The sequence below is a fragment of the Chamaea fasciata genome, unplaced genomic scaffold (assembly GCF_029207755.1).
Source record: "Chamaea fasciata isolate MVZ Bird 193981 ecotype frontalis unplaced genomic scaffold, bChaFas1.0.hap1 SCAF_1, whole genome shotgun sequence".
Taxonomy (NCBI): Eukaryota; Metazoa; Chordata; class Aves; order Passeriformes; family Sylviidae; genus Chamaea; species Chamaea fasciata.
The window spans coordinates 84444036-84731864 of NW_027094086.1; the positions used below are offsets into that span (position 1 = coordinate 84444036).

The 287829-nt window shown below is 39.5% G+C and overlaps 2 protein-coding genes across 5 annotated transcripts; one reads left to right on the top strand and one right to left on the bottom strand.

The window, feature by feature from the left end:
• The first annotated feature begins 80768 nt into the window (after positions 1-80768).
• Positions 80769-228718, top strand: EXOC2 (exocyst complex component 2). 3 transcript variants are annotated; one of them, XM_066187219.1, is made up of 28 exons: positions 80769-80787; positions 115408-115563; positions 120196-120372; positions 121809-121935; positions 132205-132318; positions 136632-136756; positions 148554-148634; positions 152462-152607; positions 152707-152788; positions 153289-153391; positions 156373-156491; positions 167560-167685; positions 170624-170748; positions 174081-174149; positions 174413-174570; positions 177622-177743; positions 181337-181398; positions 183656-183736; positions 184646-184705; positions 185556-185617; positions 186532-186598; positions 188562-188678; positions 192565-192706; positions 217826-217881; positions 220901-221023; positions 223311-223372; positions 225171-225230; positions 227130-228718. In XM_066187219.1, the coding sequence occupies exons 2-28, from the start codon at positions 115446-115448 to the stop codon at positions 227221-227223; spliced, it is 2778 nt and encodes a 925-aa protein (XP_066043316.1). In that variant the 5' UTR covers positions 80769-80787; positions 115408-115445; the 3' UTR covers positions 227224-228718. The 3 variants fall into 3 exon arrangements, with proteins under 3 accessions (XP_066043316.1, XP_066043297.1, XP_066043307.1); XM_066187200.1 differs by lacking the exon at positions 80769-80787 and adding an exon at positions 101593-101678; XM_066187210.1 differs by lacking the exon at positions 80769-80787 and adding an exon at positions 102160-102365.
• A 26504-nt stretch (positions 228719-255222) lies between these two features.
• IRF4 (interferon regulatory factor 4) lies at positions 255223-270778 on the bottom strand. Of its 2 annotated transcripts, XM_066187233.1 has the most exons (9): positions 270534-270778; positions 268687-268981; positions 267978-268164; positions 267097-267185; positions 266400-266541; positions 264561-264668; positions 262826-263179; positions 258826-258938; positions 255223-257067 (listed from the first exon to the last, which is right to left on the bottom strand). In XM_066187233.1, the coding sequence occupies exons 1-9, from the start codon at positions 270731-270733 to the stop codon at positions 256924-256926; spliced, it is 1632 nt and encodes a 543-aa protein (XP_066043330.1). In that variant the 5' UTR covers positions 270734-270778; the 3' UTR covers positions 255223-256923. The 2 variants fall into 2 exon arrangements, with proteins under 2 accessions (XP_066043330.1, XP_066043339.1); XM_066187242.1 differs by lacking the exons at positions 264561-264668; positions 270534-270778 and having other exon boundaries at positions 268687-268988.
• Between the last annotated feature and the right edge of the window lie 17051 nt (positions 270779-287829).

Below are 287829 nucleotides of genomic sequence, written 5' to 3' on the forward strand. Positions count from 1 at the left end.
CAATGCAATATGCACAGCTCAGGTGTTGACAGGTATTTATTTGCAGTTGCTCTGTGAGTCTGTGTGCTTGGTGGTGAATGAACACTTCTCGAGGTGTGTTGTTGGAGCTGGCTCCAGAGGTGCTCCTTTTGTTTACCTGATGGTGTGGCAGCAGCTGGGAAGAGTAGCAGGGCAGACTCCCTCTTTTTGTGTAGTAGGAAGTCCAGAGGCTTACAATGGTTGCTGGTCCGTGCTGAACACCTGGCTTTGGCCAAGGGCCTCCAGCACGGTCAGACTAACCAGCAAATTGGTTCTTGTGCTTAAACCGCTGTGTGTTCATGAATAAGCTGCTCTCTTCAGCTCATGGTGGGCAGGACCTGATCCAGTGGCTTGTTATCCAAATGCCTAACTGGCCACAGTTTGTGTGGAAAGGTTGCTTAACAAGCATGTGTTCAGTGCAGGGACCCATGGTACAAAAGTGACTGCTTGGGCTCGGGTTCCCCCTCTGCCACAGGGGATTTCAACGCTGTGTCTCATTCAGTGATATTGGAGGTTGCTCAAAGCCCCATCTGACCTGCTCTGGAACCCTTCCAGGGATGTGGCATCCACAGCTCTTCTCTGGGTGACCTCTTACAGTGTCTCCTCATCCTCACAGCTGTTCTGCTGAAATTGGGCTGATTTTTATGGACTAGTTCAAAATTCATTAGATTAAAAATAAAGAAAATTAAAATAAAGAATGAGTTTGGGTGTGGTTCTATGATCTCATGTTAACAACACACATGGGACAGAAGATACTTTGATGTCAATTCCTGTTTTATTAAACATACAGCACAAAAGTGTGAAATAGAGAGTAGAACAGGGACTGATGGGCTGGTTTCCTCTATCCAGCTGAATGTCCAAGAGCACTCTCTCTGGCCAAGATAATTTCTAGTTGTTCTAGTTGTTCCAAGTAGTGTGGAATAACTTTAATAGGAAAGAACATTGTTCCCAAACTGCCTTATGGGCTCTTCAGGGAATTAATTCAAATTCTTTTATGGATGAGGAGGAGAATGAAGCCCATTTCTCTGTGTATATGGGTGAGTCACTGGTTCTGAGCCAGGTGGAAAAAACAAGAGTGACCTTCTCTAGCTGTATATTTTGAAAAACGGAGTCTGCTCTTACCCCAAACTCCATCATGGTCTTACTTAAACACCAGATTTTGAAATTTCTGCGGGGTGTCCTGTGTCCTAGGAAAAAGTAGGATTTAAGATCAGGTCTTCTCAAAAGCAGTTTCTCTATCTGAGCTGAAATGTTGTCTTTGGGATCAGGCTTATGACTGAGAAGTAAAATCAAATAAGACCATGCTAGAAGCTTGTACTTTAGTGTTCTTTGTTCTAGATAAGATGCATTGTACTGTATACAAATCACATTTTATAATGGAGCAGTTCACTGCATATATTGGCATTCCTGGTTTTTTAATATAATAGAATGGTTTGGGTTGGGAGGGACCCTAAAAATCACCTAGTTTCAACCTCCCTGCAACAGACAGGAACACCTTCCACTAGAACAGGCTGCTCAACATCCCATCCAGCCTGGCCTTGAATGCTTCCAGGGAGGGGCATCCACAGTTTCTGTTGGCAACCTGTTCTGGTGTCTCACCACTCTCAGCCCCCTACTATCTAATCTAAACTCACCCTCTTTTAGTTTAAACCCATTACCTCTTGTCCCATCACTTCATGCCCTTGGAAAAAGTCCCCCTCCATCTCTCCTGTAGGTCTCCTTTAGGTAGTGCACCACACAGCTTGCTGTCATTGGCAAACTCACCGAGGATGCCCCGATCCCACTGTCTGTGTCACTGACAAAGAGGTTACACAGCACCGGTCCCAGCACCACTCCCAAGGAACTCCAGCTGTCACAGGTCTCTGCCTGGACCAGGGAGTTCTTGAGCCAATTCCTTATCCACTGAGTGGTCCATCTCACAAATCCGTATCTCTCCAGTTTAGGGACAAGGCCATCATGTGGGACAGTGTCAAATGCTTTGCACAAGTCCAGAGAGATGATGTCTGTCACTCTTCCCCTATCCACCAGCACTGTAACCCCATCTTAGAAGGCCACCAAATTTGTCAGGCTTGATCTGCTCTTAGCAAAGCTGGCTGTCACCAACCATCTCCTTATTTTTCTTGTGCCTTAGCATGGTTTCCTGGCAGATCTGCTCCATAATCTTGCCAGGCCCAGAGGTGAGACTGTCCAGCCCATGGTTCCTTGGGTCTTTCATTTTTCTCTTTTGAAAAATGATGACAATGTCCCCCCCTTTTCCGGTCGGTGGGAACTCCACCGCATTGCCACAGCATCTCAAATATGATGGGTAGTGGTTTAGCCAGTTCCTTGGCCAGTTCCTTCAAGAACTGCAGATGTATCTTGTCACAAGTCCCATGGACTTGTGCACCTTATGGTTTATTAGATGCCCTCAAATCTGATTTTCTAAGGTGGACAGTTTTTCCACTCTCCCAGTCCCTGCTTCTGGGTTCTTCAGTTTGGGCAGTGTGACTGGATCGCTTGCTGGTCAAGACTGAGGCCATCTCTGTATCCTCTGTAACCAGGTCTTCTGTTTTCCTCTGGAGAGGGACTACATTTTCCCAAATCTTCCTTTTATGTACTTGTAGAAGCTATTCTTGTTGACCTTAATGTCCCTGGCCAAATTTAATTTTATCAGAGCTTCAACTTTCCTTACATGATCCTGGACAATATCTCTGTATTCCTCTCAGACTACCTGTCCTTGCATCTACCCTTTATAGGTGGAAGCATATATTTATATAATTCAATTTTTTTAAAAAAATCATACTAAAATAATATTGGAATATAAGAAGAATAGGTATGATTAATTAAAGAAATCAATAGACTGTTGAAAATAAGAGATGACTGAGAGATAAACTAAAAAAAATTACATAAATGAAAGCATTTACTCCAAGCACATTTCTATTTATGATAAGAGTGTTTGAATATAGCCAAGGAGACTAAAAAAGATGGTAACAGAAGGAACCAAAGAAATCTGCCTCTCTTAAGGCAGAAGCTTGCAGTTGCCTCAGGCAGAAATTTCCTGTTAACTTTTGTAGTCCTTGGAGAGTAGCCGACTGTCATCAATTCCTGGTCAATATTTGAGTAATGTTCTTTGGCAAGTCATACCATTTGCTATTTGCTTGATCAATGTATAATAGCCCAATGACTCAATATTATAAAACTCAATGACCTGTGAAACTTCAACATTTACATTTCTGTTAAAATCTCAAATAGTTCTTTATTAGTAGGAACTCAAGCTAAAATGCCAAAGAGATAAGCATGATGACAATTATTAGCTACTTTTTTTAGTCATACGGAGACAAATTCTGGTGCTTTTACTAAAACTAAATACTATGAAAAGAATGAAACTGCTCACAGGGAAAAGACAAAACTCAACACACATTTGAGGGGTTAGAAGATGCAGAGGTGAGAATCTGTCCCAGGCAACCCATGTGAATTTTCTTGGTTTATTCATCCTGCATGTTGTAGTTGTACCCAAATGGGCATAAAATATTTACTGACTTGTAGTGGGAGTCCAATGTTCACAGGAACTCTCTGCATGAAACACCATCAGTTATCTGGTTATCAAATGTCTGTGCAGTTTAGCAGGTTTTAGCATGGTAAGTACATCATCAGATAAAATCCTGACTCCATTGAAAACAAAGTAAATCTCCCAAGGGACCATACCTCAGTCCTGGTGGGAAACTTTCCATTTACAGCCTCCTAAAGTCCTGCAGTTGCAGCCCGTTTCCCATATCCTCCCTGGCTCCTGGCAGCACAGGAGCAGAAGCAGAGAAGACGGGGGCTGTTGCTGCCAGGCTGGGCGCTCACACAGACACCGTGTCTCCGGGCAGGGGTGCCAGCCTTTGCAAACACATTTCTGCTGACCAGGCACTCCCTGCTTGTTCCCGTGCAAAGTCAAACCTGGAAACCTTAACTGCACTGTTGATGACTTACATTGTTTAAAGCTGTATGTTTGACTGTCCTGAAAGCATGAAAAACACTGAGGTGGGCCATGAAAGCATATCAGGATCTTGGTCCTTGTGTAGTTACAGCTCCAGTTAACACTCAGAGGTGAGTGAGGTCAGTACTTCAGCTCATTTCAGTGCAAGATCAAATGGGTGAAGCTAAACTATTTACTGTCAAACAGAGTTTGTAGACACCAAAGAGCAGGTAAAACAGACATGCATGCAAATGTCTACCTCTCATCTGTTGTAATTCACAATCTCTAAGCTCAGACAGGTGCCGTGGTGTTGTGAAGGTTCTGCATCAAACATGGATGCTGATTGGACCTCCTGGCTTGAGGTAGAAAGTTCAGATACTTTAATACTTTAGTGTACCAGAGTTACATCTAGAGTGGTAATTCTGTGTTGGAAAAGCAGACTTAGGTGCTTTAGGACATTGCCACAAACTGAAATGCCTTTTTTTTTTCTTTTTTTTTTTCTTTTTTTTTTTTTTTAAAGAATTGTCAACAAGATAGCTCACAGACACATTTTCCAGAATAACCATTTATACAAATATTCTTATCTATTTTTGCTGTTAGGAAATGTCCATCAACCTATCAGGTTTGGGTTCAATTGTGAAGTGAAATCACTAATAAGAAAAGAAGAAGCTCTTACTAAAAATCTGACCCAATTAAGGGTGAGAGCTCGTATAAGAAGTGCTTTTCTGATCTTTGAAGCACAGCACCTGGGATATTTAAGGAAAGATGAAGCTAGAAGATGTGAGATAGGGGCAAGAAACTCTCTGCTGACCAAGGCTGAGTTTCCAAGGCAGGTCAATGGAGCACATGGAGGTACCCAAGTGTGCAGTGGTCACATCATGTAAAGTCCAGATTGGTGAGCCTCCACATTTGCTCCCATTCCTTGCCCCCCAAACCTTTGTGGAACAGGAACAGTTGATATAGAAGGCATTTCAAACAACACACATGAGAGAAAAATATTATCTGGCTGCCGAAAGGAGAAGAAATATAAGATGTATGACTCTCCCAATATCTCTGAAGAAATTTTCTGACATTTTCAGCTGATTCTGACTGTGTTGGCCATGGTATGGCACTTTTGTTCCAGCAGCCCTATGTGTCCCTGCCCTGGCACAGTGGGCTCTGTTTACCTTGCACTGTATGAACGCTCTGTAGGCATACAGTGTGTATGTAAGTGCAGGTTCTTACACGCACTTACTACTTGAAGCAACTCAGAGCAACTCTTGGGTCACTATTTGCATGAAGAATGTGTGTGGGTTTATCATTATGCAAAAGGTATCAGACACACCTGCTAGAACAAATGAAACATTTCTAGAAAAAACAAACCTGCCTTTTGCTGTACTGAATATCTGCAGCCTGTTCTCTTGCACATTACACCATTTCACCACACTTGGAACGTCAGCACTGCTTTGGGAAGGTTTGTGCCACCCTATTTAATTCAGCTCCTTAAACAAATGTTCGGGAAACAAATTAAATCTGAAGCAACGTGAAACAGGCTAAAGAGGGAAGAGAGAACACATCTAGCTAGGGAAAACCCAAGGTTATGTCAGCATAGTACAATGCTGCACAGAGCCAACACATTAATATTCCCAAGCAGCACTGTACATTTGGATGTAACAACATGAGGTAACATCTTAAACTACCTCCATATGACAGGTGTTTGCTTGTCAGAGCTTGGTGGCAATGCAGCTTGGCATCATCACAGCAGTTCTCTGCCTCACATTGAGCTTGTGCTGTGTTTGTCCTGCCACACCTTTCTTTTAGATGTTTCAATAGTTCAGTGCTATTTTTGCTGGGAAGTGACATCTTTGGGCTGCCTATGAACCCAGGCTCTCCTGTCCAGGAGATGCAAGTGTCCCTGGCTCCCTGTTCCCTCTGAGGGCAGCCCTCAGTCCCTGCTGAGCTCTGGAGCAGCCTCCTTCAGCACCGAGGAACATTCCATGCTTTCCTTTCCCCTTTTCACTTGCATGAAAGGGGATTGTCCCATTCTAGGAGTAAAAACACGCTTTGGAGGCTAAAGTTCAGTTTACCCTGCCTACCTTTTATTTATTCTGTTTGCTCTTTATTAAATGTAGTCTCACCCACAGACTGTGGGTCTGTGACGCTGTTGAGGCTTCTACAAAAGCTCTGTTAATTGTGCTCTCTTAAATAAAAAAAAAATGAACTATAGCTCATATCTGTATAAAAAGAATGAACAGCGTTCCCCTTTAAAATAAGCAATGAAAAACCAAGTCATATACGAGGCAAACCACAAATGGTGTTCATTATCCTAATTGTTTGAAGCATATGAACAAGAAACTGCTTTAACATTGAACAAGTAACAGTGACTGTGAAATAAAAGGAATAGTGAAGCAGTGAATGCCATTTTACAGTAAGGTGCAGTAAGTAGCTATGTGTTAAATATATTAATACAAGAGCTGTAAAGAGTTCTGCCTTTCCTTATTGTTCAGTGTGTTTCTGAGCACTACATTTGTGGTGCATGGTTGAAAGAGGGTCTAATAATGGACATGAGCAGAATAGATAATTGGCTTGCAGTGTTTCTCATTGCAAAGGCAGGAATTTGCTCTGTATAAAATCTGTGCATAACAGGTCTGAAGTCTGATTTCAGTGTTGTGAGAGAAATACACCTGCAGAGCCCTGAACCTGTCAGAACAATCTCGTATTTCTCAGTCAGTGCAATAGTGTTGTGCCACATTGTTTTGATTTACTCACCTGCATCACTTGCTATCTACCTAAGCACACTTTGGCTTGGTTTTAGTTTTGCTTCCCTGTGCCCCTACCTCCCCATCTTAAACTGGATTAGACCTTTGGTGAAGACAGAAAGACTTGAGTACACTTTCTCAGTTTCTCTCTGGATTTGGTCATCATTGTGGACACGGGTAACCTCTGCTGTCAAACAAAAGGCTTTTTGCTCATGTCAGTGAAAGTGAGTGAAGTAAGTGCCTTATCCTTCATGTCAAGGTGATAAAATGTAACAGAAAGGAAGGGTGATGCTACCAAGGTAAAGGAAAGAGTGCAGGCTTACTGCATGCATATATCCCCTTACACCTGTACACAAACCATGACATGTATTTAGGGAAATCATGCTTCAGTTTCCCAGGGGCATGAATAAATGAATAGGCAGGGAAGCCTGTAAGCCAAGTGAATCTTTCAAGTCACTCGATTAAGGTCACCAATTTTGCATTTTTTGGCCAGTAGAATGATCTCTCAAATGAATTTGTGCTTCTGTTTTATTTATGAAAACCAAGACCAGGTCTTTCATCTGCTTTCAAGCATTTAAGTAATCCTAAAGAATTGAGAATGATTCTTTGCATGTTTTGTATCGTCAAATCTGGCAACCCCCATCACTGCCAATATGTATCTACATATGAAAATAATTAGTTGAATATCCATCACCTTGTCTGAGAGGCAGTGTCATCTGCTCAGGAACTGGTTGGAAATACTATTGAAAAGACAGAGATATTAGGAGAAATAAACAAAACAAACAAAAAAAAAACCAACAAGAAGAAATATGCAGTGCTACAAAAAGAAATACTAGAGATGAACTTAAGGAGAGCTATTCAAGTGATACTGACAAATCAAGTTCTTCTCATCCTCTTCATATATTACAAAAAGAGGCTACTCAGTAAAATTAAAAGTATACACTTACATCCCACAGCGTATGTCTTCTTTTCTTATTATACTTTTGTGGCATGGCAGCCACATCTCTTTGACTATAACATCTAGCTAGAAAAGCAGATTAACCGTTCTTTTCTGTTTCTTGTCCCTCAAAGCAGGAGATAAAAGGAGCAGGTGCACACAGCTTAGCTAGTTGCTGGTAGTGTTAGTGCAGTGTGTTTGTCCCTGAGGTTCCTGCCCGTGACATTGCACTCTCCACAAAACCCATTGAGGAATGGTATACTGGAGCATCCAGGAAAGTCTGAAAGAATCACCTTGACTTTGTGAGACTGTTTCATGATGACGACATCAGCCTACATTGCTCTGTCAAAAAAAAAAAAAAAAAAAAAAAAAAAAAAAAAAAGTGGAAAGACAGAGAAAGGAAATCTTCCCTTGACAGTATTGTTTGTGTTTTCCAGCAGATGATACAAATAATGAAAAATAGATGAGTTCTTCCTTGCTTTTACTCAACAGCATTATCTTCTTTAGGCTTTCTAACAGCCCGGACAACTCCAATGTGGTGTTTATATTTAATTTGTCTAGCTTAGATTTTTATGTATAGAGTCCTCAGTGGCTAAATGTCTCCCGTCATCCATTATCTTAAAATCAAATGTATGATCACTACAGGTTCACTCTGTACTTAGGAAGGCAGTAACAGGGCCAGGAAGTTCTGATGCAGTAATATCCCCTGTTCAGATTACACATAGCCTTTTAGCTTTGCTTATAAATTAACTAAAGGATTATACTGGGTCATCTTTGTGGATGTATCACTAATTTGATGATGGGTTGTAATATTTTTAACTACTCTGCTTTTCCCATTACACAGCTTACCAGCGCTTCCCCCTTAACAAATGTGAGAGATTTTCCTCTTGGCCATTTGGTTTTAGCGTAAGCAATCTCATTTACTAACAATATGTTAGCTGTGGCTTCTTGTCTGTGAATTTGAGGGATAAACCAACGTGGTCAGCTCTTTTCATCACATGATAGAAGGATTTCTTTCCTTGACCCTTCCCATCTTCTCTCCAAATGGTACTCTCCTACTCTGTCCTGGTGGAAAGTTCTGCATCACTATCTGAGGAAAGGGAAAATCCCAAGACACATGTGTGCACACAAAAGTTCCAGGAGTACCTTTTCAACAATGCGCTCAGGGACCTATTCTTAATGCAGATCACACAGGCTGAAATCATCCTCTCTTTTAGGCTTAATTACATCCCTTATATAAGTGGAGCCAGCTGGGTTGTTTTTTTTTTTTCTCCCCAGCTTCTTCAATTCCTAGAAGGTTACTCTAGCACAGGACTATCAGGTTACTGTTGCCAAGGAGTTTACAGCTGTACTCAGAGAAGACAATATAATATCAGTCATCTCCTCTGTATCATCACATACAAACTTAGTTTCTTTTTTTAATTGTTTGTTTGTTTGTTTCTGATGTGCTGTCCTCCATCATCTGGGTGCTCTTGAAAGGACAAAATTACTGGAAGTTGCCAAGTTCTTATACTCAAAAAAATTCCCTAACTTCAGCAGTGATGGGGAGTGGGGGAGGAGGGTAGGGGTGAGGGGGCTTTTCTTCTGGCTGTGAGCCATCACCTGTGTAAAAAACATCCTCATGGTGTAGGGTGTTTAGAGGAAGGAAATGCATCTCACAGTCTAGTTCTTTATTATGCCAGTCATGCTGGAGGACTTCTTTTGAGCTGTGGCAGGAGACCTCTCTTTTTGCTATTCAACAGAGAGTGTTTAGACAATTTGAAGAACTCTTGTCTCCCTTCCTCTATTTGAGCTCAAGTCTTCAATTAGATGTAATTGAAAAAGGTAGAGTAAATGGCAGGTGCCTGCCTCTTTGGAAGGCATAATTATGACTAGCTTGCAGACTTGGAATTTTGATGACTGAATAAATAAAGAAGACAGATGTGTTTTGTGTACACACTGACATCAGTATTGACAGGATGACACAGGGACGTTTGTAGCTCTGTAGTCTGTAGGATGAGGAGGAAACTGAGGGGTCTGGGCTCCTTCCCCCCCCCCCCCCCCCCCTTTAAAAAATTAGCATTTGTTCTGTCTTCATATCTGTGGATGAGGTGCATTTCTATTGTGCCTATGAAAGATAATAACAGCTGGTGTTAGGATTTAGGCAGTGATTTGTGCTAACTAGGGGTTTCCCATTCAACATATTCAATAAGAGGTTTTATTTCTCCTTCCACTTTTACTCTCTTTTTATCTTCTTTATCTTCTCAGCATTCTACAGGTAAGAAATTGCCTTGAGTCTGAATAGAAATTGGAATGTGTTGCCAAGTAATCCTCTCTCCTAAATTCAAAGGTATTACACAAAACCTCCCCCCTGCGCAAAAAAAAAAAAAAAAAAAAAAAAAAAAAAAAAAAAAGAAAAGAAGAAAAAAAGGAAGAAAAAAAGGAAGAAAAAAAAAGAAAAAAAAACCACAAAAAACCCACAAGCTGTGCAAAGGACTTCGATTTCCTTCAAAAGAGCTATCACAGCCATGGTGCTATATGGTAATTTGTATCAATCATAAAAAAAAAAAAAACAACAAAGACAAGTACTGCTTGGAAGGGAGCAATAGAATATTTGGGTAACCAAGGTCTTCATGCCCCTTCTGCCATGGCTTGCCGGTGGTGATACTGGGACAAACAAACCAGTTGAGAATAAGTCGTTATCTAATCTATAGTTTAATGAAATATTGGTGCTTCTAAGACATTAGCTATCTTTTCGTCATATGTTGTTAACCTGCCTATTATTATTGTGTCTGATATCAAAAAAATGTTCTCAAAACACTGTTTGGTCAGCAGTCCTCTGTTTTTATCCATTGCCTTCTATGTTACAGATTAATATAATCATCTACTATGTCATTGTATTCTTTGCATGCAATCAGAGCATGGTCACTGTTGAAAATGACTCACTATTTTTGAATTTGCACAGGCTCTAAGTGAAAACTGTTGGGTATGTTCTTAACACACACCTTGAGCTAAGTTCAAGAATGATGTGTCGGTTTAGGGTGATTTCTTTCGCATTTGTTACAAAGACTTCATAAATGGTCTGACTTTGCTAGACTTCTCTGTTGCCATGTGGAAGGAGTTCTACTGTGCTGTGTATCACAACTCTCTTTCACTGATATGTAAACTTAAATAGCCGGTATGCTGATTAAAATAGCATGATGATTATAGAAGATTTGGTGGTGTAGCCAGAGCTGAGAAATCTCAACATAAGGACTGGCAACACTAAGAGTGTCTTTTATTTGCTCATCAGTTGAGACTTTGTTGTGAATGCAGTTTCTCCTGAACAGTATCTGAAAAAGACCATACAAAGGGCAGTTAGGATTGCATAAGGAAATGGCTTTGCTTGTCTGTTTATCCTGCAAAAAACTCAGTTGCCAGGAATAAGCTTTTATTGCTCCCCAGGGAATAATGAAAGAAAATAAAATAACTGAACTGAGTGTAAAATACCTAAGCGAAAAAGAGATGAAACCACCTTCAAACAGTGTTTCTTCTTACATTAGGCTATTACAAGGTTTTTTTAGATTGTGGGTTTCTTTAATTCAGCTATTCCCCATAGCTCACATTTCTTTTATGTTTCCCTTCTCCGTTCTGCTCACTGAAATAAACAATTTTGGTAGCTGAGTATCTATGATGCTGTGTATTCAGGTCCTTCAAATATAAAATACTTTCATACTTCTCTTTCATTCATTCAAGACAAAAACTCTCATCAGTGGGACATCTGGGTTCTAATCTCTGTACCCACTAGAGTGGACTATTTTGTTGTGTTTTATAGACCTGCAAAGTCTCATCTGCCTTTACACGCTTGCACAGTGTGCATTGTTTGTTCCCACAAAGCTATTTTGGTATATGTCCTGTTACTAACACAGACCTGTCATTATTCCTCAAACAGCTTCCTCATGCCCTCTGACAGTTTTACACCAGGTGTAGAAAGTCCTAGAGTGTACCAGCATCCTGAGGTTAATTGTTGTGGAATTAATCTCACTTCTGCTTCTGTTGCTTTGGTCATGCACCTCATGGGTGTTCATCTGTCTGCGTTCATTTTAACAAGCACTGTGCTGGTGCTGCCTGCTCAGTGGGTAGGTATCACCAAGATTATTGCTGTGAGAGTTTGGTTCTGCTCTTCACATGATAAAGCAACCACCCATCCCATGTGCTGTGGAATAAAAACCTGGAAGATAGGAGCATGTGCTCACAAAATCTCTGCTACTAATTCTTACTGTAAGCACTTGTTCCTACTGCAAGCACTACCACTAATATATAGCATTAATTTTTTACATAGGAAATGAGGAATGGCTGCATTTAATAAAAATAAATCCATTTGCTATCTAAGGTTATCTTCCTGCTTTTGCTGGTGTGAAGTAACCCTGGAAAGCTCATTGTCAAAGGAGCTTTTCCTTCTGATATGACTACATACGTAGTAGCTACGTGGCATTTTTATTAGTATCATTTATTCTTTCTCCTGTTTCCTTTCATAAATTAAAAGAAAGCAATTCTCCCAATTTGCAAATAAAGCTGCCTCTGTGTCATAAAGGCAACAGAACAGTTCTCTTTGTCATTGGTTGTACCTCTTGACTACTCTTGCTGCTACCAGGACGTCAGCTAAGCTTGTGATGTAACAATGTTCTGAATCAAAGAAAATTGTGGTGTGAAGATAAAAAGGACTGCAAGGAAGGAGGAAAAGGACAAGCTTTTATTAAATTCTTCTATTTAATTTTAAAATTATTTTTCTTAAGATCATAGTAAAAGTCAGTATTAGGTTTTTGGTTTTTTCCTTCATTTGGTCTGGTAAAGGAGAGGAGAAAAAAGAAAATAGTTGCAAAAAATAAATTTAGAAGTATGTAAAATATAAAGAATTGGTATACAACAGTGAATGCATATTCATCTGTTGGATGAAAGTGACGTATGTAGACTTCTGTAGGGTCTACCCATGTTGTACAATTTGTAGAACTGGGGATTTTGAGGGAGAGCTGCACGGGGGAGTTCACATAAGGAGGGCAGCAAAATTAAGGTCTCATGCCATGATAGTGCATTGCAGCTCTTGTCCTGAATCTGAGAGTCAGAAGTCACTCTCATGAAGAAACCTGTTCTTTTATGAAATATTTTGCAGAAAAATATTCTTATGTCAAAATATATTTTAAAAGCTAAAGAAAAGAGAAGTCACTCTTGGATAGCAAAGAAGCTTGACTCTTCTGGAGTTTGAATAACTGTGAAGACCCAGATATATGAGCCACAGCTTAAGAGAGGGAGCAAAAATTCAATATCAAGATGGCAGTTGGGCTAAAACATATATTCTTCTTGTCCTAATATGAGACACGTCTATTTGCCCTTCGAGTCCATTTTGGGCTGATGATGTGGACTGTTGTGTAAGAATGGAGTGCACATGAGTACTGCTTGCTTCCACAGCAGATCTAGTCTGTGTGCACTGATAACACACATTTGTCTACAGACTCTGTCCAGAAATTGAGTTTCTGCCAGCAAAAACCCTTTTTCTAGAGTGTTCGTAGCAAATACATCTCAAACGCACAGAAAATTTTCTTAAATGTTAGAAGCATATATACAGAAGCTAGCTAGTAGTACTTTATCCAGAAGAAGTAAGGATTAGAAAAGGAAAACTTATTATACAATACATTGGAATGAAGAACATTTAGAATTGTGCAACATGCACTACAGTGAATGAGAATATTACAAACTGAATGTGACTGATATGACATAAATGATCATCAGTTTGAATGCAATTTGGAACCTTGCCAGTTACACTTTTGATTAAACACTTGATTCTGATGTTCTTATGCTGTACAAATATATCCCTTATTATATGATATAAACTATGCATTGGTGTAGCTCATGTTACAAGAATGTGTCTCATGCTCCAGTAATTACTTTAAATTGTCATGGGAATTCAACATTTCCGTTGGAAGCTGATGTTACAGAAGTTATTCATTCACATGCAAATATAAAATTTTTCACCTGAAATATTTTGGTCTGTGTGGCATTAGAACTACTGCAGAAAGTTAGCATTTTCAGTGGGAAAAGTATATTAATCTTCTAATTAAAACAAACAAACAAACAAGAAGCAAATAAACGAAAGAGTGAGAGAAATGTTTTGATTGAATTACAAGGAAAACAAGTGGTCAGTCACTTCCCCCAAAATCCTGAACTGATGTGTCTGTCACATGCATACAAGCAGAGTGCCTCTAGTGACATTCAGGCACAGTCACTGGTTTAGTACACAGACATTTTGTGTTTCTGGGCTATTTCTCACTTCACTGACTAACTACCCACTGCTGTATGATGCTTTGACTCAACCTAATGAGTAGTTGTTTCTTTAAGGAAGGCTTTTAAATACCTGAAAATGTCATTGATATCTGATGTAGAGAACATCTTTTATGTCTTTTGATTCACAGTGATGTTCTGCTTCTCATACTTCTGGCATAGGCTTCCTACATTTAAGGGTTAGTTGCGCATGTTTAGGCAACAAACACATAATTAATAATCCATGAAAAAGTCCTTTTCTGTTTCATGTGATCTGTTGAGTACACACACATATGCTTCAGTTGATATTAATTCCATAGAATAGGGAAGTCACTCTTTGGATGTTTAATAAGGCTGTTACATCCTAAACCAAATTTCTATATTAAGATATTTTGTAGGGTTGTTGTTCCCTCAGGTACTCTGCTGTGTTGCTACTCTTCGTTCTTGACAACCTCTGCTGAAATGCTTGCTTTCCCTTGAAAAGGACAACACCTGGCACCTCATTAGCAACTCCCATGCAAAACTATTTTTCTTTCAAAATAGTTTCCCATGTCTTTGTTTCCTCTCAAGCTCACAGAAATTTCAGCTCTGCTATTTTCATTGTACACTCTATTTTATTTCTGGGTTTGTTCTTTATTTTGTTTTATTTTATTTCCTGGAGTATTTTAACGAATTCTTAGGAGTTCTCTCTGCTTCAGCCATTGGCATAGCACAGCACTGCCCTGACAATGTGTCCACAGTCATTTCCTGTTCCAAGTACTGCTGTATCTCATATTATATCGCTATGCATAACTCTTGCCAGGAAAAAAGGGGTCTCAAATTGATTTTTCACAGAAAAACACGGATATATTTATTTGGTTTGCTACTACAAATATTCTTTCTCTAGGTTGTGACCGGGTGAATTCCAGGCCCATTGAGGCCAATGGAAATCCGTCACTTGACTTCAGTGGAGACAGGATTTCCACCCAAATTTTTGCCTGTTTGGAGAATTAGAACTGACAGTGATTGCTGAAAAAAACCCTGGAACAACACAGCAATGTAAAAAAATAATAATAAGATTCTGTCACTTCTGGTATTATCAAATAATGACTTTTCAGCACTGTGTGAAAGCAATTCAAACAACTTAGCTTTATGGTTTTGATTGGCCTTTTTTTTTTTTTTTAATCATTCCCTGTTGTTATTTGTGTGATGATAGGATCAAGGAGACTTAGCCACAGATAAGAACCCTCATTGTTTTATAAACAGAGAGAGAAAACAGAGCCTCCTTCAGGCTTGCCAAGTAAGTGCTTACCAAGAGGTGAGGGAACATGGGAAAACAGTACATCTGCACTGATGGTTGTTGTATGTTGGGCTGTGGAGCAGCACACTGGGAGCCTCTTCCCAGGTTTTTCTAGGTGTGGTGGCAGAGGAGAGCTTTAGGAGGTGTTTTGAAGGACGCAGAATAGCTCTGTGCTGGCAATGACAGATTTCACTGCCAGAACATGAAGAAAAGAGAAAGGTGTATGAAACACCTAGAAGGCTGGTAGGAGATTATGAGCTGCTGCCTTCGAGAAGAAGAGAGGTGAGGGAAAAGCAAGGTTGGGAAGTGAAGGAAAAGCATCTGTGAAGTGGTAGGGGCAGTAACACCAGGACTGGGGAGGCTGAATGGCCTTTCCTCAGGAGAGGAAGCTGTGTCAATTCACCTCTCCCTTCTGTTATTGTCCTTAACACATCTCTCCTGTGTTTCAAGAGTTGTTTGTATTCACAATCCAAAATTCAGAGTCTCAAATAACATAACTGTCCGCATCCAGATACTTTTCTCCCACCATCAGCAAGTACTTTTGGAACTGGATGCAGCCCAGCTGGAAATAAGATGAGGACAGATTTTCTTGAAAGATTTCTCATACAGACAGCTTTTAGCTGGGTTGGAAACATTTCAAAAGAAGTAATTTTTCATTCTATTCCAGCATTTCTTCATCCAGTTAAAGCCGGGGAGTGCAGAGATAATTTTAAAAGAGAAATGGACTGAAGCCTAATTCCAAAACTACAGTACCTGACACAATAGCAATACGATTAGATTTTTTTTAAAAGAGTAATGGGGTTTTCTTAAAATCTATGACCTGAATGAAGACTCAAGCAGGCCACTCATTTGCAAGCTGTGGCTGATCTTTATTTAATATACCCAGCTCCAAAACAGATCCCAGCCCCAAGTATTTTTAAACTTTAAGGCTCTTTGGAACCTGCATCTGCACTGTATTTTCCATATATTGAGAGTACACAGCTCATCTAAAGTCAATTCTCACTAAACTTGCACCACAATTTTGAAGCACGGAAGTGCCTGAGAAAGGCAACCCTGGAGACCATCCTTTTGGTGAAACTTGGAGACTGCCTGTACTTAGATACAGATGTGCTGCCCTCAAACACCATGCTTACAGCCCAACCTCTGCCTTTAAACTGCTGAGTGGGGCCTGCAGATCAGTGGAGGTGTCTGAAACATGGATTTAAAACCCTTGTACCCCCTCTCTATTTGGCTGACATGAGGCAGATCTCTCTTTCTCATCTCAAGTGCACTTTCTATTCTTGAATCATGGTACACGTCTGCCTCTGCTCCTTCAGATTTTGATGTGCTGTGATGCTTTTTCTAAGCCCTTCCTCTATGAGCACTTTGGTAATGCAGACACTCTTTATTGGACCCTATATTTTTCTGACAGTGGTGGGAAGAGGAGATAAATTTTGTTCTTGCGTGGGAACTTGGGTGTTATCGTGTACCTTCTTTTGACTGCTAACCATATTTCCTCCTGGCTTTGTTACCCACAGCAGTATGTAACTTTCCTTCCTTTGTCCCATTCAAACTCTTTTAAAAAAAGGAATCCATTCAAAAAGCAGTTATGGGTTCACACTTTCTAAATTTTCTCTTTTCCTCCTTTTTCCTTACCTCATCAGTAAATTCTTTAACTTTATGAGAATAAGCAATTACTTATCTGTGCCATTCCATAGAACTTCAACATGTCTTCAGTTTCCCAACATGAATATTCCTGCTCTTTCTGAGCATGGCACATTAAGAGTTAAAAAGGGGTGGTTCTGTGCTTGTGCAGCAGCTTGTTTGATATCACCATGGCTAGTACTGGACCAGGAACTGCTTTCCTGTCCCTCAGTTTGGTTTTGTAACCATGACTTTCATCCCACTTGCAATCTGTTGGAAATTTTCCCCTTGGGCTGTGGACTTACTTTTCTACTATAACTGCCAGTTAGATATGAAGATTTTTCAAACAATAGTAAATTTTAACTGAAATTACCATGTGAACTTTCTTTGAAAACAAATGAAGTATTTTGTTGCTCTTGAAGCATTTTTGTCAATATCTTCTACACTGTGAAATTTATCTAAAGTGAATGTTTCCTGAAAACAAAACAAAACAGAACAAAACAAAACAAAACAAAAAAAAACAAAACAAAAACAAAAACAAAAACAAAACAAAACAAAACAAAAAACCCCCAATAGCTGATTTTTTTTTTTTCAAATTAGTGTTTTCTGTCTGGGGAAGTTGTATGAAGAAATTCTCAAGTGGCTACTTTACACGTTTATCAGTTTAAAGTAATGACATATTAGAGAGCCACTTAAAAAAAATTTAATTTTTCTACTCAGTCAGTAGTAATACAGGTTTTATTTAAAGCCTGATCCAGAACTTATTGTAGTCAGCCACTGTCTGCATTAAGTGGACCTCACACTCAGAAAAATCAGAGCCATTGACAGCTATCAGTAGCTTCATGTGGCAGCTCTGTGGAACTTAATGAATTTTCTCAGTTTTCCAGATGTTGAATGTGAAGCCTACTGAAGGTGGAGGCACTTGCCCAAGGACGTGCTGTGTGTCAGTGGTGAGATCCTGAATACCAGCAGCATCTCAACACCAGACTTTGGCTTTCAGACTATAGGCTCTGAAGGCATTTATAAAAGAACTTTCTCCCATATGCATTTTCAACTGGTTGTGCCTAATGTCAGCGACAGCCTCAGAGTTCCAACCCAGACCTGGAGTCTCTGCCTGAGTAGCTTAAGCCTTTCAGGAACAGTTCTCAGTCTCATGATTTCTTTTCAATGGAGTAATAGCATTTAAAACCCCAGGAACCTTATAGCTGTAACACAACCCACAGGCTGTTACACTCTCTCTGTGGGGTCACACCCTGAGCAGTTGTTCCAGCAAGAACACATTTCATGGTCCGTATTTCACCCAGACAAGGCTTTTAAAGTTAGATTGGCTCCCACCAAATTTAGTTTATTACCCCAGACTTTCCTTGAAGGCTGAAATACATATGCCTGCACTATCATCCTCACTTAAATTTGCCTTGCAGATCATATGTTTGGTAGCTGGCAAAAAATAAATATAGTTGCACTTTTTTCAAAACGTGTTTCTGGCAAAGATAGAAAAGAGTTTGCAGTCAATTTGACGTTCATAAGTCTCCTGTGAGTAAAAATATTAAATATTTTCAATCTGTGGCTTAAAATTGCAGCAGCCTTCTTTCCATTCTAGAGCTCCTGATATCTCAAGCCATCAGTTGTCAGTTGTGACTGTATTTTGCTGTCAGAACTTGAACTAATAACTTCCTTGAACAATTTAAATGTTATGCCTTCTGATATATAAGCAGTTCTAGGACATCTTTAATACTTCTAGTGCTTCAACTTTTTACACTTTCCCTGCTCCATCAGACCATGAGCAACCAATGAGCAACAAATTTCCAAATACATATTTCATTATTCTGAGCAATATTTTTATGTCTCCTTTCTCTCTCAGAGGCAGAAGTCAAGTGAAGCATCCCCTCTGCCCTTACACAGGCACATTCTTGTTATTGTCAATCTAGCACCCATTTTCAAATCGTGTTCTTCCACTGGTTTTCCCATAGTCAAACTATGCTGTCTCTTCTTGAACTTGGTGCCTATTGCAGATCCAGGCAACCCAAACCCTTGCTTGTTTGGATATAATTCTTGTGTCCTGAAATTAACCCAAGTGCAGGTTGAGGAAATCCTGTTGTAGGAAGTGCTGCATATGCCCAGAGCTCTTGGGCAGGGTCATGGAAAGCACTAGCTGGGAGACTGTTCGAGTTCCAGCGACCATCTCTTGCTGGGTTCCAACTTAAACAGCCTTGCTGCCTTTTGCTCCCACTCTTTCGTCGTCCATCAGTTTTCTCAGATAGGTCCACTGGGTTCTCTTATTTGGATAAATCTGAGCAAGTTTTCTAGGTCTGTATATGCATCCTCCAGTGTTCTGCCACAAGATACCAAAAAACTTGGTTCAGTTGCAGACAGATTTTTTTTTCCTTCTATTTGTATTCTCTGTTCAACAATTGCCATCTCTGAAATCTAATTTTTGCACTGGAGCAGAGCCAGCTTCATAGTTTTGCCATGTGATCTCACTTCTTGCAGTCTGGATTAATTGAAATCTAAAAATCTACCAGCTGCTTCAGTACCCACTGTTGTCAGAAGCAGGAAGAGATTCTGATTACTTCTTTTTTCTGCTCAGATTAAAACACATTTTTATACTTTTTCCAGTTCAGAAAAATCCCAGAGAGGCTCAACCCCAGTAGAGCCTCTGGTGGCCATTTTGCTATCAGCAAATTGTCTTTCTTTGATGTGTATAGCACTCAAACTCCAGTGAACATTGGGTGCTTAAATTAGGACATGGAGCATATATGAGCCTTTTATTCTATGTCTGGTTCTATCCGGCTGTCTGTAACAGGAGTTTGACAGAAGCTTGAAGAGACCCTCCTGGAAAACTAAAAGCACAAAGGCAAAAGCCCCAACAGGAAAAGGAATGATTTAAGTGCCGTTCACTAACGGCATGAAAATCCGTCCAACAATTGGTGGCACCTGTGGAGTAGAAGTAGTTTGAAGATGTCATGAAAACCCCTACAGTGGTGAGACAGGAAGACATGCAGTTAGCCGGGATGTATGGTGTCTCAGTTAAAATGGAGCCACACTTTAGGAAAATGTATTTAAATTAACTTCATTGGGAAACAGTGATCATCCTAGAGTGCTGTTGGGTCTTACCTAATCCAGTGCATTGCCTGTCTCACTCCCATGGGGACACTCTCTGTAAGAAGCATCTTTAAAACTTACTGCAGTAGCTTAAGCCACAGCTTGACTTGTTATACTGCATGGACAGCCCAGTGCCAGTGTGACCCAGCACCGTGTTCTCTTTGTTGCGTCTTGGGACAGGGCTGCCTCTCTGACCCAATCCACAGAAAGACCTGCCCTGTAAATCGTGTATCCTGCAGAATCCTTAGGCTTTGAGGAGAAGAAATGGGCTTTCTTTGCCCCTTTCCACCTCTCTACTTCCATTGCTATGGCTGTTTAACAACAACATGTGAGTTGCTGCTTTGCATCCCAGCTCTTGAATTTCAGATAGGGCCGGCTGCAGCCAGGAGCACAATGTGGAAGAGATGGAAGGCAGACTGTCATAAGAGGGAAAAAAAGTGCTGTGGCTCAGTCCATTATGTGTGAAAGGGAGGTCTGATACCCCTAAAGGGAATTACTCTTTTAAGCTCACTTTGGGGTAAGAGCAGCAACATGCTAGCCATCAGATAAGAGATGGAGCAACCAGATACCTCTTCCTGCACCAGCATCAGCCTCTCTGCAGTCACGTGAAATCTCCTACTGGAATTTTCACACATTTGCCCAGAAGGAACTGAAGATGATGTGCACAAGCTCTGTTGATTATCACCATTTAAAAAACTATGGCAGCAAGCAAAACCTGCTAACAGGCAGTTCATACTCAGTCTCCCTCTTCTGTAAGACCAGGGGACTGTGAGTATGATGGCTTGGGGAAAGCATCTTTCGAGAGTAACTCTTTATGTATCACACACCACACAGTTCATTCCTTCACATACATTCACATTGACATTAACTTCATTGTCATGTGTATAGTTACATACCTGTCATACCCCTGCCTAATTTCTAGTACCAGAACAGTTCTGGGATATAGTTCAACACACAGCACAGTGTAAACAGTCAATCATATCCTTCCTGGGGTGGAAAAAATGAGTTGCTAACCAGTATTCTCTCATTTATTTGCTCTATTCATATTGCGAAAATCCTACCTATGACGGCTCCTGGGGCAGATGCTTTTCTTTGGCTTGCATTGGTATGTTGCTAAAAGCCCAGTGTGGTCAGCAATATGGCAGGGACAAGATTCATGAAATTCAGGTGTGCCCACTGTCTCCCTGCACTTCATGCCATCCCAGGTCAGGGATGTGACAAGTAGAAAGGCCATATCTCAAAGAAATAGTAAGTGACAAGAGCCCAAGAATGAACATTTGGGAAAGTGATTCATTTATAAGTGTATAAATGCTCTAGGATTTATTCCTGAGTTTACATAACTATTTCTACACTATCTGTTAAGTGGTTTGCAGTTGGCCAGTTAAAATCAGAGAATGCTGAAGTTAACTGCCTGCATGACACTGGAATATGGACGGTTTTGGAGTCCAAGAGAGAAATGGACATTTGTTTTACAGGATTTTAAATTTATTGTGCCAAGGCCTTCCTAACCTGCAGAGTAAGTTTCAATCAAGTTAATGGAGAGATGGCATTATTAAAAGCCTGCTCACTTGTTTGTTTCATTACTGAACTTCATTCCTACTTCTAATTTGTTGATGTGACCTGTGTTTTGGTGGAGGATGCACCGTTCCTGCTTTTCTGACTGTAGACACCTCACAGGCACTCCAGCAAGCACATAGCTGTCATCCAAATGGGATGTTTAGGACTGAGAGCAGAGAGCAGAGTGCTGTGGAGCACAGGACAAAGTTTCCCCCCCAGGCTGATGAAAGGCCCACCCTTGGCTTCTGCTGGAATGCTGTAACCCTTCTGGAAAGGAGAGCAGTAAAGATCAAAGGCAAAATAGCACCAAAGAATGAAATTTAACAAAGATTCCTCACCCTGCCTAATTATCACATCACACTTTGAGTCAACATGCAAGGCTGCTGGTGCCAGCTGTGAAAAAGGCAATTAATAACTTTAAACGTAGCATAGCTTCAGACTCAAGAGGAGAAGCTATGAAGAGCTGTGTACAAGTGGTAGACTCACTGTTTTCATCCCTTGATGAGATGCTGGTGAAGCATATACAGCGGAAAATGCCTTTGAGAGACTTTGAGAAACATGATAAAGTCTAGATAGATTTTAGAATGTCTCTGTCATTCCTAAAAAGGTAGGGATGGCATTTCGAGAGGGCAAGGCAAGTACTGCTCATCATCCAGGCTGGTGTGCTGCACTGCAAGTGCTGTGGGGGAAGTAGCAAGCAGTTTGTGTTCTGGTGTCCTCAGGTGAACTTCCTAAAGAGAATGTGTTGTTTAATAACACTCCGAAAAGAATTTAAGTTGTTTGCAACTAGTCTGATGCTGGTGTTTGTCTGGGTTCAAAATCCCATCTCTGAGCCTGTGCTGGGGTTGTCACAAGAGGGCACTTTCTTGGTACCAAATGGCTCTGTCTCAGAGAGGAAGGCTGTGGCTACAGGAAGGCTGGGAGTCAGGGATCTTCGTCTTGGCGCTGGTCCTTGAAACAAGATCTCCATTTTTTCTTTTTACCTTGTGAATAATCTGTTCCAGATACCTTGTCATAACTTCTCACACCACACACCAAGCATTTGCTATCAGTGACAGGCCTGGGAGACAGAAGGGCATTTCCCAATACCTGATGTAGGGTTTGTGGAAAGCAGAATTTCATGATCAATTTTACTACACATTAAGGACAAAAAATAAATGCCCTAACATGTTTTATATACACGTCTAGGAAGAAATCTATGGTATTTCTGAAGTTGTTTCAAAACCATCTTGTTTCAATTTGAGATTTTGCTATTAAAAAAACCTTCTTAAAAGCTGCATGTCATTATGTTTTGACTTAAAATTAAAGGAACATCGTAACTCCTTTTATTTTGCTAATACTCCAAAAATAAACATTTTTACTTACAAAGCTTTTAGGAAAATTCATTCCTGTTTACAGTCCCAGCACATGCACCATGCTGGTTCCAATTCTGTCAGCCAAGCAGCTGTCCTGCCATTAACGCTCTTTAGCAGCTGTGTTCTTTCTACTACCTGGGGACCTGTTAAAAAGCGTTTACAGAGTTTCATGTGGACAGGTGTCCCTGAAAAAGCCATGCTGCCTGCAAAGGAATGTAATAAGAGCGACCTCTCTCCCAGCACCCTCAGAGATTTCAGATATTTTGTTTCAGTAATAAAAGAGAAAAGCAAATTGTGAAGGTGCTCCACCCACCTACCACTTAAATTATTGAAATAAGGAAGCTGTATAAGCTGTACCCTTGCAAAAGTGTCCCCTGGCACGTCTGCTTCTCTTTGTTTCTACAGTACTTTAATAAGTGAGCTGGAAAGGTTCTAATGAATGAACCAGAGCAGCAGTGATACTGTATGTCCCTGGCAGCTGCCTTTCTGTGTAAGCTAACACAACTGGAGCGTCTGCTTTCACACTTAGGTGCTTTGAAGACAGACACCACAGAACATTCGCTCTCAACTTTGGAGACATAAACTGTCCTTTTGTTGGACAAAGGTACACATACAATTCTCTGCTGTATCTAAACACCAAAATATTTTCACTTGTGCTAAAATCGATTCAGTTGCAGAACTGGTTGTGATTGTGGTCTTGAGAAAAATAACTCGGGTCATACCTCAGTGCTAACTGTGAACTAAATGTCAGCATTCATGAATGTGTTAGCTAGGCCCAGCTCACCAAAAGTGCGGGATTTCCAGAAACAGCATAAAAAGAAGCTACCTGCCAACATTTTCATTTATCAAAGATCAAAGTTAGGTACCTCAACAAAAGTCAGATTCGGGCAATGCAGAACTGAGCTTGTTTGCTCACATCCAGTGTGGCTTGCTGCTGTGCTATCGGCAAATTCTCGCTTTGATATTGGGCAATGAAGCTGTGGGGTTTTTGTTTGTTCCTTACTATTACTGTAAATCTTTCAGAGCCCAGTGACGTCTGCAAGGGTTCCTTGAGAGTGTGATGGACATAAGTAAATCCATGTTGTAACACCTCTGTTAATGCTCAAGTGCATTTGCATTATGACTTGTACATTTTGTGGTTGAAGGGTGTCACTGTGAGTGGTCTGGCAGAGGCTGCCAGGTACAAGCAAACTGGCAGAAAGCCTTCCAGTCAGGTTTGGCTAGCTGTAGCTGAGCTAATAATGTTTCGCAATGTCTGACATAAGGAGCAGTCTCTGAGGAAAGGTTTTGTCCCTACATGGTGCAAGTGCCTCGTGGAAGTCCTTGGCCTCTGCAGGGATCTGTCACAAACCTGAGGGTGACCCATTGTACCTTGACAAGCAGGAGGACAGATGTGCGTGCTGCCAGAGCCTTTCTGTAGAGGTGGATGTGGGCATGTTGGTGACATGTTTGCACAAAATGGACACCTGCTGATTTAACAGCCTCAGACCCCAGGTGCAGCACTGCACTCTCAGACTCCTCAGCCATGAGAAGCACTTGTGTGGGGAACTTTGGTCCAGGCCTCTGTTCTGGACCTGAGAGAGGTAAAAATCAAGAAAACATAGATGACATACCTGGAAACAGTCCCTGGTTTCTGGTCTGTTAGATTGGGGATCAGTAAAAACTTGGTGTTGTCTGGCTAGTCCATCTCGTATTTTTAACTTCTGGTATTTCAAAAAAATCATATGTAACTATATATCTAATTGTCTAGGCCTCTCTGCTGGAAAAGAAAAGAAACCAATGGAGAAGGACAACTTTGGCAGTCATCCAGGAATGGGAACCCTCTTCTTAACTGCATAAGACATAGACCACAGAAATCTTGGTTGAAAGCAGCCTCTGGATTTCAGACCGCTGCTCTGACTTCACCACCAAAATCATAAGCTTTTCCTTATGGTTTAAGAAGGAACTGTTGTGTTTTTGCTGGTGCTGTACAATCTCCTCAGTACTTTTAGTTTTCTACCTGACAGCTCCTCTGAGGAGTTCTCTCCTCTTATCAGGCCTGTCCTGCTTCCATCAGCTTTACAATTTTTCTGGTTGGCTACAGTTAGATCCTTCTTTTATGTATCTCTGGAGCAGATGGTGGGTGCAATAAATGGGACACAGAAATTCAGGGAGGAAGGCAAAAATCATCACTTCACTTAGTGAAGTGCTTATCACTTTGCTTAGTGAGGCATCTGCAACTGGAAAAGGATTCTCACTGGCATAGCATGAAGCCCCTTGGAATAATTTTTTATCCTTAGCTTTTTTTTCAGGGTTAAAACCCTCCAGTTAAAGAAAAATAAACAAAAATTGCCAGCATCGCTACCACAGACATGACCAAAGGGGTTTAACCAGTAAAGGAAATAAGGCCGAGAGATTACCTTAAACTTCTTTCCTATTGAAACAATTCATTTCATATATTGCCACAATGCAACAACTTTATCTGAACTTCCTTTCAACCTCTGTAAACATGTCCTTAAAATTAAAGCTATGAATTAATATTTGAAAAATACAGTCTCTGTGTGACATTGGGCAACACTTTTTGACTACTAGTAGTAGTTGTAGTAATAGTAGTAGAACTTGCTTCAAAATGAAGCATTGCATTATCAGATCAAAGAGAATTTAGTTGGAAAATACGCCTAGTGTGTAAACCAGCTGTAAACTTAATGTAATTTTTTCTGTCTTTTATGGAGCTCTGTTGCATAAAACTGTGGTTTGGAACTAACACTTACTCTGAGGCAAAGAATCCATTGAAATAGTTTGAAAAAGTCTATTCAATAAGATAGGTAAGTAAAACTGTGTTTTTTAATCTATGATATACTGAAGTGAATTGTAAAATCTTCTTCTAGGGAATATCCCTTTTTGACACTCAGGTTCGTTCTTCAGAAGGTGCAATGTTTTTTCAGAGACTGATGAGAAAAGAATGAATTGAGAGGCAAAGTGCCTGTTTTAGGCACCCACTCAGCAGAGTGACAAGGATTGGTGCTGTCATTCAGCAAGGACAGCATTGTTTTGTTATTGCTGGGATTATCTGCAGGAGGACTCTGTGGGGGACTGTGAAAGAAGTTACAGAAGAGGAAGTTTCATATATGCATGACCCCAAAATGAATGAAGAAAAATAAGATTGTGTATCTAGCTTTTTTTTTTTTAAACAGTTAAAGCTCTTTAATTTGGATTCTCATTTGATTTCTGCCACTAGAATGTGAGCATGGGTAATGAGCATGGGTGTACTTGCTGCATTATCTGGAGGAAAATATTCTGGGGAAACCATAGATGCAACAGAAAATTTAAGATCAAGGGAAGGACTGTCACGCCCCAGACCTTTCCCATGGCTTTTGCTCTCCATCTCTCAGCCTACTGCCCTTGTGTGGCTTCCTTCCCTTTCAAAGCTGTTTCATCACACTCCAAGCAGATTTGGCTGCATAGGGATAAGAAGGGGGCTTATAGATTTTAAAATTGTTGCCTCATGGACTGTAGTCCAGTTTCTTGTACCGTAAATGGGTATCAGCAAATCATTGTGGTGTGGGTGAGAAAGCACTTCAGTGTGTTTTGGGTTGGGAACAAGGGGCAGGCTAGGGAAGACTTCCTGAGCCACCCAGGTGTTTGCAGAAGGGCTGTGCTTCCATGCAGCCACTTGTATTCCCAGACATTGAAGGGCTGTGAGTGCCCTCCTTGGTGTGCCATTAGACAAGAAGTTGCCAGGAGGCAGAGTAAAAGTCACTGCTTTTAAAAGACTTTCACAAGGAGGCCTCACACCAAAGGGAACAACCCTCAGCGTGTGGCAGACAGCATACAGGGATGCTCAGGTGCACACAGGAGGATCAGCAGGCTTGGCCAAACCCTGTGCCAACAGCAAGCTCATCTTATTTCCAAAGGAGGGCTGGGTCCCAGGGGGGACCCCACACCTCCCACCCCAATCCCCCTTCTCTACCTGTGTGTTCTTTTCTTTCCTGAGGGGATTTTATTTCTTCCTTCCCCTGGCAACAGCTCCATGGCAGTTTTACCCTGCCAACCGCAGCAGGAGGCAAATGCTTTGTACACCTTGAAACAATTTCTTTTGCAGGCCACACTGTGGAACGAATCTGAGCAGCTGAGTTGCTGTCAGTGCAAAGGAGCTGAGTTCCTGCATGCTGCAGCGGCATGGATCTGCCTAAATCCCATTAACCTCAACCGGAGATGGTTAAATGTCTGTTTAGGGGTTTTGGGGAAAGCTGTGAAGGGCACAAAAGAGAATGAAGACCTAAAGAGTGGGGATCTGTGTTTTGTAGCTAAAAAAAAAATCACTTAAGATGCCAAGGTGAAAGTTGTTGGGGTTTTTTCTGTCTTGTATTTTTTGGGATTGGGATTTTCCCTTTTTTCTTTCAATTGTACTTTTTTTGAACACATCCTGATTTAAGAAAGACAAATTGTGCCTCAGGAAAACCAGGTGTCCAGAGGAGTAGTTAGATCCCCAGAGTTAGTTTGGAAAGCACAGATAGCTCTTCTGGATGTCACCCCTCATTCAAAGGACAATTTAGTTGGTGAAAGCAATCTGGAACAACTGCAAGACTCAAAGTTTTCTGTGCATGAAGTTTGCATTTGAACCTGAACAAACATAAAGAATAGAAACTAGAAACCAAGCTGTAGTAACCCATGTTTTTGCCTGTGTTATTACACAGGACTGTGGCATGTGGTCATGGTGAGAGAGGAGGAAGAGGCTCCTCTTCCTCATTTGTAGGATGATGGAAAAATCCTACAAAGAGTAGGAAAATGTACAGGATAAAGGCCTTTAATTGAAAGATGAAAATTCAAGTCTAAAATACTTGAATATAAGCTATATAGAACAGGGTAGGGATAACTTCAACAGCCACCTAAATGTCTTACATACAATATTTAAGGGTTAAAAGTGCTCTCAAGATATTTGTCCCAAATTCCCTGTAGAAGGAAGCCTTCTTCTCCACAGCCTTGCCTGCCCACAGCATTTGAAAGAGTGTTGTGTACTGTGCTGTTACACAGCTGCCTTTTCTCTGTCCCCATCATAACTGATCTCCAAACCTGCCTGTCTGCATGCCTGCCTACCAGGCATTCCCCCCTGGAAGGTGATGGTACCTTCATGCTGGCACTTATCTGGAGAAGCTCATTCTAATTTTCTGATTATCTGCCAGAGCAGTGTGATCAGACATGCCATTTGAAAGGTGTATTGGGGTTTCTAAGCCTCATAAAACAAGGCAGAGGTTAACCCAGGCAACCATCAGGCTGTAGTTGAAAATTGGCCTGCCTTCAGAGGATAAAAGAGCAGTGGGAGGGTCTCTTTGGGCAAACACAGCTATCTAGTGAATTGCTTAAAAAAAAAAAAACAACAACAACAACAACAAAAAAAACCACCTTGATCTTCAGGATTCAGAAAGAAGGAGCTTTCTGAACTTGGAGAAGGTTGGTAAACAGGAGGTTGACAGCCAAACGTTGGTGCCCCCCCACATCGAGGGAATGGAGACTGTATTGCATGGATGCGTTCCAGTTGGAGGAGAGCTTTGCTCTGTGGAGACACTCTCGGGTGAGGTGAAGACAGCAGGATTCTTGCAAACCAGATAGGTAAGTCACCTCCTCAGAGCTGGATCTCAAATGAAGCCTGGGTCAGCTCATTATTGCAGGGCGGAACCAGGAATTTCCATGGCTTTGATCGAATTCCTATAAAACTAATGGATGTGGAGATGGCTTGCTTTGAAGTTTTGAATTTGAATTTTGAAAGAATCCAGAATGCAAGCTAGAATAGGCTGAAATTTGTTTCAATAAAGACATTTGGGGAAAGAAAATAAATAAAAACCCAAACTATGAAGTCTCATGGAAATGAAGGTGTTTCTTAAATACTCTTTCAAACTTGATGGAAAATGTACATCATGTTTGGAATCATCTTGATGAAAAGATGGTAACGCTCTTAAAACGAAAAAATTGTAATATTTTCACTGAGGAGCGGACTGAGTTTTACACAATATGTTTTCCCTCTTTTTTTTTTAAATTACTTTCATTTCAGCAGAAAGAATACAATACAGACTCTCTTGTTCTACAATTCAATGTTGTGAGGAGCAAGGCTGAGAATTTTCTCCCTGTTTTACAGCTTGCAAAATTCTTGAAAAAGATGAATAGGCTCTCATTTATTCCCTAAACCTTCCTTTGGGAAAATCTTTCCACCTTCCAAACATTTTTTCTTCCATAAAAATTCTTTTGAGCCAAAATTGTAACTTGATTATCAATCTCTGGTGCAAATGAAACATAAAATCACTTTGTACAAACACCGGTGATCAGAGACAGCTGACCTTAGCCCTACTCCGTTCCTTCTAGGGATTACTGTAACTGCGGTTATTGAGGAGGTAGGAGAAATATTTTAATGGAACTCCAGATGTGGTTTGCATCTATGTGTGTGTGTGTACATGAAAATATTATATTTATGTGTATGTATGTGTGTATATATTTATGTATGTGTGTGTGCGTGTGTATGTATGTGTGCATATATAAAGTACATGGATTTGTGTATTCAGATTACTGGGAACTCATTTTGAGACAGTGACATTTGATTGCATCCTGTGAGATGAATAGTTTACACATAGCTGAAGAACAGAGTCACTATTTAAGCTGTAAAATATTCTCGTTTGCACCGCTTTCATCTTGATAGACGTTAATGTAGCTTTCTTTTGCCAAACTGAAGATAAACTGTTTGTCTTGCAGTCTCATTCCAAAATAGAGAAATTACTTAAGTGCCTCACCCCTAAAAGGAACAGTATGTGATGAAACAGAATATGCCTGAACTTATATTTAATTTTGCTGACAAATGTCTTTTGAGTGACTGACTGTACCTCAGCTTCTTTTCCAGTCCTTTATTTTTATGAGTTTTTTTAAAATACTGATCTTTCCACAAACTGGTGACACAATGACATTTCAAGATTGGAATTCGTCAGAATACATTTGATAAAATATATTTATCTAAAATATGCTGCTTCTTGGACGCCAAAACATTTTGCAGAGGTGCTGGTGTTGATGAATGGGGAGTTTTCTGTATCCCAGGTTGAGGTCTCTGGTTATGTCTGATCTGAAAACTTGATCTCTCTAACTCAGAAATAGATGTTTCAACGCAATTCCACACCCTTCCATTTTAAAAGTTTTTGTTTTCATTTCAACACCGTATGAGAAAATTGGAAAACCTGCACAGTTTTGAAATGGACTTATTCCACTATGACCCAGCCAGCGCTGCTTGACACCTCTCCCACAAATGCCTTGTGCCAGGTTTCCAGAAATGGGTGTGGGGCTACAGCTATAGATTTTTTTTTTTTCCCCTCAGAAGTCACCTGTCATCTCACTGTAGCTTGAGCTTCCACAGAGTTCTTTTTTTCCACTTAGTCAGGCTGTGAGAGCAGACCACAGGCTTACACGCAGCCAGGGCTGTGACTCGGCTGGTTGGCTCCGGGTTGCTGCTCCAGCTGTCCTGGCTGGTTTCAGCAGGGCCACCACTGTGGGTACATTTTTTTAAACACAAACAAAAAAACAAACCAAAAAAAAGTTTACAAATGTTTGTCTTCGAATTCCTGCACAAGGGTAATTTAATTGGAACCCACACCTGGTTGAACAGGGTTTGCCTGTGCCAAAGAAAGCCTCTGTGCCTATTTCATTTGAAACCAATGGAGGGAAGATAGTTCGTTAAGTCTGCGGTTTCCAGAAATGTCTCTGATGTGGAGCTAAACTTCTTATGTTTTCAACTCTTGTTTTGTTAAATGAGTGCAATGTTAGTTGTACAGCCTGAATTTTAATGACCTGTTTCTTGGTTTAGAAGATGGAGTCACATTTTCAACCTTTGAGGCTGTGGTTGGAGATTAGGTAGATAAGTTAAAAGCCTGACCAACTCCCCTAATTAGGTTTTGGTTCTTGCAGTGTATGCTGAACTTTACGGGTCATGTTTCCACACACTGAACTCTCAGTCCATTTCCCAACACACCTTGAACTTAGAGTAAAACTTGAGATTTCTTATCAAAAGTATTTTTTCTTTGGATTTCCTGGAAGTCCTGGGCTTGACTTGCAGAAAAATACCTTTTTTTTTTTTTCCTTTTCTACCAAAATTAATGCATCCTTTGAAGTTGTGAATAGTTTTGAAAAGTGCCTCCGATGTTAGTCAAAATAGTAAGAGCAAATACTATGTTCTTCTTTGAAAAGCAGTAGACACTTCTACCACACTTGCTCCATAAAGGACCTTGTGTTGGCATTCTCAGAAATACACAAGGGACAGATTTTCCAAGAGGTCATCACCTGCCAACTGTATCAGGAATCAATAGCACTTGGAGTGGTGGCCTTTGGAGAATGGAGAGCTGGTAACTGTCTGACAGGCTGTGAGCTCCTGATCCCCCAGACCATTTGTGAAAATGGGACTTGGGGTGACCAAAGGGCCATTGGAAAATGACCTGCAGACCTTTGGGAGATGTGTCCTTGGGGATGATCTGCTCAAATGGTTTGACACTGGTGCCTGTAAAATTTAGTCTGACAGGTTGTATGGGTTTTAGCCAGCTTAAACTACCTCACATGTGTGCTCCACAGCTGGTGGGCAGGAATCAAAGAGGAGCTTATAGGGGATGTCACTGAGATGAATGCAGAACATTAAGGCAAAAACATCCAACTCCACCTTCTCCAAGTAGGAATTTATCATTGTGCCTAGCAGTTACCGTGGGTGGTCTCTGTACAACTAATATGATCTAGCTGTTAGAAAGGTATTTCTATCCCTCATAATTTTCTAGTGTTTACTTACCCTTGCTGCGACACTGCTATTGACTCTGAAGTTGTAATTATAACTAATAATTCAGTAATCCTGATGATATATTGCAACAAATTGACCAACAATTACAAAGGAAACAGTATTGTGGCAGTCACTGGGGACTGCCTGGCATCAGACAACTTTAATTAGAGCTGACTAATACCTTATCCAGCCTCCAGGGTGCAGAGGATTTTGAGTGCTAAATGCTAACATTTCTATTAATTTATATGATCTTAGGAAATGTCAGCTTGCTAGCTGTTCAAATAAAGGAGTCTCCTTTTGCAAAAATAGCATAGTTTACAGAACATGGAGGAAAATAATTTTAGCTGCTGTTAGTTTTAGCTGAAACCACCAGCATCCTGAGCTGTGAAGATCAATCAGTTCCATAGGAAGAAGAGGAAGTGCTTGCAGAAATGTCTGGCTCCCCTACAGGCACTAAGCTGAAATTTCTTCTTCCTGTATTCAGAAAATACTTTGAAATTCGAAATATGTGTGTAGGAATTGAAGTTGCTTACCCAAGAATATGCACATGAACTGGAAAGAAAAACTACCCTTCCCCACTCCAGCCTCTGCAAGAATGATGTTTCTATTTTGGTGAAACATGTGGCACGTGTCATTCTTTTTTTCAATATAGTAGTGAGATGCAACATGACACGCTCTTGAGATTTATAGGCTACTTGTAAGGGATCTTTAAACTACAAATTAGGAAAATACAGTCCTTGTATTCTGTGTCCAACCTCAAAATACACATACATTTGCTTTGAAATAATGCGCATTTTCCACAAGGCGAAATCAGAATTTGCAACAAACACCACAGGAGAGATCATCAGATACCTACCTGTCTGTCATGTGGAGGGCTGCCATTCTAGGGATCCCTGTGCTTTCCTCCACAGCACCTCTAAAACAGGCACTACCGTAATCCCTGTCTTCCTCTTGAACTGCATTCCCAAATGTAGCTCTGCTACAAAACCAGCCCCTCTGTGGTGGCTTCAGGGCAGTGGAAGAAATGCATTCAATTACATACACAAACATTACCATGGAAAGTTAAAAAGGGTTCAGCTTTTCCCATACCTTTCTTATCTTGCTTGTTTCCTAAGCTTCAGAACAGGAGCCTTGTTTAAACATAAGTTAGCATAACACCCTAATTTTAAATGTGGACCTGTAGGCAGCAGTATAACATAAGTGTTAATGCAATGACTTTGAATGCAGACCTTAGCTGAACCTTAGAGCCGTGGTGGTTCTGCAGTACAAATACAGTCATTCAGGGGTGATCCTTTGCTTGGATAAAATGCTTCCATTCAAAAGTAACGACAGTGTGTGAATTAATTAAGTTATAACTGAAGTTTTTCCATGATGCTATCTTAAAACAATAACCTAGCAGTGGTACCCACAGCCTACTCAAATTCAGGCTCTGTGGTTTTAGGTGATACACAAACACTTCTGTAGACCTGAGGTGAAAAATGTAGAGCATTTCTAAGGGAATTAAGAACCTCAAACTCACCTTCTGAAGTAATATTGCCACTTCAGAGCAGCTTTTTCAAAGTGTTTATTGCCCCTTTCAACAGCAGCAAAGGGTAAATGATAAACAGAGAGCTGCAAGTCATAGGTAGGGATCTCAGCAAGCCTGAGGTACCAGTGCACACGTCTGCAGCTATTCACACCTATGTACTTCTAGAAACCTGAGCCTAGATACCTCCCTATGTTAAAAAAAAAAAAAAAAAAAGGGAATTAATACCACAAAGCCTAATCATGAACTGAGAAATGTAAGCTGGAATACCATTAGAAAACAATTTTCAAAGGTATATTTTCCCCTCAAATTGTAGATAGGCTACCTGGGAGAGTTTATTGTATGAAGTTAGTTACAGAAGTAACCTTAACAGGTATCTGTCTGTCTGCTTAGCAATGTTGTTTAGCAAACCCGTAGTTAGGCTCCCAAGCCACTGTTGAAAATTGTCTTTAGAGTTGCCCTGAAGTACCTGTACTGTACCTGGGAAAGGAATGCACAAAGGAGAAGAACTGTTTAAAGCAAATACTTGTAACAAAATAGGTCTTTTTATGTTAAAATAAATTGTACCTCTTGTGTAGTGTGCCTTCAAAATGTTAGAAGCATTTCTGTCTGAAGCAGTGTTGTGTAGTGAACTGAAGGCAGAAGGAAAGCTCCTTAAAGGCTCAGGCTCACTTTGAGCTTTCACTGATAGAATTGGGTTTTGACTGCTGTCTTGTATAAACTAATTTAATGTCATTTGTGCTGGAAGAGACATGTTGTCTCTTGTTCTTATTGCCCACAGACACTTTTCTTTGTGTACCACAGAGACAAGAAATCACAGCATTTAAAAGAGGCAGCAAGGATTCTCCCTCGTGCAACAATTCTTCAGCCACAGGAGTTTCTGTAAGTGCTGTTTTGTGTCTCCCCTCAGCTTCCCAGCACTGTCCTACACTTTAGACTGTCATTAGCACAACTGGGTTGAGGTGAGATTTTAATTAATCTGGTGGAATCAGGAAGAGAGCTTGGGCATGGCTACGGTGTAAGATACACTTGAGAGAATTTTTTACTGAGTCTGAACCAAGCTTGAGTTAATCCTGAAGCTAATTTGAGATCAAAAGCACAGAGACTGTTTGAAATCTTATCTGAATCAGACTGCCAGATCATTTAAGGCTAACATTAAATAAGATTGCTTCAATTACTCCAGACAATCTTGGTAACTGAGATTGAGTTCTTCAGTTCAGAGGCTGATCAACTAGTGTTAGATTCAGGTAATAAATGGGGTAAATTAACTGGCATGTATTTCTTAGTGCTGTAGCTGAGCATCTGGAAAGATAGCTCCTCCACATTTGGACCACACCATGGCACAGACAGAGCTTTGGGTTCACAAGTCCAGGGCTATTGTCTCCAGCATACAAAGGGCTCAGAGTCAGTGTTTTGAGTTTTGACCTACTGTCAGTTTAGGCACAAAAAAATCTCACCTTTCCAGGAGCACTACCTATCTCAATGGATTTAGACCATTAGATTAAAAAAAAAAAAAATACTGTAACACTCTGTGAAAACAGAGTGGCCATAGGAGGTGATCACTACAATATGAGATAATTATTAAAAAATGTTTTAACTGAACCTATAGTACACTAAATTTCTGGCTGAAATCCAGACAAAATCTGCTTATTTAAAAATGTATCTGTGTGTGAGGAGATTGGCTGTTTCATCTGCAGTGGTTTATGTTAGAAGGTAGATAGCTCAGATATCAGATATCAGGTTATACGCACAGAATTTTGCAGATCTTTTTCCTAGAAGAGCTTTTTTTTTTTTTTCTTTTCTCTCTTCATGATTGGTTTTGACTGGCAGTTCCCATGGTTTAGAGTTCAGGTTGGGCAGCTGGAACTCAAAACTGGAAGTGTGGGGCCAAGTTTCTGGCCTCTGCTTTCCGGTGCCCACCCCAAGTATGGTCCCTGGGTACATCCCCTCCTCTCTTCCCAGACTGTAAAATGACTATCAAAGTGTTTGCCTGCCTCAAAAATGAGTTGAAGCCTGTGAACAACTGCACAGTGAAAAGGGCTTTTACTTTTCCCCCTGGTTTTAAGCTGTTTAAGACATGTAACTCTTATGTATATCTTTCATTTTAGTCATTCCCTTTCTTATTTGGAGTAGGAAGAAAATATAAAGTTGTGAAAAAAAAAAAAAAAAAAAAAAAAAAAAAAAAAAAAAAAGGTTTGTTTCAGAAAAAATAATTGTTGCTCTGAATTATAGATCTTCAGCTTCCAAAAATACAAACTTGTGGTTCAAACCAGAACCAGACATAGGTATCTTCTTTTTCCTTGATATAAATGCAACCATTTCTGTACCCAAATGGAGACTCAGAGTAAGGGCAACAGATTCCTCAGGCAGGGTCTGAATTCAGATTAAAGGCTGAGGCCCCGAGACACCAAGTCACCTCCCATGTAAAAGAGGCCAGAGGAATCAATAACATATGTACTTTACAGCATGGCAGTAATAGTGGAATTTTATAGTGGCTTTCAGTTATAGCCTTGAAACTGATTTCTTTATCTTCTGTGTATTAAATATGCATAACACTTGCTGGGAGCAAACCAAGGGATGTGCATTAGTTCCCAAAACATCAAACAAGCCCCAGTGTAATGTAGCCACCCATTTATTTTGAGTGCCAATGGTATATAGTAAGCTACACAGCTCAAATATGTTTGCTTCTCTTTCCACATATATTTCACAAGTTCACAAGACATAGCTTTAATATTACTAGCAAATTGTTTTTAAAGAAAAAAAAAAGGCAAATTCTTTGGTAAACATGATAAACATCTGGTTGTGACTGGGGAAGAGATTGCTATTTGAAGTCTGAGAGGCTGATAATGCTTCTCCTAAAACTATCTACAAAATCCCCTCCTTCTTTTGCCCCAAGGCCTAAAAATATCTCTTTCTTTTCCCCTTTGATATCCTGACACTTTCTCTCAGGAAAGGTCTAGTAGGAAACAGAGCTTAAGATCCAAGGGAAAAGTTCTTATCTATCGCCTCGAACTACAGCTTTTACCTGCTTAACACCTGTAGTTTGGTTGATAACACTTTACAAGATGTGATAAAGACCCTTAATGCCATTAGCAATTTTCACACCCTGGCAATCTTTGCTCAGAGTTATATGTTCTGTTATTACAGTAGTAATTTCTATTTTCGACTGCGAGTCAATTTATCAGGGTGTGCAAACTTCGCTGAGGACGTGCAGTCCCAGCACAAATATGACCAAGCACATTCTTGTTTTATGATTAGATCTGTAGGAAAATGAGGAGGCAGTGCCTGCAGTTGCTTTGTATTGCGAAGCAGCTGTAGACAAACCTGTTGCTGTGACAACGTGAGATACCAGTTGGAAGATTTGGCACACAAACTCAGCCTGAAAAAATTTCATATTCCTGTCTGTGTCTTCTCAGATGTGACATACAGCCTGGTGAGATCCCACATGGGTTTGCACACCAACCTTCAGACACCTTTGGGAAATGACAGATATTTTAGCAAAAGCAAAACCCTGTACTTGTTCTGCAGTTTTCTTAGTTCACAGCCCCAAATTTTGGAATGTCATACTGGCTCAGAGATCCTGGTTTTTCCTTGATCTAGCTTCTTGTGTGGTTCCTGTTTGTTTTCACAAAATGAGTGCATACTGCTCTGTAGTGGTGTAAATGAGTTTTCCCAGGTGCCAGGCAGAACATCAGAGATTCGAACTAATAAAAAGAAGCAAAGAAAAAAAGGAAGGAAAATCAGAAAGCAGGATCATCTTAATGTCCCCTGGGGCTGTACAGTTGCAGCAGTGGGTAAAGAAGATTTCATCATGGTGGATCTGGGAGAGAGGGGTAGGCTGACCCTGTCAGACATTCAGAAGTTGAGGGCTATCACTTGGACTGCTGGCATTTAAGGGCAGTCCTGCCAGATGAGGCGTAATAGCATTTACACCTATCAGTCTACAGGATGAGGCAAGGAAGGATCAGTTCCAGGTCCTCTGAGTGTGCCAGGTTTGTCTATATTTTGGTCTTCTTCCAAGGCAGTGCTGCTCTCTGTGCCTCCAAAGTGTCAAATACCACCCTGAGAAAAATGTTTTCAAACACTGAGGTTTTCTGTAGAAGGACACATCACTCTGATCAGCTCCTGCATTGAGGTTATTTAATAAACAAGTATTCCTACCCATTCCAGTTAAGATGGCAGATGCCAGCTGGCTGGAGTTCTGTCCATGGAAGAAGGCAGAGGTCTCCTTCCCAACTCTCTTTTGCATCACAAAAAAAACCTCTTCAGAAGACACAAAGGCAGACAATGTCTGTAAAGCTCTTCCCGATCGCTCTTTCAGTAGGGGAGTGTTTTAAGACATTTTTTTGGTGTGTGGTATTTTTAAATAATAACATCAATGATATTTGTAAATGATAGAAAGTGATGCCTTAAATGCCTGTTCAAAAAACAACTGTGTTATGATCTCATCAGCAGGATAGTTGTGCTTTCTAATTGTTCGCTTCCATTGCAGAGAATTGCTAATTAAAGATGTCATGTAGACCCACACAGGAAGGAAAGAATTTCACAAAATATCCTGTTTCCCACCCATCGGATGGGAATAGAGTGGGGGAGAGAGAATGAATCAAAGGATGAGCACAAGAATATAAAGCTAAAGCTGTAATAGTGACAATAAGGGTTTGTTCTTTTCCACAGGAGCCTGTCCCAAGAAAGGATTCCTGATGGGACATTTCCTGTTCACATTGCTGTCTTTCTCATGAGAATCCACTCTCAGACCCCATGCCTCCTTGTGGACTCTAACAGATGGTGGCATCCAAATGGACCCTGACTGAGCAAAGTAAGGAAGAGTCAGTGACATGAGACAATACTGGTGGTACTGGAGTGTAAGGCACCCTCCACAGCCAGCACTCATGTTACAAGAACTGCAACGAGAATAAAAAATATTTATGTGATTGCTTGTGGCCGCTCCAAATAAAAACAATGCAACAGATCTCAAGAATGCAAAGATGCTTCAAGAGCTTTTTTTCTGTTTTGGCTAATGCATGATAAATTATACCTGTGAGGTCCTGTTCCTATGTAAAGATTTCTTGAGAATTGTTAAGCACATCTGAAGCTTATCAAGGGTGCTTAGGAATAATCAAAGATATTTGATACTCTGTACAATTGCCCTTGGAATGTTCTGCCAGTGACACTTTCAGTCTAAATTCCTACTCCCCTCTGTCTTGAGCATTTTGGAAAGCAATATTTACTAAGTAGATATGCTAAGGATGCTGTTCAGCTGTGCAGTGGCATGCTCTGCCTATGTAGTGGCACCCTGCATCTCGTACTGAGAAACTGAACCCTGCCATTAGTAATTCACACATTCGGGGCCTAGAAATCTCTGTCATTAACTTGGTATCTCCTGTAGATGCCAGAAGAAACCTACCTAGACAACACTTGACCTATGGAAAACATAGACGATTATTTTTTTAAACGGTGGGCTTTTGTAAAAGGAATGAAAAAACCCCCCACAACGCAAAACAACCAAAACTTATCCAGGTATCTAACTCCAAGTTTCAGAGGTTCAGTGGGCACCAATATGTGGAGAATATAACTGGGGCATAAGAGCACTACAGAAAGCATGTGAGGAAGAAATAACAGAGAAATTTGATAGGTCTGATATAAAATCTAATGGATTTCCCTATTCAACAGGACTCTGTTGGTTCTATAGAAATAATCTAAAATAATTTTTCTAATGAGAAAAAAACATTACTTTTTCCCTCTAAAACAAAATTGCCACTTTTTGAATGTACTTTTATTCCTCATTAGTTGGCAGAAACTTTAAAGAGAATTGATAAGAGAAGGGCCTTGCTGTCCTTTAGACTGAGGAGTCTGGTACCCTTGTGCAATCATGGTTATGTCTGCCTGGCTGAGTGCAGTCACTGAATCCTGTGAGTACCACATGAATAATAAATGCAAAGCCAGGGTCCTGTCCTGACAGAGAGCAAAGTCAGTGTTACTCTGGAAAAAGCCTGAGACACAACCTTGGAATATTTATTGTGAAATTTATTGAATGTCTGAATTCCTGTTAAATGGATACTCTATTCCTCTACCTTTTATGAAGGGGTTTATGAATAACTAATCTTAGTTGATACCATTATTGGATAATTAATGCAGATAGTGGAAAATTGTGAGAGGGTGGATTTTTGAAAACATCATCACATGTTCAAGTTTCCAATTTTGTCCCTGTCCCTGTGACACTGTCCAGAAAACTGTAGCATTCACAGGAGCAAAGACTTGACCATGTACTTCTACAACAACAGGTGGGACAGGTGTGATTTTTTTTTTGGGGGGGGGGAGGGGCGGGGGACCTCTAGTGATCTGTTTGGAAGAAATCAGTAATGGCTATAAAATAAAGATTTTCTTTGGAATACGAAATGAAAATAATCAAAGGCAATGTAGAGCACAAACTTTTACAATTTTCTGTGGACCTGAGGTATTTGATACACTCATTGCACAATAGCAGCAACACATTTTAGCTGGTTTAAATACATTTAAATGCTCTCTATTACATTTGAAAGAACAATCCCAGGAGAACTAAAATGGAGAGACCTTACTCAGCAATTCCTCTTCCATAGTAACTCTCCTACCACTGCTGTTCAGGAATGGGTGTACACCCTATCTGTGATAGCACCCACTAGAGACAAACCTGCATTGGCTGACATCAAAGGGAATCCCATACATTTCCTTATCATATCTGTGAATTGCCCATCAAGATCATCTCAAAAGGGAAGAGAAGTTGCCTATGGGTTGTGAGAGGTGACAGCAAGCATTAGTAAAGGGAAGCCCAAGGCATTATGTGCCTCACTGAAAAAATTCACACTTATATTCTTGTATTTGAGTATTTTCAGCTCCAAATCCTACTCAGGAAAGGTGGTTTACTTTGTGTTGTTTTTTTTTCTTTTCCTTTTGACTAATTGTTACTTTTTCCCTGAAATCACTGTTTATATCATTCAGTAGTTTATCACCAAGAACACCGGTGTGGGAACTGGAGATGATAAGGAAATTTTCAGTATATCACTGTTTTCTATTAGCAAGGTGTGAGCATGTATAGAAGTTGCTATCTGTCTCCTATTTGAGTAAGATAAGGGAATTATGAAGTGGGGTGTGTTCTACCCATGGTTAATTTGTAAAATCCCACCTGAAAAGATAAACACTAGGAAGCAGTAAATTAAATGCAAAAACAATGTCTCAAAAATGTTCACTAAGGGATTTTATCATTCTTTTTTTTTCAGAGCAAATCTTGTGTTATTTTCTTATTTCTAAAAAAGTTGTTAACAGCCATGCCACAGAGACATATTCATTTACCTCGCACTTGGGAACTGTGTTTGGGCAGCTTCTGGGTTTTATTCTGGATTAATACTTGCAAGGATGTGTGGTTGAATACAAATATTGGGAGAATCCTTCATGTAATAAATAGAGTGGTTTGGGGCAAAAAAATTTTGAGGGGTTGAGCTGAGCTAAAATGAGGGTTCATCTTTGTAACTTCATTGCAAGTAGACAGAAAAGAGGACTTGTCCTTTGAAAATTGTCATTTGAAAACATCCTGAGCTGAGAATGACACAATGAATGAAAGATGGATTTTGTGGACAGCGCTGGGCTGGGAATCAGGATACCTGTCCTGTTTTCACAACTTTTCCTTTCCCTCACAGATGAAAAGTGCCTAAAATAGTGCTGGGTTCAGAAGCCTAAATTCTTTTGTGGATCTGTTAATTTCCTTCTTATTTTTGAGTTTCCTGATGGAGTACCAGTGCCACTACGCTTCTCACTTCCTTTAGACTGAAGCTCTTGCCCTATGCATATTCCTGTGACAATGTAAGATTGATCTGCCTCACTCACACTGATGTAGTTGAGTGTCTCTAGCCAATCCTTCACACACAGAGCTGAAAAGCAGAGAAACACTGTTGTCTAACCCTAGGCATTCTCCTACCTCCATGTTTAGTATGCAAATACAGAGTCTGGCTTTTCGATCTGTTGAATGCCTAAAGCATCCTACCTCTTTTTGAAGAGTTGATTTTGCTTATCTTACTTTTTCGAAACTTCTCAAATATCTGCTTTTCTCCAGCATATGAGACAAGAATTCTCAATGGCGTGCTGCAGACCTCCTAGCATGCTAGCTGGGTTTGGAAAACCTTGCCAGTTTTGCTCTGCATTGCTCAAGATTTATCACTGTAACTACACAATGACTATGCCGAAGTCACATTTCCTGTGACACCAAACAACCAGGAGGCTTTTGTCTACCCCAGAGATCCTGACTCTGCTTCACTGATCAGCCCTATGTCAAAAAAACCCTGCCATCCTGTTGCTTTTAGGGGTTCTTCTCACAGCTTCCTATGTTTCCAGTGTGACTCCCTGTCTTCTGGTACCAGGACCGACGAGTGTCCCTGGGTGAGCTTAGCGCTCTCTGCCCATGCCAGGCAGCCTCCATTGCTAGCAGCTGCTCTGCTACATGAAGGGACTTAAGTGTTGCTTCCATTGAGCTGAAAGGACGGGACTTGGCAAGCTCCTTGGCTTAATGAGGTCTGCAAAGTGTCTTTGAATCCAAGACTCCCATGACAGCAATTGTTAGCACTTTTCAACACAGCAGTCTTTATACGGGGTAAAATATTCAAAAGTGCTTAAGTGAAGGTCAATAAGACCAAGCTATTTAAATAAATAAATAAATAAACCCCAGACCCATAATTAACAGATGTTTGTGGTCCTGCAATAAGTGAAACTATTTTAACAGCCCTTTGGTAGAAACCAAATGCTGAAGTAACCCTTTGGTTAAAAAGCAGCATAACTGTGTAGGCCTGGCGGGAAGGGTTCCCTCACTGAGAATAAAGGAGCCCCCTGGGTTCAGGGAACAGCTTACTACACAGACAAACCAAAACAGAACCAAAAGGAGGGTGCTTGGAAGAGCTTCCACCTCTAGAGCTGTACCTTGCGGGAGCATCTTGTCTGCAGCAGGATAATCTGCTGCTTTCGAGGCAGCTGGCTCAGGTGGTGACACCTCACCTCATTTCTCTGTGAGCTGCTTCCATGTCTGGGGTGCCACAAAACAGGCAGCACAGAGAAAAACTGCACAGCAGACTGGCTGCATGGAAAGCCACAGCCTGGTGGTCCCCTTTAAGCTGAGGGATGGTAAGTGGCATCTCCAGGGAATGGAGATGGGCAGCTTTACAGACCTCAGGAAACCAAAGTATTTGTCTCTTGCATAGTGGCTACTGCATCATAATGGGGAGAACACCATTTCTTCCTTTATGAAATTTAGCCTTTTAATTTCCTTTGCTTTTACTACATGAGTCCAAAAATGAAGTGTTTCATTTTGGGGGTCAGAAGGAGTTTTTCAGTGCACGAGGCTCTCCTCTTTTCATTTCATTGAAAAAAAATTAAAAGCAGGGGGCAAATGGGAAGTTGCATCTGTTTAACGCAAGCTTCCAAAATATTTTGAGTTCAGCAGTCACAGTGAAAAGAAATGCAATTATTCACTCAGCGCTACTCACTTTGCACACGGAAGCAGTGAGATGATTCACAACTGAAGATAGTTCAATTTAAAACATTCATTTACACAATGAAGTAGCAATATTGAGCGTGGGAATATGTGTTTTGGATTCAGGACCTGGGTTTTTGAGCTTATACAATGGAAATCGAGTAAAAATCCCACTTAGATTTGAGTTCCTCCTCCTGGTAAAGCCTGCAGCTTGTGCAGTCTATCTGATTATTACTTGCTTTAGTAGTAATAACCTGGTGTGGGCTGGAATAAAAGCTTTTCACAATAAAACTCAGCTCTACTGATCTGACTAACTTTGACTCAAGTATTAGACTGATTTCTCCTGCAGGCTGTGGAGGTATGGTGCAAAATGAGAGAATCATTTGCCTTTAGGTTGAGCAAATGAAACCCAATTTATGGCAACAAAAACGTTGGAGGCTAACTTGCTGTCTCATTTATCCTTCTAAACATAAATGAAAATCACATGTAAAATTTTATTAATAAAACAACTGTCACTTTTGGTTATTTTAAGCCTAAACTCTGCCAAATGCAAATACAATAAATAATTTTAGAGAGAAAACTGGGTAAGCCTGCCCAAAATCTGCTTTTTTATTTTTTTTATAGAGATGCCAAGACTGTTTGATCAGCATGGGAGAGCAATTTGTTGACTCACGAACCTAGCTCTCTCTGATTACTGCTTACATAGCACTTTGGAAAGGTTGGCCAAATACCTTCAAGTCAAGTACCTTGTTATTATGAACATGAGTGCCAGTAACAAAGAAAAAATAGCCTACATGTCATTGAATAATAAATCATGGAGGCAAATAAATGGTTTTTCTAAGAAATGCTCTATTTACATTTTGTCACGTGACGTGGCTTTGCTTATGCTCATGGCCGTGATAACACTTAAAAGAATACTTCCTTTTCACTGCAGCATCTTGGCATCGATCATCTCAGTGCAGCTGCGTATTCTGGGATCTGTTTGCAATCAAAGCAACAAAGCAAACAAGGGAGATTTAGCGGTGAGACCAATTTTTAGCTGGAGTGCACGAGCTGTGTAGGTAAACGTAGCTGGCCTTACTCAGCGGTCATAAACTACCTCCCTCACATGAGCCTTTGGCATAATTACTCATGCAGAACAGGTATTCATCCTCTCTAAGCACCACATAAATGAGGCCACGGTAAAGTTATGCAAAGGAAATATGTATCCAATCTGATAAGAAGTCCCTAATAATTGCTGGTATTTTCCATAATACTAGTTTAGGGCTAGAGCCACAAAAAAAGTTTAGGCATGTAAGCTCTGCCTAACTGCCTCATAGGCATTTGTGGCCAATATTTAGATCCTCAAAACCCCTGTTCAGCTACTGCCTAACCCTAGAGGCGTCTCAAGTCTGCAAGTGCCTATGTTCCTGCCAGTAAAATTCCTGAGGTGCCCAAAGGTCTGCTCCTGGGCATGCCTGGGACTGCCTCTGTTTTTTCTTTCTTCTTTTTTTTGTTTCTCCTCTTCCCTTCCTGAGCTCAGTAAGTAGGTACCCAGCTCATATTTAACCCCTGATGGCATCCACCAATGGGAGTTCTAACAAATATCCTTTGAGAAGCCCCAACAGTCCCTTGACCCCAAAAAAGCCCCCCAAAAACCCATAACCCCAAAAGTAGCGCAGCTGCTGGAAATAGTGGTTTAACATCAGTCTAAGCTCTCCACAGTGAGAAGACACCTGACATCAGGTCCTTTCTCTGCCAGAGAGGGGACACTCCCCCTTATTGCTGTGCTCCAAGCTAAAGGCAAGGATTGTTATCTGTCTAGGGCATCATGAGGGTTTCCCCAGACGAGGCTGATGCTCTTCTGCAGAGTGTAGATCTGCCTCACTTGACGGCACGAGGGATGTCCCTGGAGCTCTGGCCCAGCTGGCAAATGTCCCTGTGTCCTTCTGTCCAGCCAGCAGTTCTGTTTCCCTGTCCCAGTTAACACCCCGGGGGGGCCAGGCACAGTGCTAGCTTCAGCAGGGAGGGCCTGGGAGCACTGCAGCTTTCTGCCTCCAGCCTGGTGATCCAGGAACTTGGCAGGAGTCTCGGGCTGTGCTTCTGGATGACCAAACCAGCCATCCCTGCAGCCAGGAAGGGGGAGGCCCTTCTCCCTCACCCCACCGTCACAAGACCTGCCCTCTCTTGTGGCATTTCTGGCATCACTGGCCTCTGCTGAGGCAATTCAACTTCCTAAAATGCCAGAAAGATTCCCTCCCACCCCACCCTTGTCAGATGTAGCCTTCTGCAGGTTTAGTGAGTTGTGTCATCCCATGAAGGGATCCAGAGGTGGCTGGGGGAAAGCCTTGTGAGCAGCCCTGCTGGTGGGGATGAGCTGGTGCCAGCTCCAGGAAAGGCTTTCTTCAGACATCCCAGAAAACTGACTAAGAAGCTTTTTTCCTTTCTTTTCCAGAGAAGAAGTTCAGTGGCTGATCTGCAAAATCAGCCTATGATCATCTTGCACAGGAGCTGATGTTCACAAGAAGTGGCTGATGTAGGTACCCTACACCAAAGGACGGTGTAGGCCAACACTAGACAGCTACTTTCTTGCCTGCAAGATACTCCTTCTAGTGTCTTTTTAACTGCCTTCAGATGAATCATATGAAAGCAGGTGTGGAGAAGTGCTCCAGAGTAATATGAATCAGGTGAATGGGATGGAGGCATTTACCCTTTCTTGCTTTTCACCCTGTCAAGTGAGATTTGGGAGATCAACAATAAAGCTAATGCCAAATGGAGCAGGTAGGAGTCAGAGAAGGAAAGTGAGATAAGAAGTCAGAAGACAGCTGGCCTTGGGAAGAAGAAGCAATAGAACCAACACCATGGCTTTCCTGGTGTTTCCTGGATTTAGTAGCCTCATGCTTCACAGTAAGTGGCCTCCTCCACTTCTTCAGTTAAAAAAACGCTAGAGAATCCCACGGAAGTTTTATTTGTGTCCTTCCTGTTGGGCTTTTAGGAAGGAGACCTCAGCCTGGCTGGATGTAGCTGGGCACCAGCATTTAACCGGCCCAGATGGAGTGCAAATGACTCAGGTATGGAGCTGCGATTTGCCTTTCTCAAAGTGCTAGGACCCTTCTGGATTCAAGTTCTTGTGCACAGGTAGGTGGCTACATAATTTCAAACCTGTCATTGATCCATCTTTTATTTTGGTGAAGAAACAGCAGAATAACTTTTTTCTGTGGCCATCCAGACTTGGATGAATTGTGCATGCACACACACATACACACCTGCCTGTACAGTTTTCAGTTCTTGGGTGTATTTTTTGACCATGGTTGTACTGGTAGCACCAGGAGGTGAATCCACAACTTTCTAAAAGACAGGCAAATGTTAAGTACATAGAAGAGTTTATGTTTGGACCAGAGAGTGGTTGATCTGGAACAGGCTTCCCAGGGCAGTGGTCACAGCACCAGCCTGCTGAAGTTCAAGAAGCATTTGGACAATGCTCTCTGGCACACAGTGTGACTCTTGACGTGCCCTGTGCAGGGCCAGGAGTTGGACTTCAATGATTCTCATGAGTCCCTTACAACTCAGAACACTGTAGGATTCTAAGGAACTGGGGCAGTTGGCTGGGGTGGCTGATGAGGTTGGAGTTTGAGAGCAGTGCCAAATGCACGTGATGCAAGTGTAAGAAGGACAGGACTTGCACTTCACACCTGCTGGTGACTCCTTTGTTTAATGCTGGTTCAACCATGTGGCATCTCTAATTTGGTCTCAAAAATAAATATCTGATTTCTTTGAATTTTCAGTGTGTGGTCACTTCATACAAATACCACGACTTGGTAGATACACTACAGAACAGCAGGATAATGGCCCCAACTCCCTTTCTGTCACATATTTGTTTCTCTTAAGATTTTCTGTCAGTGTTGAGTGCTGTGCATATTGAACCCTTCTGCATATGTGTTAATTCTTACAGCACAAAATCAGAGTCCCACCCACCTGGAGGGGCTTCCTGGTGATATTGAATGGCAAAGCATTGTAATCAAGCAGTGTGTTATATCCAGAGAGAAAACAAACAAACAAACAAAACCAAAAAAAATCAAACAAAAAAAAAATGGTTTGCTGTTCAAGTATCTGCTCCTTCCAGCTTCTACCATGTGGTGGGCTTAAAATGCCTGGGATGCTTTTGCTTTGCTTTCTCCATATCTTACCCAAATTTCAAGCATGGCATAAACCATGTTTTTTCTCAATTAAAGAATTAAATGCAGGTTAAATAAATAATGTTGTCAGCTTCTTCTGTCTTACAACAGCTTGAATTTAAGACATGAATTATAGGAGGTCTCTGGTGTTCCTGCTCTCTCCCCTGCTCTCAGCTCTGCTACTTGGTCTGTGAGAAAATGTGTGCTCTTGGTAGTGCCATATTAGAAAGGAGGGGTGAGTGTTTCCTGTCTAGTGAAGCTATCATCAAGTTTCAGTCCAAATAAAGTGAAAGGGTCTGCAGATTGGGAGGCTTTTCTGGTGAGATTTGCTCTGTACATTTGTTTTCATAGTACTATAGATGCCAATCAAAGAAGCAAGCAAGTCACTGCCTAATCCAATGCAGACTAAACAGCAAGGGGACTGGTTATGGGAATTTGCTTACAAAGAGATTTCCTGTTCTGTTTGGAGGTCAGTCCCAGTAAAAATAAGATAGTAGATGGATTTACTTGGTCCCTCTATGCATAAGCGTGCAAGTGGTAATCCCAGGTTAGCATGTGAAGAACATGGGCAGGAATCTGAAAAGTACCCACAGAGAGACTTTTTCTCGATTGTATTGGGGGGGACCCTTTCAAACTGACAAGTGTCTTAGTTTTGTCATGGTTGTCTTACTTTTCAGACCATAAAAGGGTGTAGATCCTTGAAAGACAAATTATGACAGGTTATTCTTCTGCTATCATGTTGGCAAGTTTCTCTCTTAGGCATGAGCTAGACTGTTAGCACGTTTTACAACCTCATTTTCTTTTAGTTATCCTGTATTTTCATGTAAATGAGGGAGGAGTCACTCAAAAATCCAGTCTCCAGGCATAATTTTAGAAATTAGTTAGAATATCAAATTGCTTCATCTGATGCAATCACACTCTTCCGAACGGGAAGACTAGAGCAGGTTTGTCATTTTTGTTGCCTTGGGGAACTCCAGGAGATGTTTATGTAATCCACACCACCATATTATGTTGAAGTTAGAAAGAAGCTGTGATCAAATTCACAAGCTTGGGACACCCCTGGGCAGCGGTGCCTAGGTCATAAAGAAGCACAGCCTGGGAACTTTTTCCATGAGGCAGTTTGAGAATTTTTCCTTCCATTACCCTCTGAAGAAGTAGAACTGAAGCTGATTTTCCAAAGGGGCTTTAAATGAATATCCTCATTCTTCCTATACTACATAATACAAGATCTGCAAGAACAGCTTCAAGGATGGTCAGATTGCATTTTTGCTTGGAGAATTCCTCATCGGAAAATTAACAAGTGACAATTTCTGTGGAAGTCAGCTGGTGCACTGGGAGGGGCTATTGCTGTCCAGCAGTGTGGTTAATGAGTGTTACAGTTTGGCTTATTAGTCCCTCATAGGCCTTCCCATTTCTTCTGAGGAAGGGAGCAAAGAGGGGCTTGTCCACCACCCACTCCTGGCTGTATGATAGTGCAGATGGGAGCAGCATGGGCAAGAGCTACATATAAAGGGCTGAACAAAGGGGAGAGCTGCAGTTCTTGGTGATTGGAAGTGTGGATACCTGCAGTTACTCCTGGATATGAATTAACATAGAGGAAAGAGTTCACAGCACTGGTCAGTAAAGTCATAAGAACCACAATTACAGCCACTGCCCTATCAAAGCCCTTTTACTCCTCCTCTCATTTAGAAACAAATGTACCAGCAAGCAGTTTTGAATTACTAGAGTCCAGTCAGAGTTCATCTGAGCCTAAATCACAGGTGAACCTTTCTTTTTAGATGTGCTACAGGCATGAGCATGACCCCTGTCAGTCCAGTCTGTTTCTGCCTGAATTTTCCTTGTGTTGAGTAATGCTTTTTGGCCCTGCTCCTATATTCATTCTTAATGTATATCCTATACATTTCCTCCTACTCTTCTGAATAACTTTTGGTTGTTAAGCCAACAGATTCATCCTTATTCTTGCCATGGTTTTGTTCCCTCAGATGTCTATTTTCTTTCAGAAGTATACAGACACCTGTTTTTATCTCTGATGCATTTCCAGCCTTCATATCCATATATCCAAACGGAAATGCTAATCAAATTGAGAGTCTGTAGTTTAGTTCTTAAGATACAAACTTTTGATGAACAAATGCAGTTTTCTCTGGTAAATGTATTTGTTGACTGTTGTGACACTAAAATTCCTTTTACATTTTGAGATCCCCTCAGTATTTCAAGATTCATGCATTTAGACTTAAGCTGGATTTGATATCTGTGAGGATTCTTCTTTTAGGGTGAGGTCCATGATGCTTGTAGCAAATAATTTCTTTTCCAAGTTTATGTTTGATTCTTTTTTGCAGCCCTGGCCAAAATCTTCATCTGTACTTACATGCACATCAAATTGCCAGACACATGAGCTATAAGTTGTTATACCCACTGTTTTTCTGTGAGTCTCCTGGTGTGATGTCAAATCATGTGATACTTGTGTTCATCTGCATTTTGTCTTAATGGTGACATGGATGGCAAAGCAAAACAAGAGCAATAAGGGGTGTCCTAGTTTGACAATGAGGTCTGTGCTGCCTTTCTTTAACTGGCAGATTGAATCTTGATATCAAATTTTGCTCATATCAATTATCTTTGCTTGTATATGTTAACTTGGTCAGTAAGTGTCAATTTCACTAGTTATTTGCTTTACTAAATCTTCCATTTCTTTATTTGGATATGAAATATAGTGCTTCATCATTCTGGGTGTTAATCTTGTTGTCTAAGTCAATCCCTTCTTATGACATTGATCCATTTGGCACCTCTTGAAAGCATTCTGCAGATTTCATAATCTCATTCATCCTTACTTTGAGTTTGCTCATATGAGAACAATTACAGTTTTAGCCAAATACACAATGCTGTCATGTGGAAAGAGCTGTGACATATCAATGTTGATTGCTGGTGGTGGCTCTAACTGTACTAACTCAAATTTGTTAGTGTTTTCTATTTGAAATTGCTGCATTTATGTTTTGTGCACTAGCTTGTTGCTGTTAGCTTCCTTGGTGCTTCTTGGGTTGTCTGGTATTTTTTTCAAAGTAGAGGTTCAATTTTTCCACATCAGAGTAATTTCTCATTTCCTCTATAAAGTTCGATCCTGGAAAGATGTTTCAGATTTCCCTCTACAGCAAAGTTTGGCTAATCTGGTTGGCAGCAATTCTGCCCAGAGAGTTCCATTCATGAATACTATTTTTTGGCAGCATTTGTCTTCCAGTTAGGAAGCAGGGCACCTGCCCCAGTTCCACCAGTTTTACTGAATTCTGAGTCCATCCAGAACAGCTTGAAGCCCAAGAGGAGGTGAAAATGCTAATTTCCCAGAGACATGGTCAGGACCTCCACCCGACTCTGATCTGAGAAAATAGGGGCACCACCACATCTGCCTCTTCCTCGGATGGGGAAGGCAAACACAAAGGGCATGGGAGGCACCTGCCCCACCTGGAAGGGTGAAGGGAGGTTTCTGAGGGTTCATTTGAGGGCTATTAGCAGAGGCCAGTCCTAGTCAACTCTTTGAAGCAAGAGCTGGCAGAGGTGCCACCCCCTCTCCAGGAACAGTGCAGTCTCCCCAAGTGCCACACATCTCAGAAAGTGCTCTTTTCTTTAGTCCTCAATATTTCCTCTTCTCTTATATGGAAGCTGTTAGTGTGTACATTAAATGGGCTGCTTTTGTTTAGTTCTCCCTCACTGCACAGTTGAACTTTGTCTTAGGTAAAGTACAGTTCTATGCAAAAAAAACCTGCAACCTCTGTACTCAATTTTTCCTCAAGGGGCACAGTCTCTAGGTCTTTGCAGAATTTATTGTGCTTTATTTCATAAAGTACTTTTTTACCTTCAATGTTTTGTGAGCTTGAAGTAGGAAAATATTTCATGTGATGTTTGGAAGCAAGAGTAGCTATGCAGTCTTTCATTAAAAAAATGTCTTTTGACAATTTCCATAAGCTTCTTAATATATTTACTTTGAAATTATTTTGGATTCACTGTATGTTTCCTACAAATTAAAGCTGATAAAAATCATGTGTTGTATTAAGTACTTGATCTCCCCAAAAAATTCAGTTACTTTTTACTCACTGGCCCATCCAAACAATGAATTAGTATTTTTGTTATCTGGATAACAAAGGCCAGCCAGAATGTATTCTATTTTATTCTTTTGAAGTGCTTTCTTAAAAGCTTACATTTCACTCTGGGGAACTTTTTGTAAACTGGTAAAAATCTGAATGTAACTAGGGAATTTTAAAAGATTTTAGTATTATCAATATTGTGAATTTTGTAACACACAGAACCAGAAAGCTCAGTAAAACTCTGAAATTAAGGGAATATTAAAAACCAGCATGTTCTTCTGTATGTAATTTTGCACCGTTCCCTGAAATAAACCACTGTAAAAAGTGTTGAAAATTATGGCTTTGGCTACTAAGGAATGTTAGTTAATGCTCATATTAAAAGTTAGGTTCTCTTGTTCAGAATTTGAGTACACAGAGAAACATGCAGAAATGTATGCAGAAATAAATAAAATGAATGTTGTTTAAAATGTGGTTGTAGAAAGTCAGACTTGTAAACATGAATTCTCTGGTAATTTTCAATCTTCTGGAGTGGGAAGATTCAATAACAGCAAAATAGCTGTTATAAATATTACCTATATCTAGATATTGAAAAAATGTGCCATGAACTGTGCCACACAGTCAGTATCATAAGGCAAAAAATGAGCTTCCCTGTCAATAAAGAAATATTTTGTGATTACTGTGTATCCTAATGTGCAGACGATGCAAACAACAAATAGGAGTTAATGAAATATGGATGCTGTCCCAGAAAAAAATAGGATGTTAAAGGGCAACAAATTTTAGAAAAGGTGTCCTGTGATATAGAGTAATGAAATGAGATTTGGGGTTTTTTTCTGGTTCAGCTCAAAAAAGTTTCAAAAATTTCTCACTGCATTGTCAGAATATGTTCTTCTACATATTTCTTGGCAAATTTTTTATGTGGATAACCCCTGATCCTGCTAAGATGTTCTGAGACCTGCATTATCTTCCACATGAAAAGGGACAGTGAAAAGATTGTCTCTTAAGTTTTAAAGGGGAGCAGTTAAAGGTATATAAAATGACAAGAGTGAGAAAGAATGAAAATCTAGTGCTCCTCTTTGGTCATTCATAACAGAAGGATTAGAGAACACAGGCATGAAAGGCAAGAAGTTTGAACAGCTAGAAAACTTAGTGTTTTTCTTTTAAATAAAATACAAAAGCTATGTGTTGAAAATATAGCCCTATTAGGTTGTCTTACCATTGAACTGCAAGACAAAAGTCAATGTACTCTTAGAGATGGTCACACCTCCTAAGAGCAAAATTAATAGGTTGGATATGTTATGAGTCAGACATTATCTGTTGAGCTGTTTGGGTGGTGGAAAGGGCTTTGGCAAAAATTTCTTTGAAGAAAGCCCCTGATCATTATGGACAAAACTGCTGGAGGGAGGTAGCTGGGAAGAAAGTGATGTGTGAGGCTCACCTCAACAGACCCTCATCAGCTGGGGCAGTCTGGGATGGGAAATGGGGTGGAGCTGGGCACATCCCATCAGTGGCTGAGGGTATCTGCCTCCACCTGCTTGTAAGTTGGCTGAATATGCTGGAGGTGCATCCAGGGGCAACCCAAGTGTTCAGGGTCCCAGAAATCCTTACCAAACATGGCACTGAGAGTGCCCAAAAGAGCCCTGTGCAGTTCACGCTTCAGCTCGTGGGGTGGTAGACAGAGAAATTACAGATCATTGAGATAGAAAGAGGGAACAACTTTGCCTGCAGCAAAGTGTTCTGACTTCACAAGTCTTCAGGTCGTCTTTCCTCCCACTCCACCATCAGAAGTGGTGTGTCTGAATCCCCCTAACTACATTGTGGTAGAAGCTCCCAGAAGGTGTATTTTGCAACATTTATGGTGCCTCCATAGAGCTTAGTCCTTCCATGGAAAGAGCTCAGGGAGTCCAACATTTGGAGTCCCAGAAAATGTGAAGGTCAAACCACTTCAGAGAGACAGACAAGAAGGAAAGTACACAGAAGGTACTGCCTAATCCACATTCAGGAGAAAATTGTTGTACCTCTTTTCAGCTCCCTTCAGTTTAGGGGGAAAAAATTGCTGAACCACGCCTCAGACTTCTTGGAAAAAAACCCAGAATCTGACAGGACAAACTTATTTATAAATTATTGGAACAAAAGTTAATTCTAAAATAAAGGAAAAGATATAATAGTAGCCAAAGACATACGTTTAGCCGATTTATCTGCAGACCATTTTCTGACCACAGTGAAAATGTATCACATCTGCTTTAAGTGTTATGTATTTCCAATGTAATAGTTCTTTCATTATTCATTTTTAAGCTGACAAGATATATTATGAATGGAACAAAGGACCCCTACCATTATACTTTAACAGTACCCCACACAATTTACCTCTGACTTATTTTAAGAAGCTTCTGCCTTTCTATTACTTTCTAGGTGTTATTTATTGTGAGGAATTACCCCTAATTTTAGGGAACAACTGTGTATGTAACCACAACATACAGAAATTTTTTGTGAAACTCTTCCTTTGTTTACAGTAGCATAACTCATATTAACCTCAGTTAATATGGAAAAAAAACCAAGACACTTTAGAACTCATATGTGGATTTAAGATCTAAGCTAGTTGAGTGAAAGTCCTAACTTTTTCTTTTTTTGAGGATTTATTTTGTAGTTACTGATTTTGATTGGAGCTGTGAATTTAAATACCTTTCAAAACTTTGAACCAATGTGATGTGCTTTAAGTCACACAGTCAGAATCAGCCCTGAGGATGGTCCTGGATAGTTTTCTTCTGTAGGTCTCTCTTCCTATCTGAGCTTTTAAACTTTTCTCCTGATGTTTAAGCACTAATTGGTGACCATGCAGGCATTTTCACGCTAAAGAAGTCTAACAAAAAAGCAAAGAACGCTTTTTTAGGTGAGGTGATACTGGCCCGCCAGGTATTCCAAAAAGAAACAAAGTGTGATATGATATAGATATAAGTGCTTGTATGCAGATGTAAGCATATAAAAAATGGAAAATGCACCTTCTCGCTCCTTCCTCAGGAGATAAAATGTTGCTCCATACATGAACACAAAAGCAAATAGAATCCTAAGTACAACTCTTGTAGAAAGAAAATTATAATCTATTTTAATGTTGTCACTGATAACAAATACCATTTTGATGTTCAAAACTGCTAGTGCCTCCTTTTTCATCATGTTATTCTTTCCATCATGGAACAGTCCCAACCCCTTCTCCAATCCCTTAGAAAGGATCATCACCTGCATTTACAGGTGGAGAAGTTGTGGTAGAAGCTGTGTTGGAGCAGGGCAGGACAATGCCAGGAAGATGCCCTGCCTGGGTGGCCCTTTCCTTCTCCTCACCCCAGAGCACATGGCTCCCTTCACACACAACTGGTTGTGTGTTCCCTAGAGCTGGGCTGTAACTCTAACAAGATTGCTGAAAAAGCCAAGTGCGCTTCCATAAATGGTATTTTGACCTTTATCACAACCCACAGTTCTTGTGGGTGTGGTAAAGCTCCTTTAAACACTTGGGCTTTGTTTCTGTTGCTAAATAAAATTTGTCCAAGGAGTGTGTTTGAGCACTGACTGCTGAGCATCCCTGCTGCCTAGCTTTGAGTATGTTCCCTGGTTGTTTTGACCTGTGCTACATGGTGCTCTCTAAGGCAATACCTACTCCTGGCACTGGGAAAGCAGGGAGCAGAAATCAGTTTCAATAGGGAATACAGATAAGCCTGAGCCACATTTAAATGCCTCTTGCCAGGGCAGACCCTTGAGGTTCAGCAGACTCTGAACCCTCCAACATCTCTGTGTGCTCATGAACACACGCATCAGAATCACATGATCAGAGCATTGTTTTGGTGGACCTGTACATTATTTCAGGCATACTGGATGAAAAAAAAAAAACACTAAAATTGTGTCTGTCTTAGGGACACCATAGCACAGTGCAAAGGACAAAGGTGGGGTGGTGGAAAGGATCAAGGCCAAATATTGCACATGCAGTCAGACTGGCCTTCAGGCCAGGAATATTCCCCGGATCTGATTTATTTAGTAGTCTTGACATTGCATTAGAATCCAGCACAAATAAGTTGTCCTGCTTTAAAGTTTTACTGTAGCAATTGCTAATGCTTTTTTTTTCCTGATTTCTTTAGACTTAAAAATCCATCTGCATCATGCCAGCAGACCTGCATAGAAATTTGGGGGGAAATTAACCAGATTTAATGTAAAACAACAGTGGAAGTTGCATTAATAAGTTATTGTAATACTTCATTATATTCAACTATTAAATATTTAATTAATATTTTTCAAATATTTAAGTAATAACGAAGCGTCAAATTTAATTTCTCTTGAGCTAGGATGATAAAACATTCAAAATATTTTTGAATTTTTCTCTTTTTAATTTTTTTCTGGCATTGCCAGTGCCTTTAAGATCTCATTTCAGAAATATATTCAAACATCAGGAAAGCATATAGCGCTTTCACTTTCTTAACATGTAATTCAGAAATAACAATCTTCATTCATCATTCAGGCAAAATAAAGCTGTTCTGCCATTGATTTAAAGGTTGCAATGAATGCATCATCTTAGAGAAAACTAGGAGAGTTGCAGATCTGAGGTTTCCTCCTATTAGCCAGAATGCTCCTTGAGAAAAGTTGTTCCTGCGCTTGTGGAATAGCTGCTGTTTCCAAAGTGGGAGGTGCTCATCTTCCTTCACCTTCTACCAAAAAGCAGACCTGTATCCAGCATGTAAATCTGCTGGCATCTTAGCCTGGTCCATTCATAAATGTTCAAAAAGCACATACACAGGCTTGGTACTTATTGGAACCAATGAATTACACATGTGCATCTGAAGGTAATTGAGATTCTTTTCTGAGGGTTTGTTCCTAGGAGCCAAAAGGTTTTCTAAATGATCAAATGGAACTTTGTAAAATAGGCTGATGTTATAGAATTTTCTTGTCCTTTTGCCCAAAATAGCCCTGTAACTTCCTGAAACAAGTTTTCACATTTGGGGTTTAAGCCATGCCTCCTATTTCATTCCTATACCAGAAATATAGGCTGGAGTATTCAATCTTGTGGTGCCCACAACATCTGGTTAATGAAGCCTTAGAGTGAGCTGCAGATAAGTGCTGGGGACTTCATAGACGTGGGCCCAAAGAAATGTTAAAAGCTGCCTGAACCAGCTGATTCAGGATATACTTTGAGGTTTGGCATTCTCATAAAGAACATTTCATGAACACAAAGAAACTTTAATGGAAATGTTTGGGAAGCCTGAAATATACTTTAATCAACTGTAGAGATTTATAAGAAAATAAAAGTAAGTGAAAGTCTGGGTCATACCACCAAAGATCCCAACTCTATGCAAGTCAACCTTGAAATCTATTTGAAATAATGAAAAGCTGGTTATCTCTGAGGTAAACCTCCTGACATGAATCAGTGTGTAAATTTCAGTTGTTTTGATTACTTTTAGTTGTTCAGGTGGGGGTTTTGTTTGGTTTTTTGTTTGTTTGTTTTTTCTCTTTGTTATTGGTATTTCTATTAATTATTGTTTCAAAAAGAAACAAAAGAAACCACAGACACATCAGTTCAAAAAAAGCACAGCACTACATCTTTTTACTCTAAATCAGTTCAATGTTAATGTATTTCACAGAAAGGAGCATGCTTAGGTCAAGACTGCTAAATCACATTAAGTATTAAAAGCAGTCTATAATTCTACAATGAACAATACTAGCAATCACAGTTTAACATCTGTGGAATTGAATCAGAAATATTTTATTTTTCTGCCAAAGAAAATGTGAAGGAAAATTAATTTCTCTTATGGAGACAAGAATTTTCAAATGGGGAGTTAAATGGCAAACTGTTTCTCATTTTGGATTCGTTTTCCTTTTAAATATGAACATTAAAAAAGAGCAGGTAGAAAGCAGTTTGAACATATTTTAAAAACCTCTTAGCATGTCATCTGGTTTAGCAGGTGAGTTCTTTGTTAATTGACTTTTTGAATGGGTCAGTACCAAGTATCCTAAAGGTGGCAAGTTGAAAAAAGGAGAGTGTCAAGGCTCTTTCCAACCTCCAATGCTGAAATTCTTTGCTTTGTAGCTTCATTTCAAGACAAATATAAATATTTTTATATTTTTATAACAGTGCAATTACCCACTGGAAGGTCTTAAACTCTCTATTTCCACCGTAAGTTATTACATTTCCTACAAAAACTGTGGAGTAAAATCCTAGAGTTGCTGTTTTGCAGGAAAGCACTGTGGCTGATCGTGCTGTTGCCTTCTGGCTACAAATTTTCATAGGCTTGAAAAGTTTCAGCTTGACAAACCCAGCCTAGGACATTTACACTCATTTCATTGACCTGGCCTTTTTGTAAATTGCAAATTCATTTATGTGCAGGAAAGGTGCTAGGGTAGATTAGGGGCTGTTTTCTGATTTCGGTGTTTTTGTCTGCTATGATGTACTTCTACATTAAGCCCAGATGTTATGTAGTAGATTTAATATAAATAAAACAAATGCGTTTCAGCTTGCCCAGGATTGGATTCCCCAAGCTCTGTGCAGATGCCTTGGCATAGAGAGCAAAATCCTTTTTGTGAAATGTGGTCACAATGGATGTGTTTTTCAGAGGTAAAATTATGTTTAGCTTTATTCTGAAGTGTGTCTGAGACTTCCATCAATTTCAGTGGCACTGGAATAATTAGGTCAACAGAGGTGGTTTCTGACAGACTGATCTTAAAGCAGTGGCTGTTTTCTGTAACAGAAACCTCTTCTGTTTTCTAACCTTTCTGTCTTTTGCCAGAACTGGCTGTCATACTCTGAGCTGCCTGTCAGCAGTCTATAGGCTGCTTATTTCACGGGATACTTTGGGATTCTTCAAAACAAAAAGTGCTGTACCAACAGCATTGCTTTGCTTACGTTTGTTAAAAAGAACTTGTGAGATAGTGGCTACTGCTCATAGGAACAAAACTTTTCCTGAAATCATAGCCCAGTTACATGATTTATTAGACCCTACTCCCTCATACATTTATCTTCACACCTGCACAGTACTGTTGTGTGTCTAGACCCCTTGGAAGTGTTTAAAAACAAGAGCAAAAGCAGTCTTGCTTTGTGTTGTCTTCAAACATAACCCCAGTCAATGGAAGGCGTAGGTGAGCACCAAGCTGCTTGATTGCTCTGTATGCTCAGAGTTTCCTATAAATGAGTATGGGACAAAAATGAAGCCTGTTCTGGAATTTAATATCATGAGGTTCTGATGCAAACTTCAACCCTGAATAGCAGGAGTGCTATTCCCCGCTTTTAGCAAGAACCAGACTTCAGTGCTCAGTCTCCATTCAGCAAAGCAAAGCTACATGTACTACCTTCCATCCTCATCAATAAGGTTCTCAAAATCATTGTGGCTACATTGAGAGTAAAGTTTCAATGCCTTTTTTAAATTTTTTTTTAAGCTGTGATTTTGGTGTCCATAAACTGGAAAGTATCAAAGCTATTCCTGAGTGTTTGTTAGGTTCCCTCCATACAAGTAGGGTCGCTCCTTTCACTCCCTCAGTAGAGGTTAGTGTTTTAAAAGTTGAAGACTATTAGGAGTTCTGGTTATACATGACTGGCTTGTGTGATGCCTGCTTGTACAATACGTGGTTACAGAGTCAGCCAACACCATTTTGCCCAGAATGTTTTCCAAGCGCAGATTATGGAGGCCAGAACAATTTTGGGTTAAAAAAAATTAGGGTAACCTACTTTATAGAGCCTTTTACACACCATGCTTTAGAGTTGCTCTCAATTCAGATTCTATTAATTTGAAACCTTGAAAAACATTGTATGGAAACCATCTGAGGCGCTGAAATGCATTGAGGTCTAGAGGCAAAATCTGGAAACCTCACTGCCCTTTTTTTTTTTTTTTTCCAGGTCTAAGGTATTTGAATGTCTCTGAAGGGGGACCTTTTTAAAATTCTTTGTCTTGCTACTCAAGCTTTCCTTGAAACTTATGAGTCACAAGAGCAATTTTTGGAGAGTCTGGAAATGTAATCATAAATATGTAAATGTAATCTAGAAGAATGGGCACATAAGACATGTTGCTAGCTTAAATAAGACATGAAACAGAAATTTTCAATGTGCCAGTTTGAGAAAAATGATAAAATAATGAATGGAAACTATTCTTCGTTTTTAAATAATTTATTATAATTTTTAATATAATTATTATTATTTATAATTTTGATTAGTGTGTTTACCTCTCTAGTTGAAGTTACTAAGGAAGATCCATTTATGGTGTATACTGTGTCCATGACTGTGCAGGTGAAATATGCATCCTATATGGTAGTCTCCAGTCTAACCATATCATTTAAGACATCTCTTCATGTTATCCTAGAATACCTCTTAGAACCTATGGAGCTTTAGAAAAACCTAAGGATTCAGGAGCTATAACACAAAATTCTGAGCTTGACATGTCTCAGTGTTCTGTTTCTGCCAACAAGAATTTCAACCTGCCCAGGGTTTGTGAGCTGCTGACTGTCTAAATATTTATGGAAAATAACTTACTCAGTGCTACTTACCTGTTTCCTGTTTAAGGTCTCACCCTCTGAAATTATTCTTAGGCTTATGCTCATTTTAAATTCAGCTCTCAAATCATAAAGATCTAGGCAATTTGAATTAATACAAAGTGACTTTTTTTCTACTCTCACAGAGTTTCTGTTTCTCTATTTACTTATTCATAGGCCCTTTGTTTGTCTAAGTTAATACAAAATCAAATTTTTGCAGGGCAGACAACTTGCTGCCCAGTTCTAGTGCTGCAGAACTCCCCACAATGACCCTTGCAAGCTCAGGTTTCCCGTGTTAACAGGGGCTGGGCAGAAAATTGCGTTGTACAGTGTGAACTTTGCTCTGGCTGACTCCACCTGAACAGGGCAGAGGCTCTTTCCTTCTGTCCCTTCCCCTCTCCACAGTAAATCTGTGCCTGTCAATTGTTGATGTAAAGTGTTGCAGGCTGTGCCATAGTGCCCCTCCTGTGAGAAAGCATTGGAAAGGCCGACACAGTGTAGTTCTCTCCTGTTGCTGCTAATAATGTTGCTCACCTGTTTAGCAGTGCTGCAGAGAGCTATTCAAAGTGCTAATCAGAGGAGCAGATGGAATTTTGGTATTGTTTTAGTTTGTCTGGGTTCATATGGTTCCAGTGGTCTTTGCAAGATCATTCAGGGACTGAGGCTGGGACACAAGGTATGGTGCCATGGCCCCCTTAGAGATGTGGGCTCTGCCCTTTGGGAGCTCAGCTTCAGCATCCACCACCAAAGCTCTGTGAGATGTACTTGGCACTAGGCAGATCCAACTCCCAGCAAAGAACTTCAGCATGTGCTGAGGCACTAGGTGAACAGAGAAAGAATATTAAGATTTTAGAGGAGGTTGTGGGCTTTTTTTGAATTGTTGTTTTCTGCATACTTTTTTCAGCCTGAGCCTGAGAGATTTTTAGAAATGCTGAGCACTCACTGCAGGAAAATTGAATAGGAGCAGCAAATGCAGGACGCTTTCAAAAATCAGACCTTTCCCAGAAAACAGCAAAAAAGAACTAGAATTTATGGATGCTTGTGTCCTAAATGAATAAAACAGAAACTGGAAAAAAAGAAAAGTAGCAAACTCTACTTGTAATGTACCAACAGGGTGTCTCTGGTTTCAGCCAGGCACAAATAAGCGTAAAAGGATACAAATTTCCTGGAGGCTGACCTAGAAGAGCAAGTGATTTACGATCATGTTCAGGAAAAGTGGGTTTGAATATGCTTCCATGAGCCAAGTCATCCTTTGGAATTTACTTGGGCCCTGAGTTCAGAGGAAGTCAACTCACTCTCACCAGGTCAGATACTCCTCCTCCTATTAATGTTAATGGCAGTTTTGCCTGGATGTAACTGGGAGCAGGTTCAGAGTTATCACCTATAGGAGCACTCCCCACCTCCCACATATATATCATAGTATAAATATAATATCAAGGGGTTTAATTTCAGTATATATTTCCCAGGTCTCAAACAATGGTCTTATAATAAAAAGCCCTAATAAGAGACATATGTTTTTGTAAATATATAAATAACTTGCTGAAGTTACTCTTCAGTTGTGTTATATGACTTGTCTTTTCTAGCACCCCACCTTTCCAAGAATTTTTCCCAATTAATTGAAAACAAGGGTGGGGTACATACAGCCCCAATAGCCTTTTGTCCACCATATCACAGTGCTTTCCAACATTTCAGAGGCAACCAAGGGTCCCAGATGTCGAGCTGCACTGGGAGCATTTCCTCAACAGCATCTGGCTGCCTGGCAGAACCTCCCAACCTGTTGCACTGACAGCTGTTAAGTCCCTTTGGGGTTGCTTCATGTTCCAGTAGCAGCGTGGCTTCATTGTCTCTCTGAATAACCATGCTCACATGGATCCTGCATACCTTTGATCCTCTTGGTTTAGCTCTTGGTTGTTTTCTCGTTGGCTGTGGAACTATACATAGATCTCTTGCTGGGATTCTTGGGCAGCAATTTTAATGCAGAAAACATTCCAACAGTCACCATGTACATGCTGGAGTGTCCTCTTTGTTAGGGACCTTTGCCTCTCTCTTATGGAAAGCTTCTCTAAACACTAGTGCCAGCTTCCTTTCCTAACATCCAGATTGTCTGGAGAGAGACAAAACTCCTTACCCCAGCCCTGGGTAACTACCAGACAGAGTTTCTTTGTCAGGATGCTGGGAAGCAGAGGTCAGTGTGAAACAGGGCTTGTCTAAGAACACAGCTAGGAGCACTGACAGCAGCAAAGGAAGGGGGGAAAGCAAGGCAGCAGCTTTTTAGAAAAATATCCATGCACACCAGTGTGTATGTATATTTATACTTGTGTGTGCAGGTATTGCTGTCATCGAACTGTGCACTTCTCCCACCTCATAAAAGCTTTAGGTCAGCTGAGCTGTGGGTTTGAGCAAAAAGGAAAGTAGAATTGGCCGAAATTTTCCACTTCAGACCTCGGCTGGGTTTTGTATCTTTGAAAGCTCCAGAGGTGTGTTTGCAATTCCTCTTTCCTCACCACCCCCTTCTTGAAATGGGCTATAAGGAGAGGGGATTAGTATAAGGAACAGAAGCACTTCTGGGTGTCGAAGGAAGGGTTAAGAGAGCTGGGGTCTGAGAGGGAAGGTGTAAGTGAATTGGAAGCAAAGCAGTGTGGAGAAGAGCCAACAAAATTCTCCAGTAGGAGAAAAAACTCATTATTTTTGTCGGCAGTGACTGCCGTGTTTGGGAAGAGAGGCACATCACAGGCAGCAGATAGGACGTGCTCTACCCCAGCAGTGCTGCTGTGACCAAGCAGTTAAAATAAAAACAAACTTTCTTCTTCAACCATTCAGCTGCCTCTGAACCCTGTTACAAACCCTGTGCACAGCAGTCTTGTTGAAATCTTGCTCTGACAAAAGTTCCTACTCTATCTTAAGTCTTCCTAAACTCCTAAAGTCTGTTTAATTTTATTTGAAAAGTTCCTCAATTTTGAGCCATTTCTTATGCAAACAATGTTTCCCTATAAAGTTTTGAAACTTCCCATGAAACACATCCTTCTAGAAGTATTCTGGTCATGTCCCTTGCTTTTGTTGGAAAAAGGCAGTGTCTGTATGAAAAACAGCACTCTGATTTGGAGCATATTTGAGTGAACTCACATGCTGGTATTAATTGGCATAACCCCACTGAACTGGCTCAGTTTCTTATAGGAAAATACCATCTAGACCTTGGTTTCTCAACATCATTACTAGAACCAAAGGTTTATAGCAGTGCTCCAAGGATATGAGAGAGATTGTCTTGTCTTCTAGAACATGAGATGCCCACATTTTCTGCAGGGGTCAAGAAACCTGAAGGTCATATTCTCCTCCTGGAAATTCGCTGCCTTTATTTCTACAGCTGTGTAGCGCAGAAACATCTACACACATACATATCAAATGTCAGATGAGGGATGGCTACTGGAAGAAATCTGAATTTGCAAATATTACATTCAGTTCACTGTAACTTTCACATATAGTGTCACCCCACTCTTTAATCTACTTAGTGTGATTAGCTTTGAATTTTTGTCCAGTCTTGGCAGGTCAATGCCTGGTCCATCTAATCCTACCTTTGGGTTGGCCATTGCTTCATTGATAGAATTATAGCTGTGATTTTTTTTTCCCAGTCTTCTGTTGAGAAATTCTGGATATAGTGTGGTGTGACTCAAATTTAGATCACAACCATCGCTCCTGAGGAACAGGCAGAAATGTTTCCTAATTGCATCATTTTATGAACACTTACAGAGACAGAATTTCATAATCTGGAGGTCATCTTTTGTTGCCTCCAACACTGAAATAAACAGTTCTAAAATAATTATGACTGGTTTTCCAGTTAAGACAGAATGAAGCTGTAACTGTGTTTTAGACAAATATGATATTGTTTTATCTTGTACAAACAAGCTATATAGAAAACAATGGTTTTCTTCAGAGTAAGTAGTCATTATAACTGAGAGCAGGAAAAAAAAAGCTCATTATACTACAAGTGTGTTATTCTATTTACAGAGCTGTTGCATTTAATAATAAGAAAAGTTTGTATCCCAGCAGGAGGGAATATGTAAGTGTTCAAAATTGTGGTCAAAATGTGCAAGTGAATTATTTTTTCCAAGCACAAGCAATTCTACAGTCAGTCAGAAAATTAGCAAAAAACCCTATTTTTTTTTCATTTGGTTTATTTTTTCAATTTGCTTGATTATCAGAGGCATTGTTTGAATTATTTTATTATTTGTTCTCATAAAAATTATTAGGAAAGAAATCCTTCTTCGAAAACCCAATTATTTATGTAAGGCAAAAAACGTTTATGTTGGGGTATGTTTATAAGCTTATATTTTCTTTCCATGAAAAAGAAAACCATCTGAACATTAATTAAAATAGCTTGATCATTAAAGGCCTCTAATCACTACTACAGACACTGGCTCCGGTTCAGGAAAGTGTTTAAATACATGCTGGTTTATATTTTTCTGTCTCAGGGATTTTCCTAGGTTCTAGTATGTGTACATAAGCATTCTTCCCAATTTCAGGTCCTCTCCTTGAACTGGCGCTGGCAAACCCTTGTGTCCCTCCAGGTGCAGACAAACCCAGGATTTGTAACAAGGGTTCAGTTACAGCGCACAATTCTCGCGTTCTCATTCTGCAGCTCTCGACTCATGGAATATAAGACTGAGATATTTTCCTATTATGCAAAGTTGCACGTTTAACTCGCTGTTGTTTTAACCCCCCTGGAAGCTTGAGACTGAAGTCTGTTTCCTTGCTGCTGCAGAAGCTTTGCTTTTCTATTGTGTGTGTGTCCCGGGTTGTTATTGTAGCGTTGTGATCTCGGGCTGTTTGGCTAGCTGTGTTTCTTTTTTAGGATAAGTTCAGTGAAGCATTTGATCTGAAACAAAGTGAGCTACATGTGAACTGAATTTTTTTAAAAAGCACAAATTTGGCACCTGGTATGACTATATCCATAATTCCTGGAACATTTTTTCTGACCTGTTCTATCCTTAACTTCTGGATAAGTTTTGGGACATAGAGACACATTCCCCACATAAACAATTTGCTGGCTGGTGCGATTGCTTTGCTCCCGAAGTAGCAGCGTGAAATACATCTCTCATGGGAGTATGAGAGAAAAAAAAAAAAATAGCAAAAAGCAAACCTTTTGCAAAAGTAAAAAACAAATCAGCACAAACTGAAACCCTTGCGAGTGGATACTGCGAGAGTAACACTCGGGAGTGGAATTGCTCCATGAATGCAGAGGGAATAAAAAGGATGCGTCAGTGCTCCGTGCAGGCAGCAGCCTGCGAAATATCTGCAGGATACCAGCTCCCCGCGTCTGGTTTGTCACGGCCGCTCCCCTCGGAGCACCGAGCGCGATTTGGGGAGGTCTCGGCTGACCCCTGGTGGCTGCCGGGCCGCCCCCGCCCCTCCTGCCCTCCCCTGCATCCCTGCTGCTGCCTTGGGAATCCGCTCACACGTCCCCACTCCGGCATCTTCAGCCGGTTTAGATCTCAGGCTACCCCTGCATGAAAGGCGACTTAGAATCCTTCTGCAGATTTTTCTCGTCCTGATGGAATCTTTGCTCGTTTGGTTATTATTTTTTTAGTACTCTAAAAAAAGTTTCTTTATACACAAAGAAAAAATATCTAACATTTGAAAAAAAAAAAAAAAAAAAAAGTCTAACATTTGAAAGAAACTAATGTCTCCAGACTGTCACAGAAAAGGTAGCAATGCAACCACAGGTCCACTCTTAAGAATCCCCATTGTATAAAATATATTTGCACCTTCTTTCAGGTTTTCTTGGAAAACAAGAGAGCAGAAATACATGTTTATTGCCTTTCAGCACACCTAAACTTTTTGACTTTTCATACCCAAAGCTTTTCAGATTTTCAACAGGTACTGGGTTTGGTTTTTCATAAAAGCACAAAAAAAACTCTGTCAGTGTAAATTATTCAAAAGAAACTGATTTGTGAGAAGTCAAAATAAATGCAAGTTCATTGAATCAGACAGATAATTGGTACCTGGAAAAGAAGGCAGAGCAACAGTTAAAGCAAGGAAGAACAAATAAAAAGAGGAGAGAAAATGTGGAACAAAGTAAGATGACTACACCTTAATACCAAGATTTGTTCTATGGATGTATTCTGTGCAATCCTAAAGAAAGGATCTTACTCTGTTTTTTTGAGGGGTGCGGTTTTCTTCTGAGTAAGTCAGGAATGAATAAGTGTTATATAGAGTTGATATTATACATATACTTCCAGATCCAGTCCTGACTTGGTACAGAGGACCTGAGCACATCTTTTGTGCATATAACACTTGGTTTCAGTCTCACAAACACTAGTTTTAGTGGATTTGCCATATGACTTACATGATGTGTGTATAAATGAAAGAAGAATTAGGTCTTTTGTTTGGGTTTGATTTTAATAGAGAAAATCTGTAGAACTAAACGAAACCCAGTGGAATGGCAGTCTCCATTTATGTGTCCTGTAAAAAGCATCTCCCCATTCTTTTTTTTTTTAAATTTCCATTCAGGATTGCCAAGATACATACAGTACATGGAAGGAAGCCTTCCTCTTCTGAATTAGCAGCACAAATTCTTCATGTTGCAGTCTCCTATTTTTGAAGGGACTTGCTAGAAAGGAAATCCCACAATCCTGTCACATGTATAAAGATAAGTAACATTCCTACTGGATTCATTATCAAAGAGATCAGTGCAGTTGTACTCTCACATTCTCATTCCTACTTTCAATGTATTCCAAGCTCTTTTCCTTTTTTTTTTTTTTCCATCTGCAAGTGTTGTATATTTTTCATGAGACCTTTCTGACCAATTCCCACTAAATCAGAAGGGTGAAGTGAATATATCTGGCTATGTTACAACCTTCTCCTAGTGGGCCCTTTGCAAAATGTTTGCAGCCTTTGAAAGGAGGACTCTGTACTTGTACCCACAGAGGTGTAAAACTGTTCAAAAGAAGCAGTCAAAGCACAAAGAGGTTAGTGGGTTTGATACACTTTGGGTTGCCTTTTCAGTCATATTTCGTGCCCTCTTGACACTTCTCTTTATACCAAGTACCTCTGCAGTACCAAACTCAACCTATCGTGTCAACTAAATGTAATCCAGAATTTGGCCCAAAACTAAATTACTGAATTAGAAAGCTTCTTTATTGGCAGTTTTACCCTTATTGTTTTTTAATTTTTTGTTGAAGAGATGGAGGAAGACTCTCTGTCCCTGTAAATTATGGAGTTTCATTGCCTTCTTGAGGAACAGTTCTTACAGAATAAAGATGAAACGGAGACCCTTTGGGTTTACCTCTGCAGCTGTTCCAGCTGCTGGGTTCCAGCTTTGTCCCTGTAAAGTGGATAGGCTGTTATGTCAGGCATCACATATGGAATGTCATACTCACATTGCAGATATATGAAGGATATCTTTGGGTACTAAAAATCCCAGTTTTATGGCATCTATCTATCCTATTAGTTTTGAAGAGTTATGATCTTTGCTTTGTATTGTTATGAATTGATTTTGCTTTATAAGGCAAGATAAATTGCTTGAGTCATGCCTTCCATTAGGCTGTAGCCTGGGTGACATGGTTGTGAGCACCAGGCCATGTCATACATGATGTAGACAAGGCTCTTTGCCTCAAGCAGGTCCAAAGCTGCATTAACAAGATAGTTGAGGAGTAGATGATTTGGCTGCGCATAAGATGAACTCCAGATCCTTGCTGGGTTTTACCAAAAGTCTGATGCAGCTGTGGAGTGGTGGACAGAACCAAAGATGACACAAATCTTTGTTTTAACCAAGTCTTCAAACAAAATCTTCAAAGAGCTCAACTATTTTCTTGTTTGCTCTTGTAAGCAGCAAAGTATCTTTAAAGGATCTTCAAAACAATTCCAATTCAGCCATTGTGAGGTGAGGATCTATGTAAAAGAGTATGAGGAAGTTGAGCTTTGGCTGACCTAAGTTTTTACCTCCTGGCCTTAAAAAGTATGAGAAGTTGTGTGCTCCTTGATGGTGTGTTGATGAATAAAATTAATAGGATTTTTAATATAAGATGCAACCAGTGGATCCAAATCTACCACTGCTTTAAAATATGAAAGAGATACTTACTTCATAGAGCTAGAAACTTTTCGTTGGTAGCCATGGCAATATACAGGTGTTAAATTAGCCACAATGGAACTGCCTAGTTCCCTGATGCAACAGAAATAACTGGTCATGAAGAAATTATTAAAGCCCTGCAATATAGAGAGTATAAAGTTCAAACAAGAATGGAGAGTGCAAAGTTATATCTGTATTTCTATGAAATGTCATAAAATGGGATTTTACACTGAGTAATACAACCTACTGCTTCAACCAAAATAAGGAACATAGTTCGATATTTTCATTAAATGCAAAGTATTCATAGATACTGGTGGCAATTAGGTGTTGCAAATGCAGTCATCAGTTTGAAACTGAGTATATAACATGGTATTTTAATAAAAAATACAGCCACCTTGGTACTTGAATCTACCCTTATTGTATTGCATGGCAGACACTCTTTGCATTCAACTGCAGTCACAGGTTAACAAGAAGGGAAATTTCAAGGCATAGAATTAGCTACAGGAAAGTTTTCCCATTATTGAATGAATGCAATAAAGACACAGCAAAATTTACAAGGAAAAGTTTAATAAAATATTGACTATAAAGGCTACAACATTCTGTGTCTGCTCCACAGCTTATATCTAAAACTATACGTGTTCAAAAGTCCATGCAAATTGGACTTAATTTACTTTGCTTCTATTTCCTTCTTCAGGAATATGAAGTGAGCACAATAATTTTCCTTTATTTTATCTATAAATGGTTTCCTATATAGGAGCTTATTAAAAAGGAGGCAGGGTTAGGCTGTTCAGGATGTTAGAATGATTATGTCTTGGCAGCTCAAGAAGAGGCTGAGTCCAAGGCTCTGACTGTTTGCTAGAGTCTTGCCAACACTGTGGATTCCCCTGATCAGACTAAGAAATGTATGGACTGTGACAAGTGGACCCTTTCACAGCTCTGTTTTTGTCATTTCTGCCAACCGACAGCTTTTGGTATGGTATCAGTCTTTGGTTGTGTAGAGGGCAAATTGGAATTGCCATGCCAAACTCCATCATGAATCCCCAAGTTTCTCTGTTAAGTTTCCACATTTAAAAAGTTACTTTCACTGCAAATATTTCTGTTGTGAAACAAGAGAGGGAAAAAGAGTATTGCTAGGGAGGCTATGCCTCAGGTGTAGGGGACACAAATGGCTGCTCTCCAAATGGTTTTTAAGAACATAAAGGTTCAATCCACAGACATAAGAATTAAGCTAACTTCATGTCACATCTCTTGGACCCATAATTAATTTATCCAGATGTAGTCTACTAATTGGTAGGGTATTGATTTTTCTATTGTATTGCATGGCTGTTTATGGAATTGGACTGGAAATGGTTGTGAACAGCCAAGTTTGCCAGTTCCTGTCGGTGCACAGAAATACTCTTCAGTGTGGTGGAGTCATCCTCAGGCACTCCTAGCAGGGAATACATCAGCACACCATGACCTGTTGATTATGCCCTGGAAGCCACTTTAACCCCAAATGTCTGCAAACAGCAAATATGCATCCATCTCTTGAGCATCTGAGAGCATACAAGTAAAGAGCTAAAGATCCATCCAAGTTGTCCCAGAGAGGTCTGGATAATGTTCCTATTGAAGGTTTACCCTGGGTTGCAGCTTTTCCCATGGTCACAGTTTTCTGGAGGAATGGCCTATCAGGGCACCTGCACCTAGTTAATGCCATCACAGGACAAAACTTGCAAGCTCCAGATGGATAATGTGTTAGGGGTAGTGGTAACCCATGGGGCCAGGTTTCAATGTCTTCTTCCAAAAAAAGAACCAAAAACCCTTGTAAGTCAAAGGAAAGTTCTGGCACAATAGAGGTGCCCTGTATGAAGTGTTTTGCGCAGTTTTACTTCTGCAATAGTCTACAGATGAATGGGGGAATGACAGGGCCAAAGTCTATTATTAAATGTAGTATGGTCCAACTGCTTCTGAACCTTATCTGCCATTTCCCTGCATCCTTGTTATCTTGCTACCCATGGTGGTCCACAGTGAGTTTGCCTGTATCCTCAGCCAGTAGACAAAGTGACTTTTTGTTACTTTAAAACCTGTGGTGTTGGTGTGCCAGCACTGTCAGTGACTCCAGGCAGTGATTGAACACAGAAGTATTTTTCCCTACATTTATGAAACATAAAGATATTTGTTTTGATTCCATCACTGTCACCTCATTAGGCACCAGGAAAGTTAGGTTATACATTGAATCAGTTTTGCACTTGGTTTTGTTTACTTTTCATAAATTAACATGGTAATTCACTGTAATAAAATTCTTCGTTTACACAAAGATATCAAAAGGCATCGTCCATTATTCTCCTTAATGTTACAGCTTTAGAATGTGCCGTGAAAAGCTCTGTTTATACTGCAGCTGGATGGAGCACTTACCATAGAGCGTCACATCCCAGATATGCTCTGCTGCTCTGCAGCAGAGAAATACCAAATCTTGAAGGAAAGAAATAAAGGATCCCGCAAAACTATCACCACCCCCCAAAAAGTCACCTTCTCCATTAAAATGTCTCTCATCTCACTGAATTAATTATCCTAAACTCTGCCTACTTGCATTCCTGTTTCTTGGCCTAGCAGGTCACAATGAGGCACACTCCTAAAGGCATGAGAAGGCTGAGTCCTACTACCTGCAGTGGTCACAAAGGCTGTTCACAGTCATTAGAGCAAGGCTGTCTGCAGTGAAGGCAGCACAGAATTTGGACAGACTGTGCACTTTTATCATTGCAAACGCCTGATCCTCTACCATCAAAGGCAGAAAATGCTCTTCAGTCCCACTGTGCCTCAGCAGATTTCAAATTCAGGGTGCCCTTCCCTACTGATCCAAAGTCGTTTTGTTCTCTGAAGAGAAAATGGTTTGTTCTGCCTCTAATTTCTGATGCTGCTTGGTGTTTGCAAACATGTTATTTCTTTCTGCTGTGTAGCTTTGCTTTGGGGTTTAAGGCTATAGAAGAAAATATTGTTCATTTCTCGCATGTGGAAGTGAGTTACTGAGAGCAAAACAAAGCCTAGCTTAAGCTTCTGTTTCTTCTTTTCTCTCTCTTTCCTCTTTAAGGATTGTTTATGTTTGCATGACCTGCAGGGGAACTGGAAGTGCACTAGATGATCTAGCAAAGCACAAAACTTCCACAAGTATGTGTGCTTTATTTTTGCCTCCTCTGAACTTTTTTGAGAAAAAAAAAAAAAAAAAAGAAAAGAAAAAAAAAAAAAAAAGAAAAAAAAAAGAGGCAGAAAAAGGAAAGGATCTGATGGGTTTAAAATTCACTATTGTGCTTTACGTTAGATAACATTCTGGCCTATATTTGCACCAGTCTCAGCTGATGTCACTGAATGGCCTACACAAGGCAAATGAGATCCAGCCATGCACAGCAAACAACAAAAGCACCCACAAGAAGAGATTTTCTTCTGGGCTTTCAACATTGGTGCTTTGAAAAACAGGAGGCATATTTTAAAAGACCATTTTTATGGACAAAGCTTTTCCAGAAATTTTATGAGCATGTATGGAACATATACATTAAAAAAAAATCTTGCAGGTTTAATTTTGGGGATTAAAGAATAAAAATTATGGCACTTAGAAATAGGGTAGTAATTAAACCTTTCATCTAAAATATACAAAAATCTTGTATCTTTGATGGATGATAAGATGACAAAGAGTAATTTTTACTCACTTCTGTATTATCATTCATTCGAGATAAGGGGCAATAAATTAACTGTCTTCTGGAAATACACAGCTTAGAGAAAGGTTTATCACACTGTTTCCAGCATGTGGTTTATGGAGCACTGGATGCAGGTCAGTTACTTGCTGAAGCTCTTCTCCCAACACCCAGGATTGCAGAGGCTCTAATGCAGGATGGATCCAACCACCGTGGTAGACAGAAGTGGGTACAGTAGATGTGGGGGGCTGACCTAAGTCCTGCAGAGGAGGTGTCAATGCAGCCACTGCAGTTGTGATGCAGGCAAGCATTGAGCTGCAAGGTGGAGCATAATTCCCACAAACTCATCCGAGGTTTTCAGCCAAGTAAGGAAAAACATGGAGCTTGAAGTATTGGGATATTAGGGAGCAACAGAACCCAGGGAAAGCTCTCAGCACAGAAAAGTGTTTAGTGGTTTGGCAACATCTCCATGTGGAAGAAGCCTTCCCACTCCATGGGTCATGTCCCAGGCTGCCCAGAAGCACATTAGCAGGTGGCTGGGGCCATCCTCTTCCATGCAGATGGTCCCTTGCCTCTCTCCCACTTCCTGAGAGACTGCTCTTGCCACGAGGACTTCTCATTGGACTTGATCCCAAATCCACACAGTTTATGGAAAGGTTTCTACTAAGGTCAACTGCTTTGGTTTGAGTCAGTGCACAGAGGCACTCTGGAATTTTGGGAGTTCAGAGTGGGTTGCTGAGGCTCCATGACATGCTGAGAGAGGTGTGAGGAGGATGGAGGCAGGTATGGCAATGCCTGGGAAGGGCCAGAGTGGCTTGAACTTGTTCTCTACCTTCCCCCTCCTGCATTTTATGGATTTTTATGGAAAACACATTTGTAATGTATTCAATTGCATCTATGCAGTGGAGAATTAGATTGGCATAAAGGTAAACAACTGGCAAATTATTCATAGCTCAAAATCTGCCCGATGTCTCTTTGTTCCAAAACTCTAGAAATTAGAGACTGCTCGCCAGATGTTATAAAAGAAATTACTAATTTAACTGCTAAACTGCTAAAAGGCTCACTCTAGTAATATTTTCTTGCAGAAAATGTCTGTGTCTTGTTAAATGTTTATTGAATACTGTAATTATATTACATTTGCTGTTAAACGATATTGACATTTTTGAACGAAAAGGGGAATTTTTTTCGTGTGTGTGTGTGTGTGTTGTTTTTTTTTTTTAATCCATGCAGGATCTATAACATGAACATCTGGTTGCAACCTAATGTGTGGCATTGAAACAAAAAAAAAAACCCTCCCCACACTCAAAGAAAAAAGCCTTCTGCCAACGTTTTTCTGTGTGTATTATTTTTTCAAAGTAGCTCCGGCTTTTGTAGCACCAGCTATGATTAAGTACCAGGACTTTCTCACTATCAGCAAATGTTTTAAGGCAAGTAACCAGCAAAGCTTCAGCAAGCTGATGACTGGTGAAATAAGGATATATTTAGCAATGAAACAGCTGTTTCTTGAGCAATAACCCAGCTGTTTGGCTTTGAAAATACCTGTTAGAGTTATTAATCATATTAAAAAGTAGAAAAAAATGCTCTGACTCTGGAAGGCATGAAACAGACATTTTAAATGCCTTTTTTTTCTTAATAAAAAGGTGGCTTTGTCACTACAGTGAGTGTAAAGGGAAAAAAAAACAAAACAAAACAAAACAAAACCAGGGAGTGGGGTTTTGAATATTTTAGAAGTACACAGGTATCAAAATAGATGCACTTAATATTCCTGCTGGCTGCCGATCAAGTTTCCTATCATCAATTAATGGACTACACTCTTGTAAAACTCTTACAAAATGCTTTGTAGCATTTTTCCCTATTCGTTCCCTTCCCTAACTCTTCCTGTTGAATTACTGGGAATTCAGATGTGATGTTGACTAACTGTACCATTCCACATACATTAAAATTTTCCCATTTCCTATTGGGTAATGGAAGACAGAAATTTGGCTCCCTTCAGCCTTGGGACCTACCCATAACTCAAAGAATGTGATTTCTACTGGAGGCTAAGAGTAAGGAATATGTATAAAATTCTACCATCTAACTGGAATGTTAGAGCCTGACTTTCTTTCATAGGGTTTCTCTGTCATGCAATAGATTCAGTCAAGAGAAACAATTACAGTGTGCTGGACCCAAATAGATGTAAGACACAACTCAAGTATTTAAATTTCAACTTTTGCCATTCATAAAGGTGTTGCTGACTGGGAGCATCTTCAAAAGCAAAAGTTTTCTTGTATGTAGATAGGACCCAATCCTGGCTGCTGTATATGCATAAAAAATAATTCTAGTGGCTGCATTGTTATTCCAGGTGGTCCTACACTGCACAGCTGGAACCCCTGCAAGAAAGGCCTATGTATGTACAAAGCACATGTTCTTTGGACAATGCATTAATTCACTAAAGAGTGGACAGACACATTTCTTTTGGCTAGGTTTTTGGACTTTCTGACTTAGGATATTCGAATTTTCTTTTGCTTTATGACTTTTTAAAAAAGGAGTAAATAGAATAAAACTCATATATGGTAAACATCATAGACCTGAGCTACTTTTTTTAGCTGGAACTGAATATAGCAACAGTTCTAAACCAGAATGCAGTATTTTGACCTGCTAAAATTACGTTTCATTTACAGGAATCTGAATTGGAAGAAGCTATACTTTTTTATTTATATCATCACTTTTTATTTAATCACCCATATGAACAGGAATGTATCTGTCAAAAATGCAAATCGTTCAGACTTCCATCAAAGAATTAACTCATGCATTGAAGTCTACATGGACTATCATAGCTAAAATCTGCTCCCATTTATCGTGGTTTACATTTTTTGTATTAAGAGTAATCTGCCTGCTGTACAGCAGAATGACTTGAGGGTCTGGCACCGTTCCCTCCCAGACTCAGTGATACAGGATGAATATGCACACTCTTGCCCTGGGGCTGGACATTCCCTTGCCTCACTGGATATTAGCTTACCTTTCTCCTTGCAAGCCTGTGACTTCACCAGACTTGAGAAGGTTTTGGGAAGGAGGCAAAAAATTAGGGCAGCACATCATGACCCCTTTTTGGCCACCCCCAGCATTAACTTGCTAATGACACCATGACATCCAGAAAAATATATCACCTCAGCAGCTAAGCATATGAAAAAAATATGTTGGGACTCAGTAAATATTATGCCAAGCTATCATGTCCACATACACACAAACAGCTAACAGAGTGACAAGCTAGCACTAAGAGAATTTTATATATAAATGGAATCATTCCTAGCTTGCAAAAGGTATTTTTGTTTTCAGATTCTCCATTTCCCCCAGAATGACCTAGCTTGCACATGTATTTTCACTGCAAGGGTTTCTTTCAAATAAAATTGAGGACAAAACTTGCATTGCAGGCAACCAAATACCCACATTATTTCAGGTATGTGAATGGGTGGAGTTTAAACCTGGTCCTCATCAGGACCAAGACGCCAAAGGATTGTGGTTCATTCTGTAGTGATTTATATGTACTGGCATGACAATACATCACTGAAAGCTAACAGAAATGACCTAGGGAAAAGGATTCCATAGAAAAGGTAGTAGCCAGTGAGGACTGAAGCCTGTCTCCATCACTTGCTGTGCTGCTCCACTTCTCCTTTCAGGGTTGTGTGGTTTCACCTGAGGCTGGGGATCCCTGTGGCAGAGAGGTGGGTGGGGCAGATGAGCTTTTGCAGTGGTTAGTGGGTGCCCTGGTAGGCTCAGTATGGGTCTCCTTCTGGCTTCTGGAAAGGGCCTCAGCCTCAGAAATAGCAAAATTTGTCTCAAGGTATCACCAATAGCAACAGGCCTGACTTGTTGGCTGTTTGTCCTTTTCTTTTTTTTTTCTGTCTTAGAGGAACATGAAAAGCTGGGTATAATTTAACACTGCACATCATTATTAAACATTATAAAAAATACAGGACTATAATTGCATTTTTATTTTTATAATTATATTCATAAATACCTACACACTATAGATGTGTATGTATATATTTATTACAGAAATATAAACAGAAAAATCTTGATAAAATTATCTACCAAAAAAGGTTTAAAGAAAAAAAATGACTTAATTGCCTAAGTGTAATCCTTGAGAAACAAAATCATTGTTTGTTGTTTCTGAGCATTTTCAACACTCTGGAGCAAATACAGATTTTTTTTTTTTTTTTTTTTTTTTTTTTTTTTTTTTTTTTGTGGAGATGATATGGTGTGAATTTTTAAAAAGTTCTCTAGAACTTTTTAACCAGCTTAATCATTGCTGAACAGCTATCAATGAACCAAAGGAGAATTAAGACATTTGCCAAGATCCGAAACAAATCTGACAAACAGCTTGCCAGAGTTCCCAAAGGAGCCCTTCCCAAGTGCTGTTAACTCTTTCTTATTCATCGTATGGAAAACCACAGGTGTATATTGTCACTTTGATTGCTCCTCATGGGATGGGTCCCAGAACCACCAGGGAGCATCTGTGCTCATCTCCCATCCTGAAGCTGGATGCTCTGCAAACATCTCCCCACAGGCCAGTCTATCAAGATACAAATGCTAAAAAAATATTAATAGTTAATGACATAATCAATATTTTTGTCATCTGTAAAATGCCATCTTTTCTGAAGATAGGCATTCCAGAAAATTAACACTATATTAATGCATGAGAAAATTTTGAAATTATTAGTTTCTCTGTAGTTTTAGCCCTTTTTGTCCACACATTTCTAGGCTGATCACAGTTGGCATGTAATTTTGCAGAACTTTGCAACATTTGTGCATTGATTTCTAATGCACAGCATTTGCATTATCTTTGTTTTCAGTCGTTGTTGTTGGTTCACTAGGAGCACTGCTTCTACTGCCTGCCTGGAGTAGTGTCTTTGTGAAATATTTGTGATCACATCTCTGTGAATTACACTAGAATGGGAACAGAAAAGTCTCCAAAGCATTTATTTTTAAGACTGTACTTACATACCATTTACTGAATCCCTGCTTCCTCATCTAAATTCTAACATTTTATTAGTGTTCCTATTTATTTATTGCCTTTTACAGAGCAAAGATATGAAGTTAAGTTTCAAGACACAAAACTTTGTTTTATATTCAGTTACTAAGTGTAGCTGAATCCAAGGCAAAATATACTTGAAAGTAGAAGACACAAACGGTTAGGAGATTTTTTTTTGCTTGGATAGTTTTTATTCAGACATGTTTTTCTTTTCATGCAGAATTCAAACATGCCTGCTTGAGCAATGCCATCTGCAGGATTTATAAACATGGTGATCCTGTTCTTCCAGGTCTCTTTTTTTCAAAGACTTAAATCCATCCTGAATATGTGCATCAACCAGCAAGATGTCTGTGTGCCTCCTGACTTCCCACTGCAGGTATAAAAGTACTGTCAAAAGCAGCCTGTCATGCATGAAACTCAGAAAAGAGGAAAAAATGTCTTGTCCCTTACAGTCTCTGGGGACAGCAATCCCCAAACTCCCCAAACAGAATCAGGAATCATAAAGGGTGCTCCTCTTGAACAGTGCAGATGATAGACAGAGGTTGCATGCCTCTCTCTCCCAGTAAGCCTGAACAGGGTCATTGATTGTCACCTTGTAGGTCATCTCTTTCCACAGTTTAGCTTGATGCAATTGAGAATGTTTTATTCCTTTTACCTGAACAGTAATGGCATGTTCTAAATCTTGTCTGTTCTTTCAGCTATTTTAGTTTAATAAAAGACAATACTTCTCTCTACACATCTGGCCTTGGTTTTACCCATAGACCATCATTGTTACACTACTTTTAAAAAGTAATGCATCTGAAAATATTGTCCTTTTTTAAAAAAGGTCTTATCAAGTGTAAGTGAAATGTCAACATTTTCATAATCTATGAGTACTATGAGCAAAAGCAGGATGTAGAAATGCTGGTGGTCTGATCCCTAATTGATTTAAAAGGCAATAAAGATAGATTGTTTCTTTTAAGACTCTGCACTTTCTTTTCCTAACTCATAATCCCTGCTCTGCTCTACTCAGTACTAATCTCTCTCACTGATAGTTCTGCATGAATCTCACCCCTTGAAAAGATCCTTGTAAGACTTTTTATCCCCAAAACAGCTTTCTCTTAGTACCTGCTTGTTCTTGGAAGAATCTTTTTGCCATGTCATGCAAAGCAGAAAATTAAAATAAGTTCCTTTTTCTCAGCCTTTATGTCTGTGAGCTAGAAGGATTAACTGTATGAACGTCGTAGTGTTAGAGCAAATGACACACAATCCTGGAGGTCAAAGGAAGGACCACTTGCACCCCAAAGAGGACTAAGCTGTTTATCCATTTTCAGTTGTTTTGTGTATGCTGCAGTTGAAGTACTGACAGATAATCTAAGGAGAGAATTAAACCTCTGTTCCCTGGCTTAGGAACTTCAGGTGTGAACACTAAATCTGGCCTAACATTAGCCCTGCCTCTGGAGGTTCAAATCATTCCATGACTCCAAGTATCATCTTTTTACACCTTACAAAAGAAACATCTTTTGCTGGTGAGTTATAAAAATTTTCACCACAAGGGAAATCTGCATTGCAAGGATTGGTTTTGTACAGCAGTCTATAGGATGGAGACCTGTGCAGTAGCTTGACCAAACCCTGCTTTGCTGTTTTATTGTGCATCCTCTGTATTGTAGAGTGGGTTTTTTTACATCTTGAAACCGTGCCAATTTCTTTCTGTAGCTTTACATCACTTCCTTTCTCTTGCTCCTTTTACTTCATGTTGCATATGCATACACGAAATGAGATGCAGTTACAATTCTTCATTACTAACATTATCTGCATGTAGACAGCTATCCATCAGTTATGTTCCTTCTTTATAAAAACACAGCTGGAGCCTTTAGGAAGATAGTGCTAAACCTCATTTCTTTCTTTCAAGGCTTGGAAGGACACATAAATCATCGCATTGTGAGCTTGTAAAGACAACATTAAGTCAGTATCAACCTGATGTAAATATTTCATGAAGAGCTATCAGACCTCAAACCATTATGCTTACTCCTTGTTCTCTAGTATTGCAAAGCTATGTTGACTAAAATATGTGGAAAGCTATAAAAGTGCCTTTCACCTGATATTGTGATGTCTTCATGCTCTTACATAAGAGGGTGATCTGATGGTTACAGCATGGGGCAGGAAGACCTTTCTTCATTGCCTGCCCTCACACAAATTTTCTGCAGGACTTCAAACAAGTCATCAGGGCAGGTGGAACAGAAAGGACAGCGCAGATTGTTGTTCAGAGCTCAGCATGTACAAACCTGCAAGGGTAAGAAAGGGGTGAGGTAAAATTTTCTCTGCCTTGGGCACCTGGTCTCCTTCACCTTAAAGTAATGGGATGTACTTTGTTGTGCCTCTAAATATTATACTTAAATATTTCATGGTTATATCACTATAGTAAAGGAATGTTTTCTAGATGGCACTGCATAGGGGTCTTTCTGTGAACTTCTATACATAAGCACATGTGCCCTTTCCTTGTCTTTTCCCCACCTCTCCTTCTTTTCAGGTTATACAGGAAGTTCTCAAGAATCAAATCAAATTAGTGTTTCACCACTGACAAAATGAACCGTATTGTTATCAGATATTTACATACTTGTTCATTGCTCTTGCTTACATAAACATATACATGATCTTTTTTTTTGCAATGCTTTCATAAATCTCCAGATGAGGTTGATTCCTTTGCTGAGAGATTTAATTGTTCGTATATATTTTCCATGGGAATGATGAAAGCCAGCCAGAATTATTGCTGAGTGTACTAGAGCAATCCTGGATTACGATGGATGGAAGTAGTGAGTGATGTAAGCAAAACATTACTGAGTTTTGAAGCACCTATAATTAGAGGGACATGATATTCCAATTGAAAGTTGCCATGTCAAACATGGGATAAATACAATACTTGTCTTTTACTCCTGAAAGCTTTTGAGCAAGAAATTAGTTAATCACAAAATGGCATGTGGTTATTACATAGCAAGCTGGCATAACTTCATCAGAACAGGTCTCATTTACATCAGGATTTAATTTAGCAAGTGAGAGCTAAAACACTGGGAAATATTCCTTTGGATCTTGAGCTGATCCTGGACACAAAGAGTGTTGAAATCACATTTAAAAAATTTAGTCTTGTCACTAATGAAGAGCTAACCTATTTTAGTACAGCTTCTCATACCTGCTAGGCTCCTGGCTTAAATAAATCAGGAAACATTAATCTGGGTTTAGGTTTCTGCCTGGAAATTCCTTGTTTGACTCATTTAATTTGAATCAATAACTCATTTTATTATTTGTTTGCCCCATAGAAGATTTGGCTCACAGACTACAGGGTGGTTACGTCAGGACGTGTCAGGAGGCAGCTGGAAACCTTACCTCTAAAGATAGTATTTACAGAGATGATGATTTTACTTAAAAGGATTGTGACCTGTACACAGGAAATCATGGAGATAAAGTAGCCCTGTTTTTCTAGTAAAACTCATTTCTAGTGAAATCTAAGAGTTTCTGAGACATAACTCAAAACTGAGTGTGAGCAAGAGCAGTTTGTAAAGGAACATCACTTCTGGACAAGAAACCAAGAAATTCAAAATAATTTGCTTTAATCAGAGGAGACAGAGAGTGGACAGAATATTGGATTTTGGAGGCAAGACATCAGGGGTGCAGATCTTTGCCTCCTGTACAAAGCAGTGTGTATAATCAGAGTCCTGGTGGCACACAGTGGACCTTAGGTTCACCTCAGTCCTCATTTCCTGAGGTTCTTTTGACACCATTGAAGTCTATTAAAGACAATCTTCCCTGGCAGTATTTCAAGAGAGAAGGGATATTACGAAATGCAGCAAGAGCAGAGAAAAATAAATGATCATCAGTAATGTCCTTTTAACATTGTGTATGTAGAGGGGGAGTGTGAGCATGTGCACACATGTAAGTAATCTGGATTTAGACTGATTTTTAAATTAAATTCTGTCAGATGCACAAAATGAACAGAAAAAAAAAGTTTCTGTTCTGCACTGCCCACATTTGGGTAAGCTTGGCTGATAATAGCGAGTAAAGAGAAATAAGAGAAAAGCAATTCATAGTGGTGCTGCTGCTTTAGGAGAAAGAAACAGATTACCAGTTGTGGTGCTTCATTAGGGCTTTGTCACATCTCTTTTCCTTTGCCTCTCTAAAGGGAAATAGATCAGGGCCAGCACACTGTATATATTAGCAGGTTAACATACTGGGCTATACTTGCACTTTATTGTAAATGTTTTTGGTACTTCTTCTAAGTCTGTGTTTACCTTGGGTATTTTCTTAGTTCACACATGTGAAATAACAGCTGGGACTTGCCAAAATATAGCAGTCAAGTGCTGTACATGTAGTAGCTTTAAAACTAACACAGGTGTCCTAGATCCCTTATGCAGAATAAACAGAAGCACACGATCAAGAGTGTGTCTAACTCCTCTCTTCTGGAAATGACGTGTCTTGAAATGCGTGATCTGACAATCGTGGCCTCTCAGGAAAGAAGTATCACAGAGGTGAAATGCTGTTGATTTTTACAAACAAGTGCACTGTATTTTCTACATATAAATGCATTATCGTCATAACTTGGATCTATCTATTTCCATCCTTTTCTTTTTCAAAGGAAAGGCAAGTACATTTAATGAGTTCAGTTCACTCCTGGGTCACACCAGAGCAGAAGGACAAGACCTCCATTGCTGGAAAGACCACCCAGAGAGGAGGAAGCTGCGCTTACCCAGAAGGGAGGTAAGACAAGGAGGTCCCAGCAATTTTCTTCCAGAGCCCAAGGCATGAGCACCAGCAGCCTCACGAGCAAAAGCCTTGGGGCCCTGGCCTTGCAGAAGGGGTCTGTTTCTTTTCAGTGTGAGCACACCTCACTTCCTTAGTGCTGGCGGGGCTGTCTGTGAACAAAACAACATCATTGCATTGAGCTGCTCAGTGGTTTTATGGCTTCTTTTAGTTTTATCCCCATGATTTTACACTGCACTCCTCTTTCTATATCTGAAAGAGAAATAAAATAGGATAGAGTACAGCAATGATAGCTGAGATACACAGAGGAGGAACTTGCCATGGGCTTGTCGAGCAACTACAACCATATAAATTAGCAAGAATCCCACTGATAATGCACAGGAGTAGTGGAAATTCAGGACAAAATTCAGGGAGGATGACATACACAAGCATCATAATCCCATGGGAGTGCTTGTGCCGTCTTGTTGCCTGCATATAGGACTGGAAGTAGATAAACAAGTTGAGGCCCATACAAGAAATAGTAGGAGGTTGCTTCTCCCAAAGAGGTACTGCTTTGCAAAGACATCCTTAGAGTAGCATTCAAAGTACTGGAAGTGAAGACATTCACTTGTCAAGTTCACTCAAGAGGAAGTTGCATTTTCCATAGTAATTCCATTTACTTACACTTTCTCATGAAACAATGTGATTCATACTGTTTGTCAGAACAGAAATTAAGTCATTGGAAAAGGACCACTGACCCTCTGGAATCAATGTACTCAGTTTAAAAATCTGTGAGACCGGACAGAGGCTTCCCATACTACAAATATAACTGATTTTGACAAATGCATCTGCATTATTGATTCTAGCATACAGATTCCTATGGATTGCTCTAATAAAAAATAAAAGCTGAAAATTTATTTCTAATTACATCATGAAAATGTTTTTCATAAAGAGTATTAAAAAATTGTCTTAGTAAGGGTTATTTGTGTAAATTTCCAATGTTAAAAGACTTATTTTCACTGCAGGGCTAATCTAAACTAAACCTCAGATGTTGTCCATAGGTGCACTGGGTCTCTGTGCCTGAATGTTAGCTGCTTTTTCCAGCTGGATCAGTTAATCTGATGAAAGATATTGTTTCTCCTTAGAGCTTACCTTGTTGTTTTTGTAGATATCATAAATCTTATTGAGTGTTTCATCCTGACCTTTCTGTAGAGGTAAAAGTGTCTTGGATTCAGATCTAGATTCCTGAAAACTTTTCTTGTAGATAATGTGATACATTTAGTTTTCCAACATTGTGCCTGGCCAGCACAGGATTAGCATGGCATTAACTGATTGCAGGAGGATCAAGTAAGTGGATTAGAGCTTGCTCCACAACCAAGACAGTTGATGATCCTGAATGTAAACTCCCTCAACAGGGGACATGAGATGAAGAAAATAAAATTTAATGAACTGCTTTGAGAAATAGGAAAAGTCAGACTATATCCTTGTTTCCCACTATATTCCAGTTATCTCCTGGGATAACTGTATTTTAATAGAATGCCAACTTTCTTTTTAATATGATCCTTGAAATTTCTTTTAAGCCACCTAAAATGTCATGGCTTTTTCCTTCATTAATCAAAACATGTTTTTTTAACTGTGGGATGTTTGTTCAGTAGACCTCGCTGTTTTTCTTTCATTGATTTTCTTTTTAACATGCAGTTGTTGAAAACTTAATTTTGAGTTTAGTCAGCTTTGTTCAAGATGCATTGCTATTCCAAGTAGAATTTGTGGTATGTTTTCTACAGTCCAGTGTAAGGGATGTTAAGGCATGATGGATGATGTTTGGAATGGAAAGATGAATGAATACAGCCATTACCAAAGCTGCTCTCTTGATCTGAAAAGAGAAATCCATTTCTTTGTTACCTCTTGATAAGGAATTTACAGCAACACTGTGTTGGGAAAAAAACTGCATCTGAAAAATAAATTTTTATTTAGACTTAGGGCTAAGATGAATTTTGTGGATTTTGTCTTTTCAAAACCTTGTGAATATTAAAACATTTTAGAAGTGTTGGTGAAGGGAGTGTGTTCCTATTTCGACTTTATGGTCATTTATTAATCTTTCTATGCAAAATTGGCACTTCTTCCCCTGGAAAATTTTTCTCCTACATGTATTTAGTGTTGCCCACCCAATATTAGTAAAAAGCGCTGGTTATTCCTACTTTTTTATTCCTGCCTAGAAAGGTCCATTAAGTTCTCAGTCATAGTGTCAGGTTGGGGCAGATGTGGCAGACTGGCTGGGGTTCAAAACCTCCGGACCAGAAGTGTTGCAGCTCAATAACAGCAGTATAGCAACACATGGGAATCTATACACACAGTTTTTCCTTCACGTTTCTTCTTTCTCAGTTGTGTGGGTATATTCGGCCATGAAAAGCATCATAACGTTTGAAAATGGAAGATACCAATGAAACAGTATCTTTCAACACTGCGTCTATTTGAATGCTTAATTTAAATACTGCAGTTGTCTGCCCAGTGATTAATTAGCGTGGCATGAAATCAGCATGAAAACTGCAAGTCCCTGCCGTAAGACAATTCAAACATAGGATCTCTTCCACAGCAAATACTTGTTATAAATTAGCTTGAATTCTCAGCCAGCATGAACATGCATAGCCCCCTATTCCAGCTGTGGCTTTACTGAGCTGAGAATCAGCTGAGAATCTGACCCAAATAACTTTATGCTTCCTGTCCTAATGGTAAATTTTACTACATGGAAAAAAAGCAATAACAGCTTTACAGGTAGGCAAAACATCAGGCCTCAGAGGTCCTGGAGCAAAAAAAGAACATCTTTTCAAATGGTTTGAAGGCTAAAGAAATCAAAGCACCCTCATTCAACAGTATAATCCTGAAAATACAGTGACAAATAGGATGGTAATCAAACAGCTTCATTCTGAATTTCTGAGTTCAGGCAGATATGGACTCTGTACCTGCAGGTTGTCAGCTAATGCAATTACCTTGCTGATAGCACAGAAATCTCCAAGGGAACAAGTTGTACCTGAACCACCACACAAACCCTGACAGGTCTCCACACACACCTCTCCACTCACATCCACACTCTCCTCCTCCTGGTACTCATTGCCTGTGAGGGGCAAGAATACATAAACGCTGCATCTCACACTAGGAAGGATCATGAAAACCTGGGAGCTTCCCAGGGTGTGGCACTACTGGCTTCCTAGAGGAGCTTCTGACACTGTCACTGATTTTAGGAGGCTTAACTGCTGCTCTTCAAGAAACAGATTTCCAACCTTCATAGCTGTAGAGAAAAACATTAAGGCTGAATTCCCAACAGATTTAAAAAAAAAAAAAAAAAAAAAAAAAAATAAAAAAAGGAACTCCATTTTTTAAGTTAAAGTTTTTTTGGTTTTACTTTCTTGCTTTCTCTCCAGTTGTGACTGAACTCCAGGGCTACTGCTCTGCGAGCAAGAGGCAGCTGCTGGTGCCACCAAGGGAAACTAGGGTGAGATGGGCTTCTTCTCTCTCTCTTCTTCCCTCTGTCTATCCACACCTGCAGGCAGGCTACGGGGCAAGAAGCCCTCTTCCAGCCCCCCACAGCTGCAGTGTGTCAGGGCAAAGAGCTGGAGGAGGTCAGTGTGGAGCTGTGCATGCCAGCATCACAGGGACCACACGAATGTGACTGTAAATTCTTGGCTGTGTGTCCTTGGACAGGAGAACATGCTGCTTCCCAGAAGTGCTTTTGTCCATGGTAAGCCCAATGCCCTCTTTCAGAAAAGGCTTTGAGACACATACCCCCAAAAAGGAAAAAGGAAGTTTTGAAAGGTGGGATGTGAGGAGAGGAAGTGACTCATGGGCTCAAAGAGAGATGGGCAGGGAGCGACAGCCAGCCGAGGCAGCAGAAGCGATCCCCAACTGTGCCGAGTCGTGGGAATGGGGGTGAGGAAGGAGCCTAAGGCTGGGGAAGCTGAGTTTCAGGAACAGCTACAGTCCTACACTTGCCTCCTGGGCATAGGATTTTTAATGCATCCCACCACAGTCGGCTCTCAGGCTTACCAGTGGGCCTGGCTGCACTATGCCTATGCCTTGGAGGTGATTCCAGCTGCTGTCCCAGACAGCAGAGCCCTGTCGGGCCCCACGAGGTGCCAACCACTGTGCCTGTAGACCCTGGCATGCCCATCCTACAGCCCCCAGGGTGGCCACCCTGCCTTCCCTACCTGCATGGGCACACCACCACCTACCATGGTACTCCAGCCCTGGATGAAGCCCTTCTGGGGCTGGTCCAAGGGGAGGAAGGGTGTCTGCAATTTGCATGAAGAACATGAGATTTTTGCCTTGCTTTTCCATTTTGCAAAGAGCTATCTTTGGTCACATTAAAGCAGTAAGGGTGAATGTAGATTGGGTTTAGTGAGGTTTCATCAGAGATGTGATACAAGAGTCATGTTTGGGGGTTTTGTACCGGTCCCTTAAAGAAAACTTTGTCAGGGTGGACTTAGTCTCCACAGAAGGGATGCTCTTTTTCACCTGATGCAGGCATGAGTATTTTTCCTTCATCCTCTTCTGCACCTTGTAATCTGTGTGCCCTCTGGTAGAGTAAGTTTTCTCTCCTAATGAGGAAGCTCTAGCAGTCAGGACTTTGTGAACACTAAACGAGGAATTTCCTGGCTTTCAAACAATTTCCCCCCTTAATGATGATGTTCTAATAATATCCTCTTTTTTTTAATTAACTGATCTCTACTTGATCCCTCAGCAGCAGAGCACTCAAATAATAAACTGGCTGCAATTCTGTCCTGCATCTCCTAAAAGGAAGTGAACCAGAGATAACATGATGCTACCTTTTGTTCCTTTTATTTATTTTTTATTTAAGTATCTTTAATGACTTATCCTATGGACCAAGTAAGGTAGATCAGATAGAGTGCTCATTTTACTGTTGAATCAGACCCGTTTTTTGTTGAGATCGGTAGTGTTACAGAACTCACTGGTATATTCAAGTTGAGAACTGCAGGAATATTACAAATCCAAGTTCTACTGGTTTTGCTTTGTGGCATTGACCAGTCTATTTGTAACATGCATGTAAACAGAACTGCATATTAGTCAAGCACTTTAGGCATTTTTTAAAGCAACTTTTTCCCCAGAGCACTATAGAGCTAAAACTGGGAAAGAACTATTTCCTCCATGGCTGAAGTCACAGGAGTGGAACAAGTGGTAAGATTTGCTATAACAGATGAAAATAGTGCTTTACTCTTATATCTGTAAAAGCTGTAGGCAGTTACAGTCATGTGCACCTCCAGAACCAGGGTTGAAATTTGGTTTGAAAAATGTTACAAATAAAACCTCTGACATTTCCTCAAGGGAAAGATGTATACAGTATCACAGGCTCACAGCATGGTTTGTCTTGGAAAGGACCTTAAAGATCATCTAGTCTCAACACCGCTGCTGTGGGCAGGGACACCTTCCATTGGACCAGGGTGCTCAAAGATGTTTTTCCTTCTATGCCCAAAAGAAAAAGGAGTGTGTTGTGGAGCCTTCCCTGAGAGCTAATAAAGGTAAAGAATCAGTTCTTTGCTACAGCAAATGGAGCTCATCTAATCTTTATTAATTTCACTTGGTTGTTCAAAGAAACAGTATTTTCATGTTCAGGTCCTGCTATCAGATCTTGTCTTTTGTCCATCTTCCTCTTAGGCTTTTCTGCAAATCCAACTTCCAGTTTTTTCCCATATCTATAAAACTAGGACATGCATCCTGAAAATACTGACCTGGAAAGGAGAAATAAATTATATGCCATTTCCTGTATCATCATGCCAAACTTTCTGGGCTTTTCCTAGGATCTACTTTTGTTTTAGTCAGATGCTTTTGAACCTTCTGGAAGAGCCTTCATATAAGGTAATTGTAGCAAGAAATCATGACTTATATTTGACATTTTTAGCTTTCTCTGGTAAGAGTGGTCTGGTAAGTCCACTTGTACCATCCACATAGTTCCTTAATTATTTTGTTTTCTAGTCAAGGTAATGCTTAGCTGGATCAATCAGCGACCAGCTGATGAAAAGTCAACTCAGTAGCAAGTCATACAGTATGTCAGTCCAGATTTTCAAGTGCTTCTCCGTGATAGTCATGCAATCAGTGGTTCATGACACTGTGCTCCTCACCCTTTTATCCAAAGAATCAGCTTTTCCCCAGTGATTACCTTAGACATCAGCACTTACAAGGGAGTAAACAGCAGCAGTCATGAGAGGCAGCCCTGAGGCCATCCCATAAATAGATTTCACTTATGGTTTATAAGTAATAATAACTTATAAGTAATAATAATAATATAATATAATAATAAGTTTACAAGTAATAACACTCTTGATAGTGTTAAACAGATGCAGCAGTGGAGCTCAAAAGTATACTCCTAAATGATTATGTATTGTATGGTATATGACTGCCTACATAATTTCATCCTCACCTCTAATGTGCATCATTTGGCATGCTCAGACTGTTCTGGGTTGTATTCTTAATTGTCAGGACCAAATTTAAGATGCTCTTCTAATATAGTTTTATGTGATTCACCCATCACTATCCAGAACTTTTGCATCTATGTGGATCTTGGTGAACGGGCAATTAGTGTATTCCTTTGAAACCCAAAGACAGCTTAATTCTTACTCCATTTTTTTCATTGCTGACTCCAACACACCGTTACTTATATTTATGAGAGGTTTTGGGCTCCCTCTGGTGGTTTTTGAAAACCAGAAAGCTTGAACAGAGCATAAATCAAATAAACAGTAGTTTTGTGTATGGGAAGTTCCTTTAATTTGCAGAAGACTGCTTGCCTAATTCCTCCTCTGCCTTTTACCACATTTATTTTTGAGCTAGTTTTTTATATATGTCTTTTGCTATGGTGATTTATCTTGAGAGAGGAGAAAGGCACAGTGATATATCCAAGAGCAACAAAGTAGGTAATTCAGCTAAGGGGCTGTGCTTTCATTAATGGTTTCACAAGTAAAACCTGCACGTGTCTGCCAGTTTTTCACCTATTTCTCCTACTAATTCTTCAGCTCCTGCACTGGATTTGAAATTAATCCATAGCTATTTACTGTGGAAAAATATAGTCGAATTATTTCATTCTTGATGGCTACTGTGAAAATTAGGTATACTATAAACGGAAACTCAGACCTCACTCTCAAATTTTCATTTTCTCAATTTAGCATTTATGCCTGGAGGCTGGAAGGAAAACAAAAATAGTAAAACATTGACCTCAACAACAGGTTTCCCTTTCCCCCCGGTCTCAAATACATGGGTAGGCCTCTTGCTGATGAAAAGAGAACTTGTATAGGAATGTTCCACGTCAATGCAGACTTAATTACAAACATACAGAACACGCAAGGTGGAAACTGCTTCTGATCATTCTCTGCTTCTGCCGAGGTCAGTGCTGGTTTGCAAGCAGCCTGGCAGTGGGCTAGGATTTCAGGTATATGCATGGGGGCTGTGGCCCTAAATCTGCAGCTGGCATGCTCAGGTGCTGGTTGTGCATCTGCTGCATGACAGCCACAGGAGCGTGTGGGAAGCCAGGTGACTGCTGGAGCACAGGAACATCTCCAGAACAGTGCCCTAACCTTTTATTATCTACCTTTTTTTTTTTTTTTTTTTTTTCTTCTTCTTCTTTTTTTTTTTTTTTTTTTTTTCTTCCCAGAGCGATTGTTTGATGGTCTGGACAGGAAAGCAGGACAGTACCTTTGATATCCAGGAGTCCAGAGGTATGGTGGTTATACTTCCTTTAGATTTTCCTGCCTTCCCAAATAGAAAAGGTTTTCTTCCCTCTTTTTTCCCCCAATACTTGTAGGACAGGAAAGAAGGGACGAAGATGTAGAATTAAGAAAGTTCTACCTGGGCAAAGGTGTGTGGCTGTGTTCAAAATACCACTAAATTACTGCAAATATTTGGATGACAACTTGATCCTTTCTGTCCCATTTGATGAAAATTCAGGAAACAAATCAGTTGCATTAAAATAACATGACTTCCATCTTTTTTATTTTTATTGTATTAAGCAGACATTATTGGATAATTTGGTCACTGATCATAGGAAATTGCCATTTAGCTTTATATTAGAGTCAAATTCTGATTTAAAAGAAGGGTCCAAATCAGCCTGTGTCAAGTAAAAGGGATGTGCGAAATGCTGGCCCCATGTAAAAAAGGGAAATTATCCCATTTTATTCCATAGAACCAGGATTTTTACCCAAATGACTTTACTAAAAGTTGTCTTGTTCAACTCTATGTATAAAATTGTATTTCTGAAATCAGTTGGTAGATTCCATCAGGTGCTCCCCTTCTTCTTAGGGTGTTACAGGCGTTACGGACCTATTACAATTAGAAAATGTGTTTTTGGGGTGTTTTTTGTGGGGTTTTTTGGGGGTTTTTTAAATTTATTTTTATTAATAATAACCTGTTCCACCAAAGGAGTTTGTTCAGTGTTCAAAGTCTCTGTCTTGAGAGCCAGAAAACAGCTCAGCCCTGCAAGTTCCCATCCAGGAAGGCACTTAGGCATGTCCTTAATCTCAAACATGGGTCTCATCCCCAGGACTTCACCAAATAGAGGCTAAATACCCTGCAGATGCGACCCCCAAGCCTCCTCTCCATTGGTCTTTTGCAGAGCTTCCATAGATTTGTTATAGTAATATGGTAAGAATTAAGCCAATGGCATTTAAGGTATTGTTATAAAAATACTGCACAAAGATAATACATGCTGTATAGTACAGCGTATCAGTTTTCAAACCAGGCAAATGAAGTTTTCTGCAAGCTTGAGCTCCTTTGTTTTTTCATACAACAGGGAACACTCTTGTTGCATCTTACGTGGTTTTGATTATAGCATTTGTGATTCTTTAAATATTTATTCTTCAGCAGTTAAGAAACTTGGTGAAGGGGAACTTTATAAACACTTATCATGGATTGAGTGTTCATGTGGAAAAAAAATGAGGCACTTTCTCCTATAGGGAAGAAGTACCTTTTTGTAAAATCTTTGTCCGCAGTTCAGCAGAGCATCTTGTTCAGGACAATTATTGAGAACATATCTAGCCTTACACAGATATCCAATTTTTGGAAAAGTTTTCTAGACTCCCCAAAATGCATAAAGTCTGCCCTGAATTGATGCCCATTCCACATAGTAGCCCATGATCACTTCAGCAGTATTGGATGTGCCATTCAACATTCACAGCATGCAGCTCTCCTGAAGACAGGCAAGTAAATGCTCCCTTCACCACCTGAAAGATTTATTTGCTTTGGGGTGATTGGCAGCAGCGTCACGTAAAGCACCACAGGGCAAATTCCATTCGATTAAATAATTATCACATATGACCAAAAAATGTGTGAACACAAATGCAAACTCCCCAAATTCTCCCCACTTCCTCCCTTGCTCCGTTAATTTCTCTTTCATAGGCAACTGACACAATTATTGACTTTAAATTTAAAAGGTTCCAGGGTAGGGATGGTACCCAGAACTTAAAATACTATGTGCTGATTAAAATTTTTGTACAGCTTATTTAAAACAGTTTCCCTGAGAAGTGGAAAGTGCATCACTCAGTGGACCCCAAGCAGTTTTAAGCAAATTCAATCCCACAGAACATTTCCCAGGGAGAGGCAGGGACTGAAAAGGGATTGCTTCTTCCTCCTACTGCAAATAATTAGGGTCTCTTTTTGTGTCCCAGTTTTTTCCAGGCTCTATCTGGGCAGATTTCCCAGTGACTTTAGTGCAATTAGAACTGTTAAAAAGACTTGCAGGATGGCTTCCAGTTCTCTGAACAGTGAAAGACAATGAAAATGGTGCATACCTCATAAATAAATATGATCAACCACTAGAGGCACAGCCTGTGAATTCAGTGGGTACCCGGGGTCAGGGCAGCACAGCTGGGCACTGCTGGCTGCTTGCTGTGACATGGGGTCATGCCTGCACTAGTATTATGGTAAAAATATACCTGCTGATATTGAGATGGATAAACAGAAGAATCTAGGCCCCTCAGATGCCAGTGAAAATCCTGCCATCTCTTCCCCACTTCCACTCGGGAATTCTGTGCTCCTGTGCCAGCCACCCTCTATAAAGACAGCAGAGGTAGAACATGCGTTTGGCTGTGGGGATGAGGGTCTCCTGTGATGCTGCAGTGCCACCCTCAGCTGACACTCGCAATATCAGTTGGGTAGAACGAAGTAGGAGGACACTTGTAGGGAAAAGTTGGCTGGATTCTTTAGATGGACTGATTTTTCTCATTAAGTTTATCTGCTTTAATAATTTTGTTCTTGTTTTTGGACTTACTTTCAGAATGAAGGTCTGGCACAGCATCTTCTGTTTTCAACAGGGGCTCTTCCCTAACTTGCAGAAAGAGCTAATGTGTTCATTTGTGATTTACAGTTCTTTATTTTCTGAAGTGGTTTGTCCACCTCAGTCTTCAGACACCTTCCAAATACCACTTTGTCTACAAAGGCTGAGCTAAAGGAAAAGTATTTGATTCCTGATATTGTGTGTATCTGCTTGATTGAGCAGAACTTCAGGATTCCAGGAAGATTTATTCCAAAAGTAGCATCACTTCACCTTGGTCGGCATCTTTTGCTGGGATTACTCCAAACAAGCTTGACCTGTTGAAATGTAATGTTTCTCATACCAGTTTCCCAATCTAGTGAGGCTGTTGCTATTTCAGGTGGCTTAAAAATATGTGCACAGTTTGTACTTTGAATGTTTAATAAGCTTAAAACATGAAATATATAATGCAGTTTGAACTTTCTAGTGTTATTTCATCACCAAAAAAGCAAAGTCTTGAGGCTCAGCAATTGCCTTTGTCAGAATGTAAATTCCAGCATGTAATACCCAGGCTGTATGTTTCAGGAAATCAGTATTAACCTATTAGTATGCAGTTTTCCTTGGAGAAGAGCCATCTTCACACTGAGCCTGTATTCCTGCTTCAAACCTTCCTGTCACTGTTCCGTATCCACGACCCAGCCTAAGGCTGCCTTTGACGGTTCTCCAGCCATTTCCTGCATACTGCACTAGCACTAATTGAAAATTTGGGTGGCCTTGCTTATTTATTTTCCTGGAATGTAGTGGGTTATATTTTCATGGCACTTTCTCAGCAGTGCAACGTTTCAATTTCAAAACCACTGCAATATGAGGAAAAGTAACCCCCAAAATTAAAAAAATAACAATAAAAAGCAGCAGATCTTTGATTAATTTTTACAGTAGTTCTTTTGTAAAAATATATAATGGAAAAAGAATTCAGTGTTGCTTTTGTCTCCCAAGATCAGAGGCAAGAGAAGCAATTTAAATACATGTACAAGATGATCACATGCAGACACAATGAGGCATGAAACTTTAAATGTACAGATGCCATGGAAATGAAAAGATAATATAAAGTGTGCTCTTTGCAAGTCTTGCAGAGTTCAATAGCTACATAATGTGTGTGGAGGGAAAAGAGAAACAGCCCCCCTGGACTCTCTAGGAAAATTCCAACTATGTCTGGATGTGCCATTGGCACTAGCTTTGTGCTTTGCCTCCCTGGATTTCTGCAGGAATTTAATTCCACAGCAGACAGGGTTAGTATGTCACTGTTACCTCTGTGATTGGAGATTAACATGCTTGGGCATGAGTAGCTGTAGAAAATTTCAAGTTTGGATAAAAAAAAATTCACTGATCCCCTCACAAAATTTCAAGTCTACAGAATTCTTTTCTCTTCAAACCTAATTTTTTTTATGGTGATTTTTTATTGTGTGGGCAAAAATTAAAGTTTGGCATAATCCTGTTCGTTTTTTACCTATTACACTAAGTGCAACTATTGAACTCTTTTGGAAATTATGTTTTGTTCCCAGAGTTCAGGCATAAGGAAATGTTCAACAATAAATATACAATTAAGGTGCTGATCTGTAGCTCAGGAATTATTTAGAGAAAGAGTGAATTGAAGATAGAGTCTGTTTTTACCTACAGGCACACATCTTTAGGATTACTCAACTATTTGAATTTATAGATGTTCCAGAATGGAGATATAACTGGATGCTGAGGAAAAGAAACCTGAAAAAAAGTCTCTCCTATTACTGAGTTTTCAGGGTGTTATTTTAGGGTTTTGTCTATAACTCTCACATTTGGAGACTTTTTAGTAGAACATCAAACATTTCTTGCAATTTTGTGAAGTAACAAAATAAGTAGCATGGGGTTTTTTGTTTGATTGGTTTGTTGTGGTGTTTTATTTTGGTCTTGTGGGGTTTTATTTTGGGGTTTTGTTGTTTGGTTTGGGTTTTTTTTGTTGTTGTTGTTGTTGTTGTAAGTTTGGGGGGGGGGGGGGTAGTTGGTTTTTTTAACAGAAGCAATCTCAAATCCAAATGTCACCTCAAGCATTCCTCCATATTTCCATTTCTTTCTTTGAAAAGTCAAGATCTCCCCACTGGGGAAGTTCAGGTTTTAACTGGACCCTTCCAGCCTGTCCTGAATCCTATTTTCAAACTCCCTCCTGATATATTTCCCAGTGAGAAAGTTGATTTTGGCAGTTAAAAAGTGCCCCAAGCTAAGGGTTGTGTAGCAATTGATCAAAGCATATCTTGCGTGCATATATTGTGCCTCATTACAATTAACAGTGAGTTTTGTTTCAGCTGGATATTACAAATTCCCTAAGGTGAATGGCTGAGAGAACTGGGATTCTTCTGCCTGGGAAAAAGAAAGCTTCAGGGCAACCTAATTGCAACTCTCCAGTACCTGAAGAGAACTTACAGGAAAGATGTGGCAATGCTCTTTAGAAGAGCATGTTGTGACAGGACAACAGAGAATGTGTTCAAATTAAAAGCTTTAGATTAGATATTAGGAAAAGATTTTTACATTGAGAGTGATGAGGCCCTGGAACAGGTTGCCCAGGGAAGCTGTGGATGCCCCACCCCTGGAAGTGTTCAAGGCCAGATTGGATGTGCAACCTGGTCTAGTTGAAGATGTCCCTGGCCTTGGCAGGAGAGTTGCACCTAGGTGATATTTAAGGTCCCTTCCAACCCTAATCATTCCATGATTCTATGAACGGCAACACAGGTGAGTAGTTGAGGACTTAGATTTTTATTTATAGCTGGTTAATTTTGCCTTGTAAATGAGCACAGTAATCAATTGGGAAGATGGGTTGAAATGGAAGAAGGCAGTGCTCCTCCAGCCCTGCCTCTCCTCCATGAGGGTTCCTCTACCTTGTTGAGGATACAGTCACATCATCAGTTTGGCATTTGGCACAACTGAGACACAGCACAGAACAGGAGAGATCTTGTGGTGAGCACATGGGGCACTTATAGAAGTCGGTTTGCTGCTCATAGAGGTTATATCTCTTAGAGTGCTGAACAATAACTAGCAATTGTCAGATTCACAAATGACCACTACTAACTCCTCTAATTCTGATTTTGTTGGTTTGGTTTTTTTTGTTTGTTTTGTCGTTTTGGTTTTTTTTGCTGCAAATGCCTTTAGAGAAAAAATGGAATGGAAACTATTCTAGCCAATTTTCACATGCCATCCTTTTTTTCTGTGGCTAGAAATACTTATACTATCAAAAAAAATTGTTTACTCCTGCTGCTTGCTCACAACTGAATCATAACAAAGGTCCTAAGTGGGAAAATGTAATGATATCAGCATAGGAAGCAGGCCAGTACATGGCAAAAGCAAACATAAGCCTGATGTCGAAACTTGAAAGTTACACACAGCTATAAGGCACCTTATGAATGTGCCTAGCACAGCCTGACTCTTAAGGAAAGACTGACTATAGGTCCAGGAATAGAATTGTTCCTGGAGGTGCTTTAGCCACTTCTTAAAGGCTTCCAATGAAAAAGGCTTGATCGATTCCCTAAACAATCTATATCAATATTTCATTGTCTTCAGTGTTACAGTTCATTCTAATGCCTTTTCTGTAGTGTTTTCTATTCATCATCTTGTCCCTCCCAGACATCGAAAACGTACTCTTAACCACTGCGGTGCAACTTTTACCTGGCTTTCAGAAGTGGTTGATTATTTCCCACATGTAGAATTTGGTCATGGAAAACACTATTATTATTATTATCATCATCATCATTATCATTATTGTTGTTGTTGTTATATAATAGTAATGTAGAAAGAGGACAGAATATTAATTATAAATTTATTCATATATTGACCATATTTTAAAATATGTGTCTCAAAGAATGAAGTGAATCAGGGTCTCAGGTATGAGCTGACCTGAACTGAGGACTGTATAAGGCTAAGTCCAACAGGCTACATAATGTGCACACATAATTTTAAGTATTTGAGTTCAGTACTTTTGGTAAAGTGAATAATAGACCTGAAAGTGTTTTCAAGTTAATGGGAACTCGTAAGTGCTTTCTTGGATTACAGCCCAAGAGCTCAGCACATTGCAGGGCTAAATACAGATTTAACAGTCTAAATTTAGGCCTCTGTGTTTTAAAACATTGGCTAACATTCTTCTCAGAAATTTCTGTGGAAATTGCTGAAGATCTGAAGTCAAGGCCAAACACCCCTTAGACTTCTGTGTCTAAGAATAAATGTCACTAAGAAACACTAATGACTACAACTGTAGTTCATTAAAATCAAATATTGTCATGTGTTTAACGGTTTTCAGATGAAGCTGTCTGATCTAGTACCTTTGATCATACACTTAAGGCACAGACCAAGATTCACATTTTAATGTTAATTGCTTGTCTGAGATACTAAAATATTTTTCTCTCTGAAAGGAACTTAATAATTATATCTAATTGATGTAAAATGCAATGTCTTGCAAACAACATAGTTGTGATACTAATCTGAATGTAAATTATCTAAAAAGTTAAGTTTTGAAAACCCAATTATACTTGGCCCAGTTGCATAGTTTATCTATCTACTTTTTACCATTTTCATCCCCGTTTTCTGAGCCCTATTTTGTAATTTTCCTTTTCTTTTTCACCCTAAGACACTCAGAGATCAGTTGGTTAGGAGAAACAAAAGAGGACTCTTTCCTGTTTTGAGGAGAGACAGAGAGGGAGAATTATGAAAAAAAAAAAAAAAGGCAAACAAGAAGGTATTTAGTAATAGATGGAATCTTAATTTGTAATATTAAACATAAGAATTCCTGTATCATTTTCTTTAAAGTAAATACAGTTTTGCAGAGACACTGAACGGGATAAGTTAGGGAAACAACTTGGTTCCATCAAAATGAGTTGAACTGATAATTAAATAATAGTTATTTGTTACTCAAATTGATTTTCACTAAGACATATTAGGAAGTGTTGGCTGCTACTGGAGCAGAGATATGCTCCCTTCCAGTGGAGTGGGCCTGGGGTTCTCAGGCAGCAATGAATGAGTCCTATGGGTACAGCTCAATTCAGAACAGGAGATCTGATATCTACACACACTCAACATGATTTCAGAAGTCTGAAAAAATACCTGATTAATAGCTTTTCCCTGCTTATTCACAAAGTATGGAAATTAAAGCAGTTGTGCCAGAGTTTGTTCTTGCAGAAAAGAGAAACAGAATGTCACCTAGAATCTGAAGGACAAAACCTGCCATATAGCCTTTGAAGTGGGATATTTTTTTTTCCTTTGAGAAAGAAAAGGGGCAAAACTTTAAGTTGGTTTAGATTTAAGCTTCTCCCCATCTATGTTTTTACAATACCCACAGTACAGAAAGGTTGGTCCCAAGAGGTATTTAAACTGATGCAACTTGGTAGTGACACCCTTGACAGAGCTGTGGTATACAGCATTCAGTATTTTTAGCTGCACAAAGTAATTTAGTAATTTGTTTCATTGGTGCTGTTTAGAGAAACAATGCCTCTGGGTCAGTAGTGCACAGATTCCTTGGATAAGTCTTGAAAGGGAAGAATTAGGGTGGTGTTAGCCAAGAAAGTAAAAGAGTGAGAGAATTTTGTGTACTGTTGGACATGGTTGAAAGTGCAAAGACTATATTTTTTGTTTGATGTGGAAAAAGTGACTGTACACGTTCTGGAAGAAAACTCAAAATACTGTGTGCATTAATTTATATGCTGTTTCTCTTGAAGCATACCAGAAATCATCTGGGAGAAAACACTGATCAGTAAGTTGTTTCTTTCTCTCTCGCCTTTCAGTGAAGATAAATATACTTCACTTCATAATGAAAGTTTCTGGCTTAAGCTCCCAGATAATAGCCAAATGCTGCCACGGTCAAAGATTTTATCTCTGTAGCTATCTATTAAAAAAAGAAATAGAGCTATGAGATTTAAGTAGATCAGTTCCTGGATGCTGGTTTGGCAATACAGATCCAGGTGATTTTCAGTTTAGGAGGAAGACGAAAGCAGCTGGTCTTTGGAGCAAAATATAATGAAGGCAATCTCCTTGGAAATTGAAATATCTGTATGAATTTTTAATAAAATCTATGGGAACTTTAGAAACCAACATCCACAGGGATGTTTCATTGATGGTTCAAGAAAATAAAGGGAAGTGGAACCAATGAGGTGAAGAAAGGTTGTACGGTGATTATAGATTTGTTAGAGCAGGCAAGGATGTGTTAGGCTTCTTGGCTCTGCTCCTGGTTCTTCTGCCATGGCTTTGGCAGGTTACTAATCTCCAGTTCAGAAGACATGATCTGATCATGGAAGCAGCCCTCTTAATTTCAAACAGGCTTTAGATTATGTACACACTGGAAAATAGGAGGAGCTGGTGAGCTATAAATCAGATAGGTTCAGTTTGTGTCGATTATGAAGTAAACCACCTGTATGAATCACAAGACAAAAAAATAATGATGACCATGGATTTGTCAAGAATGAATCCTATTAAACCAATAAGACCTCCTTTTAAAATAAGGTAATAGATGTTACACAAAGAAGAGAAGTATTAAAAAGTCATCTATCTTCATTTTCGTAAAGCTTTAGACAATGTTGCTTGTGAATAAGCAAAGACAATATGGTCCAAATTGAAAACCCCATGGTGTCAGAAAAGGCAGGGCCATTTCTGAGGAAGAGTTAGCAAAATGGGGCCATTATCCTGGAGGTCATTACATTAAGGAGAGATGTATTGAAAGAGGTTTCTCAAGAGCCTATCCTGTATCTGATACTCCTTGTAAAGCATCCAAAGAACTGAGTAGAGACTAAGCTTGAGATATTTGAAGACGACATGAAGAAAAAAGCAGATAAAAGAGTGTTAGATAACAGAATTAGAATTTAGAGGGAATTTGTCAAACTGGTTATGAGGTGGTTTTTTTAAGAAAAACACAAAAGATGGTATTCAATAGGTGCAATAGACACAGCATCCTCAGTTCCCCAGATACAGGATGGGGAAAAGTAAACAGGATTACAGTTGCCTGGAAAAAATGTCGAGTAGAGTGAATCACAGGCTATGCATGAGTCACCACTGTTACACTGTTGTAAAAAGGAAAATGCCATACAAATGGGGTAGAAACAGGAAAACAGCCTGCAAAATAGGCAAAGCAATTATTTTGCCCTGCTACTCCATGGTACAGCTTAAATTTCAGTGCTTTGGGTTTTTGGTTTTTTTCAAGTTTTTCACCTGAATCATGCTTGGCTTGGGGAACTGTGTTTCCAGAACGATATTGGATGTCTGGAGAAGAGTGCAGGGGAGCTCAAGCTTGATTACCAGACCAGAAAACATTAAATATCAGGATATTAATGGGACTGTTTGGAATAATGAGGCAAAGAAGATACAGGACCTTTAAATAAGGAAAATACTGCTACAGGGAGGAAGAAAAGAGTCTGTTCTCCAGGCCAACAAAGACAGACAGATCTTTCACTAATGGACTGAAATTTCAGTAGGGGATATATTCAGAGCATACATTAGAAAAAAAAGACCTCTAGTGATAAGGGTAGAGAAACACTGGGAAAGATTGCCTGAGGAGATGGCAAAAGCAACCATACTGAGAAGCCTTTAAGAACAAGATTGAAAAAACAGTTAAGTTACAACAAAAGAGTAGTTGATCCTGTCTTGGGGCAAGGAAAAGAACTAGAAAGGGTGATTTCTTAAGGTCATTTTCAACCTTATGCTTCTTAGAGTTTTTCTGTTCCTCAGATTTCCCTGGTTATAATATTCACCTCACATATTTAAACAGGAATAGGAGGAGGTCTGGTTTGGATGTCCACATGTCAGAAAATTTTAGGCAATAGCTTTAAGCTTGAAGGCATTCAGAAAATAGTTCTGGAAAGGCACTTATACAATGCAGAATCAAAGTAAACCAAAGTTTGTCAAGAGAAGGTGAAGGAGTAAATCTGCTGCATTTCACAAAGATCTTCAAAAGGAAGATATTTCTCCTAAAAAAAAGCAGGCTTGCAATGAACAGATGCTGCAGCTAGATGAATTTACCTTTTCAAACAACATTTATATTGCTATCAGGTTTTTTTTACACATTAAGGTAGTGTGGTACATGTTAGCATAACCACTGAGAAATCTTGAAAATGCAATGATGGATTTGCCATTTCTCCAAAATAAGTAAATAACAAATTTTATTCTTTGAATAAAATGAAGATGCCCTTTTAAAAAAGCCACAGAAAGACCTTGGTGTGGGAATGGCTGGAGGAAATTCTACAGCTTTCAATATTCAGATTAGAAAAGATGATCATAATAATCTCTCTGGCTTTCAAATCTGTTTACCCAAATTTGTAGAGAGACGAAATGTTTATGATCACTGTCAAATCTGCATAAATGGATTAGAAAAAGGCATGAATGAGCAATTACACTTGTGACCTCTATGAGGTATAACACTCAGTATTTACCAGGTCATTACATTACAAATTGTCACTTCTTTCCTCAGTTTTAACTGCATAGATTATTCTCCTTAACAGCATCTGGAATTCCATAGAGTAATATATTTATATTAGCAGCATTATATATGACAGCAAATATATACTACATATTATGGTATATACATTATAAGTTATATATATTTGACAGATTTTTTTTTTCACCACACTAGTTTTCTTCCTTTTGTTCCAAAGAGATACATGGGGTGGTGTTTCTTCTCTCCAGAGGGTCACATCTGTAGTCAGTCACTGTCAGCTTTGTTCTGGAGTCACTGAAGGGGTAGGTGATGGTCACCAAACATCAGCTCGGGAAACCACCCACGGCAGATTCAACAAAGTACACCACACAGGAAGTTCTACATTGATAGTATTATCCAGGGCTCTGTAGATCATAAGATTCCTGGATGCTGCTTGTGGAAATAGGAGGATTTGCCTGTGTAGATGCCAGTGAAGTACATATGCCTTTTATAACGCTTCTGTTCTTGCAGAGTTTAGCCTCATTGTGCTGTTCTGACAAATCTGCAAGGACCATGATCTGCATAAAAACACTGCTGAGCAGCTTTTTAGAAACAGCAGCTTAAAATCTCCAAAGGCTAGGTGACATTTTCACAAGGAAAAGGTCTGTCAGCTTTGTCCTCACACGGGGGGTTAACACTGGGGAGGTTGACTCTTTTCAAGTTGAGGTTCCCTCTTCTTAATGATTCATCTGTCTTTCACTTTATTCATCTGTTTTTTCACCTAAAACAGAGGTGAATATTCAATCAAATCTGCAATCAAACTGCAGTTTGGCACTGAAATTTATCCCGTGAACTAAATCTACACTCACGGTTGTTTATTACAAAACCTTCTGGGTACACAGTTCCCTTTATGGACTCCCACAAAAGTCAAGGGTCTTTTGGGGCACAGGTATGCCCTCTCAGAGGGCACTGGGCTGGAACCCAGGTATGCAGTGTGCTAGGTGGGGCCTTCTGAATCCACCAAACCTCTCAAAGAGCCGTTTTCTTTGGCACATCTGATGGCAATTGTTTAATGAGAAAATTCAAACAAGCTGACATGGAGGAAAAATAGAATTTTGAAATGTGTGGGAAATGGTTGCACATTTTTAACCTGATGCCAACTATAATTTTTTTGGAGAAGCAAGGACCTCATTTTCTGCATTGCATCTCAGCAGATAACTGCAGTTACTAGTTACAACTTTGGAAATAATTATAGAAAATATAGGTACCATCTGCTTTTGTTTTTCTCCAGAAAGATACCATGTAATGTTTTACAGAGAAGAGGAAAGCGTCAGAAAAGTATTGCTTATTCATGGTATGACATATTCCAGTCTAGTAATTTAACCTTTAACCTATGAAAAAAAGTTAGGAAATTTGTGGGGTTTGGCCATAATGCTTTTCATGGTGCTTTAAGGTTTTGTGCAAGGTAATTTGTTTTCCCAATTATGTCCTGCTTTGGGCTGCTGGGTTTGGAATATCTCCAGAGTGAGACTCCATGAGCTCCCTGGGCAGCCTCCCTCACACCCCAGGCTGGGAGTCCCAGCAGTACTGCTGGGTGAGTTTCTGCCCATAGGGACAGTGCTTAGGAGTGGTTTTATCTTCATTGGTTACTGTTGTTCACAGAATCACAGAGTCTGCTGAGTTGGAAGGGACCAACAAGGGCCACCAAGTCCAACTCCTGGCCCTGCACAGCACCATCCCCCGAGTCACACCGTGTGCCTGAGAGCATTGTCCAGGAGCTTCTTGAGCTCTGTCAGGCTTGGTGCTGTGACCACTTCCCTGAGGAGCCTGTTCCAGTGCCCAACCACCCTTTGGGTGAAGAACCTTTTCCTAATCTCCAACCTAAACCTCGCCCGGCACAACTTCGGGCCGTTCCCTCGGGTCCTGCCGTTGCTGTCCTTGCTGTAGTCAAGACTATTATAATTACGTTTGTAATTTTTTTCCCTTGCTCCTCACCCACGGCGGGAAGCAACTCCTATTTTCTCTGGACGCCTCCAGACCTCCCACTCTACGCTGGGAGAGAGGAAACGAGGAAAGCGGGGAAAAGGCGGGGCCTCTCTGGAGGGGCGTGGCTCGGGGCACGCCCGCCTCGGTGGCTCGGCGCTCCCTCGACGCGCTCGGGCGGCGGCTGGCGATGCCTGCGGGCGGCGGGCGCGGGGCGCTGCCGGGAGCGGGGCGGCCGCAGGTGCCGGATGCGAGCGGCGGCGGGCGGTGAGTGACCGGCCCCCGCCCCGGCCCCCCTCGGGCGCTGCGGGGCAGCTCCGGCCCCTTCCCTTTCCCCCCCCTCCAGCCTCCCCGGGGCGGAGGCCCTCCCCCTCCCTTCGGCTTCCCCTCCGCCTTCCGCTCCCCGGGCGGGGTCGAGCGTCGCGTCCCCGCCCCGGCCCCGGGGGGACGGAGCTGTCGGCGATGGCTCTCGGGGCGCGGGGGGCGTCGCCGGCCTCCGGCCCTCTCCGCCCGGTGACTTCCCGGCTGCTGCAGCTCTTCCTGCTCCCCAGCCCCCTGCCAGGAGCCGGGGCACCGCCGGCGGGGCGGGGGGTTCCTGCCACCTGAGGCTCCCCCCGGGGGCACACGGCGTCCTGCCGGGTGACGCTCCCGGGCCACGTCGGAGCCGGGCCGGGGAGCCCTTCCCAGCGCTCGTGGCGCCGGCCCTGGAGCCGGGGCCCGGCAGCAGCAGCTGCTCCGTGGCCTTTGCCTCTGTCTCTCATGTGTGACAGCGGCCTGGGGGAGCACCGGCGCCCGCCGGGCTGCGCCAGAGCTGTGCCAAATCCCAGAGTCAGTTAGGTTGAAAGAGACTTCTGGCATCGTTCAGTCCGACCCGTGTGAAATGCTGGAGTCGAACGGCTCAATGAAGTGTGGGTGTACAGGGTGGGGGACAGAGGAAATAAGCAGGGTAAAGAGGTGAGTCAAGGCTGGTTACTTGCAGGACTGATTTTTTTTAGGCTTTGTTTTGGTTTCAGTTTTTTTCTTTTTAACTTCGCATTTAGCTAAGCCGTCAATTTTCAGATACATCTCCCCAAAATGACTGGGTACCTGGGCAAGTGCAGTAAGAAAGTAGCAGGGTAAGGAATGTGGAAGGAATTGGAATAACATGCTGGTTGAGAGATGGTTGCTGTCATTCGTATCTATCTGGAGATATTACACTTCTCTGAGACTCAGATTTTTAATTTTTTTTTTTTTTTTTTAACTTCCTACCCAGTTCTACATTTCTGCCTCGTTTGGACTGCCTTGCAGTCCAGAAGTGCCCATGAGCTGGGTGACCAAACATCTTTTCTCCTTGCCTCTTCAATATCCTAATTAGGAACCTACAAATGATCTCTTAGCAGGATGTAGATGCCTTAAATTTGGGATAATCTTGTTTCCAAAGGGGGATTTCCCCATTCTGTCCAGTTTTGCAGTTTTTTAAAATAGTCTTCCTTCTGCAATTTCCTCACTTATTGCAGGTTAACAGCTTCTAGCCATAGACTCAAAAGCTCTGAGTTAAAAGCCAGTAAAATATTAAGCCACCCTAGCGCTGACAGGACATCAGATTAAATCTAAATTCCAAATATTGGTTATTTAAAATGTAATAAAAATCACAATCTCACTTCAGTTATCCAGGTTTTCTGATTGTTCTTATAACAAGTAAACAGTCTCCTTTCTCCTTTAGTATTTATCTGCGTTTCATTGCTGTAAACTTTTTTTTTTTTTTAGTTTTGCGTTTGATAATTTGGTTTTGTTTATGATAAAGTTGTCAGAACAGTTAAAGGACTGTGAATAAACAAAGTTGTGGTCTAGAAAAACAGGTCTGTTTTCTTCCTTTACATTTTGCTCACCTGAAGAAGGAACACTCTATAATTCTTACTTCCCTATTTTTATTGTATCTTATCACAGCTTGCAATGAGCCAGCAAGAAGCAGCAAGAGGCGTGTGTTGTTGTCCATTTCTTTCCTATGGATAGCTTAGTTTACATTTCTTGTGGTTTATGCCCCCGTCCTTGGACAACAGTGTTTTTACTTAGATGGGATTTCTGTTCTTTGCAACATCCCTTAAAACAGATGTGGTTATTTTCGTTATACTGGTTGGACTTGTCTCGGTGAAGATTATTTTAAGTTGTAATGGTAAGGGCAGTTTTCTTTATGGAAAACATATTTTAGGATGTGTCCGAGGTGAAGCAATTTAATTAAAAGATTGGTATCCATCAAACGTATGCTGGCTTTTAAAAAAAATATAAAGTTGTCTTGTGTTTTTCTGGTCTTCATTCAATAAATGAAAGTGTTTTTACAGACTTGATGGTTGGGGGGGGGGGGTTTAGTGCTCTGATTGCTTCTTCATATTTTAGAGCTAAGTAGCAGTCTAGGTTAATGAAATTCCAAATGAATTTAGAAATAAAGTTCTATGTCATGAACAGTAAAAAAATTAAATTTGTAGGGTTTGTTGTGAGAGTGAGCAAGGGTTTTATGCTAGCTGTTGAGAGCATTTGAGGCAAAACTGGACAGTAAAGACATTAAAATCTGCAATTCACCAATTATTTTCCTGAGGTCCTGTTAGAAAGAAGCTGTATCCACTGATACAGTCCATTCTTTATTATGTTACTCTTCCCAGAGAAGCTGGACTAAAGCAAAATAAGTAGGTTGACTAGACAGGCAGAGGCCACTGACCTCTTTTATTAATCAAAACTTTCAGATATGTTATGTTAAACCATACTAAATCAATTTCTTTCAATGTAGTGGTATGTTTAGCTGTAAATTCAGTAAGTCGTAATCACTGTACTTGAAATTAAACATCAGTTTTGAGTTCTTTTAATTCTGTTTATTCTGCGCTTTTCGGCTTTTCGACTTCACTTTAAAAAAAAAAAAAGGAAAACAATCAAGAATGAAAAGAAAAAAGTATTTCTCCCGATAGGGTGGTGACGGAAGACTGAATATAAAAGGTGTTCTTAAAACACAGATTCTGACAACTATGGAAAGTATCCATGAAGGAATATACAGTTAGAGTTTTGTACGCCAGGACAAAAGCTTGTGAAGCATATACAGACACTACCTGCATGTATCTTGAATGCCTGTAGGTCACTGTTTATTAGTGCAAACAGGCAAAGAAAACCTTCTGCACAAGTCAGAAGTACTTCATTTTCCAGTCATGGACTTGAAAATAGTACTCAGAAGACTGTAGATGTTACAGTGAATTTATTTTCTATGTGAGTTTTTCAGACAGAGTGGAACCTACTGCTATACTTGAAGCCAGCTGAAGGTTCAAAATCCGAAAACAGCTGAATTAGTATCTTTGAGCAGAAGTCAGATGTTAGCTCTTCAGCTTAACTTTGACCTTCTGTCTTGGACCACCTACATTCTGTAAATCTGGGCTGTGCAACATTGTCTTTCAAATTACTTTTCCCAGGGGAGAAATATGGTGTTTGGTAATGGAGGGAATCTTGTTTGTAAAGGTGCTTGGAGGATGAGGGATGGTGAGACAGCACATGCACAGCGCGGTCACGTCACATTCATGTTTCATCTTTTGTCCTGAACATGAAAGCAAAGGTCTGTGTTTATAGCTTGCAAGGCATGTGTTCAAAAATCTGGCTGATAAATTTTTTTTTTTTTACCCTTAAAAACTATTTTAGAGAATTTCAATCAGTATTTCAGTTCAAAAGTACATGGATTATTCTCCCAGTGTCAAAAGTTGTAAGGAGAAGGGAAGGGCAGCAGGGAGAAAGTATCATTTTGGTGATATCCTGAAGCAAAAATAAACCCCAAAACCTCCCTGAAGCAACTTCTCTAGAAACCAACTAATGATAGAAATGCCTGCAAATGTTTATTAATTATGTGATTGCCATGTTACAGGCTTTGAATAGGGAAAGGTAAGATATGTATGTAGTATTTTAAAGGACACCAGGTCATACACCTCATTTCTCTGGAGAAATTATTTGTAATTGTACTTTTTATATTATTTTGGAAGTATTTAGTGCTTCTTCTCCAAAAAGAGGACTTGGTCTGTGTAGCTTTTTCTTGCCTACAGACATTATTAATCTGCAGAAAGTATGTTCAGCATTTTCATTAGAAAATACTGTGATTACGCCTGGTGATGAGTGTGAAAGCCCGTTGGTGGGTGCGAAAGCCCATGTTTCCTTTCTAAAGTTGTTTACTTTGTTTTTAAGGAAAACAGCTTCTGAGACCCAAGTCTTTAATGGGTCTGGTTTTCCCTTGACCTTAACGGAGCTGCAGATTCCCAGTTTTATTCTCAAAGGCAGAGCTTAGGCTGTATTGTGCAGAAACCAGTGGGGTCCCTGGCAGTGTAAAAGTGTCTGTGGATCAGATTACAGTATAAATCAAGGATTTTTAGGTATATTTAGACTTGTTGTTTTTTTCCTTTGACACTGTTGATAACCCAAAAGCTGTGTACCCCATATTTGGAAGTTCATCAAAAAGCTTGCATTAGTTAAAGATTTAGGCTATGTTAAGTAAAAGTTCCTTTTTAAATAGCCACTTTTGTGTTGAGGACAAACTAAACTGATTTTTTTTTTTTGAGATACTCATAAAATGTCTCAATTAAAAAAGCAATTATTTTCAGTTTTCTGTTGAAGAATTCTGTGAGTCTCGTGACATTTTGAATCTCACAGTGGTTTTAACAGGTGTACCTTGCTTCTTGCTGAAAAACTGCACATTAGATTTTTAGCAAAAGATTAAGAAGCTGTATATATAGCAGATGAGTTTTTTGTGTGCTTCCTTAGCAGAGAAGGCAGGGGAGATTGTGTTTCTCACAAGACAATCTCACTACTCTGTAAGCATGATTGCTCCATACAGGAGATGGGATTTTAGGTGGATGAGTGAAAATGAAGACTTTTAAGGCAAAGACAGGCTTTTGTTAGATAAATACCTATGCACACAGTCTGTCAGGGAAGTACTTGAGCGTGTGTTGGACTGTGTGAATTAAGAAAAATGCAGTAGGGTACTTCCCTGAGCAAAGGCCAGAAAAAGGTGTTGGGGAGAGAACCTGAAAAATACCAGAATCTCAGTCACACAAGTGTGTATCTCATCTTTTAAATATTTTTGAAACAAAAGGAGCTGCCAAAATAGTCACACGGTAAGTGTTAAGTGTTGCAGTCCTACCTACAAGCATCCAAGTTAAAACTTCAGCCATGTGAACCACGTAATTACAGTGGTTAGATAGTGTTTTTATAAAGAATACTGTGTATAGTTACAGGGCTTAGAAAAAAAAAATCTGTGGTGTCTTGTTTCTTTTCTCTAGAAAAAAAAAATTCATCCCTTTGGGATTCATTTAGTTTATTTTTCTGAACTTCTGGATCTTTCTGAATGCATTTGCATAAACATGTTTTTAAGATTTTGATACTCGAAGTATTGTTTTCGAATTTCTACTTGTGAATAACAGAAGAGCAAGGGATGATGAGGTATTAAGATTTTTTACTGTTTTCCTATTAATTGAATGATATACAAAAAATTAATCATAACTTTAGAACAAAGGAGGGATGAATGGCTTAACTGGAGGAGAGTAGGATAATGACTTCTCGATGAAGCAAACATTGCAGAATGTTGGAGGTAGAAGCAGATGTAGGAAGATGTGCTTTGTGAGAATTTAGAAATTAATGGGAGATTTATGGCCATCTGTGATATAGTTTTGTATAACGCTGAGTTGACTTTATATATATGTTTATGTATAGATGTTTAGGACTTTTCTTCACAATGTTGCTAGATTGTAGTGATGTGTCACACAGTAAATACAGAAGCTTTTAACAAGTAGATGAATTAATTTCTGGGGAGTTGCAATGTAATTTATAAGGGAAGTAGCGGAAATTTTGGGGAGAAACATCTGTGTTCATACTTTCTTTAATTATATTTTCTTCTATGCCATTGCCCTTTTCTATGCAAGTCCGTATGACCAAAACAGACATTCAGAAAGCTTAAATTGGTTGACTTGAGTCTTGGTTATGAATAGTGCTATTACATTGAACATGTCTGCAAAAGTGTTCATTCAAAAACTGGTGTAAACCAGCATGTTGACCTAATTAATAAATTGGGGGAATAAATTATTTTCAGTGTGATGTTACAGAACTATGAAGCTAACCTTTTTTAAAATGTATTTGGTAAGGTGAAATTTTTTTTGGAATTTTTTCTCAAGGTTTTCACAAACACAAATATGTTCATCCAAGTTTATGAGGCTGTTACTGATATTCGGTTTATTGTGGTTTTGATGGTTTTGTTTAGTAGTGGCACTTGGAGATTATCATTATCACTCAGGTAAAAAGATTTTGAACTGAGGTGTAAATGTGACTGTGGTTCTGGGCTGTCCAGATGTGTATGTATTAAATTAAATTTGTGTGCTGGTGAGCTTGATGGAGGAGGTATGTGTGCTCATGGTAGCAGTGTGGAGGGAAGGAAATCTTTTTTTAAGTAGACTCACTGAAATAGATTTTATGAGTCTTCAAACGTTTCATTCCGCTTTCTCTGTTTGAACAGGTGACATAATTGGCAGATGAAATGATTTCTGAGCTAAAAGAAACAAAGAACTCCCCCCCCCCCCATTTTAAAAGTCTCTGTTCATCTGTATTATAGGCTGTTGTTGGTTTTAATCTATTTTTAGTGTTTTGCTATTTTTACTTCTTGCTGCTGATGAGTTGCAAACTCAGTGTTATATGTTGTCTCATTAACTTTCTTCAGGTTGTTTGTGGTATACGATGCTAATGAACAAAACCTCATTTTACAATGGAATGTTTTTGGAGAAAATTCAACGTTTTGATGTCATAATGTCATCTGTGTGGTTGACTGTTCTTTGTGGGGAATATCTCTCCCCTGTCCAAATAAATAACATCTCAGAACTCCTGACTTAAAAATAGGTCAATATATAGGAACTTGTCACATTGTAACTGACAGGATGCTGTCATTTAAAATGTACAAGGAATGGATCTATACTAGTCCAGATTTTTTTTTTTTTTGACATGTGATAGATACAAGGTTAATTGATGTTAAATGGATGCTTTGTTAGCCCTTCATCAGCTACGAAACAGGAGGGGTGCAGATCATTACTACGAAAGGCCAAGGCCAGTATGTTTTCTTAGTGAGCTTTATAGGTCTTTTTTCTTATCCCTTCCTTCTTTCCCTCCTTCCCAGCCACACAAAACATAACCAGCTGTAATGATAGGAGGAGAGAGCAAGCAGCTTTTCTAAACACACACACACACACACACACACTCCCGCACTCCGGCCCCCCTCTTTCCTCCTCATACCTCAGCAGAGTGACAGCTTCTAGATGTTGCGTGCGAGTGAGTTCAGCTGGTGCTGTGTGGTCTGGGTGTGTGGTCTCCAGCTCAACCGAGAGGCTGCTAACAGGGTGGATGAGAGAGAGCAACACTGTTTACTTTAATTTATTTCGGATGCCGGAACTGTGCCCGGAGTTTCTCCCGAGCCGGGTTCCACCGTCAGCGGTGTCAATCCCTCGCAGCTGCAGGCCGGGGCTGCGGCGGGCGCTGAACTCCTCTGCCCAGGGCTCTCCCAGCATCTGCCCCGGGTCCAAGCCTTTTAATCCCTTGTGACTCAGAAATGGTAATGGCACCGTTGAGTACTGTGATTATTTTGCTTTCACTCCGTCAAGATGCATCGCCATGAAGATATATATACACCTTGCTGGGTTAAGGAAAGCGGGACCTCTGAGATAGTGAAGGGAACCTGCGAGGACCGCTGTTGTGAAAGGAAAGCTGCTGCACTCGTTCCTTGTCCACCCTAAAACTAAAATGTGTATTGTGCCCTTCGTGGCTGATTGGAATATTCAGGAGCCTTTTTAAAAAGCATTGAGTACCATATTATGTCATTTCAATACTCCCAGTCTTTTCTTTTTTGTCGTTTGCCCTCTCTGTCACAAAACTTGCACATTTTCCCAAATTGGAACTGATTTTTGGCATGTGACATTGTAGGTTAACATGTTTGTCAGTGTTAATATTGGCTTGAATCAACATGCCGGATATGACAGGGCAAGACAAATGAGGCTTTGTTTTTTCTGTGTGACGGTGAAATTACCCACTTTTTTATGTTTGTTCATCTTTTCATTATAAGTAGCTTAGTGGTGTTATGAAGAGTTTCTTTCCCCCTAAATGTAAGATTCGTGAGCGCTTCTTGTTTAAATTGACAAGTCTTCTTTTATTATTTAAATAAACATGCATAGATTCTTAATATCACTTGGAATTTCAGCATTGTTTAGCTTATTCACTTCCCAGTCTTTTCTGGCAGGCTTGCAGGAATAGACTTTATATTATTAATGCAGTGTTGAAGGCTGTGGCAATTCTAGGACACTGAAGATCTCCAGAGGGGTTAATAAATGTCAGTTATTTTCACAGTGCTGCTTTTTGGATGCTTTTAATTCTTGGTTTATGTAGATTGTCGGTCTCAATTTATATTGTTGGGAAGATAAAGCACAGAAAAGGTTGTAATAGTGTTTTTCATCATTTTGTGATGGTTTTAAGTACAAACATCTAGGAAACATTTTGCTTTGTCGTTCTTCTTGGGGTCATTTGCTGTGTCCCTTCACTGACTTTGTCATAGTGTGTTGTACTCAGGGGACTCTCTGGGTTTTCTAATGTTTCTAATGGAAACAAATTATTAGATTTATGTACTAGAAGCACAAGTTTGTGTAGTTTAAGGTTAAAAGGCCATCACCTACATTCTGGAATCTGAGTATTTATTGCTTGTTTAAAAAGGCATGTTAAAATCTTTTGATTTGGGAATCATTTAATGCTGTGATGTTAGTGTAACTCATCTATTGTTTTCAGGTAGGTTTTCTCGTGGTGTTTTTTTTTTTTTTGAGTAAACAACATCTGAGGCATACTGTGATTTGTGCATGGATGATGCTTTGTTGTTTCTACCTCAACATTTTTTTTTAATTGTAGTCTGTCACATATGTATGATTAAGAACAAATAAATATCTGATACCTGAAGGTTTAAATGCTTGCTTGTAACTTAGACTTTCTCATTGATGACAAGTGGGGTTTTGTTCCCTCCCTTGTTGACAGCTTTGATTTCCTTTGCTAGATGACCATGGCACTTGTATTGACCTTGAGTCTGCCTTCCTCCAAGAGAACCTTTTAAGTTCAGTGTCTGTGACAAAGTATTACTGAAAACGTTAATTAAACTGAATTTTCAGTCACTGGAACCATCTTGCTATTTTGTTTTAAAAGTCAGAAATTCTGTTTTAAACATTTCAACTGCTAATTTTTCCCCCTGATTAAATTTGTAAGGTGGCAGCATATTGTTACTCATCTTCCTAAGTTCCATGCCTTCAAGATGTTTGTAGTTTCCCTTTGGGATTTGAAATTACCAGCCAATTTAATACTCTTCAATCCTGAACTTTGTTTGTTCATCTATTTCATATTTTGGTGGTACTTCCAGAGTGTAGTAAAATGTAGAAAGTAGAACTTTGCTTTACAGAACAGGTACGGTAGCTATTGACGTTTTACTTTGGGTTTCTCCTTTGCTTGCCATTGAAAGTTGAATGAGGACACCTATGTATGAACTCTCATTTCAAACCAACTTTAAACTGAAAGCTTAAAAAACTAAAAAAAACTAAAACCAAAACCAAATAGAGTTGTGCTTTCCCTTATGCTGGGCCATATTTCATTGCTTCATTATTTATTTTAAATTGGTCTTTCTTAGGATAAAGATGGAAGATGTCCTCTCTTTTGCAAGATTTTAATGTTCAGAATTGTCTGTATTTTTTTTTTATTTTTAACCAAACTTTTGAGATGACAGTTTATTTGAGAAACTGGTGTAAAGTCAAAGACGATGTTGATGAAAGGCATTTTTCAAGAGGACTTTGTAGTAGGTGGTCTTTGCAGAGGTTTTCTAACTCCTTGTGCTTTCATGACAAGAATTATGGCAGAATAATAGAATGGTATGGACAAGATCGTGGGGGCAGTCAATCTGATATTCACGTTAAATTGTTGGGGAGATACTGTGGGGAAATTAAGTTTAAAAAAAAAAAAAGGTGGAGAGAAATAAAGAGGGAGAGAGAGCTCTGCTAATGTAGAAGATTGTCCATTGTAAAAAAAGAGTCTTGAAACCTCTTCAGTGAGCCTGGCTCCTGTAGGATCTTGTATAGAAAACTGTCTTTCTGCAATCTCTCCTTGTCTGCATGAGAATCAGTCTTTCAGGAAAAGGGCTGTTTTTTAAAAATTACTATTTTATATGTAATACATATTTTGTAAAGAATAGATTTTATCTTTAGGGAAACATACGGAATTGCAAAGAAAGCTTGGAATTAGGTGGTTGTCATGTTCTGTGAAATGAAAAAGTAATTTTTTGTCATATTTGCCTTGAATATTTTTAAAAGAAATTTAGGAACTTGCCACAGCATTGTAGGGGCTAGGCTTCCCAGTAAGCACCTCAGTCATGTTAGCTGTTGACATCTGTCCTAAGAAGGAGAGGAAATATTGTAAATGAATTGAAGACTCCCAAGCATTTGCTTGGTATTTATAATAATGACATATTACAAAGAGTTCCACTCTTTGAAATAAATGAAAGCAATTGCTGTTTAAAAATAATAATAATAGAGCATCTCAGTTCTGTAGTCCTTTGAGATGTGTTGAGATTTACTGTGGTATTCTCATTCCAGTGAGGTATTTTAAAGCAATTCTGCAGTAAGTATGGAAATACTTTAGAAGAAATACTAGATCTCAGGAGGCTCAGCATTTTTATTACATTTATTTAGCTCATCATGAAGGGGGATCTAGTGCCGATTTCTGAAATCCAGAAAAAGATGTTGTAAAATTACTTTTGAGTTTTGCTATTGAAACAAGCCAATTACCTGTGTGCCTCGGTATTTTGAAAGCAACAGTAGCTGCGATGCAAGGGAACTATAACATTTGGGAGGGGGTCAACCAGACAATACCACACAAATAATACCACAGTAGCTTCTATTTAACTTGTGTTTCCTGAGGTTTTTTCTTCTCCATATTACCTGATATTCCTGAAGATGGCTTTTTTACCTCAGTGTTACTGATTATTTCACATAAATACTTAGAAAAATTTGCTCCAAAATAAAAGAGGTGTTTTATATTGTCTAACTGGTGTCTAGATACATGTTGCTTCCTGCAGAAGGTGGTTGTGTGCATGGGTGGACGTAACACCACTGTTCCTTTAGAGCTGCTGTGTATCCTTGAGCTTTGCTAAGGATCTGTGAGAAAAGCTGCAAAAACTACATAGATAAGATTATGAGGAATAGATGTAGTGTGTTCTCCTCCCTCCTGGTAAAATTAGGGACCTGATTCTTCTCTAGCATCATATTTCTATTGTGCTGCCCACTGTTTTGTTGGGCAGTGGTGTGGTGGTGTAGTTTTGAATGTTGCACAGATGAGAGGAAAGCTGGGCAAACCTTATGACTCCAGGATTATTAGAGATGTTGACAGAAGACAAGGTCTATAGTTTTCACCTGTGGTGAGCACGTGGATCAATAGTTGTGCAGATGATGTATGTGGACAAGAAGGCTTGGGAATGCAAGGCAAAAGGAATTACTAAGGTGTCTGGATTTGAAAGGAGGATGGAATAGTAATATCCCTCTCTCTCCCTGCTTGAACTTAGGGATAAAAAGAGGGACAATTGACAGGATGGGGCAGAAACAGTTTGTCTGCAAGATGAGGACCTGGCCTCTGTTTTGAAGTGAAGGAGGGACTGTCTGTGTGAGGGAGGAGGAGGAGAAGCCAGTTCATGAAAGAAATAGGAGTAGGGTACTAGCACAGAGCATAGCCTTCTCTTCTGTAGCTGGAGATGACTGTCAGCTGATTTCTTTTTAACCTGGTGATACAGTTCTTTTCTTCTGTTCTGTTCTACCCTTATAGCCTGCATCTATTGACTACTTGCTTCTCCAGCTCTCATGTCTGGTTCATGTAAAATGTTTCAGTATTTCACATGTAAGACTGTTAAGAACACCCATATAATGACTTAATTTTTTCATCAGTTGGTTGTTTGCAAAGACCCAGAAACCAATGTTTTATTAAACTCATTATGTAGTTTCTAATGTCAAGAAATATTATGAGGTTTGCCAGGTAAAGATGCAAGGCCAAACTAGATACACAGTGTGTGTTCTAATCGGCCCTTGCCAGCCTTCCTTCAGACACTGGACATGGCTCCCATACTGCAGCTTACTATGTTCTTTCTTGTTCAGCATGAATTTACATCTCTTATTAATTGCACACTGTTCAGTCTGAAACATTCTCTGAAGATATTAATACTTCTGTTATGTTCGGGGTATCTAAATGCCTTTTGTATGTTAATGAATTTGTTTTCAAAAATAAATTTTGAGATGAGTGATAGCATTCCTATTTTAACTATTTAAAACCAAGAGACAGACGTTTAAAATGAGACATATTTATAGAATTGAGGTGGTTGTTTAGGACCTCAATATTTCAGAGCATTCTGCTGCATTCCCTTTATTCAGGATGTATTTCACACTGACTTCAGGTATGACTGTGGGCTCCGAAGTTGGATCAGAATTAAAGTTGTTTTATAGGTGACCTGTTATGCACCTATAGTATGGACAGACAGAGACAGAAGATCCTGTTCTGAGGGCAGTATTTGTTTACTTTTAGCATGAGATTTTCCTCCCAATTTCTGCCTTGTCTGTTTCCATCTTCATTTTCAATGTGTGTTCTGACTTTGGAATGTAAGAAAGAAACCAAGCGGTGGGAGCTTCTTTGATTCTCATGTCAGGTCTAGAAACTACCACTGAAAAATGTGGGGAGGCTGTGTGGAAGCATGGGGTGTGTTGGTACAATGAAGGTATTTTGTCTATGCAGAAGCAGCTGAAACAAGTATGTCCTAATTCTAGTATGTCTTAACTGCAGAGGTATTTGGAAACTGCAATTTTGCTGCCATTTATTGTTAGAGATGATTTAGAGAGTTTCTGGGTTTCATGGACTTCACCATTTAGAAATAAAAGTAGAAAATACGTTTTGATTCAAAAAACAATAGCTAAGAGGAGCCTTACGAAGCTTGTCTTGTATTCCACATATTTTTTACCAACGTGAACTTCCAAAATTGTTTACACTAAAGTGTTGTATATATGTAACTGAGGTTTTGGAATGGTATTTAGTAAGTGTTATAATTCAGGTTATAGTCATCATATCTATATCATCATATATATATATATACTCAGCTTCTTGTAGCTTTTTATAAATGCAGAGCTACACAAAGGAAACTGCTAATAAAAAATAGGAATTTGTGATCAGTTGCATAGTAAACTAAATGTAGCCCACATTACATGGGTACCATGTTTGTGTTTGAGCTACAGAGCTTGTTAATGACAGAGCTAATTAAACTGGTCTGAATTGACTCAATTAGAGGCACAAAGGAATACTCTTCTGGAAATGCTTCTTCAATAATTTTATGTACAATTTTGTTGGTATGTTAGGGTATTGTTTGTTTTGTAGATGGTCTCTGCTAGTGTAGTGTTTGCAAGTCATGTTCTAATTTTCTCAGTGCATATTAACATTGATGCCTTATACAAATAAGTGCTGAGGGCTTTCTCATGTGGGACTGTCTATGGCAGTAAATCTTATTTTGATGGAGAAGTTGTCCAAATATGTAATCATAGTCTATTACCTTAGATTAACAGCTCTGAACTTTCTAAGGAATACAATAATAACTTTCAAAAAGCAGTTGGAATACTCATTTGAATTCTGACATAAGTAATTCGGAATCTGTGTATACATCTTCATTAGGCATTCAGAAGGTTTAATATTTTTCTGAATGTATTTTTCTTTCTTTCAGAAAGCTATATTTAGTTTCTTAAAAAGTGCAAAGAAGGTATAATTATTCTTTATTGTTTTATGACTGTGTCAAAAAAGACTTTTAGAGTGATATTCCATATTTACATTTATATTTCCCTACTATTTTATAAGAACATGTTTAAATGGTTTTAATAATTTATATCATTTGGAGGGTTTTAATTTATCCTTTCTTGATGAACAGATAAAACCAGCTCAGATTGCAGTAACTGAAGAGTCATCATGTCTCGAGCACGGCAGCCCCCACTTGTAACCGGTATCTCTCCCAATGAAGGCATCTCATGGACTAAAGTGACAATCAGAGGAGAAAATCTGGGGACTGGACCTACAGACCTCATAGGTAAGTTGAAAAAGCACCCTTTTGGTACTGCGGAAGGTAACAGTTTGGATATGATTAGAGATAAATCTTTTGCATGATAGTGTCTGTGTTGGATGTTATGAGGAATGCCGTTTACGCAAACATGCACTTGAATCCATGAATTCAGGGATGCTGCCCAATGTGTAACTATTCAGACTGACTGTACCTTTTTAGATGAACCCTTAATCCTGCTCAGCATCCTGTGCTGAACATGAAGACAAAGAGTGAATGCTTTTTGAAGTGTACTAGAAAGGGTAGACGTAATATTATGTTCCTTTGTTACCTTCTTAGGAACTGAGAATTTCCACATTGAAATTTTCATGTCAGAAGCATTTTCAGTGTATTCGGGAAGTCACTGGGGATTGCTATGCCTTTAATTAAAGTCAGTTCGTGTATCTGCAGTTTTGACAAAGCAGGTTCAGTGATTTAGCTACATGATATCTGAAGAACCCTTTTCATTGCTGTTTTAATTTTTAACGTGGTAATTTCATTAGAATCATCATAGCTGTTGTGCTGAAGGAGAGAACAAGATCTTTTCACTGATTCTCATGGTCACAGACCTTGTTCATTACTGTTCTGTGGCTTCCTTTTCAGGCTGAAATGTCTTAGCTTATTTAAATTTTCTGCATGTATCCTTGGCCTTTCTTCTTGCTCTTCAGTGGATCTCTTTTAGTTTCGCTACCAGTTGTGGGTGTTGTGTGCAGTGTTCAGGATGTGAATGCCCTGTGGCATAACACTGTACTTTCACTTTTGTTTTGTATTTCAGCTGTAGTGTTCTGTTTTCTGTATAACTCGTACTGAGAATCAAACTAATGTTTTTGTTGTTCTGCATTCTATAGTCCCATGATTAAATGCATGAGGATTAGTTGTCAATTTGATCCTGCCATCTGTGAATTTAAGGTTTTGCCTGTGCATCTTGTCTTTGTTCAGTGAATTTCAGCTGTTATGTTAAAATATCTACTTTATAGTGCATCACTCAGTCTAGTAAGTTCTGACTTGCATTTTTCTGGGGTTTATGGTCTTCACGCTCTGAATAAATGAATATCTTCAGCAAACTTTATAACCTCTTTATCTTGTCATTTATAAATATACTGAACATAAGTAATCCTGGCATATACCCTGTGGAAACTTTACTCTATCAAAACACATCATTTACTGTAACCGTGTTTCTATGTTGCTGAGCTATTTATCCATTAGAGGTTCGTATCCTATAACTGCTTCATTTTCATAAGCCTTTCTAGAAGGACTGTGAAATCTACTGGAAATCCAAGTTAACTATAACTACTGGAATTTCCCTTATTTCTTTTGTAAGTTATGCATATGTGTACTTCAGTAGTCATGCTTGAGACAGTTTGTCTAATTTGTTGTGGAATCACGACTCCTCTGAAGGCCATTGGAATTTTGTTTAGCTTTGCTAGAAAAAATATTTCACTTCATGGCTGTAAACCAAGGTTCACAAATTCCATTCATGGCCACCACAATGGACTTTATGGCCAAGCATAAGCTTCTGCAGTTTTCCACTCCACTTCAGTTTGCTGTCTCTCAAAAGCGGACATTGTATTTTCCTGAGCTGCTAGGTGAGGTTGCTGTATGCTATAGACTCCATATTGAGAAATCCTCAAATAACTGATGATGTTAGGGGTGAGTATATTTCTGTGTATTTGTGTTAGCTGATGCACTTCAATAGCCTCATTAGTTCATTGGTGTGATCCTCTTCAAAATGATCAGTGTAATGTTCTTGGAAGGAAGACATGTCCTGAACTGTACCTCTGTATTACAGCTGACTAACTGCTAATATTTCTTCTTATATTTCTTTCAGAGTAACATTTGTAACACACAGTTGCTAATAATTTTATGTTTTGAGGTAAAAATAAATAATGCATTGCCTTATTTTTTTCCTTAGCTTAGTTGTCAGCTTTCTCCAGTAAGGGACTCAGGTCCCATATATTTCCTAAATGATTTCTTTTAATGCAAAATTAGGCATGTAAATATTCCCTGTTACTTGAATGGAAATACTTGGAAAAGTGAGGCTTTGTAGGCATGAGAGTTAACCAAGTTTGAGTGAGGCCTTTATAAAGTTTATAAAGTTTGAGATGCATTAGGGTAAAATGAAAAGCAAGAAACTTTTTTTTCCATATATAAACACAGTCTCACAAAATAGAACATTCTTTTGGTTTCATTTAGGAGAGAGTCTTCTAGTAATCTCTTTGTATCTTTGGAACCAAATAAACTTTTTATTTGTAACTCTATAGCTCATGATACAAAATGTCAAATCCAGGAGATACCTGTAACATTTGTGTTTTCAAGGTTTAGCTTGTCTTTTAAGACATTTGTAGCTGTATTTTCTTAGACATTGTAAAATTGTCCATGTATAAGCTTAACCAAAATCGGAAAGTCTCCATAAGAGAGAGTATTACTCATGGCTATTTATAGGAAGGCACTTAAAAACTAGAACCTGAGAATGATGTTCTCAGAGATCTTTGTATCATGCAACAGATTCAAATTAGGCTTTATTTAAAGGGAAGTTTCCTATTTCTGGAGAAAGAAATGTGGTAACTGTGCTATCATAACTTCTCCCCTAACCTGTCTGTCTTTGTTTTAGGAATTGTGTTGTGCCATTACTATGTTTCATGTGGTGTATAAAATGTTGATAGAGACTGACTTCTGCATTTTTAAGATACAGGCAAAGGCCATTTCCTGCCATTTCAAAAGTATTGGACCTTGTGATCTTTTTCTCTTGAGAGCTTTTGGAACCTCTGATGAATATACAGTATTCAATACAAGGATCTTCAAACAGTTGCTCAAAATTTTTTACCCTAGTAAATTACTGTAGCTTAGTACTGAATTTTAAAAGTATTGCTTACTTTAACCATGAGTTCAAAAAATACAGAGTGAAAACATCTTTATTAATCGTTTTGGCGAAGTATTTCAATTAGTTCCTGTCACAGTCTTTTCTCCTTTAGAGAAGGTGCTAGCATAAAACTGTAAGAGATGTAATAATATAACAATATGCATCATAATGTATGAGGTTTTTTTCTTTTCCCTGTGAAACTAAAACCTGACCTGCTCATAATTTTATGAATAAACAAGAAAAAAAAATTAAGTCTTTCTGTTTGTATATCCTATTCCATCCCACTCTCTCTCTTTTGTTCAGAAAGAATATTTAAGAAACAAATCTACTGTCCTTTCTCAAGTAAAATTAATTTCCGTTGTAATAAGATTCAGTGCCTTTCCATTTTTTTTATTTTTTGGATTTCATTTTCAAGAAAATTTTTGGCAGGGAGTAATGCATTTTTTTGTCTGACAGTCATGAAAACTGCCAAATTTGTCTGCTGTGTCATGTCAGAGACTTAAATTGTGAGAGAAAATAAGTGTGAAGCTTTGGTACTAAGCCACATATGCTGACCCTCCTCTGTCTCTAAGTGTTTTCTAAATTGGTCAAAGCTTTCTAGAAATTAAAAACAGAAGTCAAGCCAACAGGGGAGGAACTACTCTGCCTGACTAATTTGTACTCCAGTACAGCCAACACACTAGTACAGCCTTGTTCTTTTGGACATAAGGCAAAATGTTTCTAGCTAAGGGTGTTATTTAAGAAGAACCTTGTGAAGTTGTTCTCCAAACTGATACTTGAGCAGTTAGGATCTTGCCAGTTTTCCAGGACAGCAGAACTCCAGCTACGAATATGGAAATTGTTCTTCTAGGTCTTAGAAAACAATCCGTCTATTCCAGCATCCAGAGTCCTGATCTGACCAGAACCAGTCTGTTGGTTGGTGGTCAGTTGGTGATTGGTTTGGTTGATCAGACCAATTTAATGTGTAATCTCAGGAAGCCCTGGACCTTATGTTAAAGGTGCACCTTGACTCTTTTAAGTCCTAAGAGGTGTTCTTGAACACTAAAGCTTGTCAGTATCTTCCTATGAGAAAAGACCTTCTTGTATTTCATATTTTGTCATTCTTCTTGTGAGAAAGTGTAGAAGAGGGAATAGATGAGCATTACATGATTATTTTTTCATATAATGAGCACAGTTTGTTCATCAGAATCAGTCTTTAATTGTGGATTTTTTACACAAGAGATTGGGATGGAATATTTATCGATTAATACTACTTCAGCCAAAACAGCCTTCTGGGTCCACATAAACAATGTTAAACAAATAAGGTTGAAGAGACATTGTTCATTGTAAATATTTTAGAGTGTCTTTTTTTCTGTGCAAAGTCATATAGACTAAACCTGTGAAAGATTTGCTGCATTCAACTTTTAAAGGAAGTTCCACGGAAATACAATACTGAACAGCAGTTCTCAAGTGTCTTGCAGACAGAAAATCTGTTGTACTATGTGAAGGAAAAGTTGCAGTAGCCCAAAAGTGGTGGAAGAGATTAAATAAGTTTCAAACAGCACTGTTTGTGTCTCATGAATTGTCACTGGGACAAAATACCTGAAGTCACCTAGGAAACATCTGAAAAATGTATTTGTGACTCCTTGGCTGTAATTGACTGTAGGGGAGTGGTGAAGTGTTATATATTTATGTAAAACATGTAATAAATGAATTTGCATTGCAGAATTTCAAAAGAAACTTCTATTCACTGTAGTATATTTCTTTTTTTTTCTTTTTCCCAGGTTTAACAATCTGTGGGCACAACTGTCTCCTCACTGCAGAATGGATGTCTGCCAGTAAAATTGTATGTCGAGTTGGACAGGCTAAAAATGACAAGGGAGACATTATTGTTACTACGAAGTCTGGTGGCAAAGGAACTTCAACTGTTTCCTTCAAACTGCTTAAACCTGAAAAAATAGGTATATATTTTGTTCAAATCCACATCTATTTCCTTTGCTGAGCAAATATATGACTGAATGCCTCTTTGCATAAAATATATGTTTGGAATGGATCCACCTCAGGACAATTTTCAGTTGTTTAGAAAATGCAGAGTATATCAATAAAATGTGCCAAGAGAGAGAGAAAATCAAGGTATATGTAAAATTATTCCTTTCTCAAAATCTTGATAAAACCCCCAGTGATGAATGAAAAGTAGCCCTTTATTTTTCTTTAAAGAATAGCCCTAAATTTCTAAAATTTTAAAAAACTTTGTAACAGATCCAGTAATTACTCTTAAATGTACTAGATAAATACAAAATCTGGACTACCTCATGAGCTTTACGCCTAAATCCTGAGCTGACAGTTAATGCTTTAAAGTAAGTTGAGTCCTCAGTGCCATTTCTTATTTATAATTCAAACCATCCTGCAAGACAAAAAGTCTTAAGTATTTCTCATGAGATACTTAACCATTGAAATTATTTTGCCAAGCAGTCTAGGACCTCTCCTTAACCTAGAATCCAGTCTAAATACCCTGTGGATTGAAAATGTTTCTTTCAGAACCCCTCATTCATGAAGCTGGATAGTTGTCTTTCTTAACACAGGAGTTCCCACAAGAACTGTTGTAGGCTTTTACTCTCAGCCCTTCAGTGACAGTTAAATAACATGGAACTTCTCCCAAGCTGCACTAATATCTTAATAACAGAAAGGTGAAATGTGCAAGTGCAAATGTTACACAGTGGAGCTTTTGGTGATGAGAGAGGAGAATTCATATTTGAAAATATAGGGAAGTGTGGGGATGGAGTAATTTCTGGTGTTTAGTATCAGATGGGTGTGTTAAAGTAGGACAAGGCAAGGGTATGGCAGGCTCCATTTTCAGCTGACATTCCAGAACACATTGTGTCTCACCTTAATGCATTGCCTGGGCTAAGGCATTGGAAGTAAAGTCAGTTCTGTGTCCTTGAAGTAATTTATCTTGCTGTGTGGCCAAAGTTCAGTTACCTTTTAGATAGCAAGTGGGACAGAAAAGGAATCTTCCCTAAAATACGCAAATGAGAAGACTTTCAATTAATTGCTCTTTTGAAAGTAGCAGATAACAAGGATTGGATAGATACCAAAATACTTGCAGGAATGAAAATACTAATACTTTGTGGTCAGGAAATTGCTCCTGATGTACAAGAAACTGTGCACTCTGCAAGAGGGTAATGTTTGATGCCCAGCTATGAATACCTTTTCAGCAGCTATAATAAAATAATTTAGCATAATTGCATCCAGGTTGTTTTGCCATGTATCTTTCAATATATTACCTAGGCATGCATTTTATATTTATCAGGATTTTTCAAATTAATTCAGTATGTTAGAAGTTGATGGTGCTGGACTGCCCTTGTTATTTTAAGGATCTGTGCTTTGTTTTCCCTAGGTATCTTGGATCAGTCTGCTGTCTGGGTGGATGAAATGAACTATTATGACATGCGCACTGACAGGAACAAAGGGATTCCCCCCTTGTCCTTACGTCCAGCTAATCCGCTTGGTATTGAGATAGACAAGTGAGTACCAAATGCCTTTAATCCACTTTTTTAGTGGTTTTCTCTATATGTGTCTGTGTGAATTCCAGGAAAGTTTAATGGTTTGCAGGGCAGGGAAAGATTTAAAAACCCATACAGCTATTAGCTGCTAGTATTCTGTTTGATACTCAGAGTTGTTAGTGCACATCGTATCCTGCTTCATAATCCTCTATTTTGGATCATCAATTAGAACTGTAGATAATCTAAAACCCTGATATATTGAACATCAGTGATGTTTAGATTTTGAGGATTGGTAAATAACTTAAGGCTTCAAATTTATACATTGTAGTTGTGGAATACCTACTGTTGCATTTGAGTTTCATGGGGCTTTTAAGGATATTAGATTGCTATCTCTTGCTAAAATTGCACCGTAAAATGTGATTTATTATGCCACATCAGCTAGTTTATTTTATTGAAATACTAATACTGTTTTCCAGCCCACGGTCGTCTTCTTTTCTTTTACTTTAGTTCTTAAGTATGGTGGAATTTATGACTTCTTTTTGTCTGAAACGGTAACTTTATAGTGAATGATAAATAGAATTAGGGGCCTTTAAATAGGACACTCTTTAAACCTGCCTAACTCTTCGAAATAGCATCAGAAATACTGCTCTCAATCAAGATGCCAGCTCTACCAAACAAAAGGCTATTTAAAATTAAACTATTACTAAGGTCTTATCTGCTAAATACTCTTGTTTGTGAGGGGGAGTGCATTGCAAAAATCTGCAGCGTCCCTTGTTACCTTGTTCTGATGAGAAAGCTGCACTTTTGCAAAATACGTATGGGATCTCTAGTGGATCCATGCCACCTTCTAGCCTCTGGCTGTTCGTTTCTTTCCTAGCTTGAATATATATTTTTATTTCTTTTCAAAGTACTAACCCAATTTTTTTAATAATCTGGAGATTTTGTCTCTTTTAAGTATTTTTCTTTAGCCTTTGGTGTAACTTCTGTCAGGTAATTCTTTCAAGTTCCGCAGTTTTCCAATCCCCAACAAAAATTGGACCTTCGTACTATTGACAGCATTCCAGTGTATTACTGGAAGACTTTCTGTCACTCTTCTTCCCCTGCTTGTAAATTAAAAACCCTGTAACAATCCTTTGTACCACTGTTCTGCCCAGCAACTTGGAGTGAGTCCTTTGTTAGCTGATTCTCTTGAGTCTCTACTTATAGTTAAGACATGGTCCATATGATAGATTAAGAATTATCATTTAGAAACTTAAGCTGCATTAGTTTAGAATTTGCTTAATTTAGAGTTATCTATTTGGATGTTTGTTAAATAGAAACCCAGCCATGTTGTATTTTAAATGTTTTTTTCTCAAAGCATTAGAAAATGGGTTACTGAAACCTGAAGTTGTGTTTGAAAGACATAAATCAGAAACATGTAGTTACAGCTAGGAAATAGCCTTTTGTAGAGGGAGAGAATTAGGAAATCTTTGGGGAAGCATATCAAGCCTAGTTCATTGTTCTTGGTCTCCCAAATGCATTGCAGGACAAGCAGGAAGATTGTGGCAAGCTCCAGTTTGAGAGACGTAACACTAATCAGTATAACAAGTAGTTGTGTGGAGGAGTTGAGGGGCTATGTTGTGCAGAGGGAAAAGGGGAAAAGCCTAGCCTACCGTCATGCTATGTGTGTTGACAGCACAGTTCTGACTATAGATGAACATTCTGGGTTTAACTAAAGAATGCCTTCTCAGTGAAAAATTTTTCATCATTTTCTTGATAAATTGGAGCAATGTGAGGTTTATTTCTATAAAATAATCTTTAATACCATATAGTTCAGCTAAACTCACATGTTCGCAAATACTTCACATATGGAATGGGTAAGTATTGAGAAGTTGCAAAAGGTAGTGAAAAAAGGCAATTGTAAACTAAGAAAGAAAAAGCAGGAAATTACTAACCATTACTAGGTATGGGAATATTATTCATTAGAAGTAATAAAAATTGTTAGGATGCTTTAAAATAAGACATCCTAAAATGATCCTAATAATACTGTTGTGTATGCAGATAAGATCTGCAACATTATGGCTCTCTCTCTTTTATTCATACCTTTGGTTTCTTTAAACTTTTTCTTTAAACATGTGCAAATTGGGGTATATTTGAATTTTGAAGCTGAAGCATTTGGCATTGGTCTGACTTCTTGGGATTTACCACCCTTGCAGCCTGATGGTGGACAAGGAAGGAAAGGAGTGCCTTGTGTTGGTTATGCAAACAGTGGTAATCAAAAGAAACATTAATCGAGAAGTTCAGGGAAAAAAGCAGTGAAAAGCAGATGTGATAAAATTGAATAGGAATGAACTATATAGAAGCACACTGAAGAGAAGGCAGAGGAAGGTGATTAGACTACAGACTGAAAGAGAAAGAAGCCTTTCCTGTAGAAAGTGGTTATCAGGCATTAGCGTGTGATACGGAAAATAATATACTGCAGCATGGGAACGATTTAGTTGTTTTTTGGAGAGGTTTTGTTGTTTTTAATTTTTTATATGGGTTATGCTTGGTTTTAAAGGTTCTTTTTGTGGCTTTCTTAATTTTTTTTATGGTACTATGTCAAATTAAAATACATTAAAAAATTAATTGTAGCTTTTGAACCATTCAGGTGGATGTTTTCAAAGTGCTGCAAATGAGACCTTGAAATTGGAGAAAAAAGACCTTGTAAGTAATGAAAACAAGGGCTTCATCACATCAGTTTGCTAAATTATTAGGCATGCACAGGGACAAAAAAAAGTTATTCAGACTCAGAAGATTGGAGTTTAATTGGGAGTGACTGAGATTTAAGTGAACAAAAAGGTTGAACTGTGAATTAAGGAAAATATGTAATAGTGGGTCTGACATTCTATCAATAATTAGAATATTGCCTATAGGTATATTGTAGGAGTAACATATATATACTCAAAATATGCACTGGGATTCTTTTCATATTCAAATGTTGCAAGGATGCAATAAAGGCAACTAAGTATATACAGTCATCCTCCTGGCTGTTTTTTTACGTAATCAAGCTATTTTACATAATCAAGATATTTTAAATTTTACTTGTATATTCAAGATATTTAAACTCTACATGTATATGTAATGTTCAGGCCATCATCCTTCAGCCTGCAGGTTTAGCAAGTAGTAAGTATACATAATTGCTGGCTGATAAGTTCTTCACATTTTCCAAAAATTAATTGCAATTTCTGTGTCATGTAATTAAGAATCTCACTTTCTAATAAAATCACTTATATTGTAATGAAATTTATACTTCCTGGTTCTTGTGTTTTTGGTGGTGGTGACCCTTGAAGTCAAAAATGTATTTGCAGAAGAGTGTTTGCACATGTTTGTTCTCCTCCCTTCCCAGAAGTTGTTCATTCATCTTCTAAAACACAGAGCAGATCCAATCAAATAAGAGTTTTTTGGTGTTGATATAACTTAGTGCCTATTGTGTGTATGCTGTGAGATACTCACTTGCCACCAAAAAATAGGTATTTAAAACACTTAATCTTCGAGTTCAAGTTTTTAATTTTTACTATGGGGTAAAGACTGATACAAAGGTTTAGTATCCTATCACTGTCTTTATGCCTGCTTTCAGTTCAGAGGAGGTTTGTGCCGCCTTCCTCCACAGGGAGTATTCCTGGCTGTGGTGTTAGGCAGATGTAGCCAGGACCCCTTACAGAAACATTGAATCATAGAATAGAATCACAGAATTGTTACAGTTGAAGAAGATTTTCAAAGTCATTGAGTCCAACTTTTGACCAATCCTTGTCTTGTTAACGGAACTGTATCCCCGAGTGCCATGTTCAGTCACTTCTTGAACACCTCCATGGACAGTGACTCTACCGCCTCCCATGGGCAGCCCGTTCCAATGCCTGATGACCCTTTCAGTGAAGAAACTCTTCCTGATGTCCAGCCTGAACTTCACCTGGCACAGGCTGAGGCTGTGTCCTTTTGTCCTGTTGCTGTTTCCTTGAGAGAAGAGGCAGTCCCCTGTTACAATGCCTGCACGGGGACAGGGTCCTAAAGAGCGTCTCCGCTTCTCTGAGCCCAGGAGTACAGGATTGCAAAGGCACAACTGTAATGGCACTGAGAAACCGGTTCCCGTTTTGCTATCCAAAGACTGTTTATTCAGGAACACAAACAGGAATAGTGAAGGGGCCCAGGGATGCAGAATAGGGACACAAACATCCTTGAATTAAATCCAGGGACAAGAACATGGAGGGGCCCAAGAGCACAGGGTTATAAATGAGACAAATGGGGTAGATCTGATGGTCAAGGTCCAATAGGGATGGGGAAAAGTGGTGCAGAGTGGTAAATAGGAGCTGGGAGGAACCAACAGGCTAACAGGGTTGGAGTAGTGCGGCAAGACTGAGCCAATGGGGTTCAAGGGAAGGAAGAACATTCTAGGAGGGGGTGCATATATGGTGAACAGGGTGACATAAACTTAACAAACCACAATATTACAAGGAAGCTTAAGAGATATTAATGTGTGGCTGCAAAGGCCCATGGGAGGAAGGTTTTCCTCACCCTAATCTAGAGGGATGTTTCTCCTGGTGGCAGGCCCCTGGGCCTCCACAGTCCCCCACCTGGCTACAACATCCTTCCAGTCAGCTGTAGAGCGTAATCATGTCACCCCTGAGCCTCATTTTCTCTAGGCTAAACATCCCCAGCTCCCTCAGCCGCTTCTTACAAAAGTTAGTCTCTAGACCCTTCACCAGCTCCCTTGCCTTTCTTTGGATGTGCTCCACCATCTCAATCTGCTTCCTGTGTCGAGGGGCCTAGCACTGCACACAGCACTCAAGGTGTGGCTTCACAGTGCTGAGTACAGGGGGACGGTCACTGCCCTGGTCCTGCTGGTCACACAAGTGCTGACACAGGCCACGATGCCCTTGGCCTTGCCCATGTGGGCACACCTTGACTCGTGTTCAGACGCTGTCAGCCAGCACCCCCAGGTTCTTTTCTGCCAGGCAGCTTTACAGCCACTCTGCCCCCAACCTGTAGCTCCCAGAGTTATTGTGGCACAAGCAAGATTCAGCCCTGTTGAACCTCATACAGCTGGCTTCAGCCCATCAATCCAGCCTGTCCACATCCCTCTGTAGAGTCTCCCTACCCTCCAGCAAATCAATACTTCTACCCAACTTGTTGTCATCTGCAAACTTATTTAGAGTACACTCGATCCCATTGTCCAGATAATTGATACAAACACTGAACCAGATCGGCACCACTATGGACCCTTGGGGAATCCCAGTAGTGACCATCCAACAGCTGGAGTTTAGAGCCCCTACAAAAGCAGGTTGGTAACACAAGGTCATTCAGAATTTTGCATGGTTCTGGGAGAGATTATGTCTCATAGACACCAGTTGAGATATGTTGATGAAAAAGTTAGATATGCGTGAGATTTGTGAATGAATTGCTTGTTCTGATGTACCACATACTTCTTCCTCCTCCTGCTCGACAAATCCTTGTTTAACCAAAGGTTCCCTGACTCCTCTAACTACTCTGTCAGGCTAAGAAAATTCATGCTCTGCAAAACAGTAACATCAGTCAGACCTAGTGGTGGTTAGAAAATTTCTGAATAGTGTTTGTTGTTTTGCATGTAGCAGAGGTCACTCTGTTGGATCTGTCTTGTACATGAAAGCAAAGGCTGACATGCTAAGTACATTCCATGTACTTCTGTAACCACCCACTCAATACAGATGCTTCCCTCTTCCCACGCCAGCTTCCAAAACAGTTCATCTGGGAGAAGGAAACAGATGATCTTACGCTGCCACCTAATGGTAAACATCAGCATGCTACCACGGGATAAGAAAAAACTTCCTGGAGGCTGAGATGTTTAATTTTAAATGGCTTGTATGGAAATGCAGTAGATTTCATCATTGAATGTGATGGATGTGTGGAAACTTCATCATAGAGATGCAGATGAAAAAATTCTGAAAGCTGCACTTCAGTATAGTCCTGGCTTTATGACATTAAAAAGTAAAGTAACCCTGCTTGTTAGGTTGATGCATCAGCTGCAGCTACCAGCCTATAATCTCTTAGTAGATTTCTCTTACCACATTCTGCCAGTTCTAAAATACAGTTGCCACTTTGTTTTCATAGTTCTAATGAACCCAATGTTACTAGGGTGGAATTGCCAGAGTACACCCTTGTCTTGTTGCTGTTGGAGAGACCTTTGTTAACACCTTCTGTTTTGTCGTGTTTAGTCTACACCAGTGTCCCTTATGCTGGTCTTTTTGCATGCATTATTAACACAGTACAGCTGGTACAAAGCCAGCTTCAAGAAGTCTGACTGGTACCAGACAGAGCGGGGAGTGTACAGCAGCTCTAGCTGGAGCTTGTTTATGCTGGTTGCTATTCAGAATCTGTGTTTATTTAAAGTTGCTCCTTTTGACCTTTTGTTAACTCCTGTAGAACTGAGTTTCAAGTTACCTTTTGGTGGCTGTATCATCCCTTGGGACGCACCTTTAATCTGCAAATATTGTCATATATGCTGAAATTTTTACTCTAAGTAAAATTTTGGGAGCAAAACAATTTTCATAGAAAAATTACTACTTCCTAAACTGTGTCAGGCTTTGTTAATTAGTATCTGTTGTGTTCTACTGCTCTTACCTGGTTGTGGCTGCTTGATTTACCCATTGAGATTTCCAACTAATCTCTGGAAAATATAAATGCTGTGTATGGGCACAAGTTCTGTAGTAGAATTTGTAAGAGCCCATGTGTCCTATGCTGTTAAATTAGGTTTATTTGTATTGGGCTATAAAGAACCTGAAGTTTGGCATAGTGCAAGGAGGAACTTCTGTTGATGGGCACTTGTGGCACAAGTGAATTGATTGTATTCCACATATATTGAATCCAAAGTAAATGTGCATGACCTTTACATGGAAGCAAGGACCACTACATCTAATGTTGTATGACTCTATTAACTATATTCAAAATGTGTTTGAGGGAAGTGAAAGTGTATAGTGGCTTGTAACCAAATGAATTTTTTATTATACTTCTCATTAATATAACCACTGTGTGAAATCTCAATTTCTTTTGTATTTAAAATTGTTGCTGAAGCACAAATAAGACTATTTTAAAATGTTAACTACAGGTCCAGTACCAGATCTAGTTCTATTCTAGGTAAAATGGTGTGCCTTGCAGAAAGTACTAGTATACAAATCCAGTATGTGTACCTTTGCTGAAATTGTAAAGTAGAGTAATACTTAGGGTTGTCAAGTGTGCTAAGCTTCACTCTTCTTTTTCTGAGGTTTTCTGGGTTCAATTTGTGGTTCCCAGTTTCTTTTACATTATTAAAAAGTGATTACTTTTTAAAAATGATTAAGTATTCTTCATGTAGTGATTCTTGTATAATGAGCAAATCAACAGAGAAATGATTTACAGTTTAACTGCATATCATCGTGATCTAAGCTTTTGCTACTGGTTTATCTTCACCCCATAATGTTGAAAGGAATAAACCAGAAATACTTTCTCAAGTCACATATGGGCTTGTTTATTAGTAAATGGTAAGCAAGTTTTAATGAGAACAACTTCCAAAAACTGACTTATTTAATTTACTTGTGGAAATTAATGAAACAAACTTGTGTGTATGTTGAGTCAGTCTCTTTTTAGATGCATCTGGCCAGACATTCTAGAAATACAGTTGCTTTCAGTTTGAGCATTTTAGTGTGCATTTTGTTTTGAAGACAGCTGTAGCAAGTCTGGATGTAGCAAGCTGTAGCATATCTGTTAGTGGGAAAACTACTGGGAAAAATACGATAAAAATAAAGATACTAAACCATAGAGTATAACATATTGTTAACATACCTCACACGTTCACGTTCATGTTTCTAGTCTGTTGTGACTATGTCTAAAGTATGTCTGCGCAGATAAAAGCATTGTGAATTTATGGTTCTACACTAATATATCTGCTGGGGAAAAAAAAAAAACAAACCTCCTAATAACTTCTCAAGGCAGTCAAACATCAAACTAAAAAAAAATCCTTCGTGTCCCTTTGTCTGTAGACAAGATTCTTTTGCAGTAATTGATTGCGAGTCTATCTTGGTCTTTCTATATATATGTTAAAAAATAGTTTTGTTTTTCCCTCTAGGAATTGTATAGCTCATGTATAAGCTTAAATTGTCATGCATATCCCTTATAAACCTCCAGTAATGAGTAGCATTTGGTAGTGGTATATTTGAGTGTGTGTGCTTTTTGTGTTGTATCTGTCTCTTTTGGTTTTGGAGAACAAACGTGGAAATTCTGAAAACATGAGTGAAATTCCACTTCTGCATTGATAGCATTTACTTAAATAATGCTTGTACAGAGTGTCCAAGTCTCTCCCAAAAACTCAATTTTGTTTTCTTGGTTTTGTTTTTTTAGCATTAAAAATGCAGCTGTCCACAAAGATGTCTCTATGTGTGGATCTAATATAAATGCTTTTTTGTACAGTTGTACTGTGTATCACACAGGAAGTACTACCCTTCAAGTACCCTTCAAGTTCATGTTCCTACGGGGCACTTGACTAATTTGAGGGCAAAATAAAGTATCTTAAATCATCTTTAAATGAAGAATAAATTGAATGTCTTCTTACATCCATCAGCATTTTCTGCTTACTGTCATTCATGAAATTCAAGGTCATTAAAAATCCTGAATCTCACTACTTAGGCTTAAAAGTTTTATTTTAACATCATCACTTTTTCATTGAACACAGACAAATGTTGGGACCCTCATTTTTTCTTGCTGCGTTTGTTTCTCACACTATTTTCCCTGTATCTCTACTTTTCATTTCTGTCATCACTTTTCCTTGAATCTCATTTGACTTTTTTCTGGTTTTTAAAAAGTATTGTTTCATGCCCCTGCTGTAATCAGGTGCTACTGATGAAAGACTTCTGCACCATGTCATTATGTACGTAGATCCTTTGTACCTGCCTGTGCTAATGGCCATTTGGATATGAAAAGAAACTTCCAGGAAACGACTCCTCTCTATTTAATTGTACTTTTTAATGTGTCCGCCTTTAGATTTGTTTCACTTAATCTGCTGTTTGCTTTTTGGAATAAAAATGGCTTTAACTATCTTGAAACATTGTTTAGATTATGGCAAAAACTAAAACTAACAAATCACTGCTTTTGTATCCATTTAAATGACTTTCCATTTGTGTTAAATGCAATTCTTATAACTGACTCTGGATTGATATTCCCACCCAAGTTTCCTCTCAAATGCAAAGTATGGCAGATTTTCATTTGTATAGCAAAGCTCACCTAACTTGTGAGCATCAGGGAGGGACTTCATTGTCTTTTGAGTTGGATGTTTGTGATCCAAAAATGAAATGGTAAATTTTTGGAATAGATTAGAGTATTTCAGTTGAAAGGGACATAGGTCCATCTTGTCCAACTGATTGACCCATTTGGGGCTGACCCAAAGTGAATTTGTTTGTCACAATTAGTCTCTGAAGAAGGGATGAAGCTGGTGGTGAAGATGAGAGGAAGGAGTGCACCTGGTGATGTATTGAGTGCATGGTGGAATAAATATGGCCAAGTGTTAAGTGTATGTCCAGACTGAGGGACGAAGGTTGTCATGTTATCATCAAAAAGTGCTGTAGATAGTTTTATTAAGCAGACTTAAAGTGAGTGGAATACATTTTCTGGATAAGTATCTTAGAAACTACTTCTAGTTTTAAAAATGTTGTTGTAGAGAATCTGTTTCCACAAGGAATTGGCTTGCATGGTGTCTTCATGCACTTGTAAGACTGAATAAAAACTAACAGAATCTGCTGACTGTCACTTGAGATAAGCCTGTTTTTACTTTGTTTTGTGTACAGTGAACAGACAGATCAGTGTGTTCTGCTTTGCAAGAGAATTACTTTAACTCAATATTGTACTTTTTTCAGTGTTTGTATGTAATTGAAGTATATTCTGTGTATCTCCCTTTCATGTGTCAATGTGACTTCTGCTGCTCAGGAATTAATAGACAATAATTGTGTGAGATCATTTACAAGCTGTCAAATTTCTGATGTCCTGCCATTTTAAAATTAAATAGAAGCATTTTCTTCAGACAACTTTTCTGTCTGATGTGTAATAGTGAAATCAAAATGGTAAAATTAATTTTACTTGGAATAGATTTCAGTCTCATGTTATATGTGTCTGTAATAGCGGATTTAATTTCAAGGTGAGTTACAAGTTAATGTTCCCATCTTACAGGGAAATGATTTGGTGTTCGTTGTTAGTTTGGGGATTTTTGTGGCTGTTGTAATTGTAAACTCTTGGCAAGACTATGTTTCACTGAACAAATGAGTTTTTATTTTTCAGGGGCAGATTTCCTCAAAAAGATTTAGAGTCGCTGTTTCCTGGGATGAGCGCTGATTTCACAAGTGAAAACTTTTCTGCTGCCTGGTACCTGATTGAGAATCATTCAACAACAAGGTTTGTTGCTATCATATAAGTAATCGTTTTAAATGCAAGTCCCTGATGGTAGTTCATTATGCAGTAGATGTGTCAATGGTGGTTTGCATTTACAGAATAGAACTGTAGTCACAATTATCTCTGTTGTTTCTGCCTGGCCTGAAACTTGAATCAACCAGTTTGCTTATCTGCTTCTGAGAAAGATCTTGTTTTTAACCAAACCCAATTTATGATGGGTTTTTTTTTTCTTTTATCCCCATCCCCCAATGTCAGATGTAAGCTGTCTTTCTTCAAACCTTAGGAATCATAAGTTAGTGCAGCCTTGAGTGGAAACTCCAGGTGTTAAGTCATGAACAGAGACAAGGTTATGGACACTGAACAGATTAGTAAAATTGTTAGTATCAATTAGGTTGTAGTTTACACTTGTGGAAAATGCTATAGTAGCAGAAGTTTGACAAGCACGTAGGATCTTTGAGGTAAATCCCTTAAAATCTTGACCCTTAAGATCTTTGTTCAGAAATACAGTTGGTAGTATGTACTTACATGAATATATTGTATAAATATATTTTTGCGTGTATAACTGAGTTCCAAACCTTTTATCTGCTTGTGTTCACATAATACTGGAAGCCATTTTTAATAGAGAAGATGAGCTTTTTTTGTTGTTTTCAGCTAGATACTCTGATTGCTATTTTAAAGAGAAATACCACTTTACAAACTGTTTTAGTTTTGTTTCCTGCTGATAGAAAAAGGTATGGGTTGCTTCTTGATTTCAGGGGTGGGAGGATATTTGGTTTTTGAAGCTCCAGAAATAACCATTACTCTGCTTGGGAAATACTTAAATTTCCTCTCAAAATGATGGCCAAAACAGCAAGAGAACGTTATTACCTAATACATGTATAGTGACAGCATCTTTTGAAATCAAGTAACTAAGTGGAGTTATTCCAAATGAATTCTGTCAGAATCTGACAACTTTGGGGATCATCAAGTTTTTTTAAAAAAATTGAGGGGATAATAAAGTGATGAAGAGTAAATAGCTTTTGATGTAGGTGTTCATAAAAATTTTCTCTATGCTTGGCCCTTGGACTGTTTCCACTTTGTTCATCCATGTGGGCACCAGTGACACTGCCCAGAGAGATGTAGAACGGATCACGAGTGATTGCAAACTGGGGAAAACAGTGAAGAATGTGGGAGCCTAGGCTTTCCCTTTGATTTACGTGTGAGGGGGAAAGCTTCAAGTATTAGGGATGCATCCTGTAGATTCACAGATGGCTGTACCCCTGGTTTCAAAAGCAGCACTTTTTACTTCTGTAGCCAGATCCATGACTAAAGAGCAAAGACTGCTAGTGAGAAATGGAATTCATCTGGTAAAGTGGGGTGGGAGTGTGGGAGCATCTTTGCAAGCAGGTTTGCACTTTGGTGTCAAAAACTTCAAATTTGGAGTATCAGGGGATGGTGATAACAGCCTGCAGTTAAATGAAGGCACAGAGTACTACCTGTGAGTTCAGTGATGGCATTAAGAATGTTGTAGGAAGTTACAAAACTAGCTGGAAGTGTCTAACCTCAAGTGCCTTTACACACTTACGTGCTGTCTGAGAAACAGGTAAGAGACAGAACTCTGTGTGGAATTAGACAAACATACCACTGGAATAAAGTGGGATAGCTCATGTACCTAGTATTTTGGGATGGATAGCAAGAGGCCACCTGACAAAGATACCCAGGAAAGAAGAGAGGGACTTGACTTTCACATGAAGAACAGCTGGAATAAATATATGGGCCCCATGGAGCAGGATGGTTGAGCTCTTGTTCAGGAGTCTGGAATGGGTGACATTGCAGTGGCATGAGGAAGTGAATAAAATCTTCCTTAAGCAACTTGGGAAAATTTCCAGAGAGCAGACCCTGGTTCTTGTACAAGACTTCTAACATGGCTGCGGTGTGGGCCTTCAGGGGTGCCACTCTTCTGAATCTGATTCTTGAGGGCAAGGCAGGGGATGTGATAACCTGTGGCAGCTGTGGCTGTAGCAGTTGTGAAATTATTGTATTCAAGACTCAAAGAGGTGTGGAGAAGGCAAGCAGGAGAGTACACACCTGGGATTTGAAAGCAGTCATAGAGAAGACAATCCAGTGTTTGTCAAAGTTGACTGTCGAGTGCAGTCATCTTCTGGGGTGTTTCAGCAGCAATGTGTTAGGTAAGATACAGAGATAATTATTCTGCTTGGCATTGTTAAAGTTGCAGTTTAAGTCCTCTGCCCAGCTATGGCCACTGCTTTAAGAAAGATGTGAGAGCTGAGCCACAGGCTCAGGAGTGAATAAATATTGATGGTTACACAGCTTGAATGAGTTAGGGGCTTTTAGAAAAGAAAAACACTTTTTTAACACTTTGTCTAGTATCAGCTTAAGTATCTCATCCTTCTTGCTGAAAAAGATTCCATCGATTTGTGTCTTTGCATGTCTACAGTCTCAAGTAATGATCTCCTCCATCCAATGCAATAAAGTGTTAATTTGCACTTTTAAATGAAATCTGGAGGGGTTTTTGTATATTAACTCAATTTATATTGTTTTATAAAATCCAAATCTTAGTATTGAAGGTCCAAGAGCAGTGTAAAACTCAACAGGAATAAATGCTCAAAGTGTAGGGTGAATCCAGTCATGTTTTGAATCTAACTCTAAATATCTCTTTGAATAAAGAAGCAACAAAACTATTTTGGTTTGTTTTCTTTTTCTTCCCAATTCAAAATGTGTAGTCTTAAAAATATTCTGGAATTGTTTAAATATCTGTCCCATATAATTCATGCTGTTTTTCTGGAAACACAGCAATGGTTTAGTTCTTGTTCTCTCATAACCTTAGCTATTGGAAATGGTAAATGTGTGGTGCGCTGACATTTTGGTTAGCTTATGTCTGTTTTTTCTTTAAAGGACATTCTTTTAAGAAATCAGTGTAGCATCCTTTTTACTAATTCTTTTAATCTGGAAAGATCCTATTGAATAGAAATAAACTACTTGACACACTGTTGGATCATCTGATAATATGAAACAGTGCTTAAAAGGAGAACTGTACAGATTTTTGTTATTTTGAAATGCTGCTGGTAAGTGGACCAATCTAAGTAATGAGTAATGTTATTTCTGTCCAGCAGATGGAAACAGAAAATTAGGCAAAATGTGACATCATCAGTATAAAAAGAAAAGCACTTCTACGTGCACCAGTGTGCTTTGTCTCCCAGCAGGTGGTGATAGCCTACTCATTGCCTGAGCTGAAATCTGGTTTGTTATCTTAATGTGTCTTTTTGTACCAGATTTTTTTAAAATGGGCCGAATGTTGATGGAATTGTCTTATGTCTTAGTTTTCTACTTCATTGATCCCTCACCTCACAGAGGTGTAGCAAAGGTTTTGGGTTGGGTTTTTGTTGTATTAGGGAGATTGCTTTGGCCTGCAGCTAGGAAGACATCAGAATGAAAATCATTTGTTATGTTTGTATTTCTGAGCTTGTTCATGGTGGTGGTTTTATAGTTAATCAAGTAATATAACTACTGAGATCATATTAATCATCGTCAACCAAAAAAATTATCTACAATTAATGAAGATTTATTCACAGCATAAGACTTCTCAATTAATTGCAGTTGCTTGCAAAAAGTAAAAAAGTGAAATCAAATGTAAATTGGTAAAACTGAGAAATACTAGGAAACTAAGATAAGAAGAAAGCTATCATACCAACAACAATGATGAGTTGGCAGTTAATATTGCCCTTGAAATGTCTTTCAAAAATATTTCAGCAGATTGCTTATAAAAGCCATACCTTCATAAAGCAGGAATCTGTTAAGCTTTTCTTTATTTTGCTAATACTAATATTGTATTCAATTCTGAACTATATGTCCAAACAAACATAAAAATATTAAATGTATTCAGAAACAAAAGTGAGAAAGAATTATGAGTAAAGCTGCAGAGTTAAACAAATGCCATTATTAAAGACACTTCTAATATCTCAGTAGTTAATCTGCCGTGTACTAGGTGTAGTGAATTCTACTGTCACCTGTTTAATATAGTTCAGTTAAGTAAGAGCAATGTTGCATATTTAGAAGAAACGACTACTTTGTGTTATAAAGAAATCTCTTCCATCACAAGTGATAGGGATTCTCTGTTTAGGGTTGAAAGTAAAAAATTGAGATCTTTGGACTAAGAATAAACTCTCATTATTGAAAAGCACACTCATTAGCAATTACTTCACCCTTACTAGCTGTTCTGGAAGTAAGTGGCTTTATTTTCCAAGTAGTTTGTTCTGTTTATTTATTAGCTGACCTTATTGTTTGAATATCTCTGAGGTTTTCTTGTTTGTTTTCAGTTTTGATCAGCTCAAAATGGCTGTTGTGAATTTGAAGAAACAAGCCAATAAGAAAAATGAAGGGAGTCTAGCTTATGTGAAAGGAGGTCTCAGCACATTTTTTGAGGCACAAGATGCTCTGTCAGGTAAAGATGCCTTCCATTTACTAAGTACAGTATAAAAGAAAATATTTATGTGCATACATGGTTGAATTTAATACTAAAAATATTGTTTCTCAGTGTTCAGTCTGTACTAAAATTGTATAATGAGCCCAAAATCTGTGTTGTGTTGGTCACAAGCTAGAACAGGCTAGCTGATTGATGTGGTTTATTTGCAAAAGGTATCACCAACTGTATCTTACAGGAATTGAAGGCATTTTATCAAATTGCTTAGAACACAAATGAAAGAAAGAGAAGTGTTAAACTGGAGTTAATTTTAAGATGACTTGCAAACTGTAAAAACAGAAAAAACCTTGATTTTGTGATGCCTTATTCAATAGTCGGATGGTAATATTTATGTGAATATCCAGACACTTGTTACTTTGGGAAATCAGAGAGTCTTTCTGTTCTGCTTGCCATTGGGAGAATGCAGCAAACTAGTGAGATTATCATAGTTGCCGTTTATGTATATATATGTATTTATTGTATATAGACACACACAGACACACTCTTAAAATATCAAATGGCTTGCAGGTCGAACCTCATTGTGGGCTACCGTAGTCCTGTCTAGTGAGGCTCTGGTCTGGATAAGACAGCAACAGTGCCCAGGAAACCATCCCAAATAGGTTTTTCATTTACCACTCTGCTGGTTATCCATACTGGTCATTGACCCCTTTGGCCAAAGCTAACTAGGTTCAACAACAAAAGTATTAAAGAATTTAGCAGAAAACCTGGAGAATGTGGTGGTACTCATAGGAAAAGGTTCTAAGAACCATTATTGGCATTCTTTCACCTTCTTAAGCTGAGTTTTCATTAAATGCTAGGAAAAATAATAGGCTTTCCTTGTAATTCTTACACATCTTGAAAATATTGAAATCCTATTTTTTTTTCTTAAATTATCTCAAACATAATCCCAAATAAATATTGCAATGTGGCTTGTTTTTCACAACCAAATCTGCTTTGCATATGGAATATCAAATACTCTAAAAGACAGAGAGTTCTGTTTTCAAGAAATTGCTGGTATGGACAAAAAGTAGCGCTAACAGTGTTACCTTGTACGATTATTTTTTGGATCAGCAAGTACTTAGTAGGATTTGAAGATAGATAAGGTAGACCAAAGATGTTGTGAGGTTTTAGTAAAGCTGAGCACAACTGAGTAATTTTCTTTTGTTCCACCCCTTAGTCGCATTTTGCCTTTGGAGACTGATTTTCTGATAAATGAGAAGGTCAACAAGCAAGTAGTAATGTGAGAAATGTTAATAAAATAATGGTAGGGAAAGCAACCTCATTTATTTTATTAAATACTGTAGTCTCAGTTTTTAAAAAATTAATATAAGCTATAGTATTGTTTTGCACCTTTTACCTTTATCAGTGTTATTTTTACCTAAAATCTGGGTTTATCAGTGCAGTCCTTTAGCTAAGTTATGAACTTAAACTTGGGATGACTCAAGTGGTTCTTGATGTCACTTTTTGTCTGTTGCCAAAATGGCTTGGCTTTGTCTTCCCCTCAGTGATCTCCCTTTAGTGCTCAAAAGGAAGCAGACTTTCAGCTTATACAGTGAATTAAAGTGGTATAGTGGAAGAATGACCTTGATGCTGTTGTAAAAGAAAAGTGGAGACTTAAAGCCTCACTCTTGTAAATTCAAAATCGTAACACTGAAGTTCAAGGACAACATCAATATAATACTTCGTTTTTAAACTCTGAACCCAAATTCTTAGTAAGGATGCAATACAGGTCACAGCTGCCTTCTGTAGCATTTTAATACACATTTCTCTTTTGAAATGTCATATTAAATGCAAAAGGGGTTTTGCTTCCTTTAAGTCAATAAACCCACCTTTATGGCATTTCAGTTTTGAATGCAGAACTACTTATTTGCCTGTTCTTCCTCCTTATGCAGGATATTCAGGATATTTTTGAGACAGTCTAGCTGGAAAAATTGCATAGCTTTCTAAAGACTTGAACTTGTGATAGGTACAATCAGTTGTTAAGCTGGATGTGGCTTCCAGTAGCAAGAAGAAAAAAAAGGGACTTCTTTGGTGCCATCATCCAACCCTACTACTAGATATCAAAGCTTTTTCCTGAACATTTGATCACTAAAGTTTTCTTAAATGAAAGATGCTGAGAATTAAGAGTAAGCATTACTTGCATTGTTCTAGAGAAACAGCTCAGACGCAGATTTAAAAAACAAACAACAACAAACCACCAAACAAAAACCCCCAAGCAAACAACCCCCCATTAATTCTTCAGCATGCAGTTGTGAAATTCAAGCTTTATAATAGAAGAGCATTAAATTAAAAATATAATCTGGCTAGGCAATGATTGTGCAGGATGATGTGATGGCACTTTTCTGCCCTTACTCATGTAAGGGCGAATTTTAATGTCTTATTTTCTCCTTTTAAAAAGTGCAACTAGAATTTGTGTGCATTTCAACAAAGCTATGTGAGGAGTAGTTGATACTTGAAAGCTGAACAGTTGTTTCAGCACAAACTCTTAGGGACATAGCCATTGTTCTGCAGACTTTTATTATTTGATGCTGAGCATACAACTGTCACAGATGAAAAATGTCTCAAGGGAAAACCCTTACTGAATACATTTTGTCTGTCTTTCAATATGATTTAAAATTTTCTGAGTTGGTTCATTTTGCTTTAGATTTTTTTTAAGCTCTCTTGCTTTGGAAAGATTTCTAAAATATTTTTTATTTTCTAAAGGTATGGGTTTTTTGAGGGGAAAAAATTAGACTCTCAGTTTTCCCCTTCAGATGTCTTAGAACGCATCTTCTAACCCCAGTGGTTATGCTTCATAAACTGGAGGTCTGTTGCATTGTAGTTATAGAACGGAGCTACTTGTGAGCAGTTATTTCTCTTAAGTCTCCCTGAATTAGTATAGGATCACTTTTCACAGGAGGATCACATTAGGAGGTATAAAACTTACTTCTCCAGTTACTTCCTACTCCTCTACAGCTTTTATACATGCTTTTTAAAACTCATATACATTTAACAATATTTGTTTTGAATATGTTACCTTGATTAGGAAACCCTGAATTACTGCTTATTGTGCAGCTTTTTTCATTAGTTAGGACCAGTAAGTCCTGTCTGATATTAAGTGTACTATCAGACTCTATTACACATTTAAATGACTATTAATATTTTCATAAATAAGCAATGGAAAGCATAAAAAGCAGTCCTAAGATGTTTATTGTATTTTGTGATTTAGAGGCTGTTTACTAAGAAAATAAGAGCTCAAGTAGACCAGAACCCATCCTTGTTTGGTTTAATTTCTGGGAAAATAGAACAGCCTTATCAGATCCCCATGTCTCTCTGCCTGTTAGCTTGGCTGACAGTTTGACAGTGACTCTGCAGAGGAGATGTTCAACAGGAAGTTTGTTTCGTCAGCTGAAGGGAGCTGTAAACTGAGCTGAGGGGAGCAGGGTTTATCTCAACTTGACCCACTTGTCAGTGTCAGGGAGTTCAGCTGGTTCATTTCCTGTAATTCTAGTTGCAACCTAGAAAGTAGCATTCCTAAAAGGGTGGCTGTTTATATGTAGTTAAGACGTAATTTATCGTCATGAGCAAAGCAGGTCCCACACAGAAGTCGTTAGGAAACTTAGCAAATTAATTTTCTTTCAGTATATTGTTTTCTGAAATGCTCTTTGCAACGAACCTAAGGCTGCAGTTTCTTCTTATTTAAACAAAAGGAAAGAAGTAGGGAAATGACTACTTCAGTTGCTCATGTACACAAAAACATGTATGTATGACATCTCTGTTGGCAGGTTTAGGAGATGCTGAACTCTCTTTAAAACACAGATATCATGAACAAATTTGAGATGTAGATTTGGTTCTCTAGTTTGCCATAGCAACATTTTTTTTGCAATTACAACTACAAACACATTTTTTGTGGTTTTCAGGAAGTTTTTTTCAGAAGAAGCACTGCTGGCTGTTACAGCACTGTTCCCTGTTCCTTTTTTCCCTGTCCCACTCCTGTTCAGATATGTGGCCTGTGGGAATACCTGCATGATAGGGACCTTGGACTATATATAGGTGACGTTTTGTCTACTACCTTTCTTAATACATGAGCTAGGATAGTGTGGCTGAAATTAACCGGCTGAAATTGTCCTAATCTGGCCAATGCCTGGTTTTTTGATTTTGTTTGGGGTTTTTTTCTTCCTATAGACTATTTTTACAGTTCATTCCCTAAGGCTCATTCTTATGAGCATGTCAGTGATCCAGGGTTGGATTCAGGCTGAATTAAGTCTGTGCTGTGCCATTATGTCTGTTAAATTCATTTTCGCTGAAAGTAAAACAAAAAAATACCACCTGAGCTATATTCAATTCTGAGCCAGACTGGGAATTTGAGAAGCTAAAAAGTGATTACTAGTCTGTCATAAATGTGTCCCTTCAATTCAGACTTTTGAGGATTTTGTTACATTTGAATTTAAAGAGATTATATAGAGCCAACACAATTTTTCATTGCTGATTCTGTTTGCAAACTAGATGGATGATTAATTTTTAAATGGTTTTCGTTTGTCCAGTTAAATGCTAGTGCATGACTGGTTTTGCTTGGTAGTGTGGCATAGTATACCAGGTCTTGCGGTTGTCACGTTGTTTTGTAACAAATCTAATTCACACTTTTGCTTTACTTAACTCTCGTTTTTGGTTTTTTTTTTTCAAATAGTATGAAGTTTTGTTAAACCTATGAATTTGGGTAAATCAAATTCAAATATATGATTGCTACCTAAATGTTGTGCAAGTGACTTGAAATGTCTGGAATAACTCTGTTTCTAATTCTCTTATGAGGTGTATGTCTATTAATGTTGTCTTACTCATCCTACTTCAAGAGATAGAATATTGTCTTTGCAGGGTAAGAACAGTCTGCTGCTACAGCGAGTGATTTTAAAGATAATTGGCAGAGCATAAGAGAGAATACGGCCATGGAAACAAACTGGCAAGAATAAAAAAACGATGCTGCATGTATCACATATATATTTGAGAGCTTATCAGTCACTTCAGAGTAGCAGTTCCCCTGCATCTGTGTGCCCCATAGTAGGGGCAAGTTAGATTATTTCTAGTTAAGAATTATGATCATGCCTCCATGTAGTCAGCATGAAGCAATAGCTGATGTGCGTTCTGCTCATTGTCTTGCTTTCCGAGTGGGTCCTCCTGTCTGAATACTTGAATCATCTTTGTGCTGCCCTTGCAGACAAAAGCTGAATGAGAATGATAAGTACTATCATTGCTTCATGTTTTGTCCTTACATTTATAGGCCTTCTCAGCACTCAAAATGAAAAAATAGGTGTGCTAAATTAGGCATTCTAAAAAAGCCATGCTGAATTAAATTTAATTTAATTTTGCTTGTTGAAAACTTGTATCCTGATCTTTCAGCACTAGATAACAAGAGGGACATTAAAATGAGAAATGTATTCTGCAAGAAAGATGACCTGACAAAGGGGTGCCACAAAGTATGTAAGTGGTGGTAGATAGTTTAGTGTTGGGTGAATGCCTCCTCTTCATGCAGTTCTTATGGTCAATTTTTGTAGCAGCTCAATGGTTACTATAATGCAGCTTTATTAAAGCAAAAGTTATCACAATTGATTAAAGTCTCAAACTTTTCTTTCATGCAGGTCCTAGCATGGCATTGTGTAGGGAGTTGGAGGTGGTTTTTTTTTTGTCTCAAGCAAGAGAAAATTGATTAGAAAACATGGGAAACAGCAAGAACCGCCACAGGCCATAGTGAAAATTCTCTGCCCAAGCCTGTACCTGCTTTATACTGACTGCTCGTGTAGCTTCTTCATCAGTTATTGTTTTAGAGAGCTATTTACTAGCAGAAATTCTCCAAAGGGATGCAGTTTTGGCAGCTTATAGTTACAGTGTGGCTGTCATATTTTATAAACTTGGGATTTTTTTCAGGTCAGTTAACTTTTTTGTGTGAATTTAAAAAATAGTAAGGCATGTAGAAAGAGATAGTGCAGTTTTCAAACAGAAAATTCTGCAATTGATTGCAAGTGTGCAAAAAAGTTACCTATGATTAAATTTGACCCAGACGTATCCTGCAAGCCATAAAACCACATTAATTTCATGCTACATTATTCCATTTTGATTTCCATGTCACCTTTTAAATGCAACATTTAAAAGCTGCCTTTATTTTTACAATTTTTACCTTTCACAGATGCAGAAAGTTAGTGCCAGTAAAGAGAGAATAGCATGCTCTGTACTCTTTAATTCTGAAGTGTTCTGGCAAAGGCCTGGATCCAGTCCTGGAATTTTTAGTGCATCCATAGGCCGAATAATAAGCCACATTTTCCTGTCTATGTCCAAGATATTGGCCCAGAGATATCAGACTTGCTTTAATATTAGTCCATCTGAGAACAAGTTGTCTGGTCTCATAATGTTTTTAGACTAAAATTTTCAGGGTCTATATACCAATAAAGTCTCCCTTCCTAGCATTATGCTTTAATTCCCTTAAAATATCAAGTTAAGTCTGTCCATTTTCATTGACTTTTTCCACTGTGTTGGTAAACAATCATGAAGAGGTAAGTGCTAGATAAACGAAACGCAAAATGGCCACTTATGACAATACTGCATTCAGATCAGTATTTTGTCATTTTTGCTAGGATTAATAATGTTAACTAAAACAAAGCCAAGTTTGCTATGCCAATACAAAAATATCTAGAATTCTCAAGGGGCACTGTAGGAATGACCAAACCAAACAAGACTTAGTGCTATTGACTAATGGCCATAGGAAGGAAACTACTTTTTTGGGCTTTTTTTTTAGATTTTCATAGAGTAATGTATCAAGACCTCTGTTCGTGGCATGCTGTCTTTATTGCTTTCCATTTTCTATGCAGCCCTGCAGTCCTGTTGAATCCATTCAGAACAGTTTTTGCCTTACATAGGGATACTGTCTTCATCAATAACCTTCTTATATTTTGATAAAATTACAAAAAATCACTAATCTTCCAATAAAGAAACCAGAGTCATTTCTATTCATGCATTGGGCATGAATCCTGGCAGTGTAACATGGGTTCTTCATTCCTCCATTACTGTTCTTTGGTTCCAGGTTCTTAGTTACCACATCAGATCTTCAGAAATACTTTGCTGAGTCAGCCTTGCCCTTCTTGTATTTTTCCCTGCCTGTTTTCTGCATCTGACTAAAAAGATGTGATTTATTTCAGGTACTTTTTTCTTTAACCACATTTCTGTGAAAATGAGTAAGATTTTCAGATATGCCAAATACATTTCTAGCCATCCTTTAGTCAGAAAATAGTAGAAAATGTTCATGTGTGTTGATTTGAGCTGAGAGTTAGGCTGAGGAACTTTTGAGAATGCCACGCCTTGTGCCTATCTCAATATATGTTTCAAAAATATCTAATGAGGAAATCAAGTATGAAATTTGCAAATCAAAAGCTGCATGATCCTGGCAAGTGCGGTTTAATTTACTAGATTTATGGTTGCCATAAATTTAACAAAACCCCCCATATCCTTTCTTAGATTATATAAAATTGTTTTCAACACAAGTAGCAATTAATTAATTGCAGGGTTTTTTAATATGAGGTCTGTATTATGGTTTATTTGCCAGATTGAAATTTGCTTGTGTTCTGGTGTATTTAGTCACAGTTAGAGGTTGTGAATTTTAAACTTAGATTTTTCACTATTATTAATCAGCATCTGCCTGCAGCTGTGAAGTTTGCAAGCCTTTAAATATTCTGACTTAGCTGGGAAATGTGAACACTTACTGGCAAAGATGATACAAAACACAGTTAATTATCTGGCCTTAGTTGAACGATCCAGATGTAGCCTTTCCTCATTTTTATTTATTGTACGCTTTTTACAGTAAAGCTCCTAAAAATAAGGTAGATTCTGCTACATTTCCAACTGCTTTTCCAACTTGTATAGTTTGTGTCAGGTAAATCCAGGGTAACTGTCAGTTCAAGAAAAATTCCATCCATCCTTTAGTTCAAGCCTTCAAAGACCTAAAATTTTCTCATTACTCTTCTTATTGCAGCCAGTGAAGAGTTGAGGGTAAGAAGTTGCATTTGAAGGTAACCTTAAGTACGGGGTAGTGTGGGAAGAGTTGGATGGTTTTCCACCTTCCCTTGGCCATATGCTCCTTTCCTTATACTGCAGTGCTGCCACTGAGGCAAGGTTTAGATAAACTCACTGATCAATAAAGCAACATTTCTTCCTTAGTGAGTTAGTTTTGCACCAAATGGTCTCACTACAGGCAGCTACATGATTGCTGGATCCAGCAAAAAAGTCCTTTGGATACAGGAGAGCAGGGGTTGTCCCAAACAGTATCATCCCACTATCAGATGGATTCAGCACTTTAAGAGAAAAAGATAACTTGAATATCTCTAGATTCCTTCCAAAGATGTGGTCTGCAGATACTTTTCTTGACTGCATATATTTTCACTTGTCTAAACTTCTAAATCAAAGACTTCTTGTCTGGTCCCCATGGAAGGAAGATGCACTTAGCTTTTTCAAAGTCATTTGTTGCAAATGGAGTAAGCTTAGACTTTTTCGCTGTGAAAACTTGAAACTTTTTTTCTTTTGGAACACAGTGAATGTACCTCTTGCTAAATCTGAATATAATGTGTAAAAATAGCTACAGTAAACAAAGTAGCTTAAACATATAGATGGAAATAAAACAAATTTGTTGTGTGAACCCAGAATAATTTAAGAAGGTTTAGACTTTACAGAATGTCCTAAAATACCTTATTTCAGACAATGGTTCAAAAATGCCTTTTTGTTTACATTCCTAGCTACATATGCTTAATATGCCTTTATCTGTACTCTGCAGTGCTTTCCAAGTTTCTGAAACTTAACACCTTGGTTTATTTTTATTTTTTTTGCCCCGCTGACATACTTTTCTCTGTCTGAAAGTGCATGGTGAATTGATTTAATAGGACCATTCTTCCTGGGTTTCCAACATCAAAATTTCCAAACTAAGATTCTTGAATACTGTTTTCCAGGTTGCTATGAACAAAAGCTACCAATGTGAAAAAAAATATTTTCTGTTTTCTAAAAGAAAGAGGAGTGAATAGGATATTGCTATTGTATGTTCTTTTCTAAACAAGATGAGAAAGACAAGTGCTTTGGGAAGATGTATTTTAACTTTCAGGAACTGGTTAAAGATCATGATATTTTAGTTTTAATATCGTCATAATATCTAAATAAGCTGCCTTCAAATAAGAAGCTACATTTTGAGACTTCTTGAAAGTTCTAACATGCTAAATAGTTCTCTTTTAAAACTTGTGTACTAGAAAGAAGTCCTCATCATATTTTACCTTTTGTTGCTAGTATGTATGCTTTGGTAGAGGTTTAGATATTACAGGTCACTTTGGGGAATGCTTAAGTGTGCCTCCTTCAGAAACTACATGATATTGAATTGGTCAGCAAGTAACACTATGTAATTAATGGTTCCAAAATGCTAAATTTTAAAAATCTCTGAGGCAGTATGTAACTTAGATTTTAATTCATGACCATTTTTAAAGTATGTTTCTAAAGTATGTTTCATAGAATGATTTCAAAATATGTAAATTGAAGTCATTACAGTTTGATGTGATTCCAATAGTACTTGCAACATTTGGCTTTAAAATGTCTGTTTATGTTGTGGTTGCTGTTCTGCTGAGCTTGCTTTTCAGTATGTAACATTAATTGCGCTACAGTAATTGGCTGCCTCTGACTGAAAATGATATATAGGAATGGAATAATGTCAGTAGACCCACTAATGTTTGTGTTATAGAATTGTGGAAGTATTCATGTTGGTAAGTGCTGTCCGCATTGTACACAAAATATGTGCAACAGTTAACAATGCACTATCTTTTAAGATAGATTTCTGTGCTTAAAATATGCAAGTATCTGTTAGTTTTAGTTAATTTCATTTAAGGGTTGATTGTCTTAAGAAATATGATGTCCTAATTAGATTTTTTAACACCTCTGATGACTTTAGGAATGAAAATAGAGTTGTCTTTGTATTTTCATGAAAGCAAAACTTCCTGTAATTCTTTGTGTAGGATCAAGGGTTTGAAGGGTCAAACTTGGACATTTGAGAATAATGTGATTTTTCTTCCTTTTTTTTTTTTTTTTTTTTTTTTTTTTTTTAATTACACACTGATGTTATTCACCTCTATCTTCCCCCAGTGAAAATTCCTCCTTTGAAAGAGGCTGGAGACTCTAAAGGGCCATCCTGTTTCAGAATAGCCACCCTCACTCACACTTTGCAGTAGGGCTAAGGCCACAGGGTTCCTGTCCTTGTTCACTTGTTAGCTTGCATCTACACGGCATGGGCAAGTAGGGATGGCACCAGAGAGGAAACCAGTTGGCAGTGGCATCTCTGTATGCATGGTATGTGCAGTTTATGGCAATATTTCAGATCTAGTTCAAATTCCACTCAGTGGACTGGATTCCAGGTATCTCTTTCAGCACATCAGTTGTAGTCGTGGAGTGCTTCTTCTAATGTTGTTTCACCTTGAAAGAATCCAGTGAAGGAGCTTAGGTTGCTCTGCCGTACAAACCAGAGCAAGATAAGCTGGAACAGTTGAGAGGCTGCTTTCAGAACTGTATCTGCGTTTTGAACTAAAATATATCATTACTTGCTTTTTTCAAAGCACTGGGTATCACTGCTTTCAAGGGTAACTTAGCTTCACTCCAATCTACTGAGAACCAGCAGAAAGCAGTAGGAGGGGGTTTTTTAAGCCTTAAATATATCTAAAGCAATATGAGCTGATGGCTGTTTCATAGAACAGATTTTACACGTTAACATTAAAAATTTGAAAGGAAAATCATATTTTATATGTGCTGCATATATACAGGAATAATACCTTAAAAGAGAGAAATACTGGTTTGTGCTGGCTATGCTGAACAGTAGAAGAGGGAGGGAGGGCTGTGTGAGAGAAGGAAAGTAAAGAAAGGACTACCTACACAACATTCATTGTTCATGTTTTCAGAGTAAGATAGTGTCATCAGGCTGTGCTATTAGGTTTCCCTCTCCCTGAAAAAGAAATTAGAGTAAATTATAATAAAGGAACAAATTAGTGCTGGTACTGTGCATTTCTACCTCCATTAGTAATACCACATGGAAATAAGAGTTCGGGATTTTGGCATTTTAGGACAGGAGAAAAAGAGCATCTTAAAAAAAAAAAATAAAGCAACATCTCCTCTGTTTTCCTGTTGTTTTGAGCAACATTTCTTGGAGCATTAACCATTATAATGGTTAATGTTCCAAGAAACTCTTAAACTGTATTTTAGGAGTGTCTTTTTATAGATGAAAAGAAGTGATGGGGTTATGTTCTAGCGTTTGCTTTTCGGATCATCACACATTGCCAGTGACTCTCCTTCTACCCTTTAAATTACCAAAAATTAAATTTTTGGTAACTTCTTTTTTGTGACATCAATGACTTACAAAGCAGAACTATTATGTGTTTAAATGGTACTTTTCAAAATACAAATTTTAATTAATACCTGTACAAGACAGCTAATTTAGATTATAATAGCTAATAGGTTACTCTGTCCATATGTTTGTGGGGTTTTTTCCTTAAGTATTACTGTCTTGTTCAGGAAGATACAGGAAATTAGTGTCAAAGTAATGGTTAAAATTCCACAGCGTCTGGCTCTGAGCCCTGTCCTCCACTAGACTCTGCTGCCATGAAACATGTTTGCATTTTGTTGTGTCTAAAAAGAAAAATAACACTTTATTTTTAATTTTAAAAATGTTTAAAAGTGTCACTTTGATGTAATGTGTTCCCACCTATTAAAATGTTCTGCATTTTAACTAGACACTTTATTCCAGCAATCCATCAAAAACTGGAAGCGGATGGAACGGAAAAAGTAGAAGGATCCATGACGCAAAAACTGGAGAATGTACTGAACAGTAAGTTTTGTCCTTCCAGCAGCAACTATTTATGGACTTTGGACTTTCTAACAGACCTTAATATTTTCATAAGAATATTGTAGAAAGTAGAAAACAGTCTCTCATCCCTTCCCTGTTTGTAGTTCCAGGGTGTGATAATACATATTTTGAAGTACAAACGGTTGCCACAACTTTTGGCAGTGTTTGTGATAACAAGGCAAATAAATATCAAAATAAAGATGTTCTAAAGTGTTTAAATTAATGTTGGTGGCATCACAATTTTGAGTGGATGAGGAAAACAGAGAAACTGTATGGATAGAACTGTAGAAGGATGAGCTGACCTAGATACCAGGTTTGTAAGACGTTCAAGTAAAGAAAAAAAAAAAACCCAGTTATAAGGTGTTTGCAGTCACAGGCTCTTAACAGGATCTTTTTCACTTAATGTGCTGGCATTTAGACTATTTGGCATGTGCATTCTTACTAGAAACCTTGAAAAGCTGTCAGTACTTTGTTTTCTCTTTCTCTGTATTAGCTGCAAGGTTGCATTGAGAGAGATGGCTTGAATTTGCTCAGTTTGGTATGTGTTTCATCAGATCAAAAAAGTTACTTTTTTTTTTTTTTAATTCTGGGACTTCTGCCAAGATAATTTTACTTTGTTTCATTGTGATTTTTTTCACAGAGGATGTTTCCCTTAGTGCTGTATCAATAAGCAGGAATGACATGCAGATAGCTGACTCAGTGTTGGAAAGTCTGAGTGTGTTTTATGAAATCAAGAAAGTGACATGGAAGTTCACTGTTTTTCTTCTCTTGTATGAAGAAAGCAGTGACTGTATGTGTGTTTGTGTGTGGAGCACAAAGAAAGCAGGGGGTTTTGTGAACAGCTCTATCCCTTTTCAGTAGGGATTCCTTGATGCCCACAATAAAGGTGTAGTTTGAACATTTTTATTCCCTCATCTTGATGCCTGAAATGAAAAAAAACCAAACTGGCAAAAAATTTTAAAATCACCAAGAAATACCACATAAAACCTCACACCTCTATATAATGACTGTAGCGTGTGTCTATGTGTGCAAAATATTTGGTACATCTAGGTAGGAGAAAAAGAAGCATTTGCTGAAATTTTCCAGTGCAGTCCTCAGTGGTCTGTATTTAGGCCATGTCATGCACCAAGAACAGACTCCTTGGAGAGCACTTCCCCTTTTACTAAACTGTCTGACAGATTTTTTTTAAAAAAGCAAAGCTTTAGGTCTGTGATATTTTCCTATATACACCTATATAAGACAAATTTACCTATAATATATAATTACTGCTTTATTTGATAAGTGGTGGCTGAACCCTGTATGTAGACAATGCAAACTGTCTTTTTCAAGCTGGATCTGTAGAGGAACTTGTGCCAGACACTTCAGAGTGGTTTGAAGTTTGGCTCTTCTATGAAAAGAATTGGCTGCTTTTCCTCATGATACTTTGCAAGTCATGACGGGTGGGAGGCAGGGAAGTAGGAATACAAGGATTTGGAAAGAGTAAATAATATTATGCAAAGTAGTTTAGGATCAAAGCTTTGTTTCTTGTCTGACCATTGAAAAGCTTCCATAATCCATCAGTAGCAGGGACTGCTTTCAAAAATTACTTTAATTCTTTAGTTGAATTGTGCATTTTATGGACTGTAGGTGCATGTTTTGAGAGACAACCGCTATTGTGTGAGCTTGCTTACTTACAAACCCTTAACAATCCAACATGTTTTCCACAGCATCTGAATGTGTATGTTAAGAGGGTTCCAAATTCTTGAATTGAAATGGCATGGGGTAACAAAAGAGCAGGTTGGTGTTTTAGCTGGAATTATAAATGTTTGGAATTTTTGCTCAATTTAATTACTATACAAGTTGTTAAATTTATATTATTAAAAACTTAGAGTGTTTTATAATTAATTTAATGAAGAATTGTGTACTAAAGGAGGTAAATCAAAATCCTTTATGTAGTGTTTTTGTCTGGCCCTAAGACAGACAACTGTTGAATAACTAGAGATTTAGTTTGAAGTAAAACAATTCACGCACTGTAGATGAATCATTCATTTTGAAAACATAGTTAGCCAATATAAGAACTGAAACTTTGTCCGTGGATGGTTCATCCGTAATAAAAAGATAAAGATTGTTATTGTGGACAGGATTTGGAGGGATAAGGAGGGAAGAAATGTTACAATATTTTAATTCTAAAAAGATAGACCTGGTTTGCGTGAAATGTTGAGTTTTATTAATACATTAATAAGTAATTAGATATGTTTCAATTTCTTATAAAACATAAATAGTACCCTTTAAAAAAATGGTAGAATAATTTACCTGAATTGAGGATTTCGTAAAGAGATGAAGATAGAAATCACTGTGGTCTTCCTGCAGTTGTCAATTACCTTTTAAAAAAGGTTTGCATTGGATAGTAAAAAAAAAAAAAAAAAACAAACAACTTCATGAATATAACTTCAATTCCCAAGTACAGCACATTGCTTCTGGGCTGTTAACAGAATGGACAAGAAACATGTGAATTCAAACAAGCAAAACGTTACTTACTAGAAGGATTTACAAAACAATCGTTTCTTATAACCTTGAGAAAAATCATACTTTAACAGTGTTCTGTATTTAAATGTCCAGATAACTGTTTTCATTGTGCATTTCTCCTTAATGGATTAAAGTATTCTATGCTGAATAGTATGTGGTGGAAATAGATGTCCTGACAAAACTTTTTTTACATCAGGACTTCAAATTTTCAACAAACTTTAAACATTATTTAGATATAACAATTATTTTACAAAGACTTACTTTTAACATGAGCAGGCCACCCACAGTGTTGACTAGAGAAAATGGCATGCAAGCCACCCAGTGAGACTGATGTAATTTTTTTCATCTTTGCTTAAAGTATAGTCACTAGACCAGATAATGTAGAAACTTCTACATGCAATGATCAAAAAGGCTAAAGCAGTTCCACTTCTTTTTTCTTTTGATTAATTAAAAGTAAGTCGTAAGTTGAAAAATGCAAATATTCATATGCAGTATACGTCTTCTCTATTATAAATGAAATTTTATTACTATATGTTAGGAAACAGTCTTTATTAGAAAATAGAATGCTTTTTAGTTTGGATAGAAAAAGGTTTAGGATGCTATTTAATGTATTTATTGAAGAATATTTGATGATAGTATAGAGACTTAAATACATGAAATTGTTGACCAAGGCTTCATCCAATGTGCGATGAAGCCAGTAAGAGTTTTAATGAATATGTGAAAACAATTTGTATTCATTCTGTTACAGTGACCAGCTAGTTAAACTTTTTAGTCAGTACATTGTCTTTGTCTTAACCACTGGTACTTTTAAGTGTCTGAAATATTGTTAATAATTTTTAAGACTTGACTTGAAAACATAAAAAAATTGTTTGCAAAACCCAGTGACGACTTTAGAAGCTCTGACATTAATTACCAAAATGAAATTATACTTTTTTAAGAAATGAAGCTTTCTATGGCTTTTTCTATATCCTGAGATGCATAATTTGGTTGTAAAATGTACATCTGGAGCCAAAGCAAACTATAAAATATCTGCACCAAAGCTAAGCATTTGAAATAGGAAAGAGTGATTGTTTTTAATCGCACAGGGGTCTTACCACATTAAAATGCTAAGTGGTTCACTTTGAAATAGAATTTCAACCGTTGTAAAATGTTAACACAGTTGAACTAAAAAGTATGAGAATCAGCAATAATTACTCATTTGCTCTAAAAAACCACAAATAACTCATTAAAATAAAGAAAATCTGTTTGTGATTTCAATTGATTACTCACCCAACTTTTTCTTACTTTCACCCTTTTTGAAACAGGAGCCAGTAACACAGCAGATACCTTATTTCAAGAAGTTCTGGGTCGCAAGGACAAAGCTGATTCAACAAGAAACGCGCTTAATGTTCTTCAGCGCTTTAAATTTCTTTTCAATCTTCCCTTAAATATTGAAAGAAATATCCAGAAGGTATAATACTTCAAAAATAATTTTCAGTTTGCTGAAAGTAACCTTTTGACATTAGTCTTTCTCTTGACAAATGTAAACGCTTGGGTTTTTTTTTTCAAGGGTGATTATGATGTGGTTATTAATGACTACGAAAAAGCCAAGTCCCTTTTTGGAAAGACGGAGGTTCAAGTGTTCAAAAAATGTAAGATACGGGTTATTTTACTTAATGGTCTTGGGGTTTTTTTTAACTTAAAGGCTAAAAAGCATATAGGAGACCAAAGAGCTTTATGTGGTTTTGATACAGATTTTCACCCATACAAATGAATTCATAGGAGCCAATTACTCTAGGCAGTATTTCTGGCAAGTTTTCTGGGTGAGGTATATACTACAAAATGTGAAATCACAGCCAATTTTATTTATTTATTTAGGCTTGGTATTACTGGACATAAAAAAGATTACAGTAATTAAAATGTGACTTTGAGAATCTCTCTCATAAATTGTTGGAAAGACTTGAAAGTCTAATTCTCTGGTTTTGTAAAACTGTCATGTATAATATTTTCAGATGTGGCTTGTTATAAAATGATTTATATTGATTTCCACATTAACTCCAGAAGTGTCTGATACCCTAGGAAAATAACATAGTTTTCAGTTCATTACACTGCTTAAGGACACACTGGATTTATTCCTGCTCCCTATTCCTAGATTATGCTGAAGTTGAAACCAGAATTGAAGCTTTACGAGAACTTTTATTGGATAAGCTGCTTGAAACTCCATCAACATTGCATGATCAGAAACGTTATATAAGGTAATCATTTGCCTAGTGCCTTCATCAGACATATGGTGTTAAATGTGTATTTAAATGTTTCCTAAACAGGGTAGTGACTAGTTTTACTATGGTTTAAATACTGATTTTAAAGCTGTGAGTATTTTGAGACTCTTTGACTATATAAATAATAGCCATGGAATGGTAGTGTATTGTTTATTGAAGGATTGAAAAATAGTTCTTGAATGAGAACCATTTATTGAAGCATAATTGAGATTTGAATTTAATTTTTTAAATCTTTGAGGCACGTTGATTTTGTTACTTTCCCTAAACAGACATATTGCAAGCTGTGTTTGTAATGACCACTCCTAGTTTGCATCCCTCAAAATAGATTCCTTATTAACTTGTTTTACACTTTAGCTAGACTTGATGTTTAAATGGAATCATTCTGAGTCAGATGACTGGGAGGCTTTAATCCAGATTGTACTGTTGTTTGAAAGTGGTAATGGCTCTTCTACGGCTCAGGCTAAACAATGAAGTTCCTTTGTGTTTCGTGAACATGAACCAGTTGCCCAGTTTTCATTAACATTTACAGATTTTCTGTTTTCCAGAAAGCTGATGCCTGTTGTAGGGCTACTGAGATGAGCTGATGTAGATGTTAACCTTTCAGGCCTTAGTGCCAAACCTTAGCATGATCTGGAACATTTGATGGCTTGATTTAGAAAGCTTTTGAGATTTGAATGCTACCAGGGCTCCTAGTGTGTCTTGACAACTCAGTGTTTGTATCAGCTATCCTAAAAGAAGCAGACCATATGTGCAGCAAGGGAAACATTTGTAAAATTCAGCCACCTGCATGAGGTCTTCAGTGTTTTGTGTGTGTGTGCACCAGGCCCAGTCATGGTGTTGGGGTCTTAGGTCCCTTTGCATCATGTAAGTTTACGACTTCAGTGACCTGTGTGCATTTCTGTAGAGTGCTCCTCATCCTTCTGGATGCTACAAAAATATTTTCTATTAATTGGAATTTGTTTTGAAGATGAATAGTTCAGCGTTTTATGTCTGTGAAGGCAGCGCTGGCTATTCCTTTTCTCTGTGACACTTGAAAACTTTAAAGAGCAGCTGCTTAAGTTAAGCCAGGTCTTAGGACCTTTTCTTAGGATTCTTTGAAAGACTCATAGTTGTACATGAGCTCTGATTCCAGTTTTTTCTTTGGGGTTTTTTGTGGGTTTTTTTGGTTTGCTGTGTTTTATTGTTTCTTGCTTGAGTTTTTGAGGTTAGTTGTTTTGGTTGGTTATTTTTAAGGTGTTTTGTTTTCTAGCCCCTTACCTTGAACTATTGAATCTAAAAATACCCCAGCCTATGTTAAAGCAGACTGTGTTAATGTAACGAAATGTATTCCACACGTAGAAGTATAATAAAGAAGAGCAGGGAGTGGATGACTGTGGAATAATTTAGTTCCAATGAATCAACAGAATCCCAGCCTACAAAATTGTTAAGTTAATTTCACTACTTTAAATATATATGGATATATTAGTTTATATTTTCTGAAGGCAAGGTATGAAGTAAATTTTCTTCAGGGGACTTCTGTAAAAATGAAAGTAACAAAATCCAAATTGTAAAATAGTTTGCATAAACCCTGCTGTTTTTATAAGGGTTTTTTCTTCCTTGATACACTTGTTTTGCATGTCTCTGAAGCTGAAGGCTGACCAAGACCTAAAATACTGTAGTTTTCTCCTTCAGATAGTTAATGTTTATAATTAGGATTCAATTCCTATTTTCCTCTTATTGTATTAGGGTATTTACGCTGCTAATTATTTTATACTGTTTAGAAATAGTTTACTACAGCACTTAGCAGCCAAGTAGATGTGTGTATTTCAAGAACAGTGGTAATTTTTTTTTTAAGTTTTGTGCCTAAGAAAAGACTGAAGTCCCCCATAACACTGAAAAGGACTTGAGCTCATAATTTATAAATGTCACCCTGTCAAAATGGTTAGTTGTGTAATTTTCTCATCCATCCAACCAATCCTGCTTTGGCAGTTTATTTTTTGTTCAAGTGCTGCAGACGTTTGTCAAAGAAGATAGAATTCAACACAGTCCTAATTAACATTAGGTATTATTGTAGTAAAACGGCTTTCATGAGGGACTAAACATTCCCTGCACTGCTTAAGATAATATATCAGTATAGTTCACCTTAAGTGTCTTGCCTTTTTTTAATCTGTCCCAAGTCTCATTGATGCAGAATATAACTGAGCGCCTTAAACAGTAGGGCAGCTACCACTTTTTGAAAATACTCTTTTAAAAGTACTGTTGTCAGATAGTCTCGAGTGCCATACATGAGACTACATTCTTTTTGTGTTCTCTTTGAAATCACAACAGCTGGCTTCTAATACTCCTCTCTCCCTAAAGACAGACAGTGTTTTGCTTCTGCAAATTAGAAGTCACAATCCTTTTTCTTATCTCTTCCTCTTCTTTTTTTTTAGACTGTGTGTGGACAAAAAAACACGAGACCAAAACAAACAAACAAAAAGACAACCAACCCAGGAGCTTGATTTACATATGTTTGTGTATGCATGTGCTAAAATGAATGAGCTGCCAGAAATTAATTCCTTCTGTAATTACTTGTTAAGATTACATGATGAATCATGTACAGTAAGAAGAAAAATACTATATTTTATGTGCTTGAGATGCTATCACTGGTTCCACTCAAATCCGAAGCACTAAACTGCAAACTTGCAGATAAAGAGTTTGGTTTTTGCATACTTCACTAGAGACACAACTGGAAATACATATTAATATTATATTAAGGGTTTTTATTCCTATAAAATATTTTTGGTGAAATTTTGCCGCACTTATTGAAGAAGGGAGAATACAAAACTTCTGTTTGCAGTGGATGTGAGCGTATCTTAATTATTCTTGAGTTCTTAAAATTATGTAAAAAAGGTATTTCTTAGTACATGCTTGGTCTGTTTTAATGAGGCCTTCAGTGTGTCAAGTCAGAACTGTGATTTTTGGACTGGATTTTACAGGTATCTCTCTGATCTTCATGCACCTGGGGACCCAGCTTGGCAGTGCATTGGTGCTCAACATCAGTGGATTCTGCAGCTCATGCACAACTGTAAGGAAAGCTATGTTAAAGAACAAAAAGGCAAGGATACATTTTTATTTCACCTTTAGCTATCTAGATATCGATATAGATATATATGTGTATGTATATTTGACATTTGGGAATTTGGCATTGCCTTTTGATTCTAGTGTCCAGAGGATATTTTAGTTTTTCCCCATCAATTTAGATAGCTTTTTACAAAGTTGAATACTGACTTAATTTTTGTCTTTAGTCTGTTATAAAAACAAAACAGCAGTTGGAGTTTTCTTCTTGTTTAATTTATAAATTTTAAGCTCTTTACATGGGAAAAGCATTAAACTTCAATCATTATCCATGGTCCTCTTGAAACATTTCTTTGAGGTCATATCAAGTTTGGATTGTTCTCTGAATCTGCTGGTTAGATTTCTTTGTCACAACATATTCTGTTAGTATTTGAATACACAGGACATTGGGGCACAGTGGAATAATGCTTAATTCCTTGACATGTGTGAGTGGTATTATGGAGTTCTCCTTTCTTTGTGTGCAGTTTCAAAATTGAGGTTACACTGAATCTGTGTGTACCTGTGAGCTGGACAGGTTATTTAGGCTAAGTTATTATTAAGACCAATATGAATACATAGTTACATTCTGTCTTTGACAACCTTGCTCCTCATAAAAAAAGTGTAGGGATTGCTTGCAGGTGTGGCAGCAACTTAGCTACAAATTATCATGGTCTATCACATGAGCCTACATATAAAAAGCCTTCCAGCAGGTGGAAGGCTGCTGACCTGACATTTCTAGTCATAAAATCTGAAAACTGGATTTTCAGATTAGGAAATAGGAGCAGTGCCTTGTTTCTCAAGAAGTCTTACAGAGTTTGCTGCCAGTTCTGAAATGAATGGGCGTATTGGAATCTGGCATCCCTTGGCTCATAGGTAACTCCCATGTTTAGTGTTCGTGTATGCGTATCCCAAGCCAAATAAGGTATTTCATTCTGAGAAACCACAGAAGTTCTACTGAGTTGGAGCTGCTGTAGAAATGTGCTGTAAATTTTCTGCAGAGGCTTTAACTCTGTTGCACAGGTTGTGACACGAGGTATGGAGTTCACGAAGTGCATCACTTGTGACAGCAATGTCAGTAAGTTTAGCTTAAATGTGTGCACAGACCATCTTTGTTCCACTGCACGGTGTGAAGTCTGTAGAACCAGCTGGAATGCCACACCGTTTTCTTGGCATCTTGGTCAAAATTCAGAACATTTCCAAGTCTCCCCCTGTCTTCTTTCCTTGTCAAAAGCCCTCATGAGGCACCGCCACCAGCCTCACAACATCAAATTATCAGGAGCAAAACTAACTTGTGCGAACAGCCATGGTTAATAATTCTAAGCTTCCTTCTTCTCTCACTTGCAAAATTTTGCATGGCCATTTTCCAGCTTTTTAGCAAGAAAAATAGAGACATGATGATACTTAGTACTTGTGACCTTTTGTTTTAGTAGTCTATATAATTTTGATATGCAGGCTCCAGTGAATGAGTGGAAAATACGTCTAAATTCCTAGATTTGCCTTGAAAAATCTCATCATGTTTGGTATTTTTCTTGCAACAAAACTGCTTACCTCAGCCTTAATGTCAAAGGGGCCATTATGATAGAGCTTTGTTTGACTCACAGAAGAGAGAATTTAAATAACTTGAATGCCCAGCAAATGCAGGTATCAATAGGTAATATTTTCTGCATGTATGAAAGAAATGCTAACAGCTCATTAAATTCCAATTGTTTTCTTCCAGCTTTCTATGTGGTGTTCCACTGATTATAGTTTTTTGTACAGATTTTAAAATACTCAAAAATCAATCCCAGCTGTTTGAATTTCTCACTTAGTATCTAGTAGGACAAAAGAAAGTTGCTGAGCATGATTTTTACTTTCCATAGATCTTTAATTTTGGCATACGCTAGGTGGGAGAAGGAAAAAAAGAAAACTCAGAAGGATTGGTTTTAACTGCCAAGTGTAACAATGCTGGTTGTGATCGGAGGCAAGGCATGCATTTTAATCTACTTTAATAGGTGTATGCTTTTCAAACAGGGAAAAGAAAAGAAAAGAGATTTGCTCATTTTGGTTATGCAAGACTGTGGGATCTAATCAACTTCAACAAGTTAGAAATGTTATTTATATGTTCATAAATTCCTAGGCTCTTTTTAAAATAAAATAATAATAAATTTTCCAATATTTAAGTCTTCCACTTAGCACATGCTTAAAAAAAAAAAGATTTACTTTTTTGTCTATCAAGTATTTGGAGAAAGAGATGGGTCATAGGACTGGTATTCTAATGAAAAGGGCATTACATTTTTTCTAGGTTTCCATTGTTTCTAGCAGATGGCAGTCTTCATATTATGAGTACTGGAAGAAGCAGACAGCAATTGTAGTCCCACCTTGAGCATACCAGCTATTTCTGGCTATTCTTACTTTAGTTCTTTTGCCAGCTGAATCTGTGGGTTCAAACTGGTACTTTTCAGCATAGTAAACTTAAACCTCAGTAGCAGATTGTATCTATTTTTATGTTTCTGTAAAATTTTTCACCCTTCAGCTGAGCTTGTGCCAAAACAGTTCGCTACTATTTTATTAGTTTTGAAAGGAGAACTGTGCTCTGACTCATTACACATGACTTCTACTACTTTAAATAGGTTTGGAATTAGACAAACTCTCTGCTTTTCTTACCTGGATAAGGTTGGGGTTTTTTAAGCCATTAGACATTTTGGACAAGATTTTTGCAGATGATTGTCAAACTGCAAATGTTCTTAAAAAATTTATTTGCTGGCCATGGTGTATTCAGGAAGGGAAGGCTAACTCTGCAATTATTTGTTAAACAGCCTAAAACGCGATCCTAAGCAAACTCTAAGGAGAACTTACTCCAAATTTAGTCACTAGTATAAGTCAACACTGAATTATATGGGACAGAATTGTTCCAGTTGACTCCACACAACTAGAAGGCTGACCCATTAGTCATTACAACTGAAATAATTTCATTTTCTTGAAATAGCTATTTCTTGAAATAGCATCTTCTCCTATAGTCTGTAAGAGGTTTTGATTTATCCAGGCCAATAGTAATGGCAGTCAGGAAAAGTCCCCAATACTGACAAGAAGTAAGTCTAGTTTTCCACATCCTCTTTAGGGTCCTCACCTGATGATTTCCGTCTTGTTAATAACTTGCAAAGGTATCCAAATTGATGGACAAGAGTGAGCTAATTTAGATGCCAAGGTATTGGAATGTGCTATCAGAATTTTGTGTATTAGAGATATGTTTAAATACATGTTTGTTTTAGGTTGATATCTAAGTATGTATTTTTGATCTAAGTGTGAATCCTTTATTACCATCACAAGATTTTATTTAAAAAAAAAACCTCTGAGCTTGTATATTACCAGAGATGAACTCCATTTTGTAAGACATACTCAGCAATTAGAATATTGGCCTACATATGCAAAGTATCATTTAATATCATAGCATGGTGCAGTGTCTGATGAAACCTGAAAGAAGAAACCATGTCAAGTTGACGCGACTGTAATGATCTTGGGAGTTCTTTCTCAGATTTTATTTCAAGGGTCAGCAGAAATCCTGTGTGTTTCCAATACTGTCTGTTTCCAGTTAATCCAACTTGTGTTAATATTATTTCCAAAAACTGAAAGGGCATATCCAGCTATGCTAAGCTTTGTTAAATAATTTGGCATTGTGATTTAAAAAGCTGCCAGCAGTAAATTGTTTAATTGAATCTTTCTTTTGATTATAGAAGACATTGATCATAATAGATGCAGTAACCTGATCATTAGTTAATTGGTTGCATTTATTTCAATGGGTACAGGATGGAGAATTCTCTCAGGTCTTGTATATGAAGTATATGGACCTCTCCCTCTGCTTATGCAGTAGTGCTTTTAAACATACGGATTTATTGCATTAAATAGAAAACTTAAAATGCTATCTGCCTTACTCACGGAATAGGCAGTTGTGCTCCTTTATTGTTTTTGAAACTTTTTTTTATGGTCATGAGGTTTTCCTGAAGCGTAGATGAATTTGCGTAATCTATCTAGTCATTTCCCACTGTTTTGTCCACTGGAAGGACTTCGAGTAGGTAAAGCCAGTTTGCTGCTGTTACTTAGTATGTAGATATGTTAAAAAGAAGGAGATGCATGAGACAGAAAAAAATGGACAAAGAGTATTTTTTCAAGCCATGAATATAAAGGTTGCCATGGAAGAGCATATGCTCACCCAAAACAGTATTTATTAGATCTCTAGTAAGACATATTTGAATGGCAAACTGAATTGTGCTGGTATTTTATGCCTTGTATTGGCTAAAGCCCAAATTGCTGCTTTTGACCTTTGATCTTATGATTTGTAGACATTGAGGGACTTTCAGTTCTGGTACCTGGATACTAAATGGTTTCCTTCAGTTAAGATTTTACATATTTTTGAATTCTAATTGTACTTGGCAATTCCTCTATTATTAAAGCATAATTGTAGTTTTTCAGTATGGTTTATGCTTCCCAGATTTTTTGGAGTGCAGGAAACATGAAGAACATAATGACATAAGATGATATGAAAATAAATGTAAATAAATGAGGTTTAGTTTAAAATTTTCCTGAGGCACTGGGCAGATAGCCAAAAGGAGCTAAGCAATGGGATTCTTAATGCGAGTATCAGGGATAGAGGTTGTGGAAGTTAGGACTGTCTTCTGTGTGGTCAGTGGTTATTTGCTTAGACTTTAATGGTGGCTTAGTAGGTTTCATGATCCTTTGAACTAAAATTGCTATGGACTCCCATCCAGTTATCGTCAAACTGGCTGAGAAATTCTTGATTTCTTAGCAGGTTGTTGCAAACTTTGTCAAGTCTCACTCCTACAAATTCTTAGTAAAACCACTTTTGCCATTACCTTTGATGGTGATTCTTTGAGTGACCTAAATCACTCATCTGTGACACAAATCTTTGAGATTTTATTTCATATTATTGCAAATAAGCTACCTGTTAATAGCTAACCTGATTAGAAGCTAAAGCTGTACATGGAAACGCTGACATAGTTGTATTGTTATCTTTCTGCTGCCCTTTGGTTTGCAAAATATATAATACACAACCTATTAAAGTTCCCAATGTGGAGCCAGCTCTCCAAACATAAGTATGATAGTACAGTCACTGTGATTTTTTTTTTAATTATTATCATTATTTTTTTAGTTCTTACTGCTGAAAAAAAAATATAATTTTTGCAGCACTGAGTATGATGCACAGCTCTCCAGATATTGTAAAAAAGTCTGCAGGATTTTCCTGTGCCAGAGTAACAGCAGCTGTACTTGGTGTAAAAGAGAGAAATGGATGCTTAGACCATGTTGCTTTTTCTTCTGTGCCACACTGAGATTCTATTCACCTTGCAATGAATGATCCATCTTTGTTAGATCAGACAGGCCGGCAAGGCTTGTGTCAAAAGGGCCTTTTCAATTTGTTATCCTAGCAGCTGGTTCTCTTCCATTGCCTTTGCTTACTGTACATCTGGAAGAAGAATTCTTGCAGCTGGGAGCCATTTCATGTCTAAACCACATCCCCTGTCCATAGCAGAAATACCCTTTTGACAGCAGATGTCAAGCAAACTCTTAATGGGTTATTAATCTAAAAAAAAAAAAAAAAAAAAAAAAAAAAAAAAAAAAAAAAAAAAAAAAAAAAGAAAAGAAAAAAAGAGAGAGAATAAAAATTGATCAGTATAAAAATTGATAACAGATTTATTTTCCTCTTTTACTATCTGTATTTGTAAGTTTGCTGTAATTTAGAAATTTTAGCAGAATCTCACATGTTCAGAAGTTCGGGGGGTGTTCTTATTTTATGTAATACTTTAAATAATATTGAAGTACTATAAATAGAGTAACTACTGGGATTAAAAAGCAACACAGGTAGCTTAAAATCAAAATTTTAAAGATTATTATGAATGGAGATAGATTGAAACTCTTCCGTGGCCAGAATTTTACCTTCGTGTCTGCTCCAGTCTTCAGTACTTTTTCAGGCCATTGAGTTAAAGGGAGTTTTCCCAAAAGTGTTGATGATCTTAATGTCTGCTGGAGCTAGTAAAATGAAGTAATTTTTATTTATGTTCTGAACTTGAATGCTTGGCTCTTGTTTCAGAATTTTTTGGCCTGAAGGGCTAACAATAAGGCATATCCTTAGGTTGTGAAATACTTAGAACACCACTAGAATAAGCCCAGTTACCCGTTTTGTAGTAAACTGCAAAACAGTTTCATTATAAATGCATTTACAGAAATGAAGACTAGCCTTAAGATTTAAAAAAAAACCCACTCATTTTTAAATATCTCTCAAAAATATTTTTTCTATCAATTTTAATCAAACATTTTTTCTGTCAAAATTTTTTCTATCATTTTTTCTAGAAAATCCGTTTTCTTCTTGATCACTATAAAATATGAAGTTAGAAAAAAAAGTACTTAAGCAAGAATAAAACACAGTAATTCATCTGCTGAGCAGGTTAATTTTTCAGTAATTTCTCCTGCCCACTTGATTTCTTGCCTAGACAAATTGAAATTCTCCATGCGGTGTCCTTGAAAGGAATCTTATCCTGGTAGTGCCGGTGCGGGCTCCAGGCACCGTGTGTTTGGTCAACAAGCAACAGTGGGTGGTCAGGCTGTAGCGCAGGACAAGGGCCCGCTGTGCACAGGAAAAAATGTTCAAAGGTGTTTAAGGCTGGTAAGGAAGTCTGCCTCCCTTCAGAGAGTCAGGAGGCTATAGATCAGCCTTCCTTCCCTCCCTATTGTAGCCTGTGAGAAAATTCACTGGAAGATACATAATGGGGGAGAAAACACAGTAGCTGTATTGACCTGGTTGCACATCCTGTAGGGTATTTTTTTAAATTAGTCTTGCTCATATACATGATGTATATGTTGTATGTACATCTACATGTTGTATATGAGCAGGTCTGTGTAATGGCTGACATTTGACTTAATATGGAAAATCTCACTGAAAAATTACTTAACCTAAGATTGGTCACTGGTTAATAATTTTCTTTGTCACTGCAGGAAGTACTGGCACAATGTTTATCCCCTGATCACCAGTAGCTTTTGTGAAAATCTTTACTGGAAGTTGTGTAGTTGATGCACTGGGCTGGCAGAATCGCAAAGGAACTGAGGCTGGGTTATCAAGGGAGTCGAGAGATGTGTGACTTCTTAAAGAAACCTCTGCCTGCCAGACCTCAGAGGGGAGAAAAAACCTGGGCAGTTGTGGAGCAATGGATATTGCAGAACGATTTTTAAACTCAGTTTGGTAATACTTTAGGAATATGAAGGTAAAGCAGCTTTTAAAATTTTAAATCATTGACTGGTTTGCATCAATCATGGAAAAATTTATTTTAGGCAAATTTCATGTCAGTTTTCTTTTTAATGGAAGTTGTAACAAACTGCTTGCCTAGAGCTTACAGGTAACAATCCAAAAAATGGGGTTGAGGTTTGTATATCAGCTATAAAAGTACCATATGGTATGATAAACCTGAAGTTAGGGGTCAGTGCAGGTGGCTTTTGATTTACAGAAAGTTAGAGAAATAATATCAAAAAGAATTGTGCTTTTACTGTTCTTTAGATTCTTATTTTGGTAAGATCTTACTGCGCTAGAACAGAAGAGTGAACGAAACCACTGAAGTATTTTTATTTCACACAGCCTCTGAATGCGCACCTTCAAAATATCTGTGCACAAAAAGTTGAAACTCACAAAAATCCCTTAAAAATAAAATTAAAGCTGTATTGAGATCCTTAAAACTTCATATTTGATCTTCTCATGATTATATAGTTGTATAAGGTGTTATTTATACTTTTGTCTTTAATATTGGGCAGGAGAATTTAGTACATATATTAGTGCATATATTTTTCCTGTGTTTCCTTGGTTAAATGTACACTTGGCACTGCAGTCACTGACAGATAATGCTCCATGTAGATGCTGTATTTTAGAAAAAAATACTTTTGTAGCGTCAAAGATGCAGTGTATTTTTTAAAAGGAAAGATCTACCGGGAATATTTTTTTCATGTTGCTTATACTTATTAAAACCTGTTAGCACAGTAAAAAGTTAATTTCTCAAAACCTTAAATTGTTGCTGTCCTACATTCAGGATCGAGGAATGTAAAAATAGTACACAAATCAAATACTGAGTGGGCAGTAAATTATTTTTTGGTTAGTTTATTTAGGTTTATAAATATTATTGTCTGCAGTCCATACTACTATCAATTCATTGTATTACATTACGCTGCTAAATTTAAGCTGCTGGCTCCAGAGAGGGAACAAGTTGGGATAGAAGAAAAATTGTTTGTAAGTTAACTCTCACTTTTTTTACAAGATTTATGCGTTAGTGTGCGGTCTTCAAGCGCTATCTTCTGGTAGGGTGAAAGCAAGATCAGCTTTGCTAATGTAGTCCAGATGTTTATTAGTCCTGAGGGTATATGTGCTGTTGTAGTTCCCTGCTGCTGTGTTATACTTGCTTGTAATGCTAGACAACCAATTAAGAAATTAGTTCATGTTAAACTTTCTTTTCCTGGTATGCCAGCAAACTGATGATGTGGTTTTTCTGGTGGAACAAGAGAGTATTCTTTACATGTTTTCTGTTGCTGGTGAATATATGAACCATTCGGGCTGCGTGGGCTTAGTGCATCAGCAGCAATACAGATACCTCGAGCAAATGGTTTTAATTGAACTAATTCACATTAAGGTGTTTTGGTAAGTGTATCTGTTTTTCTTAATTCTGAGGTTTAATTGGCACTGTCATTTTTAAAGAACATCTGTTTACAAGACTTTCCTTATATTAACACACTGTCTGAAAGCTGAGAAGTTGGGTTCTATGCAGAGAGATCAGAAGGATTTTTTTTTGTTGTTGTTGTAGTTTTTATGAAAATAACATTGCTACACTCTTGCTGGTGTTTCTTTAATAAAATATGTTTTAAATCTGTGACAATTTTGACTTAGCCTTCTTGACATACTTTCTTTTTTTCCAAATAAAATGCAAATATGTTGAATCTCACTCAAATGCTCCTGAAATCCCAGGAACTATTTGAGACACTTAAATTTTCTTAGGGTCTTCTACAATTTTCTTTTTATTCTGTGTAGAATTTCTGTAAGATAATGGAGAGATATATAGATATGTAGATATATTTTAATATGAAGAGGAATTAATTTGTTTTGATTTTACTTCATTCTGTAAGGTGGCTGGATTATTTTCCTGGATGCTAATTACTGTAAAGTTTTGGGTTTTGCTTTCTCATTATTGTGCATTTTTAGTTCTTTCAAAAGGAAAAATCTTACCACAAATTCTTGTTCAAACTCTCTGCAGATATTTTCTGTGGTGAGAGTGGATAAAACACTTAAATCACAGCAGCAGATCCTACGTTGCTGAAAACCTGCCAGTTTTAAAGCTGTCATAAAGATGAGTTGTGTTTAATAAGTGGTGTAGGAGTTAAATAGTGAACAGAATCATAGCACAGCCTGAAGATAGGAGGGCCGAGTTCATTGAGTCAGTTAATACAGTGTGTCAATCACAATTGTGAATGATGTAACAAATTGGATCTATTTACTTATGTGTCTTGTACTATGAACAGTAAGATTATGAGTGGAAGAACTGGCAGCTATTTTGGTAATGATAATGCTGCAGTGAAAGGCCATAGGAAATTTCTTTTAAAGACTTTAAAGAATTATAAGAGCTTCTTTCAAAATGAACTAAAACCCAATACTGTCACCTATTGGAAGTTTGTGATAAGTTTCACAATACTTTATATTGCTCTTTAAGCCGCAGCTGTTGAAGTAAAAGTATAAGTTATATCTTTATTGCTATGTTGCTCTGACACCAGAATAAATGTGAATAGTTTTGCTTTGTGTTACTCCTGAATCTGGGTATTTCAGTGTTACAGCTGGTGATCATCTTTTGTGACCTTCCTGTTATTTTAAGTGAATGTGGGTAATCAGTGGAAAAGATCAACAGTATAAACTCAAATGCTGAGATTCTCACTACAAAATTCAGCATGAATTACCAGGGGAGGTTTCATCTCAGTAGAAGAATTTTTTTTTTTTTTTGATTGAGAACAATCAGTCACTGAAGTGAGCTCCCCAGTGACATTGTAAAGTTGCCATCACTGGAGGTTTTCAACATTGAACTGGACAGGGTGCTAGATAATCTCACCCTAGCTCCCTTTCCCATGAAAGGTTGGACTTGGTCTTCTGAGATCCTTTCCAACCTGGGCTGTTCCATAATTCTGTGAATTTTGATTCATTTAAGTTTACTTGTTACAGCTCAGTTGAGCAATGCTGAAATCGTTTTTGATGACTACTCTCAGAAATGTCTCCATAAGGTGAAATGCATAAAGCAGCAATTTAGACTTCAAGAAAGTTATTGGCAGTGCCACAGTACATTAAAAAAAAAATCATAGTCCTCTTATTCTTCTTATATGGTTATTTTTCAAAATACATGTTAGACTCCAGTTATCCACCTCCATCAGATTAGATCCTTGCTTAGACTTATGAATAGTGACCTACATGTGGATAGGCACCCAAAGTTAAAAATAATTGTTTGATACACTGGAAAATCTTTTGTGGGTTTGTACTTATGTATAAATAAGGACATTTACAAAGGAAACATGCCATTAGTTCATCTGATTCCTGATGGATGGATTCTCTCTACCTGAACTCTGTAGAGGCAAACCAGCTAAGTAATAGTTGAACACTCTGCCCTTAACTGCTTCAGGTACACACAAAAGAAACTTTTGCTGTTGAAAAATGTATTTAAGACATATACCAGAAAAAAAGCATGGGCAATGTCACTAATGGCATAAACACATATTTTTCCATGGCTTTCAAGCAACTAATTGTAGGGCATTAATTATAAACAGAGAAAGATACAGACCAAAGAATGGCATTTTCCCTGTGGTACTTGTGGTTTTGGCTTTGCTATAGGACTCAGTAGTGGTAGTATTGAATAGATTTACACAGAATCACACAGAATGTGTGATTTAAAATGTTTTTGTACGATAACATTTGTATCACTGAATTAAATTAGAATTCCACACGTAACATGCAATTTCACGTCAACTGATGTGCAAAATTATTCTAACTTTGGAGTTTTTTCCCCTCTGCCCAGGTAACGCATTGCTCCACAGCCCCATGCTGGACCTGGACAGTGACGTGCGTCCATCGCCGATCGGCCATCTCAGTCAAACTGCTTCACTGAAAAGGGGCAGCAGCTTTCAGTCTGGCCGTGATGATGGTAGGCATCTGTTCTATTTGAAAAAAAAAGCTGCAGCCCCCACTGTACACTCTGTGATGTAGTCAAAAAGCCCAAACAAAAACCCACACTGTGTGTTTGTTTTGGATTGTTACAAAATGGAATTCTTTCTTCTTAAACATCACTGTTGCTTACTAAAGAAGTCCTCCATGTTTTTTGCAAGCAAAGAGCAGTTCATAAAATTCAAGTTCAAAATTTGCTACTGAGAATGTAGTTAAAGTAGTAAAAGTATTTTTTTTCTACAAAACCAGATCGTTTCTCTCACTTGCATAGCCATCTACTGCCTACTACATTTTGCTTGCTATACCTTCCGTGTGTGTTTGCTAAGATGGTTCTCCTTGCATTTGCACCTTCTGTGATTTCACATATCTGGCTCCCTGATTCTTTAAACCCAAAAAGGAAAACAAAATATTTGACTAAGCTCAAGCAGTCTGTCTGTCCACAGCTAGCTGAGGCCTTCTGTGTTGTAAGTATCCTCAATACCCTTGTCCAAACAAGTTTTTCTCAGGAATCTTTCAATGGTGACATCACAGGACACAGAAAACATGCTTTTCACAGAATAGATCATTTCTTACTGAAACAGCTGTCTTACTGTTACCCGTGTCGTTTTTCAGCCCAAAGCCTTGCGTGGAGGTGATTAACAAGTGTTACAAAGCAAAACACTAAATTGCTGGTTGTTTTTGAATGCCATCCACTAGCAATGCAAATGCCACACTTAACGTAGCAAGCAACACCCAAAATCCAATTTATATTTATGTGGTTTGAATTCTTTTGCATGGGTAGGGACATAATTGCATATATGGGTGACAATTCCACTTCAGTTATTTTGCTTTTAGAGTCTTAGTTATGGATCTGTTACCTTTTACAAACTGAAAAACCTGCTATTTAGGATGCCTGTGCAAGGGCTGCCATTCCAAATGTGCCATGATGTATTCTGTTTTCAGTTTGTTTGTGGATCTTTTTAGTTTTTTGGTAAATTTAAGGAATGGCATCTCTGGGCTTTTTTGGTGATTTGGTGTGTTTGGGGGTTTTTTCTCCAATATGTTTGACAGTGATTGTCCAAGATATTGATAAAAGAAATTACTATGAATTCAGAACTGCGGCATTCAAATAACATTCAGCTCTTGCTTGAGCATATGTACATGAGAATATGTAAACAATAGACAATAGATCTAGTTTCATCTTTAGAATGGTATAGCAGAGATTATAATAAAATCAATGGAATAAAAATATAGATTAGGGCTTTTTCTAGCAAAAAATTAAAAATATCCTGAATTTATGGCCACAACCTTTTGATACAATCTATAGTAGCTTATTCTAAGGGGTATCTGCTGTCTGAAGGCTAGGGACTAAGCCTGAAATAGCCTTCCTTGAGGGAAAAAGAATTTTATAGATGAAGTATATCTTGCCAGTATGTTTCCATTTACCAAAAGATATCCCTGGTTATAACCTTGGATTGTTGCTGGAGCTTTTGGCAAAGATGAAATGGTTTCTCAAAGAAACTGATTTTTTTTCGTTAGAAGTTGGGGGTTGTTGAAGTTGCTGAGCCTCTGCTGCTAAAGCTCTGTTGGCTCAGCTTCCTGACATAGTCACAGCTTGTTAAAAAGAGTTTTTCTGCCACTGGGTCTAGACCAGTTCTCTGGCAGTCATAAACCAAGCTGGTGAGAGTATTTTATCTGTGTCCACATTAGGAGCTTTTCTACTTGAACTTTGACATTTTCCTGCCTCCTAAACAGATTATATCACTCTCAGTACAGTTGCACTTGAGTTATGTCAGATCCTCTTTCCAAATTTTGGGCTTCCATTATGATTTTATTTTCAAATACTAATTCAAAATGCCTAAACTTTTTGGCCATGGGAAGAGGGTAGGGTAGATGTTCAATTCTAAAGAAATGGAGCAGTATGTGATCCACACCTTGACAAATGGAAGCTGCTGAAGGCATGCTGTTCTTCAAGGAGATTCAAGACTGTCTACCAATACAAACAAAGTGAGGCTCTGGTGAAGCCTCCTAGTATGTAATGTGCTATTAGGTAGCTATTTTTGCCCAACTGGTGAATTCCTGTTGTGTGTAGGCAACATTCTGTAGCAAAGTAGATACAAAAAATGCTATTTCATGCAATATTTTTATGCATTTCCAGTTTTACATAGACTGATATAGTATTTTTAAATTTAACATTTGTACAAGACCCAAGTTTATGCATAAAAACCACCACATCAAAAAAACATGTCATTTGAAAGTGTTTTGGGGGCTTTGGCTATTTGTCTTGGGGTTTTTCAAAAAATATATGCTTTGTCCAAGTGTTCCAAAGCAGACAGTAGTTCCTGAAGTGAAATACAAGTCTCTTATCACTGTTGTGCTGATATCCTATTTTGTTAAACCATTGTAATCATGAAGGTTTCAAGGGAGAACATAGGTGGTTATGGAAGAATATTTCATGTGGTTTCCTTTCTTCTCTGTGTTAATGAGTACTTCTTCCTCTGTTCAGCTTTCTCTTTAACCCCTTTCGCCCATTGCAGAGGAAATTGAAAAAAGTTCTGTTGCCAAGATTTCATCTGAGACTTATCTAATGTCTTGATTGCTTTCACATTACCTTACATTTTGGAGTGGTTTGAAGACAGAAAACTGTCTGAATGGATTTTTAGGTGGATTGCCTTAGATACCCCCATAAGGGAAACGATTCTGTAGATACTGTCATAGTGCTTGGATACAAGAGGAGAAGAAAGAGCTTGTATGTGTACAGATTGTGTACACATATATGGACTGGGCTTTAATTTTTTTTTTTTTTTTTACCCAAAAAGTTTTATATATACTGTATAGTCACTTGTGTAATACAGTGCAGCAGCAAGCTAGTAGTAAATTCTTGTTGTTATTTTTAAAAATGTTAATGTTGCTTTTTCCATCCCCTCTCCCCCTTTTAGCTTGGCGCTACAAAGCTCCTCAGCAAGTTGTATTTGTTGAAAAGTTGACAAAACTTGTTGTAAGTCAGCTGCCCAACTTCTGGAAGCTCTGGGTTTCTTATGTGAATGGAAGTTTATTCAGTGAGGTATGGATTCTTCTATATAAAGGACTTACAAGTAACAAAGGTCTGTAATAATTATATTTGAAGTATTATATTTCACTGGTAGAAGTAACGACTTATTTTAGTAGGAGATTTTTCTTTCTAAAGGAACATAAGCACACAGTGGAATTACGCTAAATTCTGACAGTAGGGACTGTGTGTGTTGCTTGCGGCTGTGTTCAGTTGCTGGACTCAATAATGTCTGTATACTTTCACCTCTTACTCATAGCTGGCCCTTCACTGATGATCTGAAGAAATAGCACATTGCATGAAGGGTAGAAATATGTAAAAGGCAGAGTCATACAGAAAAAATATTGTTTCCTTTCTTTGGAAAAGGAGTACTCATTTCTGGAGTTTGAAGTATTTGGAAGTGAGGTTAGGTTCAAGACCAGAGTTGCGAAATAACCAAGGGCACAGAGCAGAATTCATGGACACATTACAGGGCGTGTAGTCTGGAAGGTTAGTCAACTGCAACTACCTGTGCTGCTGCTCCTTCTTGCTCAGATGATCTGATTTTTCCAAATCATGAAAATATAATCCTGATAATCCAAGAAGAAGGGGAAAAACAAAAGTAATAATTTAAGACACATGCTGCTTTTATATGCATACTCTTTAACAGATTTTGAAAGGATACCTCTCAAAATTAATTTTTGATAAATTAATTCATTTGTAATATACTACATTCTGCTGTGTTTAAATTCTGAAGTTATCACATCTATCTACTATTCTTAGCAGCTTTAGAATAAAATACAAATGCCTTTGAAAAAGAACATTTGAAAGCTTATGTTCTTGTTTTCCATTTCTCTAACCAAAAAATTAATTTATCTATTTATTGCTGCTGCTTATAAATCAATATACTGTTTTCATATGATTATACTAATAGGTAATACAGCCGTTTACATTTTGAACACAATGTACAGAGCATTATAGCTTCAGGGAAATAGATGCTATGTGTGATCTTGATTTTACATGATAAAAATCAGAAGAAAGCTATGCCATTTACACAATGTTCAGTGAAGGAAGTGAAATCAAGAATAAACCTTAGTACTGTTGACTTTCACAACAATAATTAATTTCATAGGAGAAATGACAACCTTTCTTTTTGATACCAGTACTGTGGAAAATTAAACTTTACGAATTCACCTGTTCAGTTACTGTGAATTTTTTTTTCTGTATACAATGAAATAGAAAGCAGTTTCTAGAGAAACGAAGATACGAACTGTAAACAAGGTTAAGAAATCTTACTCATGAAAATGACTGCAAGTGGAAAATGTAGTGATCTTCTGTCCTGCCTCAACAAAACGTTATCTCAATGTATTAAAAAAACAGAAGAGGTAGTTTTGTTGTTAGTCTGTAAAGTACATATGCTCTTCTATGTTTGAGCCTAATTCTGAACTTCTGAGAAATTAATCCCCATACATTTGATTTCTTCCACTCCTTTGGTACTTACAAAGCCCCACAAGTTCTTGGGGAGATAGGAAGGAATCCATTCCTCCTGTGTGTTCTGCATGCCACAGTCAGTTAAGGATGAATGAGGGGAGAGAGTCGCAAAAGCTAGAAAACTTCTAGAGCACCTAAGAATATCTGTCATCACAGTGGATTCAAGACTGAAAGTTTGTGTCTTGCTGTCAGAAACAGTACAGATTTTAATTGTCCACAAAGAAAATTCTTTTACAATGTTACTTGCTATTTATCATCATTCAGAAAGCAAGGCAATTGCTACATTTTTTTTAAGAAACATCCTATAAAAATGGTATACAGGGTTATTTTGATTAGCTTTATTAAGTCTTCAAGATATTCTAAAAATGTAGAAAAATCTCCACATATGCATTTCAATATCTATTTTATTTTGTTCAGTTTGTATGGTTTTCGCAGGGTTCTTTTCAGTTCTGAAAGGTTAGCTGTATGCCTTAAAATATTGTCAGTTAAGATGCATGTGGTGTTTCAACAGTTTGAAAAGTTGAGTTCTTTGAATCACTCTAGGTGAAGTCACAAATGTGAGTAGTAACCGTTGATCTTACCACAAGACAGTTTTGGTCTGTCTGTGCAGGAAAGGTTTAAAACTGGTCTTCAGCAAAACCACTGGGAAGAAAAAGGTTATCAAAGATCTATGAATTACTCTGTTTAATCCAGCTGTAAAGCAATGTGAATTTAAATTTGCTATCTGAAGTTTCAAGAAATACAACTTATTTTCTTTTTAATGCTTTAGAAGAGAGAAGTGGGAGTTAAATGCAGCAATAATTTAAAGGTTGTTCTCCTTGTCTGAAATGGTATAATTCAGGGCTTTAACATACATGAGTTTTATAGCTATGTATTTTCCAAAACTGTTAAGCAGTTTCATTTTTCTCTAATTTTTGCTCAATTCAAATTATTTATTTTATCATAAAAATCTTAAATGCTTTAACTAAAGAAGGATTTTTAAAAACACAGCATTTCAAATGAATTATTTGATAGTAAACTGATTGTCTTTGAGGACATTCCTGTCATGTTATTGCACTTCTTGTCCAGTAGATGTTGCTGTACAAACATAAAATAGGAGATTTTCTAAGTATAAAATTCGACGTCTGCACTTAACCTAAGATTTGGAGTTACTTTTTCAATGTAATTTACTCTACTGAGATCTCAGTACTCTCCACGGAAGAGTGGAGAACTACAAACAGGAAGACTATTAGTCAAATCATGTTTTTCTTCAACTGTAACTGTCTCATGCAACGAGGGCTCGTGTCGCTCTGTTCTCAAAGGAGTGACAATAAAGATGCTGCCTATTTTGCAGTCTCTTTTACAGTTAGTTGAATTATTTAAAGATCATTGTAACAAAATACTGTTCCTAAACCAAACGAAAACCCTGCAACCCTCCCCCTCACTTCATGCATTTCCAAATTGCCTTCGTTCCGAATATTGTCTCCCACTTCACATTGATGTCTTTCTCTTGTCAGCTTCCATGCTAAAAAAGTAGTTTCTTCATGTCAACTTGATGCACGATTGGACTATATATGTTTTAGATCTCACAAACACTGCAGTGAGGAAACTAACCTCAGGAAGTTTGTACTGCTTGAGCTATTCTTATGCTTGTTCCTAACTTTGTCTTAAGCACACATTTTTCCTCAGAATTAAACATTAGGGTACTTACCTACACTAAGTTGAGTTTATTGAGATACATATAGTCTTTGCTTAGTGAAATGCCCTGAGTTCGTTTTTATAAATTACATCATGAAATCATCGGTTTTCACTTCTTCACTATGAAACCCCCTTTTTCAGAATTATTTTAACGGTGGTTATAAGATACTTACACTTTTCAATTTTCTCATTTTCACAAGACTGCTGAAAAATCTGGCCAAATGGAAAGATCGAAGAAAAATGCTAGGCAAAGACAAAATGATTTCAAGGTAAGTAGTTGCAGGAAATGTGGTGAGGAGAACCTTAATTTCTTTCATTTGTCCTTCATCACAAGATACTTTTGTGTCACCTTTAAAAATACTATTTCTTAAATAGTTTGTGTACCCACATACCTCCTTCTCCTCTCTTCTCTAACATATGGAGCCACCTGTAGGTCTAACATTTCTACCTGTTGTACATAGCAAGCGCATGGCTGCTTAAGTGTCTTGGTAGAGATTTTTCCTTGATTTTTCTTCCCTTTCTTCTGATGCAGAAAATGATTCAGGAAGTGATGCACTCTCTGGTAAAACTTATACGTGGAGCCTTGCTTCCATTCAGCCTCAGAGAAGGAGAATTAAGACAGTATGGCGGCTGGGAGATGAAATCTGAACTTTCTGGCCAGTGGCTAACACATGTTATCCAGACCGTAAGGTAAATGGATCTCTGGATGCATAAAATCATTCTGTTCATGGAATATGTGTGCTTTAAGACAAATGTTTTTTTCATTGTGTTAAACGCCCTGAATTTTAAGAATGTTAACATTTTCAAAAGTAGGATTGCAAAAACAAATTTGTTTATGTCAGATTCAGGATTCTGTGTGCAAGTGTAATTAACGATGTCTCCTGGTATAGTCTTATTAATAATAATATATCCATTTTTTCCCATAGCATCCTATGAAAATGTTTGAACAAAATATTTGCCTGGCACAGCATAGAGCATAGACACTCAGTGAATGAAACACAATTCGATTCTTTAGGATAGAAAGCAATTATTTGCTGCGTTTGCTACGTGCCTTCCCATCTTTGCCAAAATGGGTGAAAATATCATGTTTTTCACTGTAGTTATTCTTAGATCATGATTTACCTTTACAGTTGTTTAATGGAAGGTGATACTCTTGCTTATAATGTCATTCTGCTTATATTTTTTTGTAAAATTAATAATGTACATTTCATTAATTGCAAAATTGCTCACTAATATATGGAATTAGCTTGCATTTGTCTATGGGGCCTACAAGGATTGTCATTATCTTTTGAAAAGTAACTACTCCTTTTGAGTAATACCTGGGTCTGATACTGTACTTTTTATTTCGAGTTTTCAAAGCAGGTAACAGGCAAAGCACAGATGAAGAAAAGAAAAGAAAGAAAGGGATATAATCATGTATAGATATTCTTAGTGCGGATGGGGTGATACACGCCTTTTGTAAAGTCTGTTTAACAGTTTCTCTCACTCTGTTGTCACTTACATTATCTCTACTGTAACCACCTAGGAAAATATTTCCATGTGAAATTTGTTATTCTGGCTGAATTTTATGGAATGCTTTCAATTTATGAAGGAACTGAGTTGATGAAAAGATATTAAGGGGAACCAGTGTTGCTCTTTTGTGAGAAGCAAGCCATGAGTTTGACTTAAATTACTAAAATTCTAGACTTTAACAATTGCACATCTGTAATACTGGCTTGGAAATGTAAGCAACGGTTCTCTAAGGGTTAGCTGTGCTCCTGCTGTCTGAGATAAGATCCAGGCTGAGGCTACAGAAGACTACATGAAGACTCTCTTTCAGAGAATCTCCTTTTGCTTTCCGGGCACTGCCCTTGTAATGAACTGAACTGAGAGCTGGGGAAATCCTCTCTCCCTCCTACTCCTTTCCCCACCTTGTTTTCTTAGTGATGGCACTTGAGCAAAGTGGGCTAGACTTTACTGCAAAGTGATCAAACGTAGAGAAGAAAAGGGGCATCTGAAGAAGAGGAATGGAACATGTCATCATAGAGTACTGATCAGTGATGACCAGGTCAGAAGTTTATGCAAGTACTGCAAGTGTGTTAATTTTCAAGCCCTCACACTTTGACAGTCTGACAAAATTCTTATGACTCACTAATGATGACGGTTGACTGTTCCCAAGAGGAGTCTACACATTGTCTAAGACTTTTATTTGTTGCAAAGTTATATAATGGCTTAAGCCTGATTTTCACAGTTCCTAACTAAAAGTCACTGTGAAGCACATGATAGAATTTTACTCATTTCTGTCATCTCACAAATGATTTCCCGTTTTCTGCTTGTATTTAAGAGTGATAAAACTCAGAGTATTAGATAACAAGGAATTGTCATTGCATCTGTGTGATGTTAATTTTTCTGCTTGTTTATATGTCTCACATGACTGATATCACACATAAGTATTTGTGTGTATCACACAAGTGGTAGCACAGTCTTTCTCTTGTACCCCATCCTGTCATTGCCCAGGATGAATGGGTTCCAGAGAATAAATTAGAGCTATACAATCAAGTGGGCCATTGCTGGCAAGACTTTTGCCTTTCTGTAAAGCTGTGAAGGGTATGTATCTGTTAGGACATATTATAAGAGAAAAAGGATTATCTTAGGGATGTGACAAGTGTGTTCTCAATGGAAACAACTCTAAAGAGCAGGGCTTCTGTGCAGTCTTAAGTAGCTTAAATTTCTCAGAGATGGGTATTTACATTCTGTTTCCTGGCTGGCTGAGATGGTACAGATTTTTCTAATCTATTAATTCAGTAGTTGTGCTGGGTGGAGAGCAGCCTGGTTAATGGTGGGAGTTTGGTGGGTTCTGCCCAATACCAGGGGTATGGACCTGGAGCCTTCAGATGGATGATTGGAAATGTTCCACTTGTTTGCTTTGTGCCTTCCTATTCCTGCACCTTGGCACTTTCTATTACATGTGCTTTCCTCAGTATTAGCAGTAGGGCAGATGGCAGTGACTGCCTTTAAATTGTCCTCACTTACATATCCAGGAGTTGGATAAAAGCAGTGAAATCCCTCTGTGCCCCTGACTATGTCTGAGCATGACTGCAGCTTTTTAGTTGAAAGCTGAAATGATAATTCTTGCAAGTAGCTACTGTGTTGCTATTTCTAAAGGAAAAAAACAGAAATTAATGTCTCCATCCTCACCTGTAGTCCTAGTGTTTTGTGTCTGGTCAGAGTTGGAAGCAAAACAGTGAATTAATTTACTCTGCACATGGTGCAGTAGCTGTATTTTGGTTCCTTGAATATGAATATTCTTAGCAATCTGATGCAAAGCCACATCACCATTTCTGGCAGCTTAATCACTGTTACTGTTTTCATGCAAGTAAAAGATATCTCAGAAACCCAGTTGTCGGTCTTGTATTTGACCTAGGCATTCACCTAAAACCAAAAAAATTTGCTTCTGCTCCAAAATTATTCTTGGATCATAGGACAGGAGATCAAGCAGGGAAGTACAAGAAGACAGTAGAAAAAGGTGGCATTTTACTGTGATGACATTATTGTAATCTTAGAGAAAAATAAATCTGCATTTATAATTGTCTTATTTAAATAAATAATTAATCTTCTCAGAATGGGATAATTGGTTTTCAAAGAAACACTGAGAATGGAGCTGTTGTATTTATATATGCTGAAAATGTTTGAAAAATTCAGTGTAGTCACTACAGCTTAAAAAAACCTTCAGATTTACACTTCCATCTATTTGTTTTCCAGGCTTAGTTCTGAGTCTCTTACTGCACTCGAGATACCCAATGACATGCTTCAGATCATCCAGGATCTCATTCTGGATCTTCGTGTACGTTGCATTATCGTGACCTTACAACACACAGCTGAAGGTAATAGAAGGTTGCAGGTGTCCTTGCTCACTGTCATTCTTTGTGCCCCTAATTAGGCCAAACCATGGTCTGATAGATAACTGGGTTTATTACAGATTTTGTAGTGGCAGTGGACTCGTCTGATTCTGTAGTCTCTCGCAAGAGTTACTCAAATACTTCATTTTTCTGCCAGAAATAAGTTATAAGTGTTTTCTTCTCTCAGTCTAACAAATAGATTAGGTTAGACTTGTTCCTTTTGGATTGAGACAGTTCTACAGCACAAGTGATTTATTTCACGATGCAGTTTTTCCATGTTGGAAATAAAATTAATTTTCCTTCTTGAGGTTTTCTATAACATGAAGAATTAAATAAGCAGTGTCCCACCCCCAAGGACAAAAAAAAGCCCCAAAAAACAATCCACAGCCCTTTATAAAGTATTATAGTTGTGTGGTTCCCAGGGTTTTTTAATAACATTGTAAACCCTGGGGTTTCCTGCTGTGTACACAACTTTTGCCATAAATGTCTGGATTGGGAAGGCCAGTTACACATTCTCTAAATCTAATGTGACTCTATGCCATCAGAGGCCATTCTTCTTGCTGTCTTACATTCAACTCTGAAACTTAAATTTCAGTAAAGTACATCTCCTAGAAATAAATGTCTCTCCTAAAATGGGGGCAGATTGATCTAATAATTCTCTTAGCAGGGCCATAGGGTTTTTTTCCCCAAAAGACTACTTACCCTCTGTTTAAAAAATTAGGCCTTTTTAATACTACAATTTAGTCACTTTTAATCTTCAACATATGATTTTATGTAGGCTAAGAGTTTTACTCTAGGTTTAAGTATGCCAAGCATAGGTGGCTATATCAAGCAGATTTTCAAATTTTTGGTGACAGAAAATCATTAATTATCTGTGGTATATTTGTTGCAATATTGATATTAATTGCACTCTTGACTCTTGTTTTATTAAATCCCATTTCACAATTAACATTATTTTTCTGCATTAATATTAAGCAGGCTGGCTGAATAAGTTCATACATTGTCTTGTCTCCTTAAAACTCTGTAAAGTATTATCACTATTTCAGATTTCACAAAGTATGAGAGAGTCTTTTTTGCTTTTCATCCCTTAGCACAGTTGAGTTCAATTGTTTTTCCTTGATGGTGTTCCTTTCCTTGATGGTGGTTCCTTTTTAATTGTGGCATGAGGATGGTCTCATTGGACTGACTTATTCCTCTGTCTAGGAACTGTGAGTGATTCCTCAGATCTCCTGCTGTTTCAAAGGCAGGAAGTATTTAGTTCTCAACCATTTTCTTGGCAGTCCTCAGCTTTTCCAGTCTCTGAACTACCTACCTGGGTTCTCCAGCATAGTCCAGAGAGCTCCAGTATGTGACCAATGATGAAAAAATCTGTTGTGTTACTGGTTTTACCTGCTTGTTGTATCATGGCAATAGCCCAGTTCTTTGTTCGGACGCAGAGTTTCTGCTCCGCATGTTCTGATTGCTGGGCACACATTCTGTGTAGGAAAAACTCTTGTGGTAGTCTGCACCTTAGTTTTTCATACAAGCAATTCATATTTTTCTTTCTTGAATCAAAAGAAAGCAGATCCCTTGAGATGCTGGTATGTGTTATTTGCTGGATAATTAGCTCTCTTATGTCTAGCCATAACAGCAGCCTTCCTCACCCACTGCTTTCATCCCCTATCAATGAAGCAGTTCTGTGTGTTGGCTATAGCATCAAACCAGAGGAAAGAGGCCTGCTTGTATCATAACTCTCATTCCATACTATTGCATTGCATGCCTTATCTGTGGGCCCTTTTTTTTTTTTTTTTGTTCATTGCCCACTAAATAAAATTTTACTTCTGGAATGTATTTAAGATAGTGGAGATCTTTTTCTGCACATGATCAGGTTAATTGGGCCCTTGAAAATACTCTTATTATTGGGGAACATGTGAAAGAAAAGATTATGGATATTCTCATGGAGTTATGTTAATGTGTCTCAGAAGTAGCTATATCTGCAATACATAAGTCAAAAAGGCGCCTTCTGGACTTGAATTTCACCTCTCTAATATCTCCAAAATATGAGTAAAGTGCTGATATAAACTTCAGTCTCTTCTCCTGCTGTGTGTTGTAAGTTGGCAAAGGCATTTTAACTACCGAAGGCATTGGTAGTTAAAATATTCAGATGCAGTTAAAATATTCATAAGAGCACTTTAGCTTTTCAAATACGATAAACCTGCCCACACACAGGGGTTTTTTTTTGTTGTCTTATGATAAACACCATATACACACACTGGCCCTGAGAGGCAGCCTGTGTTCTTTCCCTCCTGTACGTGGTCACTGGTCATAAAGGTCATGAAAGAGAAATTATATGAATGTAGCACTAGACAAGAAGTTTACATGAATGTATTTGACTGGAATTTGATAAGCAGAGAAATATGAGAAAGAATTTTAGTGGGTTTTATATTTGTATTAGCTAAGAACAAACTGCAAAAGTATGCAGCCACAAAAACATGTAAAGGCTAACCAGTGCAATCTAAACCCTTAGAAGAATATCAATTTAATTAAGTAGGAAGGTGAATAGAGTAATTATTCTGCACAATCCATTAATGCCTTTTGTCTTCACTGAGACTATACTTCTGTGAGAGCTGCAGAGTATGACACTATAACTAAGCTTCTTAATTTAGCTACGGAAAGCACTTAGATTTTGAAGATACCTTTCAGCATGCATTAGTTATCCCCTTTTCTTGGATTTTTAGAAAAGAGGGTAATACACTGAAATTTTTGTTCATTTAAAAGGGAGTTTCATGATGTGCAGGCACTTCTGATGAGCAATTTCTGTGTGGGAAAACTGTATGTCAAAGCCCCGCAAACTGCACACAGTTCATCTTCGTTCTGTTTATACTTCAGTTAAGCCCAAAATACAGTGATGATGCGGGATACACCATCCATGGAGGAATTGTGTTTGTATAGTGCATAAGTTTTGGATTCACATCCCAATAAACAGTTATATAGTAACCCTCTATAAGTTAACACCTTCTGGGTAGTGGAAGAGAGTGCATTTTGCATATGCGTTCATGTGCTTCTGAAGAAAATCTAGCACCATGGATCCTTGACCCTTAGTTGGGACCCTGTGCCTCTTTTATAGTTCTGAATATGAATTATGTGCCACCCTTTCTGTCTTTGCTAAAATGTTAGGCAGTTGTTCTTTCATTTTTAATTAAGAGCTAGAGTGTTCTAGACTAGAGACTTAGGTTCTTAGTTGAAGTATTTTATATTGTGATTAAAAATTTACAAAATAAAAACAAACTCAAAGCCTTCGCAATATTCCTTTAATTCTAAGCTTTCCAGTAAACGATGAGCTTCATGCAAGTCCTGCCATGTATCATAGATGTGCTTCTCTGTGGTGTCAGCAGCACACCATGTGTGAGTTCCATTCTTAGTCATTTGAGAGTACTGAAGGCTTTGAAGTTTGTAGTGCTATTTGCTTGTATGCCTAGTCATTGGAGTTCCAGTGTCTGTGGTTTCTTTTCAAGTTCAAGGAGTTTTTAATAATTAAAATTTATACCTTCTCTCCCCACCCACCCATCCCATGTTTCCCCTATTACTCTGTCCTACAGATATAAAGAGATTAGCCGAAAAGGAGGACTGGGTTGTTGACAATGAAGGTTTGACATCATTGGTGGGTAAACTTGGTGTCTTTTAGGCACTTCCTTTACTGAATTTTTTCTTTCTTTGGCATGTATAACAAAAGCGATTTCTATATTCTCCAAAATTTAATTTACTTTGGACTTTATCTGTGTGTGCATACTGGTGTCTGTAGTTTTATTAAAATATGAAAATACGGGAAACTAATTTTTTAAAATTGTTTGAATGGTTACTTCTCTGAGAGGTTTACTGGAGTAAAAAGTCATACTGGAGGTCACAAGTTCAGTTCACATCAAAATGCTCCGTAACTTAGTAGGCACACTACCATGGAATTGGTCTGTAGCTAAATAAATAGGTCACTTATATGTTATTATGAGAAATTGAACTGAAAAGCAACTAATTTAGGAGATTGCCTACATGCAGAAACAACCAATGTCTTGAAACCAAATTCAGATAAATTAGTGAGACGCTTTCTGGAAATAAACAGTAATGAGTAATGCCTAAAACACAGCAAGCGTGTTGTAGGTGTGACTTAAATACAATCTGCGAAAGCAGAGAAGGCCTGTGGGAGGGAGAGTTGCTTTGTGTATGTTATCTAAGGGAATGCTCCACAGACTTTTTTAGTTCTTATTTGCTTCTATAAATACTTGCTTGAAGTTGAGTAGGAGGACATTGAGCAGTCAAAATATGCATGCTGTAGGAAGGAGTGTTGTTGTCAATTGTACTACTATAATCAGATTTACAGCTTCTGGTCTTGGTATCAGTTGCTGCTGCCATGGGCAAGTCCCTTAACTTTTAAGTTTTTCACTATGTTTATCTGCTGAATGAAGGCAGGGGGAAGATTCTTCCACAGAAGTGTTGTTTCTTTATGCTTGTGCTGTAGCCTAACCCATTTTTATTATAAAACTGCTTAAGTTGTTTTTGTGCTTAGAAATCACCCATTCATTGCTTGTATACAGTACTTCACTAGATACCTTTTGAGGCCATGGTTGAAACATGCCAAATTTTAATGGTGGAAGTTGACTGTGTTTTGTCATAGCGAGATTATTTACCTACTAAAGTTTTCATTGGGGTAGTGTTAGAGCAAAGGTTAACCAGTATAAAAAAGCGCCAGGCAATCTCTTTGGGAAATTTTAGGCTGGAGGTAGAAACTATATTTTAAGTTTGTAGGAAAGGTTGAAGACCCCTTTAGCATTTATATTCCAGATAAAGATACAGTGAGATACAGAACCAGGTTTTCTCAACTTCATAATATCCAAAGAATCACATATCTAAACACCTTTCCTCTCCTGAGATGTGATGTTTTATAGTGTGGAAGCAAAAACCCAAGAGCAGCACTTTACTGCTGGCCTTCTTCTTTTAAGGGATCCAAATATACTAAATACAGATTGTTTTAATGATTTTCATTTTGCCTTGTAAGCATCAGTTTCCCAATCCACCTCCACCATTTACAGAAATAAAAGTTATTTCTAAGCCTGAAGTTGGTGGCATGCCATAAATTATCTACTGAATGCAAAGCAAGTTTACAGGACTTACAAACTTTTTTGTCCACTTCTCTGACCCAAATCCAGTAGGATGAAGTCTCTCTTTTCTAGAGCAGTGACTGCTTCATGTTGCCCTGCACAGCTGGTTCCTGCCCAATACCAGCAGACAGATCCATTAAAAAAATAAAGTGTGATTTATAAGGGAAGAGAAAAAGACAAGGAAAAAATGACTAATGATTCTGCCATGAACTTGCTTGCACTTTCAGGATGAGATTGATATATGTTACCCAGACACTCATATTTCAGGTCTGGAAATCTGAAGGTAACAGCAGCCCCTCAAATCATTTTTTGTTTCATTTGAAACGAGCTGCAGTCTGATTTTCTTAGAAACCTTTTGCTGAAATACAGTGCAGAAATACTGGACATTCCAGGCAAAATTCTATCCCAGCTTGGATCAAGGAGTGGAGGAGGGAGTGTGTCAACAGGCATCTGTAATGGTACCACAAAAAGCTCTAAAAATCTTTCATAAGCCTTTTACATGAGGCTGTTTGGTATAAAAATATCTCATTCAGATTAAAAAATGTATATTGATATATAATAATAATTCTGTAGATGATTTGCATATAAAAGCACATCACTATGAAAGGGTCCTCTGGTAATATATGAAGTGTGATTTTTTTTTTCCCTCCCACCCCTTATTTGGGATAATTTGGAAATAAAGAGGATACTGTACACCTTGTAAGTTTTTATGTATTTGTTGTATATTTAATGTGCTTATCTACAGCTAGCAACTCATTTGACTTTCAGCCATCCCAGTTTGAACAGTGCATTATTCATTCCTTGCAATCTCTTAAAACTGTGTTGGACTGCAAACCTGGAGAAGCCAGTGTAAGTTTTGATTTATGTTTTCATTTTTGTTCTTCTGAAACCCAATAGTAATTTACATGAAAGGAACTTTCAGAGAATGATCCAAGGATGTAACTTTCCTGTTTATTTTTTCCCATGTGCACCTTTTCACTTGTACTAGCTTTTAGACTTCTGTTTGTGCTTCGTTTGTTAAAGAGTGGTTTATTTTTATGGGGTGGATGGAACCTGTATTTAAATCCTTAAAGCTGTTTTTCTGGAAAAAAATGCTACTCATAATTTTCAGATAGCAGTAGACATTACATCTAAAATAAAATAGGGAGAGGCCATTCCTAGGAGTTACTCTTCACTCAATGTTGGATCCAAATTACTTGAACTTAAATTCAGTTTTTTGTCCCCATCTGCTCAGTACCTTGAGGCCCTAATTGATTGAAACATTCATGGTTTCTTTCAAGTTTCAGTGTTCTAAGGGAGTTTAACGCTTTTCCAAACTCCCTTGGGGCTCTATGTATAGATATTGTTTCTCTCTGCTCATTTACATTAATCTTTCCAACTAGCTTGTCTATGTTCTTAATGAACATTATTCAAAAGAATCTGCAGTGAATTCACCTGCATCCTTCTTTTTAGGACACAGAGACCTTGAAATATCCCAGGAGCTTTTGCTGCAATTCCATTAGGCAACCATGTCACATGCCACATGTACTAGGACTTCTTCCTTTTACTATCTCCTCATGCATATCAAACTGTTTACTGGGACTTGTGTTGTCTCTCCCATTTTTAGGATGGAGAAAAATTGAAATTGATTCATAAGGAAACAGTGTCCCAGCAGTCGTTCCTTTAGTTGTGTCATCTCTTTAGGGATGAGTTACTGAGGCCTTCCTTGAGAATAAGGCCATGTAGAGTTGTTCTGAAATAATATGCTTGCATCCTCAGGTTTTCCAGCAGCAGAAAACACAGGAGGATGTGTGCCAGCTAAGCATTGGGATCATGCAGGTAACTTGAGCACTTTGAAGTACAAAATTGTCAACACAAATGAAGATCAAAACTGTGTGTGCTGTACCTTACCCACCTTCCAAAAGGTAGCTTAAGTTGATGACTGTGTTATTCCTCTGGTACACACTGGGATACTGAGAAATGTTTGACTTTAAAAGTAGGCAGAACTCACTAGCTCAATCTGGTGATGACAAATCCTCAGAGAGTGAGTAACATATTCAAGTATTTTGCTGAATGTGATTATTCAAGATTTTACTGACAATTGATATTTCCTGAGGTGATGCCATCTAACATCTATATACAACAGTGAGAGGAGAAATGCTGATTTTCAGCTGAGGATCTGGCTTTTAATTTTTGTAGCGGAAAACGGTGTCCTTTGTAACAAAATCTGATGTTTTTAAATTGATTTGAAATGAGGCAATAGCATTCTTTAGGTTTTTGAAATATTTTAATAGTCTCCTCAAATAAGAAATCATGAGCCAAAGCAAGAAAATAATTATAGTGAGGCTTCTGCAATTTTTACTTGGGATCCACTGTTCAGACTGAGCACATGAAAACTGTTAACCATGCTAATAATCAGCAGATTATCACTGCATCATTTTAGACATGCATCATGAAAATTACTTATCAGTATCAGGATTAAAAACTACTTTGTTTTCCTACAAGTAAACTATGATGCATGCAAAATATGCATTCAGAAGTTGTAACTAAATGTTACTGTATTTATGTAAGGTTTAAGACAAAACAAGGTGATAATGATTGCTCTGCTTTTTTGAGTGTAGTAAAAGTGAATTTCAGACCTTTTTTTAGTTCTGGCAGAAAATTTAAATCTTGCTTTATTATTTCCTAGGGCTTTATAGATTGTTTGGAACAGCTGAGCACCAAACCTGATGGTGACATAGATACATCGCAGTAAGTAAAAACGAGTAAGATTTATGTGTAGTATTCTGGAATTGTGTGTGCAAGTCTTATATTTCTGTGGGGGTGTGGTTTTATCCCTTCTGTATTTCATATTTCTTGTGAGTACTTTTGTCTTTGAATAGTGATGCTTTGAAATAAGAGCAGGTACTTTTTATGTCAGAAGGTTGTGTGGCATCATGTAATAAGGATCGTACAGCATAATTAGTATTACATTACTTATACTGTTTTGTTCAGTGACCTGAGTTGCTGTTGAAGCAGATGTGTTGGTTTTGACATGACTTTACATGGAATCAGTTGTACTTGTCACTGTGTAACGTCCAGTCTTGGTGAAGCATCCCCTGCCTTTCTTTTCTTCCCTTCTATTTTTTTTACTTATTGTATTGGTATTTCTGCTCAATTCATGAAAGTTGTTTGTTCAATAAATGCTTATGAGCCACTTATTTTAGAGACCAAAGTAAGTCAGAGTAGCCTGAGCTTCCAAGAGTTACAAACATTTGTGAAAAGCCAGAGACTTGGCAAATACAGCAGTATGCATTGGAAAGGGCAAATTAACTCTGGTTTCAATGAAATGTCTTTTTCTCCATATTCAGATGACCATTGGCTGGATAGGTGTAAAAAAAGAATCTGTGGCAAAACAGAGAAATTAGAGAAAAAAAAAAAAAAAAGCTTTAGGAAGGAAAGGAAAGGTCTGTAGCTAGAATAGTACTATCAGACTCCCAAGCTCCTCCTGCAGGTTTTGTAGGCATCTTGGAAAAGCTGAGCAATGTGGGCTGCTTTGTTATCTGGTGTAAGGGGGGCTTGAAACAGGTTTGCATTTCATTCCTGTTGATTTGAATCCACCATGTATCAAATAATCAAAAGGACTATACTTTTGTGTATACTTACTTTTTAAACAATATTCCTAGTCTTTCAGTTGATGTTTCATCTCCAGATTTGTTTGGAAGCATTCATGAAGAATCGAGTCTTTCTTCAGTAAGTTTGGCTTCTATATCTAAAGGCTGATCTGAAAATACTTCTCAAAGATACAGGAATGTGTGGGTTTTTATTGTTGCAATATTGTAAATATTGTTTATTTTGTTGGTTTTTTTATAGAAAACAATTTTGTATTCCGTAGGCATTTCTCTTGTTACAAGCACTTGTTTTTATGGTTTCTATGTTATCATGTACCCTGTTGAGGTAATTCATGAAAGTGGTTTTTGAAAGTGGGTCCTCAGAAACTAAAATGGCATCACAGAAATCAGTGAAAATAGCACTGGTGTTAAGTCAGCTGTGGATTTGACTTTTGATTTATGCCCTTGTTTTAGATTAGAATCAGTCTGATTATTTAGTTACTTTTTAAAACCCACAAAGATACAGATATTTAGTAATACAGTTTCCCCCAGAAAATTTACTGAGAATAAGTGTTGGTTATTTGTTTGGCTTGTTTGATTTGGGGTTTTTAGGAAGTTGGAAAAAGATTTTTAATATTCTTGACACGTTGGTTAATGTACTTCCTTCCATTTAGGCAGCTGATGAAAAAAAGTAGGTTTTACGTGCAAGAAGCCTACTAAGAACCTCTTGTGAAATTAATATTCCTTTGTACAGGTTTTAAATGTTGTCAGAAGCCCAGCTTTGCCTAATTTTCAAGAGCAATAAGCATTTCTGCTACAATAAAGAATCAGATTGCCAAATTGGGGCAAGTTTCTGAATTGTAGACTGTAATAATTAGTTCTTTCTATAATTTCATTCTTGCAAGGCATAGATTTGATATTAGTTGTTGACTTGTGGCTGAGGCTTCTTCCAATATGTCGTAGGTACAAACACTTTAAAAAAAAATCATCATTTTAGACAGTGTCTGGCTTCCACGGTTCCATGGTATCATTTCGTCTTGTAAATCACAAGACATTTTGTCTTCTCTCTCTTGAATGAGAACAGAGAAAGTGAGTGATTGGAGTAAGATTGGTCACTGTATTTTTTAAATTCTCATTTTTTGAATAGTCTGCATGCTGCCTGACTATAAATTAAAATAGAAAGCAACTCTTAGTCCTACTCATTGTATTACTGAAATACAAATCTGTCAGGAGTTCTGGGTCTGAAAACCAATACCATTTTTAATCAGATCAGTGCTGTTATAGTGACTTTGCTGTCAAATACTTTTATTTTCAAAATGTTTTCTCTGTTTTTTTTTTTAACTTGCATCTGAGCTAGAAAAATAGTTTGAAATTATAAGAAGGAGACGGGAAGAGGGAAGACCCAATCTGTTTAAATAGTAGTTCTGTCTTGTTTAGTTCTTTGTTTGGAAACTGTATCTCACTATATCAAGATTAAGGAAAGGCAATTGTGGTATCTCAACTCCAGAATGTATTTGACTCCCTTGTAGTTAAAAAAAAGTCATTGAAGAACAGATATAAGTCATAACCGCCTAGAATTTCTTCAAACTGCTGAAATTATATAATGTAGTTCAGAACCTTCTAGTATTTTGGAGTTGGTGAGTGTATTTGTTCAGTACCTGCTTCCCTTGTTTTAGCCAGCTTCATGGGAAAGTGAAGATGATCTTCAGTTGATTTTATGATGGTCATAATTCTTAGTATATTTATGATGGTCATAATTCTTAGTATACTTCTTGAAACAAAGTAAAATCCAGAAACAGCTTCCTGGAAAGCTGTCCAAACCTAATTTTTGTAAAGAAGCCTTAACCGCAGTTCTGAATTAGTCATAACTATTCCAATGAATGCCCTGGATCCTATAAGAAGCAGCGTCATGTTCAATCATCATACCTGATATTCATTCAGTTCTCAGTAGTTTATTGACAATAGTATTTGTATACCCTGCTTTATTCATGAGAGTGTTTATTATGCACAGAGACTTAGTAAAATACTCTATATACATTTGCAGTGTTGGTTATGCTGATACTTCTTATTTCAACTGTTCTGCTCTTTCTTCTCTTAATTTTCAGGAGCAGAGACTTTTAATTGCACTCAGTAACTGCCGTTACCTGGAACGTCATACCTTCCTAAATATAGCTGAACATTTTGAGAAACATGGCTTCCAAGGTGTTGATAAAATAACTCAAGTAAGTGAGAGCACTGGAATGAAGCATCATGGCTTGAAGATTTTTATTTGGTTTGCCTTCTGTGAAAAGTAGGTCCAAACATCCAAAAAGTATTCCTCGGTGAGCCTTCCACAAATGGCTGGGGCTCCAAGCATTAGTTGGAATCAATAACAACAACAACAAGGATATGGTTCAGTGTGTTCATACAGGGCTTAATTAGCTGATATAGAAAATGTGAGCACTTGTTCAGGACCTGTGTGTGCTTATCAGATTTCTTAGTAAAGCTGTTTAATGTCAGTGTGTTCTCTTAATGCAGAGAGTAAAAGATTGTTATCTCAGGAATATACTTGATAAATTATTTCATCTGGAAATCGCATTACTGATAGGTCTTGTTCGTAAACTAGTTCATGGTTTTTTTGTTGTGTTTTGGGGGGGTTTTTGTTGTTTTTTCTTTTTCAAAGAACGAAAATGTCAAAGTGGGTGGCAGTAGCTGTCTCATTTTCCTGCCTTTTTGTAAAGATTAATCATTTCTTATGAGAAATGTTGTGACTTAATCCTTAGGACCATAAAGCTAGTTTATTTACAGAAATATTTGTTGGTTGGAAGTAAAATGTTATCTTTTCCAGTACAGAGTACAGTATTTCACTCAAACTGATTGTTCAACTATGTAGTACATCCTTAGTCCCATTTTGCCTGAATGTTGCTTGAATTTCTACAGCCTAAGTAGTTTTGAATAGCATATGAAAGGGATTGCTATGATTTATATTGTTAGTAAAATATAGAAAATTACTCTGGAAATCGCCATTTTTTGCTACTGAAAGTTGATGTTGCTGAGTACAGTTGGCAGCAGCTAAGACATCTGTTATGTATGTGTTCAACACCCTGCCTTGCACAGCCACAAAGTTTGGTATGTTTATAAATGACCAAATTCAGATGTTTAAGTGGCAGATTGATTTCCAATCTGCGTTAACCCTTTGAAAACTCTGGTGCAATACTGCATGTATGGGACACGTCAATGGGGAATGTCAGCTGGGGGGATTTGGATAATTAGATAGTCATCATAAGTGGGAAATTTTTGAGCCCTTTATTAATTTTAAATGAGAATGGAAGCTCACAGTTGTTTAGAGGGGTGGGTTGATTGTTTCAGTTTTTTGTTATGTCACCTAAACTTCTGAAAGTTTTTAATTTCTTTCAATATTAGATTTAAAAGTTGTAATAAAGAATTGGTATTTTTTTAAAAGATTTGCTTGTATCTGAAAAGACTGAAACTAAATTATACTTTTAAATTCTGTCAGCTTTTTAAATTTAATTTTAAAGTGAATTTGGTAGTATGTTTTAGTAAAAAACTATCTGTTCTTGCACTGGGCTGTTTTGTTTTTTTTTAAAGTTGCCTTTGTTAGTAGGGAAAACATTATTATCTAATAGTCTGAAGTACAGAAATTATAAATGGTAGCCAAGAATATTTCCTTACATTCTATGTGGTTATTTTAAATTTTTTTCTTAGTGTGCCAAATACAAAATTACATAAAGCAGCCAAACATTACACTGTGTCTTTAGCATATGTTACCTTGGCACATGCTCATGATTCTTGTACTTCTCTGTGGAGATTCTTTAATTCAACTTATCATCAGTTTAGTCATTTAGGAAGTAGACAAAAAAAGATGTATCCCATAAAATTCATCCAGCTCATTAAGCGTCTGAATTAAAAATTGTTTCCACAGTTCTGATAATTTGATAACATCAAAGGGTAGAGGCTCAAAACGGCTTTAATGCAAGAATTGAAAACTGTAGTCACAGGGATGTTCATAGCAGAAAGACAACAATGTGAGAAATGTATATTTTTGTAAGCATTTAGCCCACCTGAGGAACAGGAAAATGGGTATACACAGTGGATGTTAAGGACTTCTGCTCTGCTTCCTTCCCCCAATCCTGGGCTCAAAATTACTTTCAGATCAGATTGTTCATTCTTTCTTGCAATCTTTCCACCAGCTGAAAAACCTGGTTACCACTATCTTAATCATGTATTGAACTTGAAACAGGTTGAAGAGAACTTGTATGAAACAAGAAAACCTGTATTGAATATGCAGATGACCTTTTGTACTGAATGGCTGCAAAAGTGGAAGGTGGAATTACTTAATTCTAAAACACTTTGGTGAGGAACATTGAAGCAGTTGTTTCACAGATTCTTTGAATGGGTGCATATTTGCAGGGACTTTGCAATCCAACTTACTTTTCCCACTAGTTCAGAGCTAAATAGGAATGGTCTAAGGGTTATTATTTTCCCTAAGCATAAGAAATTGAAGTGAAAAATGTCTTGAAACCTGTATAAGAGGAAAAAAGAGCAGGATTTCTGTACCTTTTTAAATGTGTTCTTTTTTTAAAAAAATAGGCAGTCAGATAGAAGGGAAAGAGGAAGAAAATAACCTTGATCTTCTTATAGAAAGCCTTTCCTTTGGGATAGAGATTCTTTTGTGACAAATCAAAGAAGGTTCGTCACCTAGAAAAGCAGGAAAGTTGTGGTGTGTCATGTTTCTGAGGACCAGCTTCACCATTCCAACTTTCCTAACATCAGCCTTGATCTCAATAACAACTGTTTTCCCTTACACTTGTGATCTCCTTCCTGAAAGATTCTCTGCTTCTGTTCCTGACTCAAATACTGCAGTTCCTTCTTCTCTTCATATAACAATGTAGGCATACCAGAGTAGAGCACAATTTAGAGATATCCCTCTTGTGAATAAGGTTCCACCCTTATTCTACAGTTTGCAGTATTAAATCCTTTGAAAGGAATGATAAGGAGTTTCTTTCTTTTTCTGAATTCCCAGTCTGATCTAGAGACCTGCTTTTAAAGCAGACCTCACTTTTAAACTCCTTTACTTCTTGAAATTATTATTCATATATACGTGTGTGTGTGTGTGTATGTATGTATGTGTGCCTTTTCCCCTAATTGTTGAGGAAAATGAACACTAGTTTAAAGGCTTTATTTTTGTGTTTCTTAAGCTCTTATTTATAAAGGTAAATACAATTCATCAGAAGTCAGATGAGATTTTGATCTTGATTTTCATTTCATTTTATTTACATTTGGCATCCATTACTATGTTTAGATACTGGTGTTCTACTTCAACGTTTTATGATACGTGTTGTGTTATAGAATCGTTGTGGAAGCTATAATTACAGGGAGAACCTATGTTTAATAAAAAAGCCTTGTATAAAATTTAGCGTTGTTCAGATACAGTGAACAAACTGTCCCTATCCCCTTAGCTTTCAGTGTGGCTAAATTCTGTGAATTTACAAAAAAATGCATGGAGAGCTGTTAAGAGTTCTGCAGATGTTAATGAGCTGCAGCTTCTGCTTCTGTTGTACAGAGATTTGTTGAAGTACAGAGGGGAAGTCCATAGGTTCAGTTTCAGAAGACAGAGACTTCTAAATAAATAATGTCATTTTTTAAATATAGTGAGAAACGTAAAATTAAAATTGATAAATCTAAAGTATTGTACAAAAATCTTCATGTTTAAGGATGGAAATTTTTATGGGTATATTTTAAAGCATTCACAAAATTCAGTTGTTTACTTTGCAAGATAAGGACCTCCTGACTTGCAAGGAAAAAAATTATGCCAGTAGACAGGTACTGAATGATCTGCCTGCTTAGGCATTCCTTGTATTTTTCATGAAAGTGTCTATTGCTGAATATAATCAGGGAAAAGATTATACTGGGTAGGATGGACAGATAATATGGAAGTTTTGAAGTTTTTATATACGTAATTATTAATTGAAATGTGTCAGTAATTGCTGCTATTTTCTGAAATTAAGGAAGACATGAGGAAATTTTTTGGATATGTGATTAAATTCTTTTAGTTGATGACTATTTACTATGTTCCTTTTCTTTCCCTTTTTTTGTTTAATTTTTTAGGTTAGTATGGAATCATTGAAAGAGCTGGATCAAAGACTGTTTGAAATGTACATTGAATTCAAGGCAGATCCAATAGTTGGGTCATTAGAGCCTGGCATTTATGCAGGATATTTTGATTGGAAAGATTGTCTCGTTCCAACAGGTAAATATCTGCTTATTAAACTCAAATGATTTTAACAGTGATTGATAGGAGCTAAAATATACTGTACAATTAAAAACTTTCTTCTAGTCTGTGTTTTTAACTTTTGACATGTTCTCATTATGAGTTCTTTCTCACAGACTTTACTTAATTCCTAAATCATTTTTCAAATACCCCCAAATGATTAAAGCTGCTTTCATTATTGATAATCTCTTTAATACTTGTTTTTTGTGATTATTTTGCTTCATTGCTTGTATATAATAGAAAGAATTATAAAAGCCATCTTTTCTATTTTCTTATGAAATTCATTGAGGTAGTTTGGGATATTTTCCAATAGAATCTGGCTACTTTGATAATAGATGTAATTACAGTTCTCAAAAGGTAAAATTATGAGAAAATGTATATTATAACATTCAGCAAAGAATGTTAGACCATTGAAGGGCAGGTATAAGGTGTTTAAAATGACTGAGATGTTAGTCATTATTTAGATGCTTTAATATCCTGTCTTTTGAGGGAGCATAGTGTATAAATTTGTCTGCCTTTTTGTTATTGCAGTAGTGAATACTGTACACACTTAGGTCCTTAGAACATGTAATTTGTCCTATGTAAAACTGATAGATTTAAATCACTTATCACATGACTGTCTGATTAATACCAAGTAGAAGTTAGTTGCAGTGACATAGTACATGGTATTTGGAAGGTGATCTTGTCCTAATCAATTTGTACATTCTTATTTCGACTTTCATGGAGTTGTATGTGGCAGACTTAGTAAAAATTCTGTGATATTTAAAAATTGGATATGGAAGTAATTACAAGAGGCACGCTCGTAATCTGTGAATCAAGATCTGCAGGTGCTTGTTTGCTCAAAAGCAGAAGGATCTTAGAGTTTATAACTTTAGACAAAAGTGTCTCTTCCATCTCTTGTTACTACTTTTGTGCTCAGAATATTCAGTGTCATACAACGTACTGCGGAAATAAGTTAGATACTCATCTTGCACATTCAAAAACGTGTCTGAATAATACATAACTTGTCATCATATTTGAAGTACGTTTTCACTTGGCACATTTGGATTCCCACCAACTAACCAAGACAAAGATATGTGTCAGCTTTTTACATGCTCATTTCTTGATCTAGTGCATTGTCATCTACTTACTAGGCTCACATTGCCTCTAGGGATAATTCTATAGTTTTTTCTTCGTTTAAAGGGAATATTGCATTTCTAATACAGGTGGGCCTTAGCCTTCTTGTTGTCCAATTTATTGCTGGTTGAATATACTTTCTCTGTAACTTTGTGGCAAAAATTAAAGTGAAGACAGTGAATACTGGAGACATCTCTTCAGGATTACATATCATAGTGTTGGCCAATTCAAAATGGTGGAAAAGTTGTTTGGCTTGGTTTGGTTTGGTTTGGTTTTTGTTAATCCTCAAGCTAAACATATTTAAAAGGAACATATAGATGCTTCTGCGCTTCCTCACCTTGGTGATTAACTATCTTTTTGATTAGTTAACCTCTGTCAGATGTACTCTGTTGACTACTGGTATAAAAGTACCATGATTTAACATCAACTAACAACTAAGCATCACAGAGTTGCTCTGTCACTCCTCTCCTCCCCTGGTGAAATGAGGTGAAAAAATCAGAAGAGTAATAGTAAAAAACACGTGTTGAAATAAGGACAGTTTAATAATTGAAATAAAATTATAATAACAAATTTTAATGAGAAGCAAAATACCAAAGAGATAAATAAACCACAAGGAGGAAGAAAGAAAAACAAGTGTTGCAAATGAAGAATAGTCACTCACCACTAAGTGACCGATGCCTAGCCCATCCCCATCCAGCTTTCCTCCTAGTTTATATACTGAGCATGACATCGCATGGTATGCAATATCCTTTGGCCAGTCAGGGAAAGCTGCCCAGCTGTGTCTCTTCGCAGATTCTCATGGATCCCCACCCACTCACTGTCAGGGCAGCATGAGAAACTGAAAATTCCTTGATTTAGTGTAAGCATGGCTCAGCAGCACCTGAGTTGTGGATGTGTTATCAACATTATTCTCATACTAAATACAGTACTGTGCAAGCTACTAGGAAGAAGATCGACTCTGTCCCAGCCAAAACCCAGACAAAGAGTAGCTTTGAGGACCTTCAGTTTGTTTGATTGTAGCAATGATTCAATGACCCTGGAAATATTTGGTGCTCTGAAGTAGTAAGTGATTAATAGGTCGCCTCTCAGTGAAGGTAGAGGAACTTCATTATTGAAAAGGGCTGGGTGAATTGAAAAGGACTGGGACTCTTTGTGGGACAAATGAGAATCAGACTTATTCCAGTATTCAATCTAAAAAAGAAAAAAATTACCCAAAAGCCATATAATTGATTTTTTTCCATAAACTGCTGTTCACAAGCAACTTTAAATTGTACCCTAAGATTTTAGTTGAGAAAATCTACTCATACATAATCTAAACAATGCAGTTAATACTGGAGTAGACATGCTATCTTTTTTATTTTCCTCTTACAAAAACCCAAAACAAACAAAGCTCTATTGTTACACTTGATCTCCAACAGCATTGAAAAATACCTACTTTATTAAACTGAAATAGTGTACATATGACTGGGAGTGGGTCTAACTTGAGTCAAACACACTGTTCACTCAATGATTTGTTACAGTGACATATTAATTTAAGAAGAAATTGTATGTTGGAAATCATTATCTGTTTTCAGTAATCTCTATGTCTGCAAAATGTAAAGATTTGATTTCTTTCATTTGCCTGGTTTGGGTCTTGACTTTCATAACTTTAATTTTAAAAAACAGAAAAAAAAAAAAAAGTGGCAGGGCAAACTAATTAGGCCTCAGTTGTGTTCCTGAGTGGTGCTACCAGTGATGTGTAGTGTTGTATCCTTACTGGGTGATTGCCAGGACATGAGAGTTTGGCATAAAGGTTTTTTTTAATGTGCTGTTTCTGCATTAGCTTTCAAATAGTACCAATGATAATAACAAAAAGGCCAATTTTGACAAGAACAGTTCTTTTTCTGAAGGGAAAGAAGAGGTCAAAACATCAATTTACCCATATGTTTGAAAGATAAGGTAAAAGGCAAATAACTTCCCTGATTCAGTCTGAAACTTTCAAGCATCCCATCTGGCCATTGAAAATCAGACCAGAAATGGGGGCATGTTGATGCCATGATATGTCTTTTGCAAAGGACATTTTTGAAAATGTATGTATGAAAATACTCATGATTTGGTTCGGAACAAGATTAAGATTTTTCTGGTGGTGAATCTCCTGTCCAGTCCAGAGCTTCAAGACTACAGCTGTTTCTGAACAGTTCTCTGCAGAAGCCACCTGATCTGGACTATTGGAAGTCATGCTTTTGGGTAGATGGAATTATTCAGGAGGAGGATGCTAATGCTGAGATAGGAAATAATGTAACTGCAAGAAAGGGAGAGACTGGAACAAAAAGTTTGTGATGAAGATTGGTATCAAGCAAGGAATGGAGGTGGAGCAAGGTGGAAAACCAGGACTACATGAGCAAGTTAAAAACATACATTAGGGTAGAATTTAGAAATGAAATTAAATAGAATTAATCCATTTTTATTTAGAAATATAAATGGATTGCACGGGATTATTCAAACAAGAGACAGGCTTGAAGTGCAAATAAAAGGACTGAGAAATCTGATACTCACTAGACAAGTGATCTTACCAGAGGCTGCTGTGTAATTTAAGAAATCCCCTCAATCTTGCACTTTCATCCTCTAGGGATAACAACCTATTAATATTACTGATTACTGATTACTTTCTTTGCACAGCTTACAGAAGTTATGTATGAATTACTGTATACTTAGAGTATCACTACAGGTAGTGCTATGTTTAGGCAATACCATTGGGTAGCACAGCAATAGCCTAAATGTTTTGCCTTGACAGTGTTATAAACGTTGTTTCTTTTTGAGAATCAAGGCTTCAAAAGTCAAGGTCTACATAATTAGCAAAATGAATCTAATCCACATAAATTTCCTGTACAGAAATTTCATATATTTATTGCCAGTATTGTTGTTGAGCTGTGTAGACCAACGCAGTAAGACAATTTTCTGTTTTCCAGTCTGGTTTTTTGTTTGCTTTCTTTTCCATATCAGTAAAAATTATGCACAAAGAAAAACTACACAAATGCAATAATTTATAATTCCATCTTTAAAATTTTTTTCCCATGCGAGTACACTTGACTTGCTTCATAAAATGACAGCTGATTTGGAAATACAACTGTTTTTTATATTAAGTGAAACTGATACAAGCAAAAATCTATCCTGAGCTGTTACAGTATTTGAGAAGTGAGTGAAGCATAATCTGTATGGGGAAAAGAGGTGCAGGTAGGTTTCTGTCCACAGAGTTTACTATGTCATGTAAATAACTCTCTTAAGCACTTTTGTCTTTATCTGTAAAACGCCTTCTTTGAATACTGTCAGCTTCAACATTTATGGTTAATTTGACTAGCTAAAGTCTTGTAAATTATAAAACATTCAGAAAAATCTTATCCAGAAACCTTGCCACTATTTGTCATTGGCAGCCCTGCAGGCATCTGGCTGTAAAGTACTGGGGACAGCAATTTCTTGCATCATAAAATTCATAGGAAAATACAAGAATGAGAAGAACTGTATTAAATCAACAGTTCTGAAGAAGAATTTGGAATAAAATTAAGATGCCTGCCTTTTCAGCAAGCTTTGAAAAATGTATACTATTCAAGTATGGTACCCTGTTTCTGTCAGTGTGGAAGAAGCTTATACCTTGCTCATTTAGGCAATTGTCCTGTAATTATCAGATGTTTCCTTATACATATGCTTTTTGTTACAGTTTTAAATATAAAAAAGGATAAATTGTTTGCATGGGGCAAATTTTCATTTAGCTTATGTGCAAAAACTTTTACTGTTTAGTTTTTCAACATGCATGCGCTTTTCAGTACGAAGGATCTGAATGTCAGAGCTTGTGCACAAAGTGATTTTATGTTTGGCTCTTTATTTTGATCTAAGGTGTGACTGCTGGTGTTAGAAGGCACTTTTATTAACTTTATTAGATTTATTGTTAATAAATGACTCATTTAAGTTCTCACTTTAATTTCAATGTTGACTTCTGAGTCTTTACAAGACAGAGTTTAATTTTAACATGCAGCAGCAGTGAAATCTAGTTTAGTTCTTTTCTCTTGTTTGAAACATTGTTCCAATTTATTCCACATTATTAGCATAATTAAACGAGATGAAAGGAACAATAGGAAACATAGTTTTTAATCAGTTGCCAAGTATGTATTTAGATTATTTTTTGTGCATACTGGTCGGTTTGATAGTTTAACATACAAAGGAGGTTTTTTGTTCCTGTTCATACATCTCCTTTTTGGTAGTAAATTGTGTTTTGTTGTGGGTTTTTTAAGTTATGTCCTAGTCGTGTCACAAAATTAGGCAGCTTTTTTATTTCTACTTTTACATGATTTTTTAATATTAAAAAAATAATCTTTTTTGACTTGCAAGGCCATAGTCTTTTGGAGAGTGAATGTGGTGTTTGCTCTGAATTTGGATAGAAAAGATTTCTGTGCATTAATGTTTGTGTAATACAAGTATGTGGGCATTCGATCTTTTAGATTATTAATGTAAGCTTTTGCATGCAAATGTCCAATTACTTCTCATTTTCTGGTAAGTTTGATTATATTTAATTTGTTTACATATGCAACTACTGTATTAATTTTTGTAAGACTAGTATGTGAGGATTTGTTTACCAAAAAAAGGTTGATGTTTGTTTATTTTTTGAACTATTCAGATAATGGTGATCTCTCTTCATAACTTATTTTTTAAGTGCTGTCTGCTGTGCAGTCTAGCCAGCATTCACTCAGAGTTCACAAGCATACAGATTTTCAGCTGCTATTCTAACAATCTTTTTAAAATATGTATCTTCCGTGTTTCACTTGTGTTGTCAGGTGTTCGGGGGGTTGTAGTATTTAAAATTTCACATTGCTTTGAAAGTTTTAGGTGATTTTGCACTTTCAACTGAAAGGTGATTGTGGTTTTTAGGTATTCATTCTGCACTTGGCATGAATTGAATATAGTCAAGGTATATCTGAATTTCTTCTTCTTTGGTGTGTTAAGAAATCATTGTTTGAAACATTTCAAATATATGAAACGCCACTATCACAGTAAAAGATTAAGTGCGTCAGATCTGCTAAATCAGATTTTTTTATACTTGTCACATCTTTTATCTGTTATTTGTCTAATTTAATAATCTAATAAAAAACTTCTAATGGCAATAGCCTGATGAAAAGGTACTCAACAGTTAAAAATTAAATATCAAAAGGCATATTTAATTTGTAGTTACGCAGCGACATACTTGTCAACCCTAACTTTTCTTCTTTTGTTTAATTTGGGGCACTAGCACCCTGCTTACATGAAAGATGACAAGTGCATTTACATCTTAAAAACATTTGGATATAGTACAAATCATTTTCTTTTTCTTTCTTTTTTTTCTTTTTTTTTTTTTTTGTTAGAAATAAGCAATTACTTTTTTGACTGAAATGTGCAAAATAGTTTTGTTTGAAATCTCTGTAACCCTTTAGATTTCTCCTAACCGTTTAGAAGGATGGCTTCAGAATTATCTTATTTACATCAGGTAGATGATTTTGAACTCCAACAGTCCTCAAACTGTTGATGTCCTGTCTTTAGGAATTGTCTGCATTTTTGTCCTGTAGTAAGGCCAAATTCTGGTATTTTGATGCAGGGATATAATGTGCCATGTATGTGAACAGGGAGAAAACAATGTTTTGCAGGTCTGTTGCATTTATTGTTAAGGGAGAAAAGTCTTCTGTACTGGCAAATGAGGTTGCTAAAGGACTTGTCAGTTTGGGGGTTTTTGTTACAAAATGCTAGTAGTTTGTTTAAGACACCAGAGGATTCTTATATACAGCAGTCTTTAAAAAGTCCAGTTAAAATATGCTGGTTTTCATTCAAACTAGCTGCTCTTGCAACATACATTAGTAAATTGATTCTTTGTGCTTCTGGTAAGGAAATACCAAATATATAACAATCAAATTTGTATTAGGATGAGTTGAATTCATTCATCCTTAAATGACCCATTCAATCAGCAAGTGTAACAATCCATGCATTGAATGACTACAGTTCTAGCATTTGTTTTATTACACATGATTCTTCACAGAGCAGAATCATGTACTAAAATTGTTTAAGTCAGGGACCTTCATATTTTAGCCTTGCCATTTTTTGTAAAAAATTAATTTGCTGCCTGAAACGTAAGCACAAATTTCAATACATGTTTCAAAATACCTTCATTTGTGTAATTTCATTTTAACCTGAATTTTTTTTTCAATTTCACTTTGAGGCATTTAGGTTTCATTGTATTTCTCACTTCTGACAACACTGTATTGTTGTATTATATTTGTGTCTGAATTAAAAATATTTAGGATTATTCTAGCTGGTGAAATGGAATGAACATTGTCCTTGCAAAAGATGAGAACAGAAGAAGGCAATGGCCCTTCATCTTCCTGTAGTTTCTGCCAACATGTTACCTTTAATTTCTGACTATTATAGAAATCCCGTTAGAAACTGTCCTGGAGAGATACTGCATTTTCCAGTCCCTGCTTGCTACACACTGAGTTGCACTTGTATGCTGACTTTATTAGATATCTTCTTGTGCTTCTCCAACTTCTTGCATGCAAGATTTTCTGCTGCTAACTTTGATTCAAGTTTTTGTTGGCTGGTCTTGGCACCTCTAGACTCCGCATGTACAAGCATTCAGTAGAGTTTATCTGCATCTTATCTGGTTTATACCTTATGCTTCCTCTTGCTTTTCACTTGTCCTCCCTCACTCACAGTTCTGATTTATGGGATTTTCTGCTATTAACCCTACCTGTAGTTGTTTACTAGACTGCAATTCATCACTTTCCAGCTTCTGTTTGGCTTTACCTATCAAACTTCTTGCTAAGATACCTTGTGGCATTTCTGTCTATGTGTCTGTGTCTTGCTAAAGACTATTAAGCTCCATGAATTAAGCTCCAAAAACATTTTATCTTCGGTGTTTTTTCATTAAAAGTTGGGAAACCTGCATTCTTCTCAAACTATGAAATTAAGTGGTCAGCAAATTTGAAAACTGACTGTTTAAGCAAGGTGTATCTTAAAAAGGGAAATAATGTATTTGGGAAAAGGGTCTGTCCCATTTGAAAAGTTTGAAGACCTAAACCAGACTTCATTTATATTGCTTTAGTGATGGGAAGAGCATGAGGGCAAAATCCTTGTATATCTAAAATGAAGTCTTGCTGTGATTCCTTGGTCAGATAGAAGCTTAGTCTTGTAGCTTGAGAATTGTATCTGCTCATGCACCTGTTCTAACTGATGTTATGACAAGTCACTCTAATACCTGAAGGAGATTATATTTATTGCAACTTCAGAGGATTTGCTTATCAGGCATGTCTGACAACTCAGAAGTCTCTTCTGTTGTCTAGCCAGTTGTAGGAAGCTGTATGATACTTGTCATCAGTTCAGAATTTTCTTGTTTATAGTCAGCCTCTGTGAGGACATGTGTTAATGTCAACAACCTTTTGTTTTGTTTTGGTTTTGATTTTGTTACAAGGAGACCTAAATTTTTTAGCCCCTCAAGCATACTCTTTGAGAAACACTTAAGATCTTCTAATATAATTTAGTATTTTTATGATTGTCTTTGGTAATAGGATCTAATCCCTGCATTGCTCAAAGCAGAAAGCTAATTGGAGATTGGAATCAATGATAATGCATAGAGGAGAAAGGGCAAGCATTTTTCCCCTCTCTTACAGCACTTCTTATTTACAAGCATGAATGAGGGTATATCCACAGAAGTTTTGTACTGTCTCAACCCTTTCAATAAAAGAAAAGTCATAATAAATTGTGTCATCAACAAAACAATACTCCATGGTCTAACTTGTTGGCATAGTGAATGCTTTCATGTTTATGTTGCATTTGATCGGCACAAATGTTGTTTTATTTACTGAATTCTTTGGGTGCCCCAATGTTATGGAATGATGCTGGTAGCAGTTTTGGAGCACAAAACAGGTTGGGTTTGCAGGTTAGGTTAACTGAGCAGAAATGAATGGGTGGAAGTATGTGAGAGGAAGAACTCAATGGGGTTGGTTCAGATGGGTTTGGAAGCCTGAACTGAAGACTAGGGAGGTGAGGGTGGTATGAGAAGATCATAGGCCAAAAAGCTTAGAACTCCAAGTCAATAGTCACTGTTACTACTATTTGGTTTTATTTCATTACTAGTTGGATCATAAGCCAAAGTAAACTCAAACCTTGGCTGTGAATGAGGTGTTTGAGTAAGCTGTGTTAGACTGCTCCTTCAATTGTTACTCTTAGAAACCAGATTTTTTATTATCTTGGTAATGCTTAAGGTAGTTTCTGTGGCAGTCTTTAACAAACTGAGGTGTAATGAAACTAGTGGACTGAGTAAGTCACATGAAAAGTAAAATTACCTGTAATTCCAAACTGTGGTATCAGATCTGTTCTGGAGTTCCTAGTTAGGCTTTTTAGCCTGGATTTAATCTCTTCCTTCGAAGATTTATTTCCACAGGTGTGCTAATTGTAGACACTTTTTTCTTTCTCTCAGAATATGCAGTTGGGTAGTGTTAGCTGCTAAAAGATCTTGTGGCTGCTCTCTTGGACTGTTTCCAAGTCCCTCTGGCAATCTTTACCCAGATCATACTGGGTTCATTGTCACAATTTCAGAAGGCAGCATGCATGGGAGCAGTGTGAGATCAAGAAGCATTTACAAGTCACAGTTAGTATCTGTGAAACTTAGTTGTGTTGTTACATATTCATTGGTGAGTGTGGCTCTCATTTAAGGTTGATCTGTAGAAGAGGTTGGTTTGCTGTGTTTGTAGTGAAGCCATAGTCCTCTAGCTCAAATGATAAAGGATCAGAGATTTGTGTATGACATTTAGATGGAAAGTCCCAAGTTAAAACTTTGGTATTAGTCCAAATAAACTCAGCTCTAAAATTGCCAGAATTTTCTGTGCCTGGACCTGCCTGTGTAGTTCTTATAATTCACACTGTTGTGCTCAGAGAATAGTTTTGTCTTATTAACCTTTAGCATGTAGGTACTCACTAGAAACAATCCATAGCAGTGAGTGATTTCCCCTGATAAAAATGCTTAAGTGTCTTGTGGTGGAGATTCTTCAAGGGCCATATAAAATACAGCATTATACTACCTCCTGTGCAGATGCAGACAATCTTCTTAAAACATTTGAAATTTGCCCCAGACAGCTCAGCAGGGGAGGTCCAATAACCTTGATGCCCTTAGTGAATCCACTGGTCAGTTCACATTCTTGGTTATAGTTTGAAGTTTTGCCTAAGGGGTCTATGCATAAAACAATACTGATTTCAAGATGAAAGAGGAGTATTATTTTCTAAATCCTGAATGTGTGCAGTAGGTCAGGATGCTGTCAGTTTTAACATTTTAAAAACACTGGTGAAAATGCAATCTTCCAAAATGAACCTTGCCACTGGACAGACTTGCAGAGTCCTACTAGCACAGTGGGAAAACAGCTGTCTCCTCAGTACTTCATAACACTTTCTGCCCAAGGGTGTGTGCTTGTTTTTAAGTTAAAAATTCTAGTGTAACAAAAAACCTCAGCTTTCTATACAAAACTTCTATATAAAATTCAGCCTGGAGCATATTCTCTCAGTAGCCAAGTTATCAAGCCCTTGAACTCTTACTTCTTAAGTGGGAAAATATGATCAGCTTCTAACAGTACAGCAGATCCATTGTAGTAAAAAACATTTCATTAGCTTAAAATTTCTTTACACAACGAATAGCAATTTAAATTTAATGAAACACTTAAACTTTATTGATATGTGGATGAAATTAGTGTTGGGCTTGTTCAGCAGTTGAAGTAATTCAAAAATATTAAAAGTCTTTACTTTGAACTGTGAAAAATCTTAAGCTTTCCAGTTATTGTGGATCACTCCTCTGTCAAGATAGCTTCCAAATGTTGATTTTGGATTAAATAATTTTTAAGAATCTATTGTTCAGGGCATGCAGAAACATTCTTCATTTCAAATCCATTCCGTTTTCAAAATGCTGTAGGGATTCAATAGAGCTTGGAAGTGAAAAACCAGTGAAATCATAACATTGGAAGTCAGTGCAATTTCTCACCTTCACACTAATAAATAGGATTAATATGTGATCTCACCTTATACTGTATGTGTCTTACAACAATTTTCTCTCATTTTCTTCTTTTTTATAGCAGACTAGAAGACAGTAAGGTAGGGTGGGGGTTTTTTGTTTTGTTTGATTGTTGGGGCTTAGTTGGGTAGGTTTATTGTTGAAGTTTTGGTTGGTTTTCCTTTTCTGCAGTAACATCTCTAAAAGCTGCTGTTATCTGGTTCCAACTCACTGGTTATTTAAGCAGACAGATAAGTGAAGCTATACATAAAATTCAACTTAGGGCACTTTTTGCCATAAATTTAAGGTATACTTTTGTGAGTTACTATTCCTGATATGCTGATCTAAGTGCATTTGACTGCAGTACATGCTGCAGTTTTTAAATACATACATTGGTAGAAGTAAGGGCTGGCTGAAAGGCAAAATGGTGATTACCCCTTCAAGGCCAAGTTACCAAGTCTGTGGAAAACAAACCAAACAAACAACTAGATTTTACCATAGAAATCAAATTTGAGAATTTGGTGAAATGAAGCAGTGCACAACTTCCTACTATATTTTCCAAAGAATCCACTGAATCTGTAATCAAAGTCCCTTTCTTCAGTCAGTTTTTTCCCATGACTCGATACTTCCATCATGCCTTCTAAATACTGCTCCCTATTAGTGTTTGTAAGTTAATACAGTGACTTTGATTTGGTTGCCAATTTGCTGAATTTAGTTACTAAAGACAAATAAAAATTTAATGTACTTTCATATATTTCATGTACAATTGGTACACAAAGCAATTTGGAAGAAAGGATGTAAAAATATTAAGAACTGGTTCTGTGCTTTTTTCAGTGTGGTGACTGCTTGCATTTTTGAGTTAAGAACATTCACAGACCTTTGCAGAATCAGTTTACAAAAGTATTGGGGTTTTTATATTATGCATTGCTACCTGCTTGTTATCATTATACATTTGTATAATTCAATAGAAATAGCAACTTTCAAAAAAATCATCAATATTAGTAACAAAACATGCTGTAAAAAACATGAAAATTGTGCATGTTAGTGCTGCTCATAAGGTTTTTCTCAAAGCACCGCTTCTGAAGTTGCTCATATTAAAAAAAGTATTTTAAAAGGTCCATCCTGTACTTTCTCTTGCTAATTTTGCCTTTTCTTTTACTTACCCAAGTATATCTGTCATAAGTCACACTCATAAATGCAGGACATGTTTTACGGGTAATTAAATTTTTTTCAGTAACTTGAAGGTTAGAGAGATGCAGAGCAAAACTGGACACTAAAATTATTAGTGTCTGTATTGTTCTAAACACTTTATTTGTGAAATTAGTCTCTTTTGGATCAATTGACTTCAGTTTTCTCATTTCTTATAATAATAATATTTGAGTGACAACCAAAGTAAATTCATAAACATAGTATATCTCTAAGCGCATTCTTCATTTATGAAATTGCTGTCATTTTGCATTTGACAGGCTATTATTACAGTACCAGTGACTTCAGGAATTATGAGAAGAACACACAGTTTCCTGAGTGAGTCTGTGTTTTGAAAGGTTTTAATAATTTTCGGTTTTATAAAATCATGAAAGGACACCTTCAGGGTGCCTTAAAAATGATGTGTTTGAAAGAAATAAATGAATGTTCTTGCAGACTATGCTTGGTTTGTGTTAATGAAAGGAAATACTGCTTGAGATTTTTGGATTCAACTGTTCTCAGTTTTGATAGAGTTGTTGATTTTTAGTCTACCTTACAATTAAAGGAGTGACTGGCTTTTCCCATTGAATTGGTCATCCTGTATCTTTATGGGGTGAGTACGGCGACACTCTTTTATCTGTGGAACATCATTTTAAATTCTCATTCTTGTCATTGCAAAAATCTTCCTAAATGGGGACCTCTGGGGGCAGTCTGAAGGGGTTAGTTCGTGTTGCTGACTTTGACCCCCACTGACACTACTGTATGTGTGACTTCACTTCTGTAAAGTGAGAGAGGTCTGCGAGTGGCAAGGACCCCCACATGTGATGAGTTATCACACTCAGGCTTTTGGAAGCCTGTGTCAAAGTTGTCAAGGGGTACAACTGGGTTTTTTTCCTTAAGAGGCTCACTTGTGTAGAATTTGGAAAATAGGTGGCATAAAGGTTACAGTACTGGAAATTATATGAGTGCCAGGCTTCAGAGGTATGTAGGCACTAGTTTTACAAGATGATGATGCTCTTCATTTGTCTACCACCCACGAGCTGGTCTGTTTCTCAATTTTTATGTATTTTTCTTAAATCTAAAAAAAAAAAGGAAGGGAGCTTTTAAGCAGTAAAGCTGTTTATTGGTCAGCATAATCAAACTTTATTTCATGAAAAAAGTGTTGATGCACACAGCTGTTTGAAAATATGTCCAATACATAGCAAATATTTATATACACTTTGTGGTATGTTCCCTCTTATGTGCAGTATTGTGTCAGTGTTTCTTTTGCCTGCAGATTTTGGAAACTTAAGAAGTTTCTGTGACTAGGAAAGGGCCATTAAGTTTCCGCTCTGCTACATTTCCTGGATACACACAGAAGAATCACAGTCCTGTCTTAACAAATTGCTAAAATCAGTAAGAACCTAGTCATAACAGGGACATGTGCCCTCTTTTCAGCACCTTACCTGTTGGCTATTGGTAGTCTTTGCTTTATCAAAAGAAAATCCTTTAGCATTAAAATTATTCTTATAGTGGAAATCTAGTGATACATAGATACATAATACATAAACTTAGATACAAAATGCTATAACTTTTGTATGCTGAAAATCAAGGGGGGGGCAGAGGGAAGAAATTAGTTTAAAAATTTCCTTCTGGAAAATGAAGCAGCAAATGGATTGCTGGTAGATAAAGTTCAGGTAATACTGAGTCATCCTTACATGTATTCATTTTCATGTCAAGAAGGAGGGTTTGTTATATCTGAGTGTCTCACACAAATTTCATTCTTCAGAATGAAGAAATTTTTTTTCCATTCAGGAAGAAAAATGTGTTTGGTTTAGATGTTATGTTTTAGTTGGGTGAAATGTCTTTTCTTGTAGTGCATTTTTTTTTTCTTCTTCCTCAAACGACCTTCTTTAGTATCTAATATTTTTAAATAATTTCTGCTGTTGGGTTTCCCCTTAAGTCAAACATATAGCCACTTTGATTCAACCACAACAAAATAAAAGTCTCAACATCCCCAAAGCTGTTAATGCTGAAGTAGAAATAGTAAGGTATTTTTAAAGTAAAGCTTAATCTATATAGCAGCACGCTGTTGGCTGTTAAGTGTTTGTATTCTTACTCTGACACCAGGTTGCTTTTATGGGTTACAGCCACACACTGGTGCTTGAACTTGTAAAGCACTGTAAAGGCTCTACCAGACCATGTTGTAACACTGCCAGACCATGTTGTTCTAACTTAAATGACAAGAAAAGGATACATTTCTGTGGGTCATGTATCTCAAGTACTGGGTTCACCTAAGGATCACCAATGCATTTCTTTACCAGTGGTGATTTGAGTGAGCTGATACCTGTGTATGCTCAGATGGAGAGCTATGAATGGCTATAACATCTGAAGTAGGTAATTTTTTACATTAGGGCATTGGAGTTTTTTGTTTAAGGGGTTTGGGGCTTTTTTGTTTGTTTTCTTTCACCATTTACATTCTTTGTTGCCTGATTAGTGGGTTGAAGTTTGGCTGATTCTTCAATAAGTTGAATAATTTGAAAGTCTTCATGGTTCAGTTCTAAGTATGATATGCTCATCTTTTGCTTCATGTCTGGATTGATAAAATGCCCTTTATGCTTTGTTACTGTGTTTGGAGGAAGACGTGAAAATAAATCCATCTCTTAACAAAATCCTTGCAAGAACATGCATACATATCAAATTGGCCTTCAGCTACCTGCTCTTCTTTTAAGTATTTGATGCTAACAAACACCTCTCCTTCCCAAGTGAGGCACTGTTGGCGTTGCATTTTCTCTTGTAGTTTTTCACAATTACAGATTTTGCTCCTTCTTAATAATAAAGGAAATTGTATTTTATCCCATCCCAGAAGCAGTGGAGTTTAATATCTGTAAGGAAAGCAGCAATACTGGGTAGACCTCTTCAACTGTCCCTCAGATCATTCTGTGGTTTGAATGGGGTAGCAGAAAGTTCAGAACAGCCTCAGCAGCTTCAGTTTTAAAGTTGTCTCAGTTTTGGGCTATGCAAGAAGGCACAGAACCAGTATTATTATCTTTGTGTTTTCCTCTTGTAGACTGAAGGTAATGCATAGACAAAGGTACTAATCGCAGTATTGGCAGTCTTTAGAGCTCCTGCTACTCCAAGGCAGCTGAAACACAGAAACTTTCAGGTTCTTTGAATGTCATCACATAATTTCTATTGATTGAATGAAAATAGTTCAAAAACTACAGGGAAAATAAGTCTGAAAAGCCTTCCTATTTAATATTTTTAGAAATTAGTTTTGTGGCTACTTATGTCAGGTCCTTCAAATGACATTCACTGTGTTAGATCAACACACTACCATGGCTGAAAATAAGTGCAAGGTGACTAATTCAAAGATGTAGCATTCTAGCCTTCAGATCTCAAAATATTTAGAAAGGTTCTGACTTTGTATGATCAGCCTCTTCCCTTGCTTCAGAACTGTTGTTTATAAAAGCACTTTGCCACATAGGTTACCAGTAATTTCTTCAATAAATTTCAATTATTGATAGCTATTTTTTAGGTCACTATTAGTTCTTGGGACTTTTTCTCAGATTCCTATGGCACTCTATATTTATAATTACCGTGAGCTATGTAGACAAGAATTTCAAGAAAACATTAATCTGATTCACGGCTTAATTAGTATGGAGCGAGTAAGAACAATAGATTTATCAAAACATTTTCAGTTTTACCGAGAAAAACCTGCTAATGAACTATTTATAGCACACTTGTATCTATTTTTATCAGTAGTCTAAGGACTGACTTAGGACAAATGGGTTAAAAAACAGGAAATGTGGTTAAATAAGTGGGTAATCTCTCCAGAGAGTTTCCAGTTTGCCTACACGTTCACATTTTCTTCTTAATGTACTTTCAAAACAACATTAAGTACAGTACCTTGAAATCCATCTCCGTTTAAAGGAGGGAATGTTTCCAGCAATAGCAGGAAGTGGCCTAGTGAGAAATTTCGCATTCTCGTTTAAATTGAAATGAGATTCTGGGGTCCCTGTTTTTAAGTGGGGTTTTCTGCTTTAACGACAATGGAGCAGTTGTGTGACTCATTTAACTTGGCTCAGGTGTATCGTATGGATCCATAAAACTCTGTGAATGCTGTAATTATGTCTTCCATTCTAGACTGGTATTAAATAATTACTTCACTCTGACTTACCTTTTTCTTATATGTGGTATTTATTTTTATGGTATTTGTGGTAGTATCTGTATTTATTTGTTAATACACTATGCACATATTTTAAAAAATATTTATAGTAATGTTTGAAGGCTGTAAAAATAGTGTTATTAATTAGACTGCATAAATCTTACTGTGAAGTAAGGAATTTACTGAACATGATAATGTTCATTTAATTCTCTAAGAGGTGATGTATGTATTTCTTTGGGCAAACAGAAGCAGTAAGTAAATGAAAGCCATTATTTGCACTGCTTTTTATTTGGTTTTTGACGGCTACTAATTATTAACTTTTTTTAAGTCAACTTGAAAAATATTAGTGAGTCAAAACGAGGAGGGATTATAATAAATAAACAAGGCCACTTAAATGGTGGTAAAGGTTGTGACCTGGTGAATCTCCTGTATTTCAAGAGCTACTGCCAGAGAAGTGTTCTGCTCTTAGCATCCTGCAAGCAGTTTTGTGGAAATGTTTTTATCCAGTGCAAACAACAAAGCATGATAACAAATGTATTTTTAGTAATTAGGAAGAAACAAGCAGGCTTGTCTAGCTGCCTTAATTTAGAAAACAGGCCACTGCTAATACCGTTAGCTGAAGCTGATTTCCTATCAACTGTCTTTTAAGGGAGAAACCTTTGTGCTGCTGTAAAGAATAAAGGTGAGCTGCTTTGTTATGTCCATGGGGAAATTCCAAGTCACATCTCTACTTTTTTTAATACATCTTTTTTTTTAGCATCTGTGGGGTGTCAGGTTAGATGATATCACTGTGTGGGTGGGGGCTCTTCAGTAAAATAGCATAACATACTTATATACCAGTGCTGTAGTTCATGAAAGGCTCATGCATGCAAACAAGTTAGATTTCTGTCTATTCCTATGGGTTAGGCAACTATCTTGAGAGGTGTAGGCTGCTTGGAAATTAAAAGACTACTTTTCTTGGGGTATTGCATTTACTGTAGTAATTGCAAATAGTTGCTAGCTTTTAAAATATTTTTCCAGAAACGTTAAATTATTTAGGGCATTTTCTAATGAGGCAAATACAGTTTGTTGTTCTGGGAACATGCAAAATTAAACAGACTGTCAGTCACATTAAACTTTCCCTGGTTATAAATATTAGATTTCTGAATAGTTTTGAGGGCTAACACCTTTTTTCAAATGCATTTAATGCAGCCTCAGGCATGCTGTGGTGTTGGTCCTCATAGATAGTAGATGTCAGCCTTTTTCATGTCATCCTGGCCACTTGATTCTTAATTCAGTTTGGTTTGGGTTTTTTTTCCAAATCCAAGTTAAGGGCTCTTAACTTGATTGAAAAATTCAAGTAATAAGTTTATTCCTTCATATAAGGAATATTCCTTCATAAATACCTTCCCAATACCAACACAATGTAAACCAGTTTTTGCTGTATGTACTTCAACAGTCCAGTACCCTGAGTTTCTAAAATATTTTACATGTAAGGTACATTATAAGTCATGTTTATTTGGAATCCTGCACCCTAAAAATAAAAATATTTTGGTATTCATTTGAATTTTCACTTTTAGTCTGTGGTGCTTCCTGTTCATTTCTTGGGATAAAGTAGTTGATAGATCTTTGCACGCACTGGAGGTGTCAGGCAGTGATCCATAAGCATGGGAAACCTGGAGTTATATGTAGATCTCGTAAATTAAATTTTTTCTACCAAGACACATCTGCACAGATAACCTTTTTTTTTTATTGTTCTGGCAGCTTTTGCATGGAGGCAGTGCTGACTGCTCTGCTGACCTGCTGTGACCTCAGACAGTGTTTTACTTGGTAGAGCTTCTTCCCACTCCCACCCGTTCTGTCTTATCTGTTTAAATGTTTGGAAAGAGGTTATTTTAGCTGGAAGTTATTGTTTAGGTTAGATTGAAAAGTGAAATTCTGTAGAGTATGTGGGTTTGTCAGGAGGCATCCATCTAAGCTTGAAATTCCCACATGGACTGCACAGGGCGGGATGGGGCTCACTTGGTGTGTTACAGAGCACAAGTCTGCCTTTTCAAGAATTGCAGAAATATAAATAATTGTCTGCCATCCCAAAAGGAATCCTGCTAGCCCCTAGCACTGCTTCTGTAACAGGAGTTGCACTGGGGAAGAGTGTGACCACACTAGAAACTGAGCCAGGATAATTTCAGTTAAAGCTGCTATTGCAGCTGCAATGGAGCAAGAACCTAGAGGAAACTTAACAGTTAAAATCAGACTGTTTAAAGAAGTTGCATCCACATGGCTTTGTGGATACCATTCATTAGTTTCTTTTTTAATGTGCACTGTGCAGGACTGGTTAACATCTTGCAGTAGATGTGTGCAGCTTTTTTTTTCCCAACAGTTTCATATGGCAGATTAAAAACTTACAGAAGAGCTGCGGGAGCTTAACTGACATACAGTTCAGAACACTTTGTGTGTGACTTGTTGTAAAGTTTGGCATGATATATCTGAAGGTTAGAAATTAACATTCCAATGCCATTTTGCTTAAATCTGGCAATAGGGTGTAATATAACTGAAAAGAATATATATCAAAAAAATTTAAAAGCCAGTTCCTTCATTAGAACAGAGCAGATTAAATGCTTTTTTGCATTTGCCCACCTCTAAATTTACTATCAGAGTAGCAAGTAAAATGTCCAGGAAGAGGTAATTATTGGTGTTCTACAGCTAGGTATGAAAAATACGAATCTTTTTGGATCACCAAATTCTGTACGTTGTTATTTTTTCAGGAAAGTTTTCATTAAAAAGTAATCAGGAAAAAAGAGGTTTCAGACTGATTGACTGTTTCTGGCATAACGCACCAAATAGAACAATAAATTGTAAAAAATACTGCATACAATTGTATGTGTCTTAAAATGCAAAATTTCAGACTTCCAGGCATCAGTTTTCCTATCTCTACCAAGTCATGCTCAAGCCTCAGGGCCAACACATTTAGTGCTCTCTTTTCAGAAGCACTAAGAAACATTGCTACCACCAGCAGCAGTTGCTTGCCCAGTTAAGTATTGACCTCCTACAGAATGGTCTCAGAATGCTCTCTGTTGTTCCCTAAATTGGTGGCTCTGTGCCTACCCAGCACTCATTTCTGTTTCAGTCCCTCAGGGCTTAGGTTTCTAATAAGTCAGTCAACTCAGTCATGAAACAAGACTGGTAGTTTAGTCAATGTATTAAGAGCTGTTCAGTCCTCTCTGCTTTGTAAAAAAAAAAAAAAAAAAAAAAAAAAAGTGGCATCTGTCAAACTGTAAAATTTCCTGTGGATGGCTTTTCTAGCTCCTCCAGAGAGGAACAGTAGCTTTCAATATTCCTGCATGATTTCTTTTTACCTAAATTTGGCTTTTTTATTTTCTTTTGACCCTTCTCAGCCTCTCATCCTCATGTCTGCCTTACTGCTGACAAGCAGAGGTACCTGCTGACATCACCTGCTTTTTGTAAGCAGTTATATGCATTTGTCCTCTCCTCCTCCTTTTTGCACAAGAGGCAAGCTAAAAGGGTGGTTTAGTGAGAGGCAGCAGCAAGGCTGGATTCCCAGTTCTCCATCTCAAAAGAGGTTCCAATCTCACAGGAGTTAAAAGTGTGTCAAACTCAGTCTGCCTGGGTTAAAATTTCCTGTGTGTTTCACTTGTCCTCACTGAACTTCAGTGAATTCTTTGAAATTTTGAGTCTGCTGAAGGCTTAAAAAATGTTTGAAGCTCCTATCATCCTTCGCGCCATCAATTGACTGTAGAAGGACTGGGGGAACGTGTGAAGACCCAAGCTGGCTTCTGGCACAGAAGAAGCAGCCTGATGAATTCAGTTTTACTGGGTGTGCAACCTTTGCTCTTTTCTTGCATGCAAGTTTTTGTAGCCTCTCTGTGTTTTAGAATTACACATGTGGTATTGGAGTCCCAGCTCTTGCATGCTTATTCAGTCACTTTGGGGGTTTCATAGTATAACGATGTCATATAAGTACTTGGGGGAAACATATCTCTGAGAACTACAAGTGGGACAACTGGTAGCACTACACCATCTGAAGATCTCCTGAATGACTCCTGCATTGGCAAGCTTAAAGTTTGGTTTCTGTTACTCCTCAGAACCACAAACCTTTTTCCCTTCTGCTTTTCCCATCATTCATACAGTCATCCTTGCTACGGCTTTACAGTGTCGCTAAAATTGCTTTGAAACATAGACTGACACATTTAAGTTGTAAAAAAAAAAAGAATAAAATTAATAGGTGGTGTAGACTGGAGATGAATGGATAATTTTGTTATCTGTTTCTCTGGTAAAAAGTACAGTGGAGAGTCCCAAATTGGAAGATGCTATTTTAAAGTTTCTGTCATCCATTGTGATAGTTGATGGCTGAAATTGTCCTTCATTTTTATGTCTTAAGTCTTCCCATCCATTTTTCTTTAGAGCAGTGCTGGGGCTTTTGTTAGTGGCAGCTAGAATTCCAGCAAGTCAGTCTTTGGTATTAAGAATAGAGTGGGAGTGGAATGCATTTGTGTTGTAACAGAATAATAACATTTTCCTCAGAGAAATTGCAAGGGCTTGTTGAGACTTTCTTTAACACATTTCTGTCAAAAGCAGTGGAAAGGCATTGTATTTGTGCTTCAATATGCTAAATAAGAGGTATTTTAGACTTAAGAATGTTATGTTTCACTTGATTAGCCTAATAGTTGCAACCTACAGTTACATGGTGCATTAGCTTTCAGTGCTGTATAATAGGACTGGCAGCATGGTGTCCCAAAAACTGTAATTGCGTGGGCTGCTGAACAGTTGTAGAGAAAGCTGCACAAAAATTCTATTCTAGACAGGATTTTTTCATTTTGAAATGAATTTCACAACAAATTCACAGTTGGATGCCACTGCTTGTATTTCCAGTGAATCATACTCCAGAAAAGTAATACTTTGCTTCAGCAAAGCCTGCCACAAACAGTACAGTGATATAAATCAGAAATTGGATATTTTTTAATTGTAACTTTTCAAAATACAGAACATATGCCTGCAGGTCCTGACATTCCAATATGTTTGGCTTTGTCTCCACATCCAAAAATTAAATCCTTCACAAATAAGACAAAAGGAAGGGTTGGGGGTAAATACCCTTTTAACTTATGTTCTATTTGTGGTAGGGAACTGACCCCCCAACACCAATGATTGTCATAAAACCACATATTTCATAGCTTAGTTAGAGCAAACCTTTACACAGTGACCTTCAATTTCTAGCCTAACTTCACTGATAGTCAGTTCATTCATACCTTTCTTTCTTGTACCTATGTTCTTCACCTTGCATAGTTCTCCCTTCTTTCCCTGTCTGGTTCCATCAACTGGCATTCGTGCAATTGCATGTTCTTTCTGTCTTTGGCTTGTTTAGCTTACCAAGGCAAGGTCTTTCAGGTTATTAAATGCTACACTTAAGGCAACTGGAGTTTCATATACATAGACTCTCTCTAAACTGCATAGCTTTGCACAGTTTGTGCTGAATTATTTGCTCTTAAATTGTAAAACCTGTCCAAGAAACTGAGGAAATATTTGTGCTGGTACTGAGCTCCCTGATCCTGCAGTCATTGCAGGACTGAGCCTGCTATGAAAGGTCAGGAACACCTAATTATTTCTTGCAATCCCAGTAGCACTAATCTCCTTTAAGTACTTAGCTCACCCATTCGTCCTTGTGTGTGGTACAAGGATTGAAGATAAAACATGTCTGCTTATGCCCTTTCACTGAGGTTTAAATTAACAATTTTATCATGCAGCTGGGATAGGCTAACAATATGCAATACTAAGCTACTCTCACTTCTTTTTTACCATAGCTTCCATCTCCATTCCATTTACTGAATTCATTCTGAGCTCTGACATAAATAACCATTTTACCTTAGCTGAGAACCATCAGACAATGGTGTTCAACACCCGGCATTAATGTTGCTGATACTAGTATTTCATGTTTAGAAATTAACAGTACTTGTAACTGTGATGGCAACTTGGTAACTAACTCTTCATGGAATATGTTATGGAAAGTTTCTGCAGATATAGTGATAGGCAACTTTTACTAGCACAGTCAAAAGCTGTTTAATTTGGGTGCTTACAGCAGCAGACAGAATTAGCAGCTCCTGCCCTGAGCCAAGTTGCATGAATGCATGAGAAGAGGCACGCTTCCTCAGGAGTTTAGATGGAATACGTGGGGAATGAGGATTCTTCCTTGGAACTACACCACCCTCTTACACAATCCGCTTCAGTCTCTATCCACTCCAGCTTTTCACTCACCTCCTTGATTACCACTTCTGCCCAGCTCAGCCTGCTGGCCACCTCTGCAGGAGACACTGTCTGTTTGACATGGCAGCCCCCTCTCTGTCCTTTCCTTATGGCTCCCCAGCAGTGGCAGGGTTTGAGTTGATCTACTTCATTAGGGAACACTCTTTTGGGCCAAAGAAATGCTGCTTAGGTCACGACTGAAATTTTGATTGACTAAGGAATGTGCCGTGGCAGTGCTCAGGTATCCCTAGAGAAGGGAGACTGTCAAAGTCTTAATCTTGTGCAGCATTTGTGCAAAAGTAAAATCACAGTTCCCACATGAGAGTTCCTACTGTCACGAGATGAGGCTAGTAGGCAGCCAAAAGCTGAATACCACATAGGATTGCAGACCAAAAGCAGCACTTTGCACCCTGAGGTTAACTGCAAACCAGCTCCCAAATTCACACTTTACCTCTTGATGTGATTTGCATACCATTGTTCAGTGTCTGGTCAAGTTGTATTTGTTTCTGAGGGGTGATAGAAATTTTGACCTCTGTGATATGAAGTGTGCAGAGGATTTAAACAGGGGCGGAGTGAAGTAAAAGAAGGAAAACAGGTAGAAGAGGAAAAATGGGGTGTTGCATTTCCACATATACCTGTGGTCTTTTGGTGTGGTTTAAGTATTGGTGTGTAACATTCTTCCTTTGTTTTGCAAGGTTACAGGGCAGGAGAAAAAAAGTCAGTTTCATAAAATTTCTGGTGTTGCTTTATTCCTCCCGCACTGCCTTGCTAAGATGAAAGGAATTTTAAGTTTGCAACCTGTATACAATATATAGGCAAGAGTATACAATACTGTTTGACTTGTCTTTAGTTTAATTTAAATGGAAAAACCTACTGAGATTTTCAAGGGTAAGAATAAAGGTAAAGAGAAAAGGCACTAGAGATGTTTTGGAATGTGGGGAGAAAGGCTTGTATTTTTCTAACCTCCAGGCTGCATCCCACTGCACATTCTAGATATTTGTTCCTCATATGAGACAGTTCTGTTGTCCTTGTGTCCTACTTCTATAAAATTTTTATCCATAATTGTCAAACAAAGAAAAAGTGTCACCTTTTTAGATCTTGAGGCAAGTTGTGGGATCAATGGTTAAAGATATGAGCATGACTGAGGTGGCAGTAGTGAGATACTACTCTTCTCGCAGAATAGCTCATTTTGGTGATCTCGGGTAACCCCTTTTAAAGCTGTTCTCTGTATTAGGACTAAGTTTCTGCTTCGGTGTTATCTGAGGAAAGGTGGAGCAAGTAAGATGAACTGACTAAAGGTTCACTTTGTAATTTTTATAGCATTAGCCTTAATTACCCTATGATCTCTGAGTTGTGTAGTCTCACCAGTGTCTGTTGATGATTCTCGTATTCTACTGTTGATTGAATATATTGAAGGGAGGGATGGAGTCTCTGATTGCACTTTCTCTAAATCATGGTAGACTAATCAAAATCAGAACTTGAGGTCAGGTGGATCACTAACTCTCTCATTACTTTATTTGTACTTCTAGCATTTATACATACTTTACTGAGTTAAATGCTTTCTACTTTCCCTTTGCCTACAAAGTGAAGTGGCCATAAAATCAAGTGAGGCAATTTTAGATTTTTGCCTGTTTTAAATCTTAGACGACTGGAGTACAGGCTGGGAAAGTTACAGAATTACAGCAGCAGAGATTACTAAAAGCCTGTCCTAACTAAAGCACACACTGCTGGATGTTCTTCTGTTTAGAGTTCACTTCTTAGTGTAAATTGACAAGCGTTTCATAAGCTTGGCAAGAAAATGCTTATTTGACTTCTCCACCTTCCCCAAAAGGAAATTTCTACTAAGGCATGACATCTCCTATAAACTGCCATGAGTAATATATTCTAAACCGCTTTCAGATAAACAAGAGACCTTGCCATTCCTATCTATAATAATTCACAGATAGAGAAGCTGATAAAGTAGTAAGGTCTTGAAGACTGTTATACAAACAAAACCTCTTGCCTTTGTTCTTTAGAACTTATCAAACTGTGGTGCATGTTCTGTGCATGGTGTGTGTATTCTAGCAAAACATACAGACTGTATTCTTTTAATAATGCTAGTTTTTTATTAAATTGCAAAGTTGGTGAAATTATATTGCGAGAGAAGAATACTAAAACAGGAACCTATTGGCTTTTTTTAACCTTCTGCTCTAAGGAAATGTGCCTTTCTCCATTTGATTTGAAAAAGGAAATAGACTGGTGGTGTGGCTATGGAACTTTCTCTTTCTGCCTCTGATTGCAAAAGTAGTAGTAAAAAATGAAAATAAAAAGTACAGTATTGAACAGCAGAATATTATGATGTTGTTGAGACAACGGAATGAAAGTAATTATTTTGTTTCTTTTGTTTCAGGTGTCAGAAACTACTTGAAAGAAGCATTAGTGAATATCATTGCTGTGCATGCAGAGGTGAGGAGTAGCTTAAAATCATTTCATTCCTATATTCATATGATTTCAGTTTACTTTTCCTGGTAAATCCTGGCTTCCACCAGGGTTTTTTCAGCCTTTTATTTAAGTATCTTCATTGTAAATGTGTTTTAAATTAGGTTTAGCCAACCTGTTATGCAATTGATGACTTTTTTTTAATGGGCAGAAGGAGATGAGTAGTTCCTGTTTATCCTCTCTGACACTCCATTACACCTTTTTGTCTCCATTATCTGATAAAGAGGAAAGTCAAATTCTCCCTTCCCATGCAGATAATATATAGATACATAGCTAGTTATGACGCTCTCTTTCTCTGATTATCTTTATTTTCCAAAACATCTGTAATTAACTTCTGTTTCACCTTGAAAGAAGTGTTCTACACATGCCGCTCAGAATGAAAAGCCAATATATGTCAGTCTTCTACATACAATGGAAATAGGAAAGCTAAACCCAGAATGTTTTATTGTCTTTGTACAGCACAAATACTGCTTGAAATACCTAAGTAGGTAATGACTCCCTAGGCTAGGGAGTGCATGTTAAAACATTGCTTATAACATAATAAGCTTGGAGGGGCTGCAATTATTTAGCCTTTTGGGATTATATGCAGGAATTTCCTATGGTTCTTTAAGTTGGAGCTTGTGTTTTACATAATCACTCATTCTAATCATCAAGAGTATTAACAGATTACTGTAGATTACTGTTGCTCCTGGTAGAAGCATTGGTAGTAATATTACTTTTACCTTCCAAAATACCACAAGTATGGCTGCTCTCCCTTTTCGCTGTAATTCAAATATAATGAGATTCACTTGAGGCTTTTACTTATCTTATTCCTTCTTATATTACCAGGGTTCATATAAATGAAAATATTTTCAGGAACTTCAAATTTGACCTGCAGTGTTTTTGCTACTATTTCAGGGTTAAATTATAGCAGAAACACTTTCATAGAAGCATTGTGATTTTACCAAATGCTTCCAAATGAGGGAATAAGAAACACTAAAAACATATACCAACATGATACCAATTTTTTATATTGTTTTCCAGTGTAGTGGAAATTGATTAAAACAGAAATTAGAGGTTTTGCTTTAAAAAATTCAAAAGCACTTGTGACTTATTCAGCTAGGCTTGTAAACATGCATACTTGTTAAAATGCTGCAGCAGAAAGGTGCATTTCTGTGCTCTCTTCATTGAGACCAGTACTGATTCTGGCCTAAATAGCATTGCCTCATAAATTTCTAGATGTGAAATATTACAGAAATATGAGAACACGTCTCAAGATAATACTCCCATTTCCATTGGTGAAATTCTTTTAAGCTGGGTCAGGCTTAAGTTTAGTTAGCAAGGCCACAAGTTTCTGTAGTTTGTAACAGCAAAAATTTAACCATCAGATGAACAGCAAGGATAAACTGAAATGGAAAAAAAATTGTTTCTCCACCTTTGAATTCGTATTTACCTGAAATCAAAATAAGGGCTTCTTATTGCAAACTTGTGATGATTCACCTTTGCTAAGAATTATTTTTCCTGGATTCCGTAAAGTAACTTGAAGAGTGGTCATTGCAGGCAGAATTATTCTCAGTAGAAGATCTTTGGGCATATTCCTGGTATGTTTGTGTTGAATTGGTCAGCAGTGTTTGGTGCTGACTAAGATGACCCTTTTCCAGCGCTGGTAACAGCTGGTAGCTGGCATTTATGGGGTCAGTGTGCTTGGCCTGTGGTGCAGACCTGCCTTTTGGAATGGTCAACCTTATGGGATGCCTGCTACACAATTCTTCATTTAAGTTACAGAAAATTCTGTAGGAATCTTTCTTTCTTTGTTTTTTTTTTCCCTTGTTTATTTTTGGACATATGTATTATATCTTCTGTCAGGTACTAAATTTCCTTGTCAGACATGGGATCTAAACTTTGCATAAAACCAAAACTATTCCAGGAAAACAGTCCACTACTTAATTCTTTAGACTATTTCAAAGCAGAAAGTGGGGAAGTGTTTTAAAACCTTATACATTTCATTTTCCTTCCTATACCACTCCAGTTGCGTACTTCAGCTTACATACTCCACTCCAGCTTCTTGTGTCATCTTCTCTCCTGGCCCTGTGCAGTTTAATGTAGCTTTATCGTCACCTTGAAGCTTTGACACAAATCTGATGTGTCTGACCTATAATCTCACTTCCTCCTATATTCCAACCTCTTGGCCTGCATTTTCCCGAATTCTGCACAGAAAAATCATACTTTCTTTTTTTTTAAAATCCACAACAATTTCTCACTTCTGTAAAGCTCCATTTAAGGAAGATTCGTCTCTTCATACTTTGCTTCAAGCATAGATTTAATAATTTTGTGTTGCAATTACTATTCTGAATATGCCACTTTTAAAAGTTATGCAAATACATGGTTAAAAAGATGATCTTGATGCATGGGAGACCCAGTAAGGTTTAAATTTTTTTGCCAGGGAACTAATAAATGGCAGCAATGGCAAAGTCTAAACAAAAATCCATTGACACCCTCATACTCGCATAGACTGTCAAATGTTTATCTCTGCCACAGAGTATAACAACACTAATCATTCAACAGTGGTCAAATATAAAGGAGTTTAGAAGAAATAGCAAAATGTATGAGTAAAAAATGACTGAATGTGTAACTGTCAGTCAGACACACAATTCTGAATTAAAGATGCTATCTACAAGACAGCAGTCTATCTACAGCCACCTGACTACCTGCATCCATCAGCCAAAAGCACGTATTTTGGAGTTTAGCTGCCTTTTGGTGTAGCAAGAAGGTTATCACAAATGAGGTAGCCAAATTTGCTATTAACGGAGGGGATTGGTCGAAGTGCAGGGCAAGCATCAAAAGACATCCTTCATATTCTGGTTTCTTTTGAATTTTTTGCATATTGATAAAAATGATGGAGACCTTTCAGTCAAGGAGGTTTCTGGTTTTTATTGAAATGTTGGTATTCAAAATATTTCTGTTAATGCAGGTGTTGTGCTCTTGGTTCTTCTTTCATAAAACTTAGGTGTTTACCATTTCCAAAGACTTAGTTCCTCGGGTAATGTCGAGGGTTGTAGAAGCAGTCTCTGAAGAACTGAGTCGACTGATGCAGTGTGTTTCATCCTTCAGCAAAAATGGAGCCCTACAGGTACCTGAATACTCTGTACTGTCAAACATCTGAATCTAGAAAACTGAGAATAACAGACAGAAGTATAATCTGGGTATTCGTTTGATTTATTGTAGCAGTGAAAGCAAGGAGATAAAAATTATTAGCTTACACCCTATTTCAGATTTATAGATGAATACCCTTTGGGATACTGGTTCTTGGGTTTGATTATATTTTAGGGTTATTTTTGTGTTAGACAGCATTAAAAGGATACCTGTATCTTTGGAGATAAAAAGCATCATAATGGTATTTCCTCGAAATGTTGTCAAATACTCTCTTTGGCCTGACATAAAAAATCACTTTAAAAGAAAAAAAAGATGTATTGATATTCTGAGATTTAAAAATCCCTAAAACAGGATTCAGTAGGATCTTGTAAGACTTTGCAGGACTAGTCACTTGTTTGTTATGCTCTCTCTGCAGTACCATGTTGTTGTAACATGGGCAGAATAGCTTTGCTGTCTTTATTTACAGCTGGATTGGTAGTTTTACTTGCTTTTGGGTAAGCTTTAAAGGACTCTAAGAAAAACATCTTTTTTAAAAAAAATCCCTTTGAGTCAGATTGCTATGGCTGTAACAGAAAAAGAACAAACTCCCTGTTTTCATTGTACATGGCATCATTCTTGCATTATGATGGGAAAATAATTATCCAGTTGTAAGCCTTATTTTCCAGTTGCTGCTAGTAATGGCATTGGACAGAGAATTAGTATAGGAAGGTCACAGCCAAGTAAAATTGACTGCATATTTAAACCAAATCCATGAATAACAACAAAGCTACTCCTATATCCCTTTTGTCTGATTAAACAACCCACTCTAGGGACTTACTGCCTAAACCCATAATTGAAAGGCTTTTCTCTTCTTACTGTAAGTTTGCCACTCATGGTCATTTTCTGTTCCTCTGAACATGGAAAAATCCTGTCTGACAGACAGCAGCAGCATGAGAGTCATCTAAGCCTTGTTAGGCTGAACAAAAAACTTTCATTCAAGCCTCACTCTGTATTCCCAGGTCCCATGACCCACAATTTTGCAGGGCTCGCCCTTCTGCCAGGTTTACTTAGACTATGATACTTGAGAATGGGGTACTGCTACCTCACAAAATGTGGAAAAGGCTCCAGAATCATAGGCATAGGACTTCAGAAAGTCCATAACTCTAGAGCTTGGAGCGCTATACAAAAAGAGGTAAAATATTCTATGTTGAAAAAAGCATTTCTTATGAGTATAAAATTTGGGGTCGCTATGTTATACTTTGTGCCAGAAAGTTCTGGCTCTAAAAAAGCATAAATTTTAGCTGTCTTCCTGCACAGAGGAGGGATGAGGAAGATACCTAAAAGCCAAAGGCGTTCATTAGAGGTGGAATTAGTCGTCTGTGTTGCATCATTAAAAGTTTTGTTTTGGAAGATTGATATCATTAGTTGTGTCTAAATGCAGATCAGTTACTGTAATGTCTAACTGGATTATATTTCATCTTTATGCTTAAAAGAACAGAAAGTAAATTTTTTGAAGTTCACTTTGTATTTTTTAATGTAATTACCTAATGACCTCTTGTAGAATGTTTCTATTTCATATAAAAGTTATGAAGATAATGATTGCTTTTCAAAGACCAAAGGATGATCTATGAAGTTTGTATAATCTGCGAGTTCAGTCTTCTCCACAGTTTGCCTAAGTGAAAATTAATACCTTGGGCCCACAGTACAGTGCAGGAGTAAAATCCTCAAGCTCTTGTGCCCACCAGGTGACACAAAAGAAACAAAGTACAATCATTCTACTTCCTCATCTGATGGAAAAAAATAAATTCATCAAAAGAACCAAGCATAAAATGTGTATTGACAGATTTTTGTTCTTTTGTGTTTCTTTCCTCCCTGGCTAAGCAGTGCTGTGAGAAGTAAAGCTCACTGTATTTCATTAAGAAAAAAAAAAAGAAAAAAAAAGTTGCATCCTTCTATCTTTCTATCACAGTACAGTAAAGGTGAAACAGAACTGAAATTTATTACTGTTACCAAGAGACAAACCAGTGTTTTTTAATTACTACACAGTGACCATGTAAACAGTTTGACTTGAATCAAAAGTATGAAATTGTTCCTTTGAGCAGTCTCCTGACAGAGCAGTGTGGCTCCAAAGAATTCAGGAAATCAACTGTTTAAAGACAAGGATGCCTACAAGGGCAGTGTGCAGCAGTATTTGCCTCTCAAGAAGGTGAAGCTCTGAGATACTTGTATACACTTGGTGAAAGGGCATTGTGTCATTGTTTCAATATTTGTATTTCTGTCTTTAGGCAAAACTTGAAATCTGTGCATTGAGGGATACCGTGGCCATATACCTAACACCTGAAAGCAAGTAAGATGTGCTGTAATGTCACTTTTTGAAGTGTAATTGAATCCTTGGTAAATATGCAAAAACACATAATGTAAATTTAGACTAAAGGGATTTTGCTTCAGATAGAATATGTGATCTACTGCGTAAATATACAAAAAACAGATGCCTAGCAAGATTTTATCAGTTGAAAGAAAATAGTTGCTTTTTTGATGTTTTTTACTTGGACTTTTAGACACAAACTACTATTTGCCACCCAAAAGAAATTGTACAACTTCTTTAGAGCAGTACAGCTGGTGAGGATAGTTGTGCTAAAGCCAGAGACAAGCAGATCTTGATGAGTTTTATCCATTTTTTATGGCAATCTCATAAAGCATAAAACAAATAACCTGCCATATGCATCAGAGAGTCTACAGATCCAGATACTGTCAGGGTCCCCTTATAGGGATATGGAGAGTTAGGGCTCTCCACAGGCTTATATAGTACCCTGCTCCTTCTCCACACACCTAATCAGGGAAATGGAATTCAGCTTCACACTGACTCCTAGAATCAACAGCTTCAAAAGGCTTTCAGCAATTTATCATTTCTGACCGAGGCAAGACCAAAGATAAATAGTGTGGGGGACACTCACATTAATATAAAGGGAGAAGGAAAAGCATTAGCACCATCAGTGGTTGATGCAGCCAAGGCATGTAAAAACAGACTATGGTAGCTGTCAGCAGTTTTGAATAAAATTGATTGATAGAAATTTCTTGGTGATTATGGTGAGGATTGGATATGGGCAGAATCATTCATTATTTAAATTACCTTCACTTCTTTTGAGATTGTCATTACATGTCCCTGTAGGTGGCAATTTGGTCATCTTACCAAATGGTAAGGTCTAAATGTGTCTTCGTAGAGTCACACATTGTGTCCACTGCATTCCATTTTGGGATACTCATTTCCCTATTCTGAGTGTCTGACAAAGGTCTCTAAAAGAAAACTACTTGGCAGTGGCTCAGGTTGGATAAAATCAAAATTATATTGTCTGTAATAGGGCAAAGCACAGTGAACCCTGAAAGCTGGAGCTTCGTAGAGGTTTTTTTATCCCTGGACGTGTCACTAGTAGTAGTGGTCCCAAGTCACCATATTAATCTTTTGCTGGCAAGATTCTACCTGTGTGTAGAATGCATTGTTCCGTCATTTCTGTTCCACATCTGTTGCTCAGAGTAGGGTGGGAACCCCATCTTTGGAGTTAGTCAAAACTGACTGGATAATGGCCCAAAGAAACCTCCTCTAACCTTGAAATCAGCCCTACTTTGAAATCAGGGTTGGACCTAAAGTCCCTTCCAACCTAAGTTATTCTATGACTCTGTGTTACCTCAATGCAAACCCACTGTAATACTCCTTGTAGGCACCCTTCTGTAAGGCAGAATGCAGTGGCCTGTCTACTAAACACAGAGAGACAAAATCAGTGTTTTATCTGTTCTTCATACACTGATGGTCACTTAGTTTTAGGCAGAAGGCAGGCTGGCCACTATCTGTTAACTTCTGAACAGTCCAGGATGTAGGATGTAACAGTCTTCAGTCAGCTGCTGATTTCATTTCAACATAACATTTCCTGTTGATGGATGATGTTAGGAATGTCATGATACCTGCTTGACCCCATGGCTATTTTATGTTCAATTTGCACATGGATGTCAGGTCTCAGGTAAATATTTTGTCAATTTATTGAAAGAAAGAATGGATAAAATATAGCATCCCTCCGTAGGATTTATAGGGAGAAACTGTAAATGCCAAATCTTGTACTAGCAGAATATGATTATTTTTGTTTTCCTTGCAGATCAAGCTTTAAGCAAGCTTTGGAAGCCTTGCCTCAGCTCTCAAGTGGAACTGACAGAAAGTGAGTACAATGCACCCTCTTGTTTCCTTTATGGTTGTTGAAGCAATTGCTTTTTACTCTTGTAAGAAACATTGTTATAAAAAGGTTAACTTTCACTGTTTTGGACCATTCTGAATTACAGAGTCAAGAATAAGCTCCTTGCCTTGTTCATGGCCTGTTAAATTACCCTGAAGAGCCAATGGCTTTGTCACATATCCTGTTTGCCCGCCCTAGTCCTATCAGTTCAGTGTAGCTTTGTATTTGTCTTGTAGTGTCAGTCCATTTTAGCCTTCCTTGTTAATCTTAAGGTTTCTGAGAGTTCCAATGTATTGTTTTACTGAATTTAGTAGCAATAAAATATGGCCAAGAACAAAGTTCAGGTTTTTCAAGCTGATACATGGGGAACTCATAAAACCAGCAGGTTTCCTTTTAAAAAGAAATAAGGGAGGTCCATGGCTCTTTCTTAACATCAGGAGGAATTTTGGGTTCTTCCTTTTCCACCATAACAGCCTTTGACAAACACCTTGCTTTGCTACATCCAGCCTGCTATTTGGTAGTCTATTTTACAACCACAGCCTAATAAAGAGTAAAACCAGGATAGATTTGTAATGAGTAGTGTAAGTATAGATGGTTTGAACTAGAGATTGGTTTCATTGTATTTTCCTGCATCAGTTTGCACTTAGCAGTCAGAATTCAGAATATTTTGTAGACACATAAAGAGGCTGTTTGTTCAGCTCATGGTCCGTGCCTCCTTCTGTGGTCTGTGCCTTCTTCCAGATGTCCTCTATGTAGTCAAACCTGCTCTTCGCTAGCCACAAGAAGTCTCAGGATACCTCATCTTACTTTGCTCTTGTGCTTTATTAAAGTTAGAAATCAGTTTTGAGTAAGGAGGGATCTTTTAACTCAAATTTTCCAAAACACCTGTAGAATTTTTTTTTTCACTTAGTCAGAAGCATCCGAGCTTCATGAGACAAATGAGAATCAAGAACTGCATCGTTATTACATCTGCCTCAGTGTTCTGAGCCCCAGACAGTGCAGAACCTGTTCTGTTTCCCAGGTCACTACATGGCAATTTTCTTTGTTCCAGGCAAGCTCATTGTAATCTGCCTGGATTGTGTTTGTGTAAAATAACACATTTGTGCTCTGACTGAGAGCTGTTTATGTGTGTTCATTCACAATCACTACTGTGATGCTAAATGATTCATGTGGACATGATCATTTTCCAGAGGACCTGCTGAGGAAGCAGATATTGATTTTTTGGTTTAAGTTGTTATTCTTAGGCTAGTTTGGTTCTTTAAATGCACAGTTAATTTTTTTTCTGTTACTGGCTGCTCAACAATGCAGTAGGCCAAAAAGTTCAAGTGATACATGTCTGCCCTATATGGCTTTGTTATGAAATAAGGAAGAAAGTTCAGAGAACACATTATTCCCGAGATCAAGGAGAAAATAAAACACCCAGCCAAGACTGTAAAACAACTTAATGCATCTCCACTGTTAGAGTCAATATTTTCTACAGCAGGCCCATCAACACCACTGCTCCTACACCGGTAGTTTGTGGATTGCAATAAATACTGCCCACTGCATCAGGTACTTACTTGACAGCTCATTAGATGTAAATTAGCTATTGTTTTGCCCCCAGATGAACTCATACACAGTTTATATATTAGAGACAAAACAACATGATTGGGGTGAATTAATGTTTCTCCTAGAACAGTCATACTACCTCTGATCTTTCAGTCATGATACTTAAGAGAAGTCTACAAATACCTTCCAAAGACAAGGCTGAGAACTGAAATTTGCAATTCAGCTGCACAAGAAAAGCAGACAGTGTACCTGAAGTCACAGACAGAATAATCAAAACTTGCGGTAATTGTTCCCTTTTCAGAATCTCCTAAAGTTTTAACTGTTTTCCCTTTACAGGTTACTGGAAGAGCTGCTAAACAAATTCAAAAGCAGCATGCACTTGCAGCTGACCTGTTTCCAAGCTTCTTCATCAGCCATGATGAAAACATAGACAACAACACAATGCAAACAAATGTGCTTAAACATAGTACATTTTTTCTGGACTACTTCAATTCCTTTGAACACCCTAAAAAACCTAAAAATAATTCCAGTGGAAAATAAATTGAGATACAACTTCTTCAGTAATGTTATGGGGTGTCCTGCTGAGTGAGACTTCTGTTCCTGCATACTTTGATAAGAAGGTTTTCTGTCTCCTGTATTTCACTCTGTGGAGGGAATTAAATCAATTTTGTTTACATACACTTGTTCGTGAAGAAATATTCATCCTTGTTCTACAGTCTCAGTTTCACTTGTTAAAAATACTTTGAAATGTATTTTTAGCAAATGTCATCTTAAATTTGAGTATTACTCATGTTGTTCAGTGTATCAATCTTAATGTCTAGGTAGAAATTAGTAGAGTGATACTGAAGGGACTGGAAGGCACAAATCCTATAAACTATCAAAAAGTATGTAATAAGCATTGCCCCCTCGAGCTGACTAATAAATGTCCAGGTAACCGTGTTAAGTACACTGCTTCTTTTGCATTTAAAAATGGTAACTTTTTTTTTTTCTGTGCTCATCTACAGTTTTGGTGTTTGGAAGTCTGATTTCTTGAGGGCCTTTAGCTTCTTACTTGTTTTTAATTAAACATGTTGCTGCCTGTCATGCTTCTCCCTTCTTTTGGAGTATTGATGGTAACCTTCACATCTGAAATAAGATCTACTTTCATCGGCAACTAACAGAAAAGCCCTCCGAGTTTATGAGATTAGTAGAAAAAATGTCCAAGTAAAATATTCCTCAGTGTTAAGGAGTAGAATAGTTAATAGCTTCTCAGATAGTAAGGAGAAGCACAATATGTCATATGTTTTGCTTCTTCCTGCCTACTACTCTTGTATTTTCTTGCTCTTATAGACTTATTACCACTGTCTTCCTCTTGTTAGTCAGTCTGCTTTTCCTCTTTTCACCACTAGTTATTGGATTTGTATGGGGGAAAATAGAGATTCAGGAGAGAAGAACAGTTTTGCTGCTGTTGTTTTGGAGGTAACAAATGGGTTTAATTTTATAACTGATATCATGGCTTGGAATTAAATAATGCAGTAATAATATATTCTTTCTGTAATTACAGTCATTGTGAGTAAATAGTTTCAGGAATATTGCATAGTTCTCAAACAATTTCCTAATGTCAGCTCATTCCATTTGCCAGTTCAATTATGTGCTTTAAAAATACAGCATACAATTCCTATAATATGTAATTTTGGAGAAAGTTTGATGCACAAGTAGTTGCTTGTTAAAAATTTCTGTGTAAGTAGTAGTGGCATGTTGCATGGAAGTGTGAGACTTCAAATATATGTTATTATCATTAAGCACCTGGAGCAATGTTGTTTTGTTAAGTGTTGTCCATTCTATGGTGGTCATAGTCTCAACTGCTGATATTAACTGAAATAGTCATCAAGTTCTGTAAATAATTTCACTTCAGAATAATAAAATATTAAGAAATATGGTCATAAGCTCTTCTTGAATTCCTCACTTTCCAAGAAATGTGATTTCTTTGAATTTTGCCAGTCTACAATTTCTATATTCGTATCAGACGTATTCTAAGTATTGAGAACCTATTCTATGGTCTGTACTGTCTTAGCATGTATTCAGACATCTCTTTATTGTAAGATCATTCTCTTACTCATCTTTTACTACAGCAGCTTGTCACTTGTCTCTAAAACCTGAAGCCAGACTTTCGTGTAGGTGCTTCTCTGAAGTAACTCACACTTCGGAACATCTCATTGACAGCAACACGAATAATGTGGAATTGATCAAAATACTCCTTGAATTCCATCTGATATGAAGAAATGTTCACAGACAAGTCAGAGCACTGCATTTGAATAAATCCACTTTGTGGATTAAAGAAGTCAGCGAGCACCGTGCTGCAACAAGGGGGTATTGGAATCCCTTTGCATGGCAGGGTGGTTGAGACTGCTGAAGCTTCATAGCCAATGTACAGCAGGCTGCAGTTCCTCTGAAAAAAGGATTACAAAAAACAAGAAGTGGTCAGTGTGGGTTTTGCAATAAAAAACTGTTAGAAGATACAATTAGGTTTAAAAAGTGTTGTTGAAAGTGGGAAAAGACAGGGAGACCACACCAGAATACACCATCAGTTACAGCTTGCGAAGAAGAGACACAGCGAGGAAATCAAAGTAAAAGAAGTGAAAGGCTCTGACATTTAAAGCAATGTAAATGCTGAAAACAGAACAAGGGAAAATAAAGTGAATTATTATATGAACTTTGAACCTCTAGAAAGATCTAAAATTGATAAAACTGGAAAAATTGTCATTGAAATAAAAACCAAGAGAGCTTTATTTCTTACATAAGTGAAAACTATAGGGAGTGATAAGGCTATAAAATATATCTGACTAAAAGTAAGTAAAGACTTACAGGAAAATTCAACCATAATATGCTGTGTTGAGATATTCAGCCTCTGGAGATGTTGAGGCATTCTTCTATTACTGTATTTTCATATTTATTTTGAGTAGTCATGAGTAGTTCAAGAGGTAGACAAAGAGGAAATAAAAAACAAATGCTGCATCAATGTAATTAGGGAACAACACAGGAAAAAATATTTTAATCCCCCTGTAAATTGATGGGAAAAACAGAAAAATAGGGAAAAGTTATTGCATATCTGGGGGTTAACTTAATGGAATAGCTCACATAAATAGCATGAAAGAATGAAGAAATCCTCTTCCTTCTCACTCACAAAATGTCTTTTTTAATTGACATTCTTTGGAAATCATTTATGAAATGTCCTCATAGTGTGTCATTGTCCAAGTTAAACGTCTTCCTATAGCTTTTTAAAAGCCACTTGGTTTATTAATACAGAAAGACCCACAGTCCTGCTGCTTTTCATGCCTGTACTGATTTTTAAGGATAAGAATAGACATGAGAAGACTGAGGATCAGGCAGGTTGTATTCTGTGGGCCAAATCCCTTGCATCTTCCCAGGACTCTGACCGGTTTAATTTCACTTTATGGCAACAGAGAAGGAAATCAGAAGCAGTTGTGCTTTGCAGGGGGCTTTTGGCTGCTCTGTAACGTGTGACTGTTGGCCTTGTAAAACAGGTCCCGTCTCTCAACCTTTGCCAAAGCTATTACATCTCCCTGAAGAGAGAGTACTTTATGGTGAAGGTGAGATTGTTTGCTTGTTTGTTTGTTTGTTTTCTACCCGAGCAGCCTTTTGCCTTCCAGAACCAAGGAAACATTTCTGAATCAATAGCATGTTTCCCTGCTCTCTTGGTAAGTAGTTAGATGCAGGTAGAATAGGCCTATGAAAACTAGTATAACACTGTACTGAACATGAAGCTGGAAAAAAAAGCAAAACTTAATTATTGCTTATTCTGATTCTACTTTAGTTAAATATGCTCTTATGTATGTTCAGGGGGGAAAATGGAATTTATTGTTGATATAATGACAGAGGTAATGGCAATATTTTAAAAAATCATGACAGAAGGATTTCATGGAGATCTTTGACTGCTGAGCCTGACAAGCAAAAAATGCCTCACCTGCAAAAGTCTAATACTAAGCTAAGCAATGCCCTAAGAAATTTATCATAAAAGTATTCACAAACTCTACTCCTTTTTAACATTGAATGTATTGAAATTCAACTCCTTTTTAATGTTGAAGGTACTGATAGACATTTTCTGTTTCTAATCTAAGAGAAAGTAGAAGATTACAGTTTCCTAGATACAGTTTTGGCCCATGAAGAAGGAGGTTTCAAGAATCTTTTGCCATAGTTACTATGATCATCAGAGACAGGGGATTTATACTTCCAAACCTACTGCCAGACCACATTAAGTCAACTCCAGACAACAACTTTGGATGTGTCCAGCTAAAATACTCTTAGCAGTGTTTTTCTTGAGGATATTAAATATTGATTGTATCAATGGATGCAAATACTGATCTTTGTATCCAAACAGATTTCTGGACTCACTAGAAATGAGGGGGTTTACGTGTTTTATGCGCTATAAACATAACTGCTGTTTTGCTCTTATCAGTGTATAATATCTATAAAAATTAGAAGGAAAAGATCTTTAACCTCATCATAGTAGACTGAAACTGAAAATTGGATGCAGTGCCCCTGCTGAAGCCTGAAATTCAGAATTCACATCTGTATCCTTAACCTTGTAAAGCTTTGGCTCACTGGATCTGCTTGATGAGGTGCATCTTATCCAGGGATAGAGGGAGAGACCCCTGAGGATATCTAGCATCTGCATTCTGTTTCTGGTTCTTAGGAACTGTAGTTCCTGCATGGCACATAAAATTTTAGCATCAGACAGGAGTTAGTAATAGACTCTGACTACTGTCAAAACAAGACACAATACATGCATTATTTAACTAGTAAGATGCAACTAAGATTTGAATTAGTCAGGTTCCAGACAGGTTGAAATATTTGGGAATTTGTTAAACATGATGATAGACTTCAAATAGGACATCAGTACTTTGGCATTTCTGGTCTAGCTGCATAACTAGGGGAGTTCTGGGTGGCTACCCTTATCTGAATATAAAAATAATTGTAACTTGTAAATTCCTTTACAAGATTTTTAGGAGATAATTTGGTGTGTTTACCACTGAAATATAAAAACATCCTTAGTTACATTCCAGCCTGTCCATAAAGAGATAAAGAGATGGTTCAATTTACCTGCCATGGCCTCATTAGCAGTTGTCCTGGTTTTCTGTATCAAACATTATTACTGTGTGCACACATGAAGTTGGCCATAGCTAGAAATGCTTCTGCAGTGCATTTCAAACACAGGACACTTTGCTTCTTTCAACATTCTTAAAGAGAACCATAAAAAAGGGAGCTAGATGGTTAATTATAGGCAAAAATAATTTTGCACAAGCTGTGTTATGTGTTAAGAGTATTTTGGCTTTATGTGGTTGGCAGGCTGTTTTCTGACTTAGCATCACTTACTAGAGTTTTTTTGGCATGAAATGAAAGGCAAAACTGGGAGTAACAGGAAACACAGTTTCATAAGGGAACACGATAGCCATTTCTGTCTTCACCTTTTTTAAGTTCTGGTTTTATATAGTGTTGCCAAGGGTTTAAGACGAGATATGTGCAATTCAGTTCCATTTCACTTGTGTTGTTTTGAGCTGCAGAGATCTAAAATCTTGTCTTTAATGAAGGTATGACGAGAGTGTGTCCAAAATGGTATATTTATTTCAGAACAAGGTGTTTATCATGTAAATTCTTTCAGTATACTCCTGAATACTCCTTTCAGTATTAAGTGGCAGCCCAGGGGAGCTTTCCTTTGGAGAATCACCAGTGCAACCTTGAAGTCTTTTAAAACAATGTGCCTTGGTGAGTAACTTAAATGCCACAGTTTGTGACACTTACCGCTGCACGGAACAGCTTTTGGAGCAGCAGCGCCAACAGATCAGCTGCAGGATTTTTTGGGGAGCAGATGGGGGGCCTCGGTGGCCTTCTTTGTTGTACCTAATTGCTTCTAGTCTGAACATTCCAGAAGACAGCTATATTCCTTTCCTCTCACACTCCTACTATTTAAAAGCTTGTAGTAGGTTTTGTACTACTCTTCTGCAAGCAGCCCTCCTTGAGCTCAAGACCAAGTAAGGGAAATCTTCAGCCAAATTCCTTTTGAATTGGAAAATTTAAACAACTCGAGGAAAAAGGAGTAAGACAATGGAAAGTGGAATCCAGCCTTATTTGTAACAGATGCTATTAACACATGCTTAGTTTTATAGCCTATTCTGTCAGCCTTTCACCTCTTTCTTCTGAAAAAAACTTTTAATATCAAAAGTACATTGCCAGTCCCAGGCAGAAGTTCACAAATCAAATGGTCTGATGGTCTCAATATAACCCATGAAAAATGCATTAAATACAAGTTAAGGACTGAGAATTGTCTTTTTCTTTATTCCTGAAATGGGGTGCAGGTAGAGGAAAGGAAAGCTGTGCTGCCTGCTTCCGTGCTTTGATGACACCTGTGTGGTGAAATTACTGCAGTTCTGATGTGACTGCAGATAACCAGGGGGCTCAGCATAGACTCAAGCCTGAAGCCCGGTGTACCCAGTTACTTCTAAATACACAGTGATCTAGAAACAACCATGAGAGTCTTCATTTTGGTAGCACAGGGTTTCATGTGGCAGTACTAATGCAACAACACTGTTGCAGCCACAGATTTTGCTCTGACCAAGTGGAGCACATGCCTTGCTTTTCTTGGTTCATAAGCAGATTTTTTAGCACAGAATGTCAAATCAGATAATTTATAAAGTACAATTAGCAAAATGAGACAGTTCTTCTCACTGCTTATTACTCATTTTTTCTGATAAATTTCACTCATTTTAACTAGATTGTACTTCTGCTCACAGAGGGGGTTCCCGTTCCAGCTTATCTTTTTAGATATTCAGCAGATAATTCTAATTCAAAATGTTAACGGTGCTACTTATTTTTAGAACCTGACATAAATACAGGCAGACATAGGTTTGAAAATAAGTTAGGAGACACAGACCAGAGAACTCTGAACCGTTTGGGTAAAAAGAGTTGGTAGACACCTGTTCTAGCACTCTTTGGTACAGCCTGCACAGGAAAGGGAATCTCTATTGCTGTCTCTTCAGATATCTCCACCTACTTGTGCTGGAGAACAGGAGAATGTGATATCTTGGTGCAGAAGGTGAGATGATTCTTTGTAGTAATTAAAAATGCTACAAAGCTGAATAGAATGAACCCTAGCAAAATTTTCTGTCTCACAAGGATAAAACCTACTCTACATTTTGAAATGTCCAAATGAATGGCACAACTGGGCTAGTTCCAATGCAGTCTCTGAGGAGGACATCTCTTGCAGGCACATTTTATCCTTGTGCTGCAGCACTGCCCAGGTTGACATTTTTGGGTCATTATTTAAGTGTTGAGTCAAACAGAAAAACTGATTTCTAGCTCATAAAGTCAGTGACAGCTTTACAAACCCAGGTGATTCATGGATTAGCTCATGGGCAAAATATACAATTTTTTAGGGTCCCAAATGTGTGAATGTTGAAACTCTGTCTAAACCCTGATAAACTCTACCCTCTGGGGACCCTGTGTGCCAGTGCCAATACGTTCTGTGTGTATGTGGTTTTCTGCTCCTGACCAGACTCATCGGAGGTGTGTTAATCCATACTTCAGTCCTGAATGTATTTGGGGACTCACCCCATAGCAAATCAGAACTTGTGTGTCAACTTTTTCCAGTACCAATCCCACTGTTTTTTGCATCCAGCTTCACAAGCAGATTTTGACACCTGAGATGGGATGCTGGCTGCTGCAGGTTGCACTGTGGTAAGAAGTCCAAATTCCCATGGTTTAAGCTGTGCAGGAAGGAACTGTTGGACAAGAAGCTCCAGAAATGTCCACTCACAGCCCAGAAAGCCAACCGTGTGCTTGGCTGTATCCAAAGCAGCGTGGCCAGCAGGGAAAAGGAGGGAATTCTGCCCCTCTGCTCTGCTCTGCTCTGCTCTGCTCTGCTCTGCTCTGCTCTGCTCTGCTCTGCTCTGCTTTGCTCAGGTCTGTTGAGACACCACCTGCACTGCTGCACCCAGCTCTGGGGCCCTCAACACGAGAAAGACATAGACCTGTTAGAGCAAATCCAGAGGAAGACCACAGAGATGGTCAGAGGGCTCCTCTGAGAGCACCTCTCGTATCAGGACAGGTTCAGACAGTTGGGATTGTTCAGCCTGAAGGAAAGAAGGGTCTGGGGACACCGTCTGGACCCTGCACTACCTAAAGGGGGCCTGCAAGAGAACTGGACATTTTACAAGGATGTGTAGTGGTAGGACAAGGGGGAATGGCTTAAAAATGAATGAGGAGAGGTTTAGATTAGATATTAGGAATAAATTCTTTGCTATGAGGGTGGTTAGACACTGGAAGAGGGTGCCCAGAGAGGCTGTGGATGCTCCATCCCTGGAAGTGTTCAAGGTCAGGTGGAATAGGGCTTTGACCAGCCTGGTCTCGTGAAAACTGTACCTGACCATGGCTGGGGGGCTGGAACTAGATGAGGCCTAAGGTCTCTTCCAGCCTAAACATTCTATGATTGAGTCCATGAATTCGATTTCTTTGGTCAGAAAAAAAGGAGCCAAGTGGTGTTTTGCTGCTTAAAGTGAGAACTGACGACAGGTGAATATCAGCATTTCAGTTTTGAAGACTGATGAAGTGTTGCATCTAAGGATGGTTTAAATATGAACTTCTGACTTCTTCTAACAACTTTTGTAGGTGCCTCCTCATGCAGCTTATATGCTCTTGAGACTTGTGCTTTTCTTATGGTGTGCAGAGTGGATTCTGCTGTGGGACCGAGGAACTGCAAAGCTGGAAACTACACTTCAACACACGGCTCTGAGGAGTGTGAGGCTGCTACATCACTACCCTGGCCAAGTGCTCCACCTTTGCCTCAAATTCATCATCACAGGCATCAGATCACTGGGCAGATGATTGCCAAACACAGGGCCTGGCACAAGGAAGAGGGTAGGGACAAAGGATGCATGGTCTAGAGGTGGATGGGTCAAGAGCAGCCCTGCTTGAGGTGGGGAAAAGTGCCCAAGGTTCCTTTCCTGACATGAGATCAGTCTTGGTGCCTCCCCTGTGGCCACATGCACTGATGCAAGAGCAGAGACATGAACCTGAAGTCATCCAGGAGCAGAGTCATGGTACATCTGGGTGGCTCATACATGGCAAGCCATGCTTGATGCTACAGTGAAGGCAGCAGTACTTGCAATCCTCTGCCACCCTCACACGCAATCTATGAATATACTGAAAATTCAATTTACAAATCCAGTGTAGCTTCTTGTGACACTCTCTGACACCTTTGATCTCTGACTCAGAGTGCAATTTGCAGGGATGAACACCAGAACTTGTGCAAGCCAACAGACACCACCCATTGGCTTCCACAGCCCCCAGATCATGTGCATGGCACTGGCTGTCTTTAATAGCAGAGCTGTCCCACCTCGTGTGCCACCATGTCCCCAGGAGATGTGGAGCCAGGAGGTGGCTCACCCCCAGCAGCCAGCGAGTCAGTGCCAGTGGCAGTGATGGAAGTGAGATATTCAAAGCCCTGGGCCTCTGCTCTACCCAGCAGACCACACCCTCCAGGGTTTCCTGCCTGTGGTGAATTGTGTCAGGTTTTATCTGCAAGACAGGTTTAAAAGCAAAACACAAAAGAAAGAAAACTTAAAGCCCCAAAAACAAGCAAACAAACAAACAGTAAAACCAACTCAGTTCTCATGAATGAAAAACTGCTGTCTTCAAAAGCTTTCTCAGCCTTTCGGGTAGCAGCATGTCACTCACATAACTGAAAAAATGTTGTGGGTTTCCTCTATTTCTTATGACCTTCATTCTGACTAGCTCACTTTTACCAATGATAGTGAGTGATAAATACTTACTGATAAAAATGGTTCCACCTTTCTGGGGAGCCTTTTTATCAGGTTGATCACTTTGGGAAAAACAGCTCACAGACTTTGGTCTAATCTAGACAGCCCCATTGTGCTACAGAAATGAAGGGCGAGTCAAACGCACACCCCTTCTCCCCCATACACATCTATATTCCAGAAAAGTAAAACCAATACACTAGAGCTGTACTAATCAGACTTATACACAACACGGTCAGTCACAACTGACCACATGGTGGTAAACACTCATCTAGAAAGATGTGTTTGAGGCTTGCTGGGAGGTGATATCTGTATTCATACTGTCACATTCTCTCTAACAGAGTGCTTTTCCCAGATCCAAGATGAAGTGTGTTTGCAAGATCAGTCTGGTTGCTTTACACATGTTGTTCATTTTTTTTTGTTGTTTGTTTCAGCTTATACAAATATGAGTGAATCTCACTAAATGGCTCTCCTTTGAATGTGGCCGATGGCCAATTTGCCATCAAACATCCTTCCTGTGCTTTTATCATGCTGCAGAGAGCAGGGAGGAAAACAAAGACACAGTGGGCTGGTGGAGCATCATCTCAAGTGACTCACACCACGAAGTGTGGGCTTTTTGGAATGATGGCCCGACTGTTTATTTCCTTCTATTCTTCATCTTCTTGGGGTTTTTTGTGTTTTCTTCCCACTTCCCATATCTGCATTTTGTTTGACTTTACATCTACTCAGTTCCTCATGTTCCAATAAAACCCAGTTGCTGCCATTTTGTCAGAGTCTTGGGGCTGGTTGGTCCTTTTGGGGTTTGTGTTTTACGTGTTTTACTTGGTCTTTCATTGGGAAGAGGTTTTTTTATATATTTGATTTCTTGGAGGGGGGCGTTACCTAAGGGGGATTTTGCAGTGGCAATATCTTTTCTTTTTAAAAAAGAATTTACACTTTTCACCAATGTAATATTTCAGCTTAACTTTAACATAACAAAGGTTTTCTCTCTGGCAAAACAGAATCTGTTTTACACATTCTGTTATATCACATTTGAAACTGTGCCATTTTGGCCCTGGGAAAGAAGAGGATGTGTGGTGGGAGCAACGCCAGCTGGAGTTAGGGATAAGCAAAGGTTCAGTCTCCTCAGACCTGTCTATTAGTAGATCTACCCCTGCTCACAGACACAAATACACACCCTTTTGCTTTTATGTTTGTCCCACAGGATGAAAACTGAAGCTAGGACTGCTCTAAAAAGTACAATGCCTTCCTGAGCATGAGGAGGAGTAAGCACTCCAGCTTCACGGGACATCGTCTGCCCTTCCTGCATACCTGCTGGAAGATTCCCCTGCAGCACCCCTGCAGCTCTTACCACCTGCCAAGATTGCACCATGGTGGTTTTTCACCTGCTGTACTGTTCTGCTCTTCCCGACAGCCATATAGATGAGGGGCAAGGGGTTGACTTACCAGGCTTTTAATTTTTCTGTGGAGCTTTTGCCTCAGCAATGCTTTGTGGCAGTGAGTCCATAGTTTAGAAAGAGTGAGCAAGTCTGGGATTTTTTTACAAGTTTTAGCTCCTGTGCTCATGTGCCATTTAGACTATTATCCTAACCTATGCAACAGTTTATCATACACAGCTGCATTGCTTTTTCCTTGGGAGGAAGAGCTTTGCTGCTCATTATGTCACTGAGTACCTCGAAGCATACTGAAGTGCCGCCATTCCCATTTGGAGCCTTCCCTCAGGAGTATCAGCTTTTCCCAGGCGCAGCCAATGTGGCCTTGGCCCACACTCTCCAATACATGCCCAATGTCTCCTCACTCTCACACTTGCCCAGAGGGCCATGCAGGTCAGGCTGCATTTCTGGAGACACTTGTGTTCTCTCATTCCAGGGAATGGGACTCCTTACTGCTTCCCACCCTTCCTGGTGGCACTCTAGGGCAGTGGGGGAAAGAGGGGCTAGGACACAAAAGGAGTTCACTGAAGAGACAGAGAGAGTGAAGACTCAGAGAAAAGTGATCGAGATGAGTCAGAAAGCATAAGGAAGGGTGAGATAGCCAGCAGCACTCAGGGTGAGTACAGGTCATACCCAGTGAGCAGTTCAGGGACACCTTCCCCCCTCTGGTATGTGGAACCAGAACCCTTTGGTGTCCAGGTGGGGTGGCTGATGATGCCCAGGCAGCCAAACCTTTCCCCAGGATGCCATGAGGATGGTGCCCTGGCTGGGATTGTAGCCCTGTGGTGTGACAGGGACACAGTCCTCCTGCAGCCTCTGCCTCCCCAGATGTCAAACAGGCCCTAAGGAGAGGCAGAGGCGGAACAAGATTTGATTCTGAATCTGGGGACAGGCAACAAAGAGAGTGACAGGCCTTTTCCTGGGGCTGCCCAGAACTTCCTCAAATGCCCCACTGGTCTCTGCCTTGCCAGGTTGTCCAGGTCAGTACCATCCCTTGTCACCCCCCAGCAAGTTCAGAGATAAAGACAAAAAGCTTACAAATACATTTCGTAGAAGCCAGCTCAGAATAAAAAGCAACTCTTCATTTCAAGAAACCTCATTTTTCATTTGTAAAACACTTTCATTCAGAATAAAGGGAGGTGGGGGGAGAAGCAAAGCAGGATGCTACTTCTTCCCCACCATAGCAAATATACTGTACAGCAAATTTCTGTCTTTGAAAAATGTAAAAATTTAGAATAAGGAAATTCAGCAGTTGCCTCTTGCATCTTAGTTACAGTTGCTTTTAATTTTGGGCTAAAATATCCCAGGTTGGAGTCTGCCCCAGTCTATTTTCTTTGCCTGGAAATTTTAAGTAGTTGCTGATCATTTAGCTGGAAGAAAATACACTCTTTCTCCCCACTCCACGTTTCAAGAAACTTGGTGACCTTTTCCTCATGTCCCCAGGCTTTGGAAAAAGGACTTGAAATATGGCAGGACTTGGGCTTATGTGTCAGGAATGTGCTGCTTGCCTGCAAAAAACCTCTACCCAAATTTTGCCAAGTTATAAACCTCTGAAGAAATAAATCATCTTGCTCACAAGCACTCTCTAGGGTTGGACAGCTAAAAAAACCCTCCCTAGTTTTATTCCACACCCAGGGCTCCCCATGAGCCCCTGTGGGGCCTGCACCTGGGCCCCCCGGCATGGAACTTCATGTTGCAGCCCCAGGGAGTGGGTCTTGGTGGAGTCTCACCCAGGAGGAAGGTCCCACCACGGCAGGCCCTGACAGTGCTGGCAGCAGCAGCCTGAGCCTCAGAGCTGCTGGGGGCAAGGCAGGAGCTGGCAGTGGAGGGGAAGGTAGATGTGGCTTGGGGTGGGATGAGGGATGAGAGAGGGAAGGAGAAGTTGTGCCTTAAAGGTGGTGGTGATGGGAAATGGGAAGCGGTGAAGGGGCAAGTGCCTGGAGCATATCAGGACATACTGGGTGAGGACTAACCATAAGGATGGCAATGTTTTTCTAGGTGGTGTAGCATCAGGCTCCAATGAAATGGACCCCCACCGTGTTGCTTAAGTTTGTTGTCCCCTCCATTTCTTTCTCCTTAAGCTAAGGGAACCACATACCCAGGCACACAAACATTGCGCAGACAAGTCAAATGCTGACACCTATTAAACTTGCCCGTGCGGCCTTCATAATATCCTCCTCTGTCTGCATAATACTGTAAGTGAAGTGCAAAATAGGAATAAAAGAAAATCCAACCCTAAGCAAAGAAGCAATGTGAGACTTTTGTGATGAAAGAGACTTCCTTCAAGAGTTCAAGGCCAGGTACTTTTATCAATAGGCTTTGTAAATAAGCAGCCTTGTAAGCCATGAGTAGGTTTGTAAATAAAGGGTTGACTTTCTGACAAGCTCAACACCCACCACTTCAGACATAGCTACAGTGGTGACCAACACCTGTGAATCATGGGCCATGAGGCCTTTCTTTGCCAAAACCATCCCTTATTCCTTCTCTTTTTCCCTAGCTTTCCAAACAGACCTTTCACGTGCTATATTTTCATTCTTCAACTCTTTTAGCCCCCTTTTGCACCCACAAAGGTACCAGCCCTGGGAGGACATGGTGCATAATCACTCCAGTCAGTCCCAATCCTTATTCAGAATTCTAGCATTTCCTTCTTAATTAGGATAATTTGTTAGCAATTGCTAACAAAAATGGGTTGCAGGGGCTTCAGGTTGGTTGGTTTTCTTTTGATAGGTACCGATGGTTGCTCTGTCCAGTCAAGAGCAACTTCCAGGGCCCTGGGCCAACACCTGCCTCTCACTGCCACCACAGAGCCACTAGGAACCATCCCACCATTGGTCGAGCCAGCTCTCTGGAGTCCTTGGGAAAGCGACAGACAGTGAATTGATGCCACAAGCTCCCTCTCCCCACCATCATCACATTTCTGTACACAGTGTTGAGGCCTTGACTGTCAATGCAGGGCTGGAAAAGCCTCCTGCCAGCCTTGTCTGCAGCTGGGCCTGAGCCTTCATTTCTCATCTGCAGCTGTGAGCGAGGACAAACAGGGAGTAGCATCAGCTCCTGGAAATGCTCCTTTCACTACCAGCTAGGATAGCACTACATGGGCAAGGGCAAAATCTTAGATATAAGCTCATGAGGGAGAGTTACGGGGCCTTCCTTGCCTACCCAGGGCAGGTGCAGATCTCCTGCCTAGGACTGTAAAGGGGTCCATGGTGTGATTTCCAGATCTTGTAGACATATCACTCCATTCAAAATATGCTGTCCGTATTTTAATTTTTTTTTTTCAACTATCAAAACTGTAGTATTTTTCTTATCATCGTCTCATTATATCACTTTTTCAAAGGCGGGACGGAAGGGATCTGGTTAGTAATGTTTCCATTCTTCTGCCACTTGCCCTGTTGACTTAGACAGGAAACTTCTGAGGGCAAGAAATGTCACTTATTAGAAGCCACTGCAGCTGCCAACCTCATCTTGGTTTGGTGTCTAGACAGTAAAGCAGAAGAGAGCATTAATAAAAATTGGGCAACCAAATGCCTGAAAGTTCTTGTTTGATGGTCTCAAGCTCACCTTCGCATGAGGTGAAATCAAACCTGTGAGTTTTTTGAGGGTTTTTGTTGTGTTTGGGTTTTTTGGTGTCTGATCTGATTTTGACTCCAACATGAAAATGACCTAATTTGTGTATGTGTCTTCTGCATCCGCATGTGTGCTCATTGTGCCCTGCTTTTATTAATTGAAGTAGGAAACTTCAAATAAGATGTGCTGCTTTTTAAGAAGTTACATTGTTACTTGCTGGAAAAAGGAAAATCGAGTTTATTCTTTAATTGACCAGTACAGAAAGATGTCCCTTGCTTTTAAATTCCCATACTCCAAGTAGGTAGCCTCAGTGTTTAAAAAGAGATAAATATTTTTGTTTATCTCTGCTTGTAATGGGCCAAGGACTCATGTCTGTGTGAATCCTTTCTAGGAAAATACTTCAGACTGCTCTATTGAGCTCTCTTCTGGCTGTTACGCATCCCTGTTTATGTTGCCATAGCTTTGTAAAAATGCCAGGAGAGAAAGAAGCCGGCCCCCATTTATGTGTGTTCTGAATTGCTGTCATAAACAGAGGCCTGGATTCATCAGTTTGGGCATCCTTGAAGGGAAAGCAGCACCAACTCACATCACCAAGCTGTGTGCTGGGAAAGGGCAGCAGGAGCACTGCAGCTCCTAGAGACATTTGGTTGGTGGATCTGGGGATCTCCTGAGTTTCAGATAGACTGAGAGGCCTATTGCTGCCTCCAGGACCAGCGTTCCTGCAGGTGAGGTAAAACCACCATTGCTCTCTTTCCTTCCCTCTGAGCACAGGTTTTGAGCTAACGTGCTTCCTGGCATTGAACACCTCCTTTGAAAAGACTGGAGGAATTATCTATGCTCTGCATCATCCTGCAGTGCAGGGAAACAAATCTCTTAGTTTTGCAGCTTGGCTATATTTCCTTAAAAAATTGGGGGGGCTAGGGGGTAGGGAAGGAAATCAGAAAAACAGCAACAGGGAGGAAAACACTAATAAAAATGCTCTTGGTCTATCCCAGGGGAAAAAGAAGAGCCTTCTCCCTTTTTTTTAAGGTGACATAAACCTCATACACCTCCCCAGTAACGATCTGGAGGATGAAGCCTGCTCTCCAACACTGCCCTTGCAGAGGGAACCCCACATCCAGGAGCAAAACAGCAGCTCCAGCTTGGCCAGCAGCACTCAGTTGTCCCTGCACCCCCCTACACACCTTTCAGAGCTGCAATTCATACAGCAACTGCTGAAGTAAAATCAGGAGAAATGGGGACTATATATAAAAGAGCTGGTGTAAAGGCAAGTACTGGATTGTGCTTCTGAGTAAGGCTCCTGTTTTTAGAAGAAGCTGAGCTTTGCACACACAGCCCCTGAGCGACTCAGCCCTGCTGTGCTGCCATGAGCGCCTGCAGTGGGGCCCCAGCCTGCAAGGCACAGCTTTTCCTCCAGGCCCTGCCTCGCTGCCTGAGCACCCAAAACCACACTCCAGCTGCATCACACAGGACCAGCCTCCTCCTGGGGAGGCATCTCCTCTGCTGGGCTTTCTCTAAGCACCTATGGAGCTCAGCTCTGCAGAGCCAGGAGTACTCCCAGGAGGCTGCAGGCTGAGCCTTGAAGTCACTGATTTTGGCAGGGGTGAAGAGTGTCCTCCCCCCACCAAGGAGCCTCTTCTCCATCGAGTCCAAGCCTCCTTTGCTCATTCCTGGCTGCTGCCTCAAGGGACAGCCGTGACTGGGCACATCTGTATCTCTGCTAAGGCACCTGCACCCATGCATGGCACAGGTGTCAACACCAGAGCAGGCAGGTGACTGGGGAGACTGGACTGGGCCAAATCCCCACTCCTGATTTCAAACTTCCGAACTGGTGTGAAGTAATTTTGGATGACTTCCCTTTGATATTTTATTTTATTTTATTTTATTTTATTTTATTTTATTTTATTTTATTTTATTTTATTTTATTTTATTTTATTTTATTTTATTTTATTTTATTTTATTTTATTTTATTTTATTTTATTTTATTTTATTTTTATTGTTTCTTGGAGACCTCTCTTCCCCAAGAAAAATCTTAATGAAATCTTGCTTTCCCCCCCATCCCTTGCTGGATTAGAAAAAAAAACCAAAGCAGACAACAAACAAAAGCCCAAATTCCAAATGTCACAAAACTCCCTGTTTCTTCTGCAAAACAGAATTCTTACTGTCCCGCAGCCCCAACTTATTGACAGGCAGAGGCAAAGCAGACAGACCTATGGCAGCAGTGGGAAAGAAAATAAAGCAAACAAGAAGGCAAAACCACAAACTCTTCCACTTGGGATGCAGCTCAATTGCCAAGGTGCTGCTGCTCTGAGCATTGCCCAGGCAGAGCCATGAGATGTAGGAGAGTGTGGGGCTAGAGTCTTTCCCATCACCCAGGACAAGGGCTCTCCACATGCCATGGGGCTGGAGAGGGGTCTAACATGGGGCAGGGCCATGCAAACACCATGGAGTTTGTTTTGCTCTCTGTCAAAGCCAAACCAGCGCGGGCAATGACAATGTAGCTGTTGCTAAAAAACGAACACCAGTGGCCGCCTTGCCTCCCTCCTCAGCCAGTGCTTCTGAATTGCAGGGAGGCAGAAGCGGTAAGTGAGAATAAACGAGCAGTGGGAAAGGAAGAGCAGGAGGCAGCCCCATTCAAACTGGGTAAGAGGAAAAAACAACTTTAAAAAAAATTACTGGTGTGAAGTTCCTGATGCCAACCACAGAACAAAAGGAACTACTCTTTGGTCTAAATAAATGTGGTCAAGTAGCTACTCTCTCTTCCGGCACGTTCTGAACAGTAACAAGGGTTTTACCTGCAGGTGAAGCATCCTGGTCCCCCCCAGCAGTGCCCAGCTCATGCAATCTCCACTACTGAGCAGCAGGAGCTGCCCTTCTCAGGGGCAGCTGGAAATGAAAACCATTTAAGACAGCCAAAAGATCCAATCAGCTGTGGACTTGCTTTGAGAATACAGGGCTGCAAAGCCCTGGAATGGCTGGAGCTGTGCACTGTGGACACGGGATTCACACAGCTATGCTCTTGTAAGCTTTGCTTTGGGCACATTCTTGGGTTATGCTGTCATGAGGGTTTTTAATATCCTGGAGAAATTTGGGCACTCATTTAGTGATTTTAAGGCATCTCATTGCAGAGGAGACCCTCTGCCTCTCCCCTCACTGTTTTCCTGGGGATGTCCCTGTGGCTGGTGATAGAGGATGCTGCAGGACGCACTTGCAGGCTCTGTCTTCCAAGGCACCCAGCATGGCCAGGATGGTTGCGCTCTACAGGATGGCAGCAAGTGTGTGCTCGTGCTTTTTGTGTGTAAGATGTGCTATAGCAATGCTACTTCTTGGCTGCATTTGTCAATTTCGCCCTGCCACCTTCTCCCAGACCTTGTGCTGTGGCACCAGGCAGAGCTCCCAGCTGGTGCCACCAGCTCATCTCAGCACTTAGTGACAGAGAAATGCCCACGCACTGTGCCAGAGAGCTTGCAGTCTGATTTGAACCAAGACGAGACACAGACACAAAACTCACCAAAGCCAGTGTGGGAACATCAGGATGGGCCAGAGGCAATGCCAGTTCAAGTCTGAGTTTTTCGAGTTTTACACTGTTCTGTACATCTTTGAAATGACAGAGCCAAGTCTGCAGCCTATCCCCTCTGTTTCCACCGACAAAGTATATTAGCTAGTGCAGGAGGGGGGAATCTACATACTTATTTTATTTTTGGTGTTATGCATTTGAGGAGAAACAAGACCTATTAGAAGGCTAAGCCTGATTTAGTATGAGGAGTCTGGTACCAGCCAGGGCTGGCAGATTTCAAATCAGAGTAAGACCTGTGAGTAGGAGCGCAGCACAGTGGAGGAATCCCAGCTCCAGTGTGAAAGGCACCACATACTTGGGAGACCAGAAGCTGCCCCTCTCTGCTGCACCTCAGCTCTGGCTCTCTCTCAAGACACCGACTGAAAGATTAAGCCATCAAAAGGCTGGAACTAGTTATTTATGGGCAATTTTCTTTTAAAGTGAGTTTTGATGCAGAAATATTTTCTCCCCGTGCAAAGTCATCTGAGGTGGTCAGGGGGGAATTAACATCCTATAGGCTGTCCTGTAGGATGGAGCACCCAGAATCAGTACAGGTGGCCTTTTCATCTTTGTAATGATGGACAGATGAACACAGACAGGCAGAGACAGAGGAAGGTGCTATTAGACACTTTCGGGTTATGATGCCTGATGCAGCCATCGGGCAGAATCTGATTCACTTCTGGAAAAACTCTGATCCGACATAGCAGACTGCTGAGCCCGTGGCTGCAATGTGGGCCTGCGACTGCTGCAAGTACGAAGTGAATCAGCCACGGGCAGACTTTTCCTAGGTACAAGCCTCCAGCTGGCAGCAGGCAGTGGGAGCCCAGCTGCCGCAGAGAGAGAGAGCAAAAGCAGCTCAGCACTCCCGGCAGCCAGACCGCCATCTCCTACCTGCCCTGTGCGCAGCTCGGGCGTCTTTTGCTCTGTCTCACCCGCAGCGGCTCCGAGCACCTGCCCCTGGCACTCACGGGCACTTTGCAGCGAGCTCGGGGCTGCCTGTGCACCGCGGCGACTCGACACCGCTCCCGTGGAGGCCCCCCGGCTATTCTTGTAAAGGAACCGATTCAAGTAAATTCTGACTCTATATTCCCACCTTTGCTTGACAAACAGAACAGGGAAATGCCATTAACACGCAAGCCTTCCTCAAACCACCTTGTTTTCGCTAGTCACTCGCTGCCAGTCACAGTGGAAACAACACCACTTCCTCCCACACGCTGTCAGTGCCTAGACTAGTTATTTGCTTTTAATTGAATTAGCCAGCCCATTGCTTTTTTGTTATCCTATACAAAGCGCGAAGTTCTGCAAACACCTTGCCGGAGTGACAAAATCAGAAGATGAGACAATTATTTCCACCACATCAGTTGCTTCGGTTGCAAATTGACCACCAAAACACAGGGAGGTGGTTGTGAGGTTCATGGGGTGCCCTCAGCAGTCAGGTAACACCACAGACGCACTCCCAAATAACTGAAGTCATCCCTATGGTTTTTTAAAATATAGACTTTTCTCTCAGGGGTGACGTCTCAGCCCACAAAGTCAGTGGAATCAGGATTTTGAGCCTCTACCCCAGCCCCGTCCTGCTCCAGCTTCTTAGATTGTGTTTTACCAACACCTCAGTTTCCACTAAAATAATACTTACTCTGTTGTTACTGCCGCCATTAACACAATTGCACTCAGTTCACAATATTCCTTGAAAAGAAAACCTTTGCTTTAATCATCAGCATAAGAAGTGATAAACGGCACATTTGCTTCATGTACTCATCTTAAAACTCACCTGCTTCCAGTGCATTTAAAAGCAAACCTGAATGATTTCTCACAAATAAGCACATGACTATTCTAGGGGTGGAAGGATGGCTCTGGGTAGCCTTTAATCATGGATTTACTCTGGACCTACCCCAGACTTTTGTCTAGCAAACCTCAAACACAAGTGTGTTTCTCCACACACTCTGAGGCCGTTTAACTTTCCCTCTTGCCAGGCAGAAGACCTTGTCCCATGCGACCTTCTCAAGCATGCGGTAGGTGACCTTTGCCTGGTGCATTTAGCCTCTCCCCTCCACCCATGGGATGGGGGAGAGGAGTGGTGGCTGCCCCAGCCCAGCCCACAGAAGGACTGCAAGGGGCTCAGGGGGAGATGGAGATGATCAGTGTACAAAGCCTGGCTGCATGCTCATGGAAAAAGGGAAGGACATCTCTCCTGGACTATGTGATCCAGAGCAATCCCATGCATTCTGCAAGCATAACACTTCCTTGCACCTGTGCAGCTCACAGCAACACCTTCTTGCTGGGATCACGGTCATGGCATTGGCAGTCCAAGGAGCTGGGCTTTCCAGAAAAGAAAGCAATGACTAGCAATGGCAGCTTGTGCTTTTGCATCCTTGGCAATAAAATCAATGGTTAATTGAACTATTCACTACTTAAAATCAGCCTTCTTGTCCCATTAAACCCTTGGCAGTCTTGATGAGATTCCCTGGTGGACTGCACAGGAACTTCTGTCTTTGCTCCAAAAGTAATGCTCCTCACTTTCTACTTCCAAACATGGAGCTGGAGATGGCTGGGCAGGAGCAGGAGCACGTGGGTGTCTGTGGGGAGATGCTTACCTGAAGCCAAGGAAGCTTCACTTGATTTTGTTGAGGAACTGAGGAAATATTCAACATCCCACTTTCACTAAGGCTTCACCACATCAGGACCACTGGCTAACTTTCACTCCTCTTAAAAACGTTCTTCAGGCTATGCTCTGCTCCTTATCTGATCTCTGGGCTCTCAGTTCCTTCTCTAAGGCCACCTTTGTCTCTCCCTCAGCATCATCTTCTTGTCTCTCCACCCGGCCTTGCCGTGACCTTGGCTGTATCACTGGCTGTGGCTTTGCTGCTTTTTTCATCCTCCCCTTGTCCCTCTGCACAAAGATCCTTCAGATCCCCTCCAACAGCTCTGAGTATCCTGATTTTATCTCTTGTAGTACTGGGTTCGCTCTGGCTCCCTCTATCCCGTGAGCTCATGAGCTACTTTTACCCCCTTCTCCAAGTGCGGATGAAAGCCTCCTGGCAAGACTTTCCAATGATCCTTTCCTCCAGCTCCTCTAGACCCAGCCACACACCTAACATTGACTCCCCTAAACACAACCAGATCCTTACTTCTGACCATCATCATCCTCCATCCTCTTCTTCCTTCCTGGCCTCCCTTCCTCCTGCTTGCCAGAGAACCAGTAGCTGCAGCATCCCTCTTGCTGTGCTGCCTTCTGCTCCTTTCCTCCCTCCAAGCTCTTCCTCAAGCTTCCTCCCCTATTCCAACCTCAACTCACTACTGTGTATTCCTCAAACTCCCCCTTGCCCTCCACTTACACCCACACTCAGCAGCCCCCCTGTCACCTTCCCTCACAGCCAAGGCCCCACTTCTGCCCCTTGGGGGGCCCTTTCACTCCCTTTTCCCTCCTCCATCCTCCCCTAGGATGGTCTCGGGGCTTGCTCCTGGCCCACTCTCTTATGGTATTCCTCTCTCAGCTCTCACTGTGCTCTTCCAGACCTGCCCTCATAACAGCTCCCATTCCCCCCCACTCCCCAACATAACTGACCCTGTGTGGCCACAAGCAGCACCTCATACCTGTCTACCTCTTTTCCCAGCTGAATTTAGCTTGTCTCTTTTCTCTTTTTTTTCCCTTTCTTTCTGAGAGGGAGACCTGTCTTTATGCACTGATTTTTATTTTTACATTCTTTATGTCATTCCTGCTCCCCATGTCTGCACATGCTGCCTTATTTCTGAGAACTAGCTGACTTCTCCTCCTGGCCAAAACCCACTTCTCTACTTCAGAGCCTTGTGAAAGGCAGAACACACTAAATGGCCCTCATGAACCCCAGCTTCACCTGAACTGACCTCAGCCCTCTGTCCTTCTCCACACTTTGCCCCTTGCCTCCACAGGGTTCGTGCCTGCAGCCACTCTCCTCTGCCTCCTCCATCCAAAGATGCAGAGTTTTTTCCTGGGAAAGACAGAGTTTGGCTGGAGTGGTAGGGAGCAGTGCTGATAATCCTTGCATCCTGCTAGACTAATTTCAGTACTATTCCATCCACAGGGGTCTGACAGCACTGTCCCACATGTGCCAGAGGGGCTGGAAGAAGAGGCTGCACACTGGGATTCACCTTCCCCTGCTCACAGCCGGCCTACCTCTAAGGCTGGTGACCAGGGGAAAAGGTTGTTGGTGCCTAGAGCTACAGCTTTCATCCTGGGAACACCTGGCATGTGGAAGGAGGAGAAATGGGTTTACTGGGCCCTTGGGGTATGTGCTTTGTTTTCCACAAGACCTTGCAGATAAGATGGAGTTCTGGAGCAGCAGAATTAGCATGCCATGTCCTGCAGTGCAGTCCCTGGGGGTTAAAAAGGCACAAGGCATCAATGGACACTCCTTCCTGGTGGAGTCTAAAAAATTAAGTGCCTAATATGTGTTAAAAGCCTGTAGCAGATGCTGATTTGCACTTGATCATTTTTCCTCTTCCCAGCCCAATATTTTCATAAAATTTTTAGGGTGTCATTAGCACCTCCCTCACACGGGAATAAACCCTGCCAGTTGCATAAAAGATTGTTAGAGGGGGGTGAGAGTGGCTTGCTAGCTGCACACACACACAACACACCCTGTATGCAATACCATCCTGATTTACTTAATGATTCTGGCTTTGATATAAATTTTGCAATCAAAAAAAGTAATCGACGTTCAAAATTAAAAAAAAAAAAAACAACCAAACAAACAATGAAGCCAGGCCAAATAACTTTGCCAGATATCTGCATCTAGCAGGCTGCAGGATGGTAAAGCAGCATAGAAGTCATGCTTCAACTTCCTGCATTCATCCTCGCTGCGCTTCCCTGCGTGCAGGAGCAGCCCCACCACCGCCTGCCAGAAACGAGCCCGCTCATTTCCAGAAAACGCCGCACCGTCCCCTCCCTGAGGCCGGGACCCCGGGGTGCCTCCGGCGTTTGTGGGGGTGCAGTGTCCCCAGGGCACCGGTCCAGCCCGCTCCCGGTGGGCCGGCTCCCTGGAGAGGGGCAGCAGGGGGATGTGCGTGCCGGGGGCCCGGGCCGGGCCGGGCCGGCGGCGGCGTCACCGCGGCCGCGGATGGTGCAGGTTCGCCCGGGTCCCCGGCAGTCACAGCCTATCACAGCCCCAGGCTGATCTTAAACTTCCTTCTTGCGGTTCACGCCGCCTCGATTTATTCATTTCCTTGTAATTTGCAGATAGACATCGATGCTTGCTATATTTAAGTAGTGCCTGTAACTCTGCGGGGATTGTAGGTAAGCCATTTTATTTGTAGCGATGGTTTTTTAAAGGAAAGTGAGACTTCAGAGTCATCTTTCAGGCTGGCGCTGTCTGCGGGTACGAGTGACCTGCATCCACGCCCCGTGACAGAAGGCAAACCCCCTCCGTGGCCTAGACAGCTCCCAGCACCTCCAACTTCCTGCCACCACCACCGAGAGGGCTTGTCCGCCTCTGTCCCCACACAGACAGCTGCACAAACTCAGCAACCAAACCAGCTAACTAGTTCAAATAATATTTGTAAGATGTGCAATTAAAACTCCCAGGATTCCGTTATACTGGGGGTGGAAGAAGCTCAAGAAGAAAACACTGTGTTTGGTTGTAAAGGGCCAAAAGGATTTGCAATATTCCCGTGCAAGCATCTGCCATTTATTTCACCACTTTCCTTTGGAAAGTCCATGTTAAGAAACGGAACATAGGATGGTAACTCATGTTAAAAACCACAGAGCAGCCAATTCTCTGGATGGAGGGTCACCAACCAGTTTGGGAAAAGATGAGCTAAAGGTTGAGGACACCAAGAACTCTTCAGACAGTCTGGGTTTTTTAGCTGAATTGTGAAAACCCCATTGCTCTAAACAGCTCTGACCTTTCCTATTTCTTGGAGACTGACGTCTCCACGGTAGATGAGGTCACTCACCCTGTTTTTGAAGTCTTACTCTCTCACTACTCCTTGCATGGGTTTTTTTCTGTGGGAGGGGACAGCCACGAAGAGGGCTAAATCTCTTGATCATGTGAGAAAAAAGGAAATGAAAATGGGCTATTAGAGATGTATCAAGCCTGACCCATAACTTTGGTATCTGAGGATACAAAATCGTGAAACCCAGAAGTTTGAAAGGAAAGAAGTAGGATATTTAGCTCTAAAAGCGATTTTATTGGAGGTTGTACGCTCTGTGCTAGAAACTAGAAATGCTCGACCTTTGCTTTTATGAGCCAGTTATGAATGGCTCTGACAGGAGCATGAGAAACCATTTATTCAAACACCTTGAGAAACTGGAATTTGAATGTGGTACCTTGGGTGGAGAGAAGCTGCACACCAGATTCCTACAGGAAAGGCTAGCATAAATGGTTGCCATGATTACATTCTGCTGATCAGTTCATGGGTTTGAGGGTCAGAATCACAACTGGGAAGACACAAGAGCATCCTATTCAGAATTACAGCAATTGTGGGGCTGTCTAGAGACTAACCTTCAAAGCTTGTGCCCCATCCTGCTTGGCATGCACAACTAAGGCACTGTCTGCCTTTAGATCTTGCTGCCAGTGTAGAAGAAAACTGATAGAGGACCCAAGAGAGAGTCAAAAGGGTTAGATAGACCCACAACAAGGTACCTAGCAATGCACATTACTAGATGGCTGCAACCACCAGGAAAAAAGGAAATTTCTTGATGACCATTTGCTAATGCACATTTGATCAGGAAGAGAAGGCATAAGACTCTATGAGATAAATAGTCTCTGTTACATGAGTGGGACTTATCCATGGACAGGCTAGTGCATTTTGGAGACAAACAGCAGAAGTTCTTGAACCTGAAGGCATCTGACCACTGCCTGTGCTGCACTGGCCATTCCCAGATCAGAGAGAGAATCTGCATCTTGCAGACCTGAGGAAATCAGGGCTCTCTGTCTGCCTGATCCAGATTTAAACATCTGTTCTTCACGAAGGAAGGGAGAAGGAGCAAGAGGAACACTATGGTGAGGATGGGATGAGATGTGCTTCATGCATGCGGTGATGTACACACCGCACTTGCACTGACATAGCTGAGAGAGCTTGGAAAGCATATTTCAGGTAAGATGTAAGTGTCTGCTCTAACCTCACCAGGTCCACATGGACATTCACAGAACTTCCTCTGGGAGGTGGTTTCATTGATACTACACAGACATCATTTCTGCCTGGCTAGGAAAGGGATTAAAAGCTGGGGTAAGCAGACAGGACAACCAGAGTCCATAAGTTTTTGGATTTCAGACATTCCTAGAGGAAGAATTCAGAAGCTGGTCTCAAAATCAAAACGGAGAGAGTCCAAGGGCCAAAGATTAAACCACTTCCTAGGAATATGGAGGGCATGCATTAGCTGTGGTTTGTGAAAAGTTATCTGGATTTGTCTATTCTCTTAGCTTAAAAGACAGATTTTTTTTGCATAATTCATTATCTGTCTTTTGTAGGGAGCAGGAAATGATAGCTGAAGCCTGGAAGACTGATCTGAGAGAAGTGCCCAGCACACCAGGTCTGGCCTCAGCTGGCAGCACTGCAAGCTGGACTGGCAGGAGACTGCCAGCTGCCTGCAGAGACATGCGAGGCAGCCGTGCTGTGCAGAAACAATAAAAATGCATTTGCAAAATGAAGTCTGGTGTTTCATTGCCATTGTTTACCAGGGCATGACGCTACTCCTATCTGAGATGAAAACCTGGACTGGGGTCTTTGCAGTCTTGATAATTGCCTTTTTGTGGAACATCACCTTGTGCAGAACCACTCAGACATTAGCTGTCCAGTCGGCCTCTGCTAGGGCCAAGCAGAAAAGCAAGTCCAAACCCAGAAGCAAGGCATCTGGCCTGTTTTTCAATTTCTGCTTGAGCACAGGTGACTGTGTTTTCTTCTTGCCAGCTGCCGAAAGGACAGCGACAACCCATCCAATCAGTGTGCTCCTAAGTTATTTAACGTCTATCATTCCAAGAGCCTTATTCTGAGACACCTAAGTTCGCTCCTCCTTCACTGTCATTTCATCACGGTCAGGGCATGGAGCATTCTGCAGGCATTGGGCCAGCTGGCTGCTGAAGCCCAGCAGTGGAGCTGGTTGTGGGTCACAGTGAATGTGACCACTCCAATGGGATGCAACAAGGATGCGCTTACCGGACTACACTCCTGAAAGTTAAGTGCTTGAATGGCTGCACACCAGAGATCTCGCAACTGTCCCGAGTCCCAGGGACCTGTTGATATCTCTTCAGGGACCTGTTGATATCTCTTCAGAGCCAACCAAATTCATAAGAATTAAATCAAAAATCAGTAACTCTTAGCCTACTACCAGCCAGATCCGGGTTCAGATAAAAAACACCCTGGCCATCTTTAATATCTTGCCATCCAAGTACATCTAAATTTGACACACAGTTCTGCCAGGGAAAGGACATAGGATTGTTTCAATCTGCTTGGTTTTTTCAGTGAGTACTCTTTCTCTTTCTGTCTTCCCTCCCTCTTCCTCCCCCCGCCTCTCTGCAAGTATACACAGACACTGATCTGAGAGCATGCAAGAAAAAAATGCTTTACTTTTTCCTAAAAGCCCTTGGCTGAGGGTGGTGTTTCCCCACCTCCACGCTGGTGACAAACGCTGATGTAAACACCATGCATATGCCTGGCTAAAAGGCCACAGGGGTTTTCACGTGAATCCTGTGTTTTTTCCACAAGCTCCATTACACTGTACTTCAGCTTAAAATATATCTCCTTGTTTCTGGTTAACCTACAACCCCTCTAAGGCTCATACAGTTTACAGCAGTAGGCAAAACTACTCAGCAGAACCAAATTTGGAATATAGGTGCTTCTCGGTTACAAAACCCTTTCAAGAAACAGTTGCAACTGTGGCTGTATTAAAATCAGAAAAACCAGTACTTACACAGAAAACGTTGGGAAAAAAAAAAAGTAAACAGCTATGCCTTTGGTGTTGACAAGAGTGAAACGTAATTTACAATGCCACAGAAAACAACAGGAAGGAAGTAGACCTCAGAAACTATAAACAGAATTTAACCAAGGTAGGAAGTACCTCAAATGCTTTCACGTAGTGACTCTAAAAAAGATACTAAAAGGAGAAAATGTTTCCAGGTTTTTTTTCTTGTTTGATTTTTGTTTCTTCCCCACTTTAGGTGTTCATAGTTATTTTGAACAGTAAGAAATGGTCACTAAAGTAAATGCAGCTTTAAGTCCTCATGCAAAACAATTTATGGTACAAATAATTTGTAAGCTTGATTTTCCTTCCACTCATCCCCCTCCACCACTCCTTCAAGCAAGTTGTCTTTGACCAGAAATTAGATGGTGCTCTTTTCCCTCCCTCCTTCTCTACAGCTGCTTGTTTTAAATTATGCTACTTCCAGGAAAATAATTAAAAGCTAAAAATTATAATGTACCTCAGTAGTCAATAGGAGTATGCACAAAAAGAGAAAATACTCTCCCTCATCTTCAGACGCTTCACAGATCTCACAGCATTTCACAATATTTCACACCTTGCTTGCTCTGTAAGCTCCTGCACCCAAAAGCCCCTCTCAGGACCCTGATTTCCAACAAAGAGGGGCTACTCAGTATATTCCCTCCTATTTGCAACTTCACTACTTTAGTTCACTTTACCATCCTCCTTTTCACCCTTTCCTAGCTCTACTCACTTTAAAGTGCACTGGAAACTATAACAACCAGGAACTAAGTGGCAGTCAGAGGATCCCCATATGTTGGGCTGGGCAGGGGAGTACCAGCCTGGTCCCCAGCCCCAAAAGCCCTGGAGAGGCAGGGGCAGCGCATGGCAGTACCAGATCCCCAGCTGCAGGGCTCTGCTGCACTGTCCATGCACCTGGAAACCAACAGCCAAAGGGGAACCTCCCCATTTTCCCTTTTTCTGCTACCTGTGGCTAATACTGCAGACGTTTCTCTAAGCAAAAATCCTTTCTCTGACCTTTCTCTGCACTCTTGGCTCAGAGCAGAGTTCCCCATAGACAGCCAGCAGCGCTGCCCAGGTTTACAGCGCAGAACCACACGCGTTAGATTTGCCCCACTACCGAAAACAACACATACGCACCCAGTTGTTAGGGAAATAGAACTTTATTCCAGGACGTGAGCTGAAGCAATGAGCATATGAAGCAACAATCACTAGAAAAAAGTGAAAAACACATCAAATACTTGTACTGTACCAGTTAAGTTTGAACACAGAAGTCCCTTTTCAGTAAAATGTATGCACAGGACAGAAGCACATGCGAAGCTCAGATGGTCACCTAGAGCGTTGCTTTTAATATCTAAGAAAGAGGTCTCCCCTACAAAAATCTGTAAGCCAGGAAAAAAAACCCTTCAAGTAACATAAGTAGAAATGATCTGCTCATTCTGCTTGGCACTGTGGAGAAGGAGGGGGATAATATATCCCAAAAGAGTATGCATCTGTAAGATGTATAAATTCGAAGTCCCTAAGACACAAGTCTGGTGCCAGACCAAGTACCGTTTTTTCTTCCTCATTTAGGAAGTCAAGTGAAGTATGTCTGCTAAGCACAGGGGGATCATGTTCCGGAGGGAAAGCTGCTAAGACCACATGGTCTGCCTGGCAGCAAGGAAACTTCATTGACACACACATCCAACAGACCTCTTCTGTTTGTCTTTCTAATGGCACCCTACCACTGAAAGCTGCAAACTGCATCAAATTCTGCAAACATTCAAACAAGTATTTTCTTGACTGTCTTAGTACAGGAGGTCAAATGCTGCTCTCCTTGAGCTCTTTCTTCACATTCATTTCAGTACCACTGGAGGAAAGCTGCAAGTGCACGCAGACACTAGAGTTGGTTCTGTGTAAGTCAGAGGTGGTGGTTATTTTAACCTGGCTTATGCATGTGACATCAAAAGGGGTAAGCTGGACCATTTCTGTGCTATTTGCAAGGTCTGCCAACTTCATTCTAATGCATACATATATACATACATATATATATATGCATGTATAATGCATGCATAGTAGCTTACAATTATAAGAAAAATGCAATTTATTTATAAACCTACTCTTTGGGACTCCAGAATTTTAGTGGTAAATCCACTAAATTCACAGGTAATACGAGTTGAATGGTCACTTTTCTTAACACAGTACCATAAAAGCATCACTTTAGAAACTACTATCATGGAGGCTAATCCAATAACAACAATGGCAGCAACAAAATTCATTGTCAGGACAAGTGTCAGTCAGGCATTAAAAAAATATGTCTCTGAAGAATTGCATTGTTTTCAAAAAATACACTGAAATATTCTATACAAGAATATAGGCATCACACTTATGAATCTAAATTTAAAACCACTTACATGTATTAGCTATTCTTCATAAACCATCTACATTTGCTACCCACCTACAGTAGCTACAGCTTCAAACTGGGAACATTTATGTACTTTCCCTGAGATCAGTAATCCAAAATAAATAGCCCTGCAAAGGTAACCGTGTAAACGCTGGATTTATGTCTTCGGTAAAGATCAGTCCTCAAAAGCCAAGGAGAACATTAAGCAAACGTAAACACAGCAATCAATTTGTCAGTTTCAAGTTAATTCTCAGCGACAGTGGAACCCTATGTGAGACGTAGCATCCAAATGTTGAAGACCCGTCATTTTTAATTGTACAATACAGTTGTCCTAGTTGTTCACTTTCCTATCATTGAACCCCTGAACACATCCAGCTGGGATTGTGGATCTCCAAATCGTGACCCAGATCTGCTCTTCCACTCTGCACAATCTTTACAGTGCCTTTAAAATCGCTCTTTCTGAGGTTCTTACTCTTGGATAGAGGAATGGCGAATAGATCTGTGATAATCCTCTGGACCAGTCACAAGTTCTGGTAAATCATAGCCTCTCAGCAGATGTCCACTGTTTTGTTGAGCAAAGTAATACAGTTGCCTGGCAAACATTGGTTCAACCTTAAGAACAGACAAAATGTTAATCAGACATGTGACAAAACTTCACACTCCTCATCTTAGTTATTCAGGGTGGTTTTAAGTTAAAAACAAGATTGGACAAAACAGTTCTGCTTAGCAGAATGGGGAGACAATTTCAGCAGTCTCACTGATCTGTTTTAAGCTAGTTCTTGCCTTTGCCTAGCCTAGTAGCTCTGCTGCCAAGTGCCTCACTACCTGCACACACTCCTTACCTTCACTGCATTCATTTACAAGGGACCATAGCAGTGACACAAATGATGTATGAAAAATTGCAATCCCTTAGCCAGCCCCAGGATGTTAGCAATGCCCACAGGACACACATGTCCATGGCCACTGAAGGTGTTTAAAAACATATTGAACATGCCAAAAGTCTTGCCTGCATTGCAAAGTACTTTGAGGACTTTACTTGAAATGTTGGAGACCTCAGGTAGGCTGAGGTATGTCGCCAAATGACTGTGTCTGAAGTTAGATTTCAACTTAATATCAAGGGTACTCTTGTTTCTGTTCATTCAAGCTCTGATGAGGAATTTGTTCAACCACCAAGTGGGATTTGTATGAGTTAACACTGCCTTCACTTCTGTCTCTTCAGAAACCACCACTCCCTCTCAGGGCTTTGGGCTCTGACTGTAAATATTTGAGCTGTACACTGAGAACAAACACCTAAAGCTCTCCTTACTGTCAGTGGAGGACAGGCTGGTCAGGACAGATCAAGAGGATGAGCAGATTGAGCAAAAAGGGGAAACAAAGCTCTAGAAAGAGCAGGAGGTGCAGGCTCACAGAGAAGATGCCAGGACAGGAGATGGATAAGGAGAATGGAGAGACAATCTAGGAAGGAGGGATAGAAAGGTGGAAAGTCAAAACAGGAACAGAAAAGAGTTGAAGAAGAGTCAGGGATGGGCAGCTATCTCTAACTAGCCATTGCACAGCTCAGGATGGATTTGTGAGTTTCTCAGCTTCCACCTCAGAGACCTGCTAGGCAGCAGTGTGGCAGCACAAAAGCCACAAAACCGAAGGAGAGACCACAGCTTATGACAGAGGTCTGACTTGGGACCCACCCTGCAACTGAAGAGGCTTTCGAAAAATTTGGAAGAGACACCAGTTTTCCTCTCAAGGAAGCAGTAAGCTAAGCCCTGCCACTGATGTGAGCATTGCCACCTCGCTTGTGGTTTTATGGGCCAACACAGCCAATTCAGAAAGTACCTGGTCTCAGTCTCTCTCAGAGAGCATCCCGAAACAGCAGCTTTGAGTGTGCATGAACTGAGGTCAACCAGCCAATGAGCCTGACAGCTACTGAACCCTGAAGCTGCACAGGCAGCCCCTGCATCCCATTAAGGGCTGAGGTCCTTGAGATGCAGGCTGGGATTCTGGAGCACCTTCAGGTGCAGTGGGTGTAAAAGCACCACATCCTGCACTGGCCAGGTGGCCCAAGGACCTGCACAACTGGGCTGGTGGAGATAACAACACAGCCTAGCAGTTCCAGGTACATTTCAGCTTTAGATGGGATTTGCAATAGATCACAAATGACATGTTCTGTAGAGAGGGAAAATCAGGTGCACTGCCCTGCTGAGTGCTACCAGTCAGTCCTTTGCAGATATGGGGATTAAACCTTGTTCTGGAAAGTGCTGCATTTCCAACAATTTACTGCCTCCCTCATAATCTATGAGGCACAAAAGCCTGACAAGCAGATTCATATCCTCCAAGGAGCGTGCTTGTTTTAGGTAAGGCAGAAATCCTACTTACATGGGCTGTAATTAGTTTCCTCTGCCTCTGCGGATCTGGAAATTCCTCCCCAAAGCACAGAGCGACCTGGTATCTCGGCAGAGGACGTCCATGGTGAGCAAAGGCTTGCAGCTCTGGGAGGAGAGAAAGTACCGTGTTGTGGAATAATCATGGAAGACAGGCAAGCATCACACAGCTACCCACCCACCCCCACAACCAGCATGGGAGAGAAAAACAGAATGGCAAAAAGAAAAAAAAATTATGGGTTGAGATAAAGACAGTTTAATGGGTAAATAGAAACAAACAAAGAAGACAAAACAAAGAAAAACAAGTGATGGAAAATGCAATTACTCCAGACCGGCTGACCTACACACAGCCAGTGCCCAAGAAAGAGCAACCTCTGGCCAATTCCCCCATGCCCTGTTGTAGTGCAGAACACAAGGTCATATGAAATGGAATATCCTTCAGCTGGGGTCAGCTGCCCTGGCTGTGCCCCTTCCCAGATTCTCATCCACCCCAGACTGCAGCCTGTGAGGGCAGAGTGAGACACAGAGAAAGCCTTGACCTTGTGCTTGCACTGTTTAACATCAGCTAAATTGTCCCGCTGTTATCAGCACTGTTGAGGTCACAAATCCAAACCATAGCACCACATAGACCACTGTGAAGTAAATTAACCCTGCCCCAGTCAAAACCAGTACAGGCCAGTAACACAGACTTTGTGGACAACTCTGGAGAAGATAAAGTAACTCCATGGGGTGATGAGAGAGGTCAGGAAAAAGACAAATGGTAAGCACAAGACATTGAGTTTGGAGACTTTCCCTCAGATCAGGGGGAGCTGGTTACAACACTGTAACTTTTCTGTTTGCTTTGTCTCACAATTAATTTCATATGCACAAACCAAGATGTCTTCCAATTAGTACTTCTATGGGACCCCCGACAGCAGAAGCCCTGGAGCAGACACTACTGGTAGCTGGGAACCATCCAAGCAGACACGCAAGAGCCACACTGAAACCAATGGCTTGATAGTGCCAGAGACACAAAATACTGCCAGGCACAAAATTTAGCCACAGCCAGTGTCACAGAGCCACTGCCATCACTGTGCCCAGTGTGAGACACTGGGGTAAGGGAAGGGGAAGGGTTCTACTTCAGCCATGTACTGAGGCAGCAAAAGAGCTTTCTGTGTCTTCTGTGCCCTTGTACTCTCTTCACTAACCCATAACCTTGGGCAAAGTGAAATGATCAAATTATATTATTATTCTAATAGTCAGTGTCCCCTATGAGAAGTAGCAGGGGAGGCCTTTACAAGGTACTTCCAATCAGACCAAAACCTCCAGTGCTGTGGACCAATTGTTGTGGTTCTGACACTGCATTTCCATCCAGAAAAGAGAAAAGTCCATCTAACACAACATCCTTGCTAAAGTGCTTGTTAAGTGCTGTGTTTCTACACAGCCGATAGGTAAATATGCCATTTTAATTTATAACCCTGTTTATACTTTCTGGAAAAAGCCGCAATTACTATTAAAGCCAATGTGTTATAATGAAGCACCCTTCCTGCTAGAGAGGGAAAGGAGAGCCTTTGAACTCAACATGACAAACGCATCTTTTCCTAAAATACACCCCTTCCATTCCTACTCTAACTGCAAGCTTTTCAGATCAAGGTGTGGATTCAGTGGCTACCACAACAGCATCCCAACCTGGCCTGGACAACCAATCTTACTGAGAGGACCAGAAAAACGTAAAACATGGACTAAAGCGTAGCTTTCCCCAAAACCTCCCCAAAAACCCCTGAAAAGTGCCTCTGGAGATAAGGCAAGAAAGAAGAGATATTTTCCATGGGACTCTGCTTCCCTTTGTGCTGCTGCTACAGGACAGAGAAGGACGATCCACCCAAGGACAATCCAGCCACACTGCTGATGTGCAACTTCTTTCAACTTCCTCTTTCCCTAGTTTTATTTGGTCTCAGCAATTCTCCAAATCCTGAATACCAGTGGGAGTGTGCATAGCACAGACCTGGAGAAGAAAGCCATTTCTTTCCCACCACCAGGATAATCATGGTTTGAGGTCAGCCCTGTGCTTCTCCAAAACCTTCCACTCACTCCATCTTCCTTTCCAGACCCCAGTGCATCATCCAGCACCAAAGGGCTCCCCATGTACCTCCCCAAAACTTTCCCACTTCCTGATACTCCAGCTCCAGCTGCCACTCCCTCTGTCCCACCAATCCTTCTCTGGCTGCCACCCTCCCACTCCAAGCTCTCTTCCTCTGTTCTTCTACTCCCCACTCAGCCCAATTCACAAAAATTACAATGCATTTATCTCTCTCCACAGAGACCATTCCCCTGATTTCTGATTTATTGCCCCACTTTAGCTGTCTCAGCAGCACAGGCCCCAGTGCAGTTTGCATTGTAGGGCTCAGCTCCTCAGTGGTTTCCCAAGAGCTGTGGTTGGTTCATAGCAGTTCTGCATCTGTCCCTTTCTCTGCTGTACATGATTCCCTGTCCTGGCAGGGATCTCCTGCCCTTCTTCTCAGGGGAGCCACAGTTTCCCAGCCTAGGGGATTCCCTGAGTTTGCTTGCAGGCTGGGACCTCAGCACATTCAGTTAAGATGCAGATGTGACAGGCAAGTCACAAATTTCACTCAGCATCATCACATGCAAAAACCCACTTTGCACACGCCACAGACTGTGACTGCAACCACACACTTGGGTTTGCGCAGGCACTGGTGCATAAGTAATTTAAGAGGGGTGAAAAATAACTATTGCTTGAGCTTATCTTTGGGGTTAGGTGTCTAAAAGGAGATGTCCTGTCAACCATTTGGAAGAACCCAGAGCATGTCTAAAAAACCACCTGAGAAAAGGGAAAGGGATTTCCAAAACCATCACCAGGCACAGAATTATACATCTTCAAATTAGCATGTGATTGAAGCCCAACCCAATACCCGACCTCAAATTCCCCTTTCTAACTGCCAATTCTCACATCTATGTAAGATTTCTCTCTTCAAATGCATCTTTTTCTTGGCTGTTTCTCAAGGACAGAGTATTCACCTTGGAATATAAAGTATGCTAAAGCTGATAATTTGGAATTAGTTTGTTGCAGTTTTTTTAATTTTGCAAGGCATTATTCCCCTCAGAGTGTCAAGCCAGTGCTTATGCACTGTTCTAGTATGAAAACACAGCAAATCACAGCCACTTAGTTCACCTCTAAGCAAAGCCAGAAATATCAACAAAGGGCCAAAATCTATTCCAGCTGCCCAAGCTGTCCTCTGGGACAATGATCATTTCCCACCAGTTCCTCTGGGTGGACAGCTCTCCTCTCTCTAGTTGTTTGGGTGTGCTGGGAAGTGGGTTGAAGCTTTGCCCCTTCCCTTCATGGGCTGGAAGGAGAAGGCACTGTCCTAAAGAACTCCCCTGCTCCCTCTGCACTGCCTTGTGCAAAATGAGACCTTTCCAGAGAACTCTGCTGAGGTATGTACCTCCTTGCTCAGAATATTAGGCAATTCTGAAATTCCAGAGTTTGTGAAATCTTTTTGAATTCCTAGATCTCTTTTAGACACTGGCACAGACTGAAAAGAAGGCTACTGAAATTTGTATACTCTGGGCAAGACCTTAGGCTTGCTCTGGATCAAGCTGAGAGGAGTGCAGGTGCAAACCACAAACCTATCCAGGACTTAGCCTAGCAAATCCAAGATGAGGATCCAGTTTTTAATGTCAATTTATGGGAAAAACTATTTTTCTAGGTTCCTCCTTATGCTTCATGTAGAAATGTGAGGGATTGGATGTCACCAGCTCAGTTGTTTCCTCAGGAGCCTCAGTTGACTCCTGCAGGTCTGTGCAGGGGCATTGAATGTGCAGAGGGCACAGAAATTTATAGGATTACTCAGGATTCAAGTACCTCTTGGCTGCATTTGCCCAGAATTATCAAGGGGCAATTCCCACTTTAATGAAAAGAGCACTCCCACAAAGCTGATGTGGAGAGTGACCAGGTGACATTTCCAAAAGGGTAGCAAAACCATAGTGAGAATTACCTGCTAAAAACTGCTGAGTATCAAAGAGCTTGCATGTTTGGTCCCTCTCCAGCTTGTTGGGTCGGTCACTGCAGAGCGCCAGAGGCCCATCCCAGTAGATCCTGCTTTGGCAAAGTCTCTTGGCGTAGAGGCCATCAGGTGCCATCCACAGAATCACTCCTCGCTCCAGGTGGTTCAGTAGCTTTTCTATGTTCTTCCTCTGGCCATTATCCTCTGGATAAGGGAAGATAACTTGGTCCAGGCTGCTGACCTCGTAGCTTTGGCCATGGGATATCCTACAGCCCTCAGGGCTGGAAGTTGTCACCTCCTTCACCAGAATTTCACGGTAATACAAGCAGATGTGGAGTCGGCAGTCTACAAGGAGAAACAAACAGGCAAACAAAGAACAATGTATCACTGTGATACATTAGTATGGATGTTTTATATTTCAGATCTGTGCTAAGGCCAAGAGACAAGTTTGCATAAGGTTTCTGAACCCAGTGGTCAGCACCACCCAGAAGCTCATATTAGTTAAAAAAAAAAAAAATTTAAAAAAAAAAAAAATATATATATATATATATATACACACACCTAATTTTTTGGGCACAGGAGCATTAATGCTCTCCCAACTTATTAAAAGAGCTACTGATGTGTGGGAATTTGGTAGGAACTAAAATCCCACAAACTAACTTCACATTTCCATTTAAAAGGAAAAATCTTCACAGAAAAAGTTGATGTTGGTCACATTTTCCAAGTTCACATCACAATTAAACCCACCAGCTCAGTACACTTCCTCAGATTTAACAAGGAAGTAGCTGTGTTTCCCCCCAGACTTTGCATAGAAAAGGCTTCTGCAGAGGGGACCTGCAAACTTGCACTCAGCTGCCTGGAGAGAAGCAACTGCTGGCTCCAGCTCCAACAGGGCTGTATCCAAAATCCCCTGCCTTGCGTTCAAATGGCCATTTGGTCCACTTGGCTGACTCCTATGAATTCACACAGCACTGAAAATATGTATATATATAGCATATACATGTGTGTACAATGTATGTTCACATGCACACACAAAGACACACATCTACACACACACACTGACCCTGATTCAGGAGAAAAATCCTGCTTAAGAAACCCACAAAGTATCACTTTACAGGTCTATCCATGTGCTGTGAAAAGCACATTTCCACACCTTTTGCCAGAACTACTTAGAAACTTCCCCAGCATCCAGACATCTGCAAACCTGGCTGAAATAACTTCCCTTTTCTTTCCTGAATCTCTCTCTCTCTTTTTTTTTTCTTTTTCTTTTTTCCACTAGGAATAACAAAGCAGAGCAAAGCCAGATGGCACCAACAGGAGCACTAGAAGGTACCCAGGCAACACCAGTTTGGGGGTGGGGCTCCTCCCAAATGAAAACCTGAGCCTTAAGTCACTGACACTCCTAAATTGCCAAACTCCCCTGAGAAGGCAGGCCTGATTTGGTGTCTCACCAAAGCAACCCAGCATAATACCACAAGCCAGCAAAGCACTTCCATTAGCTTTAACTACCCCCATGCCTTGGAGCTGGGGCTGGAAGTGCTTAAGTATCCTGGAAAACGGAGATTTACAATCATACACCAAACTCATTCATTAAAGAGGTTTCTTTTTTTTTTTAATCCTTTTTTTTTTTTTCTTTCATCTGAAAGGAGAGATGATGCCTGGGCAAGTCAGAAGTGGGAGTCTCTTGTCAAACTCCCCAGGAAGCCTGGGGGGTTATGGCCCTTACCTGACAGAGCGAGGGCTTCACCAGACCTCATGCTTGGCTCAATCGGGATGCCAGGAGTCTGGGACTCAGGAGGAGCACAAGCATAAAAGGTTCCTGTCACCTGACAACCTGTTTTCACAAACAAAAGTTAGTGACAGCGGCCTAAATCCTAGAAGAAAAGCTAGGGCAGAGATCACAGCAGTGCAAAAGAGAGTTTTCCTGGGCCCCATAAGGAACTCTCTTTCTCTTTCCCGTTCTTCTTAAAAAGGTCCGATTTCCCAATTTCTCCAGGTACACCAACTCTACCAACCACTCCAGATGTTAATCAGACTGTATTTTCATTTGGGTCTGCATGAAATAGTCCCTTAGCCCTAGTCCACTTCCTTACTTAACGTTATTCCACTAGAGAAATAACTTACATTTTTAACTAGACTACAGTGCTCTTAAAAGCCGCCTGCATAAAACAATCCATATTTTCAAAAAACTTTACTAATGATGGGTATAACAATAAATCTGGGATTAACACTGTTTAAATGTAGGTAAAGAAAAAGGTGCAGCAGGAGAATATTAGTGTTTTATTAGCAGAACTACTATTAAACTGTTCCAACAGATGCCTTTCAGTAAGTGGATTATACCCTGAAAAAATGATGCTTTTCCCCTGTTTCTTAATGCCAATAAAAGTCTTTGGAGGGTGATGCAAGTGACTTGTAGACAAGCACACATTACCTTTCTCAGTGGCAGAACCTGCCACAATCAGGAGCTGGAGCAATGGAGGAAAAAATCACCCACAATATCTTGAGGAGTTTTAGAGCCCAGTGATAAACACAGTATCAACCACTAACAACCACCTACAAATTCAGCAAAGTATCCAAATGTGTTTAAGTGCTGCAGAGGATGTACCTTATGGCAGAGCTCATCCTGCTTGCTACCTTGATTTTTTTATTAGCAAATAACTCGACTAAAAGCAAAGCATCCTGCCTAATAATTCCAATATACTGCCAGCAAAAGTTGCAGTGCACTGAGTATTAACTTTTTAGCAGATCCAAAGCTTTCTCTGCATCAAAACCAGGAAAGACCTGTCCTCTGAATATATAGCACCTACTCCAAGGGTCCTTTCTTGCTTCCTGTTCTTTTCTGCCCTTCTGAACCACACAAAGCAAATGCCTGCATTCTCAGGTGAGTTTCTCTGCCAGGGTCTACAGCACAGAGTTCCCTTTCTCTTATGTTTTATTCCCTGCAGGCTTCAGCACTGCCCATTTTCACAATCTGGGCTTTTTCCTACCAATGCAGAGCTTGGAAAGACATGATTGTGTTAGGCTCTGGTACTGTGAGATCTTTGGGGAAGGAAACATCCCTTTATTCTGTTTCTGCTGTACCAGCCCCAAGAGAGTCTCAATCCATGACAAGTTGTCCCACTGCCACAGCACTAAAATAAAGTAATAATTCCAGCTTTCCTCTAGGGAGAAAAATGCCAGTCTAACCCACAAGGCTGGAGGGAAAACCTCACTGGTGTATGCCTCAGAAAGTCCAAAATCAGAGAAAAGCTGAAGAACATATGTTCCCATTTGGGGTTTTTGTGAGGGTTGGTTGCCTCCTTTATTGCTCAGGGCTTTGGAGACAGCTGAGGACTTTTGGGGGCTGATTTCTATCAATGCAGAGAACTGCACAGCCCACACACCACACATACAGCGGCAGTGAATGCAAGAGCCAGGACAAAGGTGGCTCCCTTTCAAGGGAGCCCAGCACTCCTCTCCACCCACACCACTTAATTCCAATCAAAGCCACAAATGATAAACCTGGAGTCTGAGGTTCCTGCAGGTGGGCAGCCTCAGAAAGGAGCCCTAAACAGGGGTGTCTTACCATTTTCACAGCTGGGCCCTTGCCAGTGGTGACCACGAGCGGCGAAGGGGACGCTGGCGCACTGGTAGGGAATGTCAGGATGCGGCTGCTCCGGGGCAAACTCCCTCCAGTTCCGTTCATGGGGCACCATGTAGTTCGGTACCTATTCAATTTAACGAGGTCATTCTTTTAGTAGGCAGCTGTCAGAGCTAAGGCTAGGCATTGCATCAACTTTCTCATCTCAGCTCCTTGATTTTCCCTGCCAAAGCCCATGGAGGTCTGAGCTGTGCCGGGGCTACACGAATGGCACTCGGCCACCACCCCCAATGAGGCTTTCATATGAGTTTCTCATCCCTGGTGTAAATAATAAGCTGAGTGGAATAACAAAAGGCAGTCAAAGCACTGCTGGTAAATGTCTGCTTGAAAGAGCAAGGCTTCATTGGGTGCTTGCATTCTGGCATTAACAGAATGGCAGTGCAGTAGGAACTGTCATCCAACAGAAAAGAGCTATTACTCAGGGATAAACAACACCAAGGGAAATCAATTGCCCTGTGGCCTCATCTGACATTAGAAAAGTTGCTTCTCAATTTCTCAATTTTCATAATGATGTTTCTTCACAGGGAGAACCTGAGAGCCCCACCAGCAAGGACAGACACAGCACAGAAATTGTGCTGTTCAGTGTAGAGGCACCCAGCAAAACACTCAACTAATGCCATACCTGGGATGGTAGTGCAGTGTAAGGAGACGTTATTGGGAAGGGATGGTTCATCATTAATGGCTGTTCCTCCATGCTGATCTGTTTTGCACCTGTGCTCACCAGAGGGATGAAAATAAATTATGTCAACCACATCCCAAGAAAATCCGAAATCGGCACATTAAAGACAAATCCATACAAGCTGCCACTGAACAGAGAGAGGACCAAAATGCCTTCCAGCGCCCACTTGGGATTGGATTCCCTGGCCCCCTTTGCAGTCAGCTCCAGGAGCAGTCTGACCTGCTGGGATCCACAGTGCCCCACAGCACAGTGCAGCCCAGCCTAGTGCACAATGATGCCAAGCCTTTGCCTCCCACAGGCCCTGCCTGGCACCAGGGCCTTCTTGGAGGGCCGGCAGTGCCCTGCCCCTGCCCTGGAGGCTGCAGGCTGGCCATTCCTCACTCCATCCTCAGCTCCATCCTCCCTAAGACAATTACCTACTGTCTGCCTCAAAAATGCTCTTCTCTGCATTCAGAACCTAGATCCAGCATGCAATTTTTTTTTTTTTTTTTGGCCTGTCCCTTGAGCCTCCTGCTTGGCTCTCACTACACAGAACTGGCAGGGAGGCTCCAGCTAAAAGAGCAATTCCTCCAGTGATGTGCAGGCTCCTGTCTGCATCTTGCTGCAGGGGCTCCCTTTTAGTGCTCCAACTCAAATGCCAGCAGTCCTCCCGCAGACGCAGCCTCTCAAGTCACCAGAACAAGCCGCACTTGAGCCCCCATTTTGGTCCCTTAAAAGACTTAAAAAGGCTGCAGGGCCATTCCAGAAAAGCACACTTCAGGCCTCATATGCTTGCAATGAGACACATTCACATTCTGTTACACAGAGAATTTGAGATGCTTTACCTTTTTTGGCTCCTTCTGGCACTATTCTGTACACTTTATAGGGATCTGAGATGTCCAGCTGGCTTCTCTCCACCAGTTCTTCAAAGTCATTGCTCTTGTTCAAAGCACACCTTAATCTTGTCTTCCAGGTAGGGGGATCTGGTTTATCAATGCCCTCTCTGAACTTTCCTTTAAAAAGAGCCCAAGCCTGGAAACATTTCAGATAATCAAAAGAGCAGGAAAATGGAAAAAAAAAAAAAAAAAAAAGAAAAAAAAAAGAAAAAAAAAAAAGAAAAAAAGAAAAAAGAAAAAAAAGAATCAAGTACAAGGTACAATGCTTGAAACAGCGTATGTGTGTGTGCCTACATGTGCATGAATTGTTCATGAATTTACTCCCTACAGTTTTAGGCTAAAAAAAAAAGCAGCCTGGTAAGGTACAAGAAACAGTTTAGTTTTTTGGTGGACATAGGAAAGGGGAATGAATGTAGAAACAGATGTGCTGTGGTCCCAGAAGCATTTAGCTCCACGCAAAGAATTGTGGAAGGGTGGGCTGTCCCACAAGCACAGGGACACCAGGGCACAGCCAGCACCACCAGCCAGGCAGTGTCAAGCTGCAGCCAACCAACCAGCAGAACCAGCCTGCAGAGGCAGGTGGCAAGGATGGGATGGTGAGGGGCATCCCTCCTACCCTGCCAGTGCTCCACAGTCCCAAGCCCAGGCTGAGCCTTACCTTGAAGAGGGCGGCATCCTCCTCGCGGTTGTAGTCCTGCTTGCCAGCATGCTTCCAGGGGATGCGGAAGATGCTCTTCTCGTCGTTCTCCCACACCAGCCCGGGGTACTTGCCACTGTCTATCTGGTCGATCAGCCACTGGCGGAGTTTCCCATTGCCGCAGCTCACTGAGTTCATCCCGCACTCGCCCGGCTCCAAGTTCATGCCACTCGTGTCGGAGGTTGGGCAGAGGGTTTTGGGGTGCCCCACCAAGCTGAGCCCTCCACAGGCGTCCAAGCACCAGCTCTCTGGGAATCTGTGGAGGGCGGGAAATGGGCAGGATGTGGGGAGAGGTAAACCCACAGGTCAAGTGCTGGGCTAAGTCTGCACCAGCGGTGCCCAGACCCTGATGTCACACACAGCACACCGAACAGCAGCCACGGCACACAGGGGGCCCCGGGAAACACGGTACAGAGCCTCAGGAAATTGGCTACAGCCCCCCACAGCCCTCCCCAGGCACTGCCTGCACTGCAGACTTTGACAGACTTCCCCCTGTCCCAATACTGTTTTGCATGAACAGACATCGGCTGTTGAAACTGTTATTGTAAGTGACTTGAGGCACAACTCCCTTGCCCTGCTGAGAGTTCAGCTGGGGGTTTACTTTTCAACCAAAAGAGGAAAAAATTGCATTAAAATATACTTGATCATATACACACATGTGATATCAGACATATCACGCACATGATTCAGAAGGCTTCACATGCAGTCACGGTTTATATGGCATCTATCCATAACACCAAAGTAGCTTTCACGAGCTCACTTCAGCAAGACACTTGAACACATGACGTCCTATACATATCTACCCCTCCAACTGCTCCCAGCATGCACACATAGCAACATTCAAATCTATACACTGCATATGCCTAAAAGTGGAAAGACAGCAACCCACAGAGCCCGGCAGAAGGGCACTTATGTCCCCAGGGACGTGGGAGCTTGCAGCCCACCACACAGAGCCCCATAGCTGTGCACAGAGGCGCAGGCACGCATGGAGAGAGGAGCGGCTCCGCAGGGATGAGCACCCGCCAGGAAGGTGCAAACGCCGGGACACCGGCACCAGTGATGAGGACCAGGCGTCAGGTTTGTCTCACCGATCTGGAAAATTCTTGAATGCCTGAAATCTTAGTTTGGTGGGTTCCCACTCCACCCCCTCTATTACATCTAACAAAACTGAGCGATTCCTCACCCAGAAATCTTTGCCTCTACCCACGAGGAGCCACCCGAGCCCCTTGCCAGACAAGGGCACACTACTGTGGGCAGATGGGCAGCACCGCTCCGCACCCCTTACACCCCTCTGCAGGGGCATCCCCCCGAACACCAAACCCTGTCCTCCGGCATCTCCCTTGCTCATGGTGCGTCTGGCGGGATGGGACAGGTTGGGGACCACGGCTTCCCACCGCGGAGCCCGCATGAGTCCGTGCGAAGACCCCAAAAAAGTCACTTTCCCCCTTTCACTGTGCACGAAGAGGATCCCTTCCACACATTCCCGCGACCCTCCCGAGGGCAGCGGGAACCGGCCGGGCTGGGGGCCGGTGCGCGCCTTCACCTCAGAAGCAGATAACGGGCGGGGATTATTTCTTTTGCTTTAAATTAAGGGAAAAAATAGAATGAGGAGGAGAAAATAAAAGGAAAAAAAAATAAATTAAAAAAAAAAAAAGGGCTCGCTCAGATGCCGACAGCCACAGGAGAAGTCCCGACTGGGGGAAGCCGAGACGCCCGCACCTCCCACCCCGCCTCCCTGCCCAGCCCGCCGGGAGTGCCGTGCCGGGCCGGGCTGGGGGTCCCGGGGGGCTCGGCCGCGCTCCGCTTACCTCTGTCGCGGCGCTGGGAGCGGGCAGGGGCCGCCGGCTGCCGGGCGGCTGCTGAGACGGGGCGCAGAGCGACTGGGCCGACGGCACCGGGAAGTTTCTTTATATGATGGAGGGCGTCGTGCCGGGCGGGGGGGAGGCGGGCCCGGACTCGGAGGTGGAGCCGGCGGAGGGGAGCGGGGACTTGGCGAGCTGGAAAACATCTGAGGCAGTGACACATCCCCATTGCTGGTAAACACGCTGCGGGCGGGAGGGCGTGCAGCCCGGCGCCCTCCGCGTCCCCGCTGGGTTGGTTTTTTTTAAAATCTGTACAGACAGACGCACATACATAAATAGCCCGGGGAAACTCCTACCAGTGAGAGCCGGGCGGCTTTTACTGTAAAGACCCAGCTCGCTACACCCACCAGAATCGTCCTAGACAGCGCCGGCCGGGCCCCCGGGATGCTCGGGGAGACGCGGGGGCATCCGCCCACCCGCCCACGCCGTGCCCGGGGTCGGTACCCCCTGCCCGCACCCCCTGCCACCCAACCCCGCTTTGCTCGAGCCGCAGAGCCGGGATCGTGGAGTGGAATGACACACACACACACCGGCCTCCTTTCCCCGCAGGGCTCGGGCTCTCCCCGTCCAGCCCACACCGTGTTTTGCAGCCCGAAAAGTGTGAAATGGGGGGCAAGGTGGGGGGGAGGCAACGGCGGCGCCGGTCCTGGAGGCAGCGAACCCCGACGGGGCGGCAGCAGCGGGAGCAGGGACAGCCGCCAGCTCCGGCCGGGAGCCGCTCCCGCCCCGCTGAGCCCAGGGGATGCTGCCTCCGCAAAGTCCGTCTTGAGGCACCGGGGCTGGGACCCGCTCGCTCGCCTGCCTTCAGAGCCTCCTGCCCAAACGTGGTGGGAGCTGGTGGATGGAGCGAGCTCCGGGCTTGCATGAAAGTCTCTCTTGCCGCCTTTCGGGTTTCAAGCACGTGTTTCGTGCCACGACACTCCGGTGTTGTTGTTCTGTTCTAACGTCCCTAGCGCACATCCATCCACATCCTCTCTGCTGCAACGTCTCAGGTCACAGAATCTGTCACCGCGCTGTGCCGGAGGTTGAGGATATTAATTGCAAATCTTCAACGCCATCTTCTGAAATTTAAATGTAATTATCTCCACTTTTGGAGGGAGAAGTGAGAAGTGCAGGCGTTTTTAGGTATTGGGCTTGCAACACACCAGCCATCCTCTAAAAAAAGCATTGGCAGGGCCAATGCGAAATTCTTTCAGGTGTGAGCCAAGGCACCTTTGGAACATAGGAATACACGTTTGAGGTTTGAGGTGACTGCTACCATAAATCAAGACAAATAACCACAGCTTTACCAAAAGGCATCTGAAAGACTTTCTAGAAATCCAATTTCAATTTGTAGGGTTAAGTCCGTGTGGTACTCAGGGCACCAGCTGTAATTTCACTAAGTAAAAAACCATCTTGAAATATATCACTGTCAAAGGAACTCTTCTCATGTCTTCTCTTCTGTGGTTTTTAAACCAGCAAATTCGGGACCAGGGTGAAACATGCAGATTAGATCTGCACCAGGTCAAACCCTTCAGGAGAAAAAAAACCCTTCTTTCTCAAAATGCTGGAGAATATATATTTAAAAAAAAAAAAAAAAAAACAAAAAAAAAAAAAACAAAAACAAAACGTTGCTCTTGTCCAAAGAAATGGAGAGGTAGATAAGTTGCATATTAAGAGAAGATACAGCCATAAAGTCCCCAGAGAGTACATATGTAAGAAATTACCTGGCTGGGCGATTGGTTACTTTGTGCAGCAAGAACTCTATTACAAAACTATCTCCAGTTGCCTAAATGTTAGAGGAGATAATTAAAGCCAGACCCCTACATGCACACTCAGCCTTTGCAAATCAGTCTTCTCATGAGTAAGACATTTAAATCTCATTAGCTTTGCTGACTTCGTTACTCAGTGTTTCTGGACATCACCCATTTCCCTTTAAGATGGCAGAAATATGTAGGACCACCATTTTGGTCTGCAAAGTAGAAAGCTCTGACCAATAACACAACTGTGGTGTCCCCATTTAATGTTGCATCACTGGGTGCTTTTTGTATATCCTAAGAGGCAATTCCTCCCTAAGCAGCCTTGCTAGTGATACAAACACTCCAGCACCTCCCAGCCTGTTCATCCATTTCTGGTGTTTTCCGTACCATTGCAAGTGCCTGACTCTTCAAACCTTACCCAAAAGCCCTGCTGCCTTCATGGAAGTTTTCAGAGTTAATGACTGAAGTCCTCTTGTGAAAATGCTCTTGCTGCTGTTTAACCACGGCAGTCACCACTGGGCCCCCTGTTTTTCACACTCTTAAGGTCACACTGACTAAAGGCATGCCAGGAAAAGTGACTGTTTCTTCTCAATAGTTTCTTCTCAACAGGCCCTTGGCGCAAAGGAAGATGGCTTCTGCTTTCACCAAGCCCCTCTGAAGTCCCACTGACTCACCTGGGAATTGCACACAAGGTACAAAAGCAAAGACAAACGTCATCTCAAAGCAGCTGCCAAGGGCTCTCTGATGTGGATCCCTACAGAAAGGGGCAGTGCTGAGCCGTGGGTCATACATGTGAAATGCTCCTGCACCCAGTTTACTCCTCCTTTCCTTCAGGAAGGTTTCCCTTCCTCTCTGGGTGCAAAGACTCTCCTGTCTCCCTTTACGGAGTGGGTGAACTCAGTCCCTAGGCCAGGGGGACCTGTTAGAGGTATGCTGGAGGAAGTAAGTCTGGCAGCAGAGACCTTTTGAGGACTGTGTCTTGTTCAGGGGCTCTCTCTGCAGCAGAGACCATGAAATCCCCTCGGGCATTGGCACAGGGGGAGTTCCATGCCACACAAGAGGAACCTGCAGAGGGGAGTGAGGGGCACCCATGCCCTGGCACTGCTCTGCCCTGGGGTTGGAGGGTTGCACTGGCTGCCCTGGCATTCCATCTGCAGTGACTCTGCTGGGAATGTGCTTATGGGGGCAAGGTCCCTGTCAGTGCTCAGTAAAGGTCTGTCCCTCTGCACTCTGGCTGCAGCCCAGAGCAGACCCACCAGTGAGCAGGAGCGTGGCAGCAAGCGAGCTCCTTCCCCAGCCCTCTTCTCCAGTGAAGACCCTGACATGGGCTCTTTAGGAGCCCAGCAAACCTTGTGCAGAAGTCCTTGACAAATGACATTGTTAAAAGCTTTTTCAGAAGTACATTAAACCCCTAAAAGTATTTTTGGAAAGCCCACAGCTACACGTCTACACCTTTATCTGTCCCAAAACCCATTTCCTGAGATGGAGGTTGCTGGTGGCACAGGTTTCTACCATGGGGTTTTCATCCCTCAGAAGTCCTTGACAATCCCTTGTTGCAAGTCCCTGTGGAATGATGTCCTTCACTGCCCAAAGCAGCAGCACAACTCACACCCAAACAGGGGCACTGTTAAAGCCTCCCAATACCATGCTTCAGTCAACAGCTCTGCGGCACAGGGTTGAGTTCAGAAGCCATTCATACATCAGAAAGATGTCTGTGGATGTAACTGAATTAATTCAGAAACACTGTGGAAATTCGGGGCAGATTTCTGATTACTTGGATCTATTCCAGCAAAGCACCTGCTCAGTCAGCAGTCTAACATGATTCAAACAAAAACAACAAACAATTTTACACATCTTCTATTGTACTAACTTCAACTTCTGGTGTCATAAGAGCTGCCTTCGCGTTTTGGAAGGTTATTTGCAGTTCCTCCATTTAAAATAGTGACTCTTAAAACAGTATTAGTAATATATTTTCCATAATACTAATTGCAGAGACATTTTAAACTATTAGAAATAAACCAAACTGGCAAGCATAGCTATGTCTTTCAAACAGAAGAGTCTGGCAGCCCAGCTGACATTATTTTAGGTGGATTTGGTGGATGTTTTGTTTTCTTTTCTTGTACTTCCCCTCTGCTTCATGGCCAAGAATATTTCAGACCAATTCCCATTAGGCTGCTCTCATGCTTCTGTAAGTCAGCCTGTGCACAGGACTGAAAGAGCCCTTCACCACATGTCCTCACTCCTGAGATATTATAGAATCGTGGATTCAGTTACATTGGAAAAGCCCTTTGAAACCAGCATGTGCAACTGTTAACCTAGCACTGGCCAAGTCCACTGAAAGATAAGACAATATAACATTAACTGCAAAATCTATTTTTTAGAAAAATCTGCAAATTAACGTCACATAAAAATGCCATTCTGTGGCTTTTCTTTGTAGAGAAAAACTTGGCAAGCACATCCAACCAATGTGGCACACAGGCAATGAGGTGCCCTTCCCCAGTGCCCAAGTGTCAGGCCAAGAGCTTGGAAACCCTGGGTTGACACTTTCACCTCTGAAAACCAACAGCAAAATTTTTATGGACTTCCTGCTCCTGAAGGAAGGAGGCTCCTTGTCTCCCGATTGAACAGCCTACCCATCTTCCCAAAGCATTTCAACCTATGGTATTCCAGCTACTTTCATGAGCAAGCAGCTGGCATGAATCTAAAGGGGAAAAAAAAAAAAAAAAAGAAAACTGTAGGAAAAGGAATTAAAAACCCTGTAGTCTTCAAATTAAAAAAAAAAAAAAAAAAAGGAAAGCACCTGGTGCAGGCCAGGAGCTGTTGAGAGCAACCTCTCCCTTAACTCAGACAATCTGAGATTCCATCTCTGCACCAAGGACTTGCCTGGGACTGCTGGCATGGAGGCTAGGGAATCATGGTCCTTTGCCAGTGACATAAGGCACAGCGTGGCCATGTGTCCCCTATTCCCTGGAGTAACAGGTGCAGCTCACTGTCACCTGGGAACCTGTGTTGCCCTTCATCCAGTGAAAGAGGCAAAACCAAATTATAGGATTTATCTTTTTTCATATCCAAACCTCCTTCATTTGCAGTAAAAAGATGGAGTGACACATAAGAACTTCAGACCATCAGCCCACCTGACCAAATTTCTTCAACACAAACTTCTTGTGTCCTCAGAGTATTTCCCATAAAGGCAGTTTACAGGCTGCACTCAAAGACATCCTAAATACAATGAGCACTGACAAAAAAAACCACTTACTGCAATTTCCTCAAAGAAATTAGGCCAAGCTAGGGAAGGACTCTCACCATAGTGGAGAAGTGGGACTGCTCCAGAGGTGGTACCTGATCTAAACACGATTTATTACAGCAAAGAATGAGGTAAAGACTGAATTTGTGCCTTGGAAACTTCCCATGTTTGGAGTCCAGTTCCAAACTGTGGGGCACACAAGGAGGGGGCCAGGCTGGCTGTTCTGGGACAAGTATAGAACTGGTGACAGGGGTGCTGTCACCTCTGTGCCTTGCTTGGGACACCACCAGGATCACTATCTGAAATCCATTCCTCCAGCAAGGAAGAAGTGAGTTTCCAGGGAATTGGGGAGCACTGAGCACTGTGTGGCTGACACATTGTTTGATTCCTGGCACATTCTGAGCTTGTCAAGAGTCTGTGGCTGGATGACACTCCAAGTGCTGGACACCCTGGGATGCTGTGAGAGCCCCATGCCCAGGGGAAGGGAGGCTGCATATACGACCACTTCAAATGCTTTTCACTTTAACCAGTTGTTGCCAGCTTTCATACCAGCAAGTGTAAGCAATGCTCTTGGGTTCCTTTTTGTCTAAGTTCAAACCCACATAATTTCCTAGGTTCAAAAGTTCAGCTTGGTTTTGTATATTTTGGGGTTGAGGTTCTACTTCCAAGGAAGTGAGCTGCAAGGAGCCCTTCTCCAAGTCAAAAGAAAATTACTTCTGAAAGAAAATGACTTGGAGAGGGGAGGGATTAGGGTGGCACAAGAAGAAAACTCACTAAATACCAAGCACTGAATATTAAAAAAACCCACAAGATATATACTACATACGTGTTATCCGTTCTGCTCCCACTACCTACGACAATTGTCCATTAAATTTAAAACTATCTGGGGTTTCTGTCCTTTTGAACTGGAGCATATTTCTGAAAAGCAGTGCAAAGCAGGAATTTAAATGATAGAGAAAGGAACTCAGGTGGAAGGGAGCTTTGGGAAGTTTCACAAAGGTCACTGATGTGGGTGCCACTAGGATTTCCCTGCTTTAAAGAAACTGGGAGGATCACCAGTGGCACACTTGGGTCACATACAACACTGTGGAAGGAGTCTCACAATTTCAAGCATAATTCACCCTGTCTTGATTAGCAAGGGGTAAATCCCCAGCCCAGATTTACTGAACAGATGGTGATGACATGCAGATCGTTGTGAGAAGGAGGTGGTGATGGTCTAGCAGTTTGCTACATACTTCTTTTTGATAGACAAAAGAGGAACCCAGAGCCCCAAAGGAAAAATACTTAGTGAGCAAGGAGGGCTATGATCTAATGTATTTAAAGAAAAAGAAAAACCCATTTATCTATTGCTCTTCTTTAGGCAGCAACAAAATAACGTGCCTACATTTTTCTGTTGAGGAGACCTGGCTCATCATTCACAGGGGGACAATGTGAGCTTGGCTGTGATCTACAGGGAGTGAGCAGTCAAGCCCTAAATGAATGTACCGTGGTATTTCACTTTGAAAAGAAGCAGGTCGGCCCTATTAGATGTGCAGGAGAATGATTTAAAAAGAAACAAGTCTTTGTAAACAAGGATTTCGGTGGAGAGCAAGAAGGGGGGGGGGGGGTAGCAAGTCAGAATTTCTCCTGCTATCAATGATCAGTCTAGCACGTACATAAACTGGTGCAGGCTTTCTGAAAGTTTTCAAAAACACATAACAGCAAATCCAGACAACACAGCACAACACCAGATGAACCACTGGATGCTCAGTGGTCTCAGCTCTATCTCTTGGATCAGCAGGGCCCACAAAGCAGTCCACTGGCCAGCTGTCCTGGGTAGGGGCTTTAGTGCAAGATACTGCAGGGGAAAATTCATCCCTCTGTAGTCCTGTGAAAACTGGGACATTTGTGTTACAGTCCTCCTTGTCAGGTACCTTTGTAAATGAGAGGGAATGAGAGCATGGAGAGTGCTTGACAAGCTTGAAGTAGCCCCTCTCTCCTGGGATGTCAGCATCTTCCAGCCTAAAGCAGCTTTGGCATGTTTTTCACCCTGGGTGATGGAGGATAAACCCACTAAATGTGAGGGAAGTTCACAAGAGCTGAAATGTTGCCAGAAGAGAGGAGGAAACTTCACATCATTGTGACATTGTGGCCCCTTCAGAAAAAGAGATTTGGCTGCTTTTGGAAATGTTCCCCGGAACAATGAATATGTGAAATTATTGTAAGGATCACTGTTACATCTCCTCCCACCTCTCTCCAGCCCACATCACAGCAGCTTTTGGTATCATTGGAAAAGGAAGGACCACGGCAAGAGTAGTGCTGTATCCACAATTGTCTCATCAGGGGAACAGCATTTGGGACCACCAACGGCAAATTTGCAAAGAGGGGAAAGTTCAATGTCAGTGAACTGCTGCTTCCCTTCCAGTGACATGGGGAATACTCCCCTTATTACACACATTGCCTGCGTGGCTGTATTTCACTCTGTCTTGGGAAAATTCTGAATATTCTCTTAATTTCGCCTGACAGTTGATGCAGGCCCACGATGCCTTCTGAGGACTGAACAGCTGCAGTGACTGTTGACAGCTGATGCTGCCTGGATGGCCTCTTTCATTGACTTTTGTACCAGGTTGCTCTTTTTCAGTGGTGAAAAAAAGAAGAGATCTTTGCATGCATGGCTACTCATGGTTAGCATGAACAGGAAGGATGCTCTGAAGGGTTACTTACTAGCATGGGGGAATGCTTCCCTTTTGAAGCAAAATAATTTTTTTCACATTGTCAGTGATGAAAGCCTAGCCACACACACTTCTGCTGAAGGTATCTGCATGCTAGAAAACACCAAGAAATTCCCTCACCCACTCAGCATTACTCATTTTGTTATATAATTCTTTTTTTTTTTTTTCCTTTTGCTATGGATTGGGTCAATAAATACATTGGCCCTTAAAAAAACCCATCTGTCTGTTGTGTTTGTTTACAGCAAATGCAATTTTGGCTGTGACTGAGCAGGAAGGCACCATGGGCTACTGGTCCCAGTGAGAGGGTATGAATACCTTGCCACTGGTTTTATTGCATCACCTCAGGCCCATTGTGGGACAGTTCACCTCTGAATATTCAGACCTACCAGCCTTACAAAGGCCTTTGAAATCCTCTGGCAGTGCTCCCCAGCTCTTGCTCTCCAGAAGGATACAAGTCACTGCCACTGGTTGCTGTAAGAAGCATCATGTCAAATGTGCTACATTGTTTTAAACTTTTTCTAACCCTTTTCTTTCATTTAGTCCTTGCAGATGGGAGAATTCACTGGCGATATGAGAAGTGAGATGAAATCCCTTTGCATCTCTATGTAAGGCAAAATCCTGTTACATCCCTCTAGTGCTACATGAGCCTTTCCCCCACACTGCTGCTGCAGCTGGCTGCCTTGAGAAAAGGAAAAAAAAAAATTTAAAAACAAAGAAATGACCATTTGGTGGCCTTAAACTGCCACTCAAGGCACCAAAAGTCAGATCCTGCTGTCACTGAACTGGGGAGGACTTCCCCCTCTTTGTTCACTGGGAACAAAGTGTCCAGGCCAGGAGCTGCCTGTTGCACAGGGACAGACAGTCCCAGTCCTGCCAATGCAAGGGGCTGCCTGCTGCTACACTGCCCCAGTAGCTGTGAATTATGAGGTTTCCCTCCACAGCTGCAAGGCAATGACTTTTTAAAAGACTTTTTTAAAAGGACAGACAGCAGCATTTAAGGGGATGCAAACAAAATTCCCTGCTGACACAGTAAAATTTCTTGAGTAACAGTAAACACTCCACATAAAATGGCAGATGTATTGGATTTCTGAGGCACCTCTGGGGCAAGGACTTTACTGCCACAGTTACTTCCAAGTCACCACAGCACCGTATGAACCAACAGCAGTCCCAGGACACAGCTTCAGTGATGTTGTTCCCAATCCATCTAAATTCCAGCCTAGACCAATATGAGTTCAATGTGTAATGTATGACAGAGACCAGTGCCTAGGTAGTCCAGTCATCCCATGCCTGGGATAGGTGTGTGCTTCCACATCAGACTGTCAGATAGATTCTGGGAAAGTTCCAAGACTAGTGCTTATTTTTCATAAGGCAAATGAGAAACATATCATACAGTGTTGGAGAAGCAGCAGGACAGGCTGTACTCATTAGGAAATAAAAGTGTCTGACAGGGAACTCAAGAACACCATTATTGCTGCCCGAGGCTCATTTGGGAACCCATATTAAAAGGGCTCTGCTTGGGACCAATTCTTTCCTCTTCCCTCAAAGGTTCCCTTGAATCAAGTTCTCATAATTTTGATCCTTGCCAGAGATCAAATAGGACCCTTTTAGCAACTCTCTGTCTATAAATTTACACTTCAAAATATTAACTCACATTTCCAGAGCACAAAGAAGGTCACAGATGCCTCCAGTGCCTTGGGATGAGGATAGTTGTTGGTGCCACTAAAGAGCACAAGCAGAGGATCTGATGTTATACCTGCAAAACTGAGAAGAACTGGTTAGCTTGGTGCACTTTCATGAAGCTCCTCAGACCTTAAGGGAGAAGAGGTGGTCAGTTCCTTTCACCTTTCTGCCTGGGCAGGAGTTTAAAATATAAAATATCAGTACCAAGTGGACCTGCTCAGGGGAACATCAAAAGTCAGCATGAGCTCATGTAGCCTAAGTCTGCAAGTCCTAAATCTTACCATGAAATCACAAGAGTAGAGGTTGGAAGGGACCTCAAGTCTCATCTGGTACAACCTTTCTTGGCAAAAGCATGGTCTAGACATGGCCCAGCACCCTGTCCAGCTGATTCTTGAAAGCATCCAACGTTTGGGGAATCCACCACTTGCCTGGAGATAATTCCAATGCTTGATTCTTCTCATTGTGAAACATTTCCCTCATGTGACCAATAGTAATCTCCCCAAAAGTAACCTATACCCATAACCCCTCATGTTTTCCCCATGACTCCTTTTAAAAGGGAGTCTCCATCTTCTTTGTAGCCACTCTAGAAATACTGGGACATGGTGATAAAGTTCTCTGTCAACCTTCTTTTCTCAAGCTGTTTGTCCATCAGGACCAACCCCAGGTCTGGGTAGATCCCAATCTGTGATACAGTTCTGGATTATATTTTCCAAGGTACGAGACATTACACTTGTCCTTAATAAGGTTCTTGTTCACTTGCTCTTTCAATCTATTCAGCACGGTGGCTCTCCCTTCCAAAATGTCCACTTCCCCTCTCAGTTTGGTATCATCACCAAATTTCATCAGGGTATCCATGATGTCATCATTCAGATCACTTATGATGATATTGAACAGCATTGGGCCCAATATTCTCTACCAATGCATTCATGCCCCTTCCTCATATTCCTGCTCCACAATATTGGAATGGTGCTCTAACCACTGGCCTGTCAAGTGCAGCTTATTGGCAGTTAGTTTGTGTATTCACTCTGGACTAGAACCATTAGTTTGGTCATGTTTTCATTATTGGGTTCTGGGGGCTTTTTGGTGCACTGAGATATAACAGTCAATGAAATTCTCCAAGTAAGTGTCCTTTTCCTTTCACCTTTCTGATTACATGCAATATTAGCCATCTTTTCTGCCCCCTCAGTAACTCCAGAACAAAACCTTTATCTCACTGTGTCTTTCTCAGGAAACTTACATAGTTCCTGAAAGTTCCTCCAATTTTTCCTTCCAACTCCCACAAGTACCACTATTATCTTGTAGAGTTTTTCCCTTGTGATAAAGCAGCAGGAAACCAACAGACCAAAATCAAAGCCTGACTTGGCTTTCCTCTAAAAACATCATTATGCTTTTCTCTTTACCTTCACTAAGCTAGAGCACTACAAACCCCCTTAAGATCAGCTTATGTTATGACTGTTCACCTCCAGGGGCTTAACAAGTGTGCACCATGGCTGCCCAACATACCACATCAACAGTGACAGAAACCGAGAGTCACTGATGCAAAGCTCTAGAAGACCATAGGAAAAAGAGAAATTTGATGACAACCCAAAGTCCTACAATGACTACGAGCTTTTCTCTTCTACTAAATGTTATGTGTTATGTTTAAAGATGGTCACAGCAGATACCTGCATAACTCAAACTTACTCTCTTGTTCTTTATTCCTGTTATCAGATGTCACGATATATCGCCTTGCTGGAAGATCTTTTGAAACCTTAACTTTGGGCTATACTCCATCAGTAGTCTTGTCTAAATAAATAAATTATGCCCCTTTAGAGGGGACCTTCATAATCTCTTCCCACATCTAGTTATTACTGACAGGTGGAAGGGAAGGTATATCATGTCAGAGGTCTTCCTTTTTGTGACTGCTATGACTGCACTCCAGAAATGACTGTGTACCTGCAGGGCCTGGCTAAAGTCATCCCTGAAATGTGAAGCCGCTGTTCCATAAAGCTGCAACACATGCGACAGACCACGAATATTGATCACTCTCCTTTGAAGGATGGCCAAAAAGCAAAACTGCCAAAAGCATTGTTGACTTCTGAAAATGTGCATTAAAGGCTTATCTTAGCGTTGCACTCAAATGTTTAAAGCTTCCCCTGCAGGTGGTCAGGCTAATCCTCTCCCAAACTGAACCAGCTCAGTGTCTCCAGTGCACAATCAGTTCCCAGGTCCCTGGGGTATGGCTCATGCAGCTCACCAGTAAACCAGGCGTGGGCTGTCCCAGCTCATCAGCCCTCTGGCAGTCCAGGACATGCCATGTGGAAGCACAGAACCAGCTTGGATGCACAGCTGGCAGCCCTCCTCACTGGGCAGGTTTCACTCTAGGTGATGGAGACGTGACCCTATTTATTACCATCTCCCAGGAGAATACAGCCAGTTCACACAACTCCATTGTCAAGCATTTCCTTCAGGCATCATCTTGGCATCTTCTATTGAAATGGGGCTTCTAGTGTGTCATTCCATCCCTCCGCAAAAATAGTAGCTGCAGCCTAGCACTATTTACAGATGGCCCCTTCTTCCTTTAATTGCAATTTCTTGTTTAAAATATCCACTGCCCCTCTGCCCTCTCTCTCTCCCACCAAGCACAGAGGTGGAAATTCTCTTGCTCAGAGGTTCACAGTACTTAATGAAATATTAAATTAGAATATGGCTGGCTTAAAACAGCTACTAATGCCTTTTTTCTATAGCCCACAAAGCATTCTTGTAACCAAAGCCACAAAAAAGGGGGTATTTTTAAATGAGCTGTGCGGATTGATTCACCAATTACGGTCTCTTCCTCCCCTTTATTGTTTCCCATCAGAGCTGGCAAATCACTCTCAGAGCACTCACCAAACCATGCTCTCCCTACTCTTACCTCTGCTATTCCCACAGCCTGGTCCCCACATGAGTTATTTTCAGCTAGGTAAATCATCTATTAGTTTCTAATCACAGTAATATACATGCTTCCAATTAAAAATGGATTAAACTGTTCAGCTTTCTTGAATAAGTGATCAGCACAGAGTCCAGCAATCATCTCCATTCAGTCTTGAAGGGAGGCAGGAAAGCCTGGAGGGGCTAATAAGATCCTAATTACCCAGCTCAGTGCTCCAGGCAACCCTGGAGAGGACAAAGAGACTTTGGCCATCAGTAGAAAGAGAGGGCTTCTCCAACACACAGTTTGCATCTACTCTGGCTGGAAATTTAAGGTTTTCTTTTTTTAACTGAGGTGCCCACAGCAGGTACTGCAAGTTCCCCAACCCTGCATGAAGTTCAATGAGTCTCAAGCCACTGAGGCTCCCTGATCACTCAGTCTTAGTCCCCACAACCTGACCTTCCCTCAGGAATTACCTGAGAGTTGGCACTGATGGCGTTTCACAGAGTGCAGTGCATTCAGAGAAAAACAGCTAAGTCAAGGGGGAGTCCCTTCCTCTGCTGCCTGGAGTTTCCAAGCTGTCTTTGGAAATGAATCAAATTCATGTCTTCCATGAAGCAGTCCAAAAGTAGCAGCAGCAGCTTGGCCAGGGAGACACTGATTTTGTTCTTCCTCCAGTTCTCATCTGCCAGAACAGCCTTTATTAGATGTATTCACCATATGCACTTTCTTTCCAGAACAAGAAAATCAGGATGACACTTTTTTTTCTATCACCATAGCCATTTATCCAAAGTACTGTGGAGAATCCCTTTTTTTTTTTTTTAGCCTGCAGATTTTTTTCCTGGAGTACATGGAACATATCAGCACATGCATCACGAGCTCTAACCACATTACCCTTAGCTATTCCAATGCTTTAACTTTTTGCCACGTGCTATTCCTCCTCTGCCTGCTGCCCGCCACTCTCCCCATCATTCTTGAAATCACAAGCACATTACGTCTCCCAACCATTTAATTTTTACCTGCAGTTTTATGTCCAACCAATGCAGCAGAGGGATTAATTTCATCTACAACAGTCACAACCAGAATTTGCTCCAGGCCTCTTTCTCTTCACTCCATATTTTTCTCATGTAGAAATTACGACAGCTACACTTCATTGTTCATGTTGAAAGAGAGCAAATGGTTCCTGGGGGAGTAAGATCTCGAATTTTCTCCCATTTACATCCAACCACCATCCTGTGCACCTTCATACACAGGTGGGATGAAGGTGTTGACACCCCAACGGCTCCTTGCCCTGCTTCAGGATCTCTGTTACATATTTTAACACCCCTGAGGTGGAAGGCAGATACCTCATTTGACAGTACACAACCAACACTGATACAGTGCTTTTCAGTGGGGGCATCTCAAAGCTGTACCAGGGAAAGTTGTAGCTGCTTCCCCATTTTACTGGGAAAATGAAGCAAATCACACTGAAACAACTTGCATCATCACACAGCAAATGGTAGGAGATTTGGTAACAGAATCCCAAATGCTGCTCAGTCCAGCATTTTATGGATTGGACAAAGGTGACAGACTCAGTATGCCTTCTTGGTAAGTCAAAACCACAAGTCCTTTGTTTCAAAAAGGACTATGGAAACTCGAAGCCTGTCTTACTGCAACACTGGTGCTCTTGCAACCCTGTCTATGCCATTTATGCAATTTGTGCATTATCAGGGAAGTTTAATTCTAAGGGAGAGAAACCCAGCTAGAAAAATGTGAGATCTCCCAAGGGAAACATTGATGTATGGGGACCAACCCAGGGAAATGAAGGTCAACTCTAAAAGAAAAGAAAATATTGTAAAGTATTTAAGACTCTTTCAGTGACAGCAGTCTAGTTTGCATTTCCAATGAATGACTATATTACATTAATATCCACTGGTGGTTATACCTTTTCCCATTCATCCTCCAGACTTATTACTGATGGTTAACTTCACACAGCCTTACCCAGCTAAGAAATGATAGAGGTACACTTGCACAGCCTCCAAAAATATGTGAAAAAACATGATTTTTTTTGTTTGTTTTCCCCTTCTCTTCTTTTGAGACATTGAGGGGTTTCATAAGGTGTTTTGCTGGGAAAGTCACATGCTGCAGCCTTAACTTGCAAAGACTCCCAAAATGCAATCCTTGGAAAAATACAAAGTGAGCATGCATATACACAGCCATAATTCTGACACCTTCAACATACACTTCCTCTAAACACAGGACAGTTTTCCCTACTTAGAAACTTTCAACAAAGTCCCATCTTGCCTTAAAATAGAAGGGAGAGAACCACATAAAATGTTTGCTTTCAGTAGTAATCTGCACAGGATGCTGGTCCACCAATGAACATTGTCTTTTGGCACACAAATCGGAAATACAATATCCCTTTTTAATGTTTTCAATGACAGGCTCAACACTGTCATGGGTCACTGTTACTTATCCAAAGCATCCAGTGCTGTACAAGAGCCAGAAGGCCACAGAAGATGACAACATCCAACAGAAGGCACATCAAGCCCCAGAGAAAACCACCCCAACCATAACAGGACAGATATACGGACAGCCAAAGTGTACTTGTTAATACAATTAATTAAATCAGCAACCTTATAACAAGATCATTTATTTATATAACCACACACTTACAGGAAACAAATTGTTCGCAAGCCACACACTGGCACTTACCCTGACTCAAGAGGTCTGGGATAAATACTAATTATTAAAAACAAAACAAAGCAACACAAAACCAAAAACAAACAAACCAACCCATACACAGAAAAAAAAGGTAAAAGTATGGAAGGAGGGGAAGAAATGCAATAAATTGTAACAAAATTCCCATTCCCTGTATTATTCGCTGAAAATTAAATAAAAACTCACTCCCAGAGAAAGAAGTGAAAAAGGAGAATCAAGACTCAGACTTTCAAAGGGTCCATTCGTAAATGTCTCCTCCCAGGTCTAACACTGCTTTGCTTATGCCTGCATGAATAATGAGCAATCAAGCAAACAACCTAAGAACACTTCACACTTCAAGTAGCTTCAATGTCTTGGTACTGATCTCTCTATTTATAGTTCAATAAATAATGGAGGATACAAACCTGCACATTCATAAATGTCTCATCTAAAATGGAAACTGGGCTCAGATCTGGTTGAAAATCCCACTTGTTGAAGCTGCTTGCGAGTGAGTTTTAGTCCCAGTTCACTGCAGATGTGTTTGGCTCACATGAGCAGAACCAAGTCTCCTACCGCAGCTCAGTCTCAGGACTGAGCTATGCAGCTGCTCAATGGCAAAAGGACACCTCTTGCTCACACTTCATTAATGCCCACTCCTAATATTTACACTAGAAACTACATGGAAAACTACAAGAAGTCACCTTGCTACTCACAAGCTACTCAGTTTTGGTAAACCACAGTTGGCATCATTCACTAGAGCAAAGCACACATTCAAATATATAAAGAAGAATCTGTTCCTTGGCTGAGGGCAGAATAATAATATTGGAGAGAACAGCTAAATGTAGCCGTGAAATAGTTAAGCACAGGAGCTGGGCTACATGGGAAACAAGACCCACATTTAAAGCTCTGCTGGGAACAAAGTGTGAAATTAGCTGTTTTTGTCACGTGCCTTGTGTCTCCAGGGGTATCTACAGAAACACTGCACAGTGCAACATCATCTTCTTCATGCTAGTATTTTCTACAGACCATCATCATTTTCCCTCTGCCAATGCAATCTTCTTGAGGAGGTGGAAGGACTCATAATTTGCTGGAAAAGCCAAAACTCCTTATCAGGTTATAAGCACATCGAAAGACATGCAGGTTTGCCCTCTACTTCCCTCAGCTGACTGTATGGTGGGACAGGACTCCAGGAATCAGATCAAAACTGCCACTTTCCAGAACTCACAACAGGTCCATGTAACACTGGAGGGAACGAGACACAGAGTCAGGAACAGCAATACAGCACCATGGTTCCAGCACAATTTTTTGTATGTGATTTGGTTAAAAATTACCCTTGAAAAGTACTAAGTGGTCAAAAGGAAGATTCAGCAGTAAGGCATTTTTCATTTGGAAACTGCTGTTTTCCTTTAGGCAGAGGAGAAGCCTTCTCTCAAACTTATGAGGTTTCCTTAGATCAGAAGGGAGTATACTTTAAATATTTTTTCTGTCTCATCAGTGTCGTAGCACATACATCTAAGACACTGCTATAGATAGCAGATGGGAGAAAGAAGGTAATCACACTGCTAATTCAAGTGTCACATAGCAGGCTATATTGAATTTAAAGTCTCTTCATAGAAAGACATGAAGAGGACTGAAACACACAAAAATAACATCTGAGCCATCCCCTTTACACTGAAGATAAATAATGTATTATGTATTTGAACAAGGTGCAGCTATCACCTCCAGAGCAATCTACAGACACATCTACTCTGTTCTAGTGGAGGATATTACTGATTAGTTGAACGCTCAAGATTCCTGAGGAATCATCATCCACACATTCCCAATAGTATATAAAGTAACAAGCGCGGGAGAGGAAGGAGAGGGGAAAAAGAGAACACTCAAAACTCACTGTGCCTAAGCATCTAATTCTGCCTTCATGATAAGGGAGTCCCACTGCAAAAACAGCTCAGTCTTCAGCAGTGATTGAAGTAGCCATGAGATGTGGCTAAAACTGACTGATTTTACTTTCAGGTTCGTGGGGTTTTTGCTTTAGGTTTGGATTTTTTTTTTTCCCGATTGCCCAAATGTCAGAAATACTCTCTTAGAGCTAGTGTCAAACCAGAAATTCAGTGAGTTATCTGTGGGAATTTGAACGGGGCATTTCCTCCCTTACACTGTAAGTTCTTTAATGTTTTCCCCTGAGACTCATCTGCCACTTACATCAGCTTCCTCTGACAGACCACTTCTGAGAGCCTTAAGCACTGGCAGCCTGAAAAGCCAGGTAAGTTTTACAGCTGATTAAACCCTAAATCGGTGTGCT

Excerpts from the sequence above, each read along its gene's own strand:
- EXOC2 (XM_066187219.1), top strand. The coding sequence starts at position 115,446 with ATGTCTCGAGCACGGCAGCCCCCACTTGTAACCGGTATCTCTCCCAAT. Across the intron at positions 136,757-148,553 it reads GGCACAAGATGCTCTGTCAG|CAATCCATCAAAAACTGGAA; the intron begins GTAAAGATGCCT and ends ACTTTATTCCAG. Across the intron at positions 188,679-192,564 it reads GTGTTGATAAAATAACTCAA|GTTAGTATGGAATCATTGAA; the intron begins GTAAGTGAGAGC and ends TTAATTTTTTAG.
- IRF4 (XM_066187233.1), bottom strand. The coding sequence starts at position 270,733 with ATGTTTTCCAGCTCGCCAAGTCCCCGCTCCCCTCCGCCGGCTCCACCT. Across the intron at positions 267,186-267,977 it reads GCCAGAAGGAGCCAAAAAAG|GTGCAAAACAGATCAGCATG; the intron begins GTAAAGCATCTC and ends TGGTGAGCACAG. Across the intron at positions 257,068-258,825 it reads GGAAACTAATTACAGCCCAT|GTTGAACCAATGTTTGCCAG; the intron begins GTAAGTAGGATT and ends TCTGTTCTTAAG.